A 232319-nucleotide genomic window follows, 5' to 3' on the forward strand; every position below is an offset into this window, starting at 1 on the left:
CCATAGACTTGTAGATAAAAAATTTGATCAGATTGCTTGTAAGGGGGAACACATGATGCGGACCAGCCTGGCCTGGGATATCGTGCGCTGCTACAGGTATTGGACCAATCTAGTCTTATATTGTCACATCACTCTATCTTTTGTGTACTCATATCAAAGGACTACCAAGTATTTTTGGTTCTGGTTGTGGTTATGTGAGAGAAACAACAGCATCGATGTAGCTAATGAGGTATTGGGATGGAGGCCCATTTCTCTTCACAATACATTATGCACATTATTGCATCTCATGACTTTTTGGCCATAATATTTTCCTTTAAAGCAAAAGCAAGTTGTAGCTAAATTAGATGTAACAGAAGAAATGATTTTTAATAGTATTTAACAGTGGCCTAGATAGTGTAGGTAGATCAGATGTAGCAGGAGAACAGGTTTGGTCAAAGAGTCAATAGATTCATGGTGGCCCTTATTTCTGTGTTCAACATTATGCCTACGTCATCCCACTCACCTTCCCCCCCAACATATATATATATATATATCAACTTTAAATTGAATTTCTATTTTTGTATTTTCTTTAATTTTGTCTTTACTTGCTGAATTGAATTTGTCGAAAATCATCCACCAATGTCAGTAAAGAGCATAGTAGAACGTGGACAGAGCTATAAAGTTTGACAAGATGTATCAATACAAAAGTTGAGTTGTAGACAAAATTAAACAGACTACCATCAAAATTAACTGTGGAAATTAAGTTGTTGCTGATGATATGTAATAATATGAAATAATGAGCTTCACTTGTTCCCCCGCATCCATTTCCCTAGTCTATGTGTGTGTCAAAATCTAGAAATACCATATTATAACATGAAATATAACTTGACACAAAGAGTGTCTCAATTTTACCTAAAAAAAATGAGTGTCTCACCTACAGAATGTGTATCTCATGCAGATATGCTGATATGTTTTTTTTTTGGTACCATGACCTAGATCATATGGACTCTTGTGATCTAAGAGCTTTGCATGAGCAATCACGATTAGCAACAATGCACAACATAGATCAATGAAAATTTGAAGACTGAATGGCACAGAAGATTCTAGATAATTGTCAGCTTTTGAAAATGTCAAAATATTTAAGCTGCATCACGTTTCAAGTAAAGCCTACGACCTTAAAAAATAAATTGGGTCAAGACTGGTCTGGGCTTATTTGGCTTAAGTCTTTATTTTAGTATGGTGGCTGAGTTGACTTTGGCCTAATTGGGTGGGCTAATTTTAAATATATATATATTTTTTTAGGCTGGGCTAAAATTAATATAGTAAATTTTTTTTTTTTTTTTTTGGAGTGGGCTCAAGCCCACCCCTACATCCACCCTGTACAATAGAAAGCTATGCAGATTTCATTAAATTGGAAGACAGATGCACTAGAGTTGTTAGCCATCGCATGCAGATGCTCTATACCATCCCACCCTTTCGGCTACTATTGGGATATGTAGCATACACCTCTCCATGGGCGGAGCCAGCATAGGCCCGGGGGGCCCATGCCCCCCCGGGCCCATTAATTTTAATTACAAAATGGCCTATAATTTAGAAAAGTTTTCAAAATGCCCCCCCTAAAATAATTTTTTTTCTAGAAAATGGCCATTATTTTTTATTACGCATAGGCTAATAATTTATAAAAAAAGTGAAAAATGCCCCCTGAAATAATTATTACCCTTGGGCCAATTAATTTTTATTGCAAATAGGCCTAAAATTTATAAAATTTTACAAAAATGGCCACTAAAATAATTATTTTTAAAAAATATCTTTAATTTTTCCTTTCTTTTCATTCTTACTCCTCCTCATCTTCTTCTTCTTCTTCTTCTTGTTCTTCTTCTTTTTTTATATTCTCTTTAAAAAAAAAAGTTGCATTCCTTTATTCAAACTATTTTTTTTTTTTTCTCTTCAAAGTTTGGTAATTAAATTTGTTGCTAAAAGGACTCTTTAAGGTCGGTATTTTATGTTTCCATTTTTTTTAAATAATTATTTTTCAAATTATTAAATATTATTATTCCACCATTATTACAGTTCTATTTTTTAACTTATTGTCTTACATCACTATTCACTTGAACAAAATATAATTTATCATCTTTAATACGGCGCCCCCTGAAACAAATTCCTAGCTCTGCCCTTGCACCTCTCTCCCTTTTTTTTTGTACTCTTTTTCTTTTATCAGTCTTTGCATCTTTATCTCTCCCACAACACACAAAATCAAAATTAGTCTGATGAAAAAGAAAGGGAAAAAAAAAGGGTTTTGTTTGCTTGTGTTATGGTTTCTTTAAAATTACTCAACTTTTAAAGATACAGAATTTTAATACAAGAAGAAAATGTGGATTCTACTCAATATTAAATAGAGAAGTAATCAATCAAACTCAATACATTCTTTGCTGCTGATTTATTAGATAACGAAACATTCTGAATAAAACTTTGCCCTGGACTAAAGAAACCATGAAGGCTATATGCATGATATGATGGAGGAGGGCTCAACAAACACAGTAACTGCAGACTTCCTGATCGGATTCTTTAGGATGGGGCTGCTTGATGCCACTTGAACATGAAGAAGAGGAAGAGGAAGTGGAAGGTTGAGGAAGCTCTGAGTCGTCTTCTTCGGATGTTAAATCCATAACGCCCACTCACCCACATTTCCTCACTATCACGATCACTGTCACTGTCACTTTTTTTCTCACGTATGACACAAACAACCCAATCTTCTTTTGCTCTGGAATATTTCTACACACAAAAATTTCAGATTACAATTCATAGAAATTCTTCTTCAAATGAGTGTTGTTGGAGTATGTGATTGTATACCTTGGTAGAATTGGGGATGCTGTCATCAGAGTGTACAAGGTGATACTCGTGCATGATCTAAGGAGTTGGTAAGTCCGTCTCTCTATAGAAAACCAGCAATCTCTTCATCGCACGCACTTGTTTGCCTCTATGTGCTACTTCAATATCTTCTTCTGTGCCAATGGCCTCCCAGTAACCACCACATTCGCCACCACTGTTGCTGATTATGTTGAGTTTGTTAGCCTCACAAGATCTGACAAAGAAATATCTTTTGTCCCTACGATCACCTGTGAAAAGGGAATTTAATCATGGGATCTAAAACAAGACAATTTGCAAAACACAATTCGTTTCAATCTCCAATCTAATCGCTAGAATTAGTCTCAAACGAATTCTTTGTTTCAAAGAAATCTCTAGTGATTCGCTAGAATTCTTTGTTTTAAAAAGAAATTGATTTGCTAGAATTCTTTTTTTCAAAGAGAAATCTCCAGTAATTTGCTAGAGCTCTTTGTTTCAAAGATAAATCTCCAATAATTCGTTTCTAGTTTCAATATCCAACCATAAAGATCTATTCCTTTCAAATAGGAGAGAATTCGTTTCAATCCTCTCGTCAAGTTTACTTTATTATTATAATTATTATTATTATAAGTGAAAGAATTCATTTCAATCTTCCTCCTTTTTAATCCAAATGGGTCATTGAGCCCAAATTGAAGAATTTTTCGTCAACTTTCTAATTGTACTAACCCCATTCTCATATTTCCATCCTAGGGAGAGATATTCATATATTAGTGAGACAATATCGGGAAATCGTTTAAACTAGGAGTGCGTATTTGTGGGAAAGTCTATGGTCTTTAGAACCTCTTGGAATGTTATAGAATGAATTGAATTTATCTCATTAGACTTGTTTAGAGTCAAATTATCCGTCTCCCTTGCATGAAATGGCCGTTTTACCCCTAGTATGGGGAACAATTCATCTTCATTGCCCATTAATGATTCGGATACTCCAATTTCAGGTCGTTACATGCAACAAGATCGAGATGCAAGATGTTGGTGATGTAAACTATAATTATTCGTGCAAATCATTAATCACAATATTTACATGAATCCTAATATCTTAGAACTTCATGATTTTCACATATCTATAATGCATAAATAAATGGTTATATATAAATACCTCAATTCATGATATCAAACCTTGTTGAGATTAAATCCAACGTCTAAATACTTTAACCACGAACTAATCTGCAACTCTGATCAACAGGCAAAGGTGGAAACTGGTTTCTCTCTCTTGGCCTTTTGCACACATAAAACTTTTACGTGTTGTATCATTAATTGTACATAATTGATGGAGTATATGCACTTTTATAAAAGCAGAGAGAGGACCAGTTTTCATTTTAATAACATAATCCTACTTTCCATCAAAGTAAGAAATAAGAAATGAAATAAGTTGAACATAAATAAATAATATTAATTGATATCTATTTACTTAGCCACCAAGTAATATGTCACAGTCCAAATCATGTGGGCCACAATTAAATAAATAATCTTACATTCTCCCACTTGGCATATATGATAACTTCTATAGTGGTTTAGTAAAATAATTATTAGTGTGCACCATAAATCAAATTAAGGTATTAAGTTGGTCATCATAAATACCATGGTAAACAAACTACCAATGTGAGTCATGGCGGTAGTATATCCCTAAATGACACAGTCCCTTCCGTGTACCACAACATTAGTAACCTATTCAACATAGTCTATAAATGAAAAGTATCAATAATGATCTAACAATAAAGTTTTTTCCAAGACTATTCCTATTATCACTTATTAAAACAATACGTACATGTACATTAATTAATAGGAAATATCAGAAACACATTTAATGAGCGCAAAATGTCAAATATATATAAGCACTGTTAAGCAATCCACAATTAAAAAATAATCATCATTGACTACATTCAAGACCCATTCTTTTAACATGTTCCATAAATGTCTTGGGTAGTAATCCATTCGTTAATGGATTGCAATCATAAGTTGTGTGCTTATATATTCTATAGACATTCGTTATTTCTAAACATCTTCTTTAATGATAAAGTATTTCAACTTTAGAATACCTATCATTTTTCATACAAGAAGATCAACAATTGCAACATAAATTTGCAGCAATCTGAAAATGGTACCCATAACCCAAATCCTGAAATACATTCTGCAATAATAAATTGTAACCTCAAAGCATGCTACAAATTAAAAATTTATAATAGACAAAGTAATAAAAAATTACTATATACTTTTTTCATAATATTGTTCTTCCAGCCAAAAGAAACAAATAACCAATTAAAAAATGTCTTTCTAAGTCTGAGCATATAATTTTTTATCCTATACCAACTTGTATATACATCAAACTCCACAATATATGCATAAGGAATATTTTTCGTTTCTTTACCTTCTAACTAACTCATTATTTGGGATTGCATTAGGCTGAATTTTTCCCCTTTTATGTATGGAACAATACTGGTTTAATAATGTTCCATACCAAATCTTTCTAAAACTTTTTCAATATATATTTTCTGAGACAATCCTAAAAATTCGCGTGATCTATCATGAAATATTTCTATTCCTATCACGTAGGATGTCTCATCCATATCTTTCATTTCAAAGTTCTTAAAGATAACTTTTAGTTTCATATAATAAACTAAAATCACTACTACCAAACAAAACATTATCAATATATATAGAATCAGAAATATAAACTTACTCTCACTAACCTTATAGTATATACACTGATCAACGGTGTTTTACTTAAATCAAAAAGAAATAATGGTATCATTGAACTTAATATACCATTGTTAGGAAGCTTGTTTAAGTTTATATATTGGCATCTTAAGTTTACAAACCATATATTATTTACTTTTTAATGTAAAGCCTTCAGGTTGTTCCATATAGACTACCTCTTTCTAAACTCTCATTCAGAAAATCAATCAAAATCAAAGTCTTGCAGATATACTACATAGTCATCCGGAATAGCAGATCTCCTTTTTGAGATCGTCTTAATGTTATTCTATGTGATTCTTTTACAATATATTCATTGATAACAATCTCATCATGGAGTTGTTGATCATTCAATTATTCTTCGTTGTTATACAGTTCAACAACTGAAAGAACAATTATTTCCTTACAAGTTATGGATAAATAAATTTATACCATAATTTCTTGAATGATCACATTCTTATTTTTATTACTCCCACTGACTTCACCATTCTTAATGAATTTGTCATTATCGGTTTCAATAATTATCGTACTATGTTTAGGATAGTAAAACTTATACCCTCTAGATTACTTAATATTCACAACATTATGGGTAACAAGAAATTACTTAACATACTAACCATATCCATAAGAGTACGATTATGTCTTTCAACTACACGTTTCTGCTATGACATGTATAGCAAAGTGTATTGAGCACAAATGCAATATATTTCAAGGAGTTTAGCAAACGGTTAGAGTATTAACCCGTTTCATCATACTTTTCATAATATTCACTATCTCTATATGACTTTATAATTTTCACTTTTCTATCTAGTTGTTTTTCAACCTCATTTATGTATACTTCAAGAGTACTCACTAATTGAGATTTTTCATGCAACAAATAGATATAACTATAACATGAAAATTAACTATAAAGGCAATAAAATACTTTTCTCCACCAAAAGATGGAACAACAGAAGGTCTATAAATGTCTGTATGAATAACTTCAAGAAGCCCTATACTTATTGTGGCTCATTTCTTTGTGTGTTTTGGTTTGTTTACCCTTAATACAGTCTACACACATACCAAAATCAGTAAAGTTTAGATACAAAAGAATCACATCCTTTACTAATTTTCCTAACCTTTCACTGAATATTATCCAGTCTTTTATGCCACAAGATAAATGAATTTTCATTAATTGAGCTACGCTTAATTCTAACATTATGATGCAAGGTCAAAAGAGTTTTAATAAATAAATTATCAAGTTTTAATTTACAAAAATCATCAACAATAATACCATAACTCACAAATTAGAATTTCTTGAATAAATATCATTATCAAACTTAAAGAAAAATCATTAATATAAAGTTTTGAAATAAAATCAAATTGAGAGAAATATAAAAAGTTTAAAACAATTTAAATAAAATCCATTGTCTAAGACTAAACAAAATGTCTCAATGGTTTCAACAAAACTTTTTCCCAATTCTCATAAATAAGAAATTCTCATTTGAATTTGTATTTTAGGCCATAAGAAATCCTAACATCTATTAGAAACATAAACATTAGTACTTAAGTCAACCTATTATGTATTAGAAGTAATATCAATAAGTAATTCAAAATATACAAAAGTTAAAAGACATATCTTTCTTTTCGAATCATTCTTTATGTTTTATGTAATCTTTCTAAAAGTGTTCAATACATTAATGACACTTTTTTCATTATTACATTCATTTCTTTTAGTAGATTGACCTAAATCTTTTAATTTTGGGTGTTGCTCACTTAATGCCATTTCAGGCTTATTCCCAAAATTTATTTATAACTTTTTGAGTCATTAGATGAACATAATAATTACCTTGGTACTTAAGTCTTGTTTCCTTCTAAATTAACATAATGGTCAATCAAATCACTTTTCACTTGTCTTAATAGTATTAATTTGAAATGAACCATACTGAATAGACAAGAAATTGTGAATAAATTGAATAAGAAAATTCTCATTCACAATCATCTATAAGGTTTTCAATTTTGCAGCAACATTAGTCATCTAAAAAAAAAAAACAGACCCATACATTGTAAGAGTACCAACAAAATTGCATAGTAGTGATATAAATTAATAATTTTCATTTTAGATATTTATCTACAATACGAAAACTTTCTTATAGTCAAATATTCCTTAGCACTATTACTATGGGGAACAATAATTCGCATAACCATAATACTTAATCCGTTTGATCTCTCTCAAGTTTTATGGAGAATCTTTTCTTCCTCACTGTTTTTCTCAGTAATAATAGTAGGTTTCTCAGTTTAAAATGCTAAATTTTAATTTAGCATACCTAAATTTTGAACTCAACTTACTCATTTCATTATAAGAAGTTAGTCCTATTGAGAATCAGAACAGATGTAGCATGCACATTAAGAGATATAATAAAACAAATATAATAAGATAAAATACTCACAACAATAATGTTTTGAGTTAACAACACGTTTACATATAACTTAAAAATATAAATACAATGTATAACTATAGTACCCCTTTGGGTGGTAACTATAAAATACTAATTATGATGCTTACATGTATTTATATGTATACCTTTATTGGTAATGCATTATTTTATTAAACAAATAAGTTACCTTTGGATATCCTATATTTACCTAATTAAAAAAATACATACAACCTCTTAATTTTTTATTTAATCACTTGAAAATCAATTCCATTTGAGGAATTATTTCTCATAATTAAATAAAGTCAATATTCATGAATATCACACAAAATTATAAGCATCATAATTCATGAAATATTGCAATTATGTTTACTACTAAAATTAATATTCATCAACCATTATGGTTAGGCCACTTTGGTAGCTACCAACCTTTACATAATATGAATATTAAATTATATAGTAACTAATTTATGATTAATTAGGTCTAATACAAAAATTAATATTCATCAATCATTATGATTGGGCTACTTTGATAGCTACCAATCTTCACATAATATGAATATTAAATTAGACAGAGATTAATTCATCATTAAGTTATATTAACTACTAAAATTAATATTTATCGACCATTATGGTTAGGCCACTTTAGTAGGTACTAACCCTCACATAATATGAATATTATATTAGCTAGTAACTAATTAATTATTAATTTACCCATTTAACATTATACACACATACTCATAATTGTCGATTGAAGTTTAAGCAACTTCGATCTCAAAAACTTAATAATCCGAAATTTCATAGAAAATATCTTTTTATTTTATATACATAATAAAACATATTATTTTATTTTCGGACTTAAAATATCATAATTGAATCAATCTAAAATTAATTCTGCATCATATATGTATGTTTGGGTATAAAACAATAATTCATTATGTCTAACAAAAATTAAATTAAATTTCTAAACTCACACATTATTCTAGAAAAAATAAATACACATACTTGATGTATTTAATAATTTATTAATTTTTTAAATAATACTAAGAATAATAATGAGTCTTTGTAATCCGTTAACAGCTGAGTGTTTCTTTAAAACAATAACAGGACAAATGCTATTATTTTTTTAATTCCATAGTCTTTGTTAGTCATGCATGAAAATCAGTAACACATATAAGTTGTTTGCCACACATTATACATATGTTTGTACTATTACACATATGTAAACTATATGTATCAGTAATCAAATCTCATAATTCAATTTTGGCAAGAAAAACAAGGTACCCAAACCCACAAACCACACGGATTGATTGAAACATACGATTTGAAAAGAATGGATTATACAATCATTTAATTTTAAATTTATACATATTATTTATGCAACTTTAATGAAAAATAATGAGTTCCTAAACCATAAGCTCTAATACCACATATAAACTATAATTATTCGTGCAAATCATTAATCACAATATTTACATGAATCCTAAGATCTTAGGACTTCATGATTTTCACATATCTATAATGCATAAATAAATGGTTAGATATAAATACCTCGATTCATGATATCAAACCTTGTTAAGATTAAATCTAACGTCTAGATTCTTTAACCACGAACTAATCTGCAACTCTGATCAATAGGCAAAGGTGGAAACTAGTTTCTCTCTCTTGGCCTTTTGCAAATATAAAACTTTTACGTGTTATATCATTAATTATACATAATTGATAGAGTATATGCACTTTTATAAAGGCAGAGAGAAGACCAGTTTTCCTTTTAGTAACATAATCTTACTTTCCATCAAAGTAAGAAATAAGAAAGGAAAACACTTCTCCAATAAGTAATTACCAAAAAGGTAATCATAAGTTGACCATAAATAAATAATATTAATTGATATCTATTTACTTAGCCACCAAGTAATATGTCACAATCCAAATCATATGGGCCACAATTAAATAAATAATCTTACAGGTGATTTTCTGAAGGAGAAGATTGTATATCCTGATGATGATGAAAGACAAAGCAATATTCAAGGATTTCTTTCAATAATGCAAACTCTGATTCTACGGGGGAACGAGAAAATGCTGAAAAAAAAAGTTGTGATTTTTCACTTTTAGGGTTATGCAAAAATTAAATGCCATATTGCAGGTTAACTAAAATATTAATAGATTCATAAACTAGGAAAATTATTATTGTGAAGAAATACCAGAAAAATTAGAGGAAGACGAGAGAAAGACGAAGATCTATTTTTTATCTTGATTTTGGTTATGATTCAAAAGGGAAATCTCTGGTTCAAAACGAAAAATTAAGTAGTAAAAAATAGTTATATATTATTTAAAATAGGTATAAGAAAATAAAATATAAAGATACAGTATAATGTGGCATTGATGTGGCATCATTAATTGACGTGGCATTAGGTGGCAGCGTCTCCACCAACCATTTTGCCATATCACCGCCAAAGATTGCCACAGATTAGTCTGCTAAGGAGAGACTCCAAAGCTATGAAGTACCGACACGGCTCTAAGAGTCGACATACCAGTGTTGGACACGTGTCCGACACGGACACGCGTATCCCAGGCTTGGACACATGTCCTACATGCTCTAATCGTGTCCGGCATATTTTAAGGGATTAGAGAAGCAGAGACATGGTCACGTGGGTCATTGAAAAAGGAGAGATTGGGGAGAAAAAGAAGGGATTAGGTGAGATATGTGTTTTTTCTTTGATATATATATATATAGTGGTCTTCTACCATTGACTTTATGTTTTTGAAAAAAAAAAAGTTGATTAGGCTAATTTATATGGGTTATATTTATTAATATATATAAGAAATTAAATAAAAGCAAATATTTTTTATATACAATAAAAATTATATTATTATTTTATTACCGTATCCATGCCGTGTCCTTGTTTTATTTTTTTTAAATTTGTCATATCGCCGTACCCGTGTCGTTTCGTACCTGTGTCCGTACTTCATAGCTCCAAAGTCCAGACCCATCCAAAAGTATCAAGGCCACCCACCCACTAATATATGTATGTACATGTATATATTTGTATGTATCTGTTGGTTCTCTAAATATCATAATAGAAATAAGTTCAAATTCAAGGTCTTTACCCATACCTTTTCTTTTTATTTAGCCAAAAAGAAGTTAAAAGTCTTTTGGTGGGAAATTTTTTATTAAGAGAGACATTTTTCATAGTTTTTCTTTACTTTCATATTTCTTTTCCATCATTAATATAATTTGAGATTTTAGGCGAAAAAAATAAAATTAGCCTTTTAATATGTAATATAATAATATTTATTTGAAAAACACACTCAAGTTATTAATTAGATTATTGTATTCACATTTTGTTAAAGTATCTTTTTAATAGATAATATAGTCAATTCATTTAATTTTTCTTGTGACATAGTTTTGTTAGATATGATTTTATCAACTTTAACTTTTAAAAACTCTTTTAATTATACGTTTTTTTCTTTTTCTTTTAGAACTTTAATTATGTAATAAATCATATGTTTTAAATTGTTCAAACCTACAATGAATTGAAGAGATAGCTTGGTCAACCATTTATAAAAATGAATTGATTCTACAAGATTTGTCGATTGATTGAGTTGGTTTATATTATCTACTGTTGCAAATATATTTAACTTTCGAATTAAAATTCATAACCTTATAAGAATAAATCACGAATATTCGTCTAAAAATTTGAGTGTGTTAATTGGTGATATTTGGACAATTGGTTGGAAGAAAAACCATGTCGTGTTGTATTCTTTAATGGGGATGAACATATTGGTATAGACACGGTATTGGTTGAAGAAAAATAAAGAGAGTCCCCTTTTAGAGTTGGATATCAACTTTTGCAAATTTGATTTGCTTTACACAGAACCAATTATTTGCAAAAACGTCCCCGGTTAATCCCAGGTATTTATTGCTTCTTGATGCTACTTTACGAGCCGAGAGCTACTTTATGAGCCAAGAGCTTTTTTCTAATTGCTATTGTTGCCATGTCAAGATTGACAAAGCCTATATGCATTGAAAGGCATTAGGATTGACAAAGCCTATAAGCATTGAAAGGCATTAGGAGTAGTCGCGTTTCATAATTGTGTTATGCAAACTTAGGGATATAACACTAAACATGTCAACCTGACACGATGACACATATAACCAATTTAATAAACGAGTCGTGTTAGACACAACAAACACGACCTGTTTACCCACTTAACCTGTTTAAGGCGGCCAAAGATTAAAAATGTTTGGAATGTCGAGTTATTACAGAATATAAATGTTTCAATCCCTCAAAATTTGCCTACACGTCGGGTGTTTTTGGAATGTTGCTCGCATTTTGTTCCTGGAGTTGCCCTCTTTTGATTATTTGCCCTCTTTGATTCTAAAGAACACTAATATAAGCTTCGAGAGCATTATTTTCTTGTAGAATAGCAGCATTCTCTGCTAGGAGTCCCTCTCTATCCTCTTGCAGTTCAGCAATTAGTTGATTACGTTGTTAATACTCCTGTCATCTCATTTTTTAAGCAGACGAGATGACCAGCCCAGTGTTGTACGAGTTATTCGTACAAAGGGTTCGAATCACTTTCTTTCTGTTGATGACGAAGACGAATCCAGTTGGAGAATTTTATAGGATTTACCAAAAGCTCAATTGTTTAGAGTGCCAAAACCAAAATAGGATATATATATGTCCAGTATCTTAGCAATTTAGCCCTCAACTGCAGATAATCAACATCTGCAAACAGGCCACATTTTGACAACCGATCTTTAACACTAGTATAAAATATATCACGAGGACTCGGTGTACCATACGACGCCTGGAAAAAAAAAAATTAAATACTAACTAGCAGTTTGAGTAAACAGACAGAATAAATTTTTACTTTTATCTAAGAATTACCACGCCAGGAAGGGCCAAGAGTCGTTTGTGATAATACGTTCCCATGGTTATCAGGGTCCGAATTTGGAGGAAAATAGTTCCTCATGAAGCACAAATCATCGCACCGTGTTCGGTTATGAACACACGACCGACACCTGTCCATAAATAAACACAAAAAACACTATGAACATAAGATAAGTTTATATATACACACTTAAAAACACACAAGTAAATAATTAAACAATAATAATCAAATGAATGCACAAAAACCTTATAAAATAAATAAACAAACAAATAATGGTAATTCTTATCTCCAATACCAAAAACTTTTAGCTTTAGGTTACAACACTTCACCAAAAACTTTTAGCTTAGGTTACAACACTTCATTCAAAAACGACAGAGATCCAAAGTTGGGAAAAGCAAATGATCTCTCTATATCTATCATGACTCTTCTGTTTAGTCCAAAAATTGAAGAAAAAAGAGTGCTCGGATGGTACATGTCACAGGGTCATACTAATCACCAATTTTTTGTCGTCCTTCAATGGTATAATGGTACATTTATATACCATGGCAGCTATAAACCATCAAAAAATTCACAATTTACAAATTATGATAGAAATTAAACAAACCATAATGTGGGTACTGAGAAGGGAAACACGTTGCCGTGCAATGAATCCAATAGCAAACAGAGAGATAGTATAGAATTATTTCCCATCCATATCTTAATGCTGGCCAGTTCGCTTAAGACTTAACACAGTAGGTATTTTTCACATAACAACCCAGCAAAAATATATATATATAAATAAATAAATAAAATTAAAATATCACATGACCATATTTGACTTTCGAGTGATATAATACAACTCAAGGAAATAAAGTGAAACTAAGAAATCTACATTAAAAAAGAACTATGAATAGACATTTCCTCGTGAATAAACACATAAGCATATATTCACCCACTAATGCACATTGCACAACGTAACCTTGTATCAGAACTTCCATTTTCCTCTTTGAATGTGCGCACGAAATCACTAATTAAGAATATCTTGTGTAACATTAAACAATAAAAAAGATTATTTTTTAAGCAAGAATCCAAGCAATATGTGATGTTCAAGCAAGTTCAACTCAAGTCCAATTCATGTTCAGGTCATCACAAACTTGATCTTAAATTAACGAGGCATTTTAACATTGCCTTTAACCAACTCCTATCAATATATTATGTTAACATAACCAAAACCAGTTTAAAAATTAAATTACTGGAACAAAAAAAAATAATATTAAAAATATTCAAGTAGATTACAAATAATTTTAGATACTAATCATATTGGATAGTTTTTAATTCTGCATCCTTGCCCAGGCCCAACCTTTGACCAGAGTTAGGTTCGGGAAGACCCACAAACAACTAATTATAAATTCCCGAGCAAAACTATGGATCCTATTATGAACACATAAGTTGCCAGTAACAAGTAAGGAACCGCCAATTCTACTTAAGAACAATGTTTTAAATGGCATTCATAAGCTAAATTTGAAAGTCATTACTGTTTAGAAGATTGGGATATTACAAACAGAAGATCAAATGTAACCAGTTGTGTTACCAAGATTCTCATATTCCCCTTAAAGAATCGATACCGACACAACATGGGTATCTGAATAATTTTAAAGGAGGGTACTCATTTGCTCCTTTGGACTCTTAAACTCTCACCTAACCTTTTAGGAAATTTTTAACATGCTATTATCATAAATAAACACAAAGAATAATAACATAGCAAATGGTTTGTATTATAATATTTTGGAAGCAACTTCTACTAGCGCGGATTCTAGTCAGTATGTGTGTGTGATTTTGAGCGAGTATGATCCTGCACAGATGAAACAAAAAATAACAAGCATCTACAATCTATATTATATCTCTAGATTGCATTCTCATCTTTTCAATTTTGAGTTTTCTTAAAAAAATAGATAATTAAGGCATTCTAATAATATCATATCCGCACCATCCCAACACTTGAACCTGAAAATAACAGGAGGCTAAAAGAGATTCAAACTGCTTTGTATCTACCGATTTAAACATAATACTGTTTTTTGGACAATAAGGTGTTTCAAGTTTTACCTAAGTTACCTACACTTTTCATATTCCGAATGGAATTGAAATTCCACGGAATTTGCTTCAGAACCTCAATGTTTGCCCTGAGACGTCCCTCAGTATGTTGAAGAGGGACAATCTCTTCAAGGAGTTTCGCATTTGGTGGCACAAGAATATAATCAATATGTGCTTCAATATCATTATTTTGGTAAGGGGATTTAAATAATTCAATTAGCTAGGCCAAAAAAACATACCTATTTTCTTTTTGCCAACTCCACTGTGATACCCCCGAATTTCCGAATGCGGGTTGGCCAGGCCCACGCCCGAATACCCGAGGATATCAAAACAAATTGATAATAAACGAACACAGAGTACAAAAGAATAAAGAAGAATAAATAAAATGCTGACAAAAAACTAAAATGATAATCTAATAATAAACCTCATAATATATTTCCATTAATTAATAAACTCTTCTGATACAACTGATCCTCCAAAAAACAACTCGGGAATCCATACTGTGTGGACCCCTAGAAAATCCAAACTAAACAAATGACAGTAATCTAAAACAGGAAACTGAATCATAAAGGAACTCCTATGTAGCATCGGAAGAATGAAATAGACTGATCCCCGCTCAGCACGAACAACCTCTACTCGTGACGAACACCTGAAAAATAATGGTGGGTCAGGCCCACAAACAAGTTCTACTCTACTACAGTCCAAGCAGAGATCCGATATACGTATACATCCTAGTCAATCCAACAGTAACTAATAGTCCGTATATATATATATACACACTAAAGGAACCTCACTAGACTATAGGGTTGTCTCAACCTGAATAGTAGGCAACATGCAAAACGCACATATAGTGGGCATGAGTACCTAGACCTACCAGGGTACACAACTACACTATATCTAGCTACACATCCCTGGCGATATACGCGCCCTAACCATTGATCCTGAGACTCAAGCTCATATCATGGCACCATATTTATATATATAAAATCTAGTAACCATCCTATCCAGCATAAATTAATCCTCCATAAGTCATTCAACTTGTTCAGCTGACCTGACTTGAATATAAGTAGGACTTAACATTTTAGTTAATCCATTCCCTTATATAATAAATTAATCCTCCATAAGTCATTCAACTTGTTCAGCTGACCTGACTTAAATATAAGTAGGACTTAACATTTTAGTTAATCCATTCCCTTATATAAAATAGGTAGGACTTAACTGATAAGTTAATCCGTCCCTAGAATGCCACCGTCCCATACCGGTGCATTAAACCACACAATCCAACAATTGATGTAATAATTAAAGAAATACATCAAACATTCCAGAAATAACTATGATAATATGATATCAAGTTATCACAGAATATGAATGACTTATTATTTATTTAAGCTCATATATCATATGTCCTACACAAACTGAATCTTATACATGATGATATTTTATTATATCGTCAAATAAGCATTCTCCATATCCAATTCATCCTACACATTTATTCTCAATTGCTAAAGCATTTTAAAAGATTAAATCCATTCGTTTGTGTAAACATTTAAATAGCAAGCATCGTTATGATTGAGTGTATTTAAATTTATTTAAACCCAAACCTAGTCCCTATTTAATGTTCAAGAATCATAGGCATGTTTCTACGTTCCATCATTCCACATATATGAAAAATACATAATTCAAACATATAAAAATTCACACCAGAAATCAAATCAAAATCATGCATTTTTTAATTTATAACACAAGAACAGATATGACCCAATTTCACAAAAACCTATACTTTAATCCAATTAAACATGCATTATTTAATTTTATGTGTTTAGTAAATCCTGGAATTTTCTAGGCATGTACAGAAACACGAATCAAAGGGAAAGAGATAGAAGAAGAACTTGCCTTAAACTTTCGGATTGAAAGTTAAACTTCTTCTTCCTTGATCTTCTCTCTAAAGGGTTTTCTCCTCCTTCCTCCCTCTTTCTCCTTCTCTCTCTAACTCTCTCTCTAGAATATATTACGTGATATATTTTCACTCCTTTTTCAACCTATAGTTGTGTATTTATAGGCTAAATAATAACCCTATTCCTTTTCCCAATCCAAGTCAACTTAATAAAAAAAAATAAAAATGAAAATATTAAAAAGGTAACTTAAAATATGTTACGTATATAATCTATGCATATCCTTATTAATTAAATAAAATATATACATTAGATTATTTAGTAATACTAAAGTTACCATAATATTAAAAGGTAACTTAAAACAAGTTAAGTATATAATCTATCTGTATTCTCATTAAATAAATAAAATATATACATCAGATTATTTATTTATACTAAAGTTACCATAATATTAAAAAGGTAACTTAAAACATGTTACGTATAAAATATATGTATATCCTTATTATATAAATATATAAAATATATACATCAGATTATTTATTAATACTAAAGTTACTATAATATTAATAAATTACTTTCCTTTTTATATATATGTATATACATATATATCTATATATATACATATACAACTATCCATGGATAATTATCCATACCCATCCAACCTCCTATCCAAGCAGTCCATGGGATCCAATTGGTTGGCCAATTACCACTAACCATAACCATAAAAGAAAAATAAAATAAAATAATAAAAGAAATGAAAACATTTAATTTACAATTAATTAACATTAATCAAATACATCATTTAAGCACACAATCTAATTAAACAAATAATACAAATAACACCTAGACAAAATACAAATAACACATAGATAAGTAACCAATTAATCAAGTAACACTTAATTCAATTAAACACATAAACAATTAGTCAAATAATCAATTAAACAATTAAAAAAAATATAATAAAAATAAATAAATAAATACCGAGACTATCCTTTTAAAATTAGGGGTATTACATCCACCCATTCCCAACAACTCTCTTCTTTCAGAAAAGATACCTATATTATTAGGACAAAAGAAGAAACGTTTTAAAAGCGTTGATAAACTTGTAAAACATATATTCTGAAATTGAAAACTAAACTTCAAAGTCTTGAATTCCCATTAATAAATTGTTCGAGCATCACATCAGAACAATATTATATATATGTGTGTGTGTGTGTGTGTGTGTGTGTAGAAACAAAAACAAAAAATCGATATGTAAAATATAAATAAATAAACGTAACCTATAGCTAAAAATGCCAATTAAAATTTTAGAAAAAGTAAGAGTGTGTTACTTGATGACTGAGGAGGCATATTTCTTGAACCTTGTTCTTGCTAAATGTTGAGGCCCAATGCTAACCCTAAAAATAAGAAAACACACAAGTTGTGAGGAAGAGGTTTTACGACCTCAATCATAACAATTAAAACACCACCATCTAAGCATTATCTGTATCATGCATCAACCCAACTGAACTATGCTTTCAGTCAAAATGTTGGACACCTATCCGTAGAGGGGTGTGATTACGGATAAGTGTAATTAGCACATATTATACTCAACTCTTATGTTAAGTTAATCCAATAACAAAGTATAATGCATTAATTTAGGAATAATCTTCAAAATTAACAAATCAATATCACGATATTCTGCGTTCTAATAACGAAAGAAATTCAAAAACCAAAATTTGAAAATAAAAATATGCAAAAAGATTGAATATATCCTTCGTGAATTGCACAGATTGTATTTCTATGTAAAACAAAACATTCAGGATTTCTCAATGGGGTGGGCTAAATCAAAATATATCAACCAAAATCAAATGTTATTTAATTCAATTTTAGTTAACTAACAATGTTTCTTTAGACAATTGACTGATTACGGCATATAGAAAATCCTATTTGGGTAATTACTAAAAAAAAATGTTACCAATTTATTTCTGAACAATTCACCATTCAGTACCCTATCTCTTCTTTTGACCAGTTTACTAATCCTATATTCCTATATGAGAATCTACTAGTGGAAGCAGAGTGTTAGGTAGTTCATGGCAAGCCCCTTCCAACACTATGGAATTCACTCAAAAGCATGCTTTTTGTAAGTATTTTAATTTTCAAGAAAACTTTAAAGGTTTACCCTATATTAGGTACTTTTTCTTGACAAAGTTCTTGTTATGATTTTTTTTTTTTTTTTTTGTAGTTCTGAAAAGATTTCTAGCTTGGCATGTTGATAAAAATTATTTCAAATTCAATCTCTACAGATTTCTAATCCATTTCAGATTCTTTTCTTTTCTTTTTTTTTTTTCATGCCCAGATTCAAATTTTCTTCTAGACATAATTGACAACAACCAAAAAAAAAAAAAAAAAAAAAGAAACAGAAGTTATAGAAATAAAAAAATATATTTGTTTTTCTGAAAAAAAAATTGTATATTATGGTGATTACCTCAAAATGCAACAAATTTTGTTACTTTATATTGTAATATATATATATATATATAGCTTGGCATGTTGATAAAAATTGTTTCAGATTCAATCTCTGCAGATTTCTAATCCAATTCAGATTCTTTTTTTGTTCTTTTTTAATGCCCAGATTCAAATTTTCTTGTCGAGATAATTGACAAAAAAAAAATAATAAATAAATAAATAATAAAACAGAAATAAATATATATATATATTTGTTTTGCTGAAATAAAATGTATATTACGGTGATTGCCTCAAAATGCAACAAATTTTGTTAGTTTATATTGTATATATATTTAAAAAAAGATTATAAAAAATTTCGCCAAATAGGATTTAGTTTGCAAAACAAGAGTTACAGACCTAGATTAGCTGATTTAGGAAAAAAAAAAAAAAAAATACCATACATACAAGTTAGCAGTTGCAGAGAGAGCGAAGGGGGCAAGCTTGAGAGTTGAGAGACAGCGCGCCAGCTACTGAAGTTTGCGAACGGCGAACCCGAATTGGAACAGCGGGCGATGGAAACTGAAAGATATGGGTTTTGATTTTTTGAACAATCTGAAATGATATGCTGATATGGGATTTGAACTTTTGATTCTTGCAGACAGATAGATTGATTGAAATATATGGGTTTTGAACTTTTGTTATTTTCTTAAAATGTCATTTAATTAGCAATAAATTATAATAAAGCGTTAAAAATAATATTAAAATGATTGAATTGAGAATATTAAAATGATTGAATTGTTGTGCTCAAGACTACCTCATCCTCACCTATCAAACCACTTTTCATCCATGGGCCTACAAATTTTGAGACTTTAGGCCATTGTCTTTGTCGCCTTGGGTCTGGAACGGCCTGGGTATATTTTGGCTTCGAGTCTTTTATTTTAGGCGGGCTTATTCTATTAATTTCTTATTTTATTTATTTATTATTATTTTTTTTTTGGCTGAACTAAAATTAGTATAATAAAAAAAATACTCCACATGCTCTCTTCAGATTTTTAAAAATAAAATTTAATGCTGGAGAGATAATGATGAATCACTTTTGAAAGAGACATAAAAGTTGTTGATATTTGCATACTAAAGTGACGAGATAAATGAGAGGAAAAAAAGCTGATGTAGAAGAGGAAAAAATGTGAAAATTAGTAAACTCATGCTACTCAAAAAAAAACCAAACTTATTAAAAATCAAAATGTTAACAGTATCGGATTGTATCTGAAATGCACAGAATCAATTACATTCGTGAATTTTTTTAATCTTGTACACATGATTCGAAATGCAGTAATATAAACTTTTGAATAATATAATCAAAATTTTCAGGATATAATAGCGTTGTCAGAAATTTTAGAGATAAATTTTTTAGGTCTTTTTTTCGAATCGCACTCCTAACTTAAATAATGTATGTGTTGTAAAGTCAATACACGTGCTATAAGGGAATAATATAATCGAATTAAAAATGAAATTTTAGTAAATTGTAAATGTAATTTATGGTCTATTTATAATAATTTTTAAACGTATTTTCAAATATATTTTTTATTAAATTAATCAACAATAATAAATAAGGCACCGATTTGAAAGGCAAAAGAAATATATATATATTTAGCATTCCTCATCTATTATGAATTAATCAATTTATTTTAAGCAATCTCCCCAAATATTGATTCAACATGCAAGTTTGCAATATTACTGTAGATTGGCCAAAAGCAATTAAAAAAAAAATATACACGTAGAGAGGTTTTTTCAATTTACCCCATCACTATCAGCTTTATATACCATCGACCACTTGAAATTGGCCAAAAGCAATAAAAATTTAAAATTCATTAAAAAAAACTGAGCTGTCAAGTCAAGTGTCTCTACGATAAAGTTTCAACGAGCTTTACCATTACCATCAGCTTTATATAAAGCTGTCAGAGGCAGTGACGCATCTCAACTCTTGACATTAGAGTGTCTCAACCACAGAATGCATATTTGCTGATGTTTTTTTTGGTACCATGACCAAGATCATATGGACTCCCGTGATCTAAGATCTGAACGGCATAGAAGATTCTAGATTATTGTCGGCTTTTGAAAATGTCAAAATATTGAAGCTGGATTCTTGGTGGCTGACTTCACTTGGGCCTAATTGGATGGGCCAATTTTATTATGTAGTAATAAATTTTTTTTGACCTGCGCTAAAGTTAGTATAGTAAATTTTTTTTTTTTTTTTTTTTTTTTTTTTTTTTAAAATTTTTGGAGTCGGCTCAAGCTCAGCCTTACATCTGCCCTGTGCAATAGAAAATCATGCAGATTTCATTAAATTGGAAGACAGATGCACAGGGGTTGTTAGCCATCGCATGCAGATCCTCCAGACAATCGTCGTGTTCTTGCCTATACTATTGCGATATGTAGCATACACCTCTCTCCCTTTTTTTTTTGTACTCTTTTTCTTTTATCAGTCTTTGCATCTTTATCTCTCCCACAACACACAAAATCAAAATTAGTCTGATGAAAAAGAAAGGTCAAAAAAAAGAAAGGTTTTGTTTGCTTGTGTTATGGTTTCTTTAAAATTATCAACTTTTAAAGATACGGAATTTTAATACAAGAAGAAAATGTGGATTCTACTCAATATTAAATAGAGAAGTAATCAATCAAACTCAATACATTCTTTGTTGCTGATTTATTAGATAGGAAACATTCTGAATAAAAATTTGCCCAGGACTAAACAAACCATGCATGATATGATATGATGGAGGAGGGCTCAACAAACACAGTAACTGCCGACTTCCTGATCGGATTCTTTAGGATGGGGCTGCTTGATACCACTTGAACATGAAGAAGAGGAAGAGGAAGCGGAAGGTTGAGGAAGCTCTGAGTTGTCTTCTTCGGATGTTAAATCCATAACACAAGGCCCACTCACCCACATTTCCTCACTATCACGATCACTGTCACTATCACTGTTTTTTCTCACGTATGACACAAACCACCCAAAATCATCTTTTGCTCTGGAATATTTCTACACACAAAAATTTCAGATTACAATTCATAGAAATTCTTCTTCAAATGAGTGTTGTTGGAGTGTTTGATTGTATACCTTGGTAGAATTGGGGATGCTGTCATCAGAGTGTACAAGGTGATACTCGTGCATGATCCAAGGAGTTGGTAAGTCTGTCTCTCTGTAGAAAACCAGCAATCTCTTCATTGCACGCACTTGTTTGCCTTTATGAACTACTTCAATATCTTCTTCTGTGCCGATGGCCTCCCAATAACCACCACATTCGCCACCACTGTTGCTGATTATGTTGAGTTTGTTAGCCTCAGAAGATCTGACAAAGAAATATCTTTTGTCCCTCCGATCACCTGTGAAAAGGGATTTTAATCATGGGATCTAAAACAAGACAGTCTGCAAAACATAATTCGTTTCAAACGAATTCTTTGTTTCACAGAAATCTCCACTGACTCGCTAGAATTCTTTGTTTTAAAAAGAAATTGATTTGCTAGAATTCTTTGTTTCAAAGAGAAATCTCCAGTAATTTGCTACAACTCTTTGTTTCAAAGAGTTCCAATTGTACTAACCCCATTCTCAGATTCCCATCCTAGGGAGAGAGATTCATATTTTAGGGAGACAATATCGGAAATCGTTTAAACTAGGAGTGCGTATTTGTGGGAAACTAAATCTGGCCCTTGGAATGTTACAGAATTGAATGAATTGAATTTATCTCATTGGACTTGCTTAGGGTCAAATTATCCGTCTCCCTTGCACGAAATGACTGTTTTACCCCAAGTATGACCTCACGGGCCCGGATTCATCTTCATTGTTCATTAATGATTCGGATACTTCTAGTTCAGGTCATTACATGCAACAAGATCGAGATGCAAGATGTTGGTGATTTCTTGAAGGAGAAGATTGTATATTTTGATGATGATGAAAGAGAAAGCAAGATTCAAGGATTTCTTTCAATAATGCAAACTCTGATTTTGCGGGGAACGAGAAAATGCTGAAAAAAAAAGTTGTGATTTTTTACTTTTAGGGTTGTGCAAAAATTAAATGCAATATTGGGCCATATTGCAGATTAACTATAATACTAATAGACTCATAAACTAGGAAAATTATTATTGTGAAGAAATACGAGAAAAATTAGAGGAAGACGAGAGGAAGACGAGAGAAAGACGAAGAGCTATTTTTTATCTAGATTTTGGTTATGATTCGAAAAGGGAAATCTCTGGTTCAAAAGGGAAAATCAAGTAGAAAATAGTTTTATATTATTTAATATAGGTATAAGTAAAAAATATAAAGATACAATATTACGTGGCATTGAGGTGGCATCATTAATTAACGTGGCATTAGGCAATTTTGCCATATCACCGCCAAAGAATGTCACATGTGATGTGTAAAAAAAAAAAATTTTTAAATCTCTAGCAATAAGTTAAGATACACTGTCATGTCACCAATATGTAAAATTATTATGTATTTTATATAGTCACATCAACATATTTCTTTTTTTCTCTATTTTTCTCATTCTATTAAGAGCATCTCCAACCGTGGTGTATACATTTTTGTGTAAATATGATGTGTCACCGTAGATTTGCACAAAAATTTTGTATTACCTATTTTTAGCTCCAACGGTTGTTTTATACTTTTTTATAAAAAAATATATCCTAATAATAACCAACTACCTTACATAACTTTTACAAACCTACTTGATTCATTGTACTTTTTCGTATTTAAGCCTCACATCCCAATCCTACTCAATTAAGAAAAAAATAATAATTTTCTCCTATATTTCACTTCCTCATCCCGTCAATAGCAAACATTTCCAGCAGCCACTAGAATTCTAACTTAATAACAAATAAAAAAATAAAATTCAAGTATGTAGAGACTACTTGATTAAAATATATCTATAATATTTGGTTAGTACATATTTATCTCATTATAATAGAATATAAAAGGATAAAAAATCTAAAAAAAAATTCAAGAAATGGCGATGATTGCAGAAGATAAGATCAAACGAAAGTGATGAATCAAAGTATGTTTATTAAAAAAATAAATAAATAAAAAATGGTCGAGCAGTTCTTACCTTACCACCAGTTGCATATTTTTCTCTATCGGGCTCTAGAAAAGTGGAAACAAAGAAGCATAAAGGAATGAGAGGAAAAAAAAAAAAAAAAAAAAACCGCAAGTGGGAAAGGGGTAGGGAGCTGCAAAAATGTATAATTTTTCTAAAATTGAATCAATTGATTGGTTGAGAGCTTAAAATGCCAAAAAAAGTTCAACGGAACTGTAGAGAAGCACTGGAACTTTTTGAATTTTATGCCATCAATTTAGTCATTGAATAAGATTTGATGTATTTATTGAAATTGAACTACTGAACTGTAGAGAAGCACTGGAACTTTTTGAATTTTATGCCATCAATTTAGTCATTGAATAAGATTTGATGTATTTATTGAAATTGAACTACTCAATTTCCGCCGATGATTTTTCTATAAAATAAAACTTCTCTCTTTCTTACCGTTCTTAATTTATGATGCAGGAGATGAAATGACTCAAATCTTCTGGACATAAATAAAAGACGGTAATAATATGCTTTCTGGATCATTTTTTGTTACTCATGATTTATCACATCTAATTTTCCCCTTTCTTTGCCAAAACGATTAATCCCAGGTACTTGATGTTTCTTGATGCTACTTTTTAAGCCAAGAGCATTTTTCTAACTCTATTGTTGTCATGTCAAGATGGACAAAGCCTATATGCATTGGAAGGAAGGCATGCTTTTGGCGATCAATATAGAGCAACTGATAACAGTAACTAAAAAAGTCACCATGATTGGAACCTTATAACGGAGGGAGGGTACTCATTTGCTCCTTTGGACTCTTAAACTCTTACCTACCATTTTAGGAATTTTTTAATATGTTATTATCATAAATAAACACAAAGAACACTAACAGAGCAAATGGTTTGCACTGAAATATTTTGCAAGCAACTTCTACTAGGGAGGATTCTAGTCGGTATGTGTTTGATCGAGAGAGCATGATCCTGCACAGATGAAACAAAAAATGACAAACATCTACAATCTATATTATATCTCTATATAGATTTAAACACAGATTGCATTCTCATCTTTTCAATTTTGATTTTCCTTCAAAAAAAAAAAAATAGACAATTAAGGCAATTCAAACTGTTTTGTATCTACCGATTTAAAAACATAATATTGTTTTTCCTTACCTCTTCCAATACACATATTCGTGCACGTTTTGTTGTGAACACACGAAACACACCTATAATCCATATCGGCAAGAATAAACACAAAAAACACTATGAACATAATAAGTTTATATAAACACACACTTACGAACACACATAAAATATCACGTGACCATATTTGACTTTCAAGTGATATAATAAAGTGAGACTAAGAAATCTACATTAAAAAAGAACTATGAATAGACATTTCCTCGTGAATAAACACATAAAGCATAGATTCACCCACTAATGCACATTGCACAATGTAACATCATATCAGAACTTCCATTTTCCTCTGAATGTGCTCATGAAATCACTAATTAAGAATATCTCAGTGTGAAACATTAGACAATAAAAAAGATTATTTTTTAAACAGGAATCCAAGTAACACGTGATCTTCAAGCAAGTTCAACTCAAGTCCAATTCATGTTGGGTCATCACAAACTTGATCTTAAATTAACGAGGCATTTTAACATTACCTTGAAAGTCATTACTATTTATGTGAGCCTGAATACTTTTAATCTTGCTGATGAAAGAAGAAAATCTCAAATGTGATGGGACCTCAGAATTTGCCTACACGTCACGGGGAATCGTAATATTGTACCGCCTCATAATTTGCTTGAGACGCACAACGTTTGGCCAGAGAAGAGCATTTTGTGCTTGTAGTTGCCCTCTTTCATTGTGAAGAATAACATTGTCTCCTCCGAGAACAATATTTTCTTGTAGAAAAGCAGCATTGTCTTCTAGGAGTCCGTCTCTTTCCTCTTACAGTGTTGCAATTTGTTGATTACGTACACCTTTTCCTGCATAGTAGCCAAATTCCCTTCAATCACCTGTCTTATAATGCCTATACTCCCCCACAATGGTACTGCAACGATGATTGCGGCTTGAAGAATTAGGCAAGAAGAGAACAAATGCCTTTCCTCTTCATCATCGGTCAAACCCAACAACCTTGGCGTATGCAGTTAATATGTTCATATGGTTAGCAAGTTCGAATCTGGAGGAAAATAGTTCCTCATGAAGCACAACTCATTGCATCATGTTCGATTATGAACACAGGACACAAAAAACACTATGAACATAAGATCCAGGTGGTGATTAGATTATATACACACACTTAAAAACACACATGTAAATAATTAAACAATAGTAATCAAATGAATGCACAAAAACCTTATAAAATAAATAAACAAACAAATAATGGTAATTCTTATCTCCAATACCAAAAACTTTTAGCTTAGGTTACAACACTTCATTCAACAACAACAAAGATCCAAAGTTGGGAAAAGAAAATGATCTCTCTATATCTATCAGGACTCTTCTGTTTAGTCCAAAAATTGGAGAAAGAAAGAGTGCTCGTAACCTTGGTATTAGAACTTCCATTTTTCCTCTTTGAATGTGCACATGAAATCACTAAGAATATCTTGCGTAACATTAAACAATAAAAAGATTATTTTTTAAGCAGGAATCCAACCAATATGTGATGTTCAAGCAAGTTCAACTCAAGTACAATTCATGTTGGGTCATCACAAACTTGATCTTAAATCAACGAGGCATTTTAACCTAACCTTTAACCAACTCTTATCAATATATTATGTTAACATAACCAAAACCAGTTTAAACCTAAACAGCCAGTAAAAAATTAAATAACTGGAACAAAAAATAATAATATTAAAAATATTAGGTAGATTAGAAATAATTTTAGATACTAATCACATTGAATAGTCTTTAATTCTGCATCCTTGCCCAGGCCCAACCTTTGACCAGAGTTGGGTTCGGGAAGACCCAAAAACTACTAATTATAAATTCCCGAGCAAAACTATGGATCCTATTATGAACACATAAGCTGCCAGTTACAGGTAAGGAACTACCAATTCTACTTAAGAACAATGTTTTAAATGGCATTCATAAGCTAAATTTGAAAGTCATTACTGTTTAGAAGATTGGGATATTACAAACAGAAGATCAAATGTAACCAGTTGTGTTACCAAGATTCTCATATTCCCCTTAAAGCATCGGTATCGACACAACATGGTTATCTGAATAATTTTTATGGAGGGTACTCATTTGGTCCTTTGGACTCTTAAACTCTCACCTAGCATTTTAGGAAATATTTAACGTGCTATTATCATAAATAAACACAAAGAATAATAACAGAGCAAATGGTTTGTATTAAAATATTTTGAAAGCAACTTCTACTATAGAGGATTCTAGTCAGTACGTGTGTGTGATTTTGAGCGAGCATGATCATGCACAGATGAAACAAAAAATACCAAGCATCTACAATCTAAATTATATCTCTAGATTGCATTCTCTTCTTTTCAATTTTGATTTTTCTTAAAAAAAATAGACAACTAAGGCGTTTTAATAATATCATATCTGCACCAACCCAACACTTGAACCTGGAAAAGAGATTCAAACTGTTTTGTATCTACCGATTTAAACATAATACTGTCTTTCCTTCAAAAATAGACAATAAGGTGTTTCAAGTTTTACCTAGACTACTACACATTTCATATTCCGGATGGAATTGAAATTCCACGGAATTTGCTTCAAAACCTCAATGTTTGCCTGGAGACGTCCCTCATTATGAAGGACAATCTCTTCATGGAGTTTCCCATTTTGTCACGCAAGAATATTATTTTGGTAAGGGGATTTAAATAATTCACTTAGCTAGGCAAAAAAAACATACCTATTATCTTTTTGCCCAAACCACCCATTCCCATCAACTCTCTTCTTTCAGAAAATGAACCTATATCATTAGGACAAAAGATGAAAAGTTTTAAAAGTGTTACTAAACTTGTAAAACATATATTCTGAAATTGAAAACTAAACTTCAAAGTCATTAAATCCCATTAATAAATTGTTCGAGCACCACATCATAACAATATTATATATATATATATATATATAGAAACAAAAACAAAAAATCAATATGTAAAACATAAATAAATAAACATAACCAATAGCTAAAAATGCCAATTAAAATTTTAGAAAAAGTAAGAGTTTGTTGCCTGATAACCGAGGAGGCATGTTTCTTGAACCTTGTTCTTGCTAAATGTTAAGGCCTGATGCTAACCTAAAAATAAGAACACATCCAAGTTGTGAGGAAGAGGTTTCACAATCTTACTCATAACAAGTAGAACACCACCATCAAAGTACTATTTGTATCATGTATCAACCCAACCCAACTATGCTTTTAGTTAACAAACAATGTTTGTTTAGACAATTGACTGATTAAGGCATATAGAAAATCCTATTTGGGTAATTAATAAAAAAAAAAAAAAAAATTACCAATTTCTTTCTGAACAATTCACCATTCAGTACCCTATCTCTTCTTTTGACCAATTTACTAATCCTATTTGAGAATCTACTAGTGGAAGCAGAGTGTCAGGTAGTTCATGGCAAGCCCCTTCCAACACTATGGAATTCACTCAAAAGCATGCTTTTTGTAAGTATTTTAATTTTCAAGAAGTAACTTTATAACTTTACCCTATATTAAGTACTTTTGCTTGTCAAAGTGCTTGTTATGATTTTTTTTTCTTTTAGTTCTGAAAAGATTTCCAGCTTCAAAAAACTTGGCATGTTGATATATATTGTTTCAGATTCAATCTTTGCAGATTTCTAATCCAATTCAGATTTTTTTTTTTTTTTTTTCATGCCCAGATTCAAATTTTCTTGTAGACATAATTGACAACATCAAAAAAATAATAATAATAAATAAATAAATAACAGATTACGGTGATTACCTCAAAATGCAATGCAAATTTTGTTACTTTATATTAAAATAAAAAATCATAAAAAATTTCACCAAATAGGATTTAGTTTGCAAAACAAGAATTACAGACCTTTTTTATTTGATTTAAAAAAAAACCATACCTACAAGTTAGCAGTTGCAGAGAGAGAGGGGGGGGGGGGGGGGGGGGGCAAGCTTGAGAGTTGAGAGACAGCGGCTGAAGCTTGCGAACGTCGAACCCGAACTGGAACAGCGAGCGTTGGAAACTGAAAGATATGGGTTTTGATTTTTTGAACAACTTGAAATGATACACCGATATATGTTTTGATATAGGTAATAGGTTTTGAACTTTTGATTCTTGCGGACAGATAGATCAACTGAAATATATGGGTTTTGAACTTCTGATTCATGTAGATCTACAGATAGATCAACTGAAATATATGGGTTTTGAACTTCTGATTCATGTAGATCTTGTGGTTTGCAATTGCAGATAGAGAGAGAGAGAGAGAGAGTTGAGAACGAGAATAGAGATGGAGGTGATTAGGGAGGCTGAAATGCTTTCCCCTAAAAATAGGCAATTGGGGAGGCTGAAATGATTTACCCTAAAAATATTTTAATTGGTAAAATAGTACTGTAATACATATAAGTGTGGGAATCTGTGACGCATGCAATAATGTCTCAGTTTTTGCTGATTTCAAAATTGGTTTCAAATCTTTGACTGTACGTATACAGCACTTTACAGCTAGTCTGCTTTGTAAAGCAGTATTGTTACAACTCACATCTGCGGCTTTTTGTTGCGATTGAGAGTGACTTAGGCCGTAGGTACTGGGAACCTTAAGGGTCAGTTTGGTTGGATGGGTTTGAAGGGAAAGGGAAGGGAAGGGGATGAAGGGTAATAAAAAAATTGTGTTTGGGTAAAGTTAGTGGAGGGAAAGGGAAGGAGAGGGAGGGGTTTGAAGGGTTATTTATAAGCAACGTATAGTAATTTTTTAACCTTTCAAAATTGGGAGGATAAGGAAGGAAAGGGAAGGCAATGGCAGGCAATGGCATACAAAATATTTATTAAGCCAATTTTACCCTCAAATTTGCTCTTCATATTAGGGCCTGTATTATTGGCCTGCATACACCAACTCTCGGGATTTCTCAAATGCCCAAGAGAGCCGGCTCCAGCAATTACTTGAGGCGGCTCCAAAAAAAATGTGGAGCCGGCTCTACAAAAAGGAAGAGCCGGCTCCACTCGGCACCTCTCAAAAACCCATAAGAGCCGGCTCCATGATCATGGTTGAGCCGGCTCCCTTCAAGTGTCCTATTCCCATTATATCTCGGCACTTCCTAATTTGGGGTCATTATTTGCAAGAAATTGGTGGATCTGTATGTTTGATCCACTTCATGCCTTGGGTTGTTAAGTTTTTTTTTTTTTTAAACAAAGTCAGAAAGAACCTAACTTACTGTTTTATGTTGTTGATCATCATTGATTACATTTGTGATCAAACCCCTCTCACCCAAAAAAGTAAGAAGCCAAATTTAAAGATTAAATTAATGATCATTTTTTTACTTTTCTCTGTTGTTACTTGCTTGAAGGAAGATCTAGTAATTGGGTTTTCTATGCGATCTGTTGATTGTTTCAGTACTTACCAATATGCTTATTTCATTGACTTTATTATTGTTGTGTTGATTTTATCATCTTTTTTGTTGAAGGAAATCAAACTTTTAATAGGAAATTCATTTGTGCTCTTGAGTATGAATGTTATTTCAACTTCATTTTAGGAATAAAAGTGATTTACATTTTATTTATTTATTTTTTATTTTTGGGTAAATTGCACTTCTTTTTCTTTGTTTTACTTCTGCCACCTAACATGACATAAAATTGGTTCCCAAAACAATTTTTCTTGAAAGGAGCCGCCTCCCATTTTGGGAGCCTGCTCTACTCATATTGGAGCCTCCTCTACTTAAAGTAGAGCCCGCTCCATTCATATTGGAGCCTCCTCCACTTTTACTTGAGCTGGCTCCTTTTATAAGATTTAGCTTGCTTTGTGTCCTACAACACAAAGCAAGCAATTAAAGAAGATCTACACTAGTTTTGTCGAAGACTTTTACATTCTCCTCAATATAGTTTAAGCAACCATCATTGGGTACAAATGCAGCGATCTTCTTCCCATTCTTAATCAGCTGCACACGCGCAGATTTTCTCATGGCAGAGTTGGGCTGCTTAGCATCAATACCACTGCATAAATTAGTTAAGTGCTGTTGAGTTTTGAAATATTGATTTGGAAAGAGAAGATGAATGTGGCATTTGCTACCAAACTGAGCCTTAGAACCGAATCTTGGGGCAAAAATATTGTTGCATATTTAAATCTAAAAATTTATCTGTTAAAATATATAAAGTGCATAATAGGAAATTTTTTATTATCCTTCCCTTTCCTTTCTTTTCCCAAACATGATTGTTATCCTTCCCTTTCTTTTCCTTCATTAATCAACCAAACACGATTGAGGATTAAACTTATCATTCCCTTCCCTTTCCCTTTTAACTAATGTTATCCTCCCCCTTCAAACCCATCCTACCAAACATAGCCTAAGGGTGTTTGGATTCAGGGATTTGAAGGATTGTGAGAGAAAAAAAAAAAAAAAAAAAAGGGGTTTTGCTTTTTTTGTTGCAATTGAGTGACTCAGTGTAGGGGGGACTATTAATTGCAGTATAACACAAGTGATCCTTCAGTTGACCGTGATATTCGTGATTGAGTTGCTGAGAGGAAATGAGGAGTTGATATATAGATGGGCGTTCAGAATATGGGCTGGATTTAATTATAATGGACTTTGTCTTTTTTATTTTATAAAATAATAGTTATTAATATATTTATATTTTAAATATACATATATATATATATGATCAAATTAATCTCAATCCACAAGCATTCATTCCATATACAAAAAAAGTTACACGCCTCGCTCTATGGCCTTGATGTCATTTTCAAATTAATGTTCCTGTTGTCTTGAAAATGTTATTATTTAATATATATGATCAAATTAAAAAAAACAATATTAGCCGTTCAAGAAAAATAAATTTATCTTTTAAAATATAAAAAGGTATAATAATAAATTTATTAAAATAGTTTTTTATTCTTTCTTTTTTCAAACATGATTATTATCCATTTCTTTCTTTTTTCCTCATTAATTAACCAAACACGATAGGAGTTAAAATTATCATGCCCTTCCCTTCCCTTCCCTTTTTTTCATGACTAATATTATCATTATTTTTTTTTCACCGTACCAAACATAGCTTAATGAACGCGTTTGTAAGGAAAAGATAAAAATAATAAAAAAAAAAAGTCAAGGAAAAATGTTGTTTTTTGCATTTTTTTAATCAAAAACAAAATATATATTTTATTATAAGGTATTTTGAATAGTAATTGGGTTGGTAATATCTATTTGTTGTAAAAATAATTAAAGTAAAAACAAAAATATATGTATTTGATAAAAGAGTGTTACAAATTTTAAAAAATATAATAGCTAAATCAAAAAAGTCATTTCAAACATTTTTTTACGGTGCAGAAAAATGTAAAAGTATCGGATTGATATTTCAATTTTTAACTTCTATTCAGGAAACGTTTCGTTATTATACCAAACAAAATATTTTTTTATCAAACACGTTTTCAAAGTTACAATACTCAAAAAAATTAATTCCCTAAAAATAAAAAACGTACCAAATATGCCCTAATTTTTTTCTAACAGTTTTAAAAAATTGTCATAATCTATGCTACATAATAACATGCAACATGTAACATTTTATATGGTACGAAAAACTTCGCCTACGTGCACATGCACAGAAAGAAAAAATTTCACCATAATAAATTAGGATGAGAATATAAAGTCCACTCACCATCTCGTAAAAAAATTACTTGAACAAGTAATAGTCCAGAGACACTCACTTAATTGTGTCCCATACATAATTACATATGAATTTAATTCTTGGGAGTTAAATTGGGATGGTGGGACGAGTTTTAAGAATAATAATTAACCCTTATGGCAACTGGGACCCACCCCACCGACGCTCTGATGTATGGTTTAATCACAATAAACTGACATGTCGATGAATGAGATACAGCTTTTTATCTTTTCTTTTTGAAAACCGTGCTACCTTTTCTTGAAATTAAATTTTTTTATTTTAAGTATTTGTTCAAAATAAAAATAATAATAACAAAAAATCCTCTAAGTAGTTTCCCAAAATAATAAAAAAATCAGCATTGATTTCAACGCTTTTAACCGTGCCCACTGTATTCATTGAACCAGAAAAGGGCAAAAAAAAAAAAAAAAAAAAACGCCCCGGTTTACCATATAAGTATGGTTTCCATTTTGTAATTTGAGGTTTTAAGCTAAAGTAATAAAATTAGTCTTTTAATATCTAATACATTAATATAAAAATTATTTAATAATATTTATTTTAAAAACACACTCAAGTTATTAATTAGATTATTTTATTCACATTTTATTAAAGTATTTTTTTTAATAAATAATATAGTCAATTTATTTAATTTTTCTTATAACATAGTTCTGTTAGATATGATTTTACCAATTTTAATTTTTAAAAACTCCTTTAATTATAGATTTATTTTTTTCTTTTAGAACTTTAATTATGAAAATAAATCACATGTTTTAATTTGTTTAAACCTACAATGAATTGAAGAAATATGGTCGACTATTTATAAATATGAATTGATTCAACAAGATTTTTCGGTTGATTGAGTTGACTTATATTATCTACAGTTGCAAATATATTTAACTTTCGAATTAAAATTCATGACCTTATAAGAATAAATCAAGAAAATTCGTCTAAAAATTTGTGTGTTAATTGGTGATATTTGGACAATTGGTTGGATGAAAAACCATGTGGTGTTGTATTCTTTAATGGAAATGAACACATTGGTATAGATTCGGTATTGGTTGAAGAGAAATAATGAGGCCTACGGAATTATTTTTTTATCAGCTTTGAGAGTGGTAGCAGCTGGGAGCTGCAAAAAAGCATAGGAACTTTTTGAATTTTATACCGTAAATTTAGTCATTGAATGAGATTTGATGTATTTATTGAAATTGAACTACACAAATTCCACTGATGAGTTTTCTATGAAATCAAAATTCACTCTCTTTCTTACCATTCTTAATTTATGATGCAGGAGATGAAATGACTCGAATCTTCTATAAATCAATAAAAGAAAGGTAATAACATGCTTTCCGATTGCCCGAAGTTGGTGGATATCAACTTTTGCAAATTTGATTTGCTTTATACAGAACCAATTATTTGCAAAGACGTCACCGGTTCATCCCAGGAATTTATTGTTTCTCGATGCTACTTTATGAAGCAAAGAGCATTTTTCTAATTGCTATTGTTGTCATGTCAGGATGGACAAAGCCTATGCGCATTGAAAGGCATTGGTTGTACTAGCCTCTCATGTCAAACTAAAGCTATAACACTAAACATGTCAATCCGAACATAACATGATGACACGACACGTATAATCTATTTAATAAAAGAATAATGTTAAACACAACAAACACAACTTGTTTAACATATTTACCTGCTTAACTTGTTTAAAGTGTTTACCTAATTAACTAATTTAAGATGGCCAAAGATTAAAATATCCTGTGTGAAACATTAAATAATAAAAAAGAGGAGAAAAATCACATAACACCCATGTACTAATTTTTTCGATCAAAATGCCCCCACTAAAATTAAACACCCCCTTGAACTAACAAAACCCATCAAGTTACCCCGAAATGACAAAATTGCCCTTCTAAGTTAATTGTAAATTTAAAACTTATAATATTATTATAAGATTACAAAAATACCCTTGAGTTGGTGGGTTTACTATTCATCACCATATTCCTTTTGATTTCAAACACCAGCCATCTTCCCCTAATTTCCCCCTCTCCACCGTCGGAGCCCACCGCCGCATCACCATCATCGTCGACCTTAGCAACGAGAGTGCCTTTACTGTCAAGAGGGAGGTACAAAACTACCTCCGCCCTAAGGACGATGTGATCCTCCTCCACGTCCGCCCTACCTCCGTCCTCTACGGTGCCGATTGGGGCGCCATCGTCCTCTCCGTCGACACGACTCCGATGAGTTACAACAGAAGCTCGAGGACGAATTTGACAACTTCACCGCCAGCAAGGTAAGAACCAAAGTGTTGTTATGAACACTACCTTCTGCGGCGGCGTTACCACAATCACCAACCCAGTCAAGTTAAAATTTTGATTTGGACCTCCTTGTGTGACTTCGGCAACATTTTTGCTCTGTTTGCTCCTCTTGTAAGTAGCTAGAAACAGTCCAAATTGATCGGACTCCGTCTTCGCCTGAATATCCGCCGCCGAAGGACACCCCAACTCATCGATTCCGGTTGAAATTCCGTCAATTCTTATCGTCGGGGTTTCCAAAATGGGTTCGCCGATAAAGGACGATGTCGTATTGGTCCAGATAGGGAAGAAACAAGGTGAGCACCACGTAATCACTGTCAATTGTACCGACTGTACCGGTGAGATGGAAGATGAGTGGTGGTGAGATGGTAGGTGGATAGAGCTGTTTCAATAGCGTCCGTCTTTTTCTTCATGATCTCGATCTCAATCACAGAAGGATTCATGGTCCCACAGTGCTCGTAGTTTTTGGTAGATTATCCGTAGCTGCTACCGAATATTGAGCAGTACCCAGAGACATTCCTTTCCATGGCGATGATGCTAACTGATGCGATGGTGCGTCTGCAGGCGGGCGGTTATGGCAGGCTGAGTGTAGTGCTACAGATGGAGTACTATCAACCAGAGGGCCTTCACAACATGATGTTGTTCACTCTCGGTGATACTTCCCTCCATAATTTTGGTAATTTCAATATCTACTTTCGCAATTTGAGGTTCCACATCGTACCCAACATGTTGCTCACTGCCTCTGATTTGGAAAGGTTGCCGCCGTTGACAGAGTTACCCACCATGAAAGAGGGGAAGAATCTGGTGGTGCATGCGTCGGGCCCCCTCAGGATCAGCAACGTCAACATTGAGACTCCTGATGTTATCTGCAACAACAGAATTGCCATTCATGGATTGTCCTACCTGCCTTTCTCATTGGATCATCATGATGTTGATTTAGACGGACGCTATTGAAACAACTCTAGCCATGGTGAAATCAAAGGAAGATGGAGATGAACAGTATACCCACCAACTCAAGGGTATTTTTGTAATTTTACAATAATATTATAAGTTTTAAATTTACAATTAACTTAGAAGGGCAGTTTTGTCATTTCGGGGCAACTTGATGGGTTTTGTTAGTTCAGGGGGGTGTTTAATTTTAGTAGGGGCATTTTGATCTAAAAAATTAGTACAGGGGGGTTAGTACAGGGGGGTTATGTGATTTTTCCCCTAAAAAAGATTATTTTTTAAGCAAGAATCCAAGCAATATGTGATGTTCAAGCAAGTTCAACTCAAGTCCAATTCAGGTTGGCTCATCACAAACTTAATCTTAAATTGACAAGGCATTTTAACATTACCTTTAACAACTCTTATCAATATATTATGTTAACATAACCAAAACCAGTTTAAACCTAAACAGTTCGTAAAAAATTAAATTACTAGAATAACAAAAAAGAATATTAAAAAAATTAAAGTAGATTAGAAATAATTTCTTTCACAACTCGATGTTTGCCCTCAGTATGTTGAGGAGGGACAATCTTCATGGAGTTTATCATTTTGTTCTTGGAGTTGCGCCGTTAGTTCCTGAAACTAGAAAAGTTGCATTTTGTGGCACAAGAATATCATCAATATGTGCTTCGAGATCATTATTTTGGTAAGGGGATTTAAATAATTCAATTAGCTAAGCAAAAAAAACAAGCCTATTTTCTTTTTGCCAAATCCACCCATTCTCATCAGCTCTCTTCTTTCAATAAAGAGACCTATATTATTAGGACAAAAGAGGAAAAGTTTTAAAAGCGTTAATAAACTTGTAAAACTTATATTCTGAAATTGAAAACTAAACTTCAAAGTCTTTAATTCCCATTAATAAATTAAACAAAAACAAAAAATCAGTATGTAAAACATAAATAAATAAACGTAACCAATAATTAAAAATGCCAATTAAAATTTTAGAAAAAGTAAGAGTTTGTTACGTGATGACTGAGGATGCGTGTTTCTTGAATCTTGTTCTTGCTAAATGTTAAGGCCCGATGCTAACCCTAAAAATAAGAAAACACTTAAAGTTGTGAAGAAGAAGTTTTACAATCTCACTCATAATAATTAAAACACCACCATCAAAGTACTATTTGTATCATGTATCAACCCAACCCAACTATACTTTCAATCAAAATGTTGGATACCTATCCGTAGGGAGAGGTGTGATTACGGGTAGGTGCGATTAACACATATTATACTCAGCTCTTATGTTAAATTAATGCAATAACAAAGTACAATGCATCAATTTAGGAATAATCTTCAAAACCTGATATTCTGCATTCTAATAACGAAAGAAAATCAAAAACCAAGATTTGAAAATAAAAATATGGCAGAAAGATTGAATACGTCCTTCGTGCATTGCAGAGATTGTATTTCTATGTGAAACAAAACATCAGGATTTCTCAATGGGATGGGCTAAATCAAAATATATCAACCAAAACCAACTGATGTTTAATTCAATTTTAGTTAACTAATAATGTTTCTTTAGACAATTAACTGACTAAGGCATATAGAAAATCCTATTTGGGTAATTAATAAAAAAAAAAATTACCAAATTATTCCTGAACAAATTATTACTGAACAATTCACCATTTAGTACCCTATCTCTTCATTTAACCAATTTACTAATCCTATTTGAGAATCTACTAGTGGAAGCAGAGTGTGAGGTTGTTCACGGCAAGCCCCTCTCCAACACTATGGAATTCACTTCAAAGCATGCTTTTTGTAAGTATTTTAATTTTCAAGAAGTAACTTTAGAGTTTTACTCTATATTAAGTACTTTTGCTTGTCAAAGTTCTTGTTATGATTTTTTTTTTTTAGTTCTAAAAAGATTTCCAGCTTGGCATGTTAATAAAAATTATTTTAGATTCACTCTCTGCACATTTCTAAAACAAAACAAAACAAAAGTTATAGAAATAAAAAATATATATATTTATTTTTCTGAAATAAAATGTATATTTGCAACAAATTTTGTTACTTTATATTGTAAAAAAAAAAAAAAATTATTTATAGCTTGGCATGTTGACAAAAATTGTTTCAGATTCAATCTCTACAGATTTCTAATCCAATTCAAGTTTTTTTTTTTTTTTTTTTCATGCCCAGATTCAAATTTTCTTGTCAACAAAAAAGAAGTTACAGAAATTAAAATATATATATATTAATGTATATTACGGTGATTGTCTCACAACAAATTTTAATACTTTATATTATATATATATATATATATATATATATATATATATATATATATTTAAAAAAGATCATAAAAAATTTCACCAAATAAGATTTAGTTTGCAAAACAAGAAATACAGAGCTTGATTTGTTGATTTAGAAAAAATAAAATAAAACAAAACCCATACATACAAGTTTGCAGTTGTAGAGAGAGGAGGGCAAGCTTGAGAGTTGAGAAACAACGGCTAAAGCTTGCGAACGGTGAACCCGAAGTGGAACAGTGGGCAATGGAAACTGAAAGATATGGGTTTTGATTTTTTGAACAATCTAAAATGATACGCCGATATAGGTTTTGAACTTTTGATTTTTGCAGACAGATAGATAAACTGAAATATATGGGTTTTGAACTTCTGATTCTCGTAGATTTTCTAGTTTGCAGTTGTAGAGAGAGAGAGAGAGAGGGAGGGGGGGGCAAGTTCAGACTTGAGAACTAGTATAGAGATAGGGGCGATTGGGGAGGCTGAAATGATTTGCGTTAAAAATATATAGGGTAAAGTACAGCCATACCCCCTGAGGTTTGATAAAAGGACACACAGATGAAAGTTATTCATTTTTTGGACAATGACACCCCTTCAAGTTTGAAAAATGAACAAAGAGACCCTGATAATGATGAATTGACTTTATTACCCTTTGATATAAAATTAATATTTTAATTGACTTAAATACCCTTAGATCAAACCCAAACCCAAACCGAAACCCAAAATTACATGTGTATATCAATACACACACATACAAAACAGGAGAGCCAAACAAAGTCTTCTTTACAACCGAGCTCACCGCCGCAGTTCCTCATCACAGCCGAGTCCACCGTCGCCATTGCTACCATCACGCTGCGAACCGCCGAGAAGCTCACAGCAGAGCTTCTTGTTTCCCGCCGGTGCCGCTCCTGGATATAGAAGATATCTGAAGAGCTTATGGAGCAAGTGAAAAATCTATTGGAGTGCCTTCGATTGGTGGATATAGAGGATAAAAGCTGTTAATGGAAAAAATTAAAAAGGAATGCACATTATAAATAAATTGTTTCTCTGAACCTCAAATTTTTTTTTATTAATCATAAATATTTCTACAAGAATTACCTACCGGGTTAAAAAAAAAAAAATCATAGAGAATGGTTACAACACACCTGCATTAGATGTGAATATGCACGACATTAGGCTCAATTCCTGGCAGTAGTGGACACTGGGGGAGCCAGTCATCCATCCAAAAGGAGTAGAAGTTGGACTCATTCCCTACTTAGGTTTTGATGAATGGCCTAGCAGCTTCTCTTAACCAAACAAGCAAGACCAGTAGGTTTAAGTGCCTGACTAAGATTTTACCAACTGAAGTCTAACAGCATATGAGAGAAATTTTCTCTGCTCGTGATCTTTTCAACAAGCTACTTTCAGGCACTTGTTAATGATTAGTCCAGAAAGCTTGGTGAATTGGTCTAATGCTAATTTTAGGGTTTTAACCGAGTCGAAATCCCCATTGGCAAGGAGCATTAGGTCAACAAAGATCTTGCAGATTTCTTACATACTTTCTAGTGATGAAGATCTCTAGCTATCAGACTCATTAAAGTAAAAATAAAAATAAAAATAAAAATAAAAATAAAAGATCTCCAGCAATCACAGTTTGTGGACCAATTGCATCTAGCAATTTTCTTTTATATCTAAACCAATTAATATTTGTATATATGGAAAATTCACATATACACATGAACTCAAACAGTAGACTCACAACATACACATGACATAAGCCTGGTAAACGTTCCAAGAACAACAACCCACCTCCAAGAAACTCAACCTCCAACCACCCTCCTCCACTGCAACTGCCACTAACAATGGCGACGGCAACTAATTTCACAGCTTTACCAGGCTTCCTCTTCCGTCCGGTTCTTGGAACGTTTCGTTGCCATACGTTTCGACGCCGATTCTCCGTCGCTATCAGGTTATGGGTACACCGCCACCGCCACCGCCCTCGTCAGTGGTGAGAACATTTTCAGAGTCCATTTTCTCCCTCTCTGTGTATATATGTATATATGAGGGGCTATAGCGTCATTTTGCAAGGTATGATATTTTATAATATATTTGAATTTAATATGGAGGGGTAATTTTGTCTTTTCATATGACTTAAGGCCTTGTTTGGATAGAATTTCCAAAAGAGGGGGTGTCATTGTCCAAAAAGTGAGTAACTTTCATCTGTCTGTCCTTTTGCCAAACCTTAGGGGTGTGACTGTACTTTATCCAAATATATATTTACGAGTATAAAGATGGAGGCGATTGGGGAGGCTGAAATGATTCGCCCTAAAAGGTGTGGGGAGTAAAAGTGAATCCAACGGGTTGAAAATGGCTATCCGTGTGAACGGCATCGAACAGTTGTAGATCTGTCTGGTTGTGTTTTCTTAGTTAATATGGATGGCTAAGATTGACTCTAGACTTATGAGTGTGAGGTTTGAATATTCAATTCTTATTGGTCCAAAATGTTACAACTGTTTATATGCTATTATGGTGCTTTTGCTAAGTCAAAAATATGATTGAGTAGGATTTGTTATTTTCTTATAATGTCCTTTACTTAATAATAAATTATAGGGCGAATTAGAAAAAAAAACCCCTCGACTTTCACCTGTTAGCAAAAAATCTCATTTATGAATTGTTTTAGCAAAAAAACCCCCTCAACTATCTTGAGAGATATTTTAACTGATGTACGTTTAAGGGGTTATGTTTTGGACGAAAATATCCCTTAAACACTTACCCTCAATTTTTTTTTTTTAACCTCTCAATCTCCTCCATCCCACCATTGCCATTACAACCCACCACATAACATTGAGACTTCGATTTTAATGAATTATGCTATTAAACAGTTCATGAATGGCTTAAAGGTGATTTCACTAGTTAATAAACCATCTGATTTAAACTAAATAATTGGGAATTCAAAATGAATTTTCGATGGGCAAACTTACTACAGTCTCTCACCTTCATGTTAAAACCTAGGCGGAAACAATCCATCAATAACTCATCAAAAATCCCAAATCATCCTTAATTATGCCTCTATCTGTAATAAATCCAATATTATTGTTTCAAAGATCCAATTCGTTGAAACTTTTTTTCCTTTGGATTTCATCCTATTTCTCTCTTCTCTCACTTGGCTTCAATTATTAATTATATATAGAAACTGTGGAATATATGTGTTTCATCCTGTTTAAGGTAGGTTGAATGGATGAGATTGAGAGGTTAGGGAGAGAAAGCACAAAAAAAAAAAGAAAAAAAAAAAAAGAGGAAAAAAGGGTAACTATTTAAGGGGTATTTTCGTCCAAAATATAACCCCCCAAACAAACATCAGTTAAAATACCCCCTCATGATAGTTGAGGGGAATTTTTTGCTAAAACAATTCATAATGGGAGTTTAATGCTAAGAGGTGAAAGTCAAAGGGGGGTTTTTTGCAATTCGCCCCAAATTATAATACTAGTGGTTGGATTGTTATGCTCGAGAGTACCTTATCCTCTCCTCTCTAACCACTTATCATCCATGGGTCTATAAATTTTGAGGCCCTATAAATTGCTTGGGCCTTTTATTTTAGTATGATAGCTAAGTTGACTTGAGTTTGTGATTGGGTAGACTAATTCTATTAATAAATTTATTTTTTTGGCTGGACTTAAATTAGTATAGTGAAAAAAAAAATAAATAAATAAATAAATAAAATTTGGAGTGGGCTCAAACCCACCAGAACCCACCCCCCCACCCCTACATCTGTCCTGTGCAATAGAAAGTCATATAGATTTCATTAAATTGAAAGACAGATGCACAGGAATTGTTAGCCGTAGCAGATGCTCCATACCATCCTCGTGTTCTTGCCTATACTCTCACCCTCTTTCGGATCTATTCCAAAGTCTTTGCATCTTTTTCTTTCCCACAACACACAAAATCAAAATTAGTCTTATAAAAAAGAAAGGAAAAATTACTCAAACTTTTAAAGATACAGAACTTTAATACAAGAAGAAAATGTGAATTCTACTCAATATTAAATAGAGAAGTGATTAATCAAACTCAATACATTTTTTGTTGCGGATTTATTAGATAACGAAACATTATGAAAAAAAAATTAGTAACTGCAGACTTCCTGATCGGATTCCTTCGGACAGGGCTGCTTGACACCACTTGAACATGAAGAAGAGGAAGAGGAAGAGGAAGAGGAAGGTTGATGAAGCTCTGAGTCGTCTTCTTCGGATGTTAAATCCATAACACAAGGCCCACTCACCCACATTTCCTCACTACCACTATCACTGTCATTATCACTTTTTTTCTCACGTATGACACAAACCACCCAATCATCTTTTGCTCTGGAATATTTCTACACACAAAAATTTCAGATTACAATTCATAGAAATTCTTCTTCAAATGAGTGTTGTTGGAGTATTTGATTGTATACCTTGGTAGAATTGGGGATGCTGTCATCAGAGTGTACAAGGTGATACTCGTGCATGATCCAAGGAGTTGGTAAGTCCGTCTCTCTATAGAAAACCAGCAATCTCTTCATTGCATGCACTTGTTTGCCTTTATATACTACTTCAATATCTTCTTCTGTGCCAATGGCCTCCCAATAACCGCCACATTCGCCGCCACTGTTGCTGATTATGTTGAGTTTGTTAGCCTCAGAAGATCTGACAAAGAAATATCTTTTGTCCCTACGATCACCTGTGAAAGGGAATTTAATCATGGGATCTAAAACAATACAGTCTGCAAAAGATAATTCGTTTCAAACGAATTCTTTGTTTTAAAAAGAAATTAATTTGCTAGAATTCTTTGTTTCAAAGAGAAATCTCCAATAATTCGTTTCTAGTTTCAATATCCAATCATATAGATCTATTCCTTTCAAATAGGAGAGAATTCGTTTCAATCATTTCGTCAATTCCGTTCTTATCATTAGGTCAGAAACTCCAATTGTCATTCCCATCAAATCCTAAAATCGTTAACACGTCAAAAACCAAGGTGACCAAAAATAATCCTTCACCATTCAAGTGCACTCTATCCAAGTTCTTATCATTAGTCGAAACTCCAATTGTCATTCTCATCAAATCCTAAAATCCTTAACACGTCGAAAACCTCAAGGTGACCAAAAATAATCCTTCACCATTTGAGTGCACTCTATCCAAGTTCTTATCATTAGGTCGAAACTCCAATTGTCATTCTCATCATGTCCTAAAATCCTTAACACATCAAAAACCTCAGGGTGACCAAAAATATTCCTTCACCATTCAAGTGCACTCTATCCCTTATCATTAGGTCGAAACTCCAATTGTCATTCTCATCAAATCCTAAAATCCTTAACTGAAGGCCACACGTCAAGGTGACCTACAATAATAATCCTTCACCAGTGTAGGTACTCTATCCTATCCGTCTCAATATCCAACTAACCATATAGATCTAGATCCATTGCTATCAAATAGGAGAGAATTCTCTCGTCAATTCGATTCTATCATTAGGTCCAAACTCCAATTGTCATTCTCATCAAATCAAAGGTCACACATCAAAAACCTCAACCTCAACCTCAAGTTGACCTAAAATAATCCTTCACCATTCAAGTGTACTATATCCAATTCGTTGCAATATCCATATACTAATTCGTTTCACTATCAACTATATAGGTCTATTGCTTTCAAACAAGAGATTTCAATCAACTCGTTGCAATATCAATAAACAAGAGATTTTAATCAACTCTCTCCAATTCGTTGCAATATCCAACTAGTAATTCGTTTCAATATCAAACCATATAGATCTATAGCTTTCAAGTATAATTTGTTTCAATCAACTCTATCCAATTGCAAATTCTTTCAATCAACTACATTCATTCAATTTCGTTTCAATGATATATATATAATAATAATATATATAGATATACACAGACACACAACACAACACAAACAGAAATAAATTACCTGGCAAGTCCTCTGGAATGGTGTGGAATACATCATAGTGGTCAGGAATGACATTGTTGAGATTGTTATTCATTGGATCAGAGTAGACCTTCGAGTTCAAATAGTATCCAAGCAGCTCTTCTTCTGTGGGAAGGAAGCGATACCCACTAGGAACTCCCATCTCCATATATGATAGATAGATACTCGAATAAATTAATAATAATAATAATATAAGTACAGTACAAGAAGCTATTGATCTTCTTTGTCCCAAACAACAAATGATACAACGGTTTATGGATTGTGTAATTCCTTAATCTCCCCGAAAAATGATATATATTTATATAGACAAGAAACACAAGTCCTACCCGCATTTGGACTTCCATTTATGGATAAAAGAATAACGACAGCCACAGTCTCCCAATCCTATTATAACTCAACCCTAATTCCCAACTTGACTAGGAATTGCTTCCGTTATATATATTGAAAAACATTTTGTACAATTGGTCAAATGAGGACACATATATGGACAAAATCATGCAACGTGGAAAGCTTTACCTAATATAGCATTCTCCATTTAGCCAATTCCTTTATTTTATTATTAAAAGATGGAGAGAATACTTCTTTTCTCTCCATAAATATAGTATACGATTCCTTATTCATATTGGATACTCCATTTTGTTAGTTGCCTAAAATGATCCACAAGAATAACTATATATATATATATATATATATATATATATATATATACCTAAAAAACTTACTGTAATTAAATTACCTTAAAAAAAAATTAATAAAAATTTCATTTAACACCCTAACGATCCATCACTCATACCAATTTATAATTTTTATTATGCAATTATTATTTTTTATTTTTTTTACCAATGCAGTTAAATTCATTTATAACCCCATACCTACTCAATTTCGAGTAAATAGTTGCGTAATCGATATGACATGCATAAACGATTAAACAATTTAAAATAATTATTACGTAATTGATGTAAATTTGTTCAGTAACTTAAGATGTTATTTTAGTGTTTAATTTGAAACACAAAAAAAAAATATAAGGCTTTTAATACAAGCGAATTACTTAATCAATGATTCAGAATGGGTGTAATATAAATTTCCCAAGAAAATAGAAAAATAAAAAGAAAAAGAAATAAAAAAATTACAAGGCTTATAATATAAGCGAATGAGACTAATAAGAAAAAAAAGAAAAGAAAAGAAAGGTGTAATATACTCAAGGCGGCTGTAAGTGTATTTCCTTACACGTTCACATTTATTTTCATTATCTTTATATATATATATATATATATATATTTCTTCGCAAATTCCGAATGCATGCGGCCTTCTTGAATCAGAGACCTAAACGGAGTTTTCACTTTTTAAAGATCTTACTAGATGAACGGGTAAGAGATTAGCGACCTAAATGGAGTTTCCACTTCATAAAGGTTTTGTTTTTTCAAAGAGAGGATAAATTCTTATAAATATCCATATCTCGCTAAAAGGAGAATATCCATCGGGAAGTGAAGCAATAAGGGTCCTGCCTAATATGACTTCGAGATAATTTAGCTTTGCATTAGCACCTTATTGCCATGCCTAACTACATGACTAACACGAACCCAGGAAAAATCTCGAAGCAATTGAAGAATATCAAATTTGATAGCATCCAAAGTTACAGGACTTGAATCTGGAATCATCACTGCCTTACAAAGCACCTGTGAGTCATTTTCAAACCAACAGGATGAAATATGAAAATGATGAGCCAAAATGATAGCCTTTATGAAACATTTAGCTTATGCTATAGTAACATTTAGAGAATGAAAAGGGGAAAAAACAATTAAATGAAGGATTTTCCAGTTGAATCACGAAACACAGCACCACCTCCTCCAATGGATGTCAACCGGAAAAAAGAAACATCAAAATTACATTTGATTTCTCCTAAATTTGGAGGCAACCAATGAGATGTAGAATGAACCGAATTTAACTTACCCAACCTACCATTCACAACACAACAAGAGGGAGCCTGAATAGCATCCATAAATTCCCAAAATTGAGCACAAGCAGTTTTAACAATGGATGTCGGACTCCTAAAGTTCTATCAAAACAAAGATTATTTCACCCTTTTCATATGTGCCAACACGCTAAATTCAGCAAACCCAAATTTTTAAGACCATCACCAGTGGAAACCCATAATGAAATTAAGTTTGCCCACCAATCTGTAAAGGAGAGCGGAGGAGAAGATGTAAAATCAAATCTAAATGGGGACAACTTCCAAATAAGGATAGAAACTGGACAAGAAAACAAAAGGTGAGAAGTGGATTCCTCAGCAAGCCCATAAAGGTCTTACCAGTTAAACTGGTAAGACATTTAACATTTCTCTATGGTTTTCTATATTATTATTTTTTTATTTCATGAAAATTTATTGCTTCCATATTAAGTTACATAAAATGGGAACGAGAACGTACTCAAAATTTTTGGTTAAGAAGAATTAATGTTTTGTTTTTTTGGTTATTTTGGTTAAGAAGAATTAATGTTTTGTTAAAAAGGATTGTGTAACTTAGCTTTCACACTCTCATAGAGAGGAATTTGGGTGGCTTTACGTGACTCCACAGTTTACAAGTAAATGAACCCTTGAATTATGTTTTTTCTTATTTTGATTTATTTATTTATTTATACGTAGATGAGCATTTGGAAAATTGGAAACCAAGTTTTAGTCAAAGAAATAGGGTCCAACTTGGGGCGAGCCAATCCGAATTCAGCCCAAATCCAACAAGTATAATGTGGTTATAAAAACCAATTTGCCACAATTTTGCTACTAATAAACCAAAATAACATTTGGACAAAATATTGAACATTGTTGGCTTATATTTATCTCAAAAGTAGTACAATGTTCAAGTAAAAGTAGCAAGAAACGACTTTCACTAGGTTTTTCCCTCTAAACTTGTTACCTAAATTTTGAAGCATGGAGGTAGCCAGAGTTCCTCTAAACTGTTTGTACATAGGCTGGCCTTTTTCCATCTCTAATGTATTTTAATGTATAAGAATTGAATATATATATATATATATTATAGCTGTATTAATTCTGGTATCAACTTCCACAGAAATGACAGCTCCCTTTGTGAGAACTGTGGTTTGGCTTCAATTTGAATCTGCTCCAACCCCTCCAAGAGTATCATCTCTCCTTCATCCACCACCTCCGATGGCTTAATCATGTTGGTAACAGCCTCTGTAATTTCCTGAACCAAATCAACAATCACGCCGTCCACACCCATTAGATGCTGCAAGTAGACTGCTTCCACCACATTGCTGCAAGTAAACATCATTTTCCTAGTCAGTACCCTAAAATTAATCATTCAACTACACAAATTTAGTTATTAAATAAATTATCTTTCTAATATGAACTTACTTCAATTTGCCGTATGTTAGGAGTGAGAGCTTAGACGCTTTAATCTTGGTTACAGCTGCCGGATTTCGAAAGATTCCTTTAACTTCTGAAACAATGCCTTGCAAACCACCTTCTAAGCACACCTTTATTGCTTCCTCCAACGAATTCCTTCTCACATCACTGTAAATCTCAGCTCCTCCGTTTGTAAGGAAGAACACCTGCTCGGAATAAGTAGAAACTTATTCATATATGTGCTTTTAACACTAGTTATTCAGTTTAATTGCCTAGAAAATGAAGGAAAAAACAGTAAAAAATTAGATATTTGAGAATTGCACTTACAGGGTAGGAGCTCTGCAATTTCTTGACAAGAAGTGCTGCATCAGGTTGGAAGCTGGAGAAAATGATAGGTCTGTCTTTGGCGTGTTCAAACACCACCTGAATTACAATTTTCCACACAATTAATTAACAACCACCCAATAAATAAAGAAAAATAAATTAAGCTCGGAAAATGATAAACTTGACAAATCGTATTTGTATATTTTAGGCACCTTCAAGATGGTTTGGAGAACATGGGTGAGATGATGTTGTTGATAGACAATGTTGTCGTCAAACTTCAGCTCAATGTTAAAGCCCAGAGAAGGGTTGACCATCTGAAATGCTTCTTCAAGGGTACAGTGGGAGTCATCGTTTTCGACATTCCAGCTTATAATTTTGCCATCTTTGGTTTTCCTTAGGAGAGGCTTCCCCAACTTCTCGGGTTCTCTTTGGGGACCATAGAGAAGAAACTCAGAGAGAGACAACTCTGTCACTCTCTTCTCAATTACAGTACCCTGAAATTTACAGGTTTCCAAATGATAAGATATCAATTGCGAAAAAGCAAAAGAAATAAATGGAAAAATATGGGGAGAGACACGGAGACAGAGGAATGGCTTACGTTTTCTTGAGAGAGGATGGTGTCGTCGTGAAAAATGATGGGGCTGTCATCTTTAGTCACCTACAAAACATACATTTGTTTCTTTTACACACAACAAGTGTAAAAAATATAATGCCCAACAAGACGGCAAAGGAAGAACTAATCAGCACAGCACCCTTATGATCAAAGTTTATATAAATAATAATAATAATAATAAATTAAATTAAACTCCTCTAAATTATCACTCTGTAATAAATAAATAAATAAAGTGACAAACGACAACTAGTACTAAATTTTCAACTCAGATAGAATTGCTTTTTCTAATATTATTTTAAAATTTTAATAACTATTTTTTAACATGATGGTGGAATCTGAGAGGATTTTTAAAGACAATTGTTGAATTTTTTTTTTTTTTTTTTTTTTTTTTTTGTGAAAAATAAATCTGTCCAGAACCATTAATAACAACACAATAGGAAAGAAAATAAAGATGATGAGAGTAGGCAACCTTTAACAATAATATATAGAGAGATATCATTAAAAATTGAATATGTAAAAAAAAAAGTATGAACATTTTTAAGACTCGTAAAAAATTTATAGACAAATTTACAAATAAAAAAAAGTTTCAGTGGGACGACTGCCCCCACTTAATGGGTCCGTGCATGAACATGACTTTCATGTGAGATCTAGACTTATTAGTAATTATTAGTAAAGGATCCAAATCTGAATTTGATTCATAACCTTAATATGGATTACAAATTTAATTTAATAACTAATTAGAATTAGAATTTGTTAACTAAATATATCAAATATAAATTATTGGTAAATTCTAACTGATAATAATCAGATCCAATACAATATTAGAGATCTCTCATGATAAATTAATAAATTAAATAATTCATTTAACTTTTCACTTATTTAAAAAAATTATTTTTTAATAATTAAATAAAAAAGAGCTCATTCTTGTAATAGCATTACTCTAAAATATTTTAAACATATACTATCCTCCTCCCTCTCTCTATTTTCTCTTACACTTATTTTCTTTCAGAAAGAGTAAATATATATTTCTTTCATATTTTATTTGTCTTTTATTTTCTCTTTTTAATCATTGTTTGTCCTTTTTTTTAAGATTAATATTTTTTTAAAAAAATAATTAAATCGCTATATAATTACTGCCGAGTCCCTATTTATTGAAAAGTTACTAAGCCTTTAAAGTTTTGAATATTTTTAAAATCAAAAAAAAAAAAAAAAAAGATGTGAAATATAAATGTCTTTAGTATTTGTAACTAAATGTCTTTGGTATTTGTGACTCATGTGTCCCGAATTAAATGTTACAAATACCAAAGACATATTTAATTCGGGACCAAAAAAATATTTAAAAAATAAAAATAACCACTTATTTTAAAACAGACAAAAAATAAATAAATAATAATACTTATTTTAAGACAGAGAAGTACTGGTCAAGTATTGACACCTTAAATTTAAAAGGGTGAAAATTTAGGTTAAAGTGCCAATTCAATACCACAAAATATAGCATTATTGAATTTAAATTGGATCATCAGTTTGACCTACTTACCGACATAAAGTAATAGGACACGTTTCCTTGCTTACAAAACCCAATAAAAGTACTAGGATTTAATGCGACATACGCGGCGAGCTTATGACAAACCCACAGCCGATCGTGCCAAGGCACAAACTTTTTACATATACTCTTGCAAGTTGCACTATATATAATTATTTGGATTAAGGTCGGTCAATGAATAATTTTTTTTTTTTAAATCCATTAAGAACAGAATTCCGCTTATAAATTATGTATATACTTTGGCGGTAACCCGAACCCAATCACAATCCTGCGTAGTATTTTTTTTTTTAATGGGTTTAGAAAATCATTCGATCACTAATCAAACTTAATTAGTGATGAAATTAACAATCCAAACTTAAACTTTTCTAAATATACATAAACTTACATATATATATATATATATAGTGAATCCAAGATTAGAATGTATACCTGAACATCAAACTCGATGAAATCAACAGGGAAAGTGGAAGCAGCATTGAAAGAGAGAATGGAGTTCTCTTTAAAGGCCTTCATTCTCCTATCAGAGGACTGCAACACATTCATTCCACTTCCTCTGTGCCCAATCACTGCAAATTTCGGAATTCTAAAGGAACTTGATTTCACCACCTCATGATCAACAACCCCTGCGCGCACCATATGTATAGTTTTATGAACAAAACAAACGTACATTTATACATATGATATAAAAATATTATATTATACCAGTAATATATAAAAATGATAAATATATATATAAATATATATATATATATACCTTTGGTGAAACGAGTGGAGTAGAGTGCCAAGGAGGGGTTTTCGGTGACTTGATCGAGATTGGGAACGTCGGAGACATGAACGGCCTTCAAAGCCATTGCGTGTATGTGTGTGTGAGAGAGAGAGACAAGAATAATGAGAAGTATAGAAGAATGGTTGAAGCAAATGGGATATAAGTGGGAGGACTATTTAAGGAGTGGGAAAAGTGGAGGGAGGAACCAAACCGAACGGGATTTTCGCCTAGAATATTCTTTGGTAACTCCTCATATGCCTTTGGATATTCCTCAAATTCCATTCATCCAACCAAACGCCGTCATTACTACCGTCCATACAAAGTTATATATTCCGTCTATTTTCAACTGACTTCATTAAAAGAGAGACCCTACCCCCTTTCCTTTCCTAACAGTATTAACAACCACTGCTCTTTTGGTTTGGGACACTTGACACCCACGTTTTTTCTTAAACACCATAATTTTACAAAACTAAAACAGGACCCGGGACGGTTCGATCCTTAAGCGACTTAGGTGACCGTCTCAAGTCCCAAATAAGAAGATTTCTAAAAGTATTCTATTTTTATTATATTAGATTTTTTAAAATTTTATTTCATTTATGAATTAGCTCTAAAATTATTATTTCAACTTCTAAACATTTTTATTTCCTTACATTATTTAGATAGTTGAGCCAATAAGAAGACCCCTAAAATTATTATTTTTTTTTACCTTATTAGACTTTTTTTTAAAATTATTTCCTTATATTATTAAGCCTCTAAAATTATTATTTTATCTTTCTAAGTTCTTAATATTTTTCTTTCCTTATATTGTTAAGTCCAACTAATTGTAACTATTTCCATACTATAAGGCCCTTAAATTATTACTTTCTTAGTGGATATTATTATTGTTGTTGTTATTATTATTATTTACAATATATATCGAGTTAACTAGACTTTTTATTTTATTATATTATTATACTCCTCGTTGTTAAAAAATTTGATTAATTCTAAAATTTTCATTTCACTTTCTATCAAAATTCACAATTCTATCCTAATCTAATTTTTTTTTTTCCTGCTCCCCTTTTTTCACGTTTCTATTGAATATATATTTAACTAACAGTCAATCTAAAACAATTAACTAATAATTGTTAAAAAAAAATTTAAAATAATAAAAAATATTATTCACTTAGATTTGTGTTATGCTACTCTCAAACAGTTTCATTTAAATAATATTAATAATACATTAAGATGTCACTTTGATAAAATTTTAATCTAAGATCTCAAATTATATTGAGTCAGCCATATGAGGATTGTCTTTAAAATTGGAGTTGCCCGTGTCTCTTTCAACATTTGTATTCCACTAAAATTATCATTATTATGTATTTTATTTATTTTGAAAACCACAACCATTGAGAAAGAAAAGAGAAGGTGCCAAGGGCCAGAATATCCAATGGGATATGCTCTAACGCTGTTTTATTTTGAATTTATTATTGTACGAACCGAAGCTCCCACGCGTTGAAGTGGACAATTAAAACCATGTAGTATTATAGTCTTCTTCTTCTTTTTTTTCCTTTTATTAAAACATATACTACTATTATCTTTTTATTTATTAATTTGGAATTACTTTAATATGTAATGTCATGTGGGAGAGCAGAGCACTATTATTTGAATAGGACGATGCTGACGAGGATCCACGACCCTCTCTCTTTAATATAGATGTCCGGCCCGGGAAATTAGCTGGTTCTGTTTCATTTAAGTAAGCAACCATTCACTACATATATATGTTTGTTTGTCTTTTGTAAGCCCAATAACGTACCCCTTCCCAGTCTGAATATATATATATATATATATATATTGCTTTCTTTGAATATCATTTGTCAATCATTCACTAGTTCAATAATTTTATCTCCATACCTTCAAACACAAGCAATTAAGTTAACCAATCTTCTAATCCATCATCAGAATGGAAGTAGCTAGAAAAAGAGATAAAAAATGTTAGCTACATTATTTTATTTTATTTTTATTTGGGTAATTACTTAATTGTGACACGTTAGCAATTGAAGAAGCCAGCAATGGTGTTCCCACAATCCGAATAAACAAAGCCAAACGTGAAAGAGCAGTTTGTGCCATTCCTTAGAAGCTGTCGGATGGATGGATGGATGGATACAGCTGTTGTTGTTTTGTCTCTACTTCGAACCAATTAACTCATTTCCGGGCCCACTCTTATCAACCACCCTCATCATTCTTATTCCCAACCATATATTTTCATTTTCCTTTTCCTTTTCCTCTTCCTTTTCCTTTTAGAAAAACCGGTTACTCTATATAATATTCACACACCAACACACCTATCACTACTTTTGCTCGTGAAAGTTGTTGAGTTATTGTCACCTTTTTTCATGCACAGCAACTATTTTTTGTTTAGACCTACTTTTTCAGCTGTAGAGATTTTAAAGTTAATTCAGCTTTTAATTACCAAAACTCAAATTTGGAGTTTTTCAAACTAGAATAAAATATTATAAACTCTATTCATTGAATGTTTATGAAAAATGTCTTATCTAATAATTATTATGTCCCCCAACACTATCTGATCTTCCAGAAGCTATCATTTTTTTTCTTTTCTTTTTTGTTAAATTTTATTTTATAAAAAAAAAAAAATTTGCTTATTAAAATTGGTCCCTCTTACATAAAAATTCTCTAAATTATCCTAAGTTGAATTGGCTATCAATTGACACGTGACATTTAAAATTTATTTGCTGGTGTTAAATTACGTCAACTAATTTAAAGAAAATTGAAAATCTGATTTAAGATAAGAAAATTTTACTAAAATTTAAAAATTGTATAAGGAAAATTTACCATACTCTAATGATGTTTAAGGTCCTTATCTCTCCCTCATATTTTCTAAAAAAAAAAAAAATTCTCCCTCTCTCTTCTCTTTATTTCTATCTTAAACAAATCATGATACTCTCTGTTTCTCTTTTAACCCGCCCAACGACGTTCTCTCTCATCTTTTCTATGGATAGGGCTTTTGGTTGTATTTTCCTAATTCCATCAATATTCATACTTATATATATGTATTCTTTTCCAATTATTACTATTGCCAGTAAAAATTGCATGTCTTGCAATTACATTTTCGTCCATTTTAATTCCATAACAAAGAATATTAATTTTTGTTAATTCAAGTATAGTGAATTTTTCTTAATTTAAAACGGTTCAGTTTTTAAACTTTAGTAAAATTTTCTTATAATAGTAAATAAATTTTAAATGTTATGTATAAATTTGTAATGAATTCAACTTAAAATAACTTAGAAAATATTTAATTTAGAGAATCCAAATCCTAAATTTTATTATCCCTATTTATTGTTTATGACTTACTCAATGGGACTGATCCTTATATTAAGAGTATATAGCCTCTTGTAAAGCAACGTTTCAAAATTTGATAGAGACAAGAATGAACCTCACCTCACTGCCAAAACATGGAAAAACTATACTTAAGTAGATTTAAAAGTCTTAAATACAAATCAACCTATTATTAAAGTTAATTTTCAATTTGACCGAGTTAGATAAAATAATTACATATGCATTAAAAATTATTATTTAGGTCCAAAATATCCTCCAAACTCTTATTTCAAAATACCAAAATATTTTTCCTAAATCAAATCATTATTTCGTTCCTAAAATTTAGAAAAAACAAGATTTCTAAATTACTTTTAACTTGGCATTGGTATATTACCAAAATAAATAAAATAAAAACTATATATATTATAAATTTTGCGCAATTTTTTTTAATGATATCTCCTAATCCACATCGGTTCAAACCTGCAAATATTAATTTAAAAATATACAAATAATTTAATGAAAATTTATTACGTATAGAATTATTTTTTCAGTAAGTGGAATTTCATTGTGTATATATATACACACACACACATATACATATATATAATTTTATTTGAACATAACTTTAACCATACCTCCTAATTCATACTAATACATGCAAATGTGAAAACTTTCCTATGAATATATATTATTTTTTATATACACCAGCAATCATTTATTTTTTTATTTTTTATAAAACAAGTGTAATTAATTGAGCCAAAAATTTGATGATAATCTCACCTCATGTACCACAACAAGGACCATTTATATATTCTTGAGTTTAATTACATTTTTCGTTTTGGGGACTAACCTTTGATTGCCCCATTTTTTATTATATTGAATATTTTTTATTATTTGTATAAGTTATCGTGTGTATATGAAAGTTGCAGCAATATGTTTCAAAGTTAAAGAAAATAAATTATTTTAAAAAGGTACTTGATTTTGGGAGAATAATTTTTAGTGTTTTGAAATAAGTGTTTAGAAGGCAATTTCAACCTAAACATAAACAATAGTTATTGATACAAATGTAATTATTTTAATTAATTCAACCAAAGTAAAAATTGAACTTTTAATATAGATAATTTTGTTATTTAATGGTCCTAACTTTATGTAAGTGTAGTTTTCCTATGATTTAATCATAAAACAATTTTGAATGATTGATTCAGAAAACAAATATATTCATTAATAGGATGCTTTGCTATATTCGAATGGTTTAATACTTGGCACGCATGACAAACACATAAAAGGTATATATAATCCAGTGGTTGGATTAAAAGAAATTAAAAAATGTTATTATTGGTGGATGTAAGAATAACCATACTAGCACCAGGTCTAAGTTGACATATAGCGAGAGGAAGAAGAGGAAAGCAAAGATTGACAAATTGTTAACTTTACTTTGAGCTTGATCAAGCCTTCCTTGGGCAGTTTATATAAACAAGCTTGGAGTTAGAAATGTAGTCACGTGTAATGCATGTGAGTTTGGTCAACTTGGACAAAACCAAACACAAAGCCCAACCCAATCCCAACACCACCAGGAACAACAAAGATATGGGGCTTCAGCGTACACACTACAATTTAACACCAACAAATTTCACGAATGCAATACAAAACCCAGAAATGAAGACAATCACACAACCGTGCTATTCCTTCATAAACCAAAATGGCCAAACCAACACTTCGCACTGTGTTGAGCCGTAATGCACACAAATATTGTTGAAGTTGAAAAGTCACAGCTTTGGTTGGTTACCTAGCTCCGGACATCATCACGCTGCTACTACCGCTCCCTTTGTTTACCCCACTCTAGATGCTGGAGCAACAACTTCAGCCGACGTCTCCCAGCTTTCACTTTTTCTTCCCCAGCTGGAGTGCCTGGGATATACTCCAGCACGGTCCCTCTCATCTACTGTAGTCCTTATATCTGGGGACTTTTCACTTAATCCGCCATCTTTATCGTTTGTACCATCATTGTTGCTAAGTTGCCCTTCACAATGATCTATCCCACACCCGACATCTCCCCACACGCCTTTTCTACCCATTTCTATGTCATCAACGGCCTTCCCCATGTTTGGGCTAACAAAACCACCACCTGTTGATCGAACCGGAAATCCAGGTTCCCTTGGCACCTTTGCGCTGAAATTGTTCTTGGATGGAGGGATACTGCTGCAAAATATCTCCATCAAGTTCTGCACCACTCCTTTGTTAAAAGGGTTGGCTCGCCGATCATATCCATATCTGAAATTCTCATAAGTAGTCTGCAAAAATAAATGGAGTGCAGATAAAATTTCTCCCTGTTCTGTTCTTCACAAATAATACACTTTGGATCATATGGATCATAATCGAAGCTATAAGATACTGACATGAGGAAGATAGCAGCACTCTTACCTGGTTTGTACTGATGAGATATAAATGGAAGACAGTTAGGCCACCAACAAACCACACTGATATGAAGGTGTAAATTATTAGAATAATGGAGGCAGGGGTCTTGATCATTGCTTTCCATATTGTTGTCTCCTCTGAATCCATGATCTTCTTGATGTACACCCAGCAGAAACTAAAAACATATATACAAAGAAGTGTCGTCGAGAAGACAAACATAAAGAAGTATCGATAATTCCGCTGCATTATAATTGTCCAAGTTTCAGACCAATATAATGTTAACTAATTCAAGATGTACATGATCACAGATTGGTGCAGGAAAAAATTTTCTACACCATTATTTAAACATCAATTCTAAGAAATGCATGAAAAAAATGTGAATCTGCTTGCACGAAGGAATATTTCATCAAATTAGATGCATGAATATCTATAGCCAAACAACTTATAGTCCATATATATCTCAGGAGCTAAATATGTTGCTGAAGAGAAAATCTTGACTCTACAATTTCATGTTTACTTTTAAAAATGCAACTACCCTAACTTGTAGTGTAACACTATCAGAGACCTAAGAGGAAATCCTGCCTTCACCCAGATGGATAAAAAATCAATTAACTAGTAGAAACTAGTTGGCTTTCATATATATATATATAAAATAAAGGGTAAATTGCATTGACACCCCCCAAATGGTTAATTCCTTGTGTAATATGGACATACTATTCGAAGATACTAAGTTTGCATACAGTAATTTGATCACGGAACTACCATTAGAAGATACTAAGTTTGTGTACAGTAATTTGATCACGCTTGTTTTATGAATGCAAACTTAGAAAGCTCAAAAGTTAACTCCGGCCACCGGATTAAATTTGGACAGTACTATTTTAAAATGCCTATATGCACTGGAAGAATGGTGATGAACCTTGATACTTTTGCCCAGCTCTGACTTATGCCCATTATTTAGTATAAAATGAAAATTTCATTAACTAAAGAATGTCCATGTCGTGCATGCTCAAGCTTATTGGGTCTTTGGACCACACGATTATAACTCCAGTACAAAGAAAATTTCATAATACAAATAATGGAGAGAGAAGAAAGGATGTGAACAGCAACTAACAAACCATAACATAATGAGCTACAACCTAACCCACAATTTCTAGTAGTAATAAGGTAATCCTGTGCTGTGTATGGGCCATATATTTGGTTAAAGTAACATATTTATGATAAATGGATACGGAAAATACAAGTGTTAAAACAATTTAAGAGAGCGCATTTCTTACCAGCCCAACACACTGTCCTACCCAAGGGCAGTGGTGGTCAAATCGTTCAACACAATTATTGCAAATTGAACAGTGTGAGCAGCGGGGAGGTCTATAAAGCATGCATGTATCACAATACTTGATTTTCACGGTAATCCCATTGACCTCTACTTCTTTAATGCGAGGAAGGCGTAACTGGGGTGTATGGCCACCACCTTCTGTAGTTCCATCATAGCCTTCTGGTTCTGGAGGGTGTGCATTACGAGGAATTATACCAGGATCTCTTCCAGAAGTTAGCAGGAGGACAACTAAAATCTGAAATCAAACATATCTGCCAAGTTAAATTTGACTTATCAAAAAAAAAAATATCTACCAAGTTAAATTTCAATACTAAAAAAAATTAAATTGATTTTATTTAGTTGGGTTTGTGGTGAATGGGTTTGGATGTAGTGCATGCAATATGTGGAAAAGTAGAAGGCACTCTCTGACTCCTGAAGCGAGATAATAATCTGACTGGCAATCTTCATCCAAAAATCAAGCCAATCAATGCATCCTAGCCATTGATTTGGGCATCATGTTAATATTGTTACAGAATAATATAGAGCTAACCATGGTACTCCTCTGACCGATGCACAACAATGGTACGATGGATGAACTGAATTGAACTTTGACACTGGAATTAATAAAGGTCAGAAAACAATTCCCCAAAAGAACACCAACCTATGCTGTCTCCCTCCTATGTATCATGTAGGTTAAATTCCTTAAGTACACAGAGCCTCTTCCATGAATAAATTATAACATCTCAGTCATTTAATGTAGTCATAAAGTAAACTAGGAAAATATATATATAGTCATAAAGTAATTGCATACTCTATATGTATGGTGAGGGAAAATGGGAGTTAACTCTCACATTCTGATGACAAGACCTCTGGGAGGTCGTGTATGGGAGAAAGCCAAGACAGGCTACTGAGGAGAGGCAGGAAATAAGGCAGTAAATGGAGGAAGAGTACTTGCTAAGTGGATTTTTGTTGTACTTTTACGTATAATCGCTATTTATAGGATTGTACACACGTCAACTAGGATTTACTCATCTTGAGCCCTGGAGCCTACTAAACTTGGTGGTTTATGTGTGCCAAACTGAAGGGGCTTAGCTATCATCTGTTGTGGCCTTACGAGCCTGGCACTTGATGAGGAGTCCTTATTAACTGTCACAAACCAAATCAAAGAACATCCATCTAAACCCTGCCCAACTTAGTTGCCACACACAGTCACCAACACACCACAAAACTACAAAAAATATATACTAAATAGTCTAAACTTCTTCTTTTTTCCTCTATACCGCATTTCCATGTTAGGAGGGAAAACGAACAAAATAGATGTTTGTTCAGTTGTTTCTGGTTCAGTGTGGGAGTTTGCACTTTGTTTTGGTCTTGGTTTGTTTTGTTTGCCTCACCATGTCAAGAAAAGGGTACATGCAAGGGAGGGTGTTGGAGCTTGATATATAGCTTAAACCTTTGGGATAAGCAGTGTTAGTAAAAGGTTATCATATCATTTCTCCTAACATAAATCCAGCCTCCTTTTGGCATCCCTCTTGTAACACCTTTAACATGAACTATATCATCCCTTAGCTTAGAAAAAAGTTTTAGTTGAAGACAACAAGCCTTCTTGGCTGAGTTTCACTTTATCATGAGTTTGATGGGCGAGTTCAAACCAAATCAGTGATATTTTCATAACAGACTTTCGGCCAAGTCAATACAAGTGTTGTGGTTTGCTTACAATGACTGCATGTTCAACGTCACACAGCTGAATTTAGTTTTGGAATTTTATTAAGGCTTAGCAGCACTGTAGATGATGCCCACTGCCAACAAGAATTAGGTATTCCAATAAGCAAGAATTTCATGCACAAAAAAGAAGCTTTGCATCCAAACCAAAAAAGTAAGCCATGTTAAAAGCTATTTTTTTACACAAACTTGGACGTAATATGATCCATATACACCAAGAATCCAAAGTAACTGGTATTTATAAGAACATCTAACCGGACATATAAAAGAATCTACAAGAGAATTCAGAAATATATCAACAAAAAGAAAAAGGAATCTGTGTGTGTGTGTATGAGAGAGAGAGAGAGAGATCTCACGTAGAATGTGAATGCAATAGCCACAACCATTATTGATATTCCCAAGTGGTGAGAAAATTTGTCCATCAGTTTTCTAGCAACAAAGACACAGAAAACTGTGACTGGAGCAACAATAAGAAATATGGTGAGAAACAGCGACCTTACATCTGGTCCAAATATAAACCTTCCTTGAAGAAAAAATATCTGCATGCAGGCAAGATATTGAACTGATTAATACCTTAAAAGACAATATTCAGAAATTAATCTTTGAAGTGTATGTAAGAGTATAGCATCCAAAAAGGACTCCTCACATGTTTTCCCCATAAAATGCATGTAGACTATATTGCTAGTTCCTATACTTCAAAGCATACAGAAGAGTAAGACAATTTGGTTTAACTAGAGAAAATTTGTTATGTAGTGAAATACTCTTTTGTCTCTCCTTTCCCCCCTAAATTTGAAGTAAAAAGAAGACCAATATGAGAAGGAAAATGTAAGTGCTAGTAGAAGAATAAAGAAAGGATAAGAGGGTTCAGTGTTATACACATAAACCTAGAAAAAAAAAACAATTTTTCCATCAAGTTAGTAAAGAATACTAAAGTCGACCAAGAAGTGGTTCTATAAAATTAGAAGAAACTCACAGAGATTGTTCATGCCAACCACACATGGTTAAAAAAAAATTGATAAGTAAAGATGTGTATATGGTTAGGACAAAAAATTAAAGATAATGAGTATTAATTATTGTAAACCCATGCATGAATGAAAACTAAAAAGGTGATAATTTATGGAAGTTAGATGATTAGTTTCAACATTTTCCAATCATGAATCCAAGAAGCTATGAAATTGTTTGCATAGTCTCGATAAACCAGTTTCAATAGTTAATCAAGTATCTTCATCAATGGAGCCTATCGGTACATACAAGGATTTAACTAAAAACGAAAGAATTACCAAAGGCCTTGTAGCCTGATGATACTTCCGCTCCTTCGAGAGTATAAGGTCTAGGGTTCGAGTCCCCATTGAGCAAAAAGTAGATGCGTGAGTGTGTGATTTAATAACATGTTTAAACACACAAATTTAATACCATCAAACAGAATCTAGCAACATAAACCGTAATTCCAGTACACATGCCAACCAGATATTAGCAATCCAAACTATTTCAATCAATAAAGATACAGCAAAAATGTCGTCAAATACCCGTGTGATTGATCACAATTTTGTGAGTGTATGTGTATATATATTATCAATTACTCCGTACATCATTTTCCTAATAGACAAAAAAGAAAAAAAGAGTTCCCTTTAAATAAGATTCATGATTTTCACTACAAAACTTAACAAGAATCGTTTTTTATATGCAAAACATGAAAATAAAAAACATTGTTAATAAAAACGAAACCCTAGAAAAGTAATAGAAACTCACATTGCCGCCTTTCCATGTCTGGTAAATCCTGAAACCATCGGAGCCGCTAGTGTATCCGGATATCGGATCGGACTGCTTCGGAGGAGGAACCACATACATAACTCTGTTTTTCTCTCAAATCCCAACTTCAGATCTTTAATACAACAACAGAAACTGTGAAGTACTGTCGATGACAAGTACAATTCATACAACAAGAGCTCAAAAGTACGTATATTGTGAGCTAATCTAGGGTTTACACTTTCCGGTCATAAAATAGGCCCATAAAATTCGTCAGATTCCGGCGAATGCCCGGCGGCGAGAACTCAACCACTGTTTGTTGTTTGGGCGAAGAAGCCAACGAGAGGGTGTGAGGAGTGAGAAGGAGGGTTTGTCTATGTCCTGAGTAAAGCATTGTATTTTTTTTTTTTCATTTTTTATTCGACGACAGAGAATCTCTGTGCGACTGTGATGGTGGCCGAAAGTGACGTGGCTTGATGTTATTGCATGTCTCAGTCAGCAGGTGATTGTGGACCATCTGCCCTTGTTGGATCTTCACCAGTCACTTATACATCACTGATATATATATAGTCGTTATTTCAGTTTAATCACTGACTTGTATCCACTATACCAAAACTAGATTAATTCAAGTTAATAATGCAGTAATGATATCACTCACTTGAATCACGGTACCAAAACTAGATTAATTTAAGTTAATAATGCAATAATGATATATATATATATAAACAGGGTTGTTAGGTCGTTGAAAATGTGTAACAAAGCAACAGTGGTGGTTGAATGGTGTTAGCAACACCACCAACTCAAAACGAAGGGGGGACGTCATTTGCTTTTTCAGTATTCCCATTCCGTTGAGGTTTGGAAGCTCTCCCCACCTCAGTTTGACTTTGCTACGGATTACCTTTCTTTCTCTGGGGATTGGTGGTTGAGTTTGGTTCGCCAATGGAGGCCTAAGGAGGGGGTCGAATGTGTTGGGATTTGTTGCTTGTTGTTACTAGTTTATTTAGAAGGCTCAAAATAAACTCGTTTTTAATGAAAAGCATTGGGATGCTTAAAAGAGTTGTTAGTTTGACATGTTTAAATTTCTGGGAATTCAAGAAGGTCTCTAATTTATCGCATTTGCGTCTATCATGTGGTATGATTAACTCCAGCTCCTGTTCGTGTTTCTCATCTTCATTATCAAGATGTCTGCCTCCTCATCCAGGTATTGTTAAGTGTAATGTGGATGCGTCATTTTCTCAATCTTCCCAAGTGGGGGGAGGTGGAGCTTTCTTTCGGGATTCGTCGGGCACTATTTTGCAAGCTGTGGTTTTTAGTCCGTTCCCGGCTTCTAGTGTGACTTCGGCCGAAGCTATATGTCTTCGTAACGTAGTCTTATGGGCGTTATCTTTCCCTTTTAATTAGGTTTGGTTTGAATCTGATTCTTTGACTATGGTTAACGTTGTTTCTGCCGTTGATCTAGCGAGTTGACATTCAAGCCATTTCCTATGATATTCAAGTGGTGTTTCAGAGTTTTTCCTCATCATGTCATAGCCATGTCCATAGGCATGGCAATGAAGTGGCCCATGCTCTTGCGGCCCTTTCCATAAGTCATCTTCCTAAAGAAGTTGCTCTTGCCCATATTCCGCTTGATATTCTTCTTCTAGCAGCTAAGGATTGTTTGTTTTGATTTGTACGGCTCCTCTTTGTTTGTCAGGTTAAAAAAAAAAAAAAAAAAAAAGAGAAATTAAAAAAAAAAAAAGAAAAAAAGAAGAAGAAGGGGGTACGTCTACTAAAATCCCATTTTTCGTCATATACTACTAAAATCCCATTTTTTACAATAATTACTTTGTCAAGTAGTACTTATATATAGAATGCTGATCCAAATCTTGGGGGAATTAAATATGTTATAAGATTTAAAACAAAATATATTTTGAAAAAATACAAAGAACTCGTACACTTTTTGTTCATGAGATTCTTTACACACAACTATATTACAATGCAACACACTTGCGTTACAAAATCTAACTCTCATACAATTATTTCAGAAAAGCTGGTTCGATGTATGCAACCATATATAAACAGTCAATTGGAACAATTTGGAAACCTATGCACACGCATAATAATTTAGTAAAATGTAACTATACTAGATTAGGAACTCAAACACTCTTGTTCCATTTTGGATGAATTGACATAACGTCAATGAAGTAATGTTCTATACTTTAGTGTATTCTTCTTTCCCATCCCAGGTAACCATTACAAACCAACATCTCCTGTACTGTCTCTACAACTATTGTCCATCCTGAACTCTAGCCATTCAACTGGAATAAACAACTTCTAAAGCCTAAGCCCCTTAACACTGCATGAATGATATTGAACTCTAATATGCTCAACTCTGCTGTGACTGCAAATTCTGTCTAAGCATTTATTACGAAAGTCGATCCTTCTGTCATATGCTATTACCTGTTCACTATACCATTATCAAGTTCTGCACTTTGTCGTCTCTTTTTTCTCCAATTCTCTCCCCACATCTTGGCCTCTGCAACAGCTTGCTCTCGATCTGCATCCTTCTTTAACATCCCTATTTCATCTGGGCTGCTCCCAGGCCCTTTGGGATCAACCATGCCCTCGTTTCTTCGTCCTTCTCTCTCTGATATCTTTCTGCCTTTCTCACCTTTACTGCTATTTCCATGAGCTGCACTTGGATCATGCTGCTGGGAAGTCAAGTACTTCAAAGCAAACACCACATTGCTAATATCAGGGCGAGAATTAGAATCTATTCTAAGACACATCGATGCCAACTCTACAGCACTTCGAAAGACAGTCTCTGAGAACTGGCCTTTCAGATGTGGATCTGCAAATTGCATAAAGTTCTTGCTGTCTTTTAACATGGGACTTACCTACAAAATCAACGAAATTAAAAGTAATTCAGAAACTTATTAGTTGCAGTATGAGAATACATGCATGATAAACCAAACACTGACAAACTACAGGTATATGAAACCTACAATATTGGTACTGTCAAATTCCTTCTCTAGGGCAACCGACTTCAGGTAGACTGGATTCCCTTAAAAAAAATTATTTAATTGAAAAAACAATTAACACCGATGCATCAATGTAGTTATGGTACAATTGAACATTATCATACAAAGTAATTATGCAAAAGGTTTGGGTTCTGCAACACTCTTAAGTTGATATACTACCAGATTGGATGATAAAAATCATTCAATAAGAAGAACTCCATTACAATAGAATCCATCATATCAGATGAAAATTACTGTAAAAGGAGAATCTTGAGAAGACATGTTAGATGAACTTCCTAGTTCGTACATCGAGTATGCGAGACATGAAAGTGCTGTTAATGGTAAAAAGCAAGAATAAAAAGAGGACATGAATTTGAATTTCCCTTGGTAATCTAACCAGAAGGCTTTACATTTTTGGCAATTGCAGTTCTACAAGCTTCTTAGATAAAGTCAAGTACCCAATCAACAAGCGGTACAAGTGTATCTTTTCCATGTTCATGTGTTGGAACCAATGCTCTCCGTCCAGTAATCAGCTCCAATAAGACTACACCAAAACTGTAGATGTCTGTCTTCTTTGTCAGTCTACCAGTGCCAGCATATTCAGGGGCACAATACCCACGAGTGCCCATGACCCTGGTGGTGACATGCGTTTTATCCCCATCAGGACCAAATTTTGCAAACCCGAAATCAGAAAGTTTTGGGTGAAACCCCTCACCCAATAATATGTTAGATGATTTCAAGTCCCTGTAGATTACAGGAGGGTCAGCTTGATTGTGCAGGTAGTCCAATCCTTTGGCTGCACCAGCTGCTATCTTCATCCTAGTGTTCCAATCCAGTGGCACCATATCAGGTGTTAAATCTGAAAAAAGATTCCACGGTTATTAGTTTTAAGTTTAATAGATCATATTGATTAAGAATAGTCAGAAATGCTAAAAGTAGCATAAATGCAATATAATCACTAACTTATCATACTTACACACACAATTAGAATATAGCACTGGTTCAAAGACATTGAGTATCTATTAGGTTATTTATGTTCTTAAACCTTCACAAAAAACATATATGCTATAGTTACCTTGAATTTTTTTTATTGTGAACTGTGAAAGAGTTTGCAAGTGTGGAATACAAAAAACAAAGGAGATATAAAAAGATTGGCATCTCATTGTTCAGGAGGTGAATGAGAAGTTTAATTGTCAGATTTGCAATTGCACTAATCCTTGAAATTTGATTATCCTACAGATTTCACTCAAGAATTAAGCTTGGAGTGGTTCACCTGCCTGCCAGGACATCATCCTGTGAAAGAAGGATGTTATTACGACATGGAACGAACCCCATGGTGATTTGTTCCACTGAAATTAAAAAGTGCTTTCATGTGGACCAGTATTCCCTGGTGTATTGCATTTATACTTGGAGGTTGGAAAGTATAGCAGAAATAGATAGTTTTCTAAAGGCAGATGCCATTTATGTGATGTAAATAAACCTGTCAAGATATGAAAATCAAATAATCTAAAGGCCGTGGGTGTGTAACTAAGTTTTATACCTCCTGGAATCCCAAATCTTAGGACACAGGAAAATGTGTCCAAGAGTTGGATACGGGTATGTAGACATATACTATGGATTTAAGTATATTATATGTTATATATATAGTGTAATGTTTGACATTTTGTTCTTTAAAAAATACTCTATTGTAATTTAAATTAAATGGCATGTGGTCTCATAAGTAGGAAGTTATTTTCTATCAAATTCCTGTTTTACTTTTTCAATCATTACATGTGAATCACTGAGGTGTCCAATCCAAGTTCGTGTGCTGGACACATTTCTTATACCCATGTCATGGTGTGACGACACAGATGTGTGAAAGTATATATGAGAGTCCACGCAGCACAAAAAAAAAGTAAATAGAAGGGGGGGGGGGGGGGGGGGGGAGGAGAAAAAAAAGACAAATGGAGAATGTACTTGCCATGGAGGTGAGATTCTAATGATCCTAAGGGCATGAATTCATATACAAGAAGGCGCTGGTCCCCCTCAGAACAGTAACCAATTAAATTGACAAGGTTAGAGTGATGCAGAAGAGAGAGCATGAGAACCTCCATCAGAAACTCTTTGTCCCCTTGAAAACCTGTCTGATTAAGTTTTTTAACAGCAACAACCTGCCAACAACAGCAGAACCCTTTATCTACGAAAAGAATGCACACACTTCTTCAGGACACGAGATCAAGAGAAACCATATCCATCACTGGATGACATTAAAACATGTGCTCTTTCTTTCAAGAAAATGAGCACAAATATATGCTACTTTTTGTAAGAATTCAGCAAAGTACAAAAATTTAGCCAGCAAGAGAGAATTACCTGACCAGTGCTCTGTATTTGCCCTTTGTATACTGGTCCAAAACCACCTTCCCCAACAAGGGACCCTATCCTGAAATTGTTCGTTGCAGTTGCGAGCTCTCGATAAGTAAATGTCTCAACTTTATGATTGGCATGTGTAGCATTTTTTGAAACCAATGATTCCAGTTTAGGCTCTTTGTTGATTTTTGATCCAACTGAAAAAATTAGATTTTAAATATAGAGGAGAGAGATAAACTATGAAACCAGCACCAACATGTAAAATTCAGAGAGTTTAAAGCAAAATTTGAAAAGAGTAACAAGCGCAATTATTCACAACACAAAATCAGCTCAGTTCAGAAGTAATTACTCTTAGATGGCAATTCAATTTTGTGGAGGTTTATTTGCATTTACCAATTCTTTTCTTTTCTTTTTTTTCTTTTTCTTTTTTTCCCTAGTGGTGCAAGAAATGACCGTACTCAATTTTGTATTTTGAATTTTAAACATCCATAAATGAATAACTTTCATCCCAGCCAAACACTCTGCTGCAGTGATTTTCTTCATGGCATTGAAGCATCACCACATTGAAAATTCAATTTGTCATCACTAATGGCATTTTCTTCATGTCATCACTTGAGTTTTAAAATCACTTAATAGCATCATTTCCGCTGTCATTTATCATGTTTGTTTTTACTAATCTCTTTAGTGTTGTTAGTGGTATCTCCTAAACTAACATGGAGAAACCGTTTGGTTGTAGAGAACCAAATGTTACACCACATAATCAACAAAGGGAAAAGGCTGTATGCTTGTGAAAGAAAGATGATTACCCAGCACAGCCTGATTCCTAGTAGTTCAAAGAGAAGTTTGCAATATAGTTGAGGCTATGTTACATGGACTCGGTTACATGTGTCAGGTACGGGTATGTATCCATGCATTGGACATGTCAAATCTCTAAATAGAAGGATACATGGACAATGCTAAATATTCATTTTATTTAATTATTTTATTTTCTAGAGTAAAAAGTAATGTTTTTATCTACTATGGTATTCAATATAAGCACTTAACTCATGTCAAAGTAATAACATAATATAATTAAATGATTGGATATGCTTTTTAAGTACATGTCCAACCAAAAGTTTCGGACACATATCCCATACCCATGTTAGAGCAATATGTGTCCAAGATGGGTACATCACTACCTTTAAAGAGTCCATGTCATGACCCACCCAACCCATGTAGATATTGTCCCCTTTACACACTCTGCTCTCCATGTTCACGGTTTTCCACAAAATGCATCTACATAGTTAGGAGGTGTCCACACATATATGCGACATCAAACCTCTCCCCCAGGCAATGTGGGATGTCACAGTCCATGTAGCATAAGGTTGAGGTACTCAAGAAGACAAATCTTCTTTAAATTCAAAGACACATCTTATATATTTAAAATGGTGTGGCAACTGTTATAAGTTCAATGACAATCTCTTCACTGAGAATTATCTCAAAGATTTGAACTTCTAAAACCATATACCATACTTGAAAGTATTTCAGAAACCAATGCCGTATCAAGATATATCTTTCTATCTAATGGACAATGTTTACTCAGGTTGACACAATTATAGACAACAAGCCATTGCTTGGAGCTTGTGACAAGTTACTGGGGTGAGCTACAGAAATGCTTATGTGGGAAAAGCAAGAAAAAGAATTATATTTCCTGATATGGAACAACTCACTGATTTCAATCTCAAGGAAAGAAGTAGGTGTAGGAAAATCAAAAGAAAGAAGTTTCTAGTCAACAACCAACAAGACAAGATTAGCAACAAGTGCCACAAAATCGTGTTCCTGTAGACCATGTCCAAGCAACAGTTGCGGAAAAAGGAATCACATGGATTTGGATTGACGTGATTGTCTTGCCCATGAATTCAACCCAAAGGAGTGCAATAAGCACCTTGCAGCTCTGTAAATTTCAAAATCCTGCAATGCTGAATGGAATTCAGTCATAGCAGCATACCAGGAAGCACACTTCTCTGTGTTGATGTGCCAGTCACAATTAGGTGTGATAGGAGATGGGAAAGAACGTCAATTTTCTTATTGGAAATTGAAAAATGCCCTTTCATTAGGATCATCATAAAAAGTAATGCATTGTTAGTGCACTTGATGGGGAAAAAAAAAATTGAATCTGTTGGGCGATCTTCATGAATCAGTGTACCTTGGGATTAGGGAGCTATTGTTTTCTGAAATGTAGGAACTATGTATCTATATTATAGTAGGCAATGTCAAAAGAAATACAGAAGCCAAGGGTTGGCCATCCTAAGATAATTAGTCTCCTACGCCTGCCTAAGCAAGAAATATTAATTTCTTCAAGGCAATGTATGAGTACCCTGCTTCAGTATTTGATGAGACTTATCTAACAATTATCCTCTTGTAATGCTCTCGACTAGACTACTTTAAAATGCAAAACAAGTTGATGAAAGCAATCCCTCATATTTTGTCAACCCTCTAGCTATATTGTGTGGGGGAATAATGCAAACAAACAAGCAATCAAGAGAAAAACAATCACACAAGATTAAAAAATGATTTACGTGGTTTGGTAAAATCTTTTGCCTATGTTCACGCCTCCATGGAGCGCACCTGAAATTTCACAATGAATAATGATGGGTGTTTACAACAGAGAACTCTCTTTGCTCTCTTTCTCGCTTTCAATCAATCTCTCGGACCACGCACTCATTTCACATATTAGGGTTTGTACAAGACCCAATATTTATAGGGAAACAACCTTTCCTTAAGTCTATAAACTTCTAAGGAAATAAACCTCAGTTAAGGAAACAAATCCTGTATTTCTTATTTCTGACAATTGAAGCTTCCGTAACCTCCAATCAATCTAAGTTCTCCCCGACTTCGATAAGAGGCAACACTGCTCTCTGAGATTGAAGTTTTCTCAGCTCCGAATGATTGAAGTTCTCCTGGAGCCAACATTGCTATCTAAGATTGAAGTTTCCTCAGCTCCGATAGATCAAAGTTCTCCCAGACTTTGATTGGAGACACCGCAACTTGTGATTCAGTCTCCACAACCTCAACATATTGCCCCATGGAGTTGCAAATCAACCATTGAAACCACATAATAAGTAGCAGAAAAATAACATGTACAAATTGCCAAGAGCTCATTCAAACCTTCGGAATTTTAAAAAAATGAGGCTCTCAGACAATCTTAGCATAATTCGTAATAGAAGTAATCACAATGACACTTCATCACAAATGACATCTCTACAGTTTTCCAAGTTTCCATTGCCTGTTATACCAACCCAATATGTGGTTTCCTTAGGTTTTAGTCCTGAAATGATGACACTATTATCCCACAAAAAATTCTTAGCGAGTGTAATTGATCATCAAAGTCCATTTCTTTATGAACAATCACATGTATGGACTCCACATTTCAAATAATTTAAGCTGATTAAACAAGAAAAGAGTCAAAGAAACATATAAAAGCTAGCATAAAAAACAAACAAATTAAATATGATACTGGAATTAAAAATAAAAATAAAAACATAAATGACCTACTTAAATTTCCTTGGTTCAGTGGAATAAAAAAAACAAAAGCATGATATCAGAAATAAATAAATAAAGAAAGAAAGAAAGGAAAAAATGAAAACTGACCAGAAGGCATATCAGGGACATTAGGTCTGTGAAATGACATTCGGTTACTTTCTCCCTCGCTTCTCAGCTTCATCCCTTTCCTTCTACCGAAGCATGGGAAGTATCCCATTTTCTTGAATTTATCAATCAACGACTTTATATCAAAATTATACATATATATATATATATATATATATATATATATATAATGTGTGTGTCTTTCTGGGACCTGGCTGAAAGGTTATTAATTCGCGGTAGAAGAAGAGGAGGGAGGTAGCGACCGGATGGGGCTACACTCGGAATCGAATGATGTTACCTCCTCTTATATATATATATATATATATATATAATGTATATACATAAGAATCAAATTGAATCGAATCGTGTATTCGCGTGTGTGTTTGTGTGTGTGTCTACGCCGTTCTCAATAATCACGCCAAAACACACACGCGACTCTCTCTATCTCTCTCTGTGCAGTTTTGTTTCATATTATTATTACCTACTCTCACGTAACGTAATTTTAACGTAATTCTCTGTTTGGATAACGAATTTATAAAATTATGGTATTACTTAAATTTTATTACTTAAAATGGATCAATTAATTGTATGGATAAACGAGTAACAACATAGTAACAACTTCTGGTATTACTTAAAATGGTGAGTAACTTGAAAATCAAAATTTTATAGTTTGAATATACAAATTGAATTTTATTTATAAATTGAAACCTTTCACAGTTGGATGTTAAAATCGTTCATGCCCTTCTCCTCCCATTTTAATTTAAAATTTCAAAGAAAAAAAATTCACACTTCACTTCTTTTCTTTTCTTTTTTGTAATTTTAAAATGACATCCACAACTATTAGAAAAGTACTAAAGACTTTAAGTGGAGTGTTATTTATAATAATAAAGCTTTACGATCTCTCTTCTTACTGGAAATTTAGGCAGTCAAATTTTGATCCAAATATTCAAAAATCAATACAAAAATCTAAAAGGTAAATTTGATCACTTTTTTTTTTTTTTTTTTTAGGTTTAAATTTAGAAATTGAAATAGTAGGCTGAAATCAATTTCTAAAGTTGATATGTGAATCTCATTTTACAAGAAATCAATTTCTATACTAAAAGAGAGTTTCTTTGAGAACTCAAAACAGTATTAATTTATCTTCAAGTAACAAAGTCAATCTCATTTTATAAGAAATCAATTTCTATGATAAAAGAAAATTTCTTTGCGAACTCAAAATATTATTAGTTTATATTCAAGTTACTCAAAGTCAATTCACTATATTTAGTACATACAATATAGCACTTACCAAAAAAAAATAATAATAATAAATAAATTAAAAAATTGAAACAGCTTCCTATGATATGATAGACTATTTTTGGATGTAGTTAGCTCTGCATAAACCCAGTCCAGCATGAAGTTCACAAAAAGGTGTAGAACCAATACTATGTTTCATCAGTTACCATGAACAATCAAATAACATTAACTTTCCAGAACCAAATATTTGCAAAGAGGAACATCAAAATTTGGCCCTTTCTAATACCTAAAAAACATTATACATCAGATGATCATAAACGTCCACAATCCATTTGATTGGACGCCGACAAATAACAGTATCATTTAACATGTAGCCTACAGAACAGTTTAGCTGGTGCTATAATCGGTTATCAAATTTACCGGTCACTTTTTTCTGTCCTTGTGTTCAAACATGCCCGTGCTTCAGATAGATCCTCAGAGTTCTATTACACTTTCATTAATCAGTATTCCCGACATTTGCCTGTTCCAGCACAAACTGAGCACTCAGCTGCATCTCCGGCTACATGGCTTAAGCAGTGTCCGATTCTATCATTAACAACATCCTGCAATACATAACCTTCTAACATTAAAACGTGATACATTGAACCTTGAACAGTAGCCGCTGTCTTCCTTCTCAAACAAAATAAAAATTCTGAATGATTTGCAAATTATTGATACACCATAAAATAAGGCTCTATATTGGGTTTATTTTAATGTAGAGCATAATTTGGGAATTTCTCGAAGCTTCAGAAGCATTTATCGGGATGGAATACAATAACCAAGGAAAGAAAGGAATAAGCTTCATACCACAATCAACTCATGTAAACCAAGAGGTGCAGTTATGATATATGACACGCCTGGATGCTCCTTCGCAGCATCAGCTGTTAAAGAAGGTATGTCCTGTAGATTAACTGAGGTCATAATGCCTTTCGTAGTTCTCTTATATTTATCAAGTATACCAGTACCATATCTTGTGAATATTAAAGGATATCATGAAAATTTACCCGGTGCCAATGCCGTCCAGGGAATAAGAAAAATGGGCTTACAATCACACGATTTGCACCTTGTTGAACACATAAACCAAATGCATCACTTATTGATGGTTCTGCCAACTCCTACTCAATGCAAAGATATCAACAGTGAGATTTTAAGAATGTGGGGAGAAAAAAAAAAAAAAACATTTACATAAAATGCATATAATTGATCTTAAAAGACAACATAGAACAGAATACTGACAATCAAAATAATTGTGAAAGTGATCAAAAGGGTAAAAAAAAAAAAAGGTTTTGGTATTATCTTACAAAGTGAGAGAATACTGATTTGGAAGTTATATGCAACAACAACAACAACTAAGTCTTTTCCCAATTACTTGGGTCGGCTACACGAATCCTAGGTTTCCATTCCGCTCTATGTAAGACCATAGCTACAGTCAATTCTGATTAGGAACTTACATTCAATAGAATAAGAGCCTTGAGAAGCTTGCATTCATTGCACATTTTGATCTTTAAAGAAGTTATCGAGATTTAAATAAACAAAACGAAAAAATTCCTCAATTTAAACAAAAGAAAAACAGCTAGAAATGCTACACACATTTGGTTACTAAGACAGAGTTGGTAAGTAACAAAATATAAAACCTCCACTCTATTGTGCCTATTCATTTGTTCATTCCAGTAAGCAAACAAAAATAGTAGCACAAGGATTATTACCATATGGGCAGGCTCGACAATCGGATACCCAGTTTTATCTCTAAACATGACCACGAACTCATCTGAAATTCGCAAAAAATTGACCTCATGAGCTCCTTACAACAAAACTCATTCAATCCTTATAGAAATCTCACAATAATTAAATAAGAAATTAGTTAAAATTATTAAAGTAATTATTTGAGCTTACTAAGCATAAGATTGGACTCCTTGCGACGCGATCCATGGTCGACAATGATGACGCCGTCTCTTTCACCAACACTATGTAACTTATTAACAGCGCCATTTCCAGAGGCCAAACACAATCTTGTTAATAAATTTCTGCTTTTGGAGGGATATTTGTGTAAATTTACAAAACCCGGAAGTGACTGTCCAGGGTTTCTTCCAGAGTCCCTTGTAATTGGCCTTCGATTGACCCCATAAAATACCAAACATCAACCCAAATTGTGCAGATATAACATGAAAATTACGCATCAAAATCGAAGAATCGTAAAACAAAACGGCTATTTTTTGATGGAAATTTGATTAGCGCTTACAGTTGTGGGTTTAGCTGGGTTTAACAATTTCTACAATCGAAAAGTTTTTATGATACCCAGAAAGGAAATATGAAAATGAAATTTGCTTTATATAGTGTATACATATATATACATATATTTAGAGAGAGAGGAGAGAGAGTACCTTTTCGGTGTGAATTGAGAAGATAGAGACGATGACTCCATTAACATTTTTGCTATCAGGCTTTGGAAATTAGGAATTTCCTCATCGAGGAGGAAGCTGGAATGCAATGCGTATGATACGACCAGCAATACGACGGCGTCTATTAACTCTGTACTTAATGGGGCTACAATAGTCCATTAGTGGCGTTGGTCCATGGACACTGACGACGTTATTTTTGGGCCTTCACAAAGGCTTTGTACTCCTATAGTCCTATATATTTACACATAATATAAATTATGAATGCCCTTTTTTCTTTTTTCTTTTTTTTATTTATAAGAAACACGCTCTATTCACACACTCCATTTTGTTCATTTGGAGAGACGAACCCTTCGCCACCACCATCTAAAAGGTTCATTTGGAGAGACGAACCCCTCACCACCACCATCTAAAAGATGGAGGATATCATTGGACTAAAAGACCGTGTATGCATTTTGCTTGCATTCTTCTGTTTATTAATTTTAATTATTATCTTTTATGACCATGAAACCCCGCTAAGGCAAACTCTTTGAAGTTTTGAACCAGGGCTAGAGAAAGAAAGCACGAGTGCAACCCCTAGGTAAGTGAAGGACAACCTTATGGTTTGCAACCCCTAGGTAAATAGGGGACAACCTTATAAACCATAAACTCGAATCTTGTAGTATACCATCATTTATGAAACAATTTCACGTGTGAAAAAAAAAAAAAAAAAAAAAAAAAAAAAAAAATTCACATTATTTATGGACCTACATTATATACTATTTACAAGCTGAAAATGGATCCCCTCATAAACCACTTAGATACATTTGAAAATTTACTTTATATGCTGTCAAATTAATAACGATAAATGATTGAATTGTTTATGAATAGTTAGTCCGTATAAATCAATGAACCGCAAGTGAATAACCTACTGCATAAGGAGAAAGTTCCATACATTTACAAAATTGTTTCCAAACCTTCCAAATTGTAAGAAATAGTTAGTAGATAGATAATTCTCTATCCATTAAACTTAATACGGATTAGAAAACATATCCTTCCATGAGGGAAAATAATTTTTTTAAAAAAAATTGTTAAACTAAAATATAAGCAATGACATTTGAATATCAAGAGTGCACGATGGAGATGGATCGTGAAAGCACGAATGTTGTCATAGAATCAGTCAACCGTCAACAAACGGACTCCACTCTCAACCAAGAAAAATTCCACACTTTGTGCCCCTGTAATCAATCCCTCTCTATGATCCACAACAATCACAAAAATAATCATCATCTATTAAAAAATAAAAATATATATTCAAAAGAAAAATATTAGCATTAAAAACAAAAGAAAAAATACTAAACGGTTAATTCCCCCCTTCACTTCCGCTCTCTGTCTATCATCTCTGTTATGTCTTCATCTTCTTGAAACAAACATTTTCCTCCCTCCTCCATACAATAACAACAATAAACTTCCAAACTCATTCATTATTACTATTGGCTTCAATGGACGCAGAGAAAGATAAACATCCTCCTGAGAAGTCCCTAAGCTTCAATGCAATGCCTACAGAGGAAGAAGAAGAAGATAAACACCTTCCTCACAAATCCTACAGCTTTGCCTACCGTGACGGTGAACAAGAACAACATCTTGATCACCACCCACAAAACCAAGACGACAATGCACCACCATCACCTGCAGAGAATGAACCAAAACAGGACAATATTGTGGAAGAGTCCGGCCCCCCTTCTTCTTCTGATGTAGTTAAAGTCTTGGAAGAAATCGATCAATTTATTTCCGCTCTCTCCACCGCAAAAGCTCAACAATCTGATCCTCCAGAAGTAACATCATCCTTCCAACAATTTGTACTTCTTGTTGATGAAAGGATCACAAATTATGATACTGAAAGCTCCGTGAGATGGAGTCTGCTGGCAGTGGAGGACCCGTCCAAGCTTTTCGAGTCCGTGGATCGGATCTCCAATCTCACATTGTCACTATGTGAATTCTCTTCCGAATCCAAGTACGCTTCCTCCATTAATTGTATCTGTTCTATTCATCAACGCGCAATGTCATATTTGGAGGACGAGTTCAGATCTCTTCTGGAAGATTATAAATCTCCAGATAATCAAGAAACACCGGAATCGGACACCACCGGAGATAGCAATTTCCCGGGATATTCCGACGACGTGATGTCGAATCTGAAAAGAATAACCAAGTCCATGATATTAGGAGGATACGATACAGAGTGTTGTGAGGTGTATATTGATGTGAGAAGGAAGTTATTGGAAGATAGCTTGCGTAAGCTAGAGTTTGAGAAGATTAGCATGGACGATGTTCAGAAGATGAATTGGGAATCGCTGGAGAGAGCAATGGTTTCCTGGATCAAAACTTTCAAGGAATGCACCACCGTTTACCTCCCCGGCGAACGGAGGTTCACAGACTCATTGTTCTCCGACCACAACGCTTCCATCTCAGACAGCCTCTTTGCCAACCTCTCACGGATCACAATGATTCAACTTCTCAACTTTGTGGAAGCTGTCGCCATGACGAAGCGCTCCGCGGAGAAGCTGTTCAAGTTTCTGGACACGTATGAGATCCTGCGTGATCTCATTCCCGCCATGGACGGTTTGTTTCCGGAGGAATTGAAAGATGAGATCAGATCCGAAGCTTTGTTGACTCGGTGCCGACTCGGCGAGGCAATGGTTTGTATCTTTTGCGAGCTGGAGAACTCTATCAAGTCCGATACAGCGAAGACTCCAGTTCCAGGCGGTGCAGTTCACCCCTTGACTCGCTACACCATGAATTATCTAAAATACGCATGTGAATACAAAGAAACGTTGGATCTAGTGTTCAAAGAGCACCAGATGATTGAACGAGCCGACTCAATGAACTCGGGATCAGACTTCGATTACACCGCGGCACAAGATCAGATGAATAATAATAATAATCAGACGGAGGTGGTGCAACAATCACCATTCGCAACGCAGGTTATGAAAGTGATGGATCTGTTAAACGCAAATCTGGAGGCGAAATCAAAGCTGTACAAAGACATTTCGTTGAGCTCGATCTTCATGATGAACAACGGACGGTACATCTCGCAGAAGATTCGTAGTGCGCCGGAGATCAAAGGGTTGATAGATGAGACGTGGTGCCGGAAGCAATCGGCAGATGTGAGGCAATACCACAAGAACTACCAAAGAGAGACGTGGGTGAGACTGTTGCAGTGTTTGACACAGGAGGGTTTGAATGTGAATGGGAAGGTGTCGAAGCAGGTGCTGAAGGACAGGTTCAAGAACTTCAACACCATGTTCGAGGAGATACACAAGACGCAGTGCACGTGGATGGTGAGTGACGAGCAGCTTCAGTCAGAGCTGAGGGTATCTATAGCGGCGGTGGTGATACCAGCATACCGGTCATTTATGGCAAGGTACAGTCAGACACTTACATCAGGGAGGCAATCAGACAAGTATATAAAATATCAGCCTGAAGATTTAGAGACATATATAGAAGAGCTATTCGACGGGAGTCCAGCACCGCCCATGGGGAGGAGGCGGCCATGATCGACTACTACTTTGCAGTTGCAGGCAGAGAAGTAAGATACCTATATATATATGTAGAGCTAGCAGCTTTCTTTGTGCATGATGGAACTACGTACCTACATAAATCATGAAGATATTAATTAATCAAAGGTGGTGAGGTTAATTTTGAAGCATCGGAGGGTATGGTACCCTAGGCAAATGGTTTTATTACTCTTGTTGCTGTCCTTCAAAAATAGTTGCATTAGAGTATTGCATTGTTTATTTTATTGTTTTATCTTGCATTCCATAAGTATACCCAGGGCATTTAATTTTTCATTTTAATTATATTCTTAGTTATTTGAGACTTTTAAATTTTCTACTAATTAAATGTAATTGTAGATGGATTCCATTATTAATTTCAAAAAATTAATTACCACCATATATCGAAGCTCTTGGATGTACTTTGGATATGGATGGAATGAAATGCATGTAACTAGCTACTCCATGATCAATTCAACTCAACAAAACATTGTTATAGTTGTTTTGGGATAGAATATATACACAACATATGTTTTACCATTCTATTTTATATATCATTATAACATGAATCAGGAAATCATATTTTATCATGCACGCAGTATTTCTTTATTATCTCAGCCCTTCAAAAATCCAAAAGTTAGATATTTTTTTTTTTTGTTTTTTTTTTTTTTTAAATTTAATAAATGGTTAAGTTTGTCTTAATTGTACAAATAATTATCAAATATGAAAGTATTGTATATAAGTTGTCATGTTTGTAATTACTTTTTATTAAGTTGCTTTATAAGCCATTCTTTTTCATATTTATAGTATTTTAAATTGTGTTCCCAATAATATATTCCTAATATATAACTACCTAAATCAATACAAGTTATACAGCAGCTCAGTAATTTAGCATCAGAAATAGGAACATAGAGACTATGTTTCCTCAGGCTGTCAGACTCTTTGAATCATCATCAAGTGTAATGAGTGCAGTAGCATCACTACCATTTTATCTACTTAAAGCCTCGTCACGACTTCTAACCCTTTCCATTCTAGTGAACTGTCCTCAAAGTTCACATTTTAAAGAAATATCTCAACATTTACCTTATTAATATACTTTGCCTTTTGTGCTCAAATTGAGATCATTATAAGCCAGAACAGATCTAGTTCATATAAGGCGTACCTCCACAGGAAAAATAATAATAATAATAATCTAGATGATATTACTTACAAATCCTATCAACCACCACATTTACGGTAACCACAAACGGGAAATAACCCATGCTTCCTACTTGACCAAATGTCCCATTGTCAAGCCACCAACCAACATGTTGTTTTGTCTTCATATGATAACAGAATAAGTACAGGATACATATACATGTCTTGGATAACAAATACATCTTAATCATTATCATTCCTTTAAGACATCATAAGTTTCTCCATTCTAGCAGCTTGAGTCCTTTTAAACATCAATCTTTTTTTTCTTCATAATCAATCTCATCAATTCAAACTACAACAACTACAATTATCAGAGTGAAATAAAATTTTAAGACCACACTTAGATCAAATGATCAATATTTCTCATACTCCACCTAAAACACATCATAGATTGTCAATGATCTCCTAAAAAAATAATAACTTTCTTCCATTTATTTTATTTTTTTATTTTTATTATTAGTTTTTTTGCTTAAGTGATCAGCTTCCAAATTCAATTTTTGAGCAGAATGATCTTGAAGTTTCTTTCCCAAGTTTTAGCTAGAATCGTAGAACTCCAATTCAAATAACAGGTCCTTCCTGAACCTACACCATAGGCCTCCCTTCCACAATTCCAGTGGCTGCATCATATAATCATAGTGGCAGTTTATAAAAGGCTAAAAACAGATAACTTAAGAATGCCAACACAGACCTACTAATATCGTATTTGTGGCTATAAGCACATCAAGGAAAAACATTTCACAATATCTGAAACTAAAGTAATATTTCAATAAAGTTTGTACAGAAGCTCAGTAATTTAGCATCAGAAATAGCAACATAGAGAATGTGTTTCCTCAGGCTCTCTGAATTATCATTAAGCGTACCTGATGCAGTAGCATCACTATAATTTTATCTACTTACAGCCTCGTCACGGCTTCTAACCCTTTCCATTCTAGTGATCTGTCCTCAAAGTTCACTTTTTAAAAAATTATTTCAACATTTATTTTATTAATATAATTTGCCTTTTGTGCTCAGATTGCCCATTATGAGCCAGAACATATCTAGTTCATATAAGGCACACCTCCACACCTCCACAGATATTACTTACAGATCGTATCAACCACCAATCATTAATCATATAAAAAATTTATGATTTTAATAATCAAATCAAACTTCAAACCTTGTGCAACCAATCAAGGTGAATTTAAATATTTTGCTTCAACCTTGAGTTGAACAAGTTAATTCTAATCTCAATATCCAAATTCCTAATCAGATCTCATTAACTGCTATGCATATTATATATATATATATATATATGTAAATACATCCAAGTTGACAAAATCTTAGTAATTTTGATGGCATTAGAGAAAAATCTAGAAAGGGCAGTATTAAACCCATCTAACTGACGTGAACATGTCAATGCAAGAATGAGAAAGCTTCCAATATTATCAAAACCAAGTTGGTATACTTGAACTTGACCATAGAGAAGCATCCTGGATGCCACACTTAATTTCTAGTTAAAATATTCAAAATAGGAGGAAAGAAAAGACAGAAAGAGAGTGGTGTTACCCAAGAACATATGGCCTTTTCCAATTCTGAAACTATCCTCAAGAGAGAAATAAAGAGAGCTAGAATCAAAAGAGTATCATTTTCCATACAGAGATTATAGTCATAAATGCAGTATTCCATAACAGTATTACAAATACCATAAATGTAGTATTAAATGAATTATATAGTGCATTACAAAAAGAAGGGAAAGAATTATAAAAGACAAATAAAATCTGATCTTACCTTCTTTTTGTATATGTTAATTAATGGTACTCCTGAAGCTCATTGTCAGCACTAGGTGAAACAAGGCTCTCAAAGTAAGTTTTTGCGTAGAGACTGGCACAGAAACTATGACTGGAAGGTTGGGGAAAGGAAATGGAAGGATACCTAAATGGACCCTCTTTTAAATCATATATAACCAAAGATCCAAATTTGAACAAAATTTCACCATTCTTAGAAATGCACAGTGGTCCCGAGTACTGCTGCAACACCTTAAGAAACACCGAAACTGTCAAACCGCCATAGGGGGGGGATGTTAACTAATTTAGTCCAAGAATCTTTCACACCATATTCCTTCATGACCCATACATCAGCCTGAATCAAATGGTAGTTACACAGCACACATAGGCACCCTCTCAAAATTCCCAACCTCAAATTGAAATCACCATAACTGTAAAGAAATCATCTATGCAAACACCATCTCCGTACTTTGGTTGCGCCACATCCTTGTATGTCTCCTTCGCTAAATCAAGGGAAACAATCATCCAAGAAATTTTGATTTGGTACCAACTTTCACAGGCCAATGGAGAGCTTTGTTCACAAATTTAGCGTCACCCAAAGGTGGTTATCCACAAGGAAGTCCTGAATGCTTTTCCAAGTATCAGTCCTTAGTGTATACACCTTGACTTTGGCTTCGTAAGAAGCCCCATTACCAACAACACCAGAGACTCCAACCACCTTGTAATCATCAATGGACTCATCATAACCAAACCCATATACACCCCCCACCTATGCCTGAATCTGGCAACCTCTTGGATTTTCTAATAGACGGGTTCCATATAAAAAGATGCTCTTTAATTCTTATACAAAGCAAACCATTACAAGAAGCCATGATTTGAGCCCAATAAATGGAATCCTTCAAATGCAATGGATAATCAGGCTCGGAGGCAGAAAGATATGGCTCGTACAATACAGAGTAAAGAGAACAAGACTCGAAACCAGGGTTTGGGCAAGGTGAGTTGAAAATGACTTTGTAGTGTTTATAGTCGTCGTCTTCATCAGTTCTTGACATGCAACTAAGATGGGTTTTAACGAAATGGGAATCGGAAATCAAAGAGCACCATGATTTGCAAACACACCTGAATTGCAACAGAGACTTGACGGGTAGTCTGGAGAGTATTTGGACGATGATATCATGCGGAAGGTTCCATTCGCTCGCCATCGGATTGTGCTGTTTTGCGTTCTAGGGCACAGACCACTTGGCCATCGGAAATGCTTACTGAAACCGGCGAAAACTCCACAATTCCAACAACTGACTTGATTTCCCAACTCTGAATGAATGCAAGATCAGTTCAGTTCCTCTACAGTGTGGAAAACAGAGGTGGTGGTTTTTGAAGGGTTTGTAATAGGGTTTTTTTGGCTGACTTTTTGAACCTAAAGAAATTGATGGGAGTAATTTATACAAGTGTTTTGCAAAAAGAGGGTTATTTGCTAAATTCATAGTCGAGTTCAAATTTGAGAAAGTTTAAGGGTTTTTTTTTTTATTTAAAAAATATATATATATTATTATTTTTCTAGATCATGTTACTATAATTCATATAATATAAAGAAAATAATTCATATTAGTTCTGGATCATGAGCATGAGGCACCTGTCCTGCCCCTGTAGACATGCTCAAACTGAATATTAGTACTTTAAGTGTCTTACCATCACTACTATTTATATTTATATGTCATGCAAAAAGCAAAAAACTCTTCCCATGCGTGTAAATATATATCAACAAAAACTTTTGGAAAATGGAGTAGATAATATGTGACGTTTAGTATAGAATTGTTGAAAATTTGAGGCAGTAATTAATTTTTATTTTTTTTCCTTGAAATATTAAGCAAATTTTATACATGTAAAAAATTAAAAAAAAAAATAATGTAGCTATTCCGCTCAAGAAGGGCTGTAGATAATACAAACAGTCTATAACATGCAATCCAATTAGCATCACAAAAGTCAAAAATATTTAAATTGCTCCCTTGTATGATGTAGGATTTCACCACTTGATGAAGCCATCGGATGCGGGCGAAGATAATGCATGCAGCTTCTAAACTCTACGAGCACTTTGAATAGCCGAGTTATAACCACATTTATTTTGAAGCTATACAAACTTTATGAATTATGAAACTTAATCACTAGATACATTTATGGAGTATATATATTAACATCTCATTTATTTTATTATCATTTACTTTATTTTGACATTTTTAAATTTTATTTTTTTTTATTATTATTTTTTTCTCTCTAATGGTGCAAAATATCACATATCATCTTGAATTTATTTTTGTGGAAAATATTAAAAATATACCTGACATTTTGCGATTTTTACACCAAATATTGCTCAAATACATCTTAAGTTATTACATGTTAGTTCAATTTTTTGCATTGGACCAGTGTTTGGGAGAAAGGCCAGGAATGGGATAGAAGAGTAAGGATTTAGGAGCTACAATTGGAACGATTTTTTTCTATTATATGAAAATTTTAAAAATTAAAAAACTAAACCAAGCAAAAATTTTAAACTATTGTAGCTCTATTTCCTGCACTTAAAAAATAAAAAGAATTAACGAAAAAAAAGATATAAGTTTAACATTAACTCATTTTGCCCCTGATTTTGGTAAAAAATAATTTCTCATTTTCCATTCAAATTAACAAACAGTAATATCATATTTAGTTCCTTTTGCCTTGTGAATTAATAAGTGAAAACATATCCTTTTTTTTTTTTTTATAAATTTTTTCCGACTCCCTTTGCTTGGCTCCGTAAAAGTTACCAAAACAAAAAAGAGAAGGAGATAATTAATTAATCTTTATTATTATTAATTTTTTACGGAGTAGTATTAATTACTGAACAAATGAAATAAAAGGTTGATGTAGCCTTCTCTTATTTTGATAAAGACGATAAAAATTGAGTGTATAAGATTGTAGAGAGGCAAAGCATATTTTAATAATTAACTTGTTAATTCCCACTATTTAATTTCTCCATTCTTTTTATTTCTGGAAAGTACATCATGTATTTATCTAAAATCAGTGTTAAAGACAACTTTGTCCCTCATTCCCTTTCCTATCTTTATTACTACAATTCCTCTACTAGTCCTTTTAAACCTTTCCCTCTCTCCGTCCTTATATGCACGCACCGTTTGTTTCTTAAACCAGAAAAGACCACAGACGACGACGCCTTTGTACTTTTTATTCTCCGACTAACTCCCCCAAACAAATCCCTAATTTCACTTCGTTCATCAATAAATCCATCACAGTTCGCCCCCCACTACCACCTCTTTCTTGAAGACGTTTTCGCCGACTCGTCTCTGTTACTCGCTTCTTTTTCGAAGCTTAACTGATAGGTTTTATTCTAAACTCTATGTTTAATCCTCTTAATCACATCTAAATAGGTTCTTACTATCATGTAATAATCCGTTTCGTTTTAAAGATTTGTTTTTGTTTGTTTCTAGAATGCTGCGTTTGGTTCCTGTGAAAGTACATCAAGTTAATAGAAGAAAAAAATAGAACCTTTTTTTTGTGTGTCTTTGTACTCTACTTGCCATAAATTACTTTACCAGTTAGCTGGTGTTCTAACCAGAATTTTTGTTTTGCCTTTAGTTTTCTTAGCAATTAATGGAGGGGTTTATATTAACCTTTTGATTTCTACCTGTGATTTTTGGTGTCTGTGACTTGTTGCATTTTTTTAATTTATTATACTTTATTTTGTTAGTACTTATTGCAGCAATTGATTGAATTTTGACCGACGCACAAAGTTAATTAAGAGGTGTAGTGTGTCGAAAATTGAAAAAGATTCAATTTTGTGATGTAAAACAGTGATATAACTGATGCCTGGGTAATATTTGGTGGTTGCTTGTCAATTTGAACGAGGGTTTTCTGCAAAGGGTTTTGTGGTTATGAACAAATCAAGTACCATGGTAGACAATAACTTCTGAAGTTTTTGAGTTTCAAACATCAAATTAGGTTTATGCTGCTCTCACTGTAAACACACACTAATATACACTCCCACTCACTGATATGATGATCATAGTGAGATTAGATACTGTCAAGTTTTATGTGATTTTCAATTTTTTTATGGTCTTCGTAACAACTGCTTTCCTTTTCCATTTTTTCCTTCTAACATTGAACTCCGCCTTTCATATAACTGGTTGCTGCTCTTCTTTTAACCCATGTATACGTTTTTAAAATTTTATTTTTCAGTGCCAAGATTTCAAAGCTTCAGTTTTGCCTTGTGCTTGAGTTTTTGTGGTCTGGAAAATATTTCATCAAGTCCAAAGCCAAACTGGCATGCTCTGTACAGTTGTTTACAGTAATCTATTCTCTTTGATACTAAATGGAGTCAAATGGACCACGAGATTAAATAGGTGTTGCTTCCCTTTAAGAATTGAATTTTGTATATTCATCCTCTAGCCACAAACGTGAAGTCATAGATTGGCTTTAGTGTAAGCAAGAGTTCATTATTTCTGATAAATTGTGCTTTGTGCATTAATATTTTGTTTGGATGACATCGTAATGCAGTGGCTTAAATTAATGAACTGCAAAAAGTTGGTAATTTCCATAGATGAGGTCCGCGATTATCAACATGAGTGACTCCGTTGCCAAATATCTAGTTTTTTTCCCTCTTTCCATTCAATCCCATCTCCAATTGTTCACCTTTGTGCTGCATTACATCGCCAACATTGTCACTAGTTCCACCATTTAAGATAGTTTTCATATTTTACACATATCATTAAGAGAAGAGGATAGCGTTAATGTGAATCACTAATTACTTTTTTCTTATATTATATCAGTACTCTTCTAAGTCATACCCCAGGAAGTTCTGGTGTAGTTGCCATGTTATTTCCTGGGTGAGCTGATATTGGGGTAAAAGTTGTGGACGCTCACCATGCTTTATAATAGTCATGTCCTATTTAGATTTACTTTAAACCTTTTTATGATCATCTTATTTCGATCCCGGAAAGGAAATTTTACTTAATCATCTAGCAAGGTTTCTTTTTAACAACAATTGATGATCAGCCAAACTTCTGAACTTTGATATGGTGTTGCCTATGGAGTGGAAGCATATTGCAAGCAGGATATGCATTATCTAAGTTTTTTATTTTGATGTGGTCTCATCATAACAGAGCATTGCAATTTTTTTTTTTCTCCCCTCAAAAATTAACAGGGCATTGCAAGTTAGAACGCCCAAAATTATATTAAAGAGAGGATTGTATGTTTCTTTTATGCCACTTAAATTTGGATGTTTTATGTTTTAGGATGTCCTTAGTGTGTTTGGGATGTGCCTGTGTTCACTTTTCCACAAAATGATCTAGTAAGGATAGTTACATAGCAATCGGCGCCTAACCTACAGTCATTCAATCGGGAACACGTCATTTTAGTTGATGTTATAGCGTAATGTTGAATATAGGTTTTGGTTATTGCCCTAACTGTGCTGCTGCCTTCTTGACATGGATTGATCAAGGTGAAATGAAATTGTTTGAAGGGCTCCTAAGAGAACCTTGCTCTTTTTTTCTTTTTCTTTTTTTACTTTTGTTTACAATTGTAACACTGTTTTATTAAAATTTAGTTTATTCCTATCTTGTGTCCTTTTGGAATTTTGATCTTGTTGCCATGAGGATTTTGTATTAACGTGCTTTCAAGATTTTCTAGTTTTATCAGCTGATTGTTAAAGTATGTAATTTGCTACTGACTGATATTTGAACAGTTACCAGGTATAGGGTAGTGTGTATCCCGTACCACAAATGACCTTCTTTGAAACTCCCTAATTTTGTTGATTTGATTGGATACTTAATGAGCAAATGAAGCTTCTATGTTTGTGATATGTTATGTTTTATGCCATCATACAAGTCACGAATCCATTTTGATTCAGTTGTATATATTTCTTGCAATTGTTTTTGAAGGTCTGCCTCGTATGCTTAGTTGAGCAGCTCTTTTCTGAAACAATGGGCAGTTCATTTAACCCACAGATTTTGGTGGAAAAGCTGATCAAGCTCAATAATTCACAGCAGAGCATTGAGAGTATCCTCTTTTATATATACAATCCATTGATGTAACTCTTCCCTATTTTCTCTTTTTGTTATTCTGTTTACAGTACTTTCATTGGCTGCTCTTCCCTATTTCTCTCTTTTTGTTATTCTGTTCACAGTATTTTAATTGGCTGCTTTACTCTTATAGAGGGGTCGTTCTATCTAGTGGATTGGTAATGACAAATGGCCACTACATTTTTTTTTTCTTTCAATATTTCTGTTGTTATCTGATAATTTTCTAAATGAGGTTTTTATTTATTGAGTTATCTTATACCGTAAGTGACTTTACTGGCTTCTGTTATCTGCTACGGAGCTGCATGTCGGAAATCTTTGCTGTACAATAAAATTTTGAAATATGTTGTTTCTGGTTTGAAGAGTTGATTTACTGAATAATATTGCACTTTGATAGTAATTTCCAGTATTATTTCATAGTCTCTTGTTTGGGTTTCTTTCTATAGTATACATACCTTTGTATCTGCAATCTATTTCATTCAGTATTGTGGTATGTCTGAGCTGTTTAGTTCTGATAAATCTTGGGGAAGTGCATGTAGCTTTATGATTTTTTGTTTTATCAGATACGTTGCTGCCATTATGACTCTTCCTATGTGTATTGTTGAGGTGATTTATTTATTCACTTCGAATTAACAGCTAATCTAAATCTTGTAATTGGATGCTCCTAATATTCTTTTCTTAACATGATTAAGCTTTATCACATTGGTGTATTTTTCACATGAACAAAGCAAAGCAAGTTGTTGAAACATGGGCTAGACAATTTCATTGCTCCCCACGTGAGCAGCGCTTAGCTTTTCTATATCTCGCAAATGATATTCTGCAGAATAGTAGGCGAAAGGGTTTGGAGTTTGTAGATGAGTTTTGGAAGGTTCTTCCTGATGCACTTCGTGATGTAACCAAAAATGGGGATGAGTTCGGAAGAAATGCTGCTCAAAGATTGGTAATATAACAATTTCTCCATTTATTCTAGAATTTGACCGACTTTGTGTTCTATATGTAGCCAAAGGTGATATATATTCTGTTTTAACTCTTAAAACCTTTTGTTGTGTAAATGACTATTTATGTAAGACTGTTAACTGTAAAGGCTTAGTATGTTGAATATTTATATTAAAAGAATAGGCAAAGTAGACAAACAAAATTTACATATTTTTTGATAAAAGATGTTGAACGTCTGTATGATTTATGTTCAATTCATACTTAAGAATTATTTGTTACTTTTTTTAGCGTGAGTCTTTTTTCTTTCTTTCTTGAATTTCTCCTAAATAGCAAAATTTAGTAATTTTAAGGGAAATTCATTTCTTACTTTTTGTCCATGTGATGTATGATTTTAGAACTAATGTGCAAAACACTTGGGAATTTTTTTGTTAGCACAACTCAGCTCATGTTAACAAAGCCTTTTCTCAACAAATTTTTTTGTTAGTCTTGAGAAGAATTTAACATTTTGGGATTGCTGTAGTCTTTGTGCAGAGAATATATGCTTGCATTTTTTATAGTCAATTTATACAATGTTGGATTAATTGCAAGAAAACATGATGAGAAAGCTGGGGTATGTAGCTTTCTAGGGGTGTAGCAGTATGTCTGACTAGAAGAGATGATGGGCACTGGGCTCTGACATTTATAGGGCCAAACTACATCTCATACTTGTTAGATGAGCAGTTCGGCCTGGCCTTTTTTATTATTATTTTGTTTATAACCTGAGGTTTCTGGGGCTTCAGCCTGACTAATCCCCAAGCACCTAGGAAGGGCGCCTCCTCACCCCAGACCGGGTAAGTTGCAGAGTTTGCGGAGGTGTAGCCCCAAGGAATTGTTTGCACTTAGTGGGAGTCGAACCTCAGACCTAATGCTTCATGAGGCACCAGGGCCAAGTGACCTCGGGTAAGTTGCAGAGTCTGCGGAGGTCTAGCCCCAAGGAATTGTTTGCACTTAGTGGGAGTCGAACCTCAGACCTAATGCTTCATGAGGCACCAGGGCCAAGTGACCTTGCCACTAGACCACTTAGGATTGTTTGAAAATTGCATTGAAGTTGAAAAAGTCAATACAGTGTTTTACATAGGTCAAGAAGGATTGCAATATTTCTTAATTTGAAAATATTGTTTGATTGATAATAGCACATAACTTTTGTACTTTTTAAATTGGTGATGGTTCATTTGTCTACAGTTAGACTGGAATATCACCAACTGCTATATTCCCTAATTGATTGGTTTGTTGATCAGTAATTGAAGTAATTTCTGATATTGGTAAAAAAAGAAAAAAAACGGTTGACAGTATATTATGTGTATGATTTGACTGGATGATTATGTTATTGTCCACTTTTAAGAACTTAATGTTTGCTTTAGGAGCGTCGCCATCTGTGTTGTTGAAAATTTAAATGCCTCTTTATCTAATAGCAGATGCATTATCACATGTTACGCTTTGGACTCCTAAATAGGTGCATTTTATCCTTAGGAGGACTATTCTGCTAAAATGCCTTTTCTTATAAGTTTGGCAGTGTTTCATATTTGTTCTTTGGTGTGCTTTATGTCCTTAATGTTTTGTATATACTTGTTTCCATCTGTATTTAGTTTTCTTTTTTATTCTTTATTTTCCCTCTAAGGATCGGAATGCCAAATATACAGTTGTTCTTTTCTGGAAATTATAGTGGAGTTTTGCTTATTGTTGCTTTTACACAATCACATCCAGATCAGCATTTGGGAGGAAAGAAAGGTTTTTGGCTCCCAAGGGCGGATTCTCAAGGAAGAGCTCATAGGAAGGCACCTGGAGAATAGTAGTAGTAGAGATGGGAAGCATTTAGGATTCAAACTGGTAACTTCAGTTCCTTTAGCTAAATGCATGTTTATCTGATATATATATATATATATATTCTCTTTTCTTTGTATGTATTAATGTAACTTGGGGCTTAATCTCATCCCTTCACTTTTTTCTGCCAAACAGAAAAATTCTGCTGGAAATGCTTTGGGAAATATAGTTTCAGGTTATCAAATTGTTTATGGTGGCCAACTGGATGAGGATGCTATCTTGAGCAAATGTAGAAATGCTATTAGCTGTGTTGAAAAAGTACACAAGGAAATTGGTGGTCGTAAACGTACTAATTCGGGTATGTCCTGCATGGTGTCTTGTTATAAAAGTGCTTAATATAATTTTAACTCATGGCCTATGCAGAAATTATAACATGTATGCATGCTTATGCGTTGTTATTTCTAGTTTTCCTATTTGATCTATTGTTTTTGTTTGGAATTTTCTTCTTTCAGAAACTTTTATGTATCATTATTTTGCTTATGGCAACAAAATACAAGTTCAAAGTTTTCTATCGGGGCCTTTTTTTATAATTTTTTTTTGTTTTACTAAGAAGCTCAAACTCATATTTGCGTTATTCTTAATAAATTAAAATGTAGATCCAACTCAAATGGGCAGGAATAATTAATATGTGTATATTTGTACTAGTTCACTCATTTTACCTTGATTCGTTGAATAATTCATATTTGACTTCTTGAACGTGAGAAAGCATGGGATCTTCTACCATTTTCCAAGCAACTTAAATGGTTAACTCTAAAATTGTTTAATGGCCTTCAAGTCTAATAGAAAAATTACATATTTGTCATCCTTCTCCCAATGTACCTAATCATTTTGCTGTTCAATGCCTAAAAATAACTCCCAAAGGGACTTTTAGTGTGGATTGAATTACTGAATATACAGTTTTATTAATGGATCACTTGAACCCTTGTTAAATTTTTGAGAGAATGCACTGATTCCCCAGCAGTTGATAGATATAATTGACATGTCTTGTCTGCTTAAAGATTGCTTAAACTCATGCTTTCATTTTGAAACAGGGCAACTCGATGGATCTGGCCTTGTGGACGAACTTCAGGAGCAGCACACAATATTAAAAAACTGTAGAGAACAACTAAGGGCAGTTGAAACATCAAGAGCAAATCTTGTGTCTCATCTGAGGGAGGCTCTCCAGGAACAGGTTGGTTGGCCAACATATATGCCTTTGAAAGTATATATGTTCTTACTTCGCTTTCTTTCTTTCCTTTTCTTTTTTCTCTATTTTATTTTAATTCTCGTGGTTATTATCAGGAATTTAAGCTGGATCAAGTCCGCAGTCAACTTCAAGTAACTCCTTCACCTCTTCTATTTGCTTTACTTTATTGGAGTATATTTGGCTTTCTGGATATGTCTTCTTAGTTTTTTACATTCATTCTTCTTTAGATGCATGTGAGTTTGTTATTTTTGTTTTGGTTAAGCATACATATGGGCAAATTTTTTAATGTGTATATTTCTATATTCGTGTCTGTAAGAGAATCTTCAATAGACTGGGTCTTATCTGATTTGGATTGTTTAATCTTATCAGATTCAGATTGGTTAAGCATATCAATACTTGCCAATGTAGATGATCAGAACTTACCATCTACTATGTGCGCCTTGCTTTGTAGATTAACTTGCAAAAGCTCCGTTTGATTGGATAACGTTTAGCTTATGAACCATTCATAACCCTTGGACACGAAAAAAAAGGCAAGTAAATTTAAAAATCTGGCCCTCCAAATGCTGTCTTGGTTCAAGCCATTTGGCTGACATGCCTCTTTAATAAATGGCAATGGATCATAAGTTTCAAGAGTATTGCTATTTTTCATAATCTCATAAGGATAACATTCGCCTCTGAATGACCTGATATGATAATGATTTGGAAATCAGGATGTGATTGATTGTAGGGGACTTGCTTTCAAGAGTTCCTTGATTTTACCAAGTTTTGGGGGGCCATATCTGCCCTTGCCCCTGCTTCAGATTGACGCAGAACCTATGGGAAGATTATTCACGCGGTTGATGTATTCTGTTCTAGTTTTATTAGGAGTCTTTAGAAATGATAATGCTTTATTTTTAACAATTTTAGGAGTTTTTCCGAGTTTGGGATTTAAAAAACGAGGCTTAATTTTTTATGTTACAAAAATTGGGGAGGATGATTTGTTTTTTTATTTTATTTTTATGTTTTTTAAAGGGTTTATGAAGCTTCTAAATTAGCCCTACTTGTGTTAAACAGGATTCTCCCTTCGAATTGAATCAATTTTTGAGAATAAATATATTTGGAAGAGCTCCCTCTCTCTCTCCACTCCCTTTTCCTCTTCCCTCTCACTCTCTATTCATATCTTTCTCTTTTTTTATTGTTTGAGAGGCATGGGAGTAGTTCATAAAATTTTATTTATGATTTATGAATAATCAACCTTGGATATCTATGTTACATAGATTTAGATAAGAGTATCGGGTGTGGGTGTGTGGCTAAATGTGAACCTCCCTGAATCCTAGATCTTAAGGTTCTAGGACTCAGCTAGAAATGTGTCCAAAAGTTGGATGCATGTACATGGACATGTCTTGCACATTTAAGTGCATAATATTCTATATAAATAAAGCAATCACTGTTTAAAAATGTACTCTTATCTCATACGCATACCTATGTTGCATCATATTGACACGGCTACATTGAGGGAATAAGAGAATCGATGTATCACTGTTGGACATCACAAAGTGGCCAATGACACATAGGAGGGGCTGAAATTGGATTGAATATAATTTGAAAAAGAATGGAGATCTCGTGCTTTATCTGGGAAAAATGATTTCTAGTAGTATGACCCCAGAAGTTTGAGAAGTGGTTTCTAAGGGTTCGAGAAAAATACCACCCTGTTACGTAAATCTCTTAGAATGATATGTTCTGCTGTTCTGGTTTTTTGCTTGACTAATATCTGGATAGTATTACCCTAGAAGCATGACTTATCTGTTAGTGCCATAACTTGATAATGCTTTTAATAATTGTTTTTTCCATGACTTTATTATTAACTCTGATAAAATATGCAAAATTCTGTTCAAATTCTGCATTTGTAGACTGATGTTCATATCCATTTTAATTTCTAAGTAGCATGCTCTCCCTTCATATGTAATTTTTTTTAGGCTGCTCAGTTCCAGTCAGAACAGGCAGGTAATATGTGCAGTCGGTTACTGAACTGCAACAAAGTGCACGAGCTAGTTGAGCAGAGCATGGAGAATTGTACCTCCGAAGCGTCTCATAGTTTCATAGCAGGAAACGGTGAACAATCAGCTTCCTTAATGTCCACTCGACAGGTACCTTTTTCCAAAAATTCCAGTAGCATCGAAGGAGTTCCCATATCTGCTGCAGCGTCAGTGGCAGCAAAGCTCACAGCATCAACATCCTCAGCCCAGATGCTCTCTTATGTTCTCTCTTCCCTGGCATCAGAGGGGGTGATTGGCAATTCGATTAAAGAATATTCCAGCGGTTATCCTTCTGAAAAAAGACCTAAGTTTGAGAATCCTCAACCACCAGTTCAACCTTTTCCACATCCCGAGTCACTGCAACAAAACGTCTGTGTCACTGACCAAGAATCAAATTCACATGAGCAACCACCTCTCCAATCATCCCGTCCATCGGTGCCACCAGTATCACCCATGCAGTCATCTCTAGTGCCCCAGTTTATGCAGACTGCTGGACCAACAACTAGTGTATCAATCAATGGTGTTTCTCGCTTTGCAGCCCCTTCAACAAATCCTTACCACAGTTTTCAAGGATCAGAAGGTGTTTTTTACAGCCAGCAATCATCTTTGCCAATGGCACCAATTTATCGGCAATAGAATTATGTTTCTTCCGGTGCTTATAAGGGAGAAGTTTTGGCATTGTATTTTAAGACGCTTATGTTTAAACACAAGGAGCTTCTTTGTTAGCTGGAAGTCTGATTACACAAGTAATTAGATTCTACACGTCTTAATTAATAGAATGCCTTTGCTAAGATATTTGAATCTTATTAATGTGTTGTCCTAGTCTGATGTGTGTATCACTGGAGAGTGGAGTCTTGTTTGGATGCCTGGAATTGAGCGTCGGGAGATACAGAATAATAGATTTTCTCATAATTTAATACAAACATCAGAATACATAAATTACTTACTATTTATTGATCTATTAATCCTAAGTCATTTTCTAAAAAATAAATAGAATTCATTAATCCTTTTCTTTCCCTTTCTCCAATATTTTCTGCATATTTATTTTTTATTTTGAAATCAGCATCGCCATGCAGAAGCAGCTAGAAGATCTCTGTCCTGCCACCCCAGAAGCAAGCAACCCTTGTCCTCTTTCAAGCTATAACCATCACATGAATACACACTCAACAATATTTTAGACTGAGTCACAGCGTTTTCACTCAATGGCACCCCTGTAAACCCTTTTCCTTCCATTACCTTCCTCCACTTCTCCAACCTCTCATGCCTCTCTACTCTCTCCGGCCCCTCGCACGCCACTACATTTCTTATCTCCGGTGCAAATAGGTACTGCTCTACCTTCGCTCTCTGCGCTGAATCCGGTGGAAAAGTGGCGTCTAATGAATCAAAAATGGCCGAGTAATAGTGCAATGCCTCGAGGAACCGGCCCAAGAAGTAGGGTCCATTGTGGCTTGCTTCTTGTTCAACAATGGTCACTATGCTTGGTGCTTGGTCTCGGATCATTACTAATAGGTTACTGAGACAGTTGCCGGGAACACTATGGAGACGGCTAACAGAATTAACTGCTAGGGCTTCACCAACACGTCTTTGGAACATGTGTGGTTTCAGGTCTTCAAGTTGTTCACCAACCGGGTGAAATTCAAATGGGATGCGGAGAGAGTGGGCCAGTTCGGTTAAACACCAACCAGTCTCCCTCACGCACTCCATGTCGGAGCCAACTCCGGTTATGCGGAGGAATGGAGGTCCCCCCGGTCGAGCAGCTAGGGCTTGCATGAAAGCAGGCCATTGGTATCCTTGAAGGATGTGTAGGTCAATGACATGAACACGCTCTTCATCTTCAAATGCCTCGAAGATTGCTTGATTCGCCGTGAAATGAGCGAATTTAATGTATGGGCAGGCTTGGTATAGGATTTGGTAAATCTTGAGGACTTCTAGTGAGTTTGGAGGAAAAGGAGTAAAGGGCGGCTTTGCAGTGGATCCAGAGGTGCTGGATTTGGTGGTTAGGGTGGCGGCAAGCCTCGTGCTTAGGGCTTCGGTGAAGCATGAGGCCACGCGTTGCATGGAGTCGCCGAGGGGCGTCACCACTCGATTGAGCTGGTGGATGTATCTCCTTGCTAACATGTAGTCCTCTTTTGCAACTGCTTCGGCACAAGCAAGTAGGAGGTGCACCAGCTGAAGTCCACTATCTTGTTCCTGCAGTACGTTAGAAACAAAAACAAGTTGAAAAATGGTAAGCCTTTTATTTACTGTGGTCGGTGAATGTTGCTTTCCAGACTTTTTTATCAAGAAAAGTGGACGGACAACCATTTAATAATATATTATGAAGTATGATATAATCGTTCAAAACTATCTAATAATTTCTCTATTAAGAGAGATGTGAATGAGGAGAAATTAAAAGAATGTTTGCATTCTTGGTTCAATTTTTTGATAATTTTTTTTTTTTTTTTTTTTTTTTTTTTGAGTAAATTAAACTTCCCTTTCCTTAGTTAAGGTCTATTATATATATATATATATATTTTTTATGTTTTCTGAAATTAATAGTCATCTCTCATCTCCCTTTTAATTATATGTACATAACAAATGGATTATTACTGTTAATTTCACCGAGGGTTAAAGATGGTCAATGTTGTAGTGAGAAGTTGTTTTTCTTCATCTTACAAATGTGTCATTCAAATTGCTTTGGGACATATTTATTATGTGAAAAGATAATTATACCCTTGACTAAATAAAAGGTCTAATTTTGGAACTAATAAGAATAATAAGAGGCATTTACCTGGTCGGGCACAACAGGGAGAGGCACCATGAAGCTTTGGTTGATGTCGTGTGTTTGCTCTTCTTGTTGTTGCTTCTCCTGCTTTCGTTCTTGTTCCAGTTGTTGCGATAATGTTGCACTTGCAACAGATCCCATCTGATAATGGCCGTCAGTACTCTCTTGACTCAGTTGTGAACTACTTCCGGGGACCGACGTTTCGCTCACCGATCCACAGAACCTCGACGTATTTGGCACTTCTGTCAAGCACTCCAACAATGCTGGAATTGTAGTGAGTGTATCAAAAGCAGTACCATCCGATGAAGAACTTCCAAGACCCGAATTCTTCAGCACTCCGTGGTAGTCTATGAAATCATCATCAATATTCCTCTCATCATAGTTGTCATCATCCAAGAAACTCTCGAGAGCAGGCAGCGAAAGGCTCTCAGAAGTTTGCATATGCTGATAATTATTAGGAGAGCTGAAAACCTTATGCAGTGGACTCATTCCCTTCCCTTTGCTGCTACAAGCAGCTCCGAGTTGATACGAAACTCGAGGAGGAGAGCAACCCAAGAGAGACTGTCCATGCACTGATTGAACTGAGTTGTAATTGTAATTGTAATTGTAACTGGAAGCTTGAGGTGAGGCGGGTAGGTTCCTCACCGGTGATGATATCATGAAGTCGCCGTCGTGATCGGAGAAAAATGACTCCCATAATGAACTATCCGGTGACTTGACTTCCACGTCTCCGTCCACTTCAAATTTGATTGGCGGGAAGCTCAGGCTTGATGGTGTTAAACTAGTCGTCTTCTTGGATTCAGATACGGATTGATCATCAGGAGAAGTTGGTCCGAGTTTGGTGCATGAGATCTCAGTCTTTAGACTCCCCATCTCACTCTTCACATTCGCCACGCTTCCACACATAGAATTAATCATCTTTAACCTAGCTAGCTAGTTTAATTAGATATATCTATCGATCTCAATATATATATATATACAATTTTTGTTACTGTAATTGGAAGCTCTCTCAAACAGAAAAAAGAAATAAAATTTTGGAATTAGTGCTCTCATGAAAGTATGAAGAGGTGGTGAGACATTTGCTTCTCTCTGTTTTGTAATATATGAAAAGAAATTTGTCAGTTTGTACAGACTGTCCTTATGAAGAGAATGAAATCTGGGGATGAATTTTTTTGGTTTTTTTATTTGTTTGGATTTTAGTAATAAAACCATACCCTTTTGTATCAACTCTCTACAGAGTTTAGTTTAGTTGTTATAGGAGTGAATTTGTGCAAGTGATTGAGGTAGAAGACAGTTTAGTGGGCTGGGTCCCACTTAATTTCCTTGGGCCGACTGGGCCGGGAGCAAGAGAGCTGGAGGAATAAATTAAATAATTATTTTGTATTAATTAATTTTATTTTTTGGCTGAGGAATAAATTAATTAAGGACGTTTTCTTGTTGGACAATGCCATAATAATATAAACTCTTTTAAGTAAGCTTATAGCATATTACTTGTGAATCCGGGATTCGTGATTACTGATTGGTCGAAGGAGAATGATGGGGACTATATACGACCCATATCAAAATAATCTAAAGTAGTGAAAGGACTTAAAAGGGCCAAATAATTTTGTAATTTTCAAAAAGTTTTCACTTTTTTGCAATGACAAATGAGAACAAAATTTGTTCGATGTGAATGAACAACTTAAGCCTTTCAGAATCGTAAATTCAATGAAGCGAATCGTAAACTCAGATTTGAATTTAATTCTTACAAATTTCGAAACACTAGAATTTAGTAAATAATATGTACAGTATACATATCGATGCATGTTTCCTGAGGGGCAGATTGGGAGTTAAAATATAAAATGAGGCCAAATTTGCTAATATGAATGTATGATAGTGCGGTTTTTATGATATAAAAGACTTGTATGGTATTTGAAGAGAAGTAATGGGCAAAATAGGAAAATTGAAAGGTAAGACTTTTGACAAGGGAACAAAAAAGTGGACATTGGCGAAGTCGTAGAAGTCGTCGGATGTAGCGTCGGTGACACCGCCTACAGCCTTGTATTTGCCAACGGCATGAAGCGTTTGTCCCCTCCACACTCCACTCGGCCTTTTTCTATTAGTCGACATCTCTCTCTCTCTCTCTCTCTATATATATATTATATATATAATTATATATTACGTAGTTACGTGCGTGCCTTTTCACAATTGACGAGCCACCCTCGTGTAATTTACATGAACTAGCATGTCACGACAAAAAGGAAAGAACATCTAATATACCAAATCAATACCATAGGAGGAAGTGTGTGTATATATATATATATACTCCTAGTTGGAGTAAAAATGGAGACCATAAAATTTGTGTGCGATAAATTGATATAATATATATATATATATTTGGTGTAGGTAAATATGAATTTAATTTGTCAGCATCCTACAGTTGTTTCATGGGAGAATCATAGAATTCATCAGTAGGTCTTTTCTTTAATCTTTGGTAACATGATTTAGAGAATTTAGGTCTAATGATCCAAGTAGAATGTAGACATGAATCTTAAGTTATTAATGCAAAAATTAACAAAGTTTTTTTGAGCCTCCATCTCTATGGACTCTTTTGTTTGTTTTATTTTAAAAAAGAACATACATTTCATATGCATGGCTTATAATTAATTACTATTATTAATTTTACAATCATGCATTCCAGAGAAAAATTATTGAAATTCAGACAGGGTGTCTTTCTATATATATTGGTAGGCAATAAAAAATTAATAATGTTTATTGGCCCGTAACATACCTTACGCACCATTTAAGTCAGGAGTGCGGTTTAAAAGTGAGACCTCAAGTACTTACCTCCCGAATCCCTACTAACGTTGCTATGTTCCTGGAGACTATAATGTTTTAATATATGTCATCACATGACAGATTTGGTATATGAGTAATTCTTAAAAGAGTAATGATATGGTTAGAGTTGGCGGTCGGACAAATTTAATTAATTTTATGTAATTAAGGATGGATGATGTTAGGAATTTTAGTGACGTTAGTTTTCACTTACGTAAATTAGTAGGAGTTGCTTGAAACTTTAAATCATTTTTCATTCTTGAAAGTAAATTCAAACTATAAATTCAGAGTTCAAATATGCTAGAGAAACTCTGTATCCAATAATTAACTTGATGTTATAAATTCATATCCTTTTTGGAGTAAATATAAATTGTGTTATATATTCCAACAATTAACCTATTATATTTAGTAGATTGAAGTTTCATTTCCTTCGCCGCGGCAAACAAAGTGGGCATTAATTAATTAAATTTTAAATTATTTTATAGATGGAAAGTCGTTGAAGTTTATAGCAAAACAAAAATACTAGCTAGACCTTGTTTTATATATTGTTGTAATCTGGTGTGACAGAGTCCTCTGACTTCTGCACTTAATTAAGTATTGAACAATGGCCACACACACACACACACACACACACTCACATATATATAATCTCCTTGGACTATGTAATGGATGTCTTTTAGCTTAGGCACGTTTGTAATGCGATATATATGTTTTAAGCATTGTGTTTTTGGTAAAATTTGAAATCATGTTTGGTAAAGAAAATTTATTTTGAAAAATTCATAAATTTGCTTTAATTCTTTCACTATTACAAAAATACACAATATCACCAATTTGGTGATATGGATTTTGGCGAAAAAATCTTATATGTTATGAACTATTTCAAATCAATATCAGTTATCTAAAACATGATACAAGTCCAAATTTGAAGACCAATATCAAAAAAATAATATTATAACACATTCCAAAGTCCAAACAAGTCTTTAGTGTTAGAAGAGTCTTATCTCACATTGAATTCGATAAAAAAAAGAAATTTGATATACATGGACGAGAATACAGATGATATTTCATTCTTTCCTAGTATTAGAGTGCTATATATCCTTCTTCCAATGACCACAATAATCCAATTTTTTACGAAACAAAATTATTGGTTGAAGATGATTTGGAAACATAGTATATAGCTAATTTTAAATTTGTATAAATTTTATTATTGTTAAATCAGTTACTACCAATTGTTCCAAAGTTGCATATCAAGTTTCAGTTCAGCTAATCTCATCTTGCTTGTGACAATTACAAATTGGTCAAATTAATTTGCTATAAGTTTAATCATTTGAATTAATATTTGGTGGAAAATAGACCACCGAAATTACAAAAAACAGTTGCATAAGCAACTTATTAATACCAGAAATACATACGAATGAGTGCTTCAGTGAAGAACTCATATATAAAACAACTATCTTAAATCTGCGAGCCAAAAACGGAAGAAAAAATTAAAAATAAAAAAAATGAAAAAAACAAAAATCAATATTAAGTAATACGAAGTTGCAGAATCCACATGCTGCAAAAAATTGTTGGCTCTTTAGTACTCCACTGTATCTGTGACAATCAATCGACCAAAATAACATTAATTAAAATTAATGTCACTTTTCATATATATTTTTTAGACTTCAAGTCCCAAAATTGACTGGAGACTTTGTTTCATTTGTTCTTAGTTCGCAACGAGTAGAGATTTAATTAAACATATGAAGATCGAAATTCAAAAGATGAACAGGAGGATGAAATTTAACAAAAATTACCGTGAAGAGATGGAGATTTTTAGTATCCGCCACCGGTTCGGTCAATCCTCCAAAGTTGGTTTCCTCCGTGATTCCATTGCCAAAGAACTATGGTAGTGCCATCACAGATGCCCTGAGGATCCTCAACATTACCATGAAGAGCATCAATATTAAGGGTAATGTCATTCACCATCCTAATTGTTCTAAAATTACCACCCATGTCTTCGCTTTGAGTCCACAAGATCGAGTAATCCATTTCATCTGGATTCCAAGGTTTCACCCGAACCTGCAACCGTCATTACCATCACGAGTTTATAAAAAATGATATATAACAATCAGATTCAACTATTGTTATGATTTGATGTGGATAAATTTTGATCATTTTTATGTATTCATATATAACTATATGAGCAGTGATAGTTAAATCGAAGAGATATATATAATACTTGGACCGAAATTTAATTATTTATTAAGAAAAGGGATTATATTTGGCAAACGTGGATCAATTAAAACAAGAAGTTTAGGAATTCTATCCAACAATTCGACTTTAAAATCATTTTTATCCATCATCTATATATATATATATAGTATAAAAGTAGGTACATACTGGATGACTGTCACCGAAGGCGTGCTGCAGGGCCTGACCGGTGGCTTTGTTGATGAGAGCAAAGCTGGGATTCCCCTTTTCATCCATCACTGTCATGCTGTACGTCTCATCTTTCACCCATTGCTGCATGCATGTCAAGCCCCATTCATCAATTATATCATACAATCAGTTAATTACTAAGCTGGTCGCGGTCGCAGCGTAATGGATTGTAACAAAGTTAGTGTAAACTGATTGATACGAGTCGCGTATTGAACTTGAAAAAAGGTCATATATCTACTATTAAGAAATACTCTATAACCAATTAAGTTTTTGTACAATTTTATAATTTTAAATTATCAAAAAATAAAAAATTGAACCAAACAAATTCACAATATCACTAATTAAATCTTACTTGGTATGGATCGTATGCATCGTTAGACGCAAGAATGACTTCGTCATCACGAACTGCTAAGGAGAATCCGCTACCAGCCTGACAATAAACCCTGTGACTTGGTTTGTCCCTAATTACAGAAAACGCAAAATCATCTGCCATTTTTTTTTTTTTTTGCTGAAACTTGGTTTTGATATGAATGAAATGAAATAGTTAAGAGTGAATGTGAATGCATGGTTATAACTAGTATTTATATTTGTCATCCACTCCACTGTTGTCCGTTGATCCACATTGCTTGGCCACCCATCAAATGCGGTCTTAAGAGGAATTTGTCAAATATTGCCTGCCCACCCACCAATTAAGTAATTAATTAGCCACTAAATTCATTTTTAACTACTTAAGTGCATGCTTAATTCCTTGTTAGTTAGTTACCATTGTACGGACACATTGCTATTTAACGAGGATGTGTTTTTTTTTTTTTTGGCAGCAATGACTGTTGTAAGATCGGATATATAATAATATACATATATCATTTCTTGTATTACGGAATGCCTATCATAACCGACTACGATTCTTTGCCACATAAATTTTTTTTTTTTTTTTTGGGGGGTGGGTTCAAGCCCACCAGTGCCCATCCCTCGATCCGCGATTTAAAATATCTAAGAAGTTATTCAAGAAGAACTGATAATGAATCTAATGACATCGCTAGGCCAACTGACATGCTGATATAATATGAATATTAGAATTAAATGTTTGTTATTTTATTTTCTTAAATTTTATATTATTATTTTAATCAATCCATAATATATTTTAAATTATATTGAATCCTATTTTTTTTAAAGAAATAATTACAAAATCATCCCCCAGCGATGCACTAACCATGTCAAAGAAAAAAAAAAAAAAATTAAATTTCAAGATACTTCTAACCTTGTCGAACTAGTATTCGTATGTTTTACACATATTCGCTCTTAGATAAAGTATCCATACTTTCTAGTTATACATCTCACAAGTTCCTTTTGTTATAATCCTCCCCCCTTTTGTTATCTATATTGACTGATGAGCAGTGCTAATTACTTTAGAGTTGTTCTGTTTGCATCATATTAGAATATCATAGCTACACAGCCAACTTAAACTGCTTACTTATCATTTTTATTATATGATTATTCATATTAATTATTAGAGAAATTGATTTTCTTATTCTGCTTGACTAGATATTCAATGTCGCGCTGATATTACGCCTCTAAAATACAACAAAAGACAAAAGTTGGCTCCATTTGAAACGTATTTATGCTTTTTAAAACAAACTGAAAATATCATATTTATCTCTATCAAATGTGTTTTTCTTTTTCTGTAATTATCTCTATCAAATATGATTAAATGTTTCCGAAAAACAAAAGAAAAAAAGTGAACAAATTCTTTTAGTTCAACTTCGAGGCTTAGCAATACATGTTATTTGAATTTGTAGCAGTTGCGGAGAATCAATTTGTTGCATATATACAGGCAGCAAAATCTTTAAGTATACAACATAGATATGAAGCCTCTCTGACCGTCTTCGTTAAAACGAACCACCACATAGACACAGGCCTCCAAGCTCGTCCAGTAGGGATTTACGTATTGATTGCTATGAAGGATGTTGTACGCGGTAATAAAATCATCTCCATTGGTAATTCAACACACCCTTCAGTATATAAATCCTTAGGCTTCATCTTCTTGCCTGAACAGGTAAAGGCGTAGTAGACGGTCCTCGAAAAATCATGCCTGGCCACACTTGCTTAGACAAGCAACTCCCTCTTCTAGATAATCTTGTTTGCTAATCCAAAACTCCGGCGCATCCTGCACAAATTAATCACTAAAAATCAGATTTTCTCTAAATGGTTGCCGTCGATATTTCATATACCATATGCAAAACTATTTTTTAGTTAACTGATTCTATCTTTTTAGGCACTGATTTTCATTGTGCATCTTAAACCATGAAAGCCAACAGATTATCTTCAATGCCTGTGTTTTAGTTTCAAAAGTAGGACGCACATTTCTAGAAGTCATGATATCTAGGATATCAATTTGTGTGGCTTCTCAATGTATGTGGATACCACAACTTCATCTGACCCGTGTCTGGAACCGTTGCACAATTACAGTCGAGTTAATCTCACCTCGAAACAATTCAGTATTAATTCTATATTTGTTTCATTATTCAATTCATAATAATACACCCTGTTTCAGTATCAATATGTCATCTCTTTTTGCATCCACAATAATCAAAGTAAAAGGAGCAAGCAAGCAGGCCCCAAGTTTCCTATATTTGGTTATTCTACTGACTAGCCTTAAAACCTGAGAAAAATTATTTATTTTTTACAGAACCCATCACTTAAACCATGGCGGGCCATTTTCTACAAACTCAAGCCATAAAGTTTGAGAAATATATGACATATACCTTCATGATTCCTGCAAGGACTGCACCTCCAAGATACACCATATGCTTTCTTCGTGGTGGGTCTTCTATGCGTAACCGCAGTTTCTGTTCATCACAAAACTAGAACATGAGAAATTCATTGATTGTATGAAAGAGAAAATATTGTATGAGTAAAGCACCAAAAGCCAATATGTTGACTTGGCCTATGATTAATTGTAGAATTTACAGCTTTGAGCATACACCTACATTCATAATTTGTTTGCTAGCAACCTTCAGAGGTTGCTTTTAAATGGATGATCATAAACTAAACAATCAAGTTTTTTCGTTTAACATAAGATTAAAACTGATACTAAGGTTGATTCGTAGAATTCTATACATGTTGGTAGAACTTGGTCATTCATTTATTAATTTGCATTGATATTTCAAAATCTATGATGAATGAGTAATCACACATTAGGGGCAATTTGGGACAATCATTATCATTTTGGATAGCACTTCTCCTAAACAATTAATATTTCTCAATAAGCTAACAAAAAGATAAGTAAACTCATGAGCATTTGGACAGCATTGTTTGTCACATAACTTCAGATTAATCTATTCCCCGTTGTAATATGGTATGCACAAGTTCATTTTGATAATGGAAAATGGACAGCGGTTATATCTATTTTCAACATCAGTGACAACTACATTTTGCCGTGACACCATTTTTGCAAAAATCAAAGTCAAAAGATGAATTTGTGCCCTAAATTGCAAGATTGCATTTGTAGAACGTCTTCATGTGCCTGCTATTGTGTTTTACACATGACGTGAATCAAACAGAACTCATAATTTTATTCTAGACAGAGAAGCACAAAAGTCCCATCCAAATAAAATCGAGGCATATCGCATCCATCTACTATTGAAATGAGGGAAAGTTGGAGAATAGGACTTCACAATGAAGTTAATTACTAACATGAACCAATAAACAAACAAAATGTTCGCAGTAAATCTCTTATCCCTTTCCTAATCCACCTCTTGGTTGTGGTTTTTGCAAACTGGTGTTCTTTTTCTTTTCAATTTTTTCCCATTCATTTAGGACAAAAAGAAAGATCTTTTTTTTATTATTTTTTAAAAAAAAATGCTCTTAGAAAGAGAGAGCCACCCTCTTCTCAAACTCATTACTCTTCAGATCTACACATAGAAGTAACCATGCAGTGAAGTGTGCTAACTTACCATGCACCAAATAGGTGCTCCCCGCTGTATGCAAACACAAACCAGTTTCATATAACCTTTTTACTTTTCAGTTGGGACCATGAAGTCCTAAATAAGTAGAACTACTTAGTTCCGCTGTTCAGAACCAACTAGATCTTTACTCATTAAAACACTCTTTGTGACTTCCTTAAAAGGTACCTTGATTGAGGTATTACTACTGAAAAAGTGGAGTCCAGGAGAACCATGAAACAGGATTCTAATGCATACAGATTTATTTATTTCCTGAACAAGCTTTCTAATGCATTTAGATGCCAATGTAACAATGGGAGCACGGGTTTCCAGGAACATTTTGGATTCCAATAAATATGATGCAATACAAATTGATTTTGATCACATGACTGACCCATATCCTTCAAATCTCTGGTTGCAGATATCATTAATTATTGTACCAGTTGATGCAAATTAGTCCTATGGAACTCCTAATTTTTCCTTCTCTTTTTCCTTCTATACTCTTACTATCCTATTAGACCTTGTTTGGAAAAACTTGCGAACTTGTATTTCCCCACTATTCATATCACACGGAAAAGGCACCACTTCTGGAAGCAGATTTTCATTAATTTTCACTTGAGCAAGATGGTGTCAGGTGCCAGCGCTAGTCACCCCACATTAAGAAATTGCCAATAGGCTCCCAAGTAACAAATTATCAAACTACACTAAGAATACAACCCTCAACATTTATATTGTATAAGACAAAATCAAGAGTATCATATAGTCTTTATTTTCTCTTTCTACATAAATGGAAACCAATATTACCTTCAACCCATCTTTGTTTCCCTTCAAAACAACTTCCAGATAGCGATCCAAAATTTCTTTCTCCAGGCTGTAGAAAAACAGATCACAACTTAAGTCAAGGCCTAATTAAAAAAAAAAAAACACTACAGAAAGCACAATCATTCTGGTCAATATGCAAACAGGAAATGCCCAGAACATTCTGTGAGTGTTGTCTCATGCATGGATAGTTGCATACATAATATGGAACAACTTGAAGTGAGAAATTAAAAGAATGATGCATACGGTGACATCATGTGCAAATATAATTAACATGCAATATCTCTTTCTAATCATCAGAATAACAGTAACATTTGGTATTTTAAGGGCTATTCCTGCCTATATCTAAAAATGAGTTAAATAACTATACGAAGAACCTGGATGGCTAAATCCAAGTTTAGAGGTTTATATACTTAGGGGCACATAATGAGAACTCTCTTCTCGTTATCTCTTCCCACATATAACATTGAGAAGCTTTCCTACTCAAAAACAGGCCGAATAAGAGGCCAGATAGCACATGGAAACCTACAAAATTCAACAATATTCCAATGCTGAAACAGTAAAAAAAAAATGTTAAATAAACAGTCAATATATCTCATTAAACCATGGTGCGATGGCTAAGGAGCAGCCAAAGTCGTCAATAAATGTAAGAAATTAAATGTGAAAAACTATATTGTCAAATCAAAACCAGAAATGGTATACTATAAGTCCTTAATGAGATTTCTGGTTCATTGAATAAATTCAGATTGGCAGATGACCACTTTAATCTTCGGCTGCCGGTTGATTGTGTTATGCGAGAAAGTGAAGCTTATGTACTATATTTGGTAAACGTCAAAAAAAAAAGTTAATTTTCTATGTGTTCGGTACAAGGAAGTCTGTATGGAAACAAGACAAATTTCCATTGATACATAATTCCACATATAATGCAGGAAAAAACTTCAAGAGTAAGTGTTGTTTTCTAACTTCAAGAGGAAGTTTTTCTTGCTAGAAAACAATTATTGATGACCTAAAATTTCTTGTGACAACCAAAGACACAAAGTGAAAGGAAACAATTTTATTTCCCTACTCATTTCCTTTCCTTGAAGAAATGCAGTCTAATCGTAAAAGATGCAGAAAGAAGGTTCCTCCAGAATGCTAAGACAATAATTTATAACCATTACCTGTGCAAAATATGAACCATAACAACTAAGTATTTAGTTGATGCAAAAAAAAAAAAATGAAAAAAAAAATTGAATACATTACCGACTAGGTAATCCAGGATACATAGTACTCCCACCACTCAAAACTATATGTTGGTAGAGCTGCAAAAATCAAACAAATCAAAGTGATGACATGACAATTTGCCCAAATGCGTTAGAAAGTACAGAGGAAATATAGCATGGGGTGTGGCCCCTTGGTTTCAGAGGCCTGTAGCTGAAGCTAATGTACTAATAATCTGGATTCTTCATTATCTATTTATTTATTTTTCATAAATAACATAATTATTTTTACCTATTCATAAAATTAATAAATATTTTATCATACTATACAAATGGAGAAATTACATGAAAATGATCTAAAATATAATATGATAAAGATATTTCTTGAGAAGTGATATTAGTACCATCATCCGATTGTCAATGTCCATTTCCTGAATGCAACGAAATACCATGTCAGCCATTCCATCACCCTCGACATCTATAAGTTCCTGAAAGAAGAAAGAACTGCCACATTTTCACAGTTTTCAACGCAAAAATAGTGTTGCAAATGCATTATCCGAGGGTCTTAGAAACATAAATACAAAAAAACTCTGAAGAATTGTTTTCAGACATAATTTGAAGATTTAGAACAACAAATTTTGAATTTTTTTTAAAAAATTATTTAGTCAATAAAAATTAAGTAGAATGAAACTCATCAAATCCATTAACAAAATTAATTCATGTTAAGTTACAATTTTGGCATCACATTCATAGAGGTCACCTCCACAGAGAATCTCTAGTACGATCCCTTGACTCAATTCTTACACCAACCACGAGAAATAGACCGCACAAATCCTTTACCACCATTATTCACATGTATCCAGTTGTGAATTATGCCATATGACAATCCTGTTTACTTATCCAGAAAAAGGGGAAAAGAAGGAACTTTGTATCTAGAATTGTACAGCAATCAACATCGTGGTCAGGTATAAATAGTGAAACTTATTATCAAATAATGGAAGCATCCACTAGGTAACAAACACATTTGTAGGAGTGTCTGGTAAGTGTCAGTACCCAACACATGTCGACATGCAGTACCTTCATCATCTGTTCTACTTAGATGACATCACTGCACCAGATGCACGTGCTGCACTCAGGCAGACAAGTTTGATAATACAGGTTCTAGTAGTAGCCATTTCATGCAAAAATAACTTTCCCTGTCTCACCACATCCATGTACATATAAAATTTCCTCCCCCCAGCTCATGCAGAAATGATGAAGTGGTGGAGGCCATTAACAAATATACACCAATAGTTGATTAGATCTTATATAGTAGCCCCTAAGAAAATTTTCAAAATGAAGTAGCCTCCTTTCTAACCCAAACAAGTTTTTGTAAATAATGGGGCGGTGGTCAATATTATTAATTACATCCAAAAAAATCTAACAATTTGCTTGTAAACTTGGCTCCGATTGGATTAATATCTTCCATCCTTATTTTAATCTAGTAAGTTGACTTTCCAATCAATCTCAAATGGATCTTATTTTCAAGCACCAAAAGAAAATTAAGGTGATTTGCTTAATGAATTACTTAAAATTTTAAAGAAGAATCACTAGAAGTTGAAATTAATTCAAAAACCTATCCACCTCTGCCGGGGAAACCCACCAAATTCTCTGCAAGTGGGAGGTAGCTGACTAATACTGAAGCTGGAGAGATATTTGAGTAAGGAGCACATGCTTTTCCATTAGCTACTCTTCTAGCAATTAAAATGCACCAGAACAAATCTACTACAGTAGATATGCACATAGCATTTATAAGCTTCGCCTAAGCAGTTCTGAAGCAGAATAACAGAATCTTTACTTGTGTCAACCATTTACTTATGCAACTAGTTTGCATTTTGTCGGAACCCTACTATACTAACTAAGCCATATCTGAACATCTAAGTTGACCTCCCATTTCCCAAATATGAGAAAACAACAGGATGCATCATTAAATGGGCAGTGTAACAGCAAACTGTTTTCATAATACACATTCAACACGACACAAGATGAGAAGTAGAGTGCAACAGCGAATTGTAATCAATAAGGACAACCAACATTCAGATGACCCAGTATCTATAATTCAAAAACTTTAAAATCAATCGAACTTAACATTTGAAAGTGAAGAGAACTAGGCTTACAGGAGTAAATAGAGCCTCAGGTGCCTGGAACCGCTCAGTGCCAACTTTGATGACCCTTCCATCTGGCAGCTGATTAAATCAACTCTTCTCATTAAACTAACAATATTTATATGCATAAGCATGCCGAAAATCTTATATATAAATTTATTAATTTAAGCTCCAATGTTTTAGGTAAATAAAATACTAGCAGAAGAAGAATCCCAGGGAATCAAAATCCAGCAAAACAGAATATGAAACACAATCAAAGAGCTCAGGTTCATAAACAAACGCTAGGAAAAATTCAGGCATATAAAGCACATGCTAATATATATGTGTGTGTGTGTGTGTGTGTGTGTGTGTGTGTGTTTGTGTGCAGGTATCAGTAGCTAAAAAGGCTTATATCATCTTGGGACTTTACTACTTAATGATTTTTCAGTCACGTGATTCATGAAACGGTAGCAAATTTAACTTGACCATAAAGACTTCCATGGAAAGAATTGCAAACTAAAGAATCAGCTTACGGTATAATTCTTGACAAGGATGGTGGTTTCAAGTCCCAACTGATATTCCCTTTTGTAATCATAACTGCAGGGTAACAGATTTAATATCAAGTTGTAATGCGACAAGTTGGACAAATGCATACCAAATTTTGATGTTATACGTTCACCTTATATAACAGAGCTTCTCCTTGATATCCCTAACAGTCTCAAAGTCAGCAGACTTATTCATTGAATACCTTCAGGAAAAAAAAAAAAAGATCGGTATTTCAGTAAAAATAGTTGCATTTGGAGAACAGCATCAGTGAGAACTATACTAATCTTCTAACTTATTTTAGAAAAATATTGGCCGTCACCCTCTCCGTAGAAGCAAGTCGACAAGATATGATGTAATGTGCCTGCCAGCTACATTCATTCGTTTTGTAAGATGAGGGAATGAGTAGCCATCAACAACTGGAACCTGTATATAATATCTCAAGTAAGCACACTTGCTGAGCAGTGCTCCACATCCCACGGTACCATTTGTAAACAATATAACTACTAATCTGGACAAATTACCATCCTATATCAAATGCTCAGAAACACTAGAGATTCTGACAACTTACATTGCTTGTAGAGCATTACACAGAAAACTTCATAGAAATACCATCTTTAGGGTTTCAACTGGAAAATCTACCAACCCAAATAAAGAAATTTTAAAATATATATATAGTATTTCCTCGAGATGAACAGGCGTCAAGCTTATGACGCTATTAAGAACCCGACTTATGAATGTCTTAAGAACTATAGTTTTCAGCTCACATGCTACAGAAAACAAAATGGACTCTTTTTCAAATACAATGTGAAAGTGAAGGAAATATGTCATTTCTATAACATCCATGTAAATAAGAAACCTATATTAGCAATTAGGAACCGGGATAAATACAATAGTAAATGTTAATAATACTCTAGGAATAGCTCTTGAGTGATTTACCACATGAGTGACACCATCGCCAGAGTCAATAACTAATCCAGTCAGTAAACCTGTGAGAATTCAAGGTAATGTTGAAGAAAAGATCAATCACATGATGGAAAAAGTATATGCACACATGTGCTAATTATAAAAACAAAGTTGCCTATTGTCAGTATGGAGTTATAGCAGGTTACTGGATAGATATACTATTCGCGAGTTTCAATGGACTTGAGACTGCAGTAAAAAACCATATCATCTTTTAAAGTAAATTTTTTCACTTAAAACCTTTAGCCATCTCTATATGTACCTTGAGCATACAATGTCAAAACAGCTTGGATTTGAATGAACACGCCGGCAAAGTTATACTTCTCAAACATGGTCTCAACCTGCAAAGTTGATCTAAATTCAAATCAAGAGGTCATAATATCTCATAATTGAATCTGTTATTCATAGCGGGAAGAATGGATTACAAAAAGAACACACACACACGCACACATGAATCACAAACCATTTTCTCACGGTTCTTTGAGGGATTGAGGGGCGGGTCTGTAAGTAAAATTTTACATTCTGAGGGATCTATCTGTTAATAAGAATGTGGAACTCAAGTTAGATGTCGCAATGAGCATAGATTAGAAAAAAATAATAAGGCTTGAACCCTAGATTGTCACAGAAATCAAAAGCACCAAGGAGTCAACCTTTAATTCATTGAAAAATGCATGGTCCCACACATTTCCCATATCATCCCAGTTTTGCACGATGCCATTGCTGACAGGATAAGAAATATCAAGTTGATGTCGCAAATTTAAACAAGCTTCTCCAACAACAATATCCTATAAGAACAAGATACAGAGAGGAGCAGAGTTCTACAATTTAGAATCAAGCAGCAGCTGGATGTTAGGCTATATAGCTCAAGACAGAGAATGCATTTGGACTTGAAGTGAACAATAACTATTATATATGTATCAAATTTTCAACTTATTTTGTCCAGTAGTAATAGTAGATGTATAAAGCATATTTGTGTATAAATGACAATTAGAGTTAGCTATAAAGAAGCACATTGGGGGAAAAAATGTTAAGTTTCCTTGACCAGGAATTGCAAGGGTATTTGTATTACCAGAACACATATTTGGAACAAGGCTTTTTATAGCTAATAAACTATATCATTTAATTGCCATGTAAACGAGCATAATCTAGGGATAAAGGAATATGAAAACTTTGCCACATATAAAAACATGCATGTTTACCTTCAGCTCTTGTTCCATGAGTGATTCTTCATATCTTAGCAATGGCCGTCCTACCACGCAAGGGAACACAGAGGTGGGAAAGTTTTCTCCAGCAAAACCACACTTGACATACTGCATTGAGTAAATCAAATTTCAAAACACATAATTATTATAGTATTGCTTGTGAAAAAATGAAGCTATGACATATCCGTTAAATCATTCATATTTCAAGGCAAGTTTGGAACTTTCTTGCAAATTAGATTATTTAGCTGTTTTTATATTATATATCATTCACATATTATCATCCAAAATGAGGCCACTATTATAAATGATAGCATTGTTTAATTTGTTTACTAAAATCACAAAACTGATGCCACCTAATTATAGTTACCGACACTTTAATCATACCCACTTCGCACAATATTAAAGTCCGCATTTTTATTTGATTTTGTCTATGCTATATATACACAAATACACACGTATAAATATACATGTATATGCATACTGCACATGAATCGGTATAGTTATATGTGGGTGGTGTGTGATCTCAAACTTTAAATGGAATGAACTCCTCTTGAATTTAATCAGATGAGTTTTTCTACGGCAGTGAACAGATCATATGCTAAAATGCTAAATTGCTAATTGCTTCATATAATGACACAAATGTACCTTTAGAAATGTGCATAACCGATTAACATAAAAAAAAATGATAATTCATGAGCATCGAATTAGAATAAAATGTATATCATCCGAAGTTTTCGATGGAAATAAATAAACGGGTTTTGATTTTTCAGTAGATCTAACATTACACTAGTGCTTAATTGGAGTGAAGAAGAAGATCATAGCAAAATTGAAAATGGTAGCAGAGAGTTACCCCAGTGCCGTTGTCGCAGACGACGACGTTTCTGTTGTCCATGTTTCTTCTACTGCTCTTGGTGTTCTTCCTTCTTCATCTAACCACTTTCTCCTTTCAACTCAGGAGACGATGCGTCCAACTCCAGCAAAGAGAGAACTACTGTTAAGGATCAAAACGATGTCGTTCGGTGTTTTCATAAAACAATGCATCATTCATATTTAAATGGATTCGGGTCGGGTTTTAGCCCGCCCAAGTTGCATCCCCTACCTAGAGCGGGATATAAACATATGGCACTCTATATATTTTTTAGGGTTTCACACTTTTACTTCGCCGCTCACAAACCCCAATCAGCTGGAGCCAGGAAAAAGAGACTACTTGCAGAAATGGTGAGTCGGAGAAAACTCTCTTTTTCTGTATCTATTTCTATGTTCATAATCTATTGGTATAATTTTTTCAATATTTTTTCATAATGTTCAATTTGTCGATTGCATTTCTTGAACTTATTACAGATTTAGTGAATGATGGTATTTTTGCTAGCTTTTATGTTAACATGATAAGAATTTGCGTTTTGATGAAAATTGATACTATTGTTTTACTTTTTCGAAGGCTCCCAAAAGAGGTGGTAAATTGCCAGCTGCAGCAGCTAAGAAGAAACCGGTATGAATCTATACTATAACACCCACATCATATCATATAGGAGTATATATTTGCATATGTTTATATTGTTTTTCTTGATTGTTAAGTTTTTGTGTTGTGTTGGTGTTTTAGGAGTATATTTTTGCATATGTTTATATTGTTTCTCTTGATTGAAGTTGTATTCTATTAAGTTTTTGTGATTTGTATATATAAGATATTTTTATATATATATACATATATTTTTTTTGCATATGTTTATATTGTTTTTCGTGGTTGAAGTTATTTTCTTTTAAGTTGTTTTCTTTGGTGTTTTAGGAGAAGGTGGTCAACCCTTTATTTGAGAAACGTCCAAAGCAATTTGGGATAGGAGGGGCATTGCCTCCAAAGAAAGATCTGCATCGATTCGTCAAGTGGCCGCAGGTTGTTCGTATTCAGAGGAAGAGGAGGATCCTGAAGCAGCGGTTGAAGGTCCCTCCAACTTTGAACCAATTCACCAAGACACTGGACAAGAACCTCGGTGAGAATTCAAACTCACACTATCTGTTTGTGTGTAATTTGCCTTAAGCTATCTAATTTTTTCCCATAGTTTGGTGAAATTTTGGTTTATCCTGCACAATTCACATAACTTGCATTTTGGCAACCTGAAAATAATATGATTTAGTTGTGAACTTGTGATTGTTAACTTATGTTATTTGTTTTATATATTTTCTTTGTGACGAAAAGGATCTATTAGTTGAGACATATTTTCAATGTTTATTTAGTTCCAACAGGTTATCTTGTGTTTGTCTTATTTGAGATGCTTTTTCCACCTTTTGATGATTTGTTCTTATATATACACTCTTGAAGTTGAAGCTTTGCATCTTTCGATTGCCTTTTCTCATGCAATAAACTTGGGCTCCCAGCAACTTGAGCAACGCTAGGTTTGTCTAATTTTTATTTTAGGACAGACTCCTTATGTTAGGTTTTCCTTGGATACGTAACCTTAAAATTGGTATACATCAACTAATAATAGTATTAGGTTTCTGGGCCTAATAGCTCTTTTCCTTGCATTTGACCAGGTTTATATATTTCTACAACACTTAATATTAGATTTAAATGTTCATTTCAACTCATATCAATATAATCTAAACCTATCTCCAACCTACTGTGAGAAATACAGTGAGTCTCCTAGCTCCCATGTCTCTCTCTCTAGAACTCATCCTCAATTTACTCTCTTTTTTTTTTTTTTTTTTCTAACTTATTCTTTAGTCTTTGTGGTTGTGAATTTAAAAGAGCCGATTAGCAGAGCAAGAGCGTCTAATCAGATGACGAATCACTTGCATTGAAGGTTGGCGATATCATACAGAGATTCTCCGTGCCTTTCAAATCTAATTCTTATTTTGATTATGGCCTCGAACAAATCGCTACATTCTATTTCTCTCTTTATAATTTAGGGAAAAAAAAATATAATCTAAACTTGAAGCATTATGATTGTGGATCTCTTCATTCATTTGTATCCAAAGCAAGTTTGCCACCAACTATATTGGCACCATCTGCTAAATTTTGTCCCTTGTTAATGCATTTACCCTGATGAACCTGGCATTTTTTTTTATGGGATAGTAAATTATTGATTCTTGTGTCTCCTTCTTCAATTGTCAATATAATTTAAACCTATCTCCAACCTGCTGTGAGAAATACGTGAGTCTCCTAGCTTCTATTTCTCTCTCTCTAGAACTCTCAACTCAATTTACTCCTTTTTTTTTTTTTTTTTTTTTTTTTTTTTAAACTTATTCTTTAGTCTTAGTGGTTGTGAATTTAAAAGAGCCAATTAGCAGAGCAAGAGCGTCTAATCAGATGACGAATCACTTGCATTGAAGGTTGGCGATAACATACAGCGATTCTCCGTGCCTTTCAAATCTAATTCTTATTTTGATTACGGCCTCGAACAAATCGCTACATTCCATTTCTCTCTATATAATTTACCCAAAAAAAATATAATCTAAACTTGAAGCATTATGATTGTGGATCTCTTCATTCATTTGTATCCAAAGCAAGTTTGCCACCAACTATAGAGATGCCATCTGCCAAATTTTTTCCCTTTTTAATGCATTTACCCATATGGACCTGACATTTTTTTTAATGGGATAGTAAATTATTGATTCTTGTATTTCTTTGTTCGATTTTCAATATAATCTAAACCTATCTCCAGTCTACTGTGAGAAATACAGTGACTCTCCTACCTCCAATTTTTCTCTCTAGAATTCTTCCTCAATTTACTCTTTTTATTTTTTTTTTCTTTTAACTTATTCTTTATTTAGTCTTCGTGGTTGTGAATTTAAAAGAGCCAATTAGCAGAGCAAGACCGTCTCATGACGAATCACTTGCATTGAAGGTTGGCGATATCATACAGCGATTCTCCGTGCCTTTCAAATCTAATTCTTATTTTGATTACGGCCTCGAACAAATCGCTACATTCTTTTAATGGGATAGTAAATTATTGATTCTTGTATTTCTTTGTTCGATTTTCAATATAATCTAAACCTATCTCCAGCCTACTGTGAGAAATACAGTGAGTCTCCTACCTCCCATTTTTCTTTAGTCTTTGTGGTTGTGAATTTAAAAGAGCCAATTAGCAGAGCAAGAGCGCCTCATGACAAATCACTTGCATTGATGGTTGGCGATATCATACAGCGATTCTCCGTGCCTTTCAAATCTAATTCTTATTTTGATTACGGCCTTGAACAAATCGCTACATTCTATTTCTCTATATAATTTACCTGAAAAATATATAATCTAAACTTGAAGCATTATGATTGTGGATCTCTTCATTCATGTGTATCTAAAGCAAATTTGCCATCAACTATAGTGGCACCATCTGCTAAATTTTGCCCATTTTTAATGCATTTACCGTGATGAACCTGTCTTTTTTTTATGGGATAGTAAATTATTGATACTTGTATTTCCTTATTCGGTTTTCAATATAATCTAAACCGATCTCAAACCTACTGTGAGAAATACAGTGAGTCTCCTAGCTCTCATTTTTCTCTTTCTAGAACTCTTTGTCAATGTACTCCTTTTTCTTTTTTTCTTTTTTTAACTTATTCTTTAGTCTTTGTGGTTGTGAATTTGAAAGAGCGAATTAGCAGAGCAAGAGCATCTAATCAAGATAACGAATCACTTGCATTGAAGGTTAGCGATATCATACAGCGATTATCCGTGCCTTTTAAATCTAATTCTTATTTTGATTACGGCCTCGAACAAATCGCTACATTCTATTTCTCTATATAATTTACCAAAAAATATATAATCTAAACTTGAAGCATTATGATTGTGGATCTCTTCATTCATTTGTATCCAAAGCAAGTTTGCCACCAACTATAGCGACACCATCTGCTAAATTTTGTCACTTTTTAATGCATTTGCCCCGGTGAACCTGGCTTTCACATGGGATAGTAAATTTTTTATTCTTGTATTTCCTTATTCGATTTTCAATTTCCATGTTTGCTTTGATGACTGAATTTTTTTATAATATGTAGCAACAAGTCTGTTCAAGATGCTACTGAAGTACAGGCCTGAAGACAAAGCAGCAAAAAAGGAGCGTCTCTTGAAAAGGGCTCAGGCTGAGGCCGAAGGAAAATCTGTCGAGGCTAAGAAGCCTATTGTTGTAAAGTATGGTCTCAACCATGTCACCTACCTTATTGAGCAGGTCTTGTTTCACTTCCTTTTCTCTGAACACACTTTAAAAACTATTCCTTTGTGCTAGTGGACTTCTTTTCTAAATAATAGCACTCTTAAATATGATCTCCTTGCAGAACAAAGCACAATTGGTTGTTATTGCTCATGATGTGGACCCGATTGAGTTGGTCGTCTGGCTTCCTGCATTGTGCAGGAAGATGGAAATCCCATACTGTATCGTGAAAGGAAAATCACGATTGGGAACGGTAATATCCCAGAACCTTCTTGTCTTAAAATTGCCGCCTTAAAGCCAGAATTATGGTTGAATGCTAATATATGTAACCTTTCTGACAGATTGTGCACCAAAAAACTGCTGCTGCTTTGTGCTTGACCACTGTGAAGAATGAAGATAAATTGGAGTTCAGCAAAATATTAGAGGCTATCAAGGTAATGTAAAATTAAAATTCTTGTAAATCCAGTGACATTTTTAGCTTGCACTGAATTGTTCTAACTTCATTTGTTATATGTCTTTCCGTACTTCAGGCCAATTTCAATGACAAGTATGAAGAGTACAGGAAGAAGTGGGGTGGTGGTATTATGGGTTCCAAATCTCAGGCCAAAAGCAAGGCCAAAGAGAGGCTTATTGCAAAGGAGGCCGCTCAGAGGATAAACTAGGACAGTTTATTCAACATCTCCGGGATCTTAGGATAAGGCTACTTGAGGACTTCTTTTTTCCTGAATTTTTGGTTATGTCAAAATGTTATCCGGATAAACTAGAGAGCGTTTGTTTAGTTTACTTTGACCGGTGTATGAGTTTAAATTCGTAATAGTTGATTGAATTGGAATTAATGCACAATGACTTGGTAGAAATTGCTGGAATTTGTTTGTAAGATGCATTTCTTGCAAGTGTGGCCAATTTGTAGTATTTTGGTGCCTTTTTTTGGCCTAGCGGTGCTTCTGTGGTTTTTGCTCTTTAGAAGCTATGATACATTTCTTGTACTCTTTTTGTAACGGGGTGCTTACAAATTGCCACTTCTACATTTCTGCAATAGCCACAACTCATAAACTAAAGCAATTTAAAGGTGCTGGAAGAACACAACCATTTAAAATAAAGAAAATAATATATATATAAACAATGGAGAGATTTTAGAAAGAAAGAAAAAAAAGGACATCGAGCTGGGAAAAATTAAATAGAAGTGGAGAAAAAAATAAAAGAGAAGGTAACAAAAATGAAGTTTGTTTAATCTTTGCCACATATCTTGAATAATCATTCTAAAATTTTCTTTATACACACTATAGTTGAAGAATCTATTTTTGGCACCATATTATCAGCACGGACGATTACACAAAGGGTAATAAAAGGCGAGAAACAAAAAAAATGGGAAGATTGATTATATCCAAACTTTGTAGAAGAGAATAAGAAAGAACTTGTAGAAAATCCACATTTGTATTGCCCCGGAACAAAACCAAGAAACTAATAATCACTCTCAGAGCAAGGACACAACCTTCAGATCATCTGGAATCCGCCACAAGAATACTAGTTAAATAATCAGCAAGTCACTGAGTCATCATTGTTAGAATTTGCGTTTTTTTGCTGCATTCCCTGAAGCAACTGTAGGACCGGCTCTTGTTTTGATGAATATGAAAGTGATGCTGATAGTTCCGTACTAATAACTTGCATCATGGAAGGTGCATTGTCTCCAACCCATTTTATGTGTTCAATAGCAATTGCAATCTCTTTAGCATCAACTAAACATTTTACCAGAAGCAAATGAGAGTCTGATTGTCCTATCTCATTAGAGAGATCGCATAGAAATCTGGAAGTAGCACGGAAGCAACCTGAAAAGATCCCTTATCTAGTTAAACTTTCCCAGGTGTATAACATAAATAAAAGCAACACCCAAACAGTTGGCAAACAACACTACTTTTGGCATTCACCATGTAGAACCCGGATTCTCTCGTGTGCCATTTCATCATGTGCCATTCCGTCACCTAAACAACTATTTTCATGTGTCCATTGCACTACAATGTAGTGCATAGCACTAGATATATACTAGCGGCACAGGACCAAGACACGGGATCCCCTCCTGGAGGGGGTCCGGGTTCCACCATGTAAACCACAAGATTTAATCATTCTGAATGTTCATGAGCTGAAAACATACCTTCTTTACAGAGAGAAAGAACAAATGTACGTAATATAGTTTGTGCAAGCCGTGCATCCTGTTCAATAGACCTATTGAAGATGTCAAAAGCGTCATCAAGCATTTTTTCTTGACAAAGCCCTTCAAGGAGGGATGTGTAAGTCAGAGCATCAGGTGCCACCCTTTTGTCCAACATGTGGGAAAACAGCCTCTGAGCTTCTTCAATCTGACCTGTTTCTGAAAACTTCCGTATAAGGATGTTGTAAGTCTTCAAATTTCCATCACACCCACTTGCAAACATCTCATCCCACAGTCTTTTTGCAGGACGCGTTAGCTCTTGTTTACAGCATGCTTCCATAAGAGAATTATAAAATGATACATCTGGAGACAACCCTTTCTTCTTCATCTCCTGAAGAACCCCATAAGCTTCCCTCACTCTGCCCGCCTTGCACAAGAACGAAACCATCATATGGTAACTCTCCATATCCGAGAAGTACTCTTTGGCAGACAAAATCTGGAAAACCTCCAACAATTCATCAATTTTTCCAAACTTGCAGAGATTCCTACTCAAATTGCTCAAAGTAAGAGGAGTTAAAAATCCTTCCTTTTCAATCATGAACTTGAAAAACAACATTCCAGAACAAGTATCAATAGTTGATATTGATCCTATCAAAGCATTAAGAACATCATCATCGATGGGAAAATTCCCACTCACAATCACTTCACCCAATTCTTTTGCTTCGCATATCCGTCTTTCTGAAATCAAAGCAAAAATAAACTCTCTATAGTCATTGGCCCTTGGAGCTACCCCTAGCTTTCTCTTCTTCTTCAAGACTTTATCCACGTCAACCACACTTCTAATCAACCGAAATGCTTCCACGACAATCCTATACGCCATAAAATCAGGTTTAAAATCCCTTTTCCTCAACTCATCCAGTACCCAGAAAGCCTCTGCAACCCTAGATTCCATACAAAGTCCATGAACAATCAAAACCGCTACAATTGACCCATTAATCTCCGAAACACCCTTTCTAACCTCATCTAGCAAACTTAAAGTCTTACCCAGTTCAGCATTTCTGCAAAATCTCCATATAAACACACCAAAACCAAGTGTACTAAAACTAACACCTCTTTGAATCATGTCATCAAACACCTTATGGGCATTACTCATATACCCATCAGACGACAGCGCAGCTAAAAGCGAATTGCATGTACTGGGTCCGATATCGTGATTTAGTGAACTAACTTCATTGAAAATCGCAAAGGCGTTCTGGGTCTTTTTACCTATAATCTGCGAGGCAATAATGGAGTGATAGATTGAAGGATCGAGATCGACCTTTCGGGCTTTGATTTGCCTTAGGAGCTTGTCAACGGCATTGAATTGGCGGGAGACGGAAAGAGATTTGAGGATTGATTGGTAGGTAAGAGGGGTGTGAGAGAAGCCTGGTTGTTGAGAGGCCCAGTTGAAGAAGCCGAGTGCGAGCGAATGGTGGTTGACGAGGAACGGATCGATGACTCGGGCTACGAGTGATGGGGTGAGTGAGTCGCGAAAACCGAGTTGGTGGAGGGTTTGCTCGAGTGAAGGGTTCCATGTACGAGTCGGGATCGAGCGGTTCGATGCAGAGATCAGAGTTCGACCTATCAGATTGGCAAACTCACTCGCGGAAGCTTTCATATGTGTGTGTGAAATGTGGCTTTTACGCGGAGAAAGAAAGTGGCCGTTTACAGTTCCCGCCTGTTAAACCTCTTATTATATATGTTCAGTTTTGGTTCAATTTTTTGACGGTGCATTTCAGTCCTGATTTAATAAATATAGAACCGTTTATAAATGATTTGTACTGCTTTTGAGTCTTATAGGATCAAACCGAACCAAATCATTATATACATATAATATGTATAATAGAATAAAAGATTAATTGTTTGCTCACTCAATAATATATTTATCTACTGAATTGAATTATAAAAAAGTTTAGAATTGGACGAATTGAATGAACTTCCTTAAGTGGCCTAATAGTAGCTACAAAAGAGACTATGATTCAATTTGTTCTAGTTTTTATAGAACCATTAGGATTGATTTGGTTCTAAAATACTCCAAACTGGATCCAATCCGAACGGTGTGCACTCGGCACTCCTGGTTAGTGAAGTTTCGGAGCCCATTCAACACTGAAAGATGGATGAATCCAGTTTCAGAAGAATACCCTTTTGCGGTGTTTCTAAGAGGAGCTCAGTCCAAATATAAGATAGCTGTCTCAAAATTTTATAAAAATCACAAATAACACTGATAAACCATAATTTTCTTTAATCTGGTGAACAAATTATAAACTATTACCTGCAGCATTCACAGAATTTACAAAATTCTATGCAAGGGGCACATAATATTCAATATTTACATCTTCATAAACTCAAATTATCTGCACAACTATTGTCTAATTTGTACAACCCAAGTGATCACACTGTACAGAGGTATACTTACATGACATACACAGATGTATAAATACTAAACCCTGCACTAAATTTTACAGTCTACAGTGGTTTTTCAGTTTCTTCTATTCAGTATCTGGAGGTAACACTGAGGGAAGGAAGATTCCTACTTACAGTGTTATTTACCATCCCTCTTGTATTTCTGTTTTCTTTTAAGCCAAACAGCTGATGTATCTGCACATTTTGTACACGAGCGATGCTATATATATACAGGAAGGTTTCAAGAATATGATCTAATCAGTTTGAGATTCTGGAAAGTTCGAGCTTTAAAGAGGTTCCCGAAAAGGAAGCTCATTCCTGTCTCTCGAGGGGGCTCTGGTAAGGGACTTGTGTTCCATTTAGCATGCAGTATAGTTTTTCCAACTTGTCCAATTTGTCTACGAATGGAGTCAACAGTTTCAGCGGCAACTGGATTCCCTGCCACTTCTGTGACATAGAAAGTGTCCTTGGCCTTTCCGCCTACTGTTGAAATTTCTGCTCTTTTGATACACAACCCATTCTCTCTGAATATCCTGGTAATGTCCGAGAGAAGTGCAGGCCGGTCTTCGGTGCACAGTTCCAGCTCCAGTCCCTGCAGAATAAATAAAATTACATTAGATAATGGTAATAATTGGTCTACTAGCATACTAGAATTTACTTTTATCAGAGTAGTCACTGTACCTCAGACGCTCGCCTCTCAATTGCTGCCTCAAGACACTTCACGACACGTTCTCTCTCCGCCTCTGACCTTATTGGGAGCCCATCAACATGTCTGATATAGTATTCCTACATCCGAATAGGATCTCGTCAAATTATATTAAAAGAATAATATTGGTTAAACATACCCTATGTGAGAAACGACATCAAGTGGTGAATTGATAAAATAAAATTATTTCATTGGTTGTCAAATAATCAACGTGTCCATGCCAATCTCACTTCAAATTCATTTTTGTTTGCAATCAGTAACTGATAGTACCTGATACGCTTCCATCTTCCCCGTGTGCACTACACCATGGAAGACTACATACTGCATATCAGTGAGGGTGCAGACAACATCAAACAACAGCTTCGGCCGGTCTTTTGACCTCATAGTAATTATTGTATACTCCTTTTCAATACAATCCATCACGTTTACATGCGGTCTTGAGCTCTTACCCTCAATTCTCCCCTGTTCAACTCCTTCATAGTCCCGATCTGCAAACATTATCTGGTGTAATCTTCTCTCCCGATGCATAACCCCAGGTGGTGAGAGCATTGTTTTTGCAGTCTTCCAGTCATTGCTTCCTCTAAGAACATTGCAAAGCAGTTTCTTTATTGTTGAGAGCCGTTGAGGATCTTCGATGGCACATCCAGTTGAATCATCCGTGACACGAACCACAGCTGCAGCTCTAGAATTGTGTGTCCATATCTCAGCATTTACCACATTACAGTGAAGGTCTGCAAGAACCGCACATACTTCGGACAATAAACCAGGCCTGTCTGTACCAGTTAGTTCGATTGAGGTGTGCTCTTCAGAAGGCATCACCCCAACAGAACCTCTCAATGAGGGTAGAAAGAATGCATCATCACTTTCAAGTGTCTGCAATATCGAAGAGAGATGTGAGAAATGACAAGGTTTGCATGGTGAAACTTTAGCTCTAGGGACCAAATTGGATGGAATTGCTGAAATCTAATCTTGAATTATTATTGTTTTCTATTTCACTAAAAGAGACTGAAAAACTGAAAATTGACAATATATAAACAAACTGAGTTGACTATATATATATACATGCCACAAAAGTAATAATTCCTGAAAATTACAATTTACAACCTGCATCCCTCTTTTATTTTCAGTATTCCTCTTAAAGGAGGTGACTAGGCAGTATATATAGGTCATATTCAACAAGATGCAAGAACTAAAACTGACAATGTTTCTGTATCCTTATACTTTGTGAAGCAAATTGTTGTATTATATGACAATAATTAGAGTACTTAACGGAAAAGAGTTTAAGAAAATAGTACAAGTGGCAGAAATTTCCCACCTTTTGGATATAATTGATGATCCCTTCCTCTCTAATTTTATTCCCATCACAGTCGATCACGTTAAACACTGAATTAGCAAAATTTCAAGCGATAATGAGATGTATAAGAAACAAAGGTTTAAACCAAAAAAAAACTGTAAAAACTTTAGAATTGTTTTGGGAAGTTAAAGAAGAAAAAGTACCATCCATGAACCATCCCCCATCAGATGAGATGTAAGCCTTTTTTATTACAAGGTTTAAATCTGTAAGAACTTGGACAACTTCCAGGAGGGTTCCGAATTTGTTGACGCTGTCAACCTAAAAGAACCACATATATACATATATTAATGGAAAAACAGATAAATTAACTATCCAACCAAAAAATGCATATATCCTAATTTTCAACCTAAATATGTGAAAACCATTATTAAATTATGAAGAAGAAGGCACAAGGCACATATATATACCTGAATAATAGTTGCATCCTTGCAAGAATGGTTGTCGATTACAACTCTGCAACAACAAGAGGCAACTCAGATGAAGAACCACCAACCTCCTCTCTTACCCACAAAACCAAAGAAGAGGAGTGGAATTCTAAATCAAATAAAGTAACTCCAAATCACAACCTTGTAAATCAACCAAATGTTTGTTTAAAGGGAATACAAAAATTATAGGTGCCTAGTTTCAAATGACTTTCCATTGAAATCTACAAACATCTGCAATTTCTCTACAAAAGAAAATTACATTTCAATTTAACCCTACAAATCACAAGAAGCCTTAAAAATATGATTCAGTTTAAGTCTGCATACAAAAGATATCATACCCAAAAAACCACACAACATATATAAACTCAATCCCACGAAATCAAAAATAAAGAAAGAATGAAAATTTCGGTATTTCTCAAGCCCTGAAATTCTTCAAATATGATAATAATCTGAAAAATAAAATTAATAAATAAATAAATAAGGAAACTAGCATATAAGCTAAGAATTCATTGTACTGACATCATATAAGAGCTTGAAGAACATAAGAAGGCAGGTTTCAAAAATCAACATGGCACAAAAGAACATAAAAGCAGAAGATATCAATATAGAAATAATAAATTGAATAGGCTAGAAGATTAAATTAAAAAAATAAAAATATAAAAGATAGAGGGGTTAATTTGACAGTATACCTGGGTGGGTTCATCCTCCTGATAAGCTTTGCATACTCATCATCCATTTCTAAATTTTCTGAGTCTCCAAACAACTCCAAGTGAAAAGATTGAGAATAAATATATAAGTGAATAATAACCCACAAATTAAAGGCAAAAGCTAAATAGGAACTTGTGTGTAAAGAATAATAATTGCTCAATTATTCCTCCTCCAAAATCCGAGGAAGAACATCAGATGATATTTCTAAGAGAGAGTATAAAAAGTAAAGTGAAACCTTAGCAGTTAGAAAAACAAGACACCCATTTGGGGCAACATATTACTAACACTCACAGTGACGAGACAGCCCGTTAAAATGCCAGAAAAGGTCACGTAAGCACTTTACATGACGTGGCAGTCCGTGATTGGATGCACCGGCGGTTAAACATTGACCGGAATGCTGTCCGGGCGGTGTGATTAATCCTTTTCGACCTTTCAGTGTCCCCTTACTTTTGGAAATTGCTTTTTTACCCTCTTCTTATCAAGATTATGTCAACGAGGGACTTTCAACCGTACGATGGCGCGGGAATTTCACGAGCACGTGCGGATTGGTGACGTGGAAGAGTCAGCTTTGTTGGTCGGGCTTTGTCGATATTTTTGGCGGCAATTCTAGCGTGAACGACCGGTTAGCCTTTCCACACTAATCAAATGCCAAACTAACTAGTCTACTTTAGCCTCTTCTTCTTTCCTATAGTACCCCTACGTCCAACGATATATTCCTCTAATCACCTAAGCTCAAGAACAAGTGGTAAGTCCTAATATAAAGCAGAACCAGAACCGAATGGGAATCAGAGTCGAACCAAAATTGGAACGAAAAAGGAAGTGACAACGAATTTAAAAGTGAAAATATAAAAACGGTAAAATTAAATTATAAATAATAAAAATAAGAATAAGAATGCGAGTAAAAATATAAAAGTAAGGACATATGAATAACATTGTCAAAAAAATCGTATAAGGACATCACCGTCAAAAAAAACGTATAACTTAGAATGTGATATTATTTTATTTTTACTTTTTCAAACTTTTAGTTTTCCCAACTAGCTAGTGGAATAAAATATTCACACTTTGATTGAGACTACTCCTTGACAACATGCCTCAGTCTAAGCTACGCATGCTAGAGAAAAAACAAAAAAAAAAAAAAAAGAAAAGAAAAAGCTACGCATGTTAATTTAAATTGAAGAGAAATTTCAAAGATGAGAGTTATGAGAGAAGTTGAACTCAAGAATTTTTTATTCCTAAATTAAGTTTTCAACCATCTATATTACATTTCTCTGGAGTCATCTCAACATGCGTCCTCCTTGAAACATTTTTTTCAATGATAATTTTGTGGTGCTTAAAATATATATATATATAACAATAATGAACATGGATAAAGTAAGCAAATTTTTTTCATGATAAACTAAGCAATAAAAGGAATCTAGAATTAACTGTTGAGGCTGTCTTTTCTTTTCTTTTTCTTTTTCTTTTTTAATTTAAAGATGGGGTCTTTTAGAGCAATTATAGTACAATCGAGAATAATTGGGAAAAAAGGGGGAAAAAACAAAGAAGAAATTCAATTGAGTAGATAATTGCAAATCTTTGGGGGAGTGACGCCCTCATGATTGGGGGAAACAATGAATTGGTGGGGTGGATGTTTTAGCAAAAGGCATATCTTGTGAAATATGACACTCATGTCGAAGTAAGGTAGTGCCATATATGCATGCCTCTAGGCTCTCTATGTCTTATCCCTAAAATTAGTAGAAAAATTGAGAAGTAAAAAGAGTGATGCAAAACTCATAAACGTGGAGGCTCAACCAACGCATGGACATGTATTTATTATACTTTCAAACATCATTTTCACTCTTTTGTCACTACCAAATCCTCTAAAACCCATCAAGTCCACCAAATTTGTGCTTCATAAAACTCAAAAACCAACACACAAATAATTTTATCACTTAAAATTTTTCAATATATAACCGTGTCATAGTCACAATTACAGTCGTCTTTCATAAGAAGTATTTGTGTTTGACAACATGACCTATATATACGTTCACATGAAAAACATGGAAAAGGGGTTTGGATTCAGAGGAATAAAGGGAGCTAGGATATTTGGAAGATAAAGTATATATGGAATGGATATATGGCTGTATATAAGAAGAAAGCTAGCCGTCCATTTAGACCCCACCCCCACTAACAATATATATATATATATATATATATTATGGCACTCCTCCTCAGTTTGGTGGCCTACTACTAATGGAATAAATTATGAATCCAATTCTTAATATTAGAATAATCTTATAGAAAGTAGACCAGCTGGCCAATGTCGGTGGGGGGTTGCGTGTGAAATGTGATGCATTGTGATAGAGACTACTGTGTGTATACGGAGGTGACAAATTACGACATAACACTATATAAATATAATATGAGTTAAAATAATTTAAATTTAATATAAACGAATTTGAATTATAAAATGATCGATACGATTAATTCGTTTACTTAATTGTGTTGGGTTAGGTTAGAAGAGTTCAATTCGTATAACCCGTTTATAACACATTTAACTCAACATATTATAATCGTGAATATACTATATATAATATGTTACTTGTTTAAACTCAATTATTATGAATAGTTTAAGTCACTTTAATATAAACTTTGTCTATACCTTATGATTTTTTTTTTTTTTTTTTTTTTTTTGAATATTTGGATTAATTATGACAATTTTTATTATTATTTAATATTAATTAAATATTAAATGTCTCGTTTTGATAAACAAATCATTAAACGAGTTAATACGTGGAATTAGTATTGAAACTTCTTGACACGATTATTAATTAGGTCATGTTTGAATTTATCTATTTATTTAATACCCTTGCATCAATACGGCATGAACACGACTTACGAACACGAATTGTCACTCCCTATGTGACTGTGTGCTTTTTATTAAAAAGATATTTTATGTGAATTTATCTGCAACCTGAATCGGACATGCGATCGTGAAATGTCAAAAAAAGGAAAAGGATACAAAAGTTTCAATTTGAAACATGGAATATTATTATTACTCAAGTCTACATGTATTTAATTCCTGAGCTGGGGGGTCTCACAGATTCTATCCTCCCACCCAACAAATCCACAAATTGAGACCTTTAATTAGGTTGACATTTCTTTCAAAATTAGCTGGACACTGACTATGACATCCCAAGCCGCCTTTAAAGTGATGTTGCAACAGATTGGCCGTCCCAAACCAAGTTGAGAGTATGTTTCCGGTGTATTTATTATCTAACAATTTTTTTTCCTTTCTTTTTTTATGAAAATAAAAAAATAAAAAAATAAAAAAAAATATTATTAGACCATAAAACATTTTAGTGGGTATTTATACATATGCATTATTACTTTTATTTTTATTTTCAGTGCGTTGTTCAAAATCGTGCTCTATTGTTACAAGAAGACCTTCAATATTGAAAGACATTTTTTTCAAATTTTTTAATCGTTAATAATAATATTGGTCTCTTAAAATATTCCATAATTCATAAGAAAATATGAATCTAACAACTATGGAAAAAAAGGGCCGAGGGTGGCCTCAAGCACCTAGAGGACTAAGTTGACTACCAAATATAGATGGGTTGAATCGGGGCAATGGGGCAGCCCATCCTCTGGTCCCCGTAAGTCATTGTTGGATAACGAGATTTGGTGATCAAAAGCTTTGTTTGGTGGGAAAGAAAACAACCGTATTCAATGGATTATCATCAAAGCTCTCTAGTGGGAAGGGAATTAACTACCATTATATAAAGTTGTCATTAATTCTCTATTGCATCCTGCAGTGGGTCCCTCCTTAGATCTTGTAATAAGGTGTTAAAACTTAAAAATTCCACAAAAATACTTTTTTAGTAACCTGTAGTAGATAATGTCATTATAATACTTTTAAGTTAAGGTTGTTATTCCTTGAAAATTATAAGTCGGTCAAAAAACAAATTAATTTGACTATTCTTTTTTTATTTTTTATTTTTAGAGTACGTGTATTAATCCTACAATACATGCACTATTTAAGTTAAAAATACGATTCAAAAGCGAGACTTCAAAAACTTACTTTCTGAATCTCGCCAACACCGCTATACTCCTATAACTAATTAATTTGACTATTTTATATGTTAATGAAAATGACATAGTCATAAAATTATCATATCATACTCACCCATATAAATACAATTAAATATGTTTCACATTCAAACTTTATCACTTGTTTATCCGTTATAATCGAATCCAAAGTTGCCACTTATCATTAGACCAACAAATCACTCAAAATGTCAAGAAATGTTGATTTTGAGGCATGTTGATGTGCAACTTTAGGGAAAATATTTCAAACCGATATCAATTGGATGGTCCTGTTGGTCGTGGGTGACGCCCTATCCATTAAGCTTTCAAAAAGGCAAAAACACATTTGGAAGAGACCATGACAGCTTAATAAGCTGTGCATGTACTTGTTGTTGAATTTGGTACTTTTGCAATGAAGGGTTGGGTCAGAACTCAATAAAACGTCATGTGTGTGTGTTTTTGGATGGAAGTGGTAGTGGAATGCATTCTATATAAGCACCCCCCCTGCCTATTAATATGGAGTCTAGTCATGGTGGTTGGTCAGATGCACATTGAAGTGGAACCCATCAATATGTTTCTAGTGTGCTGTTGCATACCAAGTGGCTAAACATATTTTTTTAATGTAGGAATTAGTAACATATCTAAACAAAATATGTTAATCATGCAAAAACTATTAACTGTCTTTTTTTTTCTTCTTAATTTCCCTCAGTATATATATATATATATATATATATTATAACTATTTTGAGATAGGGTCCATAGGGAGGCAGTATTTCAATTCGGAAACTTGTTTTATGCACTTCATTCTATTTCATGCGGTATTAACGTATTTTGTGTAGGGTAAAGTTCCACTAAACATATACAGTGATCAAATTTCAAACTTCTACAACTGATGAATCTGAGAAAATGGTTGATCATATATATATATATATATATATATATATATATTATATATATATGGTGGATCATTTCCTGCTATTTCTAACGAACCTTCATGTTCCTTACGAGGCCCAAATGTTTGGCACCCTTAAGCTGACTGGGCTTAGCAAAGGCACCCCAAAACTCTTAAGGTCCATTAAGTCCATGTGTGAGATGGGTTTCTCCTTTCTTATATAGTTCTATTTAACCTGGCCTGCATGGTAAACCAGATATTTATATTCATTCCCTATTAAAAATAAATAGATAAATAAAATGGAGAGAAGAGAAGAGAAGAGAAGAAAAAGCGAGAGAGAAAGAAGTAGATTCTGACTCTAGGCATATTGACTATTTTCATGTTACATGATGAATATGTTTGATGATAAATAATAATATTTACGTATATGCATTGAAGTTGTATTGTGAGATTGGAAATGTTTATATATATATATATCCTTAACTCTATCTTTCTAAATGCTTTTTAAGGTAGGTATGCTATTTTCATCCTAAAAACTAAAAAGTAAAAACCATACACCTTCTCATTAATTCAAGGAAGGAAAAATATGCAATGATACGAATGCATTCATGTTTTGACAGTAGGATGCTTTAGCAGTGCACAGGGCATACTGGCCATTGTACCTAACTTGGACAAATTATGGTCTAATATATTATATATAGACCATGTTTACCAGATGCAAATTTAATGTTGAAGCTGGCTGGCATTTGAAATTACTACTGTACCCCTTAGGGTTTCCCAAACTGTGCTAGATTGAGCGTGGTAGTATGTTTAGAGGTGATTGATTGGAATGGTGGGTGCAATGATAATAGTTTGAATGGACAAATATTGTAATAGATTTGAGTCTCAGAATATATAGTTTATTATGTATATGTAAAACAATATATGTTGAACTTGATTTTTTATTTTTGTCCTCTCAGCATCTGCATGGAATGTGACTTACCTTCTTCATCCACTAAGCATATATATATATATATTCTTTTCTTTTTTTGTATATTATTGTGACAGTTGAATGAGAATTTGCAGGATTAAGGGAAAGGCAAATCGAAATTAGAAGAATATATCACAGAGCTTATATTATATGATGAAGGAAAGGAACAAATTAACATGTGCACGTACCCTAGCCACCTAAGATTGGGAAGTAATTGCTTGTTACGGTGTGCCCAAGCAATTGCTTGAGAAACAGCCCAACAACGTACACAGGTCAATGTTCACAAGCAGGCAGGCCACATGAGATGGATTTTGGTTGTGATGTAATTTATTTAATTGGATTCATGCACAAATTGTCATTACAGGTGGGATGTCTACTCAAGACGTACACCCATATTCAATATCCTATTATCCGCTCGATACACCTATATTTTATGAGTGAAGTCATTTAACATCATAAATATTTGACCTTTAATGATACTAAATTATTAACATTTCCAATTACAAAAGGTATACATCATTTTCAAGGGTCCAACTGAGATACTCTACACCCATATAACAGATTTAATCCAGCCCAAGGCCCAAAACATATTGCATTTGTCACGAGTACAAAAGGATGGAATTACTGAATATATCCAAGGCATCATACATTTTATAAAATGAGAGTCTGGTGGGGGTGGGGGTGGGGGTGGAGGTGGAGGTGGAGGTGGAGGTGGAGGTGGCAGTGGCTGTTCATACCAGTCTGGTGAAGGTGGAGGTGGAAGTGGAGGTGGAGGTGGCTGGAACCATGGTGGCAGCTGTTGCTGCTCAAGCATCTTCTCAATTTTATCCAACCTTTCCGCCAATTGTACATTTCTTTCCTCAACAATTTCGACCCTTTTCATAAGAGCCTCTTCATATGATGAGGAGGCACGTTGATGCCTTGAAGACTTATCTTTCATTTCATCCTGCAAAATATTTAAGTTCACTATCAAATTGAAAGAATATGGCATAGGAAGAAATCATGTGCAAGCTAGAATATTAATCTTAATAAAGAGGAGAAAAAAAAAAAAAAAAGTTAAGTAAAGGCAAAAAAATCAATAACCATTTAATGAAGTTAGACAAGAGTCATTTAACAACAAACTGATTGCTCAACAATGCTGTCATGCTTTAATATTTTTCTGGTTTCATTTTCTGCAACCTATGTATATTTATGTATTCATGCATATGCTATTTTACCTCTTTAGTTTGCTCATGCTGACTTGTTCTTTCTTGTTACAAACTAAAACTAATTCTATATCGTGGAATCCGATGTAGCCAATGAATTTCACATCTGTAAGCACAACAGCGGGCAATAATTCCACTAACAGTTCCCGTCCTCCTATCCATTTCCTCTTTATACACACACACACACACATTAGATTTTACTCGATGTTTCACAGTGGTAAGGTTTTTGGACATCGACTCCACACATGGATCTAGAACTTATCCTGTGAATTAATTGTGTAATAATAATACCTTGACGGTTGTGGTTATGGGTTGACCCTGGTTGTTGTGACCTTTTCACTTACACTCCTAAGCCCCAATTTCATGCACCTACCTTTCTAATTGCCTTGTGTGTTTCAAGCCCAATGCTGATGGTTCAGAAACAAAGTTTCATAATCCATTCTGATGTTGTCTTCATCCAATTTCCCTCCTAATTATAATGCCACAGATTCCTCAAGCCATCCAAAAACAAGTATCATTCTTATAATTAACTTAGATAATTCCTCTTAGCTTTCTTGTGAGTCAAAGTTTTCATAATGAACAAGTTTATGGGACAGAGTGAATTATATTTTTTTCCCTAGGCTAGAAAGAATGCTTATTATTGACGACCAACAACCATATTACTCTCATGATTGACGACCAACATACTCTCGGTGTATGTCACATTAAAACATCTAAAATCTCAAGAAAAAAGAGAATACAAATTGAAAAATAAATTAGATTATTTCAGATTCATTTAATTAGATTACTTTCAACTAGTGGAAGTTCTTAAACATGAAATGCAATGAATGAAAACCACACTTCATCCGCAACAATTCCCCGCCTCCATATGTGCACAAAAAATAAAAAATGATCACTTAAAGGCATGTGACCCCCTATAAACTGCAAAAGTATTATGAGATCCAAATTTCATAATCCAACATGCTAACTACCAAGTAAATGAGGACTCATCGACAAAGAATGTCAAAATAGTGACAATATGCAACAAAGTGATGGGAAGTCACAAGTCAGTACTATTCTTATAGTTTACTTACATAATTCCTCTTAGCTTTCGGGAGATTTTCAATAGACCCAACAGCCCTTTCTCTAATATCCCAATTCTCAGGATTGTCTGAGTTTGCTTTCGGAAGCATATCTCCCACATCAGCCTTGGGCACTGAAATAATATCTCTTAGATGACTCCAATCCTTTTTTCTTCTCCTGCTCTTTTTCTGAGTTTACTCTGTTTGACAGGATTGTTGCTTGAATCTGAATCCATCTTTATTGACTTCATTTGTCTGATCTGCACTGCAACATAATCTTAGTTAAACTTTTGTGACATTTAAGGATTTCTGAGATAGTATTGGAAAGAACTAAATAGATTAGGCATGCATACAGCTATTTCTATGAAAGTGGATCGTTCTAGCATGCAAAAATGGGAACAGAGAAGAAATATATAATTTTCATTGCTAATATTAGTTTTATACTTTTATAGAACAAAATCAAACCAAGATCTGTGACAGTAGTTTTCTTGCACCAGAACCTACTCTTCCTGCCACAAAATTGTTGATAGACTTCAATTGTCTGATTCACAAAGCAACATAAACTTCATTTGCCATTTTTTTCTGCTGTTTTGTTGTTGTTATAATAACCAATATTTGTCACACAAAAATGGAAAAAAGAAGGGGGAGAAAAAGAATGTGAGTTAACTTTTTGGGACATTACGGACAAAGAACATAACAGAGTATGCAACTATGCACGGATCCAAGTCTTCCTATGAAAGTGGACCACTCCAACATGCAAAAGTGGAAGAAATTAAGAAACAAATATCTGTTAATTTCTGATATTTCCTTTAATTTTTTTCAAAAGGAAATCCATAAATTCATTACAGTTGATGTCCCTATATTTCATGTTGCCATTTTTTTATTTTTTATTTGTACTTTTGTTTTACTGTCACGTTGAGAGAACCATATAATAAAGTATGAACCCTAAATAGCATAAGATCAGACAACATTGGGAGGTGGGTGGGTGACATTCAGTTGGAACGTTACATACAAACATAAATCAAACTTTTCTCAACAATGTCTCTTCCTTTCCATAACAGGAATCAATAAATTATAAACACAAACGCACACATACATATAAATTGAGGGAAAAACAAGTGGAAAACAGAAAACATGATACTGATCAATACAACAAATGCCAACATGAAGGACAAACAGATAAGCCCGTATTCAGATTCAAAAAAAAAAAAAAAAACACACAACCAATCCGCCACTTAAGTCTCCAATAAAATTTACAATGCAAAATAATAATAATTGAAAAAGAAAAAAAAAAAGAAAAAAGAAACAAAATATAGGTGTACACATATATATATATATATATATATATATATATATATATATATATATTTGCTGTAGAGTAAAAAGACGATGAAAAAGATGATCGGAGTAAGAAATATCAAACGACGCATTTATGTTTTAAACCATATGATTCTCCGATTTTATCAGATTTGAAAAACGAGAGGATAGTCGAAGAATCTGTTCAACAACATACTAGTACTAGTCGCTGCCCATCTGGGATGAGTCAACCATATTGCATTTGTATATATATACAGATATATACTATATATCTATCAGAAAGAGAGAGATGACCATCATACCTTGGCCGCCTTCAGTCGTCGCTGTTGGGGGAGGTCAGAAGAGAGAGAAACTAGAGGCAAAAATGCCCTAAAATCAGAAAAAGATGTTTATATACCTCATATCAGTGCTACAGTAAAATAAAATTGGTATGATATCATTTTGGGCTGGGATTCCACCGATATGGGTTTTGGCCCAAATTTTGATATATGTTTTGGGATGGGCCCAAAATACAAAACCAAAACACCCACCAATAATAAACACAATACCAAACAGGCCCTTAACCATTGGTGTAGGTTTTGTGGCTGGTTGACTCGAAAACAAAATTGTAATTTTAAATACCCAAAATACATAAAATAATAGTAAAAAACTAATAAAAAGGGTATTTACAAAAATAAAAAAATAAGAAAGAGATAATAATCAAATTCAACTATTATTATGGATGGATGAACCCCATCGATAAATTCATCAACACCATCCATTGCAATAGTTGGATGTGAAAAAAATGTATATATATAGTAGTTACAAAAATAAAAAATAAGAGAGAGAGAAATAGCAATCAAATTCAAAAAAATTTATTTGATCATGTTTCAAAGTGAAAGGTGAGACCTTGAGAGTTCAATATGAGTTCCTTGTCAAAAAAAAAAAAACAAAATCAAATTAGTTAGTTCATTGTCTATGGTTCAAAATCTCTTAGACAGAGTAGGTTTAATTTGTTTATTTTTTATTTATCTGAGCCCTGTAAAATTTTATTTCAAATGCGACTTATTGATACAAAAATCTCCTTGAAAATTCAAGTCCTCATATTTAAAAAAAATAAAAATAGAGATATGATATCTATGGAAGGTTTAATTTGTTTATGCAACTTATATGCGAGATATTTGGGTTGGTCTTCATGAGTTGAAGCTTGAATTCGAGTTACCTCGGACCAGGCCAGCCCAACCCAACCCGAAGCCGAGTTGAGGTTGGGCTCAGATTAGGCTGGGTTGGGCCACCCCAAATAGCACCCCTAGTTTTGGGGCAATCATGTTGCTTTAATTTGGTGCCTAAATCCATGGGGATCTTCCCTACACAGGTGGTGGTACATTATTGGTGCTTAGAGATGGTGATATGTCCTGAAGCTACATGTCCCATCTCTCTCAAACCTCTTTTATGATCACTGACATTTCATGTCTTTGCAATCATTTAGATTCATTCATTGTACATGCTGCTGTTGCAACATTCACATTAGTTCTAGCTATGTGCATATATTTATCTAGAAAAGTCTTTTGAAAAAAAGGTTTATTCTAAAGTTTATTTTGTTGTTAGAATTTTGAAAGCCGGATAGTTGTTTTATTGTGATTCGGAAGGCTCGGATTTGAAATAAGAAAATAATTTTTTGAAATGGTAAGATTGCGAACATTTTAACACTTCCTAAACTTCACAATAACGAGAGTTTGTGCACTATGCATGTCCTTTCTTTTTATTATTGTGGAGCACCTTGAATGGAATTGGAAAAAACTGGCTTGATCCGTAGAGATTTTAAACGCATAAATGATGAATCCAGGTATCTCCAGAAAGGACACAAATGATGAGACCAACACATCCTGTCTGTATTTGAAAATGACAAATTTGTATCCGTATAGACTGTTGCATTTGTTATATATTCAGATACTTTAATTGCATGTCCTTAATCTCATCATCATCATCCTGAGATTGATCGATCGATCGATCTTTTTTCGCCTGCCTTCTTCTGTTTTGTATTCTACCCTTTTCTGGTATTCCTTTTGGCAACTAATGCATAATATATTGATGACACCAAGGGCATTCTTTGGTCACCTTATATATGTATACACACAAAATTATCAGATAAATCGGTGTTAAATGTGACATCTTATATCATTTGGGAAGAAATTGATGGCATTTATATGTGTGAATATGGATGCATTTTGAAAATAATAAGTTCTATAACCGATGGTGGCGGAACCAAGAATTTGAATTTAGGTGGTAACTATAACTATGTAATTTAAAGTTGAAAATTTTAAGGTCAATTGTATAATTTTTATAATATTATACTTGGTCTATGGAGTACAGTATAATTCAAAATATGGGGAAATGCAACCTAAATATATAGAGATATAAAATTAATATGAGAAATAAGAAAAATATTTAGGCTGTGTTGAGCTACGTGGAATTGGAAAAAAAATTACTTCAATTTTGTTAATTGTTTTTCTCCGATTCTCAAAATTCTAATTCCATACAACTGAACACAATCTTAGAGAAAAGGGAAACAAAAATTAAATTTTCTCCAACAATTGTTTCAATTTTTGAAAAAGTAAAGAGTACTTCAGAGAAGACATAGTTATTACCTCGATGAAAATTTAAGCAAATATATATATAATTTTAATTAAACAAAATCTCACCAGCTTAAGTGAAACCTGATTATAAGGAACTAAATAGAGAAATATTGTAATAACTTATACAAAGAATAGCTATAGAATTTTTTATTTAACAAGTGGCAATTAGAAATATTAGCATACATGATATCATTGTTATTTATTGATATTTTTAGAAAAGTGAATGGAGATGAACATATAATTTTAAATATTTTTCTTATTAACACCATTTATCACAAATGTTTTACAAGAAATGTTCCTGTATCTTTATTAAATATCATATAATTGATATTATAAATGCCTAACCATATATTATAGTAACAATTACTAAAATAATGAACTTACATTTTTATTTCAGAAAATTTGGCCTTAAAAAGTAAGACTAAAAATTTATTAAAATTTCTATGAATGCCAGAAAAATATAAGTTAAATTTACCGAAAAAACATATAAATAAGTTATACTTATTTCTAAACTCACTATAATTAGGCCAATAAATGTTTTTCCAAAACAAATTGGCGGCGCCAATTGAATTTTTTTATAAGTTTTGGTATCCCAAATGTAATTTATTTACAAAATATTACAAATTTTAGAGAAAATTTTGGGGAGGCCATGCCCCACTTGCCCCTGAACCGGTGTGCAAAGTCCATCACATGGAAAGATACATGACATCTAGTAATGTGTATTGAATCAATTTTTGCATGGGCCATAGAGAGCCTTAAGTATCATACTGCTCAAATCAGGAGAGTCAGGTTTTCAAATTAGGGCATCGTGCAAAAACAATTATATATATATATATATATATATATATATATATAAACATAACAAATATAAAATATAAAATATAAAAGATGATGAAGAATAAAATTATTCAAATATACACGTTAAAAAGAAGAATTTTAAAAAGTAGAAATAGAAAAAGGAAAGAAAAAATAGAGAATTTTACAAGAAAAAAGTTAAAAGAGTTTCAATTAAGGAATGAAAATTTAACTTTTTATTTTAAGGAAATTTATGAAATTTGAAGAGTAAAAAGAAAAAATAAAGAGATAATTTTAGAAACTACAAAATTTAAAGAGACAACATATAATTTTTCATATATATCGAAAAAAATATAAAAAATCGAAAAAAATATAAAAAATTACTACATATATCATAAAGGACGGCCCTAGCCTTCATTGGCTCCATCCCCGGCTCAAAGGGCTAGCTATATCTCACCACAAAAGGGAGGGAATCTCCAAATCCACTATGTAGAGATGAGAGACAACATAGGCATTAATTAAGCAGTCCAATCACTGTATAATATTTCCAATTTTCTATGCTAACCTAGCTACTACAACTTAATTAATGCATTTCCATATAACATACAGAGTCTTTTCCCATTAGCCCCTCGTACATGGGATGTAATTAACATATATATGTAAAATATGGCTCTAGTTCAATCAAGTTTGGTTGATGTGCAACTCTGGCTAGAAAGAAACAAAATACTTGTGATGCATAAGGTACAATTGTTGCATGGTTTTCGGATCAAGAACACATGGATGCATGTCACATCTCAACTGAAAAAGAAAATCATAACCGTGTTTGTTGAATTTGCTTTTCTTGCAGGTGCGATTCACTTCTTTTCATGTCCTTTATGTGTTTCAATGAGACAGAACACACAATATATGACAGAGTTAAATGTATAGAAGATTTATTGGAAGTATCATCTCAGAAAGCCGGGCATGGAGTGAGTTGGAGTCACAAAGAAGTTAAGGCTACACATGAATGAGTTAGTCATCAAATGGAGCTCAAGAATGTTCAAATTCAGTGGGCATTAGCCCATACTTTATGCTGCCTCTGAGACTTTTCAAAACATGTTTACAAATGCACAAAATCCTATCAAACATGTTTTATGCCTCTGGGGAAGAAATTGATTGAATCGAATTTAAAGCAATAAAAGGGATCAAGAACCTATATATGGTCTACACACCTGGAAAAAATCACATCAACTGCTGATCAGAGTGAGAGAGGCATGAATAACACGAAAGATGGTGTAGCGGAACACCAAGTCACGGCCTTTTAGCTCTCATTTGTTGTATGATAATTGAACAAGTACCACCAAAACAAATTCGTATGGATGCCAATGTTTGTGTGTGAAAAAATTTAGGAGACAAATTAAGTGGGTTGTCACACCAGATTGGATGGAAAAGTATTAATTGTAAAGAAGGGAAGAACATGATGGGACAATCAACTAAATGTCACATAGAAGAGTCAAAACAAATGTGCAGAGGGGTTCGAATCATATCATAATGTTTGATGAAACAAAACCAGAATTAAAGGGACTACTATTTCTGACATTACTTAACCGTATAAGTACTCTTCATAGCTAAGGACTGAAATGCTGAAATGATGTCTTGCATAAGTAACAACGGGGGACAATACTAAGTCTGGTCTGCAATCAAGTATGTTTCATAATCTTTTAAACCATACAGTGTAAATCATTTCTAAGTAAGTGAATCAAAGACTAATAAATTGCTCAGTCGTCTGAAGTTTGATTCATGCATAATGTAGAGTCACTATGTCATTAACAAGTATCGAAAAATGGAGTCAACATATAAAATTTGCAATCCAAAGCTAGAAATTTAGATTTTCCAACTTTATGAAAAGGTTCAAGCGCAAATTTATTTGGTTTTCATGTCTATGACATGTGAAATGAATTGGTAAATCATATAGCAAGGTAAACGGTCAGCATAGATATTTAGATCCTACGGACTAAGGGTGGAAAAAAAGGTCTCTAGCTGTGTGCCTAACCATGTGGGCAGTACTGACGGGGGATGTAGAAGAATAGAAACTGAAAGAGACTGTTTGGAATAAAAGAGGGGAGAGAGAACACTTCCAATTACAGAAAGGCCTTAGCGACAAGAAGGTAATGAAGACTAGAGTGGTGCCTCAAACATAGGTCTAAACACGTGAGATACTGGGATGGACTTTATTTTTGTTCTGTTACCATCTTTCGCCGCCTCTAAATTAGTTTCGATCTTTTAGAGATGTTCTTCGAAAGATACTCCAGTCCCTATGATGCAAGGTTTAAGAGCATTTCATCACCTAAGTTTCAATTGCCTCAGAAAAGAGCAACTCCATGGTTATTAACAATTAGATGATCGAGTCATCATAATACTCAAGAAGTCACCTTTGCTATGTCTCAGTAGTTCACACAAGGAAACCGAAAAATAGGATAAGAACCACAACTTTAAAAGGTACAAGAGTAAGCATTTGAAGACCATTTGAACCAAAAAGAACATGTACATCATATGTCCTGTATGGAAGATTGATCACTGATCCAGGAGATGAAAATTGAACTAAACTAAGTAGGGAAGAGCTTGTAGAAATTGATATAATAAAAGGAACAAACCAATAAAGTTCAGGGAAATGCATGTATAATTTAGAAAGAATAATTCTACTAGTTAAATATGAATTATGTAAGAATAAGAACTAGTATCATATGCCACCTACCAATAAAAATATATAAATAAAAAAGTTATGGAAAAGGTTTTAAGCACAAATTGCACGCGTTAGAAATTAGAGGGCATCCTACGTGTAGTAGGGCTTTTAGGTGATGATACTTGGAGATTTGGCATAGAAAAAGTTAGATTAAGTCTCTTGAATGAGAATTGACCTTCAGTGATAAATGTTGTTTTAGATTATTTTGTATTAGAATCAAGATGCAATTATAAAAACTCCTGTGAAGTCTCAACTAGAGTAAGCACTATGTCCCAAACAAAATTGAGTTCCCTCACAGCAATAAAAAATTAACAACAAAGCTTAGATTTCTTATTTCTAGTGATAATTAACTCCAACACCAAATATGGAATAGGATAAAATGTACCACATTATAAAAAAAATTCGAGTAATTTCTCAGATATAATGCGGATTTAAATCCTTAGTATGAAATCGAAATTTCTTTAAAAGGAGCTAGAATCGTTTCCAAGGCAAAGCATAGCCAAAATGGTATTATGGGGATACATTGTAGACGCACAAAACAGTCAAGTACCAGACAGCCATCCATATATGGAGAATATATATTGGCCCTCTTTTGTTAAAAACATAAGAACTTAAATAATCAAAAACTGCTACCACATCTAAGATAAAATTGCACAAACATGGCCACAAAAATTTATATTTATCTTCACAAACAAGTTGATCAAGACTCCATCTAGACCTAAAGAGATCAAAATAATTAAAAGGATGACTTACACTATAATCAACACGCCTTTTTCAAAATAAATAGAAGTTAAGCCCAAACCCAAGCTATTTGGCCCTGCACAGTTCCACCTGCACATTCCAGACCACAAACAACTCGATAACAATAACAGTAACATATAAAACTTTATAATTTATACACAAAAATGTCAAAAGAAAAAAAAAATCCCAGAAGGCACCTGTAGTTGGAGACTAGGAAGGAGTTGCGGAGACAAGAGGATAGGGCAAACCAAGTCCAATTCCAACTGAATTCTCAGCTATCTCCTTCTGTGCAGTGATACAATACACAAATCATTAACCAGAAAAACCCAGCTCCGATTCTACTGTCCTGAACCTTGAGAGTCATCCTTGGAAGATGGTTGCTGCTGATGTTGATGCTGCTCTTGCTGGTGCATTCTTGCCTGCCCCATCTGCTGGTAAATTTGACTTAGGGCTTGAGAATTCAAAACCCCAATATGACCATCCTGTGACAGCCCTAGCTCCAACCCAGGTAGCTGCTGGGTAGTACCACCCAAAATTGAGGTAAAACTCAAAGGACCCAAATTGGTGACTGGTAAGTCAAACCCAGGGAACCCTATTTTTTGCAGGTAATTTGAACTTTCACTACCCAGATTGGCAGTTGATGGCCCAGATGACGATGATGACTGAAACCCAAAATTACTCATAGCAGCAGGGGGCCATATCCCTGCTGCTGCTGCTGTGGGCATATGGGGTCTCCCCAAATTCCCACCTAACATTGGCCAACTGGTCCTACTACTCCCTCCTGACCCCCCAATATGTCCACCCAATTCATCAATCTTTTGATGCAATCCCACCGATATAGAATTCCCTTGATGCGAAACAGAGCCTCCTGCAGTTGCTAAGGCAGAGGCCGGGATGGTTCCCGTCCCGGTCGCCGCGATTATCGACGGCTCCGCCTGCTGTAACAACCACTGGATGGTCTCTCCATCAGATTTGTGACCCAATTCTCTGGTCAACTGGAAAATTCTTGCTGCACAAAGAGCTGGCATCCTTATCCTCCTTCCTCTGCCTTCAACTTTGGTGTGCCTGTCTTTGTTAGAGCTCCTCTTTGGGGCCAATTGCTTCTTAGTCCCACTCTCTTCTTTGTCTGCAATCACAATCTGGAAGTCTTTAATTTCAGCTGCTTTGTTCTCTCCCATGGTCGCTTGTGGGAGGCTCAAGAAGGCTGTTGGAACCTCCTGTGGTGGCTGCTTTGAGCCCTTGGGATCCATCAACAGAGGCTAAAGGGTGGGTGTGCACAAAATAAAAAAATTATAGTATTATTTTATGGAGTCCTCTTTGATCGGAGAAGGTGACCTCAAAATCTTTTTTTTTTTTCTCGGTTTTTTTTTTTTTTTTTTGGGAAGTGAAAACTTTGTCCTAGATATTCATGTGTTTTCCCTGTTTTTGGTAAAGGGCTGTGAAACTGTGAAACAGTGAAACTGTGAAAGGCAAAAGTAGATCTCGAGATCCCGATGTTATTAAGTACCTTCTCTAAGGACCTCAAAATTTAATTCAGGGTCTATTTTACAATTTCACATCTCCATTATATATAGACATAAATATCTATTTATGAGTTTGGATTCTCGGGTGTAGCATCTAAGCGTGTTATAGTGTTTTTCAAAATAAAATTCAATTGCAACAAATTTAATATACAGAGTAAATATGATACAGAGTAAATATGATATTCTACATTTTAACACAATTTTAATATATAGAGTAAATATGTTAAAAGACAATTTAAGTTCGTTAAAACTAAAAATAATGATATTGAGGACCTATTTGGCTAGTGCTTTTGTTTCATATTTTTTACTTTTACTAGCGTACTGTAGCGAAGCAAAAGTACGAAGCATGTTTGGTAATATTTATTATACTTTTGAATAGTATCGAAACGCTTCCAAAATTAAGGCCAAAATCGAAAGCATCCAAATGATACTTTTGTTTGTTTCTGCACTGTAGCAAAATACTGTTAATAAAAAAAAAAAAAAATCTAAAATAACATTTTTAACTGACCATTCAAATTTTAAAACTTACAATACTTTTTACCAAACATGCTTTCATATTTTTGCTTTTACAAATCTTGTAAAAAATTTACGTTATCAAATAAGTTAATATACCCTAAAAGCATAAGTATTACTTTTACTTCGAATCAAAGCAAAAGGACAAAGCACAAAGTAATTGTGGTTTCAATATATTTGTTCTAAATTTCAACACATAAAACATTGTTAAAATCTAAAATAAATATGTTAAAATTTAAAATAAATTTATGTGACTAATTTTATATACAACATGTTTATATATATGGATCGATAGATGTATATTATTTTATTATTATATGTCATTTACTCTGTGGGTTTGTTTTGACTAGTTTTGACACATACATGCCCTTTACTCACCAGGATAACAAAAAAAAGAAAAAAGGATGACAGGGTCTTTTAACAGCCAAATTCGTCACATCTAGGGCACACATAAAAGCCCCCATTCCCACAATCCATGGATTCCCTTCTCATTATTGCTCTACCTCCTGCATGATGATATTATTGCAACACCATTATATGATGCCATGTCTTGTAAGTGACTCAAGTGTCTACGTGGAGCCTCCACTTTGAAACACCTGGCACACTACCACAATCAATGTTTGGGGGGGGGGGGGGGGGGGGGGCTGGCTTCTAGCCCACTCTAGGCCCATCCTTAAGATATGTTAAACAAAATATAAATTAAAGAAGATATAATAATAAATAATGGAATTAGCAGAAAGAAGGTACTGTTGGTGTTATGAATAGGTGTGGATGTGAGAGGTTTCAATTAGTTTTCTGTTTGGAGATACTATGTGGGCCTTGGATGCAAATAGTTTCTCACACTTCATCACCCATGTGATTAATTCACTGCAGTTGAAAATCAGGATAAACAAATTACACCTCATTCAACCTCTATGATTTTTATTTTATTTTATTGATTTTTGAGTTTGGTGCAAGTGTTACATGTATGATTTGACCCATGTAATAATGAAAAGAAATTAAAACAGGACCATTAAAATACGGATCAAAATTCTTTTCGATTATATATCGATGGGTGAAGTTTATTACTCTCTAGTTCTAAAGTACTATTTGTTTACAGATAAATATTTGTTTTACACAAATAACTTGGAATTTGTGCCATTTTTTAAAAATTTTGAATCAATTGATTATCAAATGAAAGGATCATTAATTAATTTACCATACTAAGGATCTAAAATTCTTTCACTTACTTGAGATGGATCCATGAAAAATCTTTCACCATTTAGAATTAACCTAGTCAAATAGTAGGTGGGTAATTAGTCCAAAGTTGCTTTTGTTGTGAAAAAAATCAAAAGTGAGAAAGTTGATATGATTAATGTCCCCACTTTTAAGTATTAGATTACAATAATTATATATAGGGTAAGGAAATATGAAGTGATTAAGTGGTATATTAATTAGTGAAAAGCTTGAATAATGATTAAAGACAAGGTAGTTTTCATGCTTTGAAGATCATATCAAGATACATATAGATCTAAGCATAAAACACGACCCCAGCTAACAGTCAAGGTGAATAGTTATGTACACTAGTCAATGAAATTCTATTCATAGTGGGTATTATCATAGTTATTCCTCTTTTATATTTTTCTTTTCTTTTCTTCCAATCACTCTTGATTACTAAGCAACTTTAGGGAGTTTTTGAATGAATGGATACACAAAAGAGGTGAGACCATAGATAGAATTTCGTTTCATTTTCTTCATCTTTTTTGAGTTATAGGTTTGCTGTACTGATGTGGAGAAGACCCATTCATTGCTTAGGTGATGATAATAATGGGTGGGGGTATGTGTGTGTTGGTCATTGCATTGCTTGTCAAATGTGCTTCCCATCTTGGAGACAAAAGGAGGCCCCTCTTTTGAAAGCTAGCTGTTGAAAATATCATCCCCAATATCTCAATAATTTTTCCTTCTAAAGGCTAAAGGCCTTTGCTTTCATACATACACATATAAATAATATATGTATATGTATATATGGTCTTCTAATTAAGACATATTTTCATAAGAGATGATGATGAGATTGGATCCATCGTCTATAGTTATGTCAATCAATTAAGCATCCAAGTCCCAACTTTTTAAAAAGCCTTGTGTAAGCTTGTGTATATTTTCTATAAAATTTTATAAAGCATGCAACTAAGAGCATTTTCAATTGTTGCATTTTTTTTTTTTTTTTTTTTTTTTTTTTTGTGTGTAAATTTGATAAGTCATAAGAACATCTCCGCAATCTGTTAAAATACTCTTTTGTATAAAATATACACGGGCCACGTATAATGTGTAATTAGGGATGACAAAATTCCCATACATGGCGAGTCCCGGCCTCACTCCGCCCTGTTTATGGCGGGTTTGGGGACTTATTTATGGAAATGGGGAAGGAATAGGGATTGTATTTTAAACCCCGGCGGGGGATGGGGCGGGGACGGGGTTAGGAGAGGGTAACCCCGCCCCACCCTGTCCCGTTTATAGTGCATTTTTATTGCCCTTACATGTTTTAAAATATTTCTAAATTACATAACTATATATATAATATATTCACTTCTGAAAGTGAAAACCTAGATCTATTCACTCGCAGTATAGAGAAAAAACATAGTCGTTGTGCATCAAACATTTGATCATGTTTTAAATTGCTATAATTGTATTGAAGTTTAATTAAATTATTAGATTGAAAAATATTATGGCTGTGTTGATTTGATTGAAGGTGAATTAGAATTTAAAAAATGTTATGCGGGGCGGGACAGGGATGGGGGTAAAAAATTTGACCGGGGATGGGGATGGGGAATGTGATCCCCGCCCTACCCTGCCCCACTGTCATCCCTATGTATATATATATATATATTTTTATCTCCAGTAGTTTTTTAAGATACATTGTCATGTCATCAATGTGTAAAATTATTGTGTATTTTACACAACCTTTTTACACAGCTATATTAACATATTTCTTTTCTGCTCTCTTTTTTTCATTCCATTCACGAATCAATCCTATATTAATTAGGTTTGTAAAAATTATGTGGAGTCCATACATGATACTTATTAGTTGTTACCAAACGAACTATTTTTACATAAAAAATATAAAATAATCGTTGAAGCTAAAAATAAATATTTTAAAATTTTTGTATAAATCTATTACTACGTATCAGATTTACACAAATATATATATATACACAGACACACGCATAACGGTTCATATTTATATATATATATAATGATGGCATTTTAAAGTTGATGGATTTAATTTATAGTTGTAACATTTGTAAGCCACGCTCAAGGAATCTCCAAAGTAGTTATAGTACTGTGCCTAGGGGCAGCTAAATGAGTAGGCCTTGCAAAAGGTGAAGTCAACTGATCACAGGGCAATTACTAGACCATATTCACTCTTTATTTTTGTACATTTTTTTTTGGAACCATATTTACCCTTGATTTTTATACTTACTTCTCATAATAAGACAAACATTTTTAATTTGATTATAGTTTATCAATCAGTGTAGTAAAGCTAAATTCTTATTTATAAGTCCAACAAAGAAACAACTAAAACCTAATAATACATACAAAAAATATAGGGTAGCAAAGACTTTATTACATTTAGTTAGATTGGAAGGAGTTGTCACACAATTCTGACTTGTGTTAGGGGAAGAGGAGGACTGCATTAAATGGTAGAAAACAAAAGGGTACTAACGCCACATTAAATACCTACCAATCACTCACCTCCAATCTCTCTCTCTCTGTATACGAATTAGTCCCTTTGCTAGGAACACACCTCCCACCATTATCAACATGTCACACCATCACCTATCCCTTTCTTTTCCTATTCATTTCCCTTTCTTTTGTATTTCTTCAGTTGTCTACTTCTTTTGTAGTGTGTGTTACTGTGTGTGTGATTTTTCTGTTTTTTTTCGGTCCTTGGTAGTTCTTTTAGTTGTTTACTTACAAGAAATCTAATTTTTTATTTTCATCACCTATAAATTGTATGAAATTATGTGAGTAGTTTATTGTATGGCAATGAAATAAATTTTGACTATTTATTACTTTCTCCGTCCCAGGGAGTATATTTTCTTTTGAAAATTAACATTTCACAGCCTAAGCCCTCCTACTCATGGATGTGGAATCTCTCTCTCTCTCTCTCTCTCTCTCTCTATATATATATATATATATAGACACACACACACACATGGGACTTCTTAGGCATCGGTACCAAGAGGCCACAGTCTCAACTATGCGGTTGATATTTCTTTCTTTAGACCTGAGAGGGACTTGGGAATCGGATTATTGCTTTCCTGTTTTAGAGAACTGAGTTTTGGGATTTTTGGTAGATTGAAATTTTTTAAAATAAAAATAAATACTCTCACCCAATCAATTTTTCACTACTTGTAATTTACCAAAAAAAAAAAAAATTCACTTGCAATGTAAAAAAAGCACTATTTTTTTTTTCAAAAAAAAAAAAAAAAAGTATAATTAACTTTTTGTGGCCACTCTCACTCCAGCAGAGCTTGACACACTATATAGATAAAATAACTATGCAAGAATTAATATTTCTTTCTCAAATGTGTGGAGTTTTTACCTGAGAAACAAAAAAGAACATTATAGTGTTTCAATGATGTTTGATGAAATTGCATTTACAGCAAGCGTTGACAAAAGCAACATTTTCTACCATCTTTTACCCAATGCTCGAGAGCTTCTGGCACAGTAAATAAAAAAATAAAAAAATTATGCAAGAGCTGAGACTGAATTTCGGAAAAAATCCGGAGGATCCGATCAGAGAAGAAGAGTCATTGACCTCTTTTGTACCATTGTCCAACCATTTTTATGAATTAGGTTTCCGGTGTTTGGTTAAGGCAAAAATGTGCAAAAAGATGGAGAACTCTGGTGTTTATGGCTAGCTATAGGGTCTTTTGCATCTACTCTTGTCATTTTAGAGGGTGTAATGAGTTGGCGTTAGAAACTACAAGAAGTAAATATGAAAATGATCACACTCATAGCTTTCCTCCATTTAAACAATCGCATGACTAGGTACTGCAAAATAGGTAATCTATTATTATTGCTAAGTTCAGCATTACTCATACCACTTATATTTCAAAACCTATATTATCATACCATAAGACTATATATCTATGTTCTCACTCATCATCAACTTTGCACGCAGTCTTCAAACCAAAAATCGTGATCTAAAATCACAATGATTATATTATAAACAATATCATTCGGAAAAAAAAAAAAAAAAAAAAAAAAAAACTATATTATAAACAACAGACATGTACAGTCCCAACGACCTCAAAAGAACAAATAAATTCAACACAATACATGGTTTATCTGCTCAGCTAGTCGACGAAGGCCTGAAGGACATGCAGATAGGTGGATTGATCCTGAAAATGGAAAGGATTGCTGATGGTACTATCCAAATCCCGTCGCCACATATTAAACCAGAAGCTACTGCCGCTGCATAATCTTCAGCATCCTTCCTACTTACTCTCTCCCAAACAAACAATATCACGGTCCCAACAAACATGTCAATTGTAAAGTAAGCTCCAATATAAAATGGTATTGCCATTGCCATTGGAATTGGAATAAATTCGGAAATGTTATTGGGAGTCACATCCCTCAAAAGATTTACAACCAGAGCTGCCACAAAGAACCCATAACATATGGCCAGGCAATGCTTCGGAAGCATAGAGAAGCCCTCAATTCCGAGAATGGCCATTTCCCTGTATATAACAGCATACGGTGCTTTGTACGTACCATCAGGGGAACCAACATCAAAAGCAGTCCAATACAACCAAAATGTGAGAGGGGCAATGACACAACCCATGGCTGTACCAATTAATTGGCTCACAAACATAGACTTGGCTGACGATAGAGTGAGATAACCTGTCTTGAAATCTTGCATGAGATCAGCTGCCGTGGATACAATGGACATCATAACCCCACAACCTGCTAACCCAGCTATGACCCCGCCGTTCCTTCCAACCAATGAAGCAATGACGAAAAGACCAATTTTTCCATAAGTTGAAGCCAAGCTCCAGTCTGTGAGTCCAGTTGCATAGGAGTTGCAGAAGGCGAGGGCAGGGGCAATAACATACGAGCAGAGGACAAAATACCACTTAAGGGGAGGGAAGATGATTGGCATTATAGCAGTGGATATTGCAGCCAGGCCCACATATCCAGAAGCTGCAAACCAGGACGGTATCTTGTCTTTTAGGAATACTTCATCTCTTCTCCTTTGTTCCATTAGTAATTTGGAACTCTCACTATCTGCAAAGCATGTCCAAGAACAATTAATTCCCAATATGGCTCAGTTTATAGCATATAAGAAGGTAAGAAATACATGTTACTAGATGCATGTTACGCTTACAAGGTTCATCAGTGATTAGAAAAACTAATAAAGCAACATAAAGGAAGAATAACACTGTTGGTGGTTTCACTGTTGATAAACAATTTTCTCAAGGATGATAGTAATTGGCACAGGGTATATCATATGATCAATAATCCCATTAATCACTACACAAATCCACTGAGTTAAAAGATTAGATGACTATAGCTTAAATTGAATTTTCGGAAAACGATATGAGATTAAAAATATCAATAACATATTATCTCGTCCTTAGGCCAATCAGATAATTATATTTCATAAAATTAGGATTGTATTAGAATAATTATTTTTTAAATTGAATTATTTTCTACAAAACATAATATTTGAGTAATTATGTCGATATCTTATTTGCTTTTTCTTTTTCTTTTTTTTTTTCTTTTTTTTTTTTGGTAATTTATATCTAAATTGCTTTTTATTTTTTGTATACAATTGTAAACGATCTATATTCATCTCCACTAAGAAATAGACACTTAATTCCACAGTGGGAGTAGACTCTTAAGATTGTAAGATGTTGCTATTCAATTACCTTATGGTGGAATTGTAAGCTAAAGCTAAACATACTTTTACTAACAATATTTTGCTTATAAATGCGATCAATTTATTAGCGAGATTCTATAATCGCCCAAAGCAAAAATTCTTTCCAGACATAATTAAGTATAGAAAATTAATTGTTTCTGATATCATTATAGAAGGCAAATGTTCCAACATATTTGATGCAATCATTCACAAGATCCTATTTTATCCTCCTTGTTTCAAGGAGTATCCATCATCAAATCTACGCAAGTAAAAACCCACAGATTATTCATACCATTTCACAATTAAAAGCTGTTAATTCTGAGATACAAACTTTAAAATCTAAAAATTAATTCTTTCAAAAAAAGTATCTTGAAGATGATTTCCAAGTCAAATGAAAAAACTTTGAAAGATCCTAGTTCCTTCTCTAAATTTCAATCATATTATAAGTCAATTAGTTTCATCATAAACAGATCACTGATTTTTTAGCCAACAAAACTTATCATCAGCATACTCCCTAATCAACGTCAGACTTTTTGATTAAGCAAAAGTAAAAAGGCCACATTGCATCTTTTATACGCGTGCTAAGTTAACATCATCTCACTGCCTGTCAGAGAAGCATACAGAGCAAACAAAGTGAAAGCAGCATAAACAAGGACAGGGCAAATAACTACAGAACATAAAAACATTATATCCAGGCTGTAAGACATTCACTGAATTTATGAGACCTTTTATTCCTACCTAAGACTTCTTTAAGATGAGGAAGATTCTTCTGTTTGCTGCTGATGTTGCGCATTTCCTTAACAGTTACAGCTAGTATCTTAATCAAATTGTAAAGGCCATCCCCAAGGATAAGGGAAATGGCTATGAAAACCTGCAAAGTTGAAGGGCAGGAAAATCAGTGATAGAGCATCAGATATTAATATAAAGAGGCAACTTTACCATAAAAGAGAAGAAGAAAGGAACAAATATAAAATGAGGAATCTCGTTTCTTTTAGCACTACAAGATCTATTAAATAATAATAATAATACAAAGCTTATTCCATAAGTCCATTCCTTAGGAAGCCCAGCTGCAACATTTTAATTTCAAGCAGAGAAGATACTTCTAAAGAAACTTCGAGGTACAAGCATTCACTGGACTTCTGATATATTTGGTGAAATATCAAGTAATGGCTTGGACTTTGTGACAAGCCACCCACCATTAAATTAGTTGTGTGAAAATGTCCCAAGTCTAATAAATTGTGGCCATCAAGATCAGGTACTTTGTCATGCTCCTCTTTCTTCTCTGAATCTATGTTACATGGACTCTTCAAAAGGAGGTGAAGTACCCGTGTGACAGATTACTCAGACATGGGTGTGGGATAAGTGTCAGACACTTTTGGTTGGACACCCTAAGAAAACATATTATTATTATTATTTTTGATAAATAAAAGAATATTATTAAAAGACGCTCAAGAGGGGAGCGAAACCCAAGGAAAACATATTATTATATTGTTACTTCAAAATCAGTGAAACATTATGTTACAAAAATACATTAATTTACTCTAGAAAATAAAATAAAAATATTAAATAAAATGAATATTTATCACTGTCCGACGCGTGGATGCATACCCATACCCGATGCACGTACCCGAGTCCATGATTGGAGGATAACATTTTGGAAAATTTTCATCTTATTTTAAAACCAAATAAAAGGGAAGTTATAGTTGAAAACAAATCACATACTTTCACAAAATAATGCGACTTTTGATGTGTTAGAAAGGTGGTCAGATCAGCACGAAACCAATAGGGGGGGGACCGGAGAGGAAGAAAACATCCCTAGCCTAAAATTAGAAGGTTAAAAATAATTAAAGCCAAAAACTAGATGATAGAATTTTTTTAAAATAAATAAATACCTTAACTGCCAAAGGGGTAAAAACGAAGAAAATGTACAATGTTGTTACTAGAGCAAGCTAGGTATGTGCCTCAAAGGAACCTCGAGCCTCCAAACCCAGGCCTCAGGTGAGATGGGACTAGCCTCATTAGTACTGACTGTACCTCCCATTTTACATTTAGGTATGAGCAAGAAGTAAGTAGCAAAAGCCTTCAATAATTATGGACCTTTCTGGAGATAAATGCAGTTAGACTTTGCCTACAGATAGAAAATGATTAACCATACCTTGTACCCATAGAGACCTTTAAAATCATTGCTACCAAGGCCAGCTGGATACCAATCCCCAGCACGTTGGGAAATGAAGGGCCAGAGAAATCCCCATGATACGATAGCTCCAAGAAGAACCGAGCAGTTGACTATGTGAGGGCAGATAAGACCGCATCCAACATATGTTGGACTGAAGTCAAAATAGAACCTGCATTATGGAGTGATGTAAGCATGAGCAATGTTTCCAATACAAGTTAACTGCGATATTAGTGCAGTTTGTGCCAGAAAAAAATATCTGGAGGCCTTATGCAAAGAACTGAAGCAAGAAATGTAGAAATGGTATTGAGCAATGAGCATAAAATAAAAATTTAAGCATATTCAACATATTATACAAATCTACCACCGGGCCATTGGCCCAGTGGTATACACACTCCTACCCAAAAGGCAGAAGGTGAGGGTTCAAGCCCCATAGTGGGCATTGTGAGGGTGTGTGAGTATTACCAAGCTTCATAAAGTGTTTAACAAGTAATATTTCCTATTTAGTAATCAGCAGCAAGGACTGAACTCTCAACACCGTCTTTACGGTCGTCAAAAGATGGAGTCTAGGCAAGAGGGCATGTAGTAAACTGCTCATTCATACACTATGCTCCAACAAAATACAGACAGTGAATTAGGGAAATCATACAGTCCACTTATACAATTCTTAATTATTATTTACCTACTCATGTATTTATTTTTTTAGGTATCCCATTACGTGTTAGCTACAGCAACAAAGTAATTAGCCCTTATTTCATACCAATAAAAGATGGAGACCATAAACCAAAGAGCAAGGCAACATAGAAATTGCTAACATAAATTTACGACACCCAATAAATCTGAAACTTCAGGGGGAGGAAGAGAGAGAAAACAAAATAATTTGACAGCTAAAATCAGTTAAAACTGAAAGGAAAAAAAAAAATCTTACGTGTTATTGAATAGAGTCAATCCAAGGGTAGGAAATTTATCAAATCCACATGAATCTCCAATACCACTAAAGAACCATTTAAAGCAGCCCCAGCATAAACTAATGCTCAAATATTTTCCAAGACATCTGACTTGTTTCCTGTAAGGGAAAAAAAAAAAAAAAACGAAAAGCAGAGAAATGTGCTTAAAGATTTTATTTTTTATTTTTTTAACTGGAGTATGATCAATCCATTCTTAAGCTAAAATAGAAACAAACAGATCATGCTAGAGCATCAATTTCATGATGCCCAACAAAATGCTCAATAAATTTCTCTGAAATTATTCAAGGTAATAACTATTCAAAGTTAATATGCTAATGGAAAGAAACAAGAACTAATACATCAAAGACACGCTTAAAATGCATATGGAACTGTGATTTCTAATGAAGTTTTAGTTCATTTAGCCATGACAGAGTGTGAGAAGGTAACCCTGTAGGTGCCACCAGCTGTTAGATTGAGTGGCATCAAGTGCTCTCCCAAAGGACAAGGCTCAAAGGTTCAAGTCCAGGCTAACGTTGATCTACTACATGGGCTGCTGGGAGTGGAAGTGATGCAGGACAAGAAAGAGAAAGGGATGAGAAGACATGAGAAGTAGAAGAGAGAAGAAGGGGATGAGAAGACAGACAGAAAGGAGTAAGAAGATCGAGAATAAGATAAGGGTGAGAAGAACGGAGGAGAGAGATGTCCAAGAACTAGCAATAGTAGTCAAATCAAAGTCTGAATAATTCTTGTTACAAAGAAGCCTTTTATAGGCAACAAACTAAAACACTAAAAATTAGGAAACCCTAAAAAAATAACAAAATAAATAAATACATAACCCTAGAAAACTTGCTCCCACGCCTACTACATGCCACATGGGACCGATCATGATCTCCATTAGCAAGACAGAAGACAAGCCTGATCTTTGACACTATTTTGCATGAAGTATCCGATGTCCCCACACATTTTTTTAGTTAGCTACATATGGTAGAGAGAAGTCATTTTCGTAGTAAAAGACTAATCTGTTGTACTGGGAATTACAAAAGTTCTATACTTCTTTTCAGGTTTGTAATAAGCTTGGAGATTTTGAATTTGCAAGAACAATGGAAGTTTATGTAGGAATTTTTTAGATGTAGAAGCTTCAGTGTTGAAACTGAATCACAAAGAAGACTATCAATGGTTTAACATCTTCCAACAGCTACAAAATGCAGCATAAACTTCTGAGTTCTCTCCTCAGTTATTGATGGAAAATTGATGACTCCAAAGAAAAGAAATTCCAAGAAAACTTTACTACGAAATCACAGCTCCAAATTGAGCCTCCACCATCTCCAAGGTAATTACAAAACTGATTAGAAAAGAGGTGGAGGAAGAAATAATTTATCAACAATAGTGAACTCTTATCTGTAGAGGCCATTTCTGGATGCTGCGGTAATGGCTCAAGCTGACAATCATGAGATCACAGTTCAATTCTAAGACCAGTCCTTTTGTGCAAAATTAAGTCAAAGTTTAGGTTTCTCTCTCCTCTTCCCTCCCAATATCTCACATGGGTGGGACCAACACTGGTTTTTAACCTTTTATAAGCTCTCACTTATTATACCAGAATTGAAAAGGATAAGAACTATTATAACTAAAATTGGCCACTTATTTTTTTTACCTGGTGACAATTTGTAGACAATAGCCACTATGGAAAGTAGACCATATATAGAATCCTGTCATCCAGCTAAAAAATAAAATAATTGACGTTTTTGGCTGCTTTGATGAAATCAACTAGTTCTAGCTTTTCAAACCCCACAAACCAATTCCATGCTCCGCTAGTGACTAGTGTGTTTAATAAGATGAGAAATACATTCCTTGTTTCCTTTCACACTTGCAGCACAGTTGAACAAGGCTTGGTGTGACATATCATCCGAAAGACCATAGCTATAAGATTACTGAGCAGAATGAAATGGACAGAAGAACACTTCTTCCTGTATATATTCTACCACAATTGCTATACCACACCACAAAGTGCTACAAGGATGTGATTCCCATATTTCATAAGAAATGAATGCCTAAGACAACATAGTACAAATATAAAAATATTTCAAATGAAAAGAGGCCCAGGCAATAAGATGAAGTCTCACCTCATAGCAGGGGTGGAGCCAAGGGGGGGCTGGGGGTGGCCATGTCCCCCCCTAATTTTTAGGAATTTTTTTTTTTAGTATAGATAAAAAAAAATAATAATATAGCATGTATGGTATAAAATCTATACTTGGCTCCCCTAAGAAAAAAAAAAAAAAAAAAAAAAAAAAAAAAAAAAATTCTTTCTTTAATTAGCATTTAACAAAAGATAATTTATATATAATCTAAAGGAAAGTGATTTAAATGACTACTATAGAATCCCGATAAAAACTGACTCATATAAAAATTTAATGTGACTATCTTAAAATTTCAACTCAAACACAGTTCTTTCCATAATGTGACTATCTTAAAATCCTTCCAACTGAATCACGATTCTTTCAATTACCTTTTTACCGATCACTTTCTTTTTTTTTTTTTCTTTTTACTTGCCAATATTCTTTGATTTAAGTTAGTCTAAATTGATTTGCATGAATTTCTTATTTTTTTTTATAATTAAAATCTAATTGTTTAATTAAATTTTTTTATAATTTTGGCATAAATCTTATTGGTGTTTGTTCAGAAAGTTTGATAAAAAGCTTGTTTAAATAACTATTTTTTTTATTTAAATAAATTAGCAAAAGTTTAGATAGATATATTTTTATATGAATCTAATAAATAGTAGAATATTTTTGCGTCCGTAATGTATTTTTTTTTCCCCAAAAGTTTTAGCCAAGTAATGTTGCTTATAATTTTGGCCCCCCCACCTCAAGATCCTGGCTCCGCCCCTGCCTCATAGATCAGCTAAAAAGGACTACAATCTTGAGAAAATGTTTGAACGTAAACACTAGCTTGACCAAAGCAAGTCTTGATCAGCTTATGTACGAGGTGAAGTCAATGATACTAGTCTAGAGACCCTTCCCTCATACGCTATGTTCTACAGCATCTCTCTCATTAAACAACATTGTCAATAGAAGTGTATCAAGTATGGTAGGGATTATTCATTTAAATTTGTATTTGATTAAGGAATTGCGTTGGATTGTTCTAAGCTGAGAATTCTGCAGAAATTGATTAAATTCAGAAGTCCTTCAGATTATGGTTTTCTAAGAGTTCTTCTTTCACAGCGCATACATCACGTTATAATAAGTAGAACTACTAATTAATTCCACAGGGGGCTTAAGATGACAAAATAGTGGATGATAAAAATCAAGTCTCTCATGAAATCGAAATGTGCTATTCGAAACTTAATATAGACACCTTTCCTTCAAGCTTTGCACTAACATGACTTAAAAATAAAATACATCTATTCTTCTTGATTTTTTTTTTAGTCAACAAAACACATATAACACTCCAAGTATCCGTTACTTACCCTGCAAGTTCAGCTCCTGCATTTGTGTGAAAGCTGTTGATCAACATTGCTGTGGCTGTTCCGCTGGGGTATGTAAGCTTATAATCCATGACCATAACCTGAAATTGTAATAAACAGAGATGAAATAGAAGATAAGTGAAAACAAAAATGACAATCACTGTTGTCAGTAGACCTGTTAACTGGATACCACTATCTTATTGAAAAACACATATTTACTGATGTTTTCTTGATAAGTTAATTCCAATAGTAGATAAGTGAAAACAGAAATGACAATCACTGTTGTCAGTAGACCTGTTAATTGGATACCACTATCTTATTCGAGAAGGATTATATTTGCTTATGTCTTATTGATAAGTTAATTGAAATAGAAGATATGTGAAAACAGAAATGACAATCACTGAAGTCAGTAGACCTGCTAATTGGATACCACTATCTTATTCAAGAAGACTAAGCGTACACAATATTAACAAAGACGACACTGAAGTAATATGAACATCAAGATGTACCTTGCAAAGAGGAACAAGACTAAAAAGTCCAAGAAAGCTGACAATAAATAAGAAACCAGTCATCCACAACAACCCTGGGTTCTTTACGTCTTCTGCCCGGTTCCCAGGGTAATCCACACCAATCAGTTTGTATGTTCTGTCGTCCATTGCAACCAAATATGTCCCGAATCCCCCTGTCAACAATTAAATATGAAGGATTGAAGATATAGTACAAGCACAAGATGGTTAAAACATACGATGAATATTCAATCTTACAAACAAAGAAATGCAACTGATACTTGTAAAATGAAAAACGGCTTATGAAATGTGATAAAGTATACTGGCAAACAAAATCTGCAACTTGAAAATGAGATAAAATAGTTCTACTAGTAATAATTTTATTGAATTTCAACCGTTCTTCTAAGGGGGAAGACCTCCATACATGCCTCTTAGAGGGCATAACTCCTAATGCCCAGCCCAATTACAAAAGCACACTTCCTTTCACTGCATATTGATGACCGAACCAACATAATAAACAAACTCTTGGTCTACTCCAATCTTTATATAACCTTTAAAACCATTTTTACTAAAACTAGCTTTTCATCATTAATACATCATCAGCCTTTAATAGTCCTTTGACTTAGGAAAACCTTGGCCACAACTTGAGAAAGGATTTCAGTCAAAAGTCCTCACAAAAGGATTTGTGCAAATACCTGTGACTACCAATTAACCAACCATTCTCATATCAGTAATCTAATAGTTGATAGTCTATGCTAACAACAATTGTCATTCTTGGACTTCTAAAAAGATAATTCAAAACTTAAGATGTGATGTTAATGCAAAGTGTGGTTTGCTGGCTTATTATGGAACCACGGAGCTTTAAAGGGAAAATGGCATGACTCACACACACACACACATATATATATATATATATATATATATGAGTCATGCCATTTTCCCTTTATATATATATATGAGTCATGCCATTTTCCCTTTATTGACATATTGTACTACTAATGAGCATCTTTTAAAGCTTCCAACCTGCAACTAGGTGTCATAATAAATGTGATAAACAGCAGATTTCCACAGCACAAACTGGCCTAAGGTTTTTATACAGTCATTCATGTGCAAATAATTGGCCCATCCATATTCTGTATAAACTTCCCTTACCTAAAATACTCCAAACATAATAATTACTCTTCCAAAAACAACCATTCATTAGTCATTTCTACACAATGGCAAAGACGGGAACAAACAAAGCTAACAAATGCAAAGACAAAATTAAACAAAGTAGGTAAATGTATTACGCAACCAATACAAGTATGGGTCCCAAAACACCCGTGTTGATATCAGCAGAGCAGTGGTCTCTTAGCTATTCGAGGAAGCCATCCAGGCTTTGATTCTGTTTGTTATGATCTCTAGGACGTTGGTTTTTATGGAGCTTCAGCTGTTTAGCTTGTATTCCCTCTCTTCTTCTAGATTAGAAATGGAGTTGGGCTGGGTTTTCAGAGATCAAATAAGGTTTGTTCTCTTATAGCTTGGATATACTTAGGCTCTATATGGCGCTGCTTGGGCCTTGTTCTTGAATGGTTGGTCCAGAAGGTTGGGCTTTCAGGGTTTAATCGCTGGCTAAAACCTTTAAAATAATAAAACAAAAACAACAGCTGCTGGGCTGTTTCGATTGGTGAGAAATTAAAATAAATGCAAATTCATGACTCACTGCAAATTATGATATATGTCAGCATGCAATGAACCTTTGGCTTTTGGTTTGATCCCTTGCCTCTTTTTGTACATTTTCCTTTTATCAAGTAGTAAACAGACTTGCTTTAAATGCTATGGAGAAAAATTCAAAGCAATATATTGTGCGAGTATGCAAGGGTTAAAACTAATCTATTTGCAACAGCAAAACACTTCTCAAGTCGACGTAACAAAGAATCATCCCAATTAATTGAATATGGTTCTATAAATCCTTTCTTGCCATTTTCCTCTAACTAATATCACAACTTTAATAAACCACAAGATTATATCTTTCCTTACTATCTTAATCCGAATTAATTTTGATCATACTCTTCCCTAACATTATCCTCAATGTTGACCATGTAACTTTTTCCCATTGGCAAATGCTTGAATTGTTCCACGTACGTAAGCATTTCCAATTTTTATCCTTTCTTATCTCACCAAACATCCATCTAAAGATCACATGTTTCGAGTATGCTCATTTCGTATATTATATATAACATCATCCCTCTAGAAATGTTTTTTCCTTGTGACTTTACATAACACAGAGGGAGAGAGACGGGGTTGATTATCATTTTTTTACCTAGAAAAACCATCATACATAAACAAAGTTCCATTCATATATCAAATTTAAATCTATGTGTTAGGGAAGAAATCCGCGCGGCCCGGTACGACACCATTTTCCTGCAAAGAAGAGAGTAGAAGATCGATGAATCTTAACGACACCGGTGTGGTGCCTGTCAAGAACTCTCCGACGATCAAGTCAGTCACGGAGGTTTAAAAGAAAGGTAAGGATTTAATATTCGTTTTTCATCATACCTGATTGACTGGTAGAGTCTCATTCTTACAGCCGCTCTCCCTCAGTTCGTTTGTGAGATCAGAGGAGATTCGTTCGTTGCCAAATTTGTTGGGGAGATGATCTACCCCTTTGAACTTGAAATTGTGTCGAGATTATCTTTACCCAGTTGAACCACGTCATCTTATCTCTTATTTAAATTCTCCTTATCAATTCCCCCCCATTCCCAAGCTTGCTCGTCTGGCTTTGGCAATGTAAAAACTTTTTTTTTTTTTTACCCTCGGGCATTGTTCCCGAGGTGAACAGTGCCCGCGGGTAATGTTCCCGAGTGAACAGTAATAAATTTTTAATTTTTTTACCCTCGGGCATTATTCCCAAGGTGAACATGTGCCCGGGGGTACTATTCCAGAGTGAACAATACCCCCCACTGTTCCCGAGTGAACAGTAATAAATTTTTAATTTTTTTACCCTCGGGCATTATTCCCGAGGTGAACAGTGCCCCGGGGGTACTATTCCAGAGTGAAAAGTACCCCCCCGACGCGGGGGGGGACTATTCCTGAGGGTGAACAGTGTCACCTCGGGTACTGTTCCCGAGGTGAACAGTATTTTTTTTTCCCTATTCCAAGGTGAACAGTATATCGGGGTACTCTTCCCAATGGTGGAATTAATACAGATACCAAATCAAGATTCTGTTTTGGAAGGACATGGGTTCAAACCCATGGTCAATAACTCTTAGTGATGTAAAGCTAGATTTTTCTTTTGAAAATCATACTATTTGTAGATTTTATGGGTTTTAGTCAGCTCATCCCTTTGGCAAGGGAATAATTTTTACGAGCTTCACTTAGCTCATCCCTTCAATAAGGGAATTAGTTTTTACGAGCTTCACTCAGCTCGTCCCTTTAGTAAGAGAATTAATTTTTACGAGCTTCACTAAGCTCATCTCTTTAGTAAGGGAATTAGGTTTTACGAGCTTCACTTAGCTCATCCCTTTAGTAAAGGAACTGTTTTCACGAGCTTTACTCGCCTAATCCCTTTAGTAAAAGAGCTTGGTTTTTTGTTAGCTTTCTGTAAAGCATTACCACATAGGTAGGTAACTGAAAACATAATATCTTATTGCGTAAAAAATTAGGGTCATCCATCTCATTGGTGATGGTGACTTTATTGGAAAACAAAATAACATGTGAGGGAGCTATTCTCCATTTAAAATGATTAACTGACATGCCCCCAGTCTTTATTTTGAATAACTTGATAAGGCTAATTCCAGCTGTGAGGCAATTTTTATCATGCTAGCCTTCTGAGCCTAGTTGGATTCATCATCCCAAGTCTACTTATCTAGAGATGATACTGATTTCCCCAATTAATTGTTGCCCCAGGAGGCGTTTATTAGGGCTTGTCCCTTTATTGGCAACGAACTTTTGTAAGTGACCCCTTTGAATCAGATTCTCAATCTAATTCTTAAGGTCAAAACACATCCGTAGTGTGCCCATGATCCCGATGGAACCTGCAATACTTATCTCGAGATCTTTTCGCTGGATCAGACTCCATCCTCTTTGGCCATTTCAAAGACGCATCGTCTTGGATCTGTAAGAAAATATGGTCAATTGACATATTCAGAGGAGTGTAGTCGGTATACTTATCTGAGTCCTTCTCACGATATGTCCTATCGCTTTGGCTGAAGAATGATTTCTTATATTTGGTTTCCTTTTCATCCCTGGCGCTAAGGGCTGACCTCTTCTTATCCTCTCCTTCCTTTTCCTTCCGTGCATTCATGGTGTCTTCAGCGTTCATGTGCTTCTGCGCTCTGATCAACAACTCTGCCATGCTGGTGGGAGGTTCTTTTGATAAGGAGACAAGAATCTAGAGGTTTGGAGTCCTCCTATAAAAGCGGTCAAAGCCACCTTGTCGTCCACCTCTTCTACCTGCAACACCTCTATGTTGAATCGGGCGATGTTTTTCCGGATCGACTCTCCCTTTTGTTGCTTCACATTCAGCAGGTAGGTGGCCGGCCTCCTATGCCTCTGACTTGCAATGAAGTGGCTCATAAACTGCTTACTCAGTTCTTCGAAGGTGTTGATGGTTCCTGGCTTCAGCTTATTGAACCAAACTCTTGCTGATCCCTTAAGTGTCGTGGGAAAAGCTCGGCACATGATTTCATCTGGCACGACGTGTAAATGCATAAGAGCTTGAAAGGTCTCCAGGTGATCGAGGGGATCTTTGGTCCTATCGAAGCTTTCAAACGAGGGCATCCTGAACTTGCTAGGCAGGGGGCATTTCATAACGGCAGGGTTGAACGGCAAGTTGGTCCTCTGCACTAAGTCATCTATGCGGCAGGACCTTTCCCTTTCATAGCCTACATTACATATTCCATTTTCGCCTTGAGATCTTCGATTTGCAGGTTGAAATAGGTAACTTTCTCTGTCTTCTCCTCAACACAGAAGGTTGTGCCTATTTGAGGCTGGGGATTTTGCGGAGGCGGAGGAGGAGGTTCTTTATGTCGGTTCCCAACTTGGCTTTATTCTGCCTCGAACTCGTGAGGAGGATCGTTATCTCGGTCCTCCCCGTTTTGTCCCCCATCATTCAGATTGGGAGGATATGGGTCAGACAATTCTTGTTTGGGTGGTGGTCCCGCTGGGATAAGATGTTGCAGGATCGCTACATTTTGCTAGATCAACTGGTCCATACCCTGATTCAGAGTTTAGACCTGTAGTTCCAACGCTACAAGCCATTCCTGGTTGTTCAGGACATCTGGGTGTTCACCCAACCCTTCTATTCTCTTTGACTAGATCCTTACAACGATATTTCTTCTCCAGTTACCATACCGGACCGCAAATGCATATACCCAACCGAGTAATTTATTGATTTAAGGGAATTGTCGTTTCCCAAAGACGGCACCAACTGTCGGGGAAGAAATCCGCACGGCCCGGTACGACACCGTTTTCATGCAAAGAAGAGAGTAGAAGATCAATGAATCTTGACGACGCCGGTGTGGCGCCTGCCAAGAGCTCTTCGACGATCAAGTCAGTCACCGGAGGGCTAAAAGAAAGGTAGGAATTTAATAATCATTTTTCGTCATACCTAATTGACTGGAAGGGTCTCATTCTTATAACCGCTCTCCCTCAGTTCGTTTGCGAGATCAGAGGAGATTTGTTCGTTGCCAGATTTGTTGGGGAGATGATTTACCCCTTTGAACTTGTAATTGTGCCAAGGTTATCTTTACTCGGTTGAACCACGTCATCTTATCTTTTGTTTAAATTCTCTTTATCAATATATATATCTAATTATAGAATACAAAGGGAGAGAGCATTATCGTTACGTCAGCGGCCATACCAGTTTTATCTGGTAATCCTCCGATACAGCAACACCATTTAAGAGGTTACCATGGTAACCTTTCTTTTCGAAAAAATAATTCCAACCATTGTATATTTTTGGGATTACTTTTGGGTAACCATGGTAGGACTAATAAGAAAGAAGAAACATGAACAAAATCAACACTATCATGTCAATATAATGAGATTTTTTTTATCAAAAACAAGCTTTTAGAGATGTTAAAAGAAACAAGAAGCATGTCTTTAAGTCGCAAAAATGAGAATCTTGAGATGAAAAATAGGGGTACTAAAAACGAAACATCAATAATTTTGAACATGTTAGGTGAAAAAAAAAAAAAAAAAAAAAGAAAAAAAAAAAAAGAGATAACCAAAACTAAGGTATTGTTCGATAACCCAATTTAGTATTAAAGTGTTTATTCTAACATAATATGGATACCACTTAAAAGAATAAATGTCAATTAAAATGGGTTAAATTTTTAAGTGTGAGATATTCACTTATCACTAACCATTTAAAAAAAAAGGTATCAAAGATTTTTACGTAAAATTTCAGCATTTAAAATTTTCAGTACTTAATTTTTAGTTTTAAGCACAGAACTTTGGGTGAGGTAATATATATATATATATATATATATATATATATGGACAAAGTCTGTAAACTGGCCAATACTGGTCACATATCAGACTTGAAAAATGGTCGCGATACGATGAAGCATGATATATACTTAAAAACTTAACTATAATATAAGACAATGGTTATAGTTTTTTTTTTTTTTAAAAAAAAAAAATTTGAGAAATTATGTGATGGACAAGGCAAGGATGATGATGAAGTTTAATGCAACCATGTTTTACAAATGTCACGATATGAACCTAAAAACAAGGCAAAACAAAGAGCTAAAACAGAAATGAGAAAGGAAAAAAGAGATTGTACCACTAAATGCGATGCCGTAGCAAGCAACCACGCAGGTCTGAATGACAGTGTTTTCTTGTTTGGTAAACGGTTGAATTGAAAACCCTAATTTTGATAAGAAGCCGGTCCATGACTTGACAAAGAAGAATCCGAGCAAACCAGCGGCGACATTTAGGGTTGGAATGATCCCCGCCGTGAGATTGAGCTTGTTGGTGATGATACAAAATAGTGTCCCCAGCAATGCACTCACCACCAAGCCTCTGATCGTAATCTGATCTTTCCAATCTGGGATTTCTTCCAAATGTTCAGATTCAACGTCCCTGGTTTTCTCAATTTCAGGTAGCAAGGGCTCTGATATTCCCACAGATGTGGTATTTTCGGTCCCCATTGTATCCTTTAGCTCCCAAATTTTTAGGAAGAATGTTGTTTTATGGCTTTTTCAGAGAGAAATGCATACAAATATCATCATACGATTTGAAGGGTTTGTTTGCTATGGATATCCGGAAGGTGCTGAAAATGACGTTGAATAGCCCGTTGGTGTTGTGGAAGGAGGTCGGACTGTTCCATGGAAACTAGGACTAAGCCACGTCGTCTGTTGTTATTATTATTTTTTATTTTATTTTTCTTTTTTAGTTGAAAAATGATTAACATAATAAAAGTTTCAACACGCATCCCTAGAGTAACGGGCGAACATTTGTTCATTTATTAAAAACTTAAACTATTTGGTAGTACTACATATTCACCCATCCCTTGTTGCCTTCCTAGTCGGGCACTTGGCATAGTATCAGATTAATCAGATTAAGGATTGGTCTGACTCATACCACTTATGAACGGTTATTCATTTACTCAAAAGCTTAAGCTATTTAGTAATACTATATATCTGATCACTTTTTTATCCAGATCCGATATGAAACAAATGACCCTTGTTATACCTAGCTATCTTCGTTACCTTCCAAAATCGTTTATTAAATAAGTTGAGGGGCTCATGTTTGAATTCCATGTGCATTGAGAACCTTTCGGTTAAAACTCTCTTTTCGTTTTAAACATAATACATTGAACGTATGCATAAATAACTTGAACAATTTACCTTCTATATCCCATAATATTTCTAGGCAAATTAATTCTTATTTAGAAATTAAATAGAGCTAACACTTGATAATAGGTTCTTGATTTAAGTATTTTAATTGGGAATTTGAAGTATGGCAATCATCAACCTCTCATATTACATAATTAATTAACTTACACAAGTAAATTCTCATTTTGAGTGCTAAATACCTTATTTTGATTTTTTTATTTATTTATTTAAAAGAGGTGACACTTGATAGTAGGTTTTGGGCCCTAAACTTCCGATATCTCGACTGCATTATCCAAACAAGTCACATTTTTTTTTTTTTATTGATGCATGCTTGCGAAATAACCTTGTGTGTTTGTTTTCTTTTAAATGAAGTGCCATCTGTACACGAGGACCTTCAAAAGTGGCAATTGGCGCGTTTTTTAGTATCTCGTTATTTTCCTAAAAGAAGGTCCTTCAACAGCCACTTTTGCCCTGCAGGCCCCCTGTCTTACGTGATTTGATAAAATAAAGGGACGCTTGTTACACCAATTGCAATAATGGAGATTACTACATGTTTATTTTTATTTTTAAACAAAAAAATGAATGGAATAAACGGTCCATTCCGTTCCTGCATACCAAACACATTAGGCTATTTATACAGTTAAAATCAATAAAATCTTTTTCCAACTATTTGAAACCGACTACAAAAATCTTTTACATACACATGTCCGTGTTATATCATCAATGACATGGACAATGTTTTATCCTAATCAGCAAAACACAACACGTGATGGAAATGACCATTTAACTGCCAAATCTTGTTTAGTTAAACAAAATATTCCATGTACATATATATCAAGCTGATGTCGACTAAATTTCAACACCAATCCAAAGTTTACTGAGTACTGTTGCTTGAATGATACATTTTTAACAACTCTCAACCATATTAAATAAGTCTGATCCAAAAGCTACCTACAACCAAGATGTTCAAGCTGTCTGATTTTCCTTCAAAATCTTTGGTAAATTTACATAACCACCCAAAATACGAGTACTGTACTTTACCTCTTCAAAATTTCTATTGCTTCACATGTCTCATGAATTATGGTATATTAGTTGTCTATTCTATAAATTGCCAAACATATTAGTAAAAAAATGTAATCAGATCAAAGGACAGCTGCATAGCTTTCTGTCACTAAAATTGTAATAGTTTTCTTCATAGTACAATTCATCTGTGGGGTATACTGAGTTGTTTTGGGCCGACAACGTAATCTCCTTGACGTGGAATCCTCGATGGGAAGACACTTCCATGACAATTGGTGATGCGAGCTTTCAATCAGCACTAAATGTCATGATCATCCCAGTTCCGAGTGTCCATGCTTAACAGATCACTGCATTTCAGAGAAAGAAACTTCAATCTTACAGAGTAATATAGATGTGAAGAGTGAAAATGCTTGGTTCTGTCATGAGTGTCATATTTAGCAAAATTTCAATTCTAATCATCAACTCAACTAACAAAGTTTTTTTTCCCCACAAAAGTTCAACTGGAATCATAACTCACACAAATCATAAACACAGATGCAGAAGGAACAAATTATTCTTCTATTTAGTACCAATAGCAGATTGGGGCTAATGGATTGTCATTTTGCATATAATGCATAGCACTCTCATATAAAATTTCATTTCTTTTCTTTTCTTTTCTTTTTTGTTAGGCAAGCGAGTTCAAATTTATAATACAGTGATCAGAAATAGAGTTTTATTTTTTAATTGGCTTAGCAATTCTATCAAGTTATCAACCATAACTCTCCAAAGCAATCAATATCCTAATTACCAGCATATCATGGAAAAAGTACTGTAATAGTCAAATCCAAGATAACAAACATACCAGAAATATGAGAGATCTTTCATTCAAGAACACTAAAACAATGAGTGAGAACATTACAGATTTATTAGGGTTTGAAAAGTGGTCATTTACCCAAAGTTCTGAAAAATATGAAGTTCCAAAAAAATGCAGGACAAATGTTACACAAACAGTTTAATGGTTCCCAAAGCCAATGACCCGCGGCAATTTTAAAACATTGATTTATGAGTTTTGTGTCATGGTGATACTGGCGAACAAGATAAGCATTTTATCAAAAAGTATGACCTACTTAAACTTGGAAGATTCATCTACTCCAATTAGTGATCCTAATGGAGAAATATCTTCAGAATTTATTTTTGCACCTGGCCGACAGCATTTAAAACATGAACACACACGCACTTTTTTTTAAAGCCCTAACAGTAATGGTGGGCTTCTCCTCCTCACCAAATACCTGGTGGAATAATACATCATAATAGATAACATGCTCCTCGATATTACATGCAGAAAGAACATACGTAAAAAGATCTGATTGTGCACTCCAATGACGCGAAAAACCTTATGATTATTATTATTATTATTTTACACATTTAATCAGTGTTGATCTATGGCCAACCGTGTTACATTTATGTATCATGCAACCAACTCCAAACACGCACACGCATTTGCAAACCAGATGATCACCAACTTGTGTATTAAACCACTCCTCAACTTGCCTACATGATTTAATCTTGAGAAAGAACAGCAAACTGAATATTTTGTACCTTTCTTTATGTTCCTATCTGCTCACCTCTATCTCAGACCCTTCTAGCACTAGCTGGCTTCCTAGTCATAACAATTGTGATGACAAAATCCATTCATTTCCTCTTGCATGGGCCCAAATCTCTGCTTTTTAAATTCCATTTCCCCATCCTATTTCAATCTGTCTCTCCTTTGATAATCAAAGCAATCTACTGTAACCTCTTTACAGAAACTTCAAGATGAAGGTGAGTCCATTTTCTTCTAAATATAGAATTCAGACAAACAGATCTTTTAACTTCATCTGTTGCCTGTAATTGTTGCAGTTACTAAATTGGATGCATTGTAAATCAAGGCAAACTAGCATCAAGCCAATCAAAGATTTCACAACTGGTATTCCCACACTTCCCATTTTCTACTTAAATATATCCCAAATTGATTGTAATTTCTTTTTCAATAGCACCAATTACATGAAAACAACAGCCCCTTGAATTTCTAAGACCACAGTTAGAGACTAGAATCTATTGCATGTACTGGGTTTTTTTAGTGATCGACTACATATGAATTTTCTAAAAAGAAGAACTGATTTAAGTCCTGAACTCTGCTGAAAATGGTACCAATAGATGGCCACTATACATAATGTGTCGTCGAAGTGTTATGAAATTTGTTTCAAATTCTAGTCTAGTCAAGTTTATAGTTTATAGTTTAGAGTTGTGTTTTATTAGGTAATTTCTTGTTATCCAAGTCTTGAGCTTGAAGGAATTGTAATCCTTGTCCAACAGGGTATTGGGTTTTGGACTCTATAAATAGTCTATAAATAGTTACCTAGGTTGTGAGTTGATACTTACGAGAATGAGAGACATGTAGCCCTAATAATTCTATAGTGGAGGGTGGTAGCCCTAATTCTATAGTGGAGGGTGGTAGCTTCATGAGGGAGTTGATGGGTAGAGGTAGTTACGGGTTTGGTAGAGTGAACACCAATGGCGAGAGGGAGTCTTGTGGAGTACACGGAGAAGAACTCTAGGGCAAGAGTTTGTGTACATGGTCTGGTGTTGATAATTCTCTAATGTTGTAATATCTCTACATAATCATAATGAATCTCTTCTCATCCGTGGACATAGACCAAGTTTGGCCGAACCACGTTATATCTTGTGCTTTGTTGTGTGATTTGCTTTATTGCTTTCTTTGGATCTCCATGATCATTCACAAGAAGTTACTATTATATAAGCATACAATTACTACCATGTTCATAATTTCATAGTTATTCCCTGGAGGAGTGCAGCCATTTGATTGGTCTCTGTCCCCCATCTGGTACAAAGAAAAAAGATGATATTGAGCACTTATGACTATGCTTTATAACTCCTTTTACTTTCTGGTTTCAGGGAAATCCTATGCTTGTTCTCCAGTGCAGCCATTGCTTGATGACAAACAATATCACCCAAAGCCAAGCTACAACTATGCAGACTCGAGGCAGACTCAAGAGGAATGTCAAAACTCTTCTAGTGAACAAAAAATCAAGAGAGTGGAAGAGGGCTATGAAGAAGAATCATCTATTATGAACTCCAGCTTCTTCATGGGCTTTCTCACAATTGGAACTCTTGGTTCAGAACCAATCACTATGGAGCCCTCCACACCAACATTCACCATGCCTCCCGTGCCCTTTGAGAATATAACTAAAGAAACAGAGGTCGTAAAGAATGAATTGAAGCTTATCGGTGACGAGCTGGAGAAGTTCCTTGAGGCTGAAGAAATGGAGTATGATAGATCATTAGAGAGAACCAATCCTGTGAGCACCATAATACTCAGTGGCAAGCAAATTGAAGGTGTGAACACCGAGTGTGGAGATACAACTATATATCCACTTCAGGAATACCTTTTTGGCTCTTCAATTGAACTACCTGAATCAAGTATGGAGGAGACAAAGAAAGTCAAGACGACACTTGGGCAGCTCTTTCAGATGAATAACACAGCATACGAGCATTCCACGGAGAAATGTGATAAAGGAGATAACCAAGCCAAGGGGAAATATGGCATGCATTTCATGAAGAAAATGCTGAAAAAGCTCCATTCCTCTCCAAAGAGCTCTGGAGCTATTGCTGTTAATGAAGGTGTTGATTCTGTTTCAATCAAGAGGAAACTTACCCAGGTTGACCACTTGCATTAATTATTTTTTCTAAAAATGGCCTATCAAATAGCTGATCCCTATCGAAATTGTGATTTTTCTAATAATGGCCTATCACCTATTGAAACGGTGATATTGAGTGGTCTGTGTGGCCGCACTGGCTCCTTCAAGCCAATGCTTCTGAGTGTTTTCCCTCTCTTTTTTTCATTTATTTTTTATTTTTGACATGAAAAAGAAAATGGCAGGTCCCTAAATGCCTACAGTCTAATTATTCATCAAATTGAGATGAACTACAGTCTAATTGAGTTAAACCTTCAATGAATTCCTAAGAATACACTCACTGCCAGGACATGAAGAAAGTTTGACGTGATTGATCAAATCAGATGGTGCAAACTGTCTGAATCTGTTGCCTCTTGACCAAAATAATCTCCCAACTGGGAAATCACTGGACATTTCCCACTTTGCGCATCCTAAAGGGTATCCTAGTTAGGATGGTCAGGAAGGTAGAATATGAGAATGGTACAAAAATATCCACATAACCTAGCACATAAAATCCCTTCTACTAGATCTCATCGTAAAAATCACTCATTTTGGTAGTTATTTCTTTGAATGGTTTGTACTTCCATATATTGACCATGAACTCGTATAAGTTGTAACAATATTACTGTCAATCTAAATTTCCTTGTCATTGGCATGCAGGTCCGAAGGATGTTCTCAAATAAGATCCATCCCGAAGGGCCAACAGCTGAGAAAAAGTCCAGTAAATCATACAACCATGATATCAACAACACCTTCTATGGTGGGGGCTATGATACTAAAGAACTGGCACTCCACGACAAAGGCAACAGAGAGTTTCTTAACAGAGCTATAACAGAGAAGAGAATCACCAAATTGAACCTGACCCATAGCAGTATCAGAAGCAGAGGTTCAAATCAAAATAGGGAGCAATGGATCAACACAGATGCAGACTGTAAGTACATATGCATAATATATGACCACCACTATAACAGTCTTCAGAATCAGACCTAATACGCATCACAGTACCTCCATAGTCCAATGTCTAGAACATGGAATAAATGACCTACAACTTGTAGTATTAACTACCCTTTTCATGTGTAGTAGTCGTCATCTTCATCTTTCCTTTCCCTTGGTTCCATTTAAATGAGGTCTGCCACGTGAATCCTCTTTTTTTCATTCTTCTTATTACAAGCTATTTCTCCTTTTATTTTCTCACCTGATGTAGTTTTGGTCAGTCTCTTTACATAGTACCTTCCATTGAAATGATCATGTTAGGTTCCATAATAATCCTACATTGGAATGAATACACAGCAATTTATGTGCTACAAATGCAACAAACTTCTTAACACGGTCTTCTGAAACACAGATCAATGGGTTACGATTATTGTAATTGGTCATACAAATGAGATTTCTAACGTTCATCTGACACTTATTCTATTGTTTGCATTGTAGTTTTGGTGTTAGAACTGTAGAGGCAGAAGCAGCCGACAAAAATGGTGATCGGTTGTCATCCTTTCTGAGTAAGAAATATTAGTGTGATGTTTGATAAGATGTGTGACTATTTATCTAGTTGTGTCATATGTGTGATGAAAGTGAGGGTGAACTCAAGTGAATAGTGTATAATACAAAAGGCATCCCCCTTATCTCCTTCATTGTGATATTCAAGTTGTGTGGTTTACATTATAAAAGTTGAAGTACTCATCCTAATTCTATTGTTAAAAGTGACCGTTAAATTGCTAAGAATCATAATGTCAACTGCATTAAACCATTAAAAATGGTTAAACAGGACAAACATATGAAAGGAAAAAGACCATTAAAATCAGGAAAATGTCATCAAGATTTTATATTATGATTAGTGAGGTGCTTTAAAAAAAAAAATTTCTCCACTATTTCAACTTCTTAATCTGAAAAAAAAAATACAACAATATTTTATACATGAAACAAAAGAAAGAAAGATAACAAATAAATATGGTAAAGAACCTAACCTCCAACCTTGGGCGCGCTTCAGGTGGAGCTGAAACCTACTCATGCACGTTGTTGAGTGTTTCACTTTGATCAAAGGTTGGTTCCAGATCGATAGACTTGAAGCCATTGATGCCTATGGAGAGACACAAGGCCCCGCATGAGGTATAACTAAAATGCACTACCTTATATCCCATTTTCCTTCCTGTTCACAAATTAAAATTGAAAGAGTGTTCAAGCAGTTTTTGAAGCTTTGCTTCAATTTAGAAATAAGAAATGGAGTTTGCATATTTCAAAATCCCTTGCATAGAACTGCTACAAGAATCTGAGGCCGGTAAACGGTTATTTGATATTAACCACATATCTTGCTTTGGATCATAACTTAAAAAAGAAAAACATGACCTACTGAGGCCAGTCTTGTGCAATTTGTGGTCACTAAGGTTATTGAATTGAATGTGTTTAAATAAATCAAAAAGTAAGCGACAAACAAAACAAAAATTCCATACCTCTTCAAAATTTTCCGTCATGACAACCGGAGCCTTCCCGTTTACAAGCTTGCTTATCTCTTCAGGATGATCAATACACTACTGCATATGCTCTTTTAACTTTGATCGGCAATGATGAATATACCATGATCAGCTAATATAAGAAGGCAAATTCTTCCCACCATATCATATCATGGTTCTAATCAAACCCAAAATTGGAGAATATTCAATTCAAAGTTTGAATTAAATTTCATCAATAATTCCTAAACATAACATCAATGACACTTTGTGTAGATTTTGTGGAGAGTATGTATGTATGTATGTATGTATGTTGGAGAACAAACAAGCATGTATGTATCAAAGAGCAGAAAAGGAATCTACATATCAAAATCAACAAAAAGCCTCAACAAGGGTATCTGGGAATTTGTACCTAAGTAAAGCGAACAAAGATTAATTAAGCAGACAAGTAATCACCCAACAAGAAAAACCAATACTAAAAACAATTTATGTTATCTGAAATCAGCGAGCATGATTACCTTTATACAAGATCACCCTTTGCCTTCGCCACTCCAAATGTTATCCAAAACAGCCCAAAGGATTTCATTTAGTTTAGACCTTTGGAATAATGATTATTAACATTTTTTTTTCCATTGCATAAAGTAGGTAATTACCTCCAAATAGTAAACTAAATGAAAGTGAAAAGAAGTATGCATATATAATGTTTTATATATATATATATATATTAATGTATATAGGTAAGAAAACATGCATGGCACATCTCCCACTTTCGGCTTCTTCTTGATAGAGAAATAGAGTGGGCCGTGGTCAGTCCAACAATACACGACTTCGTTCTCTTCTTGGTGTTAATGGGCGATATCGTAATATGAAAAAACTTTGCGAGCCCAACACTTAAGCGGGTTGAAGTGTTGGGCTTGTTTAGCTCTTTTAAAATTCAGATGAAGGAGTTGGGCAATGGTGATCAGCCCCATCAGCTTGATAAGACCATTCGGGTCAACAAGACTATTGAGCAAATTCAGTGCAGTCCATACCAAATTTCAACGAACTCACTCCTCTTTGTTTGGAAAAGTAAAAGAGGTTTCAAACTCTCACGTGTCCTAGACTGACTGGAAATAGAAAGAAAGAAAAGACCTCTCATAGGTATGTTTTGGGTCCCACCTACCTAACACTGTAAGAAAAAACAATACAATCTCACCTAACCGTATAAATAAGACCATAAGTACATTTTAATATGTATAACAAGAATATATATTATATATTGAAATGAATCTCACTTTTGTTTTGATAAATTTTAATTAAATAATAAAGGATCTAAGTCGTCCCTCGTCAATGTCTTGCTGCAAATGTAAAATGATTTCCCTCAATACTATATGCACTTTGGTGGAAAGTTATTAGAAAATGCAATCCATCATCAATTATTCTTTAATTTCCCACTATAAGGAGTATTCTCGCTTGAAATTATTGAGCCAAGTGAATGAATTATGAAATATGTGACTCGAGTATCAATAATGTATTTATTTTTCATTATGTCTAATTTTTGCTATCCACTCATTCATTCAGTACACCACTACACGTTGTGGGCACATGCCATCGTCGCCTGGATTCGATATATATATATATATATATTATATAGTTGCAACTATATAATATATATATATATATATACACACGCACTATGAGTCTATGAGAATAAGATCTAGTTTCATCAGTCTCATTAGTTCACGCGATTCAGGTGTGAACCGAAAAACTCAATTACTTTTTTAGTAGACTTTTAATCAATTAATTATTCTCTTGTTAAATTTCTGCTATTCTTTCGTTTCTATTTAAATCTCTCTCTCTCTCTCTCTATATATATATATATGTATATAACTCGTGTTCACAACCTGCTTCCTCTCTCTCTCTTAAATTCAATTGCTGGTTAGGGTTTCATTCTACAATTGTTCTCGAGAATGGAAAATCCTATGAAGAAGGTCCTGCTCACCTCCAATGGCGATGAGATTTCTCTAAACGTTGCCCATCATTTAGCAAAACGAGGTTGCAGGTATATATATATTTATTTATATTATGTCTATTTAAGGCTATTGATTGATTTTTTTTTATTTATTTAGAATGCGAATTTATGAATGGTCACACCATATCTCACTGTGTTTTTTTTTTTTTTTTGCTGAATTTCTTGTCTATGATTAGGTTGGTTTTGATGGGAGATGAGAGCAACCTTAGGAGTGTGGCGGAGAAAATAAGAGGCTCTTTGAACGGTTCCGTTGTGGTCGAAGTGGTTGGATTGGATATGGAGGATGAGAGAGAGGCGGTTTTCGATGAAGCAGTGGACAAGGCGTGCAGAATTTTGGGGAAATTAGACGCTTTTGTGAATTGTTATACTTATGAAGGTAACATTTCAGTGCTCAAAGTTCATTTTGAGAATTCATTTATATTTTAAACTGCAGAGAAGATAAGGAGATATTGATTGATACTATTTTCTGTGTGTGGATCATATAAATAAGAAAATAATTGATGTTGGTTTTATGATAAAGAAAAAGAATCAGAAAAAAAATGGTCAATATTTTTCTATATATGTTGAATATATACTACACAATTTGTATTTTTTCTTCCAAAAGTTAACAAATTGTATAATTTAATTATGTATTTGTCTAGATATTAACTACCCTTGATTGTGCACAACGGGGCAGAAATTGGAGAAATGTTCATTATAGAATTAAAGTAGGATGAGTTAAATAGAGGAGTGTTTGCGCCATAATTATACCTTTTGAATTTAAAGATTAATTTTACAAAACTACTGTTAGAGTATTCGTATTTTATGGAACAATTTAGTCAAAAGTCAAGAAGCACCATATATATATTTTTGCCCAAGTAAACTTGCAATAACCAAAGAAACCGAACTACAGGGCCAAGAGAGAGGGCTTACCCCCACTTAACAATTGAAAAAGACCATTTCCAAAACCCATAAAATAAAATAAAATAAAGAAAAAATACTAAAACTCAGGACCACTACCATCCTGAGAAACAACACTATGAACTATTGAAAACTTAAAAACACAACACACTAGCTCATCATCCTGCAGCTGCATCAACCGAACAGAAAGAACCCAGAAAAACAGATTCCATTGGTGCTTAATCATTAATCCAATTCGGGAAGTCATTTAGATGCACTCCAACAATCTCACTTACCTCCCAAAACACCATTCTGGCAAAGCTGATTGGCACTTGGAGCTGTACCCTGATGAAGGTTGGAATTCCTGCTCCTCCAAATACCCCATATAACCATAGAGAAAAAACACCCTGCACCACCTGTTCTTTTAAGATTTCTGCTCGAATCTTTCCTGGAACCAAACAATTAAGTGATTCCATGAAGATATATGCCCCCAATTCCAATGCAAGACATCAAATAGCCATTTCCACACACTTGCAGCATATGGACATTCAAAAAACAAGTGTTCAATCTGATCCCCAGCCCTATAACAGTTATGACAGACAGAAGAGAGACAAATACCCCTCAATTGCGGATTCGAAAGGGAGGTAATTTTGTTTTGAAGGATGGCAAGTTGTCGAGCATGCTGCAGGTCTACTTTGATTCCAGCAAACTTCATACCACTGCTTTTTGGGTTGATGAGCTCTCAAATTCTTCCAAGCTGACTTGAATGAAAATGCACCATGTTTCCATAGAACTTGATCTGCTCCTTGATGGAATGTAGCCTGACGCACTCACATTAGACTTGTGATTCCAGATTAGTTCAGCCTTACTAGATAAGAATCGCCAATCATCTCTTTCCTTGCATAAGTGTCATTAACACTTGCATTCTTGGAAAGATCAAACCATCTCACCACCCTATGCCCAAATGCTTCCTGATTCCAAATGAATTCAGCCTCACTAGATAAGAATCGAGGTTTCAACCATCTCTTTCCTTGCATAATGTCATTAACACTGGCATTCTTGGAAAGATCAAACCATCTCACCGCTCTATGCCCAAAAGCTTGAATTAAAGTTTACCCCTTCCACCAAGGATCCGAGAACAACTTAATTGATTGACCATCCCCTATATTAAAACGATACTGGGTATCAAATGTTCTCTAGTATCTAGAAGATTCCTCCAGAACGTAGAGAATTTACTGCTATATGTACAACTCCATATTGATGGAATAGCAGCCCTCAAAGATTGGAACCAAGCGATCCACAACCTGTCTTTATCCTGAATAAATTCCCACAATAGAGCAATCTCACTTAACTTCAATTGAGGTGGTTCTTATTGAGGATAATGCTAAGGGAAAGCGAAAAGGAAAACTAAATGATATTCTGTGATTTAATTGAGACTGTATAACCTTTGAGCAGAATGATGACACGTGATTCGTCTAGCCAACCCAAATGGTTGAGAAAATGCTTTATCAAGTTGAGTTTATTCATCTGGAAACTTGCTTATAATTTATTACATGTATGACAAGTTTTAATGATCTTCATATAACAAGGAAGAAAATTTATCAATATATGAAAGCAGGATGATGGTGGCTATAGGCAGAGCATTGGCGGAATTGAGAAACACATTTGACAAAATTGATTCCAGAATAGTTTGTATATGGCTTTATCATGTTGAATTGAGTTTATGTTGGATGAAGGTCTTTTACTTATCAAAAAAAAAAAAAAAAATGGATGAAGGTCTTTAATTTTCTTCAAATTAATGAATACTGTTTGAAGTCATTGTCCAATGGTAGCTGGTAGTTATAGGCTTGTTACATTGACTCACCTGTTTCCGTTCACGTACCCGTGTCGACACCACACGACAAGTGTATGGGTATAGAGTATGTGTTCGGCGAGAAATTATACGTTGCGACGGTTGTAACCACCAAAGCAAAGCAAGTGAATTAACTTTTTAGTTGTATTGTAGGTTGTGATACCCCCTAATTTCGGAACACGGGTTGATCAAGTCCGCGCACAAAATCAGGGGATATCAAACCAATTAAAGTATTTAAACAAGCACGGATTACAAAATGAAATAAAGAATAAAATAAAACGCTGAAGAAATCCAATTAATAGTAAATCCATTAATAACTTCCAAATGGTTACAACTCGGGAATCCCGTAACTCAAGGACCCCTTAACCAAAAGTTACTATTTAGAATTTCAACCAAATAAGTACTAATATCAACTGAAACAAAACTAATATCCTACTTTTAAGTAAATAGAAGGAATGGATAAGTCCTCCAGCTGCGGATCCTCAACCTTGAGACTTGACCTTCTACAACCTGAAAAATAAATCGCGGGTTAAACCCTACGAGCAAGTTCTCTCTACCAAGCCTCTGAAAACCAATAAACAGATCATCTTTACCAAAACCATCCCTAATTAAGCTTTAACTTTAATATACGATGCTACAAATATATATAAATACTTATATATATAGTGCAAGAATCCTACCAGTTAATAGGGCATTAAATTGTCAAAACCACTCACCAATAATTAATTATCAGACATACCTAGACCAAGCCCCCCCTTTTATAATATTCTCATAAAGTAAACCCCACTCACCTTAACTCCATCCTAAACAGTACTTTAGTCATCTAAACATATAGCAATTTAGATATGCACCGGCAAATCAACCATGCCTTTTATAAATATATTTATTTATATATTAGCAATTCAACCATGCTTCCTTCCGTATATTTACTTTTGCAATTAATTAGCAATTCAACCATGCTTCCCATATATGAAATTTATTCATAACCAATAAGGCAGTATATCAAAGCCTTTGGCAACTCATCCATGCCTACAATTCAACCATGTACTAACTTTAAACTTATAGACTTCACATGCATATAATAAGCATGTCCTTAATTTAATAACCGTGTATCTATTACGATTTTAAATCAACCATACCATAATCTTAAATAATATATATACACATATATTTTATAATATATATATATGTGTGTATCATACATTCCATACCAATCGTTGACTATTTAAATCATATCTACATATATATATACATATATACACCTCCTTTCATTGCAAAAATATTTAATTAAGTGTATTTATACCACTAAATGCTACTAGGTATCTTAGTAACACTCTGAGGCTCTCAGAACATCAAGAACACACCCTCTAATGATTAATTTTAACCCTAACACGCTTAAGATAAATACTGGAAATTCACCGGAGTCTCAAGCAACTTTTCAGGACCTCACACGCATCCCCACGCGCCTCCACGCGCCACCACATACCCCTAGACTACTCCCACGCGCCTTCACGCGCTTCTCCTTACCGGCAGGCGCGTCCACGCGCCTGCACGCGCCTGAGCCACTCTCGGCGCGTGTGTGGCTTGTTCCTATTGGCCAGCCTTCTGCGTTCTAGTGTATTTGCTTGCACTGGATCATTTTCCTGTTGACTAGACCACATCTATGGTCCAGATTTAATGCGCACACAAATTTTATACAACCGCAACACACTGAATCATCCTACACCCATTATCTTCATCTAACGCCCCAACCTAGCGAGTGCAACCGTTTCTCATGTAATCATCCACATTGGATTATTCTCTTGTTATCAGGACCAAATGATGGTCCTGATTTGGGCGCACAAGAAAGACTGTGTGTTGCGCCGCACCAAATCCAACCCCTTTTTGTGCATGCGCCGATTTGTATGTTGCCAGTATATATATATATATATATATATATATAACCAAAAATTATACATAATAGTGTATATATTTTACCAACAATTTTATCAAAGGGAAAAAAACTAAAACAAATAATACGAATCATATGTATAAAATATCCAGAAAATTTCAGAAGCACTCAAATACTATATGTAATATTTTAAAGCCAACATTAACATATATAATAATTTAACCACCATATAATATAACTAATCATGCTACCCATCATTAAATCAACCTTTAAAAATTTCAGAAATTAAAATTAGAAAATCCTAATAGCACATACATGTATATAAAGGATTAAAGCTACATATATGCCAACAATAAATGTGATCCCAATAATCTGATTACTAATTTATTTTGATTGCACAACATAAAATAAAACTATAATTTTGATAATGAAGGTGATAGGCTTATGAGCCCTAAGAGGAGAAGTAGAAAAGAACTTGCCTTTCTTTTGCAAATCCGGTCTCCTCTTCGTTAGCCCTTCTTCTTCTCTCTTTAATTCTCTTATTTTTCTAACGTGGAAAAACTCCTAACCCTAAAGTCTTATGTGTTTATTTATACACATCCAAAAACCTACATCCTTTTCCCATTAGGATTATTATCATATAAAATAAATAATATTTATCTTTTAAATAATATATATATATATATATATATATATATATATATATATATATATATATATTACCTTCCATATATAACCATTAGTATAAATAGATTATATATACCTATATATATCAATATATAATTATATTGACATATATATCCCTCCTCATGATTTAATAATGAATTAATATACACATGTAATTATATAGGTATAATTATGCAAAGATAATTATTAAATATCCTCCCAACCACGGGCCTTTACCAATTAACCCAACAAGGCTTCCTTCAAGCCCAATACCACATCCGTTGGTCCAACTTCCTTTAATCCCAATCCAAATAACTTAAATACCTAAAATAATGAAATTAAATTTAATAGCTACCAATAATTAACAATAAAGTTACACCAACATAAAATTACGCAAATCAAATAAACACTTTACTAACTAGCATTCCACAAATCAAACACCATATAAATTTAACAAATAAAATTACAAAATATAATTTAATTAAAACAATACAATTTACCTACGCACTTGATTAAATAAAACAAATCACAACTATCAAGCACCTAATTAAATAAAACAAATCACTTAAAAATAATAATAATAATAATATAATATAAATTAATTTAATTAATAAATCCTTTTTAAAATATCGGGGTATTACATTCTTCCCCCCTAATAAAAGGAATTTCGTCCTCGGAATTCACGAATCCATGAAATGAAATTTTGATTATTTGTCCCAAACTTTCATTTTCCCTTATTCCACTGTTTGCCATGTAAGATATTTAATATGTAAATATCTATAATAAAATGCTCACAATTGTGTATATTACTTAAACACCTAGTGGTGTAATATACTAACAGTCAATGATTTGTATATATATGTATAAATATATATCACCATCATAAGCCAAAACCATCCAGATACTACTGAACATGATGCACTTATATCTACTAAGTCATTTCTATATCTACCTTGAAATAAAAAAAACATACCTCAATTCTTCTGAGGTACCCATGCATTGCAAGGTGTGGCATTGTACACCATACCCTGATGCAACTGCTGTATAGGCTGTCCCTGCGGTGGCGGTGGTGCTGGTAAGGCCGGAAATGTCTGAGCCTGCACACGTGGAATCTGTGGAGTAGGTAATGGTTGCCACTGTCCCTGTTGCCCATGCTGTTTCTGAGCCAACCCAGGACACCGTTTGGCTGAATGCCCATAATCTCCACACTTATAGCAATGACCCCTAAATATATTTGACTGCCCCTCCTGGTGATTACCCTGTAGCTGTCCCTGTCCAGTCTGAGGTGCTCCAGTCTGCGGAGTGGAAACTCCCTCTCTCTGAACTTCTGAATTACCCTTGTGCCTCTTCCAAGGCTGCTGGCCCTGGAATCTGCCCTTATCATTCTGTCGGTTCCCATTATCATTCACTTTCTCAGCTGGCTGATTAGCAAAGTCTTTACCACCCCGCTTCTCAGCCCTAGTCTGTCTGAAATCCTCATTTAGCTGATAAAGCTGCAAAGCTGCGTCCACCACTTGAGCATAAGTAGTGTAGGCTGGACTACCAGTAATAGCTCTCTTGATAGACCACATCAGTCCTTTGACGAAACTGTTGCGCTTCTTCTCCTCTGTATCCACCTCCTCCGGTGCAAAAAGAGATAAGCGTGTGAACTGCTGTTCATACTCCGCCACTGTCATGTTCCCTTGCTGCAGATTAAGAAACTCAGTCTTCATGGCTGCCCTAACTACATAAGGGAAATACTTGTCTTCAAAGCGTGCACTGAACTCATCATAAGTCAATGCCATCCTCTCCTCTATGGTGGTAACTGACTCCCACCACTGCAGTGCATCCCCAACTAGCTTGAAGGTAGCAAGCATCTGCTTCTGAACCTCCGTGCACTGAACCAAGCGAAGATGTCGCTCAATGTCCTGTTTCCACTGGTGAGCTGCTCTCGCATCCGTGGAGCCCGTGAACTCAGGTGGACTCCCTTTTGTGAAAGAACTCCTGGCCTTCTCCCAAGTATCAGTCTGAACAACCGGTGCTGGTAACGGTGCTGGTTGTACCTGAGGCTGATTCCGAAGTACAGCTGCTACCCCAGCTTCTATAGCCCGAGCAATGAGGTCATTGATGTGAGGAGGATACTCTGGATCCCTGCCCTGAGCCGGAGCCTGAACTTCCTCTTGCTCCTCCTGAAGCTGACCCTCATCCTGAAACCCAAGTCGTTGCTGCTTTTCCTCCATTTGCTGACGTTGCAGGTGTTCTTGCTGCATACGTGCAGCTCTCCTCTGTCGACGGTTCAGATTCTGTCCTCTTCCAGTGTTAACCATGCTGTTAACATAGAACGACAGACATCAGTACGATTTTAACGGACCGTAAAGGAATACAATGTATCCTAAACTTAAGCTCTAAAGAAACGAGTACACAAAGCGGAATTCACATAACGAAAGACACCCTAGGGACACTTGAACCTGGAGTGCTCTGATACCAACTGTGATACCCCCTAATTTCGGAACACGGGTTGATCAAGTCCGCGCACAAAATCAGGGGATATCAAACCAATTAAAGTATTTAAACAAGCACGGATTACAAAATGAAATAAAGAATAAAATAAAACGCTGAAGAAATCCAATTAATAGTAAATCCATTAATAACTTCCAAATGGTTACAACTCGGGAATCCCGTAACTCAAGGACCCCTTAACCAAAAGTTACTATTTAGAATTTCAACCAAATAAGTACTAATATCAACTGAAACAAAACTAATATCCTACTTTTAAGTAAATAGAAGGAATGGATAAGTCCTCCAGCTGCGGATCCTCAACCTTGAGACTTGACCTTCTACAACTTGAAAAATAAATCGCGGGTTAAACCCTACGAGCAAGTTCTCTCTACCAAGCCTCTGAAAACCAATAAACAGATCATCTTTACCAAAACCATCCCTAATTAAGCTTTAACTTTAATATACGATGCTACAAATATATATAAATACTTATATATATAGTGCAAGAATCCTACCAGTTAATAGGGCATTAAATTGTCAAAACCACTCACCAATAATTAATTATCAGACATACCTAGACCAAGCCCCCCCTTTTATAATATTCTCATAAAGTAAACCCCACTCACCTTGAACTCCATCCTAAACAGTACTTTAGTCATCTAAACATATAGCAATTTAGATATGCACCGGCAAATCAACCATGCCTTTTATAAATATATTTATTTATATATTAGCAATTCAACCATGCTTCCTTCTGTATATTTACTTTTGCAATTAATTAGCAATTCAACCATGCTTCCCATATATGAAATTTATTCATAACCAATAAGGCAGTATATCAAAGCCTTTGGCAACTCATCCATGCCTACAATTCAACCATGTACTAACTTTAAACTTATAGACTTCACATGCATATAATAAGCATGTCCTTAATTTAATAACCGTGTATCTATTACGATTTTAAATCAACCATACCATAATCTTAAATAATATATATACACATATATTTTATAATATATATATATGTGTGTATCATACATTCCATACCAATCGTTGACTATTTAAATCATATCTACATATATATATACATATATACACCTCCTTTCATTGCAAAAATATTTAATTAAGTGTATTTATACCACTAAATGCTACTAGGTATCTTAGTAACACTCTGAGGCTCTCAGAACATCAAGAACACACCCTCTAATGATTAATTTTAACCCTAACACGCTTAAGATAAATACTGGAAATTCACCGGAGTCTCAAGCAACTTTTCAGGACCTCACACGCATCCCCACGCGCCTCCACGCGCCACCACATACCCCTAGACTACTCCCACGCGCCTTCACGCGCTTCTCCTTACCGGCAGGCGCGTCCACGCGCCTGCACGCGCCTGAGCCACTCTCGGCGCGTGTGTGGCTTGTTCCTATTGGCCAGCCTTCTGCGTTCTAGTGTATTTGCTTGCACTGGATCATTTTCCTGTTGACTAGACCACATCTATGGTCCAGATTTAATGCGCACACAAATTTTATACAACCGCAACACACTGAATCATCCTACACCCATTATCTTCATCTAACGCCCCAACCTAGCGAGTGCAACCGTTTCTCATGTAATCATCCACATTGGATTATTCTCTTGTTATCAGGACCAAATGATGGTCCTGATTTGGGCGCACAAGAAAGACTGTGTGTTGCGCCGCACCAAATCCAACCCCTTTTTGTGCATGCGCCGATTTGTATGTTGCCAGTATATATATATATATATATATATAACCAAAAATTATACATAATAGTGTATATATTTTACCAACAATTTTATCAAAGGGAAAAAAACTAAAACAAATAATACGAATCATATGTATAAAATATCCAGAAAATTTCAGAAGCACTCAAATACTATATGTAATATTTTAAAGCCAACATTAACATATATAATAATTTAACCACCATATAATATAACTAATCATGCTACCCATCATTAAATCAACCTTTAAAAATTTCAGAAATTAAAATTAGAAAATCCTAATAGCACATACATGTATATAAAGGATTAAAGCTACATATATGCCAACAATAAATGTGATCCCAATAATCTGATTACTAATTTATTTTGATTGCACAACATAAAATAAAACTATAATTTTGATAATGAAGGTGATAGGCTTATGAGCCTTAAGAGGAGAAGTAGAAAAGAACTTGCCTTTCTTTTGCAAATCCGGTCTCCTCTTCGTTAGCCCTTCTTCTTCTCTCTTTAATTCTCTTATTTTTCTAACGTGGAAAAACTCCTAACCCTAAAGTCTTATGTGTTTATTTATACACATCCAAAAACCTACATCCTTTTCCCATTAGGATTATTATTATATAAAATAAATAATATTTATCTTTTAAATAATATATATATATATATATATATATATATATATATATATTACCTTCCATATATAACCATTAGTATAAATAGATTATATATACCTATATATATCAATATATAATTATATTGACATATATATCCCTCCTCATGATTTAATAATGAATTAATATACACATGTAATTATATAGGTATAATTATGCAAAGATAATTATTAAATATCCTCCCAACCACGGGCCTTTACCAATTAACCCAACAAGGCTTCCTTCAAGCCCAATACCACATCTGTTGGTCCAACTTCCTTTAATCCCAATCCAAATAACTTAAATACCTAAAATAATGAAATTAAATTTAATAGCTACCAATAATTAACAATAAAGTTACACCAACATAAAATCACGCAAATCAAATAAACACTTCACTAACTAGCATTCCACAAATCAAACACCATATAAATTTAACAAATAAAATTACAAAATATAATTTAATTAAAACAATACAATTTACCTACGCACTTAATTAAATAAAACAAATCACAACTATCAAGCACTTAATTAAGTAAAACAAATCACTTAAAAATAATAATAATAATAATATAATATAAATTAATTTAATTAATAAATCCTTTTTAAAATATCGGGGTATTACATAGGTCCACCTTGCTTTGGTGGATTTTTTGTAACCGTGGGTTATTCCACGTCAGCGTTACAACCGTTGCAACATATAATTTCTCGTGTTCACATGATATGATTGAACAACAACTTAGATTTAATAGCAGAGATGAATTTCCTATCTTTGAGATAGATAGAAACACTTTTCTTTTACCACACATCATTTAATTTGATTTATAATTGAGTATATTCTTATAAATCAACAACATTAACATAACACTCTAATAAATCATATTATGTACGTATTTAAATGCATAGTATGTGTCTACGTATCTGTATCCATATCCAACTTTTAGACTCATATTCCTGTATCCTAAATTTGAGAGGTCCGATACTTGGACACAGCTGCACCCGAGATGCTTACCTAAGTCTGGGTAACACAGGTTATAGTTATGGTTGCTCCTTGAACTTGGTCAACTTTCATTTTTGATGTTGAAGCCAATGATTTCCGTGTTAAAAGATCTGGCACCTCTACGCTGTTAATTATTTCCTACAATTTAGCAATTTATATTACTGCTGTCCTGTTTGGACCTTCAGAATGAATCTTTGTGAAATAATTAAGTAAATACAAAACACAAGAAAGTAATTCTACTGATGTGATGGTAAGTGAAGAGGAGATGGCCAATTTAAATAAGGTTCAATATCTATGGGTCCCTGATGCAAGAAAAAAAGTAAAAGATCAGAGTATAAGAGGAGAAGAAAAGAAAGAAGGAGAAGGATGGAGGAAAAGAGAAGAAGAGAAATCTTCCACAAAGAGAGAGAGAACGCCCGCGGGGGGGAGAAGAGAGAGAAGGAAAAAAAATGATGGTGGAAAAGCGAAGAAGATTACATAAAACAGTGAGATTATAATATTTTTATTTTAGATACAGATCTGTAGTTGTTTAAGAATTTTCCAACATTTTATTTCTTCATTACACAAGGACCCTGTATGGACAAAACCAAACTAAAATAAATACCTAATAATTAAATATCCCTAAAAATAAGAATATGTGAAAGTAAAAGTAACTTTTAAATTTAATCCTCAGGATTGTTGCACCTATGCATGCACCATTTTGGGGCCGCGGGCGCGGGGGGGGGGGGGGGGGGGGGGGGAGAGGGAAAAAAAAAAAAAGGATGGTGGAAAAGAGAAGAAGATTACATAGAACAGTGAGATTGTAATATTTTTATTTTAGATACAGATCTGTAGTTGTTTAAGAATTTTCCAACATTTTAATTCTTCATTACACAAGGACCCTGTATGGACACGACCAAACTAAAATAAATACCTAATAATTAAATATCCCTAAAAATAAGAATATATGAAAGTAAAAGTAACTTTTAAATTTAATCCTCAGGATTGTTGCACCTATGCATGCACCATGTGGGTCTCATCGTGATCCCCATTAGCCCCAATGTTGTGGCATCAGCCATCTAGATTCTTATCTCAATTGTGTTTTTTATCTCATAATGCTGAACCTATGACTCTAGTAAGTATTAGACACTGTTTGTAAATTCGATATTTGATACTAAGTGTTTCAAAAATCTATATTGGTTATAGGTTACTGGCTATGGAAAAAAGGTGATCTATAATGTCAAATTCTATTGTCATTTGATACTTATAGGCTTGTCACTTGTGATTTGCCTGGAGTTTAAAGCTGCAACTAGAGATTTCTTGAACTTCAATATTAAAAAGAAAAAAATTATTTTACACTAGTTTTAAGACAATCCACATAAAACTAGTTGATGATAATTGGCTTGAGTGAGAGAGTTATTTGCTATGTTTCTGAGGGAAACGCGGGAGCATATGCTCTTAAAAGCTAAACCTATGAACTTTCTGCCATAAACATGGATATGAGGTCCCAATCGTGACAACTCCCTAAAATTTATACCATGGAAATGGTCATGTATGTTATGCTTGACATTTAGTTTCTCTATAAGCTCTGCTCTTTCTTTGTATTATGGAAAATCATGTTGATTTATATTCCTTAGCAAAATAGAAGTTTACTTCTCAACTGCTTGGTATATGCGTGCTTACATCTGCTTAACTGGAAGGGTGCATTTTCTTTCACTATCTTGTCATAATGCTTGTATACATAGTTGCGGATGGTGCAATGTAGTTGAAATTTCACTTCTGATTACCTGGAACAGGAAAGATGCAAGACCCCCTACAATTGGCTCAAGATGAGTTCAAAAAGATAGTTAAAATAAATTTCATGGCTGCATGGTATTTATTGAAGGCTGTTGGCAGAAGAATGCGGGATCAAAAATCAGGAGGATCCATTGTATTTTTGACCTCAATAATTGGTGGTGAGCGAGGTATATATCAGGGAGCTTCTGCATATGGTTCGTGTTTGGCAGGAATTCATCAGTTAGTTAGGGTAAGTAAACCTTAATTTGCATAATTTGTCATAGCATTTACAATATTTTCCTGAAATTTATGCATACCGTGAATTGGACATTGTCAAATGATGTGATTATGTATTGTGCTATATAGCTTTACGACTTCGTTACAACAGTGCTTTGGTTGTGCAGGTGTTCTACACTTCTACAACTTGCTTGTTTTGTTGACTTAGTGAAAATTGATCAGATAGCATTAACTTACTATGCATCCCACCAGATTGTGTGTTTCCTCAGCTCATATTCTAGCATTAGTAATGGACTTTCAGAATGGGTAATGGTTTTAGTGTCTTTACACACACAATTCCACTAATGTGAGACTGATGTTGAGCTACCCTTTGTCAAGAAAATTTGATTGAAACATATGGAGAAGAGAAAAGGATGGGGAGGGGGGTTTAAGTTCTTGGATGTCACACTAATTTCGAGTCCTGAGAGGAGCTTGAGCACCCGTAACGAAAATAATAATAATAATAATAATAATAATAATAATAATTTGCTAAAAAGAAATAGAAAAAGAATTTGTCTATCAGATATTTTCAGTTGCCCAAATAGGAGCAATGTTTCTAGAACTGAGTTAGTTGCTCGCATAGTGTTGAATTGTTGTTGCGACTTTTTCAAATTATTTTTGAGTGACATTTTATTTCTATACGATCATTTTCCTGAGTTGAGTTATTATTTTATATTAACATCTCTGATAACTGTTCTCAGACATCTGCTCTGGAGATTGGGAAGTACCAAATCAGGGTTAATGCAATTAGCCGTGGCTTGCACCTACATGATGAGTTTCCAATCTCAGTGGGTACCGAGAGGGCAGAGAAGTTGGTCAAGGAAGCAGCACCTCTCGACAGATGGCTAGACGTTAAAAATGATCTGGCTTCAACTATCATCTACTTAATAAGTGATGGCTCGCGCTACATGACTGGGACCGCAATAATCGTTGATGGCGCCCAGTCTCTGGTAAGGCCACGGATGCGATCTTATATGTGATTTGTAGGTAGTGGAATAGCAATACAGAATTTTTTTAGTAAAACCCTAGAAGGTGGTGTGACCAGTGTTGTTGAATTCGAGTACAATCACAATTATAATAAAATCAGTCCGTTCATTTGTTGAAATCTACAACAAGCTGGTCTTCATTATCTCTCTCTTTTTTATTTGATGAGTATGTTGTATCAGCTCCTTGCAACACATCATTACCATTTCGCAACTTCTTGAAGTTCCATTATAGTGGAGAAAAGTTGCTACAAAAGACGATGAATGAAAACTCTTCTGAAGCAAAAACCATAGTCGTGAAGATATGCCTCATCTGAATGTGATGGTTTAAATGTTCACATGGCATAAACACATACACACACATATTGCAGCATGAAAAAATTAGACCTACCGGAGTTAGAGAATTTTTGTGGGAAAATTGGGCAATACATCTAAAGCACATTTACACAAAGTGCAGATTGACAATTTAAATCCACAAGACGGTCTTCTTGTGTTGACAGAAAAATGGTTGCTTCTAGTGCAACAGAAACGTGTCACTCAATAGGTTGTGAATTTTTAGCCACAGATAGTGACACTGGACTAGGTTTTGACAAAACTATAACGGTCTGTTTGGTTTGGGATAGAAACTGAAAATAAATATGGACGGCCTTTTCTCCGTATGTGATAAGAGGAGAGGAAAAGAAAAATGAGGGAATCTCTTCACTCCATATTGTTTATATAATTAGTAATTACATTCATTCTTCTTCTTTTTCCTTTACATTCTTATTCTTTTAAAAAAAAAAACAAAAGAAAAATCTCTTCTTTTTTTTACTTGAATAAAAAGAAAAAAAGTCATGTGACTTCAAGCAATTACAAGTCGAAATCCAATGATTTCATGGTTAACTAAACAATGTACTTTGATTTCATACATTTATCTGGACAGAAAATGATGATGTGGTGTATTTAAAATTATTGATCTCCTTGTCACTCATGATGATAGTTTTTTCCATTCCAGTCACTAAAAAAAAGAAAAGAAAAGAAAAGAAAAATGTTAATTTAAAAAGATAATGGGGTTCGGTCAAGTTTTCCTCCAGCCTTTTCGACAATCATTGTCATATACGGAGTATATGTGTGTGTGTGTGTATATATATACATAATCATATTTTTTGTTCAGAGCAAGAAATTCATCCAATGTATAGTCATTATTTATACACACACACACACATATATATATATATATATAATTGCACAATATATAGTGATAGTACTTGTACGTAAGGAAATAATCTGTGGAAGGTCGCCATTCAAGAATGGCAACTACTACAGCGGTTGAAACCATGAATTGATGACATGTTGCAAAAGAGACAAGGCTATATAATATGGACTTCTCCGGCCATCTGGATATATCATCGTCATCATATATAGATAAATAAATATATATGTCTGCGACGTACATTATTGATTATATAGTACATACCGTAATCACAAGTCCAACAATGAATGACTTCCTAATTTAGCCCTAGTCCTTCATAGGGCCGCGTATGTGCCTTCTGCGTATCAATTCTCATTATTTATTTATTTTCAACTTTCAACCTTTTATTAATTTAAGAAATAATCTTTGGTCACATAACTTTTACTAATAATTTCCCTATCTATTTTTGTATATTTAATATTACGACTAATGTTGGTCAAAGATTCTTCCAATTTTTTTTATTAAAAAAATTAATGAATTTTCCTTTATCTTATAAACCTACCTAGCCTTATTAAAAAAAATTAATGAATTTTCCTTTATCTTATGAACCTACCTAGCCTTGTATGCCTCCCTAATTATTGTTACATTTCCGCTTGTAAGAGTGACTACATCAAAACTCTACCACGAATTTACTAAAATAATTGTTAAAAAAATTTGAGTGACAAAGCGTGAGAACACAACCTCAACTTAATATTGTATACCTATTAAAAGAGAATTTGTGACGGTGCTTCAACAAAGATTAGAATTTCTTTTCAATTATTTCATCATGATTATATTATAGGGAGAATTTATCCCACATCAGATTCGGATAAGAAAGTGAATGGATATATATGGGTAATGGATTGAGTGTCAGTTTCACCTAATAATTTAGCCCCCGTTTGGCATGCGTTTTGTTTCTGCTGTTTTTGTATTTGGGCTATTACAGTGTCGATTTTGATAACAAAAGCATATTTGGTGTGGCCTTGTTTTATTTTATATAATACTGAAACACTTCGTAATCAGTGGTCTAAAATCAAAACACCAAAAAAATTTTATTTTTTATTTTTTATTTTTTTGTTTTGACGACTATTCATAATCCAAAACTATAATAGTATCATTCCTAAACATGCTTTCGATTTTTTTTTAAAACATTCCTGCAGTAAAAATTTTGTTTCTGTTTTAGCCAAAAAGAAAACTCCAAAAATAAAGGGCATGCCAAAAAGGCTCTAAGTTTTTGGGTTTGCGAGTCCGAGTGAAAAAAAATATTACAAGGAGAAATAATCCAATATCGAATTCGGATTAAAAAAAACATCCGCCTATGCCAGATTAGTACTTGCCCTGCTTTCAACTCGGGTAAAAAATTTATCACCCCCAATTTCAATCTCATTTAAGACAGCAATTTGAGGGAAATTTACTCTCTTTTAGTTTTTGTTTAATTAATTAGTAGTTTATTTATGTTTTGACTCAGAAGTGACATTAAGCTGTACAATTACCTGCCTGAATCTCTTTGTCCATGCCCTAGTAAATAAAATTGGGGATGCATATTGGCTTGTAAGATTGTCATTGTCAATGATTTAGACAAAATGTGTGCTTATACATGCACTCTGCATAAAAATATGATAATAAAAACATGAATGAAGGGAAAGTGGAGAAAAAGAGGATTTAGGTTCTTTGGATTGAATGATTTTGAAAGAAAATAGGAAAGAAAGTTTAACTTGTATTTATTTTTCAAACGAGAAGAAAAAAGATAATAATAATATGGTAGTGTTACGTCACATTCAACGACGTGAACAAACTAATAACTAGACGATTCAAAATGGCTGGTTAACTTGTATTTGTTTAAGGAAAGAAAGTTCAACTTGTATTTGTTTTTCAAACGAGAAGAAAAAAGATAATAATAATGGAGTAGTGTTACGTCACGTTCAACGATGTAAACAAACTAATTGTTGTCGATTCAAAAAGTAAATAACATTCTTACGTCATGTTAAATTATAATTTAAAGATTAAAATAATTTGAAATGTCTATTTTCTTTCAGTTTTATTGAGTTAAATTTAGATTTCTCTCTCCCTCTTTTTTCTTTTTTAACTCAACTTAATATTTATTATTATTATTTTTTTCTTAATTCTTCTTATACATATATACGATACCATTACTGAACTTTGATTCGCAAGAAGGAAAGGAGGATTTAGGTTCTTTGGATTGAATGATTTTGAAAGAAAAGAGAAAAGAAAGTTTAACTTGTATTTATTTTTCAAACGAAAAGAAAAAAGATAATAATAATAGAGTAGTGTTACGTCACATTCAATGACATAAACAAACTAGTAATCAGTTGACTCAAAACGTAAATAATATTCTTTCAGCGACGTTAAATTATAATTTAAAGATTAGAATAACTTGAATTGCCTATCTCTTTTCAGTTTTATTAAGTTAAATTTAAATTTCTCTCTATTTTTTAACTCAACTTAATATTTATTATTATTATTATTTTATTAATTCTTCTTGTACATGGTATACAGACTTTGATTGGCAAGAAGGAAAGAAGGATTTGAAAATTCATAGGAAGATGACAAATCTCCGTATCTAGACTTCTTTTCTCCCGGTCAAAGGTATGAAAGGGACCCCGTTGGCATTTTGTGACTGCGCAGACCAAAACCACAACTTCTCGTCAAAGTTTCCAAGCCCGTGCTCTTTTCCGGTCCCCAATGCTTACAAAATTACTACCTCCTTTCAAAAACCTAGTGTCATGTTTTAGAAACTATGTCAGTTTAATTTGTTAGAATTATAATTCTCTAATGTTATATTTGGTTGGAAGGAAAAATTAATAAGGGATGGATGAAAGGGAGAATGAATTAACTTTTTCGTATTTGGTTGGAGGAAAGGGAAAAGCGGAAGAAAGTAAGGAGGGATGCTTCATCTCTCATTCCTTTATATTTCTCTATCCGCCCAAAATTAGAAAGAAGAGAAGAGAAAAAGAAATAATAACTAACACAAATATTAATTTTCTATTTCTAACCTTCCTAAAAATTTGGGATAGATATAAAATTTTTAAATACTGAGGGCATATTAGTAAAAAGAATATAAAAACTCTATTTCCCTTCCTTCTAACCAAACAAAAAAAAATGTGTCACTCCATCCATCATTTCTACTATCCATTCTATTCAACCAAACAAAAAGTGAGAGAGATACCTTCCATTCCCTAGGAATGCTTCATCCATCCCTTCCCCTATCCCTTCTATCTATTTTTCCATCCCTCCAATCAAATGAAGCATCAAAGTGACACTATTTATGGGACAGAGGGAGTAATTCAAATCCCGTCATCTCTCTCCCATGAGTTTGAATAGCGCACGAAGATGGAACAAGAATTATTTCCGGTACAAGAGAAATTTTACACATAATTCAGTGATTGAGATTGTATTATTATTAGTGAATTTTATTTATCAATTCAATCTCAATTATTAGATTCTGTGCAAGATCTCTCCTGCGTTCGAGAGAATCCTTATTCGACGGAAACGATCACTCAAACATATAATTATAAGAATAATACTTGTATTGAATTCACTCATCTAACTGTTGATGTAACTTAATAAATTTAAAATTAATGTTCAAAAGCAAAAATTAGATTTAAGTTGGGTATTACCCAATTATTCGGGTTTAACACATTGCTGTGAGATTATTTATTATTATTATTATTATTTTTTTCGCTCTATCATTTTTCTCTCCCTCCAAGAAAGGCCATCAATGCCTGTTTTTGCCGGTTCTGTTCAACGTTGTTGTGCCATTGCCAACCATCTTTGCAAATAACTTCATCGCTAATTCATGTCACCGTCCATTAGTCTGTCCTTAGTAACAAAATTTTAGTTCAAAAGACAGAGACATGTGTTAAATAATTCAGATTGCATTGAATTTTGGGCTAGGGTTCAATTATGGGGATTGCTAGATTTTGGGCTAGGGTATGAATTGGTGGCGACAACAGTTGTAAGGTATCTACATATATGTTATATATAGATACATGTTTGATAAAGAATAATTAATGTAAAATTGTTGGAACGGGTTGGTAATGATGAGAAGAGAAGCAAAAGTTGTGATGGTGTTGTGGAAAAACAAAGAGACGGGGTCAGTGATGATTGTGATGGTACGTGCAAAATTCAACCTAATCTGAATTATTGAACGCTTGATGAAGAGGTGAGCAAAGATGGTCGATAATTTTGATGTAGTGATGGTGTAGAACAGAACCGTTAATGGTCTTTCTTTAAAAAAAAAAAAACAAAACAACCAGACTTAATTTTTACTTTTAAACACTTGTTTTAAATCTATTGAGTCACATCATCAAGTTATCCTAATATATTATACATATGTGTGATCTGATTATTTAGTATTGTTATATAATTAAATATGTCATTCTCTCAAATTTTATTACTTATATTAATTCAAATCTTAAAAATTAAAATTTTAAAAAATTAAATCAAAACTCACAAACTTAGAAACATAAGAGTATAAAATAGTCTAAATAGACGACTTGTCCCATATTTTCTTGGTTTTCTTGTTTTTTGGTGTGTGGTTAAGAGACACATAATTTTTCATACTTTAAATCCACAAGACGGTCTTCTTGTGTTGACAGAAAAATGGTAGCTTCGAGTGCAACAGAAACGTGTCACTCAATAGGTTAGTTTTGAATTTCTAGCCACACAGATAATGACACTGGACTAGGTTTTGACAAAACTATAACGCCCTGTTTGGTTACGGATAAAAACTGAAAAGAAATATGGACGGCCTTTTCTCCGTATGTGATAAGAGGAGAGGAAAAGAAAAATGAGGGAAGTTCTTCACTCCATATTGTTTATATAATTACTATTACATTCCTTCTTCTTTTTCCTTTACATTCTTATTCTTTTTAAATAAAAAATAAAAGATAAATCTCTTCTGTTTTTTTTTTTTTCCCTGAATAAAAAGAAAAAATGTCATGTCACTTCAAGCAATTACTAGTCTAAATCCAATGATTTCATGGTTAACTAAACAATGTACTATGATTTCATACATTCATCTGGACAGAAAATGATGATGTGGTGTATTTAAAATTATTGATCTCCTTGTCACTCATGATAATTGTTTTTTCCATTCCAGTCACAAAAAAAAAAAAAAAAAAAAAAAAAAAAAATATTTACTTGAAAATATAATGGGGTTCGGTCAAGTTTTCCTCCAGCCTTTTCAACAATCATTATTCATATACGGAGTATATGCGTGTGTATTTATATATATATATATATATATAGTCATATTTTTTGTTCAGAGCAAGAATTTCATCCAATGTATACTCCTTATTTATAAATTATATATACACATATATGTAATATATATAAAATATATATATAATCTGCGGCAGGTCGCATTCAAGAATGCCAACTACTACACTAGTTGAAACCATGAATTGATGACGTGTTGCAAAAGAGACAAGGCTATAATAATATGGACTTCTCCGGCCGCCATCTGGATATATCATAGTCACCATATGTGTGTGTGTGTGTGTCTGCTACGTTCATTATTGATTATAGTGCAGACTGTAATCACATGTCCAACAATGAATGCCTTCCTAATTTAGCCCTTCCGTCCTTCATTGGGCCGCCTATAAATGCCTTCTGCCGTATCAATTCTCATTATTTATATATTTTCAACTTTCAACCTTAATTTTCGAAAAAAAAACTTTCAACCTTTCATTAATTAAAGAAATAATATTTGATCACATAACTTTTAATATTTTTCCTGTCTATTTATGAACTAAGTCACGTAAAGAGAAACAAACAAGCGAATTAGAGAGTGAAAATGTGAGAGTGACAAAATTATGTTATAAATATTGAGAATTTGAACAAGTGTGAGAACGAGAACGCTTTCGAAATATGAAAAAGATATCTATTAAAAAGAATTATGTTACTTAATTTGTATATATTTAATATTACGACTAATGTTAGTCAAAGATTCTTCCAAAAAGAATTTTTATTAAAAAAATTAATGAATTTTTCTTTATCTTATGAACCTACCTAGCCTTGTATGCCTCCCTAATTATTGTTACATTTCAACTGTAACAGCAACTTCATCAAAACTCTACCAGGAATTTACTAAGATAATTGTTATAAAAATTTGAGTGACAAAGCGTGATAACACAAACTCAACTTAATATTGTATACCTATTAAAAGAAAATATGTGACAGTGCTTCAACAAAGACTAGAATTTATTTTCAACCTTTTCATCATTCATAGGAGTATATTATAAGGAAAATTTGACCCACATCATATCCGGATAAGAAAGTGAATGAGTATATATAGATAACGAATTAAGTGTTAGTTTCACCTAACAACTTAAATTTTTTGATCTGCGAGTTTGAGTGGAAAAAAATATTACAAAGAGAATTTATCCAACATCGAATTCAGATAAAAAAACATCCGTTTGTGCAGCTGTGCCAGATTAATAATACTAGTCCTGTTTTCAACACAACTATGGTAAAATTTTTATCACCCCTGATTTCAATCTCTTTTAAACAGCAACTTGAGGAAAATTTACTCTCTTTTAGTTTTTGTTTAATTAATTAGTTTATTTATGTTTTGATTCAGAAGTGACATTAAGCTGTACAATTACCTGGCTGAATCTCTTTGTCCCTTGCTTACTAAATAAAATCGGGGCATGCATATATGGCTTGTCATTGTCAATGATTTAGTCAAAATGTGTGCTTATACATGCACCCTGCATACAAATATGATAATAAAAACATGAAAGAAGGGAAAGTGGAGAAAAAGTGGATTTAGGTTCTTTGGATCTAGGGATTTAGGAAGAAAAGAGGAAGGAAAGTTTCAGTTGTATTATTTTTTGTTTTTCAAACAAGAAGAAAAATAAAATAAAATAATACTTGAGTAGCGTTACGTTACGTTCAATAACGTGAACAAACTGATAACTAACCGATTCAAAACGTAAACAACATTCTTTCGTCATGTCAAATTATAATTTAAATATTGTCATGTCTCTCTCCTTTCAATTTTATTGAGATAAATTCCGATCTTGATCTTGATCTTGATCTCGATCTTTCTTTATTTAAACTCAACTTAATATTTATTACTATTATTATTTTCTCATTCAAATATTAATAAGAGTGTTTTACACTAGGGGTGTTCAAAAAATCTGATAAACCGAAAAATCAGACCAGACTATACTGAATTGAGCCGTTTAAGCTAGTTGTATAGCGGTTTGGTCCAGTCTTGGATCCAAAATTATAGAACCGTAATTTTTTGGTCCGGTCCTGATTTAGGATAGTGTTGGACCGGATCAACCCGGACCGAACCGTTACTATATTATATATATATGTATATTATATCCTAAACCTAAATCAAGTAAAGTTCTCACGTGTTCCATTTCTTTCTTTTGTTCTTTAAATTCCTTAAATTTCTTTTTAAAAAGTCAAATTTCTCTTTTCAAATATATCTCAATTTTCTTTCCTTTCAAATATATCTCGATTTTATTTCCTTTTTTGCTTCTTAATTTTTTTTTTTTTTTTTTTTACTTGTTATATAAATGCTAGTTAATTTTTTAAAAAAAAAACTTTGTCCCCTCTAAATAAAAATAAAATTAAAAGAAAATCAACTGAAACAGACAAACGGAACCGAAAATCTATTTGGTTTGGTTCTATAAATATTATAATTCTGTCTAATTTTAAAAATAATAAAATTGTTATAAATAATTTAGTTCCAAAATACTTTTAATATGATCCAAACCGGCATCCCTACTTTAGACATTATAACTAATACTATATGTACATTATTGTTTTCACTGAAGTTTGATTGGCAAGAAGGAAAGGTGGATTTGAAAATTGATATGAAAATGACAATCTCTATCTAGACTTTTCCTCCCGGTCAAAGGTATGAAAGGGACCCCATTGGCATTGGGTGTCTGCGCAGACCAAACCACAACTTCTCTTGTCAAACTTTCCCAGCACGTGCTCTTTTCTGGTCCCCAATGCTTACAAAATTAATTCAAACCCCCTCATCTCTCTCCCGCGAGTTTGAATTGCGGAAACATATAATTATAAGAATAACACCCGTGTTGAATTCACTCAGGTAAATGGCTCAGTAAATTTAAAATTAATATTCAAAAGTAAAAATTAAGTCTAAATTCGGTATTACTTAATTATTCTGATTTAATTTATTGTTGTGAGATTATTTATTATTATTATTATTATTTCGCTCTATCATTTTCTCTCCCCAAGAAAGACCATCAATGTCGGATCTCGCCAGTTCTGTTCAATGTTGTCATGCCATTGCCGATCATCTTTGCCACCGTCCGTTAGTTAGTCTTCTGTAACAAAGTTTTAGTTGAAAAGACAGAGACGTGTATTAAATAATTCAAATTGTATTAAATTTTGGGCTACGGTTCGATTATGGGAATGAATTGATTTTCCTAGGTTTTGGGCTAGGGTTTGACTACGGGGATGAATTGGTGACGACAACCGCTGTGAGTAAGGTATCTACCTATATGTTATATGTAGATATATGTTTGACAATGAATAATGAATGTAAGGTTGTTTGAATGGATTGTTAATGGTGAGAGAGAAGCAAATGTTGTGATGGTGTTGTGGAAAAATAGAGAGGCTGGGGTTGGTGGTGGTTGTGATGGTATTGTGCAAAATTCCACGCAATCTGAATTATTGAGCAAAGATGGTCAGTAATGGCAATGCAGTGGCAACGTTGAACAGAACCGGCGTTAATGGTCTTTCTTAGAGAAATAAAAATAAAAAAAAATCTCACAACAATGGGTTACCCATATAATTGGATAATACGCTTAACTTTTGTTTTTGAGCACTTGCTTTAAATCAATTAGGTCTCATATATTATACATATGTGTGATCTGATTATTTAGTATTATTATATGATTAAATATGTCATTCTCTCAAATTTTATTACTTATATTAATTCAAATCTTAAAAATTTAAATCAAATCTCACAAACTAAAAACATAAGAGTACAAAATAGACAACTTGTCCCATATTTTTTTGGTGTGTGGTTAAGAGACGCACCCGTGACCCAGCACACAATTTTTGTCCCAATTGACCTAATTATTAATGATATTTCATTTAATTAAGATGCAGAGAACACACTCTTGGACTAGACTCTTCAAAAACTAAATCCCCTTTTATCATAAAAATTTGAGATATTCTTTTTATGTCAACAATATTGTATGCCACGGAATGCAGATGTATTGGAGAGGATTTTAACTTTAGTCTCACCATATCCATTCGTTTGAAATTTATTTTGGTCTATATTACATGTAACTAAATATAAAGGGATCAATAATACATGTGTTTTTTTCTCCCTCTTTGTACTTCTAATAGACTTAATGCACGAGTCGTCAATGCAAAGAATTGAAGAGGAATATATGTAAGCATATATTCTAATATCTTATCATTTTTGTAATACTGAAATTCTATATCATAAGTTTTAGGAGTAGTTGATTTACCATAAATTCTCAGGGCATCAAGCCTCTATCTCGAGCTTATCCAATATTTTTAGTTTGGAGTAAAGGCAAGTATTCCAAAGAAATAGTCCCGCGCAGGGTGGAGTCAGAAATTTTAGATTGGGGCCAGATTTGTACTATGTAACTAAAAATTAAAAATTTTATAAATCAATTGTAATATAATTTTATTTAAATACAAGTCATACAACATATACTTTGAGAAAATTTAAAAATGAGAAAAATACAAGTAAATAGTATACGAAGCTACAATTAAAAAGAGAAGAAGTAAAGAAATAAACATCGTTAGAGAATCAATTTTCCTTCATCAATTATTTTTGTTTTTCAAAAATCTAATTTTTAGAAAGAAGAAATTTGAGTACTTTGATTCCACTTGGGAAAGATATACCTAGATGAAAGTTAGAAAAAAAATAATGAATTTTAACTAAATAAAATAATTTAAAATTAAACAATATAGCAATAAAGATTGTTATATCATTTTAAATATATATATTTTTTGTAAATACAATTCTACAAAAATGTTAGATAAAAAAATCTTCATACATTTTTATTAAACATGAGGGAACATTGGTGATTTTTTTTTCATTTTTTTTTTCTTGAATTAATATTATAGATATGGTACATGTGTATATATATGTAAATAAAACAACAATGTGTTATGATAAATACTATAATAATAATGGGTTCAGATTTTTGTTTTACAATATTCGAGCTTTTAGAAGTATAATTAAAAGGGACCAAGTTGAAATTTTCTTAAATTTTAAGGAGACACATATTAAATTTAATTTCAAACTCTCTCTATTTTAGGGCCAATTTTCAAACTCTCTATTTTGGGTCATCATATAAGTGTTTTGAAAAAAACGGGAGGCCAATTGAAATTTTAAATGATTAGGAACAATATCTATAAAGTAATTAATATTTAACGGGTATTAATAATTTTTTTTAAAAAGTTTGGGGGGGGCCATGGTCCCTGTTGGCCCACCCCTGGTCCTGTGGCCTCCGATGACAACATGGACACCCTTCCTTAACACCCAAAAATAAAAAAACGAAAAAGAAAATTTATTTAATTAAAATTTCATCGAATGCAAGTTTTAGACACTTATCAACATAAGCTTTAAACAAGCTTACTAACTAGACAAAAATGTTAGTATTGTTATTTATTTATTTATTTTCTATCTGGTAATGGTTAGAGAGTTAGGAGTTATGGGAAGAAAATTTGAATCTAATAGTATAAGGTGGGAATACTAATGACTTGAGTTTTTATCATTCGGACAATTCTGTCATACCTAACAAAAATACTATTATAAATAATGCAATTTTACCGAGATGGATGATTTGAACTCCCAACCTTGCACGCAAGTATAGTCAAAGATCATCTCAAGACAACCATACATGCATAATTGCATATAATGTTAGTCTCAGCACAGGCTGTGCATATAGTGTCCACGTTCAATGTGCTAACACATTCTAGAAGCTAGTAATATATTTCGTTATAAAGCTAATACAATCTTGACATTTCTTCTCACCTTGAATGATAGATTGTTCTTATGCTGTTTGAACGCGTGTTATGAAATAAAGACTTAATAGGAGTTTGTGAAGACAAAGAAAAATTAATGATAAAGAAAAAAAAATTGGTAGACATACAAAGGAGACAAGAATTTATGTGATTCGGTTATGCCTACGTTCACGGAGAAAAGACATAACAATATTTTACTATGAAAATAAAAAAATATAAGGCAAAGTGACTCACACCTAAAACCCAAATAAACCCACACACTCTCACTCTATAACTGATATTACAAACTCACAATTTATGATTTTTGAATGCCAAACCACCATGGAGTGCAGGCTATTTATAGCCAAGAAATCACCAACTTGAGCTTACTGGACACTCATGTATTATTGCTAATTACACATACATATAGCTAGCAGAGAAAAGGCTTCTTGATCACGCCTACAAACTTGTTGATCACACTCCTTAGCTGCCAAGAAAAGCTGATGCAAAACAATGCTGAGTTGGCAAAATTTGAACCACAAGTTCAAAAAATCTCCACCTTGGCGAAAATTCAAATGAGCTACTGTATCTCTACAAAACAAACTGCCTTCTCCATAAAACAAATTAATTAAGAATTTTAGTTAAGTTTGAGTCATGCTCAAACTTAACCTTCAGGTTTTCATTTTTTAACCCATGCATGTCTTGCGCATCCACAAGTATATCTCCAGTATTTTTGTCAAACTTTAAATGCTTTCCAAAATAAACTTTAGAAATTTCAAGTTTGACATCTCCCACAGCAACCTCCTCCAACCACCCATAAACCACCAGCTGGTAATCAAAAATTATCTTCTCACCCTTGTAGAGAATAAGACGTCATTGACTTTTTCTCGCATTTCTATTGTGACCAACTACTTGTCTCTCACACATCTTAATGGCACTCGAATGGACTATTTCATTGCCACCAAGAAAAATACAAGTCAATATTACACCTGTTCTCATGGGTCTGCCTCCCTGTAAGGACTGCTACAATTTTGGTTGCCATCTAAAATCATATTTCATTCTCCCACCACGTTATATAGTCCCCTCACAACCCTTTTGAGAACTAGGATCGTAACTCCTCTTTCTAACTTTTTTTTTGTCAAAACCCGAACACAGATTTCTGCTAACTGTAGAAGACCCTGTAGAAGCTCCACTTGTTACTGTATTCCCTTGGAGAAGATACAAAATTTTCACCTTGGTGCCTTGTAGCACCACAAGAGAATCCATCACAACCATCATTGTTCCACCCTCTGTTACAACCTTGTAACCTTTGGAGTCTAGCACACCTACTAAAATAAGATTCATCTTTCAAATCCGGTACATGTCGCACATCTGACAATGTTCTCACTAACCCATTGTGCGTCTTGATCTTGATTGTTTCAATTCCCAAAATTTTGAAAGCTTTCCTGTTTGCCGTCAAAATCGAACCACCTTTCACTTCTTTATATGAAGAGAAAGAATCCCTACTAGGACACATATGAACAGAACAACCAGAATCAAGAATCCAACTGTCATTAAATGACAAACCTGAACACAAGGTTGTCATGAGAACATAATCGTCACTTTCTGAATCACTCGTTATAGTAGTTGCCACAGAAGCTGCTTCTTGAACCTTCTCTTTGTCATTCTCAGTCTTTGCCTTTAGTTTGGGACAGTGCTTGATGATGTGCCTTATCTCGTGACAGTAGTAACATTCCATATTTTTATTACATCTAGATTTGCCCTTACCACCAGAACCCTATGTCTCACTTTTGCCTCTTACAAATAGAACCTCGGCATGTTCATCTCCAATACTCCCAAACTCCTTTTTCCTCAACTCCTGAGAATTCAATGAGGATTTAATATCCTCCACACTAATAGTGCCTTTTTCATAGAGTAATATGGTAATAAAATGCTCATAGGAAGGAGGCAAAGAACATAGCAAAATAAGGGTTTGATCCTCGTCATCAATCTTAATATCAAAATTTTTCAAATCCATAATAATAGAATTGAAATTATCAATATGCTCCTTAAGAGGCATACCTTCCTTCATACGAAGGGTGTAGAGTCTTTGTTTCAGGTAGAGTTTGTTGGTGAGATACTTCGTCATATACAAACTCTCCAATTTTAGCCACAACTTTGCCGCCGTGTCTTCATCAATAATTTCACGCAGTACCTTATCAGCTAGATTCAAAATAATCGCACTGCGCGCCTTTTCATCGACCTCATCCTTCTCTTCATTGGATATACTTGTTGGCAACTTGTCCTTCCCGAACAATACCTTCTTTAGACCTTGCTGAGTCAGCAGGGCTTGCATTTTAATGCGCCAAAGATTGAAACTAATTTTGCTATCAAATTTCTCAATCTCGTATCTGGTCGACATCTAAAAAACTCCCCAAAATATTTCTTGGTGAATAATACCGTATTTGTGAATATTACCCGAATAGTATCTGTAAACAGTATTGTACGTGTGAATAGTACCAGTGAATAATACTGTACACGTGAACAATATCTATACAAAATACACAAACCCGAGCTTTGATACCAGTTTGTTATGAAATAAGGACTGAATAGGAGTTTGTAAAAACAAAGAGAAAATTAATGACAAAAATTTTTTTTTGACTAACACACAAATGAGACAAGAATTTACATGATTCGGCTATACCTACGTCCACGGAGAGAAGACATAACAATATATAAGATATATTATAATTGTTTCCTAACGATATTAAACACTAATTCCAAAGAATTTATCTCCTTAAATAACTTCTTCTTTTTTTATTCTCTCTCCCCTCATCATCATTTACATTTTTTAATAAAACTTTAACCAAAGTTATCTCCTTAAATAACTCCTTTTTTCTCCTCCTCATTCACAGTTGTTTAATATGGGCCAAAATATTTATATTCTTAAATAGTAATATATATTTTTTCATTCTCCTCCTTTTTTTTTTCTTTTTTTTTTTTACACCAGCACTATATATATATATATATCGATAAGTTGCACCGCAATAAATATTAAAGATGTGCACCGTTGTATGGGGAAGTGTAGAAACTTTTCATATTCTCTTTTTCTAGTTTTTATTTTTTTTATTTATTTTTTTCTTATTCCTCCCGTTCACTCTCTCCTCTCTCAGCAAACTCAAAAGTTACAAGTCATCTCCCTCCTCAGGACATCAGTTCTCTCTTATTACAATAATTATCTTTCCTCTCCACTCAATATTCATTAGATTCAATTTAAACGCACTTTTCTTATATTGAAGAATTTGCAGCAGCATTTAATTGAGACTTTCTAAATTAGGTTATATTGTTCTTTTTCTTTAATTAAATTTTAGTTTTATTAACTTTTGTTATTATAAATTTGTATATATCTATATTTTTCATATATTTGTATATTTGTTTGTTAGTTGTGACTATTTTTATCCATATTAATTTTAAAAACTTAAAAAAAAAAAATAATAAATAAATAAATAAACTAATTCAATCTTAAAAGGGAGTTATTGATAAATTTGTTACAACTAATAATCAAAACCTAATAAAAAGCTGATAAAATCATATCTATGATCAACTGTGTCACAAGAAAGATTAAATGGATTGATTATATTGTCTATTGAAAAATATATTTTAACCACACTTGAATATAAGAATTTAATTAGTAATTTTGCATCTCAAAAAGTAAGAAGAGTGATTTTTAATTAACTATTACTTAATACTTAATATATTACGTATTATGATATAAAAAGGCCATTTTTATTTTTTACCTAAAGCCCTGAGTTACATTGAGTCGCCCGTGGAGTGCAGGCTATTTATAGCCAAGAAATCACCAACTTGAGCTTGCTAGACACTCATGTATTCTTGCTAATCACACATAAAGGCTTCTTGATTACGCCTACAAACTTGTTGATCACACTTCTTGACTGCCAAGAAAGCTGATGCAAGGGTGATGCAAAATAATGCTGAGTTGACAAAATTTGAGCCACAAGTTTAACAAATAAAGGATATAGACGTACATATATATATATAGATTTGACAAGAGATGAGTCGTCTGAATTAAATGCCTGCCCAGGTTATGCATGTTCATATCCAATTAGAAATTAAAATAAAAACTTTGACCCGAAGAAAGTTTAAGTAGAGAAAAATAAATAAAAGGGATACATAGATTCAATAACAATATTCCCTGATTATGATATATTAATATTCATGATAAGACCCTTCTTGTAACAATGACAATAATTTGACACTAGCTAGAAAAACCAATATTTAATGAATATTTAGTGTAATTAACTTGCATAACAAGTTTCAGCAGATTCATTAACTCACGGAGGTCAAACATGCCTCAAAATAATAATAATAATTGATAGAAATTAATCAATTTTTATTATTGACTGATGTGACAAAAATGCATACAAAAATAAACACTTGTTAGATACTGATAATTGAAGTAGCACAAATAATTGAAGGTTTTAAGGGTCGTGGTTTTAGCCGACGTTGGGTGTTGTCAAATTCATCCTCTCCACTGTGATTTTCTTTTAAGTCTCATTTTTCAGTAATTACAACTTTTCCGAATATATAAACTTGATTTTCACTAACTATTATGCCGGAATCGGAACAAGCTAGCTAGAAAAGGGATTGGAAATTAATCAGAGATCGTATCTTATTAGAAATCCATTTTATGAATTGGACTATATAATTCTATAGTTGAACACAAATGAGAATGAGTTGGATATGAGTTGATACTGGTACAAGTATGACGTGAATGGAAATAGTTAAATCTAGGAATGAATATATTGAATCTTAGTCCCGTTTTACTTTGGAAATGATTTATTTGGATTATTCAAGAGCTGCATTGGATGATCAGGTGTAGATTAATTGTATATATTCATTACATTCAATTTGAATTTAAATCTAGATACCGACTCTAATATTAAGAGTTCAGATTTATATGGATTTGCTCCATTAATTAGATACAAATATTTTTGCCTAATTGACTCTCTTCAAAGTTCGAATGGAACTTGCTAGAACCCTAATTTTAATGAATGCAGCAAGCAATAACTCCTAAACAATAAAAGGATCATTATCGGATTTGATCCCTTCTCTATGTATATTAACAGTATAGTATTGACTTTATCTGAACGAACGAAATGAATACACACCTAACCTTTAACATTATTTGATCAGTCTTCTATTTGAACTAATATTAAATAACATATATGTCATGCGTGAATACAATCTTACTGGTCTATGTTTGATGATGCATATAGCTCTAACACGTACAAGATTTGGGTACGGTTGCGTTTAGATTTCGAGTTACATGAAAATGAAAGGGAAGGAAATAAAAGGAAATAGATGGAAAAACAGGGAAGAAAGGAGAAATTGGTCAACACAATACGTAGATTTATTGACCATCTGTTTTTTTTTTTTTTTTTTTTTAAATTTTTAACTCAGTGATCATTGGTTTTGTCCGTATTTTTTTTACTCTCATATTAAAATATTTACCTCCTTACAATTTCAAAATAGATAGGTCAAAAAGTAATATTTACCTCCTTACAATTTCAAAATAGATAGGTCAAAAAGTACACATGTACCATTTATAATCCAACATGTGGAGTTTTTTAACTTGGAACGTTTTTGGTTCGATCTAATTCTAGAAGACCGCCAAAAATTGAGTTGAACAATAAGAATATATGGTAAGGTATTATAAAAACTGAGTGAGGACAACTGTACCCACTAAGAGTTTAATATTTTACCTTTACATGCAAATAAATGTATTAATTTTTGTATAAAATTTATTTAATTTTTTTTTTGATAAATAATTTATTTAATTTTTTACTTACGCATCAATTAGTAATTGGTCTGGACTATTGGGCCCGTGATCATATAATTTATACTTTATGGCTTGGGACAACTATTGTTAGTCTACGCTGAGAGAAAACATTAAGCACCACCAAAATTGCAATCTAAAAATGCATGACTGGCCTTTAATGGCCGGTTTATTCCTCTACATCAACTTTAATTTAAGTCATAATCTTAATCATGAAGCTGAAGCCGCCACAAAATTTCAACGTTTTATTCTCTAATCAGATCGAGCCGCTGATAAAGCCATTTTCCTACCTTGAAAAACATATTACGTTCACGACACCTTTGTCCCTATATATCCCATCTTTTCCATTCATTCTAATTTTATCACACATCTGATCACTTTTTCTGCTGTACTAGCTACCACTACCTTTATATTCTTCTTCTTCTTCATAAAAACTATAAGCTTTTTTATGGAGAATTACGCAATGTTCTTCTCTAATCTATCGACTGATCAGCCATCTTCTTCTTCCATGTTCTTGAACAATTTGGCAAGCTCTCATCATTTCCATGGTAGTAATAATCTTTATAATAGCAATCATCCATATGGGTTTTTGGGGTTGAAGACGGAGATGCAAGTTCCGAAACCAAAAGTTAAAGATGGTGGTGAGAGGTGTTTGGTGTCTGAAAATGAAGCCAAACCTGGTGCAGGTAAGAAGAAGGGAGAGAAGAAAATTAGGAAGCCCAGATTTGCTTTTCAAACAAGGAGCCAGGTTGATATACTTGATGATGGGTATAGGTGGAGAAAATATGGGCAAAAGGCAGTTAAGAACAACAAATTTCCAAGGTGATGATCAGATTCTCTTAATTTCTCTCTCTCTCTCTCTCTAGCTTTTCTGATATTTAATTAAGTTTATTAAGTACTGGCCAATTAGGAGATTTTGATGCTCAAAAGATCGATTTGAATTGGAGTCTATAGATGCAAATTACTTCTCCCCAGACCCCACTATTAATATACTTTTATCTTTCTGACTTTGTTGCAAAAGAAAAACCCCACTCAATTACCTATTTGATATATAAGAAGCCTAGCTTTTTAGCTACATGATGATAATTAAGAAATTAAATTATATCATAAGGTTTTAATTAGTGCAATTAATGGACTTGCTAGGGTTGTGGATGTGATACTACTGCAAACATGCAATATTTCTTGCACACATCAATGGATATTCTTCACCTGCCTGGATTGTTTTGAGACTTCATACATCAGTTTATGTTCTAGGGTTTCGTTTTTTTTTTTTTTAAAAAAAAAAAGAATTAGCCACATGTACACGAGATCGATTAATTAATTCTATTAAGGGATTATTAATTAATTCTACTGCATATATGTAATGGGAAATATTCAATATAACACAATTCAAAATTATACCCCCAATACACATGCATTTCCTTCTGTGTTAATTACATAATCCATAATACATAATAAAAGGTTTATTGCATATATGTATGTTGATGATTGATCAAATGATGATAGCTAATTGGATTATATATGTTCAAAAGTTTGTGTTGTTTTTTTTTTTTTTTGGTCAAGTATATGTTACAAATTGAAGTTCATAGGCAAGTGATACTTACGATATGTGGGACTTGTATGTCAAGCATCATTCATATTATAAAGAATCGAAGACACTCATATTGAACACCTAATAGCTTCCATATTATGATTATTATCCTTAATCTGTTATTAAATTACTCAAAATTATATTGCTTACTAACTTTAATAACCATATGACATTATTTGTTTTATTGGTGCATTGCATGTAAGAATAAGCTCTTACAGATGGTGCTTTTTGGGATTATGTGTTTCAGCTGCTCGATCAGTTATGGATACGTAATATGTTTATATTTATATATGGGACAACTACAACATTCTATATATATATATATATATATATACAAGTGGCCAATAGATATTTTAGCTGATGAATCCATGTAGTTTGATCCTTAAAGACTAAATGATTTTCTTGGACACCAGCCAGAAGAAGCTTATATATATATACCATTTGAACCAGTGTCATGATCATGAACCTAGCTAGCTATGAGCATTCCATTTGGCAGTTGAGAACAACAAATTGTTTGATTTACATTTGAGTGGCGTTATCATTCTGTAATTAATGTGCGTGCGTGATTGATTGACTGCCCTATCAATATCATTCATCAAAACATCTTCTTATTCTGTATGTGTTCAGCTTGAAGCAAGTAAACTGATGCATATATATATATATACATATATATATATGTTGTTCTCGATCTGCAGAAGCTACTATCGGTGTACACATCAAGAGTGCAATGTTAAGAAGCAAGTCCAACGGCTATCCAAAGATGAAGGCGTTGTGGTTACTACTTATGAAGGGATGCACACTCATCCAATTGACAAACCCACTGAAAACTTTGAAGAGATCTTGAGTCAGATGAAAATTTACCCTCCTTATTAAATAATTCCTCAAATATATATATATATATATATATATATATATATATATATATATGGGAAGAATTAATGTCACTTATTTACCGAAAAAAAAAAAAAAAGAATTAATGTCACTTTTGTAGAGCATATTATAAATTTTAGTGTTACTCCTTGAACATGATGAAATAAAGTTTTGGTAACTATTAGGAATTGTAAGATACTATCATTTAATTTGCACTTGAACAGACAGAAAAGGCATTATGGTTTTGTGTATTGAAGGCGTTAGATCCGCTTTAGTTGCTTATGATATTCAATATATAATCAGACAATTACTTACTTGCTTGGCTTCTTTAGTTGTTTGGTTTTAATTTGGACGGATCAATCACAATTCAGCCCACCTAAAGAAGCTCAGTTCTTCGTAACTATGTCAACATGGATATATATATATATATATATATATATATATGTATATATTATTCTCAGAGCCTCCCACATATCAAAAATGATTCTTGTTAGGGACCTATTGTGACGTGATAGTCTAGTCAAGAATCCTAAAAATTCTTCTCGATTCTCCACTAAAAATTCTTCCTGATATTCAATAATCAGGCGATTACTTGCTTGACTTCTTTAGTTGTTTGGTTTTTGAACTGAGCAATTACAAGTCAGGCCACCTAAAGAAGCTCAGTTCTTCGTAAGTATGTCAACAAGTGTATGTGTGTGTATATATATATATATTTATTATTCTCAGAGCCTCCACATAAAAAATGATTCTTGTTAGGGAATTATTCTGAGGTGACAGTCTAGTTTGAGAATCTTAAAAATTCTTAGATTAGGATTCTCCACTAAACTATAGGTCTAGTTTACATGGAGTACTCCATACCCCAATGTCTTCTACGCCAACTCAATCCAAAAACTATATTCACATTTACTGTTATGAAAAATAATTACATAGTCCGACCAATTGCAACGTGACACACAATTAAAAATTATTATGATTGGCCTAGACTATGTAAAAAAATTTCTTCTCCATTCTTTTAAGGCATCCCCACTTTTTGGACAGGACCAATCACTCATTTGGCGGAGGCATGTACATCCACAAATATTTGTCAAGTGTAAGAAAAATTTCACAAAGACTAAACCTCAAAAGATATAAATCAAATCAAGAATATTTTAGGTTTTAATTACAAGGTGTACAAGTTGATTTTTTTTACCCTCATTAATCGACAAAGTTATGCACTCCACATTAGTAACTTGTCAATCCAAGTCAAGAAGCATGATAATTAAGATATTGGCCTCCAACACTCACATCCTCGAAATTATATAAAGTTGAGTATAGATTCAGAGAATCGAATATGGATGTATGTGTCAACAACAGGCCACCAGACTCCTACTTTTCAAAGAGATGTAAGGAGTTCAAACCTCAATTGAGGCATGTATGTGAGTACCAACTAGAGAATATATATATATGAATGTACGTGTCAATAGATTTTTGTATAAAAGCATATATATTAATGCTTTGATGAACAAATTAATTTGATAAGGGATGATATTAACTTTATACTTTTCATGATCTACATTAATAAAAGGTTGATGGATAAGCATTATCTATATAGCACACTAATTCTGATGCAGTTGAAAATTAATATGAGAATGCGAAAATAGAAGTTGACCAATACATATGATCAAGGTAATTTATACGCACGTATTTGGTTGCACAAATAAAATGAATTGTGTGTAATAATGATGAGTAGTATATATATATATATATACACACTTTCGGTCTGTGTATTATGGAATTCCATGACAATCCACGTCAAAAACCCTTATACGGGCCGGACCTTCTTTACGCTGCATCATTACCTGACGTGTTCCATTCTTTAAATCGTCCAAGTCAATTTTATAATCATGTTATATTATCTCCTCATTACTTCACACAAAACTCTCTAATTTGTTGTTCACATCACGAGAAAAGTTTTAATTATTACTACATGCATTATATTAGTATTATCTTTCTAACACAATTTTTGTTTTTTTATTATTTTTTGAATGACAAAGTAAACACGCAACTATGATCTTGTACCATTTAGACTAAACTTTCAAATTTCAACTGAAACACAATAAAATACGCACGCACGCGTGTGTGATAGCTAACACATAGGGCTCCTGAATCCATCACAACAAGTAATTGGCTTTGATCAATTTGATTTCAGCTTGAAATTTTGATGGGTTTGGACCGTGCATATGAAATCCTCAAGATTATGATTGGATCCAAATTTATTTATTTATTTATTTGTTTGTCTTTATTATTATTATTATTATTTTTTGTTGAGTAAGTAAAATTTGCATCAAGTAACATCATGCACACAAAAATGGCCAAACATACCGAGCATCGACCACCAACAGGCAATACTCTCATCTCCAAAGCAACTCGAAGAGCAACACCTAGGCTCAGGAGAAGCAGGGACGGCTCAATACAATACGAAGCCTTAGGCAAAAAAAAAAATAAAGTGGGCATTTTAATTAAATCTATTCATATATTTATGCCAACTAATTATTTATTTAGTCATTTTTAAACCTATCATTAAAATTTTTCCAAACTCTAATTCTATCGTTAATTAATTGGTTATGTACTTTCTAATAGTCATATTTAACAATATAAATAAAAATTATAAACAAAATATATAATTTTATGATAACAAAAATTAATAAAACTATAAACTAATTTAAATTATAGAATAATAAAAACTGATTTCGAATAATTTGGTTTAATGCTCCAATAAATTCTTTAATAGAATATAAGAATATTCAAAATCTTCTTCCAGAGTGAGATTGTAAATTGTAAATGTGGAGAAGATGAAAAATATATATATAATGATAAAGGAGAAAAAATATGTGAGGAATCAAATAAAATAAAAATTAATAGGATTCTTATAAAAATATAGAAAGTTTCACCAATTTTCACTTAAATATATATTTAATATTTAATTTTAATGTGTGTGTATATATGCTGATGTAATGAGGATGAGAGAGGAAAAAAAAAACACAAAAAGAAGATAATACAAGGATAAAAATATTTTGTGCACACTATTAAATTTTGTATTTGTTAAGGTTTAATGATATAAGAAAATAAAATATTTAGGTAAGTTAGAATGTATAAAGAAAAAAAAATTTGGGAGCCCGCAAGAAAAATAAATAATAAAAAAAATTTTGGAGCCCGCAAGAAAAATAAATAATAAAAAAAATTTTGGTCAACTGTCAAAATTCTCTATACGTTGAAGTTTAATAATTAAATAAAATACTATAATTGTTTTAGGAAAGTTATAATATATACCGAATAAAAAATTATGAGGCCTTCTTATTGGCTGGGGCCTTAAGCAACCGCCTAACTTGCATAAGGCTCTAGCCGGCCCTGAGGAGAAGGAAACTGAGCGAAGAAAAGGATGGAGGAGGTAAGGAACTCAGCAGCTTAAAAATTCTGGATTCATTTTCAACATGAACTTTACAAAAAGTTCCTTCAACCCGAGAAGCAATTCAAGAAAGGCTAATATTAGTTGCAAGAAAAGAAATGAAAAGCTAATATTAGTTACGAGAGAAAAGAAATGAATGGAAAAAATAGCAAGAATTTACATTGATGTTTTGGAAAAAATAGCAACAATTTACATTCATGTTTTGATAGATATGAGAGAAAAGAAAGGAAATGTTAGTATTCTTGTTTGGATAAGATAGATGAAAGAAAAGAAAAAAAATAATAGCAATCGAATTACTGTCATACCTTTCATTTATAATTTTGGAAGTAATTCAATGTTATAAATTTGGAGGTTAATCTTGACATTATGAAAGTATCACTAACCTACTTTTCTTTCCCTTCAAGTCTTTTCATTTTTGGAGGGATACCATTCTTTTCTCCTCAAATCCTCTCATCCAAATACAATATTTCTTATCATTTCTTTTCTTTTCATTCCATATCCCCTAAATCCTCCCATCCAAAATAGACATTCATCTTTGGTTGGAGGGAAGGGAAAAGAAGGAGCAAGCAAGGAGGGATTAAGCATCCCTCCCTCCTTCAGTCATTTGTATTTTTCTATCCGCCTAAAATTAGGAAAAAGGGGAGAGAGAAAAAAGTAGTACTACCTTTGTCCCACATTAAAAGACTGATAACTGTGACTCAAGTACCTCGGTCCCATATTAAAAGTCCAGTAACTGTGACTCACTTGAGTCACAGTTATATATATATAAATATATATATTTCCTTTATGGGACGGGAAGTAATAATTAACATAAATATATATATTTCATTTATAACCATCCTAAAAATTTGGAATAGATATAGAATTTTAAATAATAAGGATATATTAGTAAAAATAATATAAAAACCACATTTTCCTTCCTTCCAACCAAACAAAAAAAATTTGTGTCATCCCATTCATCCTTTCTATTATCCATCACATCTAACCAAACAAAAACTTAAGAAAATACCTTCCCTTCCCTATGGATGCCTCACTTATTCCTTCCATATATTTTTTCACCCCTCCAACCAAACAAAGCATAATGCTTCTTTGGGTATGAAAGAAAAAAATTAGATAAAAAGGAAAGAAGAATGGGATGGATGAGACTGAGTACGTGTATCAACACATGCACTTATCCGGATTCCCACCAATGCCGCTTGGGGCAATTTATTATCTTCCTTTTGAGAGAAGAAAAGATAAAATAAAATTATTTTTATTATTATATTTAATAATATCTATAATATTGCAATTAATAAAATCACAGTATTAAATATTTCACTTTTCTTGTCTCATCTTTTTTTTAGGTAAATTCTTGTCTCATCTTTCCCACCCATTTTCATATTTTTAGGGATGAAATTTTTTAAAGAATGAAGGATGTACTAATTTAGGAAGGATGTACTAAAGGGTCCACCACCATAATTTATGTCTGCATTATCTGGTTTTTTTTACTTTTTTTTTATTTTATCATGTTATATTAACTCCCAGCCAAACAAAGCTCTTAGTTTTCTTTGATAAATGAAGCGGGGCCATGACATTGAAGTACATTGTAGTAGTTTTTATTTTATTTTTAGGCAAAAGAGTAAAAAAAAAAAAACAAAAAGAAAAAACCTCTAATTATACAATTATTGCAAAATGTCTGTTGAATTATTTTTGAAAGGAAGTTACTCCCCTTAGCTATTAAAAACAAGCAAATGCTCCTTTTAAGGTTATTCGAGACAACTTTTCTGCAAAACAATATAATTACTAATTTATCCTTAATTATTAATTTATTATAAAATTTTAAAATTCGTGAATATAAAATATCAATAATACCCTCGTATTTTTATTTCATTCTATTTTGCTTCAGTCTTCCCTTCAGATGGTTACTTTTTCTCGGGCATTTTGTATCATGCAATTGACAATGCATTTTCTTTACTTTTCCTCAGTTTTCTCAGCAGCCAAACTGAGACAAAAAGAAGGATAGAGAGAGAGAAAAAAAACCCATCTTGCATTACAAATCGATATACATATATATATATATATATATATATACACACAAAAACAGAGAGAGCAACAGAGATTGATCTCATAAATACAAGGAATTTCAAACAAAATTCAAAGAAATACAATGAATTTACAGAAAGAGAAAAGTGAATTTTTAGATAGAGATTGCAATTGCGCGTACATGCATACATACCTTGATGAAGATTTGGAGCTTGGGTTTGGGAGAGAGACGAAATGAGACGCTAGAGTGAGAATGAGACAGAATAGGTAAATAAGAGCTTGAATTGGGGGCAGTTCTGGCAACCGAAGCAGCTGAGGCCGAAGTTGTCGTTGCAAGAGACATCGCCATGGCTCAGATTTTAGAGAGAGAGGGGCAAGTGCTTCTGTTTGTGGAATTTCTGGGTGTGCGCGTGAGTGTTTGAGCTTCAGACAAAAAAAATAGAGAGTCTTGAGAGAGAGAAAGAGAGAGTTTTGTAGAATCCGCCAGAGAGGTGATTGGTGTGAGAGTTATGGATGATGATGGGAGGGTCCAAGAGAGAGAAACGCCTTTCAGGTCGATGTAACCATCTGGAGCTCTGTTCACGGTGGGCGATGGCAGCCTTACTGACTTTAAAAATAAAGTAAAATAAAAATAAGAGGACATTATTAGTATTTCATATTCATAAATTTTATAATCTTTATAAAGATAATCATTTTGTGGCAGGAGCATTTTACTTGCTTTTAAAATATTTCAGGACATTTTACAAAAATTGTATAGTTTACCTAAAATACAACACACTCCACTAAAAGAGATAAAAGAGTCATATAATTAATAGTGAAAGAAACATCTTTTGCAAGGGGAATGAATGACCCAATTAACCAACCTCACCATCATTCTTAATTCCAATCCTCCTGGCTCTCTCATTAGCATCTGAGGCCGTTGAGTCAAAAAGACTGAATATCTCCTCTCTAAGAGCAGCTTCTTTATACTCGCCCTTGCTATCTTGCCAGCTTCTTTCACTCGCTCGACTCTCCTATGGAGACCTTCTCGCCTCACTCGGGAGTCTTTCTTCCCTCTCTCGGAGTCTCTCTTGCTTCTCTCGGACTCTATCTCTTGCCTCCCGGTATTCTTGCTTCTCATGCTTAGGAATTGCAAATCCCTCAGGCTTAGGAATTGCAAATCCCTCCGGGTATTCTTGCTTCTCATGCTTAGGAATTGCAAATCCCTCTGGGTATTCTTGCTTCTCCCGCTTAGGAATTGCGCGCCACATCTCCATCTTTTTTCTTCATTAATTAAACAAAAATATACACATATCAGATCCTTTCATCCCATAACTAACAAGTCAATTCAATTCTTAAATTTAAGAAAAATAAAATAAAACCAACAATCCTTATGGACCCAAAAGTTATTTACACTCAAATTCAATTTTGGTTTCCAAAAACACTCTTTATATCAAAATCAAAATTCCAAACGTCATCTATACATTTAGAGAGAAGGCAGCGTGCGCAAGGATGGAAGATCTAACCCTATTCCACCTCGATTGAAAAGAAAAAATAAATATAAAGGTCAGAGAAGAAATTGATCTGTTTTTTCTCCATAAACTTGTTTCTCTTCTTCCTCTCAAGAAAGAAACTGGAAGAGGAGGAGAGAGAGAGAGAGGAGATAAAGGAAAAAAAACATAGAAAACTGGACTGAGAAGAAGAGGAGATAGCTTACCGTGAAATCTGCCGCAGATTCGTTACACAGACCCCAATTTTTTAACCCTAGCTTTGCTATTACTGCACCCCGTTTTACTTCAAATTTTGGAAAACTTTTTTATGTAAAAAAATAAAAAATATAATATAGAGAAACAAGTGTAATGAAAATAAGTCCTTTTGTGCTATTAGAAAAAAAAAAAAAATATATATATATATATATATATATATATACACACACACACACACACGGGGCATAATGTAAAAATAAAATAAAATTAAGTAATCAAGACAATAAATATAGATTCTATAAATTAAGAAGAAAAATTAGTCAAAATAATAGGTCAATCAATGATTAATTTAAGAAAGATAAATAGTTAACAAAAAATTTTAAAAAGAGGGAAAAAAGTAGAATTTGATTCAAAAAGAAAATTTTGATTTTTTTTTAAAGAAAATTAAATGAATTTAAAGAGTAAAAAATTAAGAAATACAAAATTTAAGAGAAAATTTTTAAAAAATAAAAATGTTAGCATGACCATTATATAAATTTTTTATATGTATACATGTAAAAATATATAATTTAGTATAGGGTTAAATGCAAAAAATCCTCCTGAACTATTAGGGTTTTGCAAGAAATCCCCTTGAACTACAAAAAACTCCCTGAACTATTATTTTGTTGCAATTAGCCCCATCAGATCACCAGAAAAGGCAAAAGACAATTTCGCCCTTACTATTAAACGACGCAGTTTCAAACTTGGGCCTTGATATATAATATATATATATATATATATATATATATATAAGATATATTATACATCTATATCATATATGTCTCTGCAAACCCGGGGAAAGTACTGCAGCCAAGGGACGGCGATGAGGACCGACCGGCAACGGAGGAACGGCGGTGAGCTCGGCTGGTTCGGATGATGGTGGCCTGTTATGGAGTGACGGCAGAGAAAAGAGTCCGACGAGGAACGGTGGTGGAGAGATGGGCTGACTTTCGGCGGCTCAGACATACATATATATATATACAAGGTATATATCTGAAATCTATTGGGGGAAATTCGTGTATGGAGGTAATGGTGCTGTTGTGGCGGCGGCGGCGACAGTGGTTGAAGTCGGAGGAGGAGATGGATCTAGTGGTGGTGGTGTTGTGGCAGTAACATCCGGATGGGGTCATGTGACCATGCTCTTGATTCGGGTTCACTAAAACAAGCAATAGGGTCTCAATTTGAACCATTAAATTTGACAGTGAGTGTGAAGATGAAAAGGAGTGTGTCGCCGGCGAAAGCAAGAAAAAACCATCAAGAGGCAGGTATAGTGTTTGGGTTCAATGAAGTTCCTCCTTATAAGAACTCAAATTCATCAGCCCACTCTCTTCTCTCTCTATATAAATATGTATATCCAGTTTTCTCTTCTTTTAGCTTTTTGTACGTTGAATTTTGTCTTTAGATTGTTTAACATTAATCCAACAACAGAACTAGTTATATTGGGATAGAACATATCTAATTTAACTTCTGCATCTGGTACTTAACCTCAACCAAATCAAACTCAACCACTACTCAAGAAAAAGAAAAACCTTCCTGGCACTCTCAAATCCTTATCCAAATTCCAATTTTTAATTTAATTTGATGGTTTTCTTAATTATTTATCAAATTTCTGATTTGGATTTTAGTTTTTTCCCGGTGAAGAAGAGAAACTTTCCTGGCACTCTCAAATCCTTATCTAAATTCCAAATTTTAATTTAATTTGATGGGTTTCTTAATTATTATCAAATTTCTGATTTGGGTTTTAATTTTTTCTAGGTTTTGACTTTAAGTCAAATCTAGAGGCAAAATGATAGCTTTGTCACACAAGACTCTGATGGCAACCAACAGATTCATATGCGAGATTTGTAATAAAGAGTTTAAGAGAGATCAAAATCTACAGCTACACCGAAGAGGCCATATAGGCACAAATAGAGGGAGGGAGAGAGAAAGGTTTAGGTTGACAATTTTTTTTTTTCTTGTAAAAAATGTGCGAAGAAGATGAACAGTGGTTCTAAGGATTATATTTGTGTTTGTAACAGAGGGATAAGGGCGTGTTTGGGTGTAGAAGTGAGAAGAGAGTGTCTTTGTATTTAGGTGTCAAAATAAGGGATAATATAGTATTTTCACGTTTATAAGGGTCAAAATAAGGGGTAATATAGTATTTTCAGGTTTATAAGGGTATCATGGTCTTTAAATTAAATATTTTGGGTTTAACGGCGAGTTTTAACCGGCGCCGTCGCCGGATGGGGTCATCTGCAACAAAAATGTATAGTTCAGGGGGTTTTTTGTAGTTTTTGTAGTTCAGGGGGATTTGTTGCTAATTAGCCAATAGTTCAGGGGAGTTTTTTGCATTTAACCCTTTAGTATATGTATTATAATAAGCGAACCAGGCCAAGGTCATGTTCTGTGGGCATACACGGGGTCTACCCTTCTATATATATATATATATATATATATATATATATATATAAAATATTAGAAAGTAGTGCAAGAGGAGTTCTCGAGGAGGACTGGAGGTGGAGTTTAGGCTATACCATTGGCGCTGTGTAGAAAAGCATTTGCATTTGCATTTATCGGACTTGACGATGGACCAATCAGGGCTCCTACTGCTGCTACTGAGCACGAGGAAGTGAAGCCAGTAGGATAGGAGGGATGGATGATGATGAGGTTGGTTAATTGGCTCATTCATTCCCCTTTTCACTGCCATAGATGTTTGTTCCGTAATATACAACCAACTTATACTTCTTTTGTATTTTATATGTTGTATTAAACATACCATTTGATAAAGAAGCTTATGTTAATTCTGTATATTGAAATTTAACTCTCTTGATTGTTAATTGTTTTCAATGTGTCTGACTAGTCCATTTGTAAAAAACACTACACTATACTTCAATCTCATGGTCTTAGCATGTGCACCCTATGTAACGACCTGCTCCACCACATGGTATGATATTATCCGCTTTGGGCCTAAGCGATTGTGATGACCCTGTGGGCGGGTGTGCTGTGGGCGGGTGCGAGAGACACTGTCAGGCTACCACACTGGCGAGTTACGGGTGCACAGTCCCACATCGCCTGGGTAGAGGAAAGGTGAAGTGCTTATATGTAAGTGTATCACCTCCAATTGATATGAGACATTTTTGGGTGAAGCCCAAGAGCAAAACCGTGCGGGCTTAGGCCCAAAGCGGACAATATCATACCATGTGGTGGAGCGGGTCGTTACAATGGCATCAGAGCCTGACCCAGCCGGAAGTGTGCCGACGGGAACGTCGGCCCTCCAAGGGGGGTGGATTGTGATGAACTTGTGAGCGGGTGTACCGTGGGCGGGTACAAGAGACACTGTCAGGCTACCACACTGGCGAGTTACGGGTGCACAAGTCCCACATCGCCTGGGTAGAGGAAAGGTGAAGTGCTTATATGTAAGTGTGTCACCTCCAATTGGTATGAGGCCTTTTGGGGTGAAGCCCAAGAACAAAACCGTGCGGGCTCAGGCCCAAAGCGGACAATATCATATTATGTGGTGGAGTGAGTCATTACAAATGGTATCAGAGCCTGACCCAACTGGAAGTGTGCAGACCGGGACGTAGGGCCTCCAAGGGGGGTGGATTGTGATGACCATGTGGGCGAGTGTGCCGTGGGAGGGTGCGAGAGACACTGTCAGGCTACCACACTGGTGAGCTACGGCTGCACAATCCCACATCGCCTGGGTAGAGGAAAGGTGAAGTGCTTATATGTAAGTATGTCACCTCCAATTGGTTTGAGGCCTTTTGGGGTGAAGCGCAAGAGCAAAACCGTGCGAGCTTAGGCTCAAAGCGGACAATATCATACCATGTGGTGGAGTGGGTTGTTACAAATGGTATCAGAGCCTGACCTAACCGGAAGTGTGCCGACGGGGACGTCGGGCCTCCAAGGAGGGTGGATTGTGATGACCCTGTGGGCGGGTGTGCTGTGGGCGGGTGCCAGAGACACTGTCAGGCTACCACACTGGCGAGCTATAGGTGCACAGTCCCACATCGCCTGGGTAGAGGAAAGGTGAAGTGCTTATATGTAAGTGTATCACCTCCAATTGATATGAGGCATTTTGGGGTGAAGCCCAAGAGCAAAACCGTGCGGGTTTAGGTCCAAAACGGACAATATCATACCATGTGGTGGAGCGGGTCGTTACACCCTAGGTATGGGAGTATTTGAAAGGGCCTACTCCTTGTTGTTGACCATTCGATTCTGATGGAAATTCCCTCTCCCTTCCTGTTGAATTGGAGTTGGAGAAAAACTTTCTTACACATGCAATGGGGTACCATCCGTCATGGTAATAACCGATTACATGTAATGAGACCATGAAAGTTTTTCTAACATGAATAGGGGTGCACAAAAAACCGTGGAATTGTCATTTTAAAGATGTGACAAAATTTTATTTCCATAGAAGTGTTATTCGTTTCTACTACATTAGATTCACCCACATCTTGAAATTTTAGTTATGTATGGGAAAAGCTAAATAGGTTTTTGGAGTTTTTGAAAAGTTATAAAATTATTACTATTAATTAAATAATAATTTATTTTTTTAATATTGTGGAGGGAAAAATCCCCTCCAGAAATAGAAAGTCCAACTGCATAGGAAACAGGCATGTTTATGAAGCAAATCACATGGTACAAGTACCTAAAAGTCCTACAAATGAAGCAAAACCATCCTCCATTGGATGATAACCATTCATTTATATTCAATAAGAAAGCGCATATGTTTGGTTATAAAAATAGCTGTTGAATATAAACTTCTATTTTAATTAAATTTGAACTTATAATTTTTATGTTTTTTTAAGAGTCGTAGGGATTATTTGGTTAGCCTAATTTAAATATAAATAAAAATAAAAATTTATATATAATAAAAATATATATATTATTATTTTTATTGCCGCCGTGTCTTATTTTTTAAATGTCAGTATTGCTGTATCCGTGTTGTGCTTCATAGAGGACAAATTTGTTATTTTACTAATTTGTTTATGTACTTTTCAAAGATGGACAATATTGTCCTATATTCTTTCGTGGTCCTTCGTTCCACACTGCCACACCATTGCTACCGTGGCCTTCCACCACCATTGTCTCCGTGGCCTTCCACCACCTATACCTTCCATCACCACCTTCTGCTTCCACCTTCCATCACCACCGCTAGCTTGGATGTATCACAAAAGTAGCACTCCTGCTAGGAAAGTTTCTCCATAGTACAAAATCTTTGAAATAAATAATAGCACTTCTCACAGGAAAGTTTCTTCATAGTACAAAATCTTTGAAACAAATAATAGTCTAATAAATAATTTTAATTGTTGAAAATCTTTAGCATACGTTTGAAATTTATAATTTTGGGCACAATTTGGTATAGCTAAATTAAATAAAAGATTCTAATTTGATTAACCGAGGAAATTAAGAACCTCTTGCAAACTTACCAAAAGGGTTGAACAGAGTTGGTTTGGAACTAGGAATAAATTGAGAATAATTATAAAGGGAATTAAGAACCTCTTGTCAACTTACCAAAAGGGTTGAACAGAGTTGGTTTGGAACTAGGAATAAATTGAGAATAATTATAAAGGGAATTAAGAACCTCTTGTCAACTTACCAAAAGGGTTGAACAGAGTTGGTTTGGAACTAGGAATAAATTGAGAATAACTATAAAAACAACTATGTGACATAGTCCCACATCGAAAAAATGTAAGAAGTTGATGAGAAAATTATAATTATAAAAATAGTACATAGACAACTTGAAAAAGGTATAATTGCGCTTGGGGCAATGACGCAGCTCATGAGGTTCTAATCGAGGCGCGTCAATTGCTTGTTGAAAACTATTTCCCTTTTCTCTTTGGCCTAGGTTCCACCTAGCTATCGAGAATTTTTGGAAGGGCTCCCTTCTTGGGTAAAGCCCTCCAATTCAGAGTTCCAAAATTTAGTTTCAAACCCACTATAACAACTCTTACCCTAACCAGACATAATATTGCCCTAACCAGATATAATATTGTCCGTTTCTAGCTCACCCGAACTAGGCTTTAAAACGCATTGTGAAGGTATTGAATCTATATATCATACTTACCCCATCCATACCCAGAAGCAATCGAAGAACTTGAACTATAAGAAAATTTCATAAATTTTTTATTTTTAAAATTATTTGTTAGTTCCATAAATCAAGGATAAAGTTTTGATGTCTACCCTATTTTATGGTGTTAAATTACTAGATTCTTCAGGATGGAGTTTGTATCATAAAGAGGAATGTCCATCAATTTGGCTTCAGGAATAGAGTTTTATTAGATGAAGTTTAGCTTTTAGAAAGAGGAATGTTCAAGGGGCAGATTTCCCTGACCTTTTGATTCTCTATAATGGGATGGAAGTTCCTCACAGGATAAATTCATCTTTCCGGTGTCAACGGATATTGCAAGGTTACATTCATGGTGGAAAAAGTTATCGGTTTTCCCGAAAAAAAATAAAAATAAAATAACAATGACATTATGACAAGAATTATAGCTCTAGATTGTAAACGCATACAAATGTATGTTCTTCTGAACACCAAATATTCCAATTATCTTGGCCATTTTGCACTTGGAATCTTATTGATATATGCTGTAGTGTCAAAATGAACAAAAGCCTTCACCATAAAAAGGTTTATCTTTCTTCTCCACATATCACATAGCCTGCTCTCTACTCAGGTAAGATGTGAATTATTGGTACATTGAGGCGCGCAGAACAAGAACGAAGGTAGATATTTGAAACTCTTTGCAAGTGAACAATGGAAGAATCACTGGAGTAACAATGGACAATGATTTAGCTAGATCTTCATAAATTAATGACGGAATGGTAAGTTTGGTAACTCAAAATAGAATAATCATGTAACATTTTCTTTTACAAGACCATTGGATTTTAATATCAATGGAAAGATGTCCACTCGGGCAACAATTGACGGCGAGCATATTCATTTTGAAAGCTTCGGCAAGTATTTGGTGAGTCCACACCAACCACTGTTACTTTGTTGTTCACTAGTTGGTGAAAACTATTTAAACAAAAATTCATTGCTGCAACTATTATTTATAACCTTATTTTTCAATAAAAAGTTGTTTTAAAATTGTTTATGCAGAATATGTAGGACTTCTATGAATTGTTTTCCTTCTGCATATGTGCCGTTGATAGAAAAACTTTCTGACTTAACTGTTCTATTATGTAAGAATTCATGTTTCAATTTTTATTCTACATATTCATTTGTTATGTAGCCTCATTTTATGCTAGAATAAGTTATATGTGGAAAGTAAGTTGATCCTTTTAACATGCACTGCAATTTTTAGCTTGGAAACAAGTGTTTTGTGTACATGTTTATTGAATTTGATCCCCTTAATATCTGATTTTTGGTTGAACTAAGAAGGGATGTTTTCATTGTATCATTTTTTTGACTTTTGGAACTTTGCAAATGCACATTGACAGTCATAAAGGGTGCACAAGTGCTGCTCAACATACCATTGGCAAATTCAATTTTAAGAAGAAAATAAACTCTTTTTTATTCACAACTTCTAAAAAAAAGTATTATACCCAAATTTTCAAATTTTTACTCACACCCTTAATTATAAATTATTTTCAACTATAAAATCCAGAACTAATCTAATTGTAGTTGTTGCCGTGAATAAAACTCTGGAAGGTAGGGGAGATCCTTTGATTTATCTGATGTACCAAGATCTTAAAATACTTTCTCAACTTGAAAGGCCAAAAAGTAAAGTTAAAGTTTCAGTAAGTTTGAATATATACCACTAAAAAATTGAAGAATATTACAAATTAAAAATAAACCAGGCCATCTATTAGTAAAAAAAATTAACTTATTTATTACATATATCACTCACAGAATAAGAAATATAATGGAATAAAAAATAATGAATATATTTTTATATGGATTTAAATAAATAAATAAATACTAAATATATATGTCATACCTAAGTATATAAAAGAGGTCTTAGTTCTCCCTCCCTCCGCCAATAAAAAGAGAAAAAAGAAAAATTTACAATCAGGGTATTATTTTATTGTTTTTCCTTGGAAAAATATCATGTTCAGAACTAGAAAATTGTGTTTAATATTTTTTTTATCCGGTTTTTTATTTTATTTTTTTTATCATGTTATATAAGCGGGACCATGACATTGAAGTCCATTGTAGTAGTTTTTTTTAACAAATGGACTACTCAGAAACATACAGAATGGCATTGTTTAATCATAACAATTTTCTTATTGAAGCGCCAGCCAAATTCTAAATCCCAGATAAAATAGAAACACGTAAATGCGGAATAATAAATAAAATAAAGCCTTGCAACGGGAATGAATGAGCCCATTAACCAACCTCAGGCATCATTCTTATTAATTCCCATCCTTCTCGCTCCACTCACCACTCGCTTAGCAGCTCACTAAACATTGACTCGTCAATAATACCCTGTGTATCCACAGGACGACGCGGCATGCTTCGCAGCTCACGCCAAATTGGACCAATCAGGGCGTCTACTGCTGCTACTGAGCACAAGGAAGTGAAGCCAGAAGGATACGAGGGATGGATGATGATGAGGTTGGTTAATTGGCTCATTTATTCCCATTTTCACTGCCATAGATGTTTCATTCTCTAATATATAACCAACTTATACTTCTTTTTGTATTTTATATGCTGTATCAAACATACCATTTGATAAAGAAGCTTGTGCTAATTCTGTATATTGAAATTTAACTCTCTTGATTGTTAATTGTTTTCAATGTTTCTGAGTAGTCCATTTGTAAAAAACACCCTGGGTATAGGAGTATTTGAAAGGATCTACTCCTTGTTTTATTGTGAGCATTCGATTGTGATGGAAATTCCTCCTCCCTTCTTGTTGAATTGGAGTTGGAGGAAAACTTACGGATACCGTCCGTCATGGTAATGACCAGTTGGATGTAATGGGACCAAGAGAGTTTTTTTCATTGGAGTAGGGGTGCACAAAAAAACGTAGTCTACTGGTTCTAAATTTTGGAATTGTCGTATAGACATGACAAAATTTTGTTTACATAGAAGTGTTCTTCGTTTCTACTACAGACTTATGGATATGATTACTTACCTGGATCGGAAGTGATAAGTGTTATTTATCGCATCCATTACAAAGTACTTGATACTATGTGTCCCAAGGCCATACGCAAAGACTCTAAAGGAGTAACAGCGTTATGGGATACTAACATGTACACATCAAATGTTGCCACAAAAAGGATGATTCCTTGGAGTGAGATAACATTTCCTGAACACTGGACGATTTCTAATGCCGTCCCAGCACAGCCAATTGCTAATCATAGCTTAGACTGTGTTATTCAGGACCAAGATGGTGATATTTTTCTGAATTTCAGAAAATCCATCGATCTATCTAGATCTACATCATCTAAAGGAAGTCATCTTCCTTATCGTGTTTCTTGTCCTCCTTCTCGACACTCGATCTCGTCAGATTGCAGTAAAGAGGGACTCCCTGAAAGAACACGGAGGATCGTTAGGATAATAGGAAATAATAATAACAGGTATGAAAACTTTAAATAGACTTACAGAAAACTTGCTTTATTGAACTGCCAAGGCTATTACAGAGAAATTTTACAGAAGGAAGGAAAGAAAATTGAAAGATACATAGAAGGGAAACATTGCCTTCTATTTATACATAAAATGGACTTGAAATTAATAATTTGAAGTCCGCATAGTGCATGGGATAGTGTGCTGGAATAATGCAGTCGGTCGGCCCACCACTAAGTGCTGTCTCCTTATCTGATGGAAAGTAGACATCTGATAAAGGAAATACTGTTGAATCAAAGACTTTGGGGAAAAGTTCTTTGGCTTCTTCTGTCGGCAGGATAAGAGGAATCTTTACTTTTTGGATGGATTCATCTTGTCCTTCAAATGTCCTGTGAGCGAATCCCAATAATCTGCTATTGAAATCTCATCTTCGGAATTAAGATCTTCATTGGGATCCTGAGCATAACCTGCAAGACAAGAAAACTGATTTCCATCTTGACTGGTCTGGCTAGACACTGATACCATGGATGTATCATCTCTTACTGTAGGGGTAGAGGATTCAAAGGATTTAACAAATTTATTCCTCATAAAATCCATGCATTTAACCATTAAATCTGCTTCGGTAATTAATGGTTGTTGTTTTCTGATCATATCTTTAACAAGTTCAAACGGGTTAAAGATTTCAGGTTCTGGAATAGTTAATTTTGGAATCTGGTCCATATATTCCATTGTTTTCTTTCTGATCTGATGGAGGAGGGCTTGAATAGGTTCTTGAGTCATGCCTGACCACCATCTGTAACAAAAGATCCTCTGAAGGACTGGTAACTTGTCAGTGGTATAACCACATTGGAAATCCAATTTCCAAATCCAAGGGATTCCAAATTCAGTAAAGAATAATAGGGTGGATTTCCCTATAGGAATATTATCCTGCCCTCGTAATTGAGGATGAAATTGTTGCCATGGCAAATATAATTTGCTAATTGATTCAGGCAACATATCCAGATCAGGGCCAAATATAGCCCACCAGGGTATAACCCAGTTGGGGAAATCAGTCTTAACTGATTGAGGACATATCTTGAAGAACCAAGAATGCCTATGCTTCGGATTTTGATAAAAGAACGAATATGTCCAAGCTGAGATATAATCCCAGTAATTGTAACTGTAACCATAGGATATTTTCCTTGGCAAATTGGGATTTAATCCCCAGTCACTAGGCCGTATAAGCCTCTTAAAGATAGCTTTACTATAAGTAAGAGGACTATCTTTGGAATTCGGAAATTGCTTCGTGTGGTTGATTTCCACAGAGGAAGTTTCAGTAAGAATGGCTTCATAGATATATCTATGGCGACCATCCGGTGCAGCATATTGTTGAGTTTGGAAATATCTGGATTTGACTTCCCAAGGATCTGGCATCCATTGCTCATCTTGAGAATCCAGTACCAATACTGTTTGAATATACCTTTGATTAGGTATCCATGGAGTTTCTTGTTCAAGAATCTCTTTCATGGTTGGTTTCTGTTTTTATTGCTGGGTACTGCTGCTTCCTTTAGAAGGAGTTTTGAGTAAATCAGCAACATGTTCCAGATAGGGAAACTGATCGTCAGTGAGTGGTATAACCACTTTGGCCTTAGCCTTGTTTTTGGTATCAGAGCCATGATGGCTTAAATTCTTATTGTTAATGCTTTTTAGGTTCTGGTAGCATGAATATTATCATAATTATGTGTTGAACAATACGAATATTATTCTGTATAAACTCTGTTTATCCCAGATTCAATTATGGGTCGTCCAAAAGTCGCGTTGGAATGTTTAACCCGTTTTTGCATTAGATTGCTACACAGGGTACTGTTTCCAGTAAATCGTTGACAGACGAGTAATAGAATCTCTCTTGAGCAGAAAGACGACAGAATAGTAACTTACTGTTCATTATATAATATTATAATATTTATACTGCTTAGACCTCAAAGCATTAACAATAATTAACAGCCATGTTACAACCATCTTCGTCCTCTTCCTCAGGACTACAGGACAACCAGGACTCAGACCTGGTAAAAAATACTGAAGTAGTGGAATGGACCAATGTTCAAAATCAATTGAACAAATGGACTATCCCTCCAGTAAGTGCAAAAAGCATTTACAAAATCGGAATGCTTAATTTAGCTGATCTATGGACTATTAAGACCATGGAACAGACCATGCAATTAAGCACAAAGGATACAATAATTAAGTTATTGTCTTCCCGTGACCTTCAAAGGCACATGCATAAATACAAGTACATCCATATAGGTTTAATTCAAATTGCTTTTAAACCTTTAACCTTATTAGGTATGGATGCCTGTATTCAAGCAACCTTAAGGGATGCTAGATGTCTGAAATTTCACCCTTCTCTGATGGGTGCACTTGAAACCAGTCTATGTCATGGACCGGTTTACTTTGATGTCTATCCTAGTCTGAATTTATCTTTAACAGATAAAAATATCTATGAGGCAGTTAGTCTTAGGGTACAGACTTATGGATATGATTACTTACCTGGATCGGAAGTGATAAGTGTTATTTATCGCATCCATTACAAAGTACTTGATACTATGTGTCCCAAGGCCATACGCAAAGACTCTAAAGGAGTAACAGCGTTATGGGATACTAACATGTACACATCAAATGTTGCCACAAAAAGGATGATTCCTTGGAGTGAGATAACATTTCCTGAACACTGGACGATTTCTAATGCCGTCCCAGCACAGCCAATTGCTAATCATAGCTTAGACTGTGTTATTCAGGACCAAGATGGTGATGTTTTTCTGAATTTCAGAAAATCCATCGATCTATCTAGATCTACATCATCTAAAGGAAGTCATCTTCCTTATCGTGTTTCTTGTCCTCCTTCTCGACACTCGATCTCGTCAGATTACAGTAAAGAGGGACTCCCTGAAACAGTTGATTCCAAGCTCAAGCTGAAAGGAATACAACAATCTCCGAATCAGATTCCAAGAGGAGTTTACGAGAAAGCCCCAATAGGTATGTCTCGTCGCCAATTTGGAATTGAATTCAGCCCAACTCCATCTGAAATGGGAATCGGAAACGAATCTGTCAAGGATCAGTTTGACGATCCCACAGACATTAATGACCCGCATGAATATTAGTTTTAATGGATTTTGTCCCTGATAGAATTGCCATTAATGCTGAATTTCAACAGGATCAATATAAAGAATTCAGAAGTTGGTATTTCAAAAGTTTTGACCAAAATCAATTGCAACTTTTCAAAACCCAATTTTATGAATTTCTACAAGAACGCAAAATGGTTATACCTTTTGTTTCTTGGTTTTACATGACCAATCATTCTCTTGTTAATATTAACATATTGGATGATTTCCTTAAACCATGGACCACATCTGAAGATAAGGTTTTCCACTCTGTCCATCCTCCCCCTGACCATCTAATTCTCAAAAGAATTGACCCGGACAGTGGTTCTAAAGTGGAAACCAAGGCTTATAGCCAACCGAAAGTAATTGATCCAACTAGTACTGCTACTAGAAAGGACATTACTCATGTTTACAAGCAGAATAATTATACCAATGTTTGCTTACAAACTATAGGATCCCAGCTTGGGAGAATTGAAACAGGGATAGACACTGTATTAAAGACAATTAATACTAAGTGTATTCCTGTACAAACTTCTCCTCCAGAAGCTTCCTTATCCAAAGCATTGGTAAAACCTGCAATTGAAGTTCAAGGCTTCAATCTGACACATCCTAAGAAGAATGAAGAATTTCTTACTCTTCTTACTCAGAAAATTCAAGGACTTAAAATTCAGACTTTATCCCATGATGAATCTGAAATAGGTTCTGATTCTGAGAATGTGTTACCTCATATTGAGGAAGTTCTAAAGGATCTTACTCAGTTACCTGAGTTCAACAGAATTGTCTATGATAAGAATATCCACTCAAACACAGCACCTGCTCCGAGTCGATATTATTATCCCAGACCCACTCCTCAAGATATCTTGTATGAAGAAGATTATTTTCATACACAGAAATCTTTTCATGGCAAGACCATTTATGAATGGAACATAGATGGCAAATCTGATTATCAGATTTACGAAGTTATTCATCAAATCTTGATGTATAGCCAAGTCTGTAAAATCAACCACAATACTGACCCAACCATTGCTAAGTTTGTCGTTGCTGGTTTTACAGGAATCCTTAAAGGATGGTGGGATAATGTTCTCACTGACATTCAGAAAGCTGAAATCTTTGCGGCCACCAAGGTTGTTAAAGATGAAGCTACTCAACAATCAGGCCCTGCTGCTGATGCGGTTTATACACTCATTACCACTATTATCCAACATTTTGTTGGCCCTGAAGGAGCTAATAGTGAACGGAGTCGTGAACTTCTACAGAATCTAAGATGTCCATCTTTAACTCATTTCCGGTGGTATAAAGATGTATTCTTGGCAAAGGTTCTCCAGCTCAATGATGCAAATCATGAGCACTGGAAAGCCAAATTTGTAGATGGCTTACCAACCTTTTTTGCTGAAAGAATCCGGAAAAAGCTTAGAGACCTAAATAATGGTATCTCTATCCCCTACAGAAACTATACCTATGGTGGATTAGTTAACATTGTAATCCAGGAAGGTCTAGCTCTCTGTAATGATCTGAAGTTACAATCCCAGTTAAAATCCCAAAGATTAACTGGTCGAAAGGAAGTAGGTGAATTTTGTGATCAATTTGCCTATCAGACTCCCTTATCTTATCCTAAACCTAGGAAAAGAAATAAGGTTGAAAAACCTTATAAAAGGAAGTATTCCAAAAGAAAGAATTATTCAAAAGAAAAGGATAATTCTAGACAGTATACTAAGCCTAAAAGGAGATATACTCCGAAAGCAAAGGGTAAAGGAAAGCCCAAGGCTGAGGCTAAATGTTTCAAATGTGGACGCATTGGCCACTATGCAAACAAGTGTAGAACTAAGGAGAAACTCAGTAGTCTTCACATCGAAGAGGAACTGAGACTTCAATTAAGTAAATTATTACTTAATACTAGTTCTTCTGAACCAGAATCATCAAGTGATTACGGCGATGTTGTCATGGAATTACAGTCTTCTTCTTCCTCTGAAGCAGAGATTGAAAACCCTAGATGTTCCTGTAATCCTTCCCATGATGATTATTATAAGGCAATTGTTGAGATGAATGGGTTAAGCTTAAATGTTTTAACTTCCACTCAACAATCCTTACTGGATCTTCTAGATCATATCCAGGATCCTCATACCAAGATGAAAGTCTTTGAAATAGGTTCTGCTTTGGCACGATCTAATGAGGATACGGATAATCCAGATTTTCTGCGAGCAGAAAATCATTACAGTATGAAAGAAGTTCTAAGCAGATTAGAACACCAAGGACAAAATTCGCGTCCTGTTAATCTCCCTGACCTCAAGATGGAGATTAATCTTTTAAAAGAAGAAATTCGTCAATTAAAGTCTCGTCAGACTAAGATGGATTTGGAAATTACTCTTTTAAAAGGAAAATCTGCAATTCCATCTTCCTCATCCAAGGAGGAAGCTCCTCAATCAGAAGAAGGTACTAATTATCTTCAACTCTTGAATCAAGTTACTTACCAAAAATGGTATATTACTATCAATTTGGTAATTAATCAGGAGTACACACTCACTAATGCAATTGCTTTAGTTGATAGTGGTGCAGACATGAACTGCATTCAGGAAGGATTGGTTCCTACTCAATATTTTGAGAAAACCACTCAAGGTCTTACCAGTGCAAGTGAAGGAAAGATGCAGATTAAGTATAAACTTAATCATGTGTTCATTTGTAAAGAAGGTATTTGTATCCCATCTACTTTCTTACTCATCAGAAACTTGGCACAACAGGTTATTTTGGGCACCCCCTTTTTAGCCTTGATTATGCCAATTGAGAAAATTGATTCTCATGGAATATGCTCTACTTTACAGGGTCAGTCAATAACTTTTCAGTTCTTGACCCCACCAGTAAATAAGCATATCAATGCCCTTAAAGATAATATTATCTTTAAGGAAAAGCAACTGAATTATTTGCAACAGGAGGTATCCTCCTTAGCAATTAATCAAAGATTGGTACAACCTAAAGAGCAACAGAAAATTGAGTCACTACGGCAACACTTTCTAAAAGAAATCTGTAGTGAGATTCCTAATGCTTTTTGGGCCAGAAAGAAGCATATTGTTTCTTTACCCTATATCAAGGGGTTTACTGATAGCATGATTCCTTCAAAAGCTAGTCCCAGTCACATGAAGGCTGACTACTTGGAATTATGTAAGGCTGAAATCAGCTCTTTAATGGCTAAAAAGCTTGTCACTACTAGCTACTCCCCCTGGAGTTGCAGAGCTTTTTATGTCAATAAAAATGCTGAAAAAGAACGAGGAATTCCTCGATTGGTTATTGATTATCGACCACTTAATCTTACTTTAAGTTGGATCCGATACCCAATTCCCAACATCAAAGATCTTTTAGATAGGTTACAATCTGCTGTAATCTTTTCTAAATTTGATCTTAAATCTGGATATTACCAGGTACAAATCACTGAAGAAGATAGGTACAAAACAGCTTTTTGTGTACCTTTCGGACAGTATGAATGGACAGTAATGCCATTTGGATTAAAAAATGCCCCTTCAGAATTTCAACATATTTTGAATGACATATTTAATCCTTTCACTGAATTTTCTATTGTTTATATTGATGATATTCTTATATACTCAAAATCAATTGATCAGCATTATAAACATTTGAAAATCTTCAAAGATGTTATTTACCGAAGTGGTTTAGTAGTTTCTGCTCCGAAACTAAAACTGTTTTTAACTAAGGTCCGATTTCTTGGTCATGAAATTTGTGATGGGAAAATTAGACCTATTGA

General features: G+C 33.9%; 21 protein-coding genes, 3 long non-coding RNA genes and 6 other non-coding genes across 33 annotated transcripts; 13 read left to right on the top strand and 17 right to left on the bottom strand.

Moving 5' to 3' along the window:
* Nucleotides 1-21310: 21310 nt before the first annotated feature.
* LOC132315623 (uncharacterized) lies at nucleotides 21311-23011 on the bottom strand. The gene is made up of 2 exons (XM_059813962.1): nucleotides 22395-23011; nucleotides 21311-22316 (listed from the first exon to the last, which is right to left on the bottom strand). The coding sequence occupies exons 1-2, from the start codon at nucleotides 22500-22502 to the stop codon at nucleotides 22062-22064; spliced, it is 363 nt and encodes a 120-aa protein (XP_059669945.1). The 5' UTR covers nucleotides 22503-23011; the 3' UTR covers nucleotides 21311-22061.
* Nucleotides 23012-42654: 19643 nt separating this feature from the next.
* On the bottom strand, nucleotides 42655-45032 carry LOC132267388 (NAC domain-containing protein 104-like). The gene is made up of 3 exons (XM_059768554.1): nucleotides 44624-45032; nucleotides 43117-43382; nucleotides 42655-43038 (listed from the first exon to the last, which is right to left on the bottom strand). The coding sequence occupies exons 1-3, from the start codon at nucleotides 44787-44789 to the stop codon at nucleotides 42790-42792; spliced, it is 681 nt and encodes a 226-aa protein (XP_059624537.1). The 5' UTR covers nucleotides 44790-45032; the 3' UTR covers nucleotides 42655-42789.
* Nucleotides 45033-47449: 2417 nt separating this feature from the next.
* LOC132315624 (glycerophosphodiester phosphodiesterase GDPD1, chloroplastic-like) lies at nucleotides 47450-51404 on the bottom strand. The gene is made up of 7 exons (XM_059813963.1): nucleotides 51234-51404; nucleotides 50909-51102; nucleotides 48922-48981; nucleotides 48536-48817; nucleotides 48327-48422; nucleotides 48009-48205; nucleotides 47450-47908 (listed from the first exon to the last, which is right to left on the bottom strand). Exons 1-7 carry the CDS (start codon nucleotides 51328-51330, stop codon nucleotides 47668-47670), a joined length of 1167 nt encoding a protein of 388 aa, XP_059669946.1. The 5' UTR covers nucleotides 51331-51404; the 3' UTR covers nucleotides 47450-47667.
* Nucleotides 51405-56054: 4650 nt separating this feature from the next.
* LOC132315625 (probable protein S-acyltransferase 7) lies at nucleotides 56055-62299 on the bottom strand. The gene is made up of 5 exons (XM_059813964.1): nucleotides 61756-62299; nucleotides 60363-60545; nucleotides 58247-58540; nucleotides 56979-57212; nucleotides 56055-56848 (listed from the first exon to the last, which is right to left on the bottom strand). Exons 1-5 carry the CDS (start codon nucleotides 61852-61854, stop codon nucleotides 56387-56389), a joined length of 1272 nt encoding a protein of 423 aa, XP_059669947.1. The 5' UTR covers nucleotides 61855-62299; the 3' UTR covers nucleotides 56055-56386.
* Nucleotides 62300-63743: 1444 nt separating this feature from the next.
* On the bottom strand, nucleotides 63744-71225 carry LOC132315626 (probable serine/threonine-protein kinase PBL7). Its single transcript, XM_059813965.1, has 5 exons — nucleotides 70728-71225; nucleotides 67101-67294; nucleotides 66712-66901; nucleotides 65210-65610; nucleotides 63744-64628 (listed from the first exon to the last, which is right to left on the bottom strand). The coding sequence occupies exons 1-5, from the start codon at nucleotides 70879-70881 to the stop codon at nucleotides 64188-64190; spliced, it is 1380 nt and encodes a 459-aa protein (XP_059669948.1). The 5' UTR covers nucleotides 70882-71225; the 3' UTR covers nucleotides 63744-64187.
* A 937-nt stretch (nucleotides 71226-72162) lies between these two features.
* LOC132315628 (sirohydrochlorin ferrochelatase, chloroplastic) lies at nucleotides 72163-74560 on the bottom strand. Its single transcript, XM_059813967.1, has 6 exons — nucleotides 74381-74560; nucleotides 73893-74107; nucleotides 73706-73767; nucleotides 73004-73114; nucleotides 72807-72899; nucleotides 72163-72562 (listed from the first exon to the last, which is right to left on the bottom strand). The coding sequence occupies exons 1-6, from the start codon at nucleotides 74425-74427 to the stop codon at nucleotides 72461-72463; spliced, it is 630 nt and encodes a 209-aa protein (XP_059669950.1). The 5' UTR covers nucleotides 74428-74560; the 3' UTR covers nucleotides 72163-72460.
* Nucleotides 74561-75642: 1082 nt separating this feature from the next.
* Nucleotides 75643-78203, top strand: LOC132315627 (exocyst complex component EXO70C1-like). The gene has a single exon (XM_059813966.1). It carries the CDS (start codon nucleotides 75877-75879, stop codon nucleotides 77926-77928), a length of 2052 nt encoding a protein of 683 aa, XP_059669949.1. The 5' UTR covers nucleotides 75643-75876; the 3' UTR covers nucleotides 77929-78203.
* A 2706-nt stretch (nucleotides 78204-80909) lies between these two features.
* Nucleotides 80910-82087, bottom strand: LOC132267490 (F-box/kelch-repeat protein At3g23880-like). Its single transcript, XM_059768650.1, has 2 exons — nucleotides 81742-82087; nucleotides 80910-81154 (listed from the first exon to the last, which is right to left on the bottom strand). Exons 1-2 carry the CDS (start codon nucleotides 82085-82087, stop codon nucleotides 80910-80912), a joined length of 591 nt encoding a protein of 196 aa, XP_059624633.1.
* Nucleotides 82088-84002: 1915 nt separating this feature from the next.
* Nucleotides 84003-93760, top strand: LOC132315629 (uncharacterized). Its single transcript, XM_059813968.1, has 8 exons — nucleotides 84003-84247; nucleotides 86804-86921; nucleotides 87634-87881; nucleotides 89621-89743; nucleotides 89873-90035; nucleotides 90769-90908; nucleotides 91019-91054; nucleotides 92879-93760. The coding sequence occupies exons 2-8, from the start codon at nucleotides 86846-86848 to the stop codon at nucleotides 93572-93574; spliced, it is 1482 nt and encodes a 493-aa protein (XP_059669951.1). The 5' UTR covers nucleotides 84003-84247; nucleotides 86804-86845; the 3' UTR covers nucleotides 93575-93760.
* Nucleotides 93761-93997: 237 nt separating this feature from the next.
* LOC132267492 (GRAS family protein RAM1-like) lies at nucleotides 93998-96620 on the bottom strand. Its single transcript, XM_059768651.1, has 2 exons — nucleotides 95709-96620; nucleotides 93998-95128 (listed from the first exon to the last, which is right to left on the bottom strand). Exons 1-2 carry the CDS (start codon nucleotides 96618-96620, stop codon nucleotides 93998-94000), a joined length of 2043 nt encoding a protein of 680 aa, XP_059624634.1.
* A 3208-nt stretch (nucleotides 96621-99828) lies between these two features.
* Nucleotides 99829-102395, bottom strand: LOC132267390 (ricin B-like lectin R40G3). Its single transcript, XM_059768555.1, has 4 exons — nucleotides 101287-102395; nucleotides 100896-101018; nucleotides 100310-100574; nucleotides 99829-100109 (listed from the first exon to the last, which is right to left on the bottom strand). Exons 1-3 carry the CDS (start codon nucleotides 101425-101427, stop codon nucleotides 100329-100331), a joined length of 510 nt encoding a protein of 169 aa, XP_059624538.1. The 5' UTR covers nucleotides 101428-102395; the 3' UTR covers nucleotides 99829-100109; nucleotides 100310-100328.
* Nucleotides 102396-102662: 267 nt separating this feature from the next.
* On the bottom strand, nucleotides 102663-112722 carry LOC132315633 (actin-related protein 2). Its single transcript, XM_059813971.1, has 15 exons — nucleotides 112575-112722; nucleotides 111722-111832; nucleotides 111173-111307; nucleotides 110986-111057; nucleotides 110785-110863; nucleotides 110499-110548; nucleotides 109882-109985; nucleotides 109696-109764; nucleotides 109550-109613; nucleotides 109050-109118; nucleotides 107298-107381; nucleotides 106937-106995; nucleotides 105680-105746; nucleotides 103697-103780; nucleotides 102663-103098 (listed from the first exon to the last, which is right to left on the bottom strand). The coding sequence occupies exons 1-15, from the start codon at nucleotides 112614-112616 to the stop codon at nucleotides 103018-103020; spliced, it is 1170 nt and encodes a 389-aa protein (XP_059669954.1). The 5' UTR covers nucleotides 112617-112722; the 3' UTR covers nucleotides 102663-103017.
* A 122-nt stretch (nucleotides 112723-112844) lies between these two features.
* On the top strand, nucleotides 112845-117857 carry LOC132315634 (large ribosomal subunit protein eL8y-like). Its single transcript, XM_059813973.1, has 7 exons — nucleotides 112845-112942; nucleotides 113163-113213; nucleotides 113508-113709; nucleotides 116708-116877; nucleotides 116984-117112; nucleotides 117201-117293; nucleotides 117390-117857. Exons 1-7 carry the CDS (start codon nucleotides 112940-112942, stop codon nucleotides 117519-117521), a joined length of 780 nt encoding a protein of 259 aa, XP_059669956.1. The 5' UTR covers nucleotides 112845-112939; the 3' UTR covers nucleotides 117522-117857.
* LOC132268040 (small nucleolar RNA snoR86) lies at nucleotides 114477-114602 on the top strand. Its single transcript, XR_009469182.1, has one exon. It is a non-coding gene; the product is annotated as a small nucleolar RNA snoR86 (small nucleolar RNA).
* On the top strand, nucleotides 115006-115131 carry LOC132268039 (small nucleolar RNA snoR86). The gene has a single exon (XR_009469181.1). It is a non-coding gene; the product is annotated as a small nucleolar RNA snoR86 (small nucleolar RNA).
* LOC132268042 (small nucleolar RNA snoR86) lies at nucleotides 115526-115646 on the top strand. Its single transcript, XR_009469184.1, has one exon. It is a non-coding gene; the product is annotated as a small nucleolar RNA snoR86 (small nucleolar RNA).
* Nucleotides 115807-115927, top strand: LOC132268044 (small nucleolar RNA snoR86). Its single transcript, XR_009469186.1, has one exon. It is a non-coding gene; the product is annotated as a small nucleolar RNA snoR86 (small nucleolar RNA).
* Nucleotides 116317-116443, top strand: LOC132268043 (small nucleolar RNA snoR86). The gene has a single exon (XR_009469185.1). It is a non-coding gene; the product is annotated as a small nucleolar RNA snoR86 (small nucleolar RNA).
* Nucleotides 117858-118105: 248 nt separating the features above from the next.
* LOC132315631 (pentatricopeptide repeat-containing protein At5g14080) lies at nucleotides 118106-120777 on the bottom strand. Its single transcript, XM_059813969.1, has 2 exons — nucleotides 119009-120777; nucleotides 118106-118685 (listed from the first exon to the last, which is right to left on the bottom strand). The coding sequence occupies exons 1-2, from the start codon at nucleotides 120660-120662 to the stop codon at nucleotides 118396-118398; spliced, it is 1944 nt and encodes a 647-aa protein (XP_059669952.1). The 5' UTR covers nucleotides 120663-120777; the 3' UTR covers nucleotides 118106-118395.
* Nucleotides 120778-121360: 583 nt separating this feature from the next.
* On the bottom strand, nucleotides 121361-124920 carry LOC132315632 (ACT domain-containing protein ACR6). Its single transcript, XM_059813970.1, has 7 exons — nucleotides 124622-124920; nucleotides 123915-123960; nucleotides 123651-123765; nucleotides 123469-123536; nucleotides 122424-123026; nucleotides 122129-122233; nucleotides 121361-122039 (listed from the first exon to the last, which is right to left on the bottom strand). The coding sequence occupies exons 1-7, from the start codon at nucleotides 124666-124668 to the stop codon at nucleotides 121689-121691; spliced, it is 1335 nt and encodes a 444-aa protein (XP_059669953.1). The 5' UTR covers nucleotides 124669-124920; the 3' UTR covers nucleotides 121361-121688.
* Nucleotides 124921-131032: 6112 nt separating this feature from the next.
* LOC132315635 (uncharacterized) lies at nucleotides 131033-134515 on the bottom strand. 4 transcript variants are annotated; one of them, XM_059813975.1, is made up of 3 exons: nucleotides 134456-134515; nucleotides 132849-133096; nucleotides 131033-131516 (listed from the first exon to the last, which is right to left on the bottom strand). In XM_059813975.1, exons 2-3 carry the CDS (start codon nucleotides 132945-132947, stop codon nucleotides 131115-131117), a joined length of 501 nt encoding a protein of 166 aa, XP_059669958.1. In that variant the 5' UTR covers nucleotides 132948-133096; nucleotides 134456-134515; the 3' UTR covers nucleotides 131033-131114. The 4 variants fall into 4 exon arrangements, with proteins under 4 accessions (XP_059669958.1, XP_059669959.1, XP_059669957.1 ...); XM_059813976.1 differs by having other exon boundaries at nucleotides 132849-133101; nucleotides 134456-134511; XM_059813974.1 differs by lacking the exon at nucleotides 134456-134515 and adding an exon at nucleotides 134350-134449.
* A 6386-nt stretch (nucleotides 134516-140901) lies between these two features.
* Nucleotides 140902-142572, bottom strand: LOC132315636 (transcription factor TCP20). The gene is made up of 2 exons (XM_059813978.1): nucleotides 141224-142572; nucleotides 140902-141116 (listed from the first exon to the last, which is right to left on the bottom strand). Exon 1 carries the CDS (start codon nucleotides 142274-142276, stop codon nucleotides 141365-141367), a length of 912 nt encoding a protein of 303 aa, XP_059669961.1. The 5' UTR covers nucleotides 142277-142572; the 3' UTR covers nucleotides 140902-141116; nucleotides 141224-141364.
* Nucleotides 142573-148129: 5557 nt separating this feature from the next.
* On the bottom strand, nucleotides 148130-164458 carry LOC132315637 (probable metal-nicotianamine transporter YSL6). The gene is made up of 7 exons (XM_059813979.1): nucleotides 163822-164458; nucleotides 157056-157228; nucleotides 156550-156647; nucleotides 153068-153205; nucleotides 152122-152311; nucleotides 150705-150837; nucleotides 148130-149332 (listed from the first exon to the last, which is right to left on the bottom strand). The coding sequence occupies exons 1-7, from the start codon at nucleotides 164186-164188 to the stop codon at nucleotides 148398-148400; spliced, it is 2034 nt and encodes a 677-aa protein (XP_059669962.1). The 5' UTR covers nucleotides 164189-164458; the 3' UTR covers nucleotides 148130-148397.
* A 3969-nt stretch (nucleotides 164459-168427) lies between these two features.
* Nucleotides 168428-171121, top strand: LOC132267493 (protein LAZY 1-like). The gene is made up of 4 exons (XM_059768652.1): nucleotides 168428-168491; nucleotides 168830-169593; nucleotides 170269-170543; nucleotides 171040-171121. The coding sequence occupies exons 1-4, from the start codon at nucleotides 168428-168430 to the stop codon at nucleotides 171119-171121; spliced, it is 1185 nt and encodes a 394-aa protein (XP_059624635.1).
* Nucleotides 171122-173678: 2557 nt separating this feature from the next.
* Nucleotides 173679-188358, top strand: LOC132315638 (uncharacterized). The gene is made up of 5 exons (XM_059813980.1): nucleotides 173679-173784; nucleotides 173975-174093; nucleotides 174240-174439; nucleotides 186998-187227; nucleotides 187955-188358. Exons 2-5 carry the CDS (start codon nucleotides 174002-174004, stop codon nucleotides 188231-188233), a joined length of 801 nt encoding a protein of 266 aa, XP_059669963.1. The 5' UTR covers nucleotides 173679-173784; nucleotides 173975-174001; the 3' UTR covers nucleotides 188234-188358.
* Nucleotides 174446-185944, top strand: LOC132315640 (uncharacterized). The gene is made up of 2 exons (XR_009483749.1): nucleotides 174446-176947; nucleotides 184852-185944. It is a non-coding gene; the product is annotated as an uncharacterized LOC132315640 (long non-coding RNA).
* On the bottom strand, nucleotides 177085-180578 carry LOC132315639 (uncharacterized). Its single transcript, XR_009483748.1, has 2 exons — nucleotides 180325-180578; nucleotides 177085-177304 (listed from the first exon to the last, which is right to left on the bottom strand). It is a non-coding gene; the product is annotated as an uncharacterized LOC132315639 (long non-coding RNA).
* An 18260-nt stretch (nucleotides 188359-206618) lies between the features above and the next one.
* LOC132267391 (probable WRKY transcription factor 75) lies at nucleotides 206619-209110 on the top strand. The gene is made up of 2 exons (XM_059768556.1): nucleotides 206619-207108; nucleotides 208573-209110. Exons 1-2 carry the CDS (start codon nucleotides 206735-206737, stop codon nucleotides 208748-208750), a joined length of 552 nt encoding a protein of 183 aa, XP_059624539.1. The 5' UTR covers nucleotides 206619-206734; the 3' UTR covers nucleotides 208751-209110.
* A 5087-nt stretch (nucleotides 209111-214197) lies between these two features.
* On the bottom strand, nucleotides 214198-216093 carry LOC132315641 (uncharacterized). The gene is made up of 2 exons (XR_009483750.1): nucleotides 215911-216093; nucleotides 214198-215477 (listed from the first exon to the last, which is right to left on the bottom strand). It is a non-coding gene; the product is annotated as an uncharacterized LOC132315641 (long non-coding RNA).
* Nucleotides 216094-221672: 5579 nt separating this feature from the next.
* On the top strand, nucleotides 221673-221821 carry LOC132267740 (U4 spliceosomal RNA). Its single transcript, XR_009469083.1, has one exon. It is a non-coding gene; the product is annotated as a U4 spliceosomal RNA (small nuclear RNA).
* The last annotated feature ends 10498 nt before the right edge of the window (nucleotides 221822-232319 follow it).

This window comes from Cornus florida, unplaced genomic scaffold, assembly GCF_030987335.1.
Source record: "Cornus florida cultivar Cherokee Brave unplaced genomic scaffold, ASM3098733v1 CherokeeBrave_3.0.0_Hap2_Chr07, whole genome shotgun sequence".
Taxonomy (NCBI): Eukaryota; Viridiplantae; Streptophyta; class Magnoliopsida; order Cornales; family Cornaceae; genus Cornus; species Cornus florida.

Bases quoted from the DNA above. Each gene is read 5' to 3' on its own strand.
- LOC132315623 (XM_059813962.1), bottom strand. From the start codon at position 22,502: ATGAAGAGATTGCTGGTTTTCTACAGAGAGACAGACTTACCAACTCCT. The intron at 22,317-22,394 runs GTATACAATCAA...TTTTGTGTGTAG, and splicing joins GCATCCCCAATTCTACCAAG to AAATATTCCAGAGCAAAAGA.
- LOC132267388 (XM_059768554.1), bottom strand. From the start codon at position 44,789: ATGGAGATGGGAGTTCCTAGTGGGTATCGCTTCCTTCCCACAGAAGAA. The intron at 43,383-44,623 runs GTAATTTATTTC...TCCCTTTCACAG, and splicing joins CATTCCAGAGGACTTGCCAG to GTGATCGTAGGGACAAAAGA. The intron at 43,039-43,116 runs GTATACAATCAA...TTTTGTGTGTAG, and splicing joins GCATCCCCAATTCTACCAAG to AAATATTCCAGAGCAAAAGA.
- LOC132315624 (XM_059813963.1), bottom strand. From the start codon at position 51,330: ATGGCTTTGAAGGCCGTTCATGTCTCCGACGTTCCCAATCTCGATCAA. The intron at 48,423-48,535 runs GTGCCTAAAATA...ATTGTAATTCAG, and splicing joins TTCTCCAAACCATCTTGAAG to GTGGTGTTTGAACACGCCAA. The intron at 47,909-48,008 runs GTAAGTTCATAT...GTTTACTTGCAG, and splicing joins CTAACATACGGCAAATTGAA to CAATGTGGTGGAAGCAGTCT.
- LOC132315625 (XM_059813964.1), bottom strand. From the start codon at position 61,854: ATGTATGTGGTTCCTCCTCCGAAGCAGTCCGATCCGATATCCGGATAC. The intron at 58,541-60,362 runs GTGAGATCTCTC...GTTTGATTTCAG, and splicing joins CTATTGCATTCACATTCTAC to ATTTTAGTTGTCCTCCTGCT. The intron at 57,213-58,246 runs GTAAGAAATGCG...ATTATAATGCAG, and splicing joins TAGGACAGTGTGTTGGGCTG to CGGAATTATCGATACTTCTT.
- LOC132315626 (XM_059813965.1), bottom strand. From the start codon at position 70,881: ATGTATAATTTTGATATAAAGTCGTTGATTGATAAATTCAAGAAAATG. The intron at 67,295-70,727 runs GTCAGTTTTCAT...TAATTTTTTCAG, and splicing joins TGTCCCTGATATGCCTTCTG to TTGGATCAAAAATCAACAAA. The intron at 64,629-65,209 runs GTACTTGACTTT...TTGATTTTGTAG, and splicing joins TTGTACCGCTTGTTGATTGG to GTAAGTCCCATGTTAAAAGA.
- LOC132315628 (XM_059813967.1), bottom strand. From the start codon at position 74,427: ATGTTAATGGAGTCATCGTCTCTATCTTCTCAATTCACACCGAAAAG. The intron at 72,900-73,003 runs GTAAATTTTCAT...GTTAATCTACAG, and splicing joins CTGGACGGCATTGGCACCGG to GACATACCTTCTTTAACAGC. The intron at 72,563-72,806 runs GTATGAAGCTTA...TATGTATTGCAG, and splicing joins GTTTACATGAGTTGATTGTG to GATGTTGTTAATGATAGAAT.
- LOC132315627 (XM_059813966.1), top strand. From the start codon at position 75,877: ATGGACGCAGAGAAAGATAAACATCCTCCTGAGAAGTCCCTAAGCTTC.
- LOC132267490 (XM_059768650.1), bottom strand. From the start codon at position 82,087: ATGGCGAGCGAATGGAACCTTCCGCATGATATCATCGTCCAAATACTC. The intron at 81,155-81,741 runs GTTTGCTTTGTA...GCGGTTTGACAG, and splicing joins AATCATGGCTTCTTGTAATG to TTTCGGTGTTTCTTAAGGTG.
- LOC132315629 (XM_059813968.1), top strand. From the start codon at position 86,846: ATGGGCAGTTCATTTAACCCACAGATTTTGGTGGAAAAGCTGATCAAG. The intron at 87,882-89,620 runs GTAATATAACAA...AATCACATCCAG, and splicing joins GAAATGCTGCTCAAAGATTG to ATCAGCATTTGGGAGGAAAG. The intron at 90,036-90,768 runs GTATGTCCTGCA...ATTTTGAAACAG, and splicing joins TCGTAAACGTACTAATTCGG to GGCAACTCGATGGATCTGGC.
- LOC132267492 (XM_059768651.1), bottom strand. From the start codon at position 96,620: ATGATTAATTCTATGTGTGGAAGCGTGGCGAATGTGAAGAGTGAGATG. The intron at 95,129-95,708 runs GTAAATGCCTCT...AACGTACTGCAG, and splicing joins TCCCTGTTGTGCCCGACCAG to GAACAAGATAGTGGACTTCA.
- LOC132267390 (XM_059768555.1), bottom strand. From the start codon at position 101,427: ATGGCAGATGATTTTGCGTTTTCTGTAATTAGGGACAAACCAAGTCAC. The intron at 101,019-101,286 runs GTAAGATTTAAT...ACATGCATGCAG, and splicing joins ATGCATACGATCCATACCAA to CAATGGGTGAAAGATGAGAC. The intron at 100,575-100,895 runs GTATGTACCTAC...TGACGGTTGCAG, and splicing joins CCTTCGGTGACAGTCATCCA to GTTCGGGTGAAACCTTGGAA.
- LOC132315633 (XM_059813971.1), bottom strand. From the start codon at position 112,616: ATGGACAACAGAAACGTCGTCGTCTGCGACAACGGCACTGGG. The intron at 110,864-110,985 runs GTTTGTGATTCA...TCAACTTTGCAG, and splicing joins CAAAGAACCGTGAGAAAATG to GTTGAGACCATGTTTGAGAA. The intron at 103,099-103,696 runs GTATATGTCATA...TAATTTGTGCAG, and splicing joins TCCTTGCAGGAATCATGAAG to GATGCGCCGGAGTTTTGGAT.
- LOC132315634 (XM_059813973.1), top strand. The intron at 117,113-117,200 runs GTAATATCCCAG...CCTTTCTGACAG, and splicing joins GAAAATCACGATTGGGAACG to ATTGTGCACCAAAAAACTGC. The intron at 117,294-117,389 runs GTAATGTAAAAT...TCCGTACTTCAG, and splicing joins AAATATTAGAGGCTATCAAG to GCCAATTTCAATGACAAGTA.
- LOC132315631 (XM_059813969.1), bottom strand. From the start codon at position 120,662: ATGAAAGCTTCCGCGAGTGAGTTTGCCAATCTGATAGGTCGAACTCTG. The intron at 118,686-119,008 runs GTATGTTTTCAG...GGATCTTTTCAG, and splicing joins TCTTTCTCTCTGTAAAGAAG to GTTGCTTCCGTGCTACTTCC.
- LOC132315632 (XM_059813970.1), bottom strand. From the start codon at position 124,668: ATGGATGATGAGTATGCAAAGCTTATCAGGAGGATGAACCCACCCAG. The intron at 123,961-124,621 runs GTATACTGTCAA...TTGTTGTTGCAG, and splicing joins AGGAGGATGAACCCACCCAG to AGTTGTAATCGACAACCATT. The intron at 122,234-122,423 runs GTACTATCAGTT...ATTCGGATGTAG, and splicing joins GGAAGATGGAAGCGTATCAG to GAATACTATATCAGACATGT.
- LOC132315635 (XM_059813975.1), bottom strand. From the start codon at position 132,947: ATGCTTCCGAAAGCAAACTCAGACAATCCTGAGAATTGGGATATTAGA. The intron at 131,517-132,848 runs GTAAGTAAACTA...AATATTTTGCAG, and splicing joins CGAAAGCTAAGAGGAATTAT to GATGAAATGAAAGATAAGTC.
- LOC132315636 (XM_059813978.1), bottom strand. From the start codon at position 142,276: ATGGATCCCAAGGGCTCAAAGCAGCCACCACAGGAGGTTCCAACAGCC.
- LOC132315637 (XM_059813979.1), bottom strand. From the start codon at position 164,188: ATGGGGACCGAAAATACCACATCTGTGGGAATATCAGAGCCCTTGCTA. The intron at 156,648-157,055 runs GTACATCTTGAT...TTACAATTTCAG, and splicing joins GTCTTGTTCCTCTTTGCAAG to GTTATGGTCATGGATTATAA. The intron at 152,312-153,067 runs GTAAGATTTTTT...TCCATAATGCAG, and splicing joins TTGACTCTATTCAATAACAC to GTTCTATTTTGACTTCAGTC.
- LOC132267493 (XM_059768652.1), top strand. From the start codon at position 168,428: ATGGCGAGAGGGAGTCTTGTGGAGTACACGGAGAAGAACTCTAGGGCA. The intron at 168,492-168,829 runs GTCTGGTGTTGA...TTCTGGTTTCAG, and splicing joins GGCAAGAGTTTGTGTACATG to GGAAATCCTATGCTTGTTCT. The intron at 170,544-171,039 runs GTACATATGCAT...TTTGCATTGTAG, and splicing joins AACACAGATGCAGACTGTAA to TTTTGGTGTTAGAACTGTAG.
- LOC132315638 (XM_059813980.1), top strand. From the start codon at position 174,002: ATGGAAAATCCTATGAAGAAGGTCCTGCTCACCTCCAATGGCGATGAG. The intron at 174,094-174,239 runs GTATATATATAT...GTCTATGATTAG, and splicing joins TTAGCAAAACGAGGTTGCAG to GTTGGTTTTGATGGGAGATG. The intron at 174,440-186,997 runs GTAACATTTCAG...TACCTGGAACAG, and splicing joins GAATTGTTATACTTATGAAG to GAAAGATGCAAGACCCCCTA.
- LOC132267391 (XM_059768556.1), top strand. From the start codon at position 206,735: ATGGAGAATTACGCAATGTTCTTCTCTAATCTATCGACTGATCAGCCA. The intron at 207,109-208,572 runs GTGATGATCAGA...CTCGATCTGCAG, and splicing joins AAGAACAACAAATTTCCAAG to AAGCTACTATCGGTGTACAC.